Here is a 263,754-nt window from a genome sequence, read left to right as displayed (position 1 = left end):
TAAATTGACACCAAAATTTCCATTGTATACGGATCATTCATGAGTAGAGATGAGCGAACATACTCGTCCGAGCTTGATACTCGTTCGAGTATTAGCGTGTTCGAGATGCTCGTTACTCGAGACGAGTACCACGCGATGTTCGAGTTACTTTCACTTTCATCTCTGAGACGTTAGCGCGCTTTTCTGGCCAATAGAAAGACAGGGAAGGCATTACAACTTCCCCCTGCGACGTTCAATCCCTATACCACCCCCCTGCAGTAAGTGGCTGGCGAGATCAGGTGTCACCCGAGTATATAAATCGGCCCCTCCCGCAGCTCGACACAGATGCATTCTGACATAGTTCAGGGACAGTGCTGCTGGTGCCGGAGCTGCTATAGGGAGAGCGTTAGGAGTTATTTTAGGCTTCAAGAACCCCAACGGTACTTCTTAGGGCCACATCTAACCGTGTGCAGTAATGTGGAGGCTGCTTTTTGCAGTGTTGCACTTTTTTTTTTTTTTTGTATATCGGCCGTGCAGAGCATTGCGTCCTGCAGTAATTTTACATTGTCCAGGGCCAGTAGTGGTGAGGCAGGGACAGAAGACATATTAAGTGTATATGGGCAGTGGGCCTTTCCAAAAACATTTGGGAAAAAAAATCTATTTGGGCTGCCTGTGACCGTCCTCAGTGTACTGGGTCTCTGCTGGGGGTAGTTGTCCTAATTCATATGCAGCCAGCTAAGTGTTACAGCAGGCTTGCGCAAAATTCTTTCCTGCCTCTGTGTTGCCTCTTACATCACCGCTGTATTCCTGTCCACAAGTGTACTGGGTCTCTGCTGGGGGTAGTTGTCCTAATTCATACGCAGCCAGCTAAGTGTTACAGCAGGCTTGCGCAAAATTCTTTCCTGCCTCAGTGTTGCCTCTTACATCACCGCTGTATTCCTGCCCACAAGTGTACTGGGTCTCTGCTGGGGGTAGTTGTCCTAATTCATACGCAGCCAGCTAAGTGTTACAGCAGGCTTGCGCAAAATTCTTTCCTGCCTCTGCTGTGCGTTCCGTAAGCGAAGTCAGCCTCCAACCACAGGCCAATAAGCGGCACATTTAATTACAGCGTTCTGTTTCTGCACTACTGGTAATACACCATGCTGAGGGGTGGGGGTAGGCCTAGAGGACGTGGACGCGGCCGAGGACGCGGAGGCCCAAGTCAGGGTGTGGGCACAGGCCGAGCTCCTGATCCAGGTGTATCGCAGCCGACTGCTGCTTGATTAGGAGAGAGGCACGTTTCTGGCGTCCCCACATTCATCTCACAATTAATGGGTCCATGCGGTAGACCTTTATTAGAAAATGAGCAGTGTGAGCAGGTCCTGTCGTGGATGGCAGAAAGTGCATCCAGCAATCTATCGACCACCCAGAGTTCTGCGCCGTCCACTGCTGCAACTCTGAATCCTCTGGCTGCTGCTCCTCCTTCCTCCCAGCCTCCTCACTCCATTACAATGACACATTCTGAGGAGCAGGCAGACTCCCAGGAACTGTTAGCGAGCCCCTGCCCAGAATGGCCAGCAATGGTTCCTCTCCCACCGGAGGAGTTTGTCGTGACCGATGCCCAACCTTTGGAAAGTTCCCGGGGTCAGGGGGATGAGGCTGGGGACTTCCGGCAACTGTCTCAAGAGCTTTCAGTGGGTGAGGAGGACGATGATGATGAGACACAGTTGTCTATCACTCAGGTAGTAGTAATTGGAGTAAGTCCGAGGGAGGAGCGCACAGAGGATTCGGAGGAAGAGCAGCAGGACGATGAGGTGACTGACCCCACCTGGTTTGCTACGCCTACTCAGGACAGGTCTTCAGAGGGGGAGGCAAGTGCAGCAGCAGGGCAGGTTGGAAGAGGCAGTGCGGTGGCCAGGGGTAGAGGCAGGGCCAGACCGAATAATCCACCAACTGTTTCCCAAAGCGCCCCCTCGCGCCATGCCACCCTGCAGAGGCCGAGGTGCTCAAAGGTCTGGCAGTTTTTCACTGAGACTGCAGACGACCGACGAACAGTGGTGTGCAACCTTTGTTGCGCCAAGATCAGCCGGGGAGCCACCACCACCAGCCTCACAACCACCAGCATGCGCAGACATATGATGGCCAAGCACCCCACAAGGTGGGACGAAGGCCATTCACCGCCTCCGGTTTGCACCGCTGCCTCTCCCCCTGTGCCCCAACCTGCCACTGAGATCCAACCCCCCTCTCAGGACACAGGCACTACCGTCTCTTGGCCTGCACCCACACCCTCACCTCCGCTGTGCTCGGCCCCATCCACCAATGTCTCTCAGTGCACCGTCCAGCCGTCGCTAGCGCAAGTGTTGGAGCACAAGCGCAAGTGCGGCCGCCACACACCCGCACGCTCAAGCGATAAACGTGCACATAGCCAAATTTATCAGCCTGGAGATGCTGCCGTATAGGCTTGTGGAAACTGAGGCTTTCAAAAGCATGATGGCGGCGGCGGCCCTGCGCTACTCGGTTCCCAGTCGCCACTACTTTTCCCGATGTGCCGTCCCAGCCCTGCACGACCACGTCTCCCGCAACATTGTACGCGCCCTCACCAACGCGGTTACTGCCAAGGTCCACTTAACAACGGACACGTGGACAAGCACAGGCGGGCAGGGACACTATATCTTCCTGACGGCACATTGGGTGAATTTAGTGAGGCTGGGACAGAGTCAGAGCCTGGGACCGCTCACGTCCTACCCACCCCCAGAATTGCGGGCCCCAGCTCGGTGGTGGTATCTGCGGCGGTGTATGCTTCCTCCACTAAACCACCCTCCTCCTCCTCCTCCTACGCAACTTCTGTCTCGCAATCAAGATGTGTCAGCAGCAGCACGTCGCCAGCAGTCGGTGTCGCGCGGCGTGGCAGCACAGCGGTGGGCAAGCGTCAGCAGGCCGTGCTGAAACTACTCAGCTTAAGAGAGAAGAGGCACACGGCCCACAAGCTGCTGCAGGGTCTGACAGAGCAGACCGACCGCTGGCTTGCGCCGCTGAGCCTCCAACCGGGCATGGTCGTGTGTGACAACGGCCATAACCTGGTGGTGGCTCTGCAGCTCGGCAGCCTCACGCACGTGCCATGCCTGGCCCACGTCTTTAATTTGGTGGTTCAGCGCTTTCTGAAAAGCTACCCACGCTTGTCAGACCTGCTCGTAAAGGTGTGCCGGGTCAGCGCACATTTCCGCAAGTCCAAGACGGACGCTGCCACCCTGCGGACCCTGCAACATCGGTTTAATCTGCCAGCGCACCGACTGCTGTGCGACGTGCCCACACGGTGGAATTCTACACTCCACATGTTGGCCAGGCTCTATGAGCAGCGTAGAGCTATAGTGGAATACCAACTCCAACATGGGCGGCGTAGTGGCAGTCAGCCTCCTCAATTCTTTACAGAAGAGTGGGCCTGGTTGGCAGACATCTGCCAGGTCCTTGGAAACTTTGAGGAGTCTACCCAGATGGTGAGCGGCGATGCTGCAATCATTAGCGTCACCATTCCTCTGCTATGCCTCTTGAGAAGTTCCCTGCAAAGCATAAAGGCAGACGCTTTGCGCTCGGAAACAGAGGCGGGGGAAGACAGTATGTCGCTGGATATCACTGAGTAGAAAAAAGAGGTTCCCAGCAGCACAGCATATATCCTCACATAGAGCCAGGCAAAACAGTGTGCAAAAGCCAGTCAGGAAGCCTAAACCAGAGAGGCTCCAAGGGTGCAGTCAGGAATAAGGAAATAGTGACTGGCAGCATTCAGCAATGTAGAAAAATACAAGATTTATTTCCCCATTACAAAAATTACGGCAACGTACGTAATTTCTATTACGACCGAAACGTTGCCGTAATTTTTGTAATGGGGAAATAAATCTTGTATTTTTCTACATTGCTGAATGCTGCCAGTCACTATTTCCTTATTCCAGTATGTCGCTGGATAGTCAGAGCACCCTCCTGTCTATATCTCAGCGCGTTGAGGAGGAGGAGGATCCTGAAAGTGATCTTCCTAGTGAGGACAGCCATGTGTTGCGTACAGGTACCCTGGCACACATGGCTGACTTCATGTTAGGATGCCTTTCTCGTAACCCTCGCGTTACACGCATTCTGGCCACTACGGATTACTGGGTGTACACACTGCTCGACCCACGGTATAAGGAGAACCTTTCCACTCTCATACCCGAAGAGGAAAGGGGTTCGAGAGTGATGCTATACCACAGGACCCTGGTGGACAAACTGATGGTAAAATTCCCATCCGACAGCGCTAGTGGCAGAAGGCGCAGTTCCTAGGGCCAGGTAGCAGGGGAGGCGCAGAGATCAGGCAGCATGTACAGCACAGGCAGGGGAACACTCTCTAAGGCCTTTGACAGCTTTCTGGCTCCCCAGCAAGACTGTGTCACCGCTCCCCAGTCAAGGCTGAGTCGGCGGGAGCACTGTAAAAGGATGGTGAGGGAGTACGTAGCCGATCGCACGACCGTCCTCCGTGACGCCTCTGCCCCCTAAAACTACTGGGTGTCGAAGCTGGACACGTGGCCTGAACTCGCGCTGTATGCCCTGGAGGTGCTTGCTTGTCCTGCGGCTAGCGTCTTGTCAGAGAGGGTGTTTAGTGCGGCTGGGGGAATCATCACGGATAAGCGTACCCGCCTGTCAACCGACAGTGCCGACAGGCTTACACTCATCAAGATGAACAAAGCCTGGATTTCCCCAGACTTCTCTTCTCCACCAGCGGACAGTAGCGATACCTAAACAATACGTAGGCTGCACCCGTGGATGGAAGCATTGTTCTCTATCACCATCAAAAACGTGGACCTTTTAGCTTCATCAATCTGTGTTTAGGTATAGGTTGGAGGTATAGGTTGGAACGGTGTGTGTGTGTGTGTGTGGGTGGGGGGTAACTTCTGAGACAGGAGGAGTGTTTCCCATGGGGTGGACGCTGCAAGAGACAGTTTCAGGCTATAGAGTGGCAGTTTAGTGGGTATTTTATGTTATTCCTGCTTTTACAGGGAGGCTAGGGATCTACTGCTTTGTCGGGGGAGAGTATATTCTAGCCAAGGAGTCCATATTCTCAAGAATCTTCCATGCCTATCAGCTAGAATAGAGGTCAGTTTTTAATTTATTAGGTACCAATTCACCCTGCGCTTGACCTCGGTAAAGTCCAAGGAAGTTTTGCACCACGAACGGACAATAACTTGTTTTGTGGCCAGAAAAAGGAAGGAAATTAGTTTTGTGGAGTCGGGGGTACATTAATTATGCATTTGGTTAATAGCGCCTCCAAGGGTTTTTGCGTATGTTGTGGCCTGTGACTGAATATATTAGAGAACAAACTCGAATCCATAGCCTCCTAACCCGAGAACAGGACCACCAAATATGGAGCATATCCCCTGAAGTCAAGCATCCTCGGAAACAGCTGGCAGAGCGTCCATATATTGCATGGGCCATTCGGTCTGGGGTTAAGTACCAGCGGAACAGGATTTTGAATGAAGTTTCCAGTATTAATATATTTCTGGTGCTACTGTCAGTAGACTCCCATATCTGGGTCCAGTCCTCTTTGGAGAGTGTTTTGCCTATCCCAACATGTTAAGTATGTTAATTCTGTATGGTAGGGAGAATGCACCAATCCTGAGCAAATTTGCGAAATGAGGCCTCTTTCATGTGGTTATCTATAGCAATATCTCTAAAATGGGGTTAAAGGCAATGGAGAACATATATTCTTAAGGAGAGAGGAAACAAAATATTTTTCCTGTAAGGTAGGAAAAAAGGTGGGTCCATTTATTGAAAGCACATGGTATAATTTAGTGAGGCCTGATTTCGATCAGTTCCCAAACGATTGGAGTGACTCTATTCCCGGTGGAAACATAGGATTTCGCAGAAATGGCAAAAGAGGCAGGTGAGGGGATGTTAGCTTCCCTGAATATTTTATGGAGTCCCAAATACGAAGGGAGTGATTAGTAATGGGATTGTTGATTGGGTGCCTATGATTAGGCTGTATCCATAAAATAGAGTCTGTATTAATGGGGTGTATTTCAGTTGCTTCTAAGGACACCCAGAGAGGGGTGTTAGATGAGGAGTGTAATAGAGCTAGCTGGACCACCTGGGCCGCCTGGTAATATTATAAGTAATTAGGAACTCCTAAAGCGCCCTTCCATTTGGTCTAAACAAGGTAGATCTTAGGGATGAGCGAGTATACTCGCTAAGGCACTACTCGCTCGAGTAATGTGCCTTAGCCGAGTATCTTCCTGCTCGTCCCGAAAGATTCGGGGGCCGCCGCAGCTGACAGGTGAGTTGCGGCGGGGAGCAGGGGAGAGCGGGCGGGAGAGAGGGAGAGAGAGATCTCCCCTCCGTTCCTCCCTGCTCTCCCCCGCAGCTCCCCGCCCGGCGCCGGCCTCCGAATCTTTCGGGACGAGCGGGGAGATACTCGGCTAAGGCACATTACTCAAGCGAGTAGGGCCTTAGCGAGTATACTCGCTCATCCCTAGTAGATCTCGAAACCCTTCAAACCGAGTTGTTCCAGACAAATCGAAGGGACATCTGCTGAAGTTTTCAGCATATATCCAGGTACCTGTATCGGGAAGGCTCTGAAGTAACATAAAAGCTTAGGAAGGAGTGTCATCTTTAATGCGTTAAAGGGGTTGTCTCGCGAAACCAAGTGGGGTTAAGCACTTCCGTATGGCCATATTAATGCACTTTGTAATATACATCGTGCATTAAATATGAGCCATACAGAAGTTATTCACTTACCTGCTCCGTTGCTAGCGTCCTCGTCGCCATGGTTGCGTCTAATTTCGGGGTCTTCTTGCTTTTTTAGACGCGCTTGCGCTGTGTGGTCTTCTCCCTTCGGCTCTGCTCGGCAGCATCGGCGTTTTGGCTCCGCCTACCCTTGTACGCATCATCGCGTAGCTCCGCCCCCGTCACGTGCCGATTCCAGCCAATCAGGAGGCTGGAACCGGCAACCGTCATGGGGCGGAGCTACGCGATGACGCGTACAAGGGGGCGGAGCCAAAACGCCGATGCTGCTGAGCAGAGCCGAAGGGAGAAAACCCATCTGCGCAAGCGCGTCTAAAAAAGCAAGAAGACTTCGAAATTAGACAGAACCATGGCGACGAGGACGCTAGCAACGGAGCAGGTAAGTGAATAACTTCTGTATGGCTCATATTTAATGCACGATGTATATTATAAAGTGCATTAATATGGCCATACAGAAGTGTATAACCCCACTTGATTTCGCGAGACAACCCCTTTAAGTCTCCCAATCCAGGAAATATGGTATCAGCTCCAGCTTTCCAGGAGTACCCTCATTTTGCAGAGGAGGGGGATGTAGTTTTGACTATATAAGGATGCATAGGAGTTTCTCAAGTGGATGCCCAGGTAGCCCAGTGAGCCCGTCGTCCACTGAAAGGAAAAGTTCATCTGGAGTAAAGCTATTGACTCAGGAGATAACGTAAGGTTAAATGCTTTAGATTTTGAGTGGTTAATTGTTAAACCAGATAGAGACCCGAATCTGGATAGTTTCACCAAAAGGTTGGGTATGGTAGTGTGAGGGGAGGATATGAACATTAGAAAATCATCTGCAAACATTGAGAATTTGTGGTGTACCGAAGCAACCTCAATACCCTTTATATCAGGATTATTGCGGAGTTTAATAGCCAAAGATTCTAAGGCCAAGATGAAGAGTAATGGGGACAGTGGGCAACCCTATCGGGTCCCTTGATGGATTAGGAATATGTCTGAGCAGAAGCCCCTATAAAGCACAAAGGCCCTGGGGTGCACATATAATATCCATAACCATGAGAGGAACTCGCCAGGGAACCCCAACTGTTCAAGGACCATAAACAGGTATTCCCAACCTAGAGTGTCAAAAGGTTTGTGCATGTCTAGGGAAAGTAGCATGGCTGGGATACCTCTGGTTCTACAGAGGTGGGTGAGGTGGATTACTCTTCGGATGCTGTCAGGGGACTGACAGCCTGGGACAAATCCAACTTGATCTTTACCAACTAGTGAAGGAAGGGCCATATTTAAACGTGCCGCTAGGATTGCGGTCAGGAGCTTTACGTCCACGTTTATTAGGGAGATGGGGCGATAATTCTGTTTGTCCAAAGAGTCTCTCTCTGGCTTAGGTATCATGGAGATTGAGGCCAAAAGGGCTGTCTAGCCGATTTAATGATCATCTCTAGAGATGAGCGAGTGCACTCGTCCAAGCTTGATACTCGTTCGAGCATTAGGGTGTTCGAGACGCTCGTTACTCGAGACGAGCACCACGCGGCACTCGACTCAATTACATTTCCTTCCCTTAGAAATTTGCGCCCTTTTCTAGCCAATAGAAACACAGAGAAGGCATTACCACTTTCTCCTGTGACGTTCCAGCCCTATCCCACCCCCCTGCAGTGAATGGCTGGCGAGATCAAGTGACCCCTGAGTATTTAAATCAGCCCCGCCCGCGGCTCGCCACAGACACACGCTCAGAGAGATCAGGGGAAGTGCTGCTATAAGGATAGTGTTAGCGTCTTCAAGAACCACAACGGTCCTTCTTAGGGCCACAGCTCACTTAGTGCACTACTGCTGTGGGTGCTGGGAGCAGTTTTGCACTTTTTTTTTAATGTATATCGGGCGTGCAGCCCCATTACAGCTATAGCGTTCTCAGGCTGCAGTCTGTACTACGTAGTATAGGGGAAGTATTGGTGAGGCAGGGACAGTGATAGTGTGGAATCCTGTCTACAACAATCCCAACGCTCCTTCTTAGGGCCACAGCTCACCTAGTGCACTACTGCTGTGGGTGCTGGGAGCAGTTTTGCACTTTTTTTTTAATGTATATCGGGCGTGCAGGCTATAGCGTTCTCAGGCTGCAGTCTGTACTTGAGTATAGGGGCAGTATTGGTCAGGCAGGGACAGTGGTAGTGTAGAATCCTGTCTACAGGAACCCCAACGGTTCTTCTTAGGGCAACCTGTGACCGTGTGCATTTAACTCCGTGGTTGCTGGGAGTTGTAGTACCTCAGTATTGCACAGCAGAGCCTGCCTTCATTTAAATATTTTTCTGGCCGCACTTAGCGTTACGTCAGCTCTGTCTGCCTCTAAGTGTACGCCAAGAAACCTCAAATTTTTTACACCGCTCTGTGTTATACGCGTGCTGTCTGACAACTGCACAGTGTGTCAGACGCCCATAGATTGAAAGTGCAATACACACTGCATAGCCTCAGCCTGCATTGCATAGAAAAAAAGGAGATTTAAAAAAGAAATCCTTTTTACGGCTACCGTTGACCCAGTGCATTTGCCTGCGTGGCCTGTGGGACTTTACATCCATCCAAACTGCATAGTGCACAGCAAGGCGTAAGTGCAGCCTTCATTTTAATATTTTTCTGTCCGCACTTTGCATTACGTCAGCTCTGTCTGCCTCTAAGTGTACGCCAAGAAACCACAAATTTTTTACACCGCTCTGTGTTATACGCGTGCTGTCTGACAATTGCACGGTGTGTCAGACACCCATAGATTGAAAGTGCAATACACACTGCATAGCCTCAGCCTGCATTGCATAGAAAAAAAGGAAATTTAAAAAAGAAATCCTTTTTACAGCTACCGGTGACCCAGTGCATTTGCCTGCGTGGCCCATGGGACTTCACGTCCATTCAAACTGCATAGTGCTCTTCACGCGAATTAGAAGAGTCCTGATAAAAATTTTTTGGAATGGCTCAAGGCCGAGACTAAGTTACAAAATCTTAACGCAAAGAAAAGAGGTGGGAGGAGTAGGGCTGCCTGACTTTGCAAGATACCACAAAGCAGCAATATGCAAATGCGTACTGGATCTGCTGCTCCGGAGAACATCAAAACGATGGGTCGAACTCGAACAAGACTCAGCCCCATACAAAGCACAGGGCTTATTTTGGTTAAAAGGGGCCCTCGGACGCAGGGGACTGACAGTTCCCCGACTAATGGGATCCATTTTGAAACAATGGGACGGGTTTGCAACAAGGACGGGCCTGGTGTCGATGCCAGGCCCTTGGACACCCCTGGTGGGCAACCCAGACTTCCCGATGGGAATGCGGGGCCTTCCATTATTGGACAGGATGGGAACATTACTCCCTCGAATCCGGGATGTAATGACAGAGACTGGAATAAAGCCAACGGAAACTTTACTAGGCGAGGGGGGCCCGTTGGCCGGTGCGTGGCTCCAACACCTACAACTGAATCCCTATATCCGATCACAAGGCCAGGTCTCAGAGGTCCTGCGACAACCCACTCCCTTCGAGGTGATGTGTGAGGGACCCCGGGAGCGGAAAGGAAAGATCTCCGTGTTGTACGGCGTGCTGGCGGCCGGGGACGCGCGAGACACGGGCGTGAGGTTCAGGGGTGGTTGGGAGAAAGAAATAGGCCATGAAATCAATGACAACGACTGGTCAAAATTGCTAATCATGACCCATAAAATGTCTATCTCCGGCAGACACCACGAGCTAAATTACAAAATTATATCCAGGTGGTATCGTACACCGGCCCGCCTAGCCAGGATGTACCCGAATACCAGTGACAGCTGCTGGAGATGCCTGAGTAGTCCAGGGTCGATGACACATATATGGTGGTCCTGCCCACGGGTGTCCCCCTTCTGGAAAGAGATAAACGATTTATATAACACCCTTACTGCAGGAAGAGTCATCCTTTCACCCGAGATCGCACTCCTATCCACTTTTCCAGGGCCCATTAAGACAATCAAGAAAGGGGTCCTCAGATTTTTTCTCCTAGCAGCAAGGCAAGTGATCCCACAACTGTGGAACACCACGGCAACCCCCACACGATTAATGTGGGTAAAAACACTGGATGACATCATGCAGATGGAAGAACTAAGGGCCAGAGACGAAACCAAATTCTCGAGCCACTATGCCATATGGGCGACCTGGCTAAATTTTCAATCCTCTACCTAATTTAATTCTTGGATAACTAACGATGTGCTACAACCCTAGACATATCTACAAAGTACAACGAGTTCTGATAACATCAACACTTGGATGGCGGCCGCCGGATGGGTAAGCTCCCCCCTCTAGTAACCCGACCCCTAGGGCTCCACCAGCCCCCACTCTAGTTTCTATATTTGGATATAAGAAGATTATAGAAAACAAACCAATTGTGTATCTAATAGCGAGAAATTGATTGGTCTAATGGAACTGTGAACAGACATGTAAAGCTACTGACTTCTAAAGTTACTGTTATTCCAATAAAACACTTATTGAATTCCAAACTGCATAGTGCACAGCAAGGCCTAAGTGCAGCCTTCATTTAAATATTTTTCTGTCCGCACTTAGCGTTACGTCAGCGCTGTCTGCCTCTAAGTGTACGCCAAGAAACCACAAATTTTTTACACTGCTCTGTGTTATACGCGCGCTGTCTGACAATTGCACGGTGAGTCAGACGCCCATAGATTGAATGTGCAATACACACTGCATAGCCTCAGCCTGCATTGCATAGAAAGAAAAGGAGATTTAAAAAGGAAATTCTTTTTACGGCTACCGGTGACCCAGTGCATGTGCCTGCGTGGCCTGTGGGACTTCACGTCCATCCAAACTGCATAGTGCACAGCAAGGCCTGCGTGCAGCCTTCCTTATAATTTATCTCTGGCTTCATTTTGCGTTATATTACCGCTGGCAGCCACCAACTGCGCGGCAATAATTCACAAACATTTTTACACCGCTCTGTCTCTGCTCAATTCTTAATCCAGCATGCTGAAGGGTAGGGGTAGGGGTAGAGGACGTGGACGCGGTCGAGGATGCGGAGTCCCAAGTCAGGGTGTGGGCATAGGCCAAGTTCCTGGTCCAGGTGAATCACAGCCGGCTGCTGCGGGAGTAGGAGAGAGGACCATTTCTGGGGTCCCCAGCTTCATATCACAATTTTTGGGTCCACGTCGTAGACCTTTATTAAAAAATGAGCAGTGTGAGCAGGTCCTGTCGTGGATGGCAGAAAGTGCATCCAGCAATCTATCGACCACCCAGTCTTCTACGCCGTCCACTGCTGCAACTCTGAATCCTCTGGCTGCTGCTCCTCCTTCCTCCCAGCCTCCTCACTCCATGAAAATGACACATTCTGAGGAGCAGGCAGACTCCCAGGAACTGTTCTCGGGCCCCTGCCCAGATTGGGCAGCAATGGTTCCACTCCCACCGGAGGAGTTTGTCGTGACCGATGCCCAACCTTTGGAAAGTTCCCGGGATCCGGGGGATGAGGCTGGGGACTTCCGGCAACTGTCTCAAGAGCTTTCAGTGGGTGAGGAGGACGATGAGGATGAGACACAGTTGTCTATCAGTGAGGTAGTAGTAAGGGCAGTAAGTCCGAGGGAGGAACGCACAGAGGATTAGGAGGAAGAGCCGCTGGACGATGAGGTGACTGACCCCACCTGGTGTGATAAGCCAACTGAGGACAGGTCTTCAGAGGGGGAGGCAATTGCAGCCGCAGGACAGGTTGGAAGAGGCAGTGGGGTGGCCAGGGGTAGAGGCAGGGCAAGAGCGAATAATCCACTAGCTGTTTCCCAAAGCACCCTCTCGCGCCAAGCCACCGTGCAGAGGCCAAGGTGCTCTAAGGTGTGGCAGTTTTTCACTGAGACGGCGGACGACCGACGAACAGTGATGTGCAACCTTTGTCACGCCAAGATCAGCCGGGGAGCCACCACCACCAGCCTCACCAGCATGCGCAGGCATATGATGGCCAAGCACCCCACAAGGTGGGATAAAGGCCGTTCACCGCCTCCAGCTTGCACCACTGCTTCTCCCCCTGGGCCCCAACCTGCCACTGAGATCCAACCCACCTCTCACGACACAGGCACGACCATTTCCTGGCCTGGACCCACACCCTCACCTCCGCTGTCCTCGGCCCCATCCAGCAATGTCTCTCAGCGCAGCGTCCAGCTGTCGCTAAGAGAATCGTTGAAGCGAAAGCGCAAATACGCTTCCACGCACCCGCACGCTCAGGCTTTAAATGTCCACATAGCCAAATTTATCAGCCTGGAGATGCTCCCGTACAGGATGGTGGAAACTGAGGCGTTCAAAAACATGATGGCGGTGGCAGCCCCGCACTACTCTGTCCCCAGTCGCCACTATTTTTCACTGTGTGCCGTCCCAGCCCTGCACGACCACGTCTCACGCAACATTGTACGCGCCCTCACCAACTCGGTTACTGGCAAGGTCCACTTAACAACGGACATGTGGACAAGCACAGGCGGGCAGGGCCACTATATCTCCCTGACGGCACATTGAGTAAATTTAGTGGAGGCTGGGACCGAGTCAGAGCCTGGGACCGCTCATGTACTACCCACCCCCAGAATTGCGGGCCCCAGATCGGTGCTGGTATCTGCGGCGGTGTATGCCACCTCCACTAAACCTTCCTCCTCCTCCAACGCAACCTCTAACTCGCAATCAAGACTTGTCAGCAGCAGCACGTCGCCAGCAGTCGGTGTCACGCAGCGCGGCAGCACAGCGGTGGGCAAGCGTCAGCAGGCCGTGCTGAAACTACTCAGCTTAGGAGAGAAGAGGCACACGGCCCACGAACTGTTGCACGGTCTAACAGAGCAGACCGACCGCTGGCTTTCGCCACTGAGCCTCCAACCGGGCATTGTCATGTGTGACAACGGCCGTAACCTGGTGGCGGCCCTGCAGCTTGGCAGCCTCACGCACGTGCCATGCCTGGCCCACGTCTTTAATTTGGTGGTTCAGCGGTTTCTGAAAGGCTACCCACACTTGTCAGACCTCCTCGGCAAGGTGCGTATATTTCCGCAAGTTCAACACGGACGCTGCCACCCTGCGCACCCTGCAACATCGGTTTAATCAGCCAGTGCACTGACTGCTTTGTGACGTGCCCACACGGTGGAACTCTACGCTTCACATGTTGTCCCCGCTGTATGAGCAGCGTAGAGCTATAGTGGAATACCAACTCCAACATGGGCGCCGAAGTGGGAGTCAGCCTCCTCAATTCTTTACAGAGGAGTGGGCCTGGATGGCAGATATCTGCCAGGTCCTTGGAAACTTTGAGGAGTCCACCCTGATGGTGAGCGGTGATGCTGCAATCATTAGCGTCACCATTCCCCTGCTATGCCTGATGAGAAGTTCCCTGCAAAGCATAAAGGCTGATGCTTTGCATGCGGAAACGGAGGTGGGGGAAGACAGTATGTCGCTGGATAGTCAGAGCACCCTCATGTCTATATCTCAGCGCATTGAGGAGGAGAAGGAGGAGGGGGAGGAGCCTGAGGAGAAAGAGACAGCTGGGCCCACTGCAGAGGGTACCCATGCTGCTTGCCTCTCATCCATTCAGCGTGTATGGCCTGAGGAGGAGGAGGAGGAGGAGGAGGAGGAGGAGGATACTCAAAGTGATCTTCCTAGTGAGGACAGACATATGTTGCGTACAGGTACCCTGGCACACATGGCTGACTTTATGTTAGCATGCCTTTCTCGTGACCCTTGCGTTAGACGCATTCTGGCCACTACGGATTACTGGGTGTACACACTGCTTGACCCACGGTATAAGGAGAACCTTTGCACTCTCATTCCCGAAGAGTAAAGGGTTTTGAGAGTGATGCCAATACCACAGGGCCCTGGTGGACAAACTGATGGTAAACTTCCCATCTGACAGCACTAGTGGCAGAAGGCGCAGTTCCGAGGGCCAAGTAGAAGGGGAGGCGCGGAGATCAGGCAGCATGCTCAGCGCAGGCAGGGGAATACTCTCCAAGGCTTTTGCCAGCTTTATGGCTCCCCAGCAAGACTGTGTCACACCTCCCCAGTCCAGGCTGAGTCGGAGGGAGCACTGTTAGAAGATTGTGAGGGAATACGTAGCCGATCGTACCATCGTCCTCCGTGACGCCTCTGCTCCGTACAACTACTGGGTGTCAAAGCTGGACACGTGGCCCGAACTCTCGCTGTATGCCCTGGAGGTGTTGGCTTGCCCTGCGGCTAGCGTCTTGTCAGAGAGGGTGTTTAGTGCAGCTGTAGGAATCATCACGGACAAGCGTACCAGCCTGTCAACTGACAGTGCCGACAGGCTTACACTCATAAAGATGAACAAAACCTGGATTTCCCCAGACTTCTCTTGTCCACCAGCGGACAGCAGCGCTACCTAAAGACCTTTGTCAATCTGTGTATGATATTCGTCCTCCTCCTCCGGCTCCTCCTCCTGAAACCTCACGTAATCACCGCGAACGGGCAATTTTTCTGTGGGCCAAAAGGCTCATATAACTTCTCTAAATAATATTTATCTGTTTCAATTCTCATTAAAACATTGAAACTTCCACCTGAACCAATTGTTATTTTGACTGGGCTGCCTCCAGGCCTAGTTAAAAATTAAGCCACAGTACGCTAAGCGATTAATGGGTTTCACCTGCCCTCTGGGTTGGGCATGGGCAATTTTTTGTGGGGTACATTTGTACTGTCGGTACACCAATTTTTCGGGCCCTCGCCTACAATGTAATCAAAGTAATTTTTATGGGCTTCGGCTGCACTCATGCTACACCACTGTGTCTGGGGCTGGCCTACACTTTTGCTACAGAAATGTAACTCTGTTCTGCCTACCTATACTTCTGCCAAAGTAATGCTACAGGGGTCTGACTATACTTCAGCAACAGAAATGTAACTTCGGTCTGCCGATACTTCTGCTCCTGAAATGTTACCTTGGTTGGTGTATACTGTTACAACTGTAATTTTACTAATACTGGGCTCTGCCCATACTGCTTCAACGGAAATGTTAGTGGGGCATGTCTATACTGCTATAACAGAAATGTAACTTATACTGGGCTCTGCCCATACTGCTTCTACGTAAATGTTACTGGGGCCTGTCTATACTGCTACTACTGAAATGTTACAAATGCTATGCTCTCCCTATACTACTGCCAGGGAAATGTTTTTCTGCTGCTTTGCCGATACTGCTTTGACGTAAATGTTACTGGGGCCTGTCTATACTGCTACTACTGAAATGTAACAAAAGCTGTGCTCTCCCTACACTGCTGCAAGGGAAATGTGAATCTACTGCTTTGTCCATACTGCTTGTACGTAAATGTTACTGGGGCCTGTCTTTACTGCTACTACTGAAATGTTACAAATGCTGTGCTCTCCCTACACTGCTGCAAGGGAAATGTGAATCTGCTGCTTTGTCCATACTGCTTGTACGTAAATGTTCCTGGGGCCTGTCTATACTGCTACTACTGAAATGTAACAAAAGCTGTACTCTCCCTACACTGCTGCAAGGGAATTGTGAATCTGCTGCTTTGTGCATACTGCTTCTTCGTTAATGTTACTGGGGTCTGACTATACTGCTACTACTGAAATGTTACAAAAGCTGTACTCTCCCTACACTGCTGCAAGGAAATTGTGAATCGGCTGCTTTGTCCATACTGCTTCTACGTTAATGTTACTGGGGTCTGACTATACTGCTACTACTGAAATGTTAAAAATAAAATATGCTCTCCCTACACTGCTGCCAGGGAAATGTGAATCTGCAGCTTTGCCCATACTGCTTCAATGTAAATGTTAATGGGGTCTGTCTATACTGTTACTACAACCGAAAAGTTACTGCACTCTGTCAATACTACTGCAAATGAAATGTTACTGGGCTCAGCCTACACTGCTGCAACGGAAATGTTAAAGGGGTGTGTCTATACTGTTACTACTACTGAAATGTTATTGGGGTCTGTCAATACTGCTGTAAATGAAATGTTACTGGGGTCTGTCTATACTGGTGCTACAGAAATGTTACTGGGGCCTGTCACTAATGATACTACTGAAATGTTACTGGGGGTCTGTCTGCACTGCTGGAACTGAAATGTTACTGGGATCTGTCAATACTGCTGTAAATGAAATGGACAACGGAAACAATAGGAATGTAGCTTTTCCATTTTCCAGCTTGAGATGAGAAGGAGTGCAGACTTTCAGTACCTTGAGTATCCTTTTCATTGCAATCAAATGCCCCTCTCTTTTCTTAGAAAATACTAGCTTTTCCACATAGGCGTTGTCAATCTGTCTATACTGTTACTACTGAAATCCCACTAATACTGGGCTATGCCTATCCTGCTGTTACAGAAATGTTAAAGGGGTCTGTCGATACCGTTACTACTGAAATGTAACAAGATACTGTGCTCTGCCTATACTGCAGCTACTAAAATGAAACTAGGGTCCGTCTATACTGTAACTACAGAAGTGCTAGTAGGGTCTCCCTAGACTTCTGGAACATAACTGTTAGTGGGGTGTGCGTATACCTTAGCTACAGGAGTATTACAGGGGTCGGTGCATACTATGGGTGCACTAAGTGTTCCCATCGCGGTGTTCCACGTACATGGCACAAAAAACATTTACCCAGTCTGACTAGGGCATGCAGTGTGGGCCGAAGCCCACCTGTATGTAACCTGATGTTAACTCTGCTGTCCAGAGCACTGCAATGGGATATTATTATGTACCGCCGGTGGGTTCCAGGGAGCCACCCATGCTGTGGCTTCACATTAGGGAGTTGTACCTGCTTGTGTCTATGTATTAAAAACCCCGGTCAGACTGGGGCATGCAGTGTGGGCCGAAGCCCACCTGTATTTAATCTGACGTTAGCTCTGCTGTCCAGGGCACTGCAATGGGATATATTTATGTACCGCCGGTGGGTTCCAGGGAGCCACCCATGCTGTCTGTCCACAGGGACTTCACATAGGGGATTTGTACCTGCCTGTGTCTATGTATTAAAAACCCCGGTCAGACTGGGGCATGCAGTGTGGGCCGAAGCCGACCTGAATTTTATCTGACGTTACCTCAGCTGTGCAGGGCAATGCAATGGGATTTATTTATGTACCGCCGGTGGCTTCCTGGGACTAACCCATGCTGTCGGTCCACACGGAATTGTACCTGCCTGTGTCTACTTATAAAGAACCACAGTCTGACTGGGGCATACAGTGTGGACTGAAGCCCACCTGCATTTAATCAAACGTTAGCTCTGCTGTCCAGGGCACTGCAATGGGATACATTTATGTACTGCCGGTGGGTTCCAGGGAGCCACCCATGCTGTCGGCCCACACGGAGTTGTACCTGCCTGTGTATACTTATAAAAAACCCCGGTCAGACTGGGGCCTGCAGTGTGGGCCGAAGCCCACCTGTATTTAATCTGACATTAGCTTTACTATCTGGGGCACTGCATTGGGACAAACTACAGGAGCAATACAGCGCTAATGAGACGTGCATAGCTACGCTAGCATAGGAGTCCGCTGTAGGCCCGCGATTGCTGAGGGTTTGTGCAGAGGCCTATGTCCTGGGTGCAGTGAAAGTTCGCTTCCTGCCTAGGATTGCTGAAGCTGTGGGCCGAGGCCTATGTCGTGGGCGCGGTGCAAGTCTGCCATGTTTGGCCGCTCAGATCAATTTTTTGTTCATGTCTTGGGTTTCCTAGGACCCACCTATGCTGTTGGTGCAAACTTAGTTCCCATCGCGGTGTTTGACCTGTCTGGCACAAAGACACTGACTGACTTGGGTAGGGGGCAGAGCGCAGACGGCTTTCCCCTTGCAGTGTCACTTTAGCTATGCGACACCTTGACAGAATGAATACTGTGTGGCACATGGATTCCCCATTGCTATGCCCACGTTTGCAGCTCCTGACGGAGGTGGCACAGGATTGGATTTGTCATTGCTTCTGTACAGCATTGTGGGCTATCGCCCCACCCCTTTTAAAGAGGGTCGCTGCCTGGCCCTGCCAACCCTCTGCAGTGTGTGCCTCTGGTTCCTCCTCATGGCAGACGCACTTATAAATAGACATGAGGGTGGTGTGGCTATGAGGCCAGCGTGTGGCATGAGGGCAGCTGAAGACTGCGCAGGGACACTTTGGTGTGCGCTGTGGACACTTGGTCGTGCGGGGGGGGGGGGGGGCAGCATGTAACCCAGGAGAAGAGGCAGCGTTGTGTCCCGCAGGCAGTGCTTGTGCTTAGTTGGAGGTAGTGTGGTGCTTAGCTAAGGTGTGGCTTACTAATGAGGGTTTGTCCGAAGTAAAAATTGTTGGGGGGGGCCCACTTTTGCCGCTATTGTGGCTTAATAGTGGGACCTGGGAACCTGAAATGCAGCCCAGCATGTTGCCCCTCGCCTGCCCTATCCGTTTCTGTGTCGTTTCCATCACTTTCTTGGTTTTTCCAGATTTTCACCAATGAAAACCTTAGCGGAGCATGGGTGATATACAAAAACGCTTGAGTCGCCCATTGACTTCAATGGGGTTTGTTACTTGAAATGAACCCTCAAGCATCGCGGAAAGTTTGACTCGAGCAATGAGCACCCGAGCATTTTGGTGCTCGCTCATCTCTAATCGTCTCTCATTGCATTAAAGTAATCTGCTAGATAGGAGCACAGAATTGGTGAAAATCTTTCATAGTATGGGGCAGAAAAACCATCTGGGCCTGGTCTTTTATTTGCCTTCAGTGCTTTAATGGCGTCTGTCACTTCTTCTTGGGTGATTTTAGATACAAGATTGTCAATAAATGATTCTTCGAATACAGGTAATGGTATTTCTTGGAGATAAGAGGCAATTTGGTTTATAGGGAGGGAAAATTGCTGGGAGTACAATCTGGCTAGAAACTGCTGGAATTCTCGGGTTATCGTGAGTCGGTTAGCAGTGACTACATTTTGGTTTGTACGTAATTTGTAAAAGGGGTTTAGGTGGGGTGTGAGTGAAGTCTGCGGGCTAGCGGTGTGGAGGGTTTATTGTTAAGTACATAATATCGCTGACGGGACCAGCGTAGTTTCTGTTCTATGGAGTCCGTAAGGCAAAGGTCCAGCTCAGTTCTGGCCTTGGGTAACATTTGAAGATTATTTTTGGATAGGTGATGTTTGGCACCTCTTCAAGCTGAGAGACTCGCTGTTCTAAAGCCAATTGTTGCGACATATGTTCACGTTTACGGCAGGCGGCTTTTTGCATTAAGTGTCCTCGAATCACTACTTTGCTTGCTTCCCAAAGAGAAATGGAAGAGGAAACAGATGGGCTATTAATTTGAAAGTATTCTTCTAGCCTTGGTGTCAATAGGGAGATAACCTCAGGGATTGATAGAAGGGAATCGTTGAGGGTCCAAGCAGTATTTGTGGGTTTTGACATCAAGGAATTACAGGTGATGGACATAGGGCTGTGATCAGACCATGGGACCGAGAAGATTTTAGACTGAAGTATCTGTGGTATGAAGGTGTTGGGAACTAGGATGTGGTCTGTACTCCGATATAGGGAATGTGGAGCTGAAAAATGTGTATTGTTTTTAGTGGTTGGGTTTAGTTCCCGCCAAGTGTCTACTAAGTGGTATTGCTGAAGGAGAGACTTAAAATTGTGCGAAACTGAGTGCTGGGGTAGCGGAGAAGGGGTTGGAAGAGTGGCAGAATTTCTATCCAGATTTGGGTTAAGAATGCAGTTTGAGTAACCACAGAGAATTACTGTGCCTGTTTTGTTGGCTTCAACCTGTTCAAAAAGTTTTGTGAAGTATTGAATTTGCTCAGAATTTGGGGCGTAGTAGGAGATGATGGTCACTGGGACATCCTGGATGGAGCCTGTTAATAATAGGTAGCGACCCTCTGGATCCGCAATGGTGAAGGTATGCGTAAAAGGAACTGACCTACTGAAGCAGATGGTGACACCCTTAGTTTTGAATGAGGCTTTAGCTGAATAAAATGTGGGATATTGGGGAGAGAGGTAGCATGGGGCGGAGTTGGAGGAGAAGTGGGTTTCTTGCAGGCACACTATATCCGCGCGTCTGCTCTTGTAATATCGGAACGCCTTTGAAAGTTTTTGTGGGGAATTAAAGCCTTGTGCATTGTGTGATATACTATTTTTAAGTCCATGGGGAAAAGTGAAGATTATTAAGAATGATAACTCTCTCAGAGCCTCCACCTAATGGGAGGCGAGGTGGTGGGAGAGGAAGGAAATAAGCAGGAGGAAGCAGGTGGCGGCCAACAAATGCAATTAGCTTTAGAAACAATGGGTGGAACTGCCTTGGTGGCAGCTGCTAATACAGATCTCATCATTACGGGAAAATTTAGAGAAGGAAAGCCACTTCAGCTCTGAAGTGGAGTGGTTTATAGTACTTATGGCTAAAGGTAGAAAGAATAGAGAAAGACCCCAAAGGGGGTGGGAAGGAGAAGAAACTGGAGGGAGATGGAGGGGTATCTGAGTAAAAGAAAACCTGGCGGCAATGTATGAATGTCACTTTTTCATAGATAATGGCCTGCTTAGGAAGCTTATTGTTCTGTTCTTCCACAAGGTTGTCGCCAGGAACGTATCTGTCATAGTCTACTCTCCTTGTTTGCTGGTTGGGAACTCGGTGGAAAAAAATGTGAGGTGATTTCCCAAGCATTGGGATGGAAAGGAGTGTTCACAACAGGTAAGGGAGAAAAAGCAGACAAAAGAAATGCAGGTCATGTTATCTTGAGGACTGTGTATGACCGCTACACCAAGAGGCTATGGATTCTGTCCGGGATTTGCGGTGCTTTTCTCTCTGACTCCAGGTGTAGATTTCAGGGGCGAGGGGGATATAGGAGATGAAGTTGAAGAGCCCGACTGAGGTGGAGGTTGCTGTAGGTCTACTTCTTTGAAGCAGCGTTGGGCGCCCTCAGGAGATATAATAGTGTGCACCTTGTCCTGATATGAGAACATCAGTTTAAAAGGAAAGCCCCATCTGTACTGTATCCTTTCCTGTTACAGGATCAAGAGGTATGAATTCAGAGCCCACCTTTTGGATAGTGTCGATGGAGCCAGGTCGGTAAACAGTTGGTAGTCAAAGCCCTGAAATGTTAGCTTTTTGGAGGAACGTGCTGCGCACATCAGTTGCTCTTTTGTACGGTGGAAGTGAAGTTTTAACACAATGTCCCTGGGGGGCCATTTGAGTTTGGTGCTCACAAAGCTCTATGCACTGTGTCAAGTTCCAATCGTTTAATTGGGATACCCGGGCAGAGCTCCTGGAACAGCGCCGTCACTGTTGATTGTAGGTCTTTAATGGATTCTGGGACTCCCCGGATGCGTATGTTGTCTCTACGCGCCCTATTTTCAACATCTTCCAACTTATCATGAAGAAAGTGTATCTCTTCGTGGAGCTGCTCTATTTCTTTCTCGTGGGAGTCTAGGACTATGGTGGTATTCTCCATTCTGTCTTTCAGAGCTATTGTTCTCTGACTGAGCTCTCAGAATTTGTTGGAAAGTTTTGTGGTTATTTCAGAAGAAATCTTGGAGAGTTCTTTCTGCAATAGTGTTTGTATTTGAGCTAAGAGATTGTCTGGGAGAGTAGAGGTTGAATTTTCTGAAGGGTTATGATTAGGGCTCTCTGTGTCAGCGCTGGAGGGATGCTGTGGACCCTCCATTGACGAGCAGGATGATTCATCAGAAGAGACAGGAGCTGACCGCAGTTTAGAAGATTTTTTAGCTATCTGCTGTGAGCTTTGGCTATGTTTTCCTCCTTTGGGTTGAGTAGAGTGCATAGTTGCTGTGTTATTAGTAAATAAACAGAGGAGTGTGGGTCAGTCTTCTGGAAAGGGTGGGATTTTGCGGTCTTTCCCAAGTAATGACCACTACATGGAGCTGTGTGTGGGTAACATTTTTCAATGTGTCATCATTGTAATAGAGCACAAAGTCTTTCTCTTAACACACTTTGGATGTGACGTGCCAGTACAGCAAAGCTTCTGTTAAGCGTAAATTGTGTAGCAGAGGTTATAGCTATTCTTTGCTTTATGCTTGTTATATCACTGTAAGCCACTAGGTGGCAGCAGAGTTCACCTGCTGTGTAAGATTGACACAGTACGCTAAATTGGAGAAAGTTTGAGGCAGCACAGCAACGGGTCCAGATCTGCCGAGCACTGAGAGGGATATACTGCTACAAGGTAATGAGTAACCTTTTTTTACAAAGATTATGTAGTTTAGGTCCGTTTAGGATTGGGAGATGTAGCCTTCTGTAGATATTAGGGCTTATAGGTGATGGAGCAGCAGGGCTGCTTTTATGTAGTGCAAAATGTAGGGTTCCGTCTACTTTGCATGTACTGTCACTGTGGCTCTGGGTGGCTGGGTGTACTATTGGCTCTGCTGTGCGGGGGTGAAGCAGAGCTGCAAGGGACTCACCCAGGCAGACGGTGTGGTCTCTTCACCGGCACTCTGCAGGTCCAGCTGCCGTGCCTCTGCTGTAAAGCTGCTTTCTCCCAGGATCAGATGGTCTCTCTTATGCCTGGGGTATCCTCTGCCTGCAGAGGGATGTGGTAAGCGTCTCCTGCTCTGTCTCTGATGGAGGGCTGTAGGATTGCGGGTTGCCTGGGCTGTGTCCAGCCGCTGGAGCCCCGAGTCTTGCAGTGTGAGGAGTGCGGTGGGTTTTAAGTTTCCGCTACCCCTGTGGAGCCTGTGTGTGTTTCTCGGGCTCTGTGGCAGGTGGAGTGAGGCTCCTGCTTCCCGCTGTCCACAGCATCTGGGGACGAGTAGGCCGCAGTGGGACTCAGGTACTCCCGCTTCTTGTAGTGGGTGTTCCGCAGGGCTACCCAACTTTCAATCGGCTCACAGGTGATCAGGAGAGCCAAGGGCATCTTCAGGCTCTGTTTCCTGCTTGCTGGGAGAGCTGGGTGACTTAAGTTTCGTGTCGTTGTGCCAGAGCTCTAGGCAAACACGTCCACCATGGAGAGATGTCAGAACACGCCCCCCTGAGTTCTAATTTTTTAAATATTTACAGGTGTTAGTGAAATGAATATGACTCCATTTTCCCTTCACTGTCTAATAGTATGCTCTTTCCATTTTGTATGATATAGTCTGGGTCAGTGTTTTGTACTTTTCCTTTAACAAGATTTGCTCAAATGTAGGGAACCTCAATAATTAGAATATTCCAAGGCTCTGGAGTGAATGTCTCGGGTCATTGCGCCGTCTTCTCCCATTACTCTCTAAACAGTTTATTGTTTATACTTACTGTACCTTTGTATTCTAAGAAGTTAATCCCCTTAATCACATATGATTCTTCTGCGATTGCGTGTCTTTGCCTTTAATTTTAGATGTTAAATTCCTTATCTTGCATATTCATATAGTGTTTATGTTTGTTTGACCAATGGTAATAAATGAATTATAATAAATTTGAATTATTGTAATTGAAGCATGTGCCCCTATAAAAACTGCTGCCTGTCAATCAATAAACAGATAACTTTGGATCACATCCATGACTGTGTGGTTTGGCGTTAATCTCCTGCGCTGAGCTTATCCCTATAACTAAGAATTTGGACCCCAGAAGCATAGCAAATAGTTTGTTTGCACTAACACGGGATTGTCAAGAATTAGAAAAAAAACATGGTCTCTGACTTCAAAAAATAGCAATTCCTTCTCACACAGGTTGTGTGTGGTATTGCAGACCAGATCCATTTACTTCAATGGACCCAAGTTGCAATACCAGAAACAACTGCTGGAGAATTGTGGTGCTGTTTTTGAAAAAAAAGCTTGTTGTTTTTCTAACCTCAAACAACATTTTTAACTACATAGAATTTCTTTTTTTCTTTTAATAAAATTCAACAATGTATGCCTGATATGTTAAAAGTCTAATTTTTGTTAGGCAACCACTTACGGTAGCATAAAAATGAAAAGAAAATAGGAGATCAAAATGTGAAAAACCAATTGTTTATTCATTCTATCAATAACAATAGTTTAAATGTTTTCATTGGATACATTAACATTGACCCATACCACACATGGATATGAATCAAAATACACTTTATTGCCACCTGAAGCAGCCAAGAGTGTACATCAACAAAACATTACAGTACAAATCAGGAGGCATCTCATCCCTGTTACCAAAAATTCTAGGTACACATGCAAATAAAAGATCTTCTTTCCAGTGCAGTTTACGTGAAAACCAACATACTTGTCTTTTTTGTGCTTCTTATACATTTTGCTTCCTAACAATGGCAGCCATTTTTGTCTTGACTGTGAAAAGTTATTACTTCCTATCGACCTGGGAGTTTTCTTAAAGGCACAGTACAAAAAATTACCTTGATTTAATTTATTGCTTAATTGAAAATAAATAAAATAAAAGCCAAGTAAATATATTTATTTTGGAAGGAACACTCCAGGAAAAAACTGAGACACTATGTCAAGGCCGGAAGGAGTGGAGCATGACACAGAGATACAAAGAATACTAAAGCCAGAAGTCACTCATTACCCTTTCAGGGCATAAAATAGTGTATTTTTTACATACTTTTCCTTTAATAAAGACATTTTCTGACAAAAATTAGAAAATTTCTACTAACCAGTATTGCTGTATTGATGTTAATGCCTCTTAACGGCACCTCCATATAGTAAAATCACTTTTGGCCTAGGTGTGAAATGCAGAAAGATTTTATTCCATGAACAATCATGAAATAGTTTATGTAGCTAGCATGTAAAGATATAACATTTATGACATACACATTCTAGTCTATGGTGGATTTGAAACCCCCTCCCTCTACAAACAACTAAGAATTTACATTATATTGTATTGTCACAATAATTAAAGCAAATTACCAGATGAACTTAAAGGCACTCTAACATAAAGGTGTACTAAGTGAAGGGGTAAGTCCACACATAGCGATTCTGTAGCGCTTTGGCTGTTATTTTTGAAATACTAATGACAAATATGCACAAACCGCAATATGAGGGGTTAACCTATCTGTTCCTCACAGGAGGTTATATTATACCTAAAAGAGTTTTCCTATTATGGACTTCATCAACCAAATGTATAACCATGGTCAAATTGGTGATGTTGAGCAGCTGTGACCCTTGGCTGATGATAACAATGGTTCTAATTTTAATAATGTAGAGAAAATTTGGGGGAAATTGTGCAGGTTCTATTTTATGGACACTTACCAATATGACCATTTTTAAGGTTAACATCGAGAAAGAACATTTAATATTGTACAATCTTTTACTGTTCAACCACTCTTTTTGCCATCGACATTGTCAAGACAGAGTAGGAACCTAAATTAACCATGATTAACAGAGACTTGGGAAGGAAAATTAATATACAAGTCAAGGACCACAATGATCTTATTCTAAGATGCAAAATGTTAACTTGAGATATTCCAACATTTTTACAGATCTTGAGAAAGATACGATGGTAAAAAGTGAATGAAAACCATTTAGAGAGCACAGACTAAAAACACTGCAGATAGTTAGATAGATATGAGATAGATAGATATAAGATAGATAGATATGAGATAGATAGGTAGATAGATATGAGATAGATAGATATTAGATAGATAGATAGGAGATAGATAGATATAAGATGGACAGATATGAGATAGATAGATAGATAGATATAGATATGAGAGAGATAGATAGATAGATAGATAGATAGATAGATAGATAGATAGATAGATAGATATTTCAGTTCGGAAAGGACCATTTTGTTCGTAGAGATAATTTAAGCATCTTTCACTGTAACTTAAGATTTTAAATTTTAGGGATTTTCAAAAATTCTATTGCCTTATATTTTTATCATTTGTATTGCTTTTATAATTACTATATAACTGGTAATAATAATAAACAAATGTTATTTTATTTCTTTTGTTAAAATTCAGCCATTTTGAAAAACGTATACATTTCATCTCTAGAAAAGCTTGGCCTTATTAACCTTTCTATTGAGTTTGCGCTACAGAATGCATATTTCATTAACAGTAATTTATCATACCTGAGTTTCTATTGAATACTGCATCTGCTAGTTGTTCAAAAACATTTCAAGATGTACATAATTTATTAACATTTGCCATAACAAAAACTTTTCACTTATACTTGCTTTTACAAGAAAAGGATCCATTGCTCTAAATTTTAAAATTTGGAAAACATTGGTATAAACTGAAATAGTCGGAGGAGTTAAGTAAAAAAAGAAAAAAAATACAGTAAAATACTAGCATACAGTAAGACAAACAAATACTATTTTCAGTGTTTTAAAATATTATAAACTGTATTTTGCATTTTCAACATGTTGAAAGAAATTAAAAATTAAATTACAATCTGTGAAAAAAAATTTCAAAACATAATCATTTCAAAAATTTGATAAATGTCATTTTTTATTCCATAAAACCACAAACCGAATAGTGTGAAATAACGTTCCTCATATATAGGTTTTCTGAGATAATGTGAATATTCGTTCTATTGTCAAATTTTGAAACACAACACCTGAGTCTATATCACAGTTCTAATTTGTATATCAACTTCATTTAAAGGAGAAGATTTAAGCTATAATAGTTCATATTACATTATTATTAGGATTTTTCACTACTGATTAGAAGTGGGTTATATCCTAAAGAATCCGGCTACATTTGCTGTCCTAGGGTTACAAATAATTCACTGAGTACTGTAAAGTCTGCCTCTAAACTATTCATATTTCAAGACTCCTGGGAACTACAGTTTGCTACTATAAAGGGATTTTCTGGGACTAAAACACTTATGGTCTTCTCTGATTTTGAACAAAGCTCAGCTGCAGATGAGTCCCTACACTTGAATAAAACAGTGAGTCAAGGCCCTGCAGCCACTGATTCTACTAATTAGTCAGACCCTCAAGCTGAGTTTTCATGCTGAGTTTACTGTATGCATTCAAAAGCCCATCTACCCACAGCAGCCAATGGACTCGATATCTTTCCCATAATGCGGGTGAGATTATGCAGCCATTGGCTGATGTGGGTGGGTGATGTTTCGAATGGGTGCAGGAGACCCAGCATTACCAATCAAACATTGATAGCCTATCTTGAAGAGCCATTGTCAGCTTTTCAGGGATACTGTATCGGTTTTAGTAAATATTTGTATTCCTCATGAAATAACACTTGTGCGGTCTATTTTGTTAGAATTATGCATGGTGCCATTCCTCTGTTGTTGCTCATGGAAATACATGTGAGTGTTAGTGTTTCTTATGTCAATAGGATGTGTTCCACTCGTTTAAGGTCATTTTACACAGGCCAATGGCCAGGTATGAATATTCGCCCATCCGATTATCTGTTCATTTGAATATGCCAGCAATCAGCTGACGAATGGGAAAACACTTGTTTACCCACTGATTCGCTCCTTCATCCTGTAAAAGAAATGTCCTTTCATTGGCAGCACATTCTCCATGTGAACAGGGGGCTGAGCTGCCGAGGAATGTACTTTGTATGCGGATGAACTATCTTAATAATGGTTGCTCATTCCCATGTGCCAATCCACTGTTGTGTGAACAGCAAAACAAGGGCTTACTGGCATGTTATTATGGAGATTGCCACTTGTTCAGACCGGCAGATGATTAGGCTTTGTAAACGAGCCCTTAAACAGTTGGCATTGATTGCAGGAAAAGGAAATGATACTGCCCAGTTGTCAAAGATTTATACATTTCTAGAAGAAACAGAGGAATGGCACAATGCTGACTACTGAAGAAAGTGTCTCTAAGATTATTTCTTGAGTAGTACAGTAGTACTAAAGCAGACATATCATGTGACCATCACATTTTTGGTCCTGGAAAACCCCTTTAAAAATAAAAAGTTGACTGCCCAGAAAATGGCCTTGGCGACCCACCATAAAACATTAAATTCACAAAATTATTCTGGAAGCACTTATGGTTTGACAAGAACATTTGGCAACATCCATGTTCACAATATGCTATACTAATCCAGTAAATTTTCGCTAAGCCACACTTCAGTCAGTGCGTAGAGTCCAAAAATATAGACTATCATTTAAGGCACTTCATTCTGAATGAGAAATTCTATTGTGACCATTACAAGACAAAAACGTCTCTCTACGACGAGAAATAAAATTAGATTACCATACGTTTGGGTTGTAAAGAATTACCTAATTTTTGATCAAAAATACATTTAGAACTACTGTTATTGCATAGATCTACATGAATAATTAATACATCAAATCTATCTGTACATCATAGTTGTAGGTTAAATTCCAAATACATCATTAAGTAACAGTTATGTCAAGATATACCAGTTTTCTTAAAGAACACCTTCGGATAAGACCGAAATAAACTGCATGTTTATTATTCACATTACCCACCCCCTTTCCCGCCCCCAAAAAATGAACACTGAATCAATAAAAAACAAAAAATATTTTTAGATTCCAAACAATTTTAACAAACCTCTAAAAATAAATATTTTTAACTTTTTCTCTAAATGATCTAAAGTCGCTAAATCAGAAAATATCCCCTAATGTCTCTGTAACAACTTTTAAAAAAAGAACCCTTCTTTACATATAAAACAAAATAAAAACAACTGAAATGCTTGGCAAAATTGCGCACTTTGAAGATGTATTTTTACAGTTTAGAAAAAATGAAAAAAAGTGCATTTTGACCCATCAAAATTTGTCAAATTATCACACAATAAAAAAAGACAAAAATGCAAAAATCTAGTTGGCAAATTAATAAAATGTATTCTATTTTTTAAAATCTATAGCCCCACAGTAAGTATTCACTTCTTCCTTTGCTTGATCTTTTAAAAAGGGATCGCCACTTTCATAAAACACTTTACTGAAACGTATACCATATTGTCAAAATATATATTTTTTAATGATATTCAAAAACTTTTTTCTATTTTTTATCGTACAATTTAATATTTTTTATTTGCTGGCTGAACTACTTCTAGAAAAAATTGATTTTCTCTTTGTTTTAACTGTAGTGATACTGAAGTTAAAGAGGACCTGTCATGGGATAAATCAGTGGGGCTGCCTGCATGGCTCTGCCACTGCTTCGATCCCCATGTTTTTTCCAGACTCACCTTCCTTTGTCGGGAAGGGCTTTTCTTAGGCCCAGCTCCTGGCACTGTCAATGTGTCAAGCAGGCAGAGCCCACCACACATTCTAAAACATGTTAATAGTGTCTGTAGGTCTGCGACTGCGGAGTCATGCAACCGACCCTGCGAATTCTATCCCATGACAAATCCTTTTTAAGAATATTTCAGATAAAGGTGTATACTACTTATATAATGCAGAAATATTTAGAATTTTGTGGGCATTTGTTTAGGTTTTTACTTTTTAAAGTGTGACATTCAAGCCTCCCAACCTGGTTGGTATTGGACAGTGTCCCATTCCTTGACACTATGTGCTCTGAGTACAAAACAACAGAGGACAGTTGACTTCAATAGGAGCATCAGTTGTTCCAAAGTTATGTTCACTCTTTGCAGTGTGTCTCTACTCTAGCTAATAGGGATGACTCCATGAGGATCACGGAAGGCCCCCTCAAATACTTCAAGGTACCCTTATAGGTGATTTTACATTGGGTTGTCTGGGCTATAACAGCCCTTAAAATAATTGAACTTCCAAAAAATGGAATTTTAAAACTATTTTTTTTAAATTGTTGAAGTTTTATTCTGATAGACGCTATCATTGTCATATTATACATTTATTTTAGTGTGACCTTATAAAATACGAGCAGCAAGTAGTATACATTTCTATATTAACCCAAGGTAAATTTCAAGCAAAACATGTTCCTATTACCAATATGACATCCATACTGCATACTTTAAGTAAAGGGGATTTCCAGGTTTACCAAAAACCAGCTGATTCAAGTAAAAGGTGTAAAAATAACAGTTTATTATTTTGTCCAACCTTCTGACAGTGGTGGCATTATTTTAGGAACAAAGCAGTCACGTTTTTCTAATCCTAGACAACCCTTTCAAAAATTAAAAACTTTGGCACCTTCACATTAAAGTATTGCATGAATGTAATGCCCTGCTGTAAAACCTTCTGGTCCAAGTTTTTAGGACCATGAAAAAATTTGGTTGGGTACAGAATTTTTTATTTGCTCCAGTGGTATAACCAAACATGAAAGTTACTTTTATCTTTTTGTAGGGACTCTTTGAATAGAATCGCTCTATAATAGAAGACCCTGAAGAACATGAACTACTTTACACTATAAATGGGGTTTAAGTATGAAACCCCATTCCAATACTCGAATGGCAGGGACCATGGGCAGTCTGAGGGAGCAGAAATAGTAAGAAACTTGAAGAATCTTTGGAGAATAAAAAAAGTTTGAAGTAAAGGCAGGAGACATGACTAGCATGTTGGATAGTACTCTAGTGGTCAACTAACAGTACTCTAATAGCTTTGGCAACTGTATGAGCCAACATGCTGACTTCCACTTTCCCTATACTAGACAATACTTTATACTATACTGTATTATGGATCCATAGATCAAAGCTGTAAGACTTCTTCTCTGTATCTCTTATTGTATATTAATGAGTTTCACCAAAATCTAAATGGTGAAGTCCCACTAAATGCAAAGGAGATTCAAATGTCTGGATTGATGCTGGTACATATATGACATGTACATATACAACATCTTCTACGGTAAACCAGCCAGCAAGGGTCTACATGTCTTCCAGAATCTATAAAGGATACACCTGATACATATATTCTTCACTGCATTTAAGGGAGGCTTCTGCAAATTATATTAGATAGAATGAAGAGTGGTGCCAACAGGTGAGGTTGGGATCCTCTCTGGAGATTGGTAGGAAGTCCGATATTCTACACTTCCCCATTATGGGTTTTATTCAATGTTTCCTGTTTCTGTTGGGCCCATTTGATTACAGCAAAATGTTTTTACTCATCACCAAGATCCAACTGGCACCAGATTATCAAACCTTCTATGCTATTTGAACATGTGAATTGACTTGTTTTAACCTTCTAGTAGCTTATATACATTCAGTCCTCCACCAACGAAAGTCTGGTTTATCGGGTGTTACCATACCAGATATAAAAAACAGACTAAGAATTTCTAGACTATTGGTAAAAATAATTTTACAATTTTACTGTAAGGCTTACAATTTTGCCATGTCAAGCATCACAGGTTGAGGAAAATAGGCAACTGCTACGATGTACACAATACAAACCAAACAGAGTTAATTTAGTCAATTTTTTTACTTTGATTTTATAAATATCTTCTTACTTTTGGAATAAAGTTTTACAGATCGGACCTGAATAAGACATTAAAGTGTACCTTCAGTTTGGAACCATATTAGGGAATTATACTTCAGATATTGCAAATCCCTTATATATTAACTGGGGTACCTCCAAATCTTTAGAATCCTGAGATCATATTACGAAGGTCAAAAAAGGCAACAAAAAATAAATAAAAATACTGCTTGAAAAGCCTTAACACATTCTGTTATATATTGGCTGATCAATGGCAATGGAAATACTGAGCCAAGAACCTACTACAGTACCTCTTACAGTTTCTATTACAGTTAAGGACGTATATACCATAGCATATTGCTGCTGTAAGGTCTTGAGGAGAGAAGGAGGCACAGCCCTGGTTGGTGGCATCCCCATTGCTACTGGTTGGCAAAAGTTGTACAGGATTCTCCTCTCTAGAGGAAGTGCATTGGGTGTGATGGGGAAAACAACCACCGGGCCATTCTATCCCGACTCTGGGCATCAGAATAGGGCCAAATGTTGTTTTTTTTTGCTATGGAACCTTCTCTCTTCAATGTACGTCACTGACTGTAACCATACAATTCTTTCTTCTTCTGATCCCACATCATTCCACTGTACCGCATTGACAGTTCTATGGAAACTTTTCTTCGGCATATAGATATTTGGTTTCTATACATTCATTGCAATGCTTGTCTTTATATATGGTTCATTACAAGCTCATCCCAAACAGACAGATACCTGGCCTCTGATACAGGGCTACTGGTTGAAATAAATCTGACTTGACAATCGGTTATGTCCTTGCAGTGGATAGAACTAGACCTCTCATGCACAATACTTTGGAGGCAAAGCAAGTAATAAAATACACAAGTATCTTACAAAAATTCTAAAAATAAAAACAAAGCATAAGTGCTGGCCTATGAATGAAACACAGCGAAATTTCTATCAAACTGAACTATCTAGAAATCAACTGCTCCAAAATATTACAAGATATGGAAGTCTGTAGGAGGGTGTTTTACACCCAATGCTAACAGTGGTGGTCGTTGTCTTCCATGCTGATGCTGCTTCTCCTGCTGTTTGCTTTGGAAGTGCCGGGAGATACTGAGTGAAGTGCATCGTGTACTCTTGTAGCAAGTGTATCGTCCATGAATATGTCATCCAGTTTGGAGCCCATCTTTGTGGGCATGCTGTAGGCGGTGGGAGAGTCAGTAATGTTCCTTATGTTGTTGCTAAAAGTGATGGTGCCATCATTGAGATCCAGGGTGGACGTGCCAGAGAGGTCGTGGTGATTTTGTAACATTTCTTGGTTGCAGCTGTCCAACACTGGTTCCTGCTTGATGACACGACTCACCAGCTCGGAAGAGCAGAGGCCGGTAGCGGGCATGATGGAAAGTCCATGGGCTCTGGCTTGCATTTCTAGCTCCTAAAAAGGGAAAAGGAAAATGGTAACTATGAAAATATGAAGAATGTGAACATTACATTGCGAACAGCATCCTATTTTCCATCATCTAGTAGATCGGGGTATTCTATATACTACAGGTTCCAAATATAGGTTTTTTGATTATGATCGTATATACACTTTTTCCATTGAAGGATTTCTGCAGTCAAGTTCTTTAGCAATGACTTCTACAAATCAACGTGATCTTAAAGGGAACCTGTTAGGTCTCTTATGGTTAATCAGCTGTGCCAGAACCGCCGATTTTAGAGGTACCAATCAGTTCATAGTTTTGTAAAATTTACTTTTTAAATAGTGCAACACTGGGCAGAGATGAATCTGATGCGTCTCATTTATAGTGAGGGGGGCAGAGATAGAAAAATGTGGTTTTTTCGGAGTGGCCCTTAAAAGGTTTTACAAAACTACCATACTGATTGACAACAGACTGATGAAATCAGTGTATACCATGTTGCTTGCAGCTAAGGAACCATATGGGAACTCACGGATTCTCTTTAATCACAAATCAACCATAGAAGGTTGTACTGTAGACATCGGAAGGATATGTTCGGTTTGGGGGATCATACTGATATACACAGATATTTCTACACCAACACAAAAGGGCGTTCTTTACTGTTAGAGCAGTGAAATTATGGAGGATGCTGTGATGGTGAACTCACAAAAAGAGTACAAGAGGGGCCCAGATGCCTTTCTTGAGCGTTACAATATTACATGCTATAGTTACTGATTACTTCAGAAGGGCCGGTGGTCCTGAGATTATTCTTAATGCCAGATTGGAGTTGGAAAGTATCTTTTTCCCTTGAATAGGGAAAATCAGTTTCTACTATGTGTTTTTTTTCCCTTCCTCTTGATTAATATTGGGAAGGGGGGGGGGGGGGGCGGAGGTAAAAAGGTTGAAGTGGACGGACATATGTCTTTTTTCGGCCTCATAAACTATGTTAGATAATCCTTATTTTTTTAATACTATTTTTATGATTTTGTTATTTGTCAGATGCACACTCGGTGTCAGGGCCACTTTAAACATAGGACAAATGGTGCAAATGGAGTCCTCAGGAAACAGATACAGTTGAACACTACTGCAAATCACCGGGTGCCAAACCGATTCAGTAGAAGCGATGAGGCTCAGTTAGATCTCAGATACGAGACCAGCGCTGGACCATCCCTGGCCTCAGACTGTTAGACCAGGAATTAGCCAGTGCCACTCACGTGTATAGCAGGTACTTGCTATCCAGGAGTAAGGAGGAGCAGTCCAGAGCGGCTTGGGGAGTGCAACAGACGAGTAAGTTGATTGTTTTTTTTTTTTTTAACTAGCACAAATAAATAGGGGCAGAAAAGAGGCATAATTATTTATGGGAGGACATTGCTCACTATAAAAAAAACTGACTACGATTTCCTATACAATGGAGAAAGATATTTTGACAGGTACACTCGGCCCTATGGTTAAATTTGCAATATGTGCAGAGAGTACACCAAACATTATGGAAAACGATGAGTAAACAGAGCCTTATCTTGTCACTACATGACAGTATCATGCAAGTTAAATTATAATCATTCTATTTTTTTACAGAACCGACCCTGAGAAGGGCCATTTAGTGCATTTACCTATTAAATGGACCATGCAGTCTGATTTATTTGGTAAGGTTGAAATACAATGGAAAGAGAATGTGAACTCAACTCAAGTTGCCCCAAGCTGATACTTCTCAGAGTCCCCTCTCCCAATAAACAATGGGATATAAGCAAACAGTTTATGGTTCCCTTCTCTTCCACAAAGTATGGGTAAAAGAGAAGACAAAGCAAGTGGTAGACCCTCCAGTCCAAAAAGACATCTGCAGGAACCACCAGCAGGAAGTTTCTATAATCTGGGCTAAATAATCTAAGATATTAATGATATTGTAAATGAAAGATCTAGAAGTCCAGTATGTCCTCCGATATCAAACCAATGACTTCCAGCTGAGGTTTTGACTTTTTCATTCATAGCGTATATAAAATACTATATTGTAGGCATTTTTTTTTTACATATACATTCCAAAGTGGTTTATCTTCCATGAAGGATGACCAAAGACGAAAGGCCACCCTCCGCTTAGAATAGGGACTGGGACCCACTCAAGGAAGGGCACCTCTTTCATAGGTAGAGAGCATAGAGGAGAATATATGCTATATATTTGTACAATCATTTCCACATTCCTCAACATGTTGAATTCCGACCAATCAACAGTCCAAATCAAGATTTCATTAAGAAAAGCGTTTTGGTGGCTGTGTGCACAATAACATGAGGTGTATGACACGTGTCAGTACACATTATCAGGACGCTTCTTCACAAAGCTATATTTACCATTGCATAACACAACTGCCCCTAGGCACCGGTATAAGTTATATCTATTAAGTGAGGATAATCGCACCTTCTGCTCATTATCAAGGTGCCTAGTGATGAATGGAAAAAAACTGTTAAGATGAGGAAGTAAAGTAAATGAGTTTTAATTGGTCTGACGTTAAAGACTACAGTATGTTCAAGAGGTAAAAGGGTTGACAGATGAGAGATTATCAAGACTGCTAATCAGGTTTTATTATGTCTTCTTTTTAAGAAAATATTGTTTGAAAACTGTCCAATTCTACCTAATATCTATCTATCTCATATCTATCTATCTATCTATCTATCTATCTATCTATCTATCTATCTATCTATCTATCTATCTATCTATCTATCTATCTCACATCTATCCATCTATCTATCTCTCTCACATCTATCCATCTCATATCTATCTATCTATCTCATATCTATCTATCTCTCTAATATCTATCCATCTCATATCTATCTATTTTTCTACATAACTCTCTATCTACGTCATCTCATATTCATCTATCTCACATCTATCTATTTATTTATCATTTTCATACCAGTCTACATTTCTAATGGTTCTTTTATACAGGCTGATTATTGGTTTGAGTGTTCCTCTGAATGCCCATTTGCCTCAACAATTGGGGTGTATAAAGGGACCAACAATCAGGCAACAAACGAGCAAACATTTGTTTGTCAGCAAATTGGCTCATTTATGTGAGCATGCCCACTGATAGCCGGTACATTTCACAGTGTGCGGGCTCCTTCACACGGGCACTGCAATTTTTGGTCGGCCACGTCACTGCTGCAGCGCGGCCGAAATACGCATGAACGAGAGGCAGCCGTGACCAAGTCACGGCTGCATCTCCAGTTTATGCTCCAGTTCAGATCACCCAGGTGTGGGGAGTATACGCCGCACCCAGAATACCATCAGGCGGGGAAGAGAGCGGCTGCTAAACTCCCTACCACCTCCCTTTCCCGCAGGTCTCATAGGCTTCCAAAGGAGTTCATGGGACTGACCGGCATATTCCGGCCAAAAATATAGGTCCAGAATTATCTTTTCTGGCCGGCGTAAAAATGGCCGACCGGAATGCACACCGTATGCACTATCTTTTCCGGCCGGCTGTTTTTACGCACCTGAAAATCGCCCATCTGAACTGATGCATTGGAATCCAATGCATCAGATGGTCGCGTATATCGGCCAGCCATGAAAACGCAGACTATATATATACGTTCATGTGAATAAGCCCTGAATGATTCTATTAGTGATATTCACAAATGATATTCGTCTGTGAATAGAGCTATATTTCATAAAGTTCCCTCTGCCTCAGTGATTTCTCATGATTCCATTAGTGACATGCATGTTGATTGGTGCTCGTTACATTGGACAGAGAATTGAAAGGACCATAAATTAATCTATTTACTACTGTGGGTGGGACAACCCAGAACAAAAGAGCCCAGCCCTAAGAAAGTTCAGTGTCAAGTTGGTCCAGTGACACTTTTAGGGCCACAGCTCGGTTTGGTGTACCATTAATATTGTGAACTGTTAGGACATGAGCCTGATTACTGCTACCTTCTTTGACAACCTACCTGTATTCTCAGCAGTAGGTGTCTGTTCGCATGTTCTAGCTTCTTCTGTTTATTCTCTAGCTCCTTGGAGCGTTGCTGCTCTCGCTGCAGTTTGCGGATATAATCCACTGAGGCTTTCAGGATCGTTCCCTTGTTCCACCGCATATCACTAGAATACAGAATCCCACTGCATGCAAATAATCTAAAGATTGTGCAACCGATTGAACAGTTTTATTGATATACAGATGCAATCAAAATTATTTAACCCCCTATGCAAATTAAATTTCCAAAATGTGCTAACTTTCACAAAAAATAAAAAATCAAACAAGAACAATTTAAATAGCTCAACACGACTAATATAACAAGCGGTTTATTGGAATTCCACACATAATGACACTTTTAATGACTACTGCAGTCTTAGCGCTTCTTCACAAGACCGTGTTTGTGCAGGTATTTGCACACGTAAAGTCTGTGCATGCTAAACACACAGAGAATAGAACCCATTGGTTTCAATGGATTAGTTCTCATGAGCGCGGAAAAAAGTAGGACCTCCTCTATTTTGCTTATTAGCCTTTTAATCCATGGAAAGGTTGTGTCACGTGAACTGGCCCTGCATGCGCGTGAAAAAGACCCGCAGCAAGATTTAGTGGCAGCAGGTGCTGAGCTTTCCATTTGCACAGTAAGGGCTTATTCACATGAGCATATATTGGCTGCCATTTTCACAGCTGGCTGATATATGCTATGATCTGATGCATTGGATTCCAATGCATCAGATCACACAAGCATATTACCGTGGCGTAAAAGCACCCAGACGGCAAAAATAGTGCCGGGCGCTTTAATGCTGGGCAGCAAAGATGGTCCTGGAACTATCTTTGTGCCCAGAATACGTCGGCCACTGCATAGGCTCTTATGGGAGCCAATGACAGCTGCCGGATAAGGGAGGCGTGACTGCTAAACTCCCTCCCCATTCTCTCCTCCTCTTTCCTCCCCTCTAGTTGTTTGCAATGGGAGGGGGCGAAGCAGGGGCAGAGCTAAGTTCTGCCCCGTCCCCTCCCGTTGCTGGCTGCAGACAAGGGGCGGGGAGGGTGGGTGCATAGCTTGGCCCCCATCCGCCCACTCCAATTGCAAAAAGCTGGAGGGAAGGAGAGAGGAGGTGAGCTGGCGAGGGGAGGGAAGGTGAGGCAACGGCATTGAGGCCTTAGCGTATATGCGCCGGGCCCGTGCCGTCTAAACTGGTGCACAAACGTTAGATTTGTGCGTCCGTTCAAGCGTTTTTACGGCGTTAGTGGGCGCAAGTAAAAACTCCTACGTTCGTGGGAAAGAGCCCTAAGGCACATACTGCTATGTATAAGCACTAGTTCAGCCCATTCATTCCACTCCCATTTTAGCAACTACACTCCTCAACATTGAAATTGCAACACCAAAAAGAAAAAGTCATAAGGTTATGCAAATTGAGGAACCAGAAAGTGTCGCTAAAATATGCAAATGCTCGAATTTTAAAGCACCTAGCTGCAATCTGTGGCAAATGGGAGGGGCTTCAATGGTATAAAAGCCAGATCGAAAGCAAGTTTTTTCAGGCATATGAAACCTCAAAGTCCTGTGGTATGATTGTGTGATGCTTCCCGTTCATAGACGTTCTGGCATCAACACTTGTTGTAAATTGAGAGGGACAGAATCCCTCTCCCTGAAGTGAGAGATCTTTGCTTATCATTCCATGCATAGGCGAGAGGTAAGCACTCTATCTGTGGTTATATCTCCCAGTGGTTGGAAGAACAACGATGAACTCGAATTACAGCAAGAGGTGCACAGAGGAAGACCTCTGCATGGATGAATCATGAGAATAGAAGAAGGGCGCTTCATACATTCTGCACCGCCTCTACACAAACCATCAGAAGGCGCTTGCATGACATTGGGCTATTAGCCAGGCATCCTGCGACATGTGGTCCATTCTCACGTCACCACCCTCAAAGGTTATTATGGTGCAAAGCAAGAAGACAATGGAGGCTGGAATGGAGGTTTAGCCTCTTCAGTGGTGAGTCACTGAACACGAGTCACGGAGATTGGTCTGGAGACCACGTGGGCAACACCATGAAGAGGTCCCACCATTGATGTGAGAATGCCACATCAATATTACTCCTAGGATTATGGTGTGGGGTGGCATAATGAACGGTAGCCAGACCTCTATAGTCTTCATTCCAGGTACATAAACAGCTCAGCATTACATTGATTTTGTCATGGAATCAGTGGTACGGCTATTTCTCTAAAGTGTCCCAGAGACTTTTTCAACATGACAACTCCAGGCCACATGTTGCTCGTGCAAATGTGAGCAGCCTGTGAGGCCTAAACGTGCTACCATGGCTTGTAGCGTCTCCGGACTTTTCTGCCATCGAGTATATCTGGGACGTCATTGGTCGGCAATTACAAAAGAAGCCGCCAGCAGCGCATATCGATGATTTGTATGCCCAAGTCCATTCAGTGTGGTAGAACATTTCTCAACCATTAATAGCCTCATTGATAGCATGCCAAGACATGTAGGTACGTGTATTTTTGTGCGTGATGCTCATACTGAATAAATCAAGATGTTTCGAACATTTTGTTTCCATTTTTCATCATTTGCATATCATTAACATGTCTATCAATCCTATGATTTTCATAATTCCACAACGTTTCCATCTTGGTGCAGCAATTTCAATGTATATGAAGCTGTCCTTCTGCCATGGAGATGTAAACTACAAATGTCAAAAAACAGTAAGGCCCCCTGTCCACGCTAGCGATATTCTGCCACCAGGGAGCAGGGGGAAGAACTGTCAGGTCTCCGCGCTGGGCCTATCTGACAGATATGTTCACTACTGAGAATCGCGGCAAATCGTGGCATGCCGCGATTTGAATCCTGCTCGTTCACGTCGGGGCTGCACTTCCCATAGCAACGCTATGGAAAGCGTTCACTGCGTTACCCGTGGCCGGATTAACACTGTGGATAATGCAATGAACTATCGCCTGTGGACAGGAGCCCTTAGGCCGCACTTGTGCTTTGCCCTGCCTATGCTTGATTGCCAAAATGAGGGGGAAAATGCCAGCAAGGGGGATACAGAAAACTTTTTTCCAAACCTAGGTTTCTGAGCCATTGCAAAACTACAACTCCCAAAATACTCTGATGTAGTTTCCCAACAGCTGCAGAGCCTCAGGTTGCAGACTACTGGCCTAGAAGATAAGTTATATCGTACATCTGAACTATACTCACGGGTCATTCGATTTGGGGATGAGGGTTCCTAATTCTTTTATACGGTCGTTGATGTTAAATCTTCTCCTTCGCTCAACTGAAAGGGGAGTAAAAGAAATGTGTAAATGAAAGCAGATGTACCAAATTAGTGAAAAAATGTGGCTTGATTGATATCTAAATCCCAATTATAGACAAACAAAATCTAACTAATAACACGCAAAACCCCTGTCTTTTATTGAACTGACTCAAAAGTAAGTGAACCTCTGTGTGAATAACCTTTCCTAGAGCTAACTGGCAGAAGATGAGATTGGAAGTGCGGGATTCACAGGGGCTTTGCCCATTAAATAAAGGCACACAAAGCCTAGTTAGTGACAAATCTGTTCTTCTCAAGAAAGATTGGTTTGTGTGAGCCATGCCTCTATAGAGGGGTGGTTGTAGGGTCAAAGATTCACACTGTTCTGTTTAACATGTTGCACCTTACAGGTAAGTGCAATGAAACATTACAATTCAGTGTATGTCACTTTAAGCTAATAAGGAAGATAGAAAAATAGCTCTGCAGCGCCCCCTATTGGATGGCAGCATTCCTTACAAATCAATGTGACTCTCCAACAAGTTTTAACAATGATTGGGAATAGGAAACCAAACCAGAGAACCATACACAGACAGCTGTTTCAGGGCGTTTACCCCTCATTAGTGTGCAGCAGGTTTCTGGCTTAGCTTGTGAGAGGCCTATAGATGTGGGTCAGAAGGGGTGTTGTGTCTCCTTAAGGTGATATTGCTGTCGCTAATGTGAAAGAGGCCTAAGACATAGATTAGAGTTAAGCAAATCAAATATCTTCCGCAATGTAACATTCAGACGGCTTTGGCTGTATATAAATAATGTATACACTCTTCTTAGAGCAGAACGCAAAGATTTCTATTTAACATATCAGAGCAAGAAAGCAAAAACCTGAAAAGAATGTAGACATCTGTACTGATCTAAAATGACCACTAGAGGGGGATGTTGCACTTCAGAAAATACTTGTTCTCTACGTTAATAAAATATAAAAATTGAGTGAGGCTCATAGCAAATAAGGGTGCCTTTACATGGGTGTATTTGCGCGCACAATACAAAGAGAATAGAACCCATTAATTTCAATGGGTTCGTTCACATTTCCGTATTTTGTGCGCACATTTCGGTCACGCAAAAAAAAAAAAAGCAGAGTGCCCTACTTTTCTGCGCATTTCTACGTTTTAAAAAAGTGTCAGGGACTAGAGTAAACACTTTGCGCCAAAAAATTGTGACTTTTTCACACTACAATTCTGGGGCAGGAAGAACAATATGTAATGCACCAGACACATTTAATAAATCTTGTAGTGAAGATTGTGGCGTACAAGAGTCGCAATTTTGACACATGCCAAAGTTGTAACTTTTTGAAGTTTTACACCCTGCCCAGCCAATTAAAAAAAGACAAGTGGACAGGACCTTAGGGGTGTGGCCGTACGCGACACATCCGATTAAGGCCACTCTCACACACACCGCAATTTTACTTTCATTTTCGTACGCGGGTTCCTGCCTTCGACAGAGGGCTTTAGCGCACCCCATCATTGTGATGGGTGATGAGGTGCGCAGACAGCGCTCGAAAATCGTTGCGTCAGAAAATGCTGCGATGGAGCGCATATATACGAGGCCCCATTGAAATCAATGCGAGCGTTATACTGTGGGTAATTGCGGTAAAAAAGCGCATGTGTGAGCGTGTCCTAACTATACTTTACAGCAGAGACTGGCATAACACAGGGCCAACCTCAACCATCACACAGGGTGCTGGCCACCAGCTTGTAAGGGGATATAAGCAGATCTAGACTGGGGGCAACTGCACCCAGCCAGATGATCTTCTTCCTCCATGAAGCAGCATCTTGTGGAGTTACATTAATCATCCTTATCCATTAATCATCTCCTCCCCTCTAATGTTCTGAGCCACCACTATCACCATCAATTCTACCTCATTTATGTTATGAACTTGGTTCTTCAGCTGTAATTATTTACTAAACTTGGTTCTGGTATTGCATTTAAGCTATGAGCTCGGTTCTGAGGCTGTATTTATGTTATTAGCTTGGTTCTGCTGCTGTATTTATGTACTGAGCTTGGTTCTGGTTCTGTATTTATGTAAAAAGCTTGGTTCTAGTACTGTATCTATGTACTGAGCTTGGTTCTGGGACTGTAATTATGTCATTAACGTGTTTCTGGCACTCTATTTATTTTAGGAGCTTGGTTCTAGTATTGTATCCATGTACTGAGCTTGTTAGGTTATGAGCTTGGTTCTGTTGCTGTATTTATGCACTGAGCTTGCTTCTGGTGCTGTACGTATGTACTGAGTTTGGTTCTGGGGCTGTATTTATGTCATTAGCTGGGTTCTAAGGCTATATATTTATGTTAAGAGCTTGGTTCTGGTACAGTATTTAATCACTAAGCTGCTCTGGTGTGGATATGCTGATATCTTGCTGCTTCCTACGCAAACTGAATACAGACAGACTGCCCATCAGTGCAATATACAGTTTTTTTCTTATCTATAACATTTGAAGCTGCTCCGGTATGTTTAGCATACAGACATACAAATGGCCGGGGGATTAACGTACTGAGATTATGATTGTCTTTCTTCTGTCTCTCCTTGGCGAGGGCTCTGGCTTCAGACTCTGAAAGAAAGTAGTTTTGCAAGTTACAGATTAAGAGAGACAATACACAATTCACACTAGAGAAGGACGGACAATCAGTGCTGCTTGAGATAGTTATGGCCGCAACATATCTAGCAGAGCTGAGTTTGCTATTTGGCATAAACCTTGGTAGTATTGCAAGGTGTCCTTACATGGGACTGCGGGCAGACCTAGTACAATCTCTTAACTCATGACGTAATCAATGAAAGAAGAAAAACACTCAACTAACATATTCAGCACTGCTACATCTGTATGAAGTAGTACATTTTACCACTATGCTGCCTATTCATCTGTGAGGTGGGGAATGGGTATTGGTTCCCCACTACTGACCTCGCCTAACCCCTCTCTGCCCTCGGCACAGTGCCAGTCTCCAGCTTTGGACGGAATAGCTAAGGGTGCAATTACATGGGCAAGTACAATATTGGTCCGAGAAACTCCGAGGCATATCGTACTCATAAACTTGCGATTCTGAATGCGAGCATGATGCGGTTTTACTTAAAAAAAACCCATCACCTTGCATCTATGTACTTGCACGCGCCTGAAAAAAAAACGCAAGTGCCGTCAATAGTTCCAATGGTAAAAATCGTATCGCACTCATATGCGACTCGCGAGTGTGATGCAGCTTATTTTTAAAGATCCCATGAAGAAATAATAGGCCTTTCCTTGCGAGGAATCGCCCCAAAATAGGACTTGCAGCAATTTTTCAATCTCGAAGCATTACTGTGACGGAGGAACCGCAGCAAATCACATACTTGGAAAGTTATGTAAACTTGCTTTCTTCTTCATACTCGTGAAAATGAATTGCGTATTCCATGAATGGAGGAAAAATCGAAGCATGCTCTATTGTGCTGGGGCCTCCATTGAAGTCAATGGAAGCCGTCCAACCTGCAGCCCATCTGCAATAGACATTGTGGATAGGCTGCGGGTACCCACAGGATCGCCTATTGACGGTGCGGGAAATACAGAAAAAGCAGGTACACAGGGTCCCTGGCCGGGGTTAGAGCTGCAGGAACCTGCATGTGGAATCCGGCTCTGCCATGTGCAGCCGGATGGAAGGTTTGCACATTGTAACCAATTGGCACAAGACTCAATTGGCACTGGGCTGGTGGCACCAAAGCGACATTGGAGCTTGACATTGCTCAAACCATACCTACCTCCATCTCCTACTCACAAATTAGTCACATTTTTGTCTAAATCTTTAGATTTTTCCCCGTACTGATAAGAAATACTCATTTTCAGCAGTAGTTGGGAGTCATCATCATCATCATCTAACATCACGTCAGAATGATAAAGATCTGCGCTGAATGAGATCCGTTATGTCACTGGTTTGGTATTGTGAGATATATGTAGTATTAGTAGTCATATACATAGTGTATACGTAATTCATTATACACAGAAAAGTAGCCCAACATCACACTCTTCTGAAAGCCCTCTGAAACTAAGAAATGTCTTTGTTGCCCATCGCAGCCAATCCCAGCGCAGCTTTCATGTAATGAAATGAAAGCTATGCTGTGATTGGTTGCGATAGGCAACAAAGGCTGACTTTCTTTTAGACAGCCTTCATAAGATTGTGGTGCCGGTCTACTTTTTCGTGGTCCACCCTGTATATCTCACCTGTATCAGGGTGAGGTCATCATGAGCAAGACTTAAAGGCCTTATAAAATCGGGTTACATAAGAAAATGTAAACTTTCCCTTTAAGAACTATACTATACAGATATAGCAGAGCTTTTCTGCAACAGCTCAACATAAGTCATAGCACGATGGATGACCTCAGATCTAATATACCATAGTAATGATATTATATTAAATGGCCACTTTATTAGAGCCCCACCCCTTCCACGATTTCCGGAGTGCGGCATAAATCATGTGACTAGTTTTCCACTGATCAGTTTCACTGTGAATCCACATTAGATGGGAAAATCCAGCTATCTGAATGACATCAATGAGGTCTGGTCATCGGTGCTAGACTAGCCGGGGGCAGGATTTGGAGAATATACAGAGAAGGCGTGATCAAGGAAAACATCCAGCGAAAGGGAATTTTGTGGATGGAAACAACTTGTCACCGAAAGGGGTCAGAGGAGGATGTCAGGAATCGTTCTTATGAATAGGACTGCTGGACAATCAAGAACAGCCGAATACAACACTGGTGCCCCAATTGTGTTCAAACCCACAACTTGTTGTTGCTTAGTATGGATGGCTATAGCAGCAGACGACTAATCCCAGCGCCATTGTGTATAAGAGGAACAGAAAGGCGACTCCAGTGGAGAAAAGAGCACAAAAAAATGGATCACTGAGCAGCGGAGAAACATCTCCTGGTCGGATGAATCCAGATTTCTGCTGCACCGTGCTGATGGGAAGTCAGAATTTGGCGCAGGCAGCATGAATCGATGAGCCCTTCCTGTCAGTTGGCCAGAACACATCAGCACCTCCATCTAACGTGTGATGATCACAAGAAGCTTCCTGTCCGCAGGGGCCGATATTCCTGCAGAACAATTTCATCACCTAGTAGACGGTGCCTCCATTAACTGTACTGCGGATGGCCGCCGTGGCTCGCAGGAGGTCATACACAATACAGTTTCTTTTTTTTTGTTTATTAGATTTTTCCCGCACCGTTGCTTTGCAATGATGCGGGTACCCGCAGCCCATACACAATGTCAATAGCGCATGGGCTGTGGGTTGGATAGCCTTCATTAACATCAAGTCAATATAGAGCATGCTGCGAATTTTCTTCCTTTTGTGGAATATGCAATTCATATCTAAGAGTGTGAACGAAAAAGCGAAAATGCATGCCCGCGTTTTACCATAGATCGCAGAATCCGCAATACAAATCCGCCCGCGTGAGCCTGACTTTAGTCTGCATAGAAAATACTATATTGTACTGCAGCGGTGTGCATGCCATGCTGGGTGTTGTAGTCTCCAGAATTGGGCAGACTTTCTTGCATGTTACAGACAATTGTTTTACTAGAAGCTATTCGGCATGGGCAGTATTTCTTATGCAGACTCCTATACAGACTGGAAACAGTCACACTAAGGAGTAATGGCCTGTAGAGGGGCTAAAAGAGCACGCAGAGAGTTTTAGCTTTACAATAGGTGGAGACCACTGCTCTACTGCACGCTAGCCAGCAGGGGGAGTAAGTCCTCTGCAAAATTTTACCAGGCGATCAAGGGATCTGTAAAACAACGGCTTTCAACTTTGTAAAACTCTTGGAGGCTGGAGAGGGACCTCAGCTGAAAGTTCTGGTTTCTGTCAGAGCTGCACATTAAAGGGGTTTAATGTGTCTTTAAAGGCATTTTCCAGGGAAATACTATTGATGTATCCTCAGGATAAGTCTAATAGTTGATCGGCTAAGGTCCATTGCTCAGGAGCCCAGTTGATCAGCAGCCCACTCACTATCAGCACTGCTACACACAGGAGTACGGAGCGGAAGCTGCGGCTCCAATCCCTGTGTAGTGGCCAGAGTTTGTAATTGCATACTGGGTCTCATTAACCCCTTAAGGACGAGGCCCCCTTTTTTTTCAATTTTCATTTTTTTTCCTCCCCACTTTTAAAAAATCATAATTGTTTTATTTCTCCATCGACATAACTGTCTGAGGGCTTGTTTTTTGTGGAACGAGTTGTGTTTTCCAGTGGTACTATGTAATGTACCATATAATGTACCGAAAAACATTAAAAAAATTCTAAGCGGAGAGAAATGGAAAAAACAAATGTCATTCCACCATCCTTGTGGGGGTCTGCTTTCTATAACCTACATTCTATGGGTCAGTGCGATTACTACGATACTACATTTAGGGCTATTTCAGACGGCCATATATCGTCCGGGTATTCACGCCGACCGATATACAGCGTCTCTCTGCAGGGGGAGGAGGCTGGATGGGGGCGGGGCTAAGTTCTGTGGGTTAGCTCCGCCCTCGCCCCACCTCCCCTCATTGCAAATAGTGCAGAGGGGTGGAGAGGAGGCAGAGAGGGGGCGGGAGCTCAGAGCACTGCTCCCGACTCTTCCAGCCTCCTCCCCCTGCAGAGAGAGACGCCGTATATCGGCCGGCGTGAATACCCGGCTGATATACGGTAGTCTGAATGTGCCCTTATACAGGGTTTTTGCTGTACTACTTTTAAAATATAAAAATATCTTTGGAAAAAAATAAAATTATTTTCTGACAGACATGACTTTATTTTTCTGTCAACATAGTTTTTTGCAGGACATCCTGTAATTGCTATTGGTACTATTTGGGAGTAAATATAACTTTTTGATCGGTTTTTATCACATTTTTTTCTTGGAGACAGGGTGACCAAAAAAGCGCAATTCTGGAGGTGATTTTTTCCCTGATAACAGTCATTGTCCAGGGTAAACAATGAATTACTTTGATAGATGGACTTTTATAGACGCAGCGATATCAAATATGTTTTTATTTATTTTATTATAAATATGGCAAAAGGTTTTTATTTTAAACTTTTATTCCTTTTTTTTAATAATTAATGAAACTTTTTTAAACTGATTTTTACATTTTTGTGATGGTTTGATTGCTTCTGCAGTATGATGTACATAGAGTTACATGATACCGCAATCTAAGAGGCAATTTACCTGTCAATGGCAGCCCGAGGGGCTTTCAAAAGCCATCCTGCTGCCATGGGAACCAAACAGCACACCGCAATCTTATCATAGGGGCAGTTCAGGACCCTTGAAATCCAATTGGGGCATTTAAATGCCACTGTCAGAAATGATAGCGGCATTTAAAGGGTTAACAGTTGCAATCAGTGGGAGTGCTGATCAGAGCTGTTGTGGATGGGTGTCGCCTGTAAGAAACAGATCCCCCCTCAATGCAAACCCTGAACCTCCATGACATAAATGTACGTCCTGGAGCATTATAGGGTTAAAATCAATGGGAGTTGCACCTGCACTTACAATCCTGACCAGCAGCAGCTTCTGCTCCATACCCCATGTGCCCAATCAGCTTAAGGCCCGGGGTCCCAAGCAGCAGACTCCAGCTCATGAACTCTATTGATGACCTATCCTGAGGGTAGGTCATCAATAAGTATTTTCCTGGCAAAGCTCTTTAATATTATATTGGGTGTGATCTAACTTCCTGACTGATCAGGAGAATGCAAGATGATCCTTTACATTGCTTATCGAGGCACAGCACCAAACATCCATCAGTGGCTGTGCCTGGTACTGCATTGGAGTGAATGGGACTGAGCTGCAAACAATGAAGCAAAGTGCTTGCGCTACAGCCCCTTCATTCAGCTGATTAGTGGAGATGTCAGGAGTCTGATCCTCATTGATCAGATATTGATGGTCTAACAAATCCAGGAGAGCCCCTTTAATTGTTCTAAACATAACTCATCTTCTTTTTGGTAGAGAGGCGACTGACTGCAATAACTGGTATTAAAGCGACCCTACAAGCCTGAAAAACTAAAGATGGCTGCAATGCTCCTCTAACTACCTGTGTATCAGTATGCATCGGTAGTCTACGACACTACATGCTGATCTGACTGGCCGCAACTGCTCATGTGTGCAACACTGGTCAATCAAAGCATCATGTAGGGCCTTAGACTACCGAAGCATACCAATGTACAATGTGCATCAGGTAGTCAGAAAAGCCGTGTGGCCATCTTTGTTTCTCCAGGACCAGAGGGTCGCTTTAAATCTGAATCTCTCTAATATGTAAATCATTTATCTGTAAGCTCCCTTTTGATATTGGGAAGATTAGCAGGACATGAATTACTGATGTTTAACCCTGGAGCTGGCATACCTTGATTTCCATAAATGTCAATCAAACTTGCAGACACTGGCATCTGGAAAAGAGGAGAACAAAAAGCAAATTCAGATGAATTTAATCTTTTCGTCAGACAAATGGTAAAAAAAAAATCAGAGGTAACTATGGGATCAGTGATGCAGGGGTTGTGCCACCAAAATAAGATGTTCCCTATCCATGGTATAGGGAATAGGCAACTGATCAGTGAGAGTCCGACCACTGGAACCCCCATCAATCCTCAAAACAGAGTTTGCGAGATCCCTAAATGAATGGAGTGGTGGTCAAGCCAGAGGGAATTGCCGGAGATAGGGGAGTGCTTGCACTTAACTATCTCCAGCAGTCCCAGTGAAATGAACATCACGGCAGTGCACATACTCGACCACTGCTCCATTCATTCATGGACCTTTAGGTCCTCCTACTCATGATTGGCAGGGGTCCCAGTCGTCAGACCCTCACCAATCAGACAGTTATTCCCTATTCTTTTGGTGGAACAACCTCTTTAAAAGGAGATTTATCACATTTAAAGTCACAGCTTATTTTTCATGGTTAAGAAAATGGTTGGAAACTCACATGGGGGTGGAACGATCCAGCTTGTCTCATCTGCAAGAAATAAAACCTATATCTGTTCTAACAATGTATACCGAACAGTGACGGCACAAACCAAATTATCATTAAATTCACTCAAAGAAATAATAGCAAGAATTTCACAATAATCTAAACAAAAAATTTTTCTAAAGTTTGAGGAAAAGTTTCAGATTGTAGATTTTTTTTTCTATTTCTTGTGACTTTAAAGGGAACCTGTCATCACCTTTCAGCCCCCCAAACTATGCTATGGATTCAAAAGTGATGGAACGGGGAGTGGTATTTCATACTCACCTGATTCCTGTGCTGTTGGAGCGCGCATGCAGCATGACACTGTTCACGGCCAAGAGCCAAACTGTGTGCACGTGCCAATTTCATGGGGATATAGCACAGGAACGGGAATAGGGTGATTAAGAAAGACAGCACCCTAGACTCTCCATTCCATCACTTTTGAACCCATAACATAGTTTAATGGGGCTCATAGGGTGATGACAGGTTCCCTTTAATAGGCCACTCTGGAGAAACAGTTTACCATTATCCTGGGTGCAATTGCCAAACATTGCCTACTAGGTGAGATAACATACTTACCAATTACTATTTGACTAGATGCACAATAGCATTGAAAACTCATGTTACGTACACAAAAAAATGGACGTTTCTCTATTCGTGTGCAGTTCCGTATTCTGTATAAAGTCTGTGTGTCTGTTCTTTTCACTTCAGTATGGCCTTTTTTATAGAGTTGGATGGGACCTAAATCATCCCAGACAGATATTTGTCCAGCCTCCGTTTGAAGACTTCCATTGAAGGAGAACTTGCCACCTCCCATGGTAATCTGTTCCACTCATTGATCACCCTCACTGTCAGAAAGTTTTTTCTAATATCTAATCTGTCTCCTCCCTTTCAGTTTTATCCCATTACTTCTAGTCTTTTCTCGTGCAGATGAGAATATGTCTGATCCCTCTGCACTGTGACTGCCCTTCAGATATTTGTAGACAGATATTAAGTCTCTCTGAACTTGCTCCAGTTTGTCCATGTCTTTTTTAAAGTGGGGTGCCCAGAACAGGGCACAGTATTCCAGATGAGGTCTGACTAAGGCCGCCTGCACACGGGCGGAAATCTCGCGGCGGGATTTCCCGCAGGATTTCCGCCGCTCAAAGCTTGCATAGGAGTGCATTACAATACGCACTCCTATGCAGACGGCCGCGGTTTGGCCGCGGGAAATCTCGCGTGGCAAACAAACCGCGGCACGTCCTATTTCTGTGCGGGGCTCGCAGAGCCTCGCACAGATACGTCACTCACCCGGCCGCCGGCTCCGGTCTGCGCATGCGCCGGCTGCCGGGCAACCGGCACATGAAAGAGCCGGGGCCGCCGGGCGCGGGTGAGTACGCGCTCGTCTCTGCAGGCTCTTGGGTCGGGTCCCGCAGCGAGAATTCTCGCCGCCGGATCCGACCCGCTCGTCTGCAGGCGGCCTAAGGAAGAGTAGAGGGGGATAATTACCTCACGTGATCTAGACTCTATGCTTCTCTTAATACATCCCAGAATTGTATTTGCCTTTTTTCCTGCTGCATCATACTGTGGACTCATGTTCAGTATGTTATCTATTAGTATATCCAAGTCTTTTTCACATGTGCTGCTGGTTAGCCCAATTCCTCCCATTCTGTATGGGCTTTTTTTCATGATTTATTGCCCAGATGTTGGGCTTTGCATTTCTCTCTATTAAATACCATTCTGTTAGTTGCCACTCACTGCTCAAACTTGCCTAAATCATGTTGAAACCTCTCAGTTCTCTAGTGTTAGCTATCCCTCCTAGCTTTTATTCTTCACAACACTTCTTTTTTCCATCCAAGAGGATTCTGAGTGCTTACTTGACTGTTCTTTGTGGGCCCCCGGAACACTAGCATGTTCTGTCCATTTTTCTTAGGAGATGCAGAAAAAAAGAATTTGGCCTGTTTGCATTTTCTTGTTCTGCTTTCTTATAAAATACTGACAGCATAAAGCCTGCACACGAATGGCATCTGAGTACTTTATAGGTTTTTTTGTATTCTCATTGACTTGAATGGGCAAGTCTCATCCGCAAATCACATTAGAATAGTGCATGCCATGAGTTTTTCTCACAATGTGATGTCTCTTGCCGGAATATCTGGGCAGAAAAAATGCTAGCCTATTGATGAAATAAGTGCTCCGGTCCCCCGTCATCCCACATGACCTGCACTGTGACTAGTCGAATCCCCATCTCTGTTCATCTTATGGCGTGGCATTCTGGCTCAGTGATTAGTGCGGTTGCCTTGCAGTACGTGTGTTCTGGTTAGTGTTAAGTGACATTTTGAAAAGTTTGGTTCGAACAGAGAGTGTCAAAATTCGTCAAAAAGTTTGGTTCAGTCCGAATTAGTTCAAACTAAACCAAAACTTTATCATTACCCATAAAACTGGTGCATAACACTGCCTGAGAGCCATAAAATGTCTTCTTCTTCTCCTACACTATATAAATAAGTCGATTATTATTATGAAGAAACCCACTCAAATAGAAGCATGGTGGAGCATGGAGTTTGCATGTTTTCCCTGTGTTCATGTGGATTTTTTCTTCAGAATAATAATCAACTTTATTTATTTAGAGCATATATTTATTAAGGAATTTTTAGTTGGTTTTTCCAAGACGAACTGCCCAAGGTTCATGCCAAGCAAAACGTTTTGGCAAAGTTTGACCTGAAACAGAGTTTGACTGTTTCATTTAGCACTACACCAGTCCTGGGGTCAACTCAGACAAGGGAGCATCTGCATGGAGTTTGTTTGTTCTCCTTGTGTCTGAGTGGGCTTCCTGCTTTCATACAAAAGCAGCCCTAGTGGACATTTGATAGACATTTAGGATAGGGACTGATATAAGTGATGAAAATACTTCTACAATGCTGGGGAATATGTTGACTCGCACAGGGAACAGAGAATGTCAGTTTTGTCATGGCACAACGGGGGAGCGGAGCAGTAATTTTATCAATCAGTATGGTATCTCATCTAGGCTCTGTATGGTAATTACACCCCATGCAAGCAATTAGAAAGTTTCCCCAGTGTGGCCCTTTAAAAAAAACTTTCCAGATATGTCTTGGAAAGCATGTTGACAATCAAAATGAACTCTACTCTACAACCAAAATGATCACCACCCTTTTTCTGGACCCCTGAATAGAAAATACCTAGTTATGAAGTGGTAAACCATTCCCATATCACTAGGCAACCTCGTCATTCAGAACTCAAGGAAAGCTGGGTCACAACACTGTGGGACTCACAATGGTGGCCATATTGACTCGTCATCCAGCTTTCATAGAAACAGATATAACTATGAATTGGCTAGAAGAAATTTTGAGACTTTTTGAGTAAGTCAAGAGTCACACGCAACTTGAATGTTTCCCAATGGAAAAAAAGTTGCATGAAATAACTATCTGATTGGTGGGGTTCAACTGCTGGGATCCACACGGATCATGAGAATGGGGGTCTCGTGTACACCTGAATGAATTGAGCAGTAGTGGAGCATGGACACCACCCCTGTGCTGGAGATAGCTGAGCACTTGAACTCTGCTATCTTCACAGTCCCAATGAAATGAATGGTACAATAGTGTGCATTCTCAAGCGCCACCGCATTAAGTAAAGGACCTTCGGGAATGCCCATTCCCAGTAGTTAGACCCTCACCAACAATAAAGAGATCCCTTATCCTATGGATAGGGGATAACTTTCCATCATGACAAAGACTTTTTAATTTTTCCCTATAGGATAGAAGGTGATGGGCAACCTTCGCCAAAAAATCCAACCAGGCTGGACATTTTGTTACAGTTGCAAAGTTATCTGCAACCTTATTTTCTTTTGATAAACACTTAGGTTGTGCAGTTCATGCGTGACCAATGTCATTGTGTAGCCCTGGACTAAATGAACATGTAGAACACAGTTTAGTAACACGACTAAAATTAGATAAGGCTCAAATCGAAAGATCAAATCACTACCATTGTTGAATGATATTATAGACACTAATGATCACTAGGGAACACTACCGTACCGTGTTTGCCATCTGCATTCCAGGATCCATCATTAGAATCTCTTCATTATAACTCGATTCCAAGCTTATGATGTCATCGATTACATCATCCATCTGCAAACGATAAGAAGTGGTAAAGTGGTATTAAATGTGTTCGGTGTTCTTTAAATTGTACCCATCTTTTCAATTTTGCTATATCTACACAAGTGAAACGCCAAGTGTTGAGTACTTCCATTTTATTTACAGTAGATATAAAAAGTCTTCACACCCGTTAAAATACCATGTTTTTGTCATATTAAAAATTCGAGACATATGAATCATTTCAGATTTATTTCTACCTTCAATATGACACATTATCTGTACAATTCCATTGAAAAACAAACTGAAATCTTTAAGGCCTCAAGCCCACGGCCTGAGGCCTTAATAAAATGTACCCTTTGATTTTATGACAGCATTGAGTCTTTTTGGGTAGATGTCTATCAGAAAGGCACATTTTGACTTTGCAACCTTTGCCAACTCTTCCTTGCAAAAGCACTAAAAATCTGTCACATTTTGAGGTCATCGCGTTTGTAGCGCTCTCTTCGGATCAATCCACAGATCTTCCATAAGATTCAGGTCTGGGTTGTGGCTGGGCCATTTCAAAACTTTTTTGTTCTTCAGCTTAATGCGTTTCTGAGCAAATTCTAGCCAAGACTGATATATCATATGACCCTCTACCCATTTGAAAAACCTGAGCTGAATTCAATATGTTGGAGTTCAAAATGGCCACCAAAAAGTCTCCTCCACTAAAAATGCAGCCTCCCTCCCGATTAATATTTTCACACATTAGAAGTCAATATTCTCATTATTACACCAGTTAAAACGGGTGTGTCCAGGCTTTTGTCTCACCCCATATTAATAATGGCATTTCAAAAGCCGGTCTTAATATAATTTCTGCCATATACTGTACAAGGCGCCTCTTGGATCCTCTGTGTGCCTTTTAATGGCATCATCTTGTGGTACATATAATTGTGTATAACTTTTCTTAATTTTTTTAAGGGGGATTGTGAAAAATTAAATTCTGCCTTTTGTTTTTTGGATTTTAATTGTACAATGTTTAGCATGCAGAATAAATAATGTGATAACATTATTCCCTGGGTCAGCACATTTCCGACGATACCAAGCTTATATTGTTTTTTTAAATGTTTTCGAACACTAAAAAAATCTTTTTAAAGATTTGCTTTTGTGCCGCCGGATTCCAAGAGTCATAACGATTTAATTTTTCCATTGATGAAGCTCTATGAGGGCTTGTTTTTTCATTGGATGAGCTCTACTATTCATTTAGCCCATTTTTGGAAACATAAAACATTTAGATCACTTTTTATTCCATTTTTTTAAGAGGCAAGATTAACAAAATCTACAATTCTGGCACATTTTTGTAATTTTTTGCTAACGGTGTGGTATGAATAATATGTTAAATTAATTCTGCAGGTCAGTAAGATTACATTGATCGGTCTGATGGGTGACAGAGGGAGCCCCCCCCCCCCTCTGTCAGTACTTTACATGCCACGGTTGCGGTATTTAAATGGTAAAAACGACTGTGATTGGCGGTTTCTTCAGTCCCCACCGTTACAGCAAGTGCTGGGCTGTCAGCAGACAGCCAGGCCCCCACTCCTCCTGGCACTGGAGACCTGTGCCAGGGTTCAGCGCTGTAAAAAGGCATATTGGCGGTTATTAAGCCGTTAATTAGATGAATAAAATTGCAATTATTAAATGGCTTCAAGCTGAAGTTTTACTTTAATCTCTATTGTCCTTCATTGTGAAAAGCTAATTCAATGATTGTAGGTTTACCAAATGTTCTGTGTACACAGACCGAGCTTCTGCGCAATTAGCGGATGGTACTGATTTATAAAAGGGCTACTCTATTTTTGGACTTAACACCTTGAGGAGTTACACAAAGTAGAGTTTTATCACTTCATAACATGTAAATGAGATATCATATACTGTAGGATACAGAGAGAAGTCTGAAGCTCTACGGCCACAAGAGCTTTTATAATACTGTATATAGAGATCGTGAATGTAGCTCTATTTACTGTAATTTGGACTTCCAAACATCATAGCCATGTATGCAGTTTACCAACATCTTACGAGATTCGAAGATAAGACGTTGGTCATAAAGCAATTCTGGAGTTAAATCCTCACATCCTTGGTTCTACCTGCAGTCTTAGGCCTCGGTCAGACGGGCGTTTTTCCGCACGATTTGCACATGCGCATGCGTCCGGCGATTTTATAGAACCACTGCTTTGCAATGGTATTGAACACATGAGCGCTTTTTATGCGCTCGTCCGATTAATTATAGAACAGAAATCGCAGATCGCACCTATCTGCGATTCCTGTTCTTCTCTACATGCGCACAATGGGGCCGGCGGCAGCAGCGCCGACCCTATTGAGAACATATACTAGACAAAGCATTCTCCTCTGCCACAGCTGTAACAGCTGTGGCAGAGAAGAATGATGTTTGCCCATTGAATTCAATGGAGCCGGCAATACAGCCGGCTCCATTGAAAGCAATGGGCTGCCGGCGAGCGCGGGATGAATTTTCGGGAAGGGCTTAAAAATATAAGCCCTTCCCTGAAAATCATCCAAAACTGTGTTAAAAGTAAAAAAATATATATACTCACCTTGTCCCGGCAGACGGAGTTCAGCCGCGGCCGGCCGGCAGTTCTCCTGAACTGCTGTAAGTAGTATTCAGCAGCCGGGGATTTAAAATCTCCGCCTGCTGAATGAGCTGCCTCTGATTGGTCACAGCCTCACCAATCAGAGGCAGCTCTCACTCACCTATTCATGAATTCATGAATGGGTGAGTGAGTGCTGCCTCTGATTGGCTCAGCACACGTGATTTGCGGATGCGCATCCGTCATGCGATCCGCAAATCGCGGCAAAAAACGCCTGTGTGACCGAGGCCTTTAAAGGGGTTGTCCGGTTGTCAGACAATTTTTTTAAGTATAGCTACAGGTGTGTTAAAATAACTAAAGCAAATGTAAGAGTGGCGTGGTTTGGGTGTGGCTTATCATGACATATGCTTTTACCTCTGCTTTTCCAGTAATAATAGTGCCCCCCTGTTAGTGACTCTAATAGTAATAGTGTTCCCTCTCAGTGGCCCCAATAGTAATAGTGCTCCTTCACTGTGACCCCAGTAGTAATAGTGCCCTTCTCAGTGATCCCAGTAGTAATAATGCCCCCTTTAGTTGTGCAATAGTAATACTGTCACCTTTATTGGCTCCAGTAATAATAGTGCCATGGTGCAATCTCCGGCTTGAACCTTCGACCGAACAGAAACCCCATCTTCAACTCACTCTGAAGCTCCAGTCAGGCTGGGACACCGCTGCATGCTCAGAGAAGATCCTCACTCCTTCTCCCGGCGTCTGCGTTCCTGTCCCTGCACATACTGTTCGCAGATGCCAGGAGGAGGAGTGAGGATCTTCTCTGAGCACTACAGCGGCATTCCGACCCGGCTAGAGCTTCAGAGTGAGTTACTGCACTTGCTGACAAAGTTGCTACCTGGCCGTAGGTGCTCACACCAGGAAGATATTTTTTACTGGTCATTAATATTGTTGGTAAAAAATAACTAGCGGCACTGGACTCTAGAATAAATTATCGTCCGGGCTGGTTGGCAACCCTAGATCTAGTATGGCAGCTTTGCTGTCCTCCTAGCCTTCGTTTAGAAGCAACTACAACCTCAACAATGCAGCCACTCAGAGATAGTCATGGGCCACTCTACTAGCATCACCACTCAGATATAGGGTGCCATGATGTCAGGAGAATCTGACCACTGTGCCCTCTGACTGGTTTCAGCAGTCAGGTGGAGACTTGATACACCACGGGGCTGCAGCGGTGGATCGCTTGGGAGAGCAAACAGGTAAGTACCCCTGCTCTTGCTACTGTAACACATCTGCAGCTATGCTTAAAACTTTTTTTACGACAACTAGACAACCCTTTTCAAGTATAAATACATAAATAGAATTCTATGATGGCTTCTTTTTATTTAACCTATTTTATAATATTTTTTATTATATTGTAGCAGTAGTGTAAGGAAATTTAAAAAGATTTTGAGAAGAAAGGGAGATAATGAAGGAAAAAGGAAAGGACAAACAGAGAAGAAAGGTGAAGGGAAATGAGAAGAAATTACAAAAGGAGGAGAAAAATATAAAAGAAAAAATGCTGCAGAATTCCTGAAGTGCAAAATTCCACAGCATTTAGGCAATATTCACACGGGGTGGATTATCTGCATGGAAAATCCACAGCATTTACAGTAACAGCAAAGTAGATGAGATTTTCAGAATCTCATCCTGTTGCAGAAAAAATGTACACAAAATTCGTGTGGTAAGCAATAGAGATGAGCGAACGTACACGGATAAGCACTACTCGTCCGAGTAATTTGCTTTATCCGAGTATCTCGCCGCTCGTCCTGAAAGATTCGGGGCGCTCCGCTGCTGACAGGTGAGTCGCAGCGGGGAGCAGGGGAGAGCGGGCGGGAGAGAAGGAGAGAAAGATCTCCCCTCCGTTCCTCCCCGCTCTCCCCTGCAGCTCCCCGCTCCACAGCGCGTCCCAAATCTTTCAGGACGAGCACAGCGATACTCAGATAAAGCACATTACTCGGACGAGTAGTGCTTATCCGAGTACGTTCGCTCATCTCTAGTAAGCAACCAAAGCTGTGGAATTTGGCTCCGCAGCATGTCAATTATAGCAGCGGATTCAAGATGTGGATTTCAGCAGGCATGAACCAAACGGTGCGGATTTTGACACGGGTTTTGCGCTGCGGACTTGCTGTGGAATGTATGCAGCGGAAACTCTGCAACAAATTCTACCCCATGTAAAGTAGTAGAAGTCATGTGGACAAGATTTAATATTTTTTGTCCACACATAGAAACTTTACATACAGAATTCACAGTGAATGTAACCCTTTCCAATCCAATTTGCATCCTGGTTTTCCTAGGGGGCTTACTCTTTTTCTGCCGTTATACAACAGCGCTACCTGCTGGCTAAAGCCAGTACTGCATAAGGTGACATGTTGGATAGGCTCTGACAGCAGAGAGGCTGGCAATATACAGTAAGAGAACCCCAACGGATGTCTTCCAACATCGGAGCTGTACAGCCTTAAATCATAATGTCTTCAGAGGTCAGACAGTGGATTGGAAAGGGTTAAAATCTGCTGTATATTCTAAATCTGTATTATGTCTTTTTATGCTGCAGATTGTTACTGTAGATCTTACGTTTTGGAATACAATCCTGCAGCAAATCCGCAACAAAAATTTATGGCCAAATCCATACCACTTAGTGCTTCTGCAGACAGGTGTATTTGGATATGAAAATTTACTTGCGCAAAACACAGAGAATAGAGCCCATTTCAATGGGTTCCCTCATATTATGCTTTCTTAAGCACAAATGTTGCGTATGAGAAAATATACGTGACATTCTTTAATATTATGCGCATTTGCGTACCAAAGCAACTATAACTGTCTATGAACTGCAGGGAAATTGATAACACTGAGGTCTAATTCGGCTGCACAGCCTGTAAAATCACAGTGCGGGTGTGTAGCGTGTGAATGTGAACAGTCCCGGCAGCACAGAAAAGTACGTCTATATGCGCCTGATAACCCACCATAGCGCTCCCTTCTTATTCTCCCATAAGTATAAATAGAGGGAAAAGAAGAACAAAAATGAGAAATGAGAGCAATAATAAGAAAAATGAAAAAGGTAGAGGAAGAAAAAGAAGTTAAAAAATATGAAAAAAAAGGAAAAAATAGTAAGGATGGAAGAAGGAGAAGAATGAGTGAGAAGTATAAGAAGGAAGAAATGTAAGTGAAGAATAAAAACAAAGCAGATGCAGAGGAAGGAGGAAAAAAATGAAAAATGTAACTAAGGAACAGGATACATAAAAGGAAGGATGATAAAAGAAGAAATAAAACATTAAAGAGAATAAATGAATGAAAGATGGAAGAACAAAAAAATGAAGAAGAAAAAAAAATAATGAACACGAAGAATACAAGGAAGAAGAAAACTTGACTCAAAAATTTGAAAAAAATGTAGCCCCAGAAATCCTCACGAGTACCAATATTCTGTGTGGTTACGATTTTTTACTTCAAGTTGCTATGTTATGGGCAGTATGATGGGAACTGTACTCACCTCTTTCTCGCAGGTTGTACTAAGTGTCAGCATAGCCATAGGGCTGTTCGGCGCACTGCTCCCTGGACCTGGCGGCATAATGTGGTCCCCAGGTTGGTTTGGACAGGGCAGGCTTAGTGCTTTGCTGGGATGTTTGGCTGTTGTCAAGTACTGCTGCACCTGTTGCTTCTGTGCTTGTTGGATGTGGTATTTTGTAGGGTTTTCAAGGTGAGTCTGCACCTAGAAAATAAAAATAAAATAGATTACTGGTCATATTAGCGGCCGGCTATCAAGACATGTTAGAATTTGTAGTTTTGAAAGAACTAGGGAGCCACAGTTTGTAGGAGGTTACACTAAATTAAATAACACTGGGCTTTGACCAGAATAGCAATTTCTTTGGAGTTCCTGACATGTTCCTGGTTTGTTTGGAAAGTTTTTGAACATTCGGGTCAAAAAAGCAACCAGTGAAGAACCATATGAGCATGGTGAGAACTGGGGAAAACCAAGAAGATACTAACAGGAAGTCCAAGAATCTGGCATGCTTGATAATGAGCAGCTTTCCTAGGCCATTTCTGTAGATACTAGATGAGGCCAGCTCGGAAGCTATCAAGTCCTTTCTGTCCAAGTCCACGGTGTTTTCTTTCAATTTTTTGTTTCTCGCCCCTTTCTCACACAATAAAGTATGTAGTAAATTTCAGTACATAATCTTGGTCATGATGTATACTTTAAAAATAAGAGCACAACTAATACAAAAAATGGCAACATTACAAATACATATATTTTTAGTTTTCTCCTGTCAACTTTTTGAAATAGAAAAGCGATTCAACTTTTTCCTAGTTGTTTCCATTTTTCAGAAACTCTCACAAGGTTATCATCCAGCTTTTCACAGATATAACAAGGGCTGAATTCTTCAGCAGAAATCCGTAGCATAAATAGACATGCCGAAAATCTAGAATCCGCAGTATTTTTGAAAATGAAATGTCAGATAAGATGCAGAGAGATAAAGTAAACTCTCCACTAAGTGTCACCAGTTTAACCCAGGAAGAATTGCAAAGTCACCTTGAAAAAAATAAAATAGCCTAACATACTATGATACCATGTAATTCATACACCTAAGTGATAACATAAGGGTATATGTGCATGGATAATGTTTCCGAAGTTCAATTTTTGGACCATCAAAACCAAATCGGAGATCAAACAGATATAGTGCCCAGTCATTGGTATGGGTTCATACACACCAGCAATTTTTCACTCAGACTAATAGTCCGAGTTAAAAAAAATTGCAGCATGACCTATTATTGTCCGATTCTCGACGGGAAATTAAGACATGTAATGTATAGTGTTCTGCATATTAGACAGCAGATGGACAGAGTGTCAGTGTGCTGACTATTACAAGCAGCACCAAAATATCTTGTGCGCAACTCGCAATCATCTGTATGCATACACCCTAACTGTTGTGACTTCCTTCGGATATACAGTAGACTTTTTCTGGCGCGATCTGAGTTTTAAAAAAAATGACAAAAAAAATCTTACACATTTTTTTTAATAATGCTTGTGTTCTTTTTTTTACTGCTAGATTGTAGTCATACGAGTTTTTCTTTGGCGTTTTTATAACCCATAGAGAAAACTATCAAAAAACGCCAAAAGAAAAAAAAAACTGCAAAAAAACCCACCATGGACCCAAAAACACAGCGAAGTGTGAAATAAAACCCACTACTGCTACTACAAAAAAAGTAATCTTTGCCGCGTATTTCCTGTTACTACTGACTTACAGTAGGCATTTGTACGCAGTTTTTACTGCCACTGCGTCAAAATGCTAAACTGGCAGCGTCTCTTCAAAAAACGCTGTGAAATCAGTCTATTTGTGGTTTTATAGAGCACTGCAAGAAACATGGAATTATGGAAACAGTTCAAGAACAAATCCAACGCTGCTACATCTGTTCATTTAATAATACAAGTAAGTTATACTTAACTATACAAACTAATAAACACATACAGTAAGTCTAGTAGAAAGTTAAAAAAAGAAGAAAAACCACCGGAATCTCACCTGGTAATGGTTATAGTCCAGCATTTCCAGCATGGTACTGCGAGTCTTAACCTAAATCCTTTAATTTTGGCTATCGCTGACTCTCGAGCTGCCTTACACAACCACCACAATCAAGTTTTTTTTTTAAAGTGTGCTAAAGAAACTTCATTACTGGAGTCCAGGGCTTATAATAAGCCAAGCTAATTAGTTACGCGTGTAAAGAAACAAACGCTTTATACAAGAGGCTTTTTTGGAGGCGATGCTAGTGTAGCCATTTAGTTGGATACTATTTTTTTAACGACTTTGACGTCATGCTTTTTCATAAACATAAAAGGATCTCTTTAAGGGACTGTGTTATCAAAGTCAAATTGACAAAACGCTCCAGGCATTCCTTCTATTCATCTTTTGTTCCAGTGCTACTGATACACAGTAATGTGCCTTCTAAACCGTAAGGTTAAAAAGTTGTGTCTTCTTTTATTTTTTTTACTTTTTTTTTTTTTTTTTTTGAAAAATGGGCTTTGCATTAAAAGTGCAGCATATGAGTTTCCCCTCGCACGTGTACAACAGCCTTCCATAAAGAGAAGGGGACGGCTCAATGTTTTGCATGTTCATGTGCCACATTTTATGGTTCCAAGTACATTTTTAGGTTGATGGATTTGCCTTGGAAGCAGCTGAGTGTGTGGATGGTTAAACTAAGGGTCCTTTTACAATCGAAGATATGACTACGAAGATTAGGGCCAATCAATGAGATTGGCCCTCATTTATCTGGCCTTTACACATGCTGATTCTGAATGTCTTAGAGGGTGAACGATCAATCACATGGAGAAGTACTGTATGTTGCTAACAATGATGATTTTTTTAATTTGCACAAATTATGTGATCAGCCAATAAATGAGTGTTTACCTAGTTATCGGCTGATCGAACAAACAAGTGCTCCTAAGAACGATCTTGCCAAACGACTGAGGCATGCAAAAGGCCTCAAAAGGGGTTGTCTTTTCTTCTTTTCACTGATGACCTATCCTCTGGATAGGTCATCAGTAGTTGATGGATAGGGGTCTGCTGCTCTGGACCACCATCCATAAGCTGATCATCCAGCACGCTGTGTAGTGAAGCAGGCCGGATATTGTCTTCAGCACACAGGGGAAGAAGGGTGTGCATCGACTTCACTTCCATTGAAATTAATGGGAGTGCCATGCTGCTACGACACTTCCTGCTCCTCTCCTGTTCAGGACTGGATGTGACAACAGTAGAGAATCGGGAAGTGGAATAGCAGCGCTCCCACTTCTTGTGCTGACGGCTAATGACAACGTCCAGCCTGCTGCACTGACAGTGGGTTGGACAATCATCTAAGGATCCAAGAGCTCAAGCAGTGGATCACTGTCTATCAAGTGCTAGTGGCCTATCCAGAGGATAGGTCATCAATGAAAATGAGGGTACAAAGAAGGTGACATGCTGACTGCAAGAATGTAAGTTTTGTACTTACCCTCCCAACCAGGCCCCCGCTGTCAGCGCTCAAACCCGCTGTTGCAATACATTGTAATGCATTCCACCAACTATATAGGCATACGCTATGTAGTCCTCTCATCCTAAGAGTTGACACCAAGGGGAAAGTAGGTATAAAACCTACATCCCCGTGTCAGCTACTTTTTGCCCATAAACTTAGGTTATTCGGCTCAAAGTAGTTGTCATATTCTTTTAACGCTGTTCATACCCCTTTGGTAAAGATCAGAAACTATAGTACATACCTAATGATCGATTATTATGCAAGACTGAACTGGGAATTGAGTGGCAATGGGTAACATTTTTTTTTTAATCTATTACCCTTTCGGAAGACATCAGTTGTGGCCGGCCATTGTAAATGATTGCCCAAAACAAAGGCATAACTTGAAAATTCAGTGTCGCAATGCAAGATTTGTAACAGGTTCTTACCTACCACGTGCCATTTATAATACTGGTGTCATCTTATGTTGCAATAAGACTCGGTTCTGACTGCACCTGCTACAGATAGGCCCCCTGGTACAAAATGGTTGAAACCGGCCATTTTGAGTTTCATCTAATGTTTATAGCCAACTTTAAATTGTTAACCACTGTGGGTTAATTTTATGGTGTCTAGAGTGGCGAGTCATTCCTGTCCTTTAACCTAGGGGTCCCCAACTCCATCCCTCAGGGACCACCAACAGGTCATGTTTTCAGGATATTCTATGGTAAGAACCCCTGTGGCAATGTCTGAGGCACCGACAATAATTACATCACCTGTGCAACACTGAGGAAATCCTGAAAACATGACCTGTTGGTCTTCCCTGAGGACTGGAGTTGGGGAACACTGCTTTAAACACATAGTCCCTAATGGTAGACTCCGCAAGCTACTAGGTGTCTGAAATAGTCATAGCAGAAAGGCATCCTAGACCCACCACTGAACTTTGTAGCCAAAACAAAAGCAAGGTGGGTTTTAAAAGGACCACTACTAAAATGCATACAGGCATCACCCCTGAATTTTCTAGTCCAAACAGAACCTCCCTCACCCACGCCCCATAAGGGATAGGGTGACTAAAAGAGCCAATAAGTTAATGCACCCTAGTCCCGCCTCTGAAGCTCCAAGCCTAAGAAGAAGACTCCATAAGTGTATGCTGTATGAAATGACCAATGCTGAAATGCATCCCAGTCCCACAATTGCAAAAAACATTCAGAAACTTTTAAAATATTTTTAATTGGCCCTAATCCTGTATTTATAGTGAGGTACTGACTGCATGTGTACAACATGTATGAATTTGCTCTACAGAATAAAAAAACTCATAAGAGGTTCACTACATATCTCACAAACTTTACCTTATAGTCTTAAGTAGTTGACATGTGGCAGGTGGCAACAAATCAAAACTGCCCCCTTCTGCAAGAGCTGGTTCATTCCACCCCACCTCATGGCAAGTCCTTCACAACAACTAGCAAGGCGTTGGAGTCAACTTGAGCTTGATCTCCACTGTTTATATGCACCCTTTGGTAGTTTTAAAAAAAACAGTCCAGAGCCATCTCAGGAGGTCGCGCTTGGCTTTGGTAATGTCCTGAACTTTTCAGATCAACAGACTTTAAAGGGGCATTTGACAAGGGTCAGTCAAAAACAAACGGCCTCTTTATAATGAGGCGCGTCAGACAAAAGAACGAAGGGGAACAGACACACAACATGTAAATCCTGCCAAGAAATACTGAGCAAAGCTTAGAGGAAAATGTTTGAACAGAACTATGTGTTTTATGTTGACATATATTGTTAACTGCACATATATTAAAATATGCTAATAAACTTATTAAACCTTTCACATCAGCTATAATTTTATAGCATTATATTGTGCCCTCAGACATATATTACAAGGCAGCTGTTGATTTGAAAGCATCTAATACTACTTTGGATTCCTAAATGGTGGAACATTTAAACCCCAACTGCAAAATCGCCCCCAAATCTACAGAAACGCCCCTTTAAATGCAAATTAGCATAAACCCACCCCTTTTAAAGTTCAGCTTAATAGACTGCCCCCTGAAAATTGGGATTACTGTCAATTAAACTGTAAGAGAACAGTATGGCGAGCTGAAGCTCCCCTGGCAATAACATATGGTCCAGAAACCAGACCGGCAGCAATCAGGAAATCGCAGTCTATCTTCAATATGGAAAGGCGTTGTCTTCATGAGACAATCCCTTAAAAGGGTTTTCTGGGGTAACTTACTGATGACTTATCCTCATAATAGGTCATCAATACAGCCAGCTATACACCTCTTCCTGTGACATGTCTGCACCTCTCCTCCGAAACGTCTCTGACTGTCTGTCCGCTGTCTTGAACACCATGTCCTCCTTTTTTCTCAAACTCAACATCTCAAAATCTGACCTTTTCGTCTTTCCACCCTCTACCAGCCAATCTCCCCCCAACATCTCCATATCAGTAACTGGCATTACCATATCCCCCAGACAGCATGCCCGCTGCCTTGGGGTCACATTGGACTCAGACCACTCCTTCACCCCCCACATCCAATCTCTAGCCCGAACCTGCAACCTGTACCTCAGGAACATTGCAAAAATCTGGTCGTTCCTAACCACAGACACGCTAAAGACTCTTGTTGTTACCCTCATCCATTCCAGATTCGACTATTGCAACTCACTGCTAATTGGCCTCCCCTGCACCAGACTCTCCCCTCTCCAATTCATACTAAATGCGGCAGCTAGACTCATTTTTCTGTCCAGCTGTTTCTCAGACGCCTCTACACTATGCCAGTCGCTGCACTGGCTGCCCATGTATTACAGAACTCAATTTAAACTCGTCACCCTCACTCATAGAGCTCTCCATAGCACCACACCTCCCCTGACTTTAGTCCCCTGCCCTCAATCTACGCCCATCATGTACACTCCCTGCTCCCATACCACCACCCCATCCTGATTGAGCCCCCCATGGATTAAATGCACTGCGGAATAAGTTGGGGCTATACAAATGACGATTATTATATTATTATTATTATCATCATCAATATCAAATTGTTGGTGTTTCATTGCTTGGGACAACCATGATAAGTTGTATGAAGAGGCCTCTGATGTAATGTTCAAAAGTCACATGGTCTAACAGCAGCTCAGTCCCCTTCAAGTGAATAGGATTGAGTTGCTATACCAAGCACAGCCGCTATGAAATGTATGGCGCTGTGCCTGATATGCATTTCAAACAGCTGATCCGTGTCAGTCCCAAGCAGTGGACTCCCACCAATCTGGAAAACCTCTTTAAGGGTATGTTCACCAGGTGAAATTTGACATACGGTAGATGTTTTCAAGCAGATCTTGTCTCTAAGACCATGGCAAATATCTATGGCTAAGCCACATATTTGTTCCATATGCATAATTAGCCCAGACAACGGGCATTATTCAGGTACCGAATTTCCGATGTCAGTCCATGTTCGGACGTGTATCATTTCTTAATGCAGATCTGCGTGGATTCGCATTGGAAATTCTGCACACAGATTTTGCGTTTTGACAGCAAAAAAGGGGTGGGGGCGCTGTTGCATAGGTATTTCTGGAAAATGCTGTCTGGAAATTATGGTGAAAAGTGCTACTGCAACTGAAACTCAACATAAATAAGAGCTCTGCAATATAAGTTATGCAGGATCTTTTCTTACAAAATCTGATATATTGTATTAACGTGCAGGAATGGTCACCTTAAAGGATTTGTCCAGTTGTAAACTAGACTGAGGACTCTCACCGGGCCAGTGTACTCTTGTATTGAGCCGATTTCTGCAGGAAGCAGGCAGCTCAGTACCTACTGCAATAGTCAGACTTGGTATTGCAGGTAGGGTTGCCACCCGGCCGGTATTTTTGCCTTCTGGTATTTTTTTTTACCGGCCATATTACAGGCCAGTATTTTTGAATACCAGCCCCGACCGCCCATCTGACACAGAGGCTGGTATTCTCAGTAATTCCCAACCGGGGTGCCCAGCTCCTTGCTGGTAATCACACTGAGGAGGTGGGTCTAATACTCACCTATTACCGGTGTTCGAGTTCGCTTGCGGGTCCTCGTCGCTCATGCAGGCTGCCGTGATGTCCTCTGTGCCAGCAGAGCATTTCTTTCTGGAAGCAAGGCTTGTATTCCCCGCGTCCAGCAAAGATAATGCTCTGATTGGCTAGCCAGCGCCACTGAGTCAAGTGATGCAGCAGCCATCAAGGCTGCGATCACAAGAGGCTACCGGGTGCCCGGAGGTCAAATAATATGCTGTAATAAGCCATGCCCCCTTTTTTAACCCAGGCCAGTATTTTTTCGCAACAAAGGAGGCAACCCTAATTGCAGGCCAAGTTTACATTCATTTAATTAAACTTTCGGCCTGCGATACCAAACCTAGCCACTGCAGTAGGAATGAAGCTGCCTGCTTCCTGCAGAAATCAGCTCAGGGCTGGGGCACACTGGCCAAGCAAAACGTTGATTGTCAGGGTTCTGGGGTGATGGACACCCGCTGATCCTGCTAAGTCATCAATAGTTTACAAATCCCATTAATCTATCCTAATATAAACTATTAAGTGCTGAAGTCAAAAAATTCTGGAAAGCACCTTGTAGATGACTTTATTAGCTGCTTTCATGGCCAATACTAGAAATAATTCTAGGGTTTACAGTTAATGAAGCATATTTGCTTTGGACAATGCCCTCGTTTGTGCTATCAGCCAGTCAGCTAAAGGGGACTGTAAAATGAGATTTGGTTTATACTGCTTAGTGAATGCTATGTCAAATATCCATAACTATGGAATAGACAAGATGTTCAGTAGCAAAAACGCCTCCAATCCGTCTATTGTTGAAACCATAAATGCAATGATCTGCTGGATTTTTAGCAGTACGTTACGCACAAACTTCAATCAAAACCGTATAAAGACATTGATAAGAATCCAACATACCAACGTGTCACCGAAAACACAAAACATGTACAAGAAAACCCGTCCAAGAGAAGCAATAGACGCCCAAACACCACTTCACTGATCTCAGGTTCACAAAGTTTCCAACTGTGTCAGTAGTTCCTTCCTTGGCTTCTGTAAGGGTAAAACCCCCTTCACACGGCCGTATATGTGTGCGGAAAATTGGGAAATGTGTACAAACCCAATGATATCAATAGCTTGTATTCTCTGCATATTGCGCCCGTGTGAAGTAGATCTTTTTCTTAGTTTTATGATATGGATTAGAGATGAGCGAGCACCCAAATGCTCGGGTCCACGTTATTCGAGTCGAGCTTTTCGGAAAATTCGAGAGCTCTACTCGAGTAACGAACCCCATTGACTACAATGGGAGACTCGAGCATTTTTGTATGTGGGACACTGGTTGCGGAGCTTTTTTTTCCCCCCTTGGTTCGTTCTCTCTCCAGTAAACTGGGGCGGGGTCGAACACGGTGTGATGCTCGTTCGAGTAACGAGCACCATCGAGTACGCTAATACTCAAACGAGCATCAAGCTCAGCAGAGTACGTTCGCTCAACTCTAATATGGATTATATGTGCATTGCCAAGGATTTTGCGCAAATTTTGGAATATAAAACAGAATTCACATCGGTTCTCCATCAAATAAGAGACCAGTCACTTTTCTCCATGCTACCTGAATCTTCACCTGTGCTGTGGATGCCTTATTCTACAGTATGAAACACCCCAGTCTCATGTTCTTTCAATGTCCCATCGGTTGAGGTCTAGGTGACTGTAGGATTATATATCTAACATCCTATTAAAGGGGTTGTCCCGCGAAAGCAAGTGGGTCTATACACTTCTGTATGGCCATATTAATGCACTTTGTAATGTACATCGTGCATTAGTTATGAGCCATACAGAAGTTATCAGAAGTTTTTCACTTACCTGTTCCGTTGCTAGCGTCCTCGTTTCCATGGAGCCGTCTAATTTTCAGCGTCTAATCGCCGGATTAGACGCGCTTGCGCAATCCGGTCTTCTTGTTTTCTGAATGGGGCCGCTCGTGCTGGAGACCGGCTCCTGGTAGCTCCGCCCCGTCACGTGCCGACTCTAGCCAATCAGGAGGCTGGAATCGGCAATGGACCGCACAGAAGCCCTGCGGTCCACCGAGGGAGAAGATCCCGGCGGCCATCTTCAGCAGGTAAGTAAGAAGTCACCGGAGCGCGTGGATTCAGGTAAGCACTGTCGGTGTTCTTTTTTAACCCCTGCATCGGGGTTGTCTCGCGCCGAACGGGGGGGGGGGCGGGGGGTTGAAAAAAAAACAAAACAGTTTCAGCGTGGGACAACCCCTTTAACTACAAAACTACCATTAAGACATTTTTTTAAGCCTAAGTACATCTTTACGACATGTAATAGACATGTAATGGACACTGCATCGACCCATCTATGCGTCATATTCCTGGACATCACCTGCGTTCTCACAGCTCAATACACAAATAAGTTTATGACGTTGGATAACATTGATGGGACTGGGGGGATGAACATACCATGGAGGACATTCATGCGGCTCGGGGATAGAATGGACATTTGTTCTCTCTGAATTGCCGTAGGACTTGGAGTTTATCATTTAAAAATAACTTATTTTTCCAGTGCTCTCTCCGGCTGAATGGAAGTTTTTGTTTTGTCAAAATCTGTAATATCATGGGATTTTGAAGTAAAGTTTAAAATATTTTAGCATTTGGGTTTTTTTTTTCCTAAGACCAACAATACCCAGTGTGCATCCCCCCACACAGGAGATATCTGCCTGTGGGATGAATGAAGGCGGCCAGGGATCAGAGAATCGCTAAGGGGATGACCACATCTGGACCCAAGGTTACAGTTTAGAAATTATCCACACCTAAAAAGCTGAATAACTTTGTACATACATTACTTATCCAGTACTTATCCTGAGTTACATCCTGTATTATACTCCAGAGCTGCACTCACTATTCTGCTGGTGGAGTCACTGTGTACATACGTTACTTATCCTGTACTGATCCTGAGTTACATCCTGTATTATACCCCAGAGCTGCACTCACTATTCTGCTGGTGGAGTCACTATGTACATACATTACTTATCCTGTACTGATCCTGAGTTACATCCTGTATTATTCTCCAGAGCTGCACTCACTATTCTGCTGGTGGAGTCACTGTGTACATACATTACTTATCCTGTACTGATCCTGAGTTACATCCTGTATTATCCTCCAGAGCTGCAGTCACTATTCTGCTGGTGGAGTCACTGCGTGCATACATTACATATCCAGTACTGATCCTGAGTTACATCCTATATTATACTCCAGAGCTGCACTTACTATTCTGCTGGTGGAGTCACTGTGTACATACATTAATTATCCTGTACTGATCCTAAGTTACATCCTGTATTATACTCCAGGGCTGCACTCACTATTCTGCTGGTGGAGTCACTGTGTACAAACATTACTTATCCAGTACTGATCCTGAGTTACATCCTGTCTTATACTCCAGAGCTGCACTCACTATTCTGCTGGTGGAGTCACTGTGTACTTACACTACATTATGGCCTGGTCATCAGTAATAGACTAACTGGGGACAGGATTTTACTTTCAGCCTTGTGGATTTTTCTCATGCAGGGGTATGAGGAGTGTACTAAGAATGGTATGATTAAGAAAAAACCTACAGAGAAAGGGGATCCTGTGTATGGAAACTGCTTGTCGCTGAAAGGGGTCAGAGGAGGATGACAGGAATCATTTTGATAAACAGGCAATGCACAGACAAGCAAATTGCACCCAAATACAACACTGGCACTCCAACTAATGTGTTCGAACACACAACTTGTTGTTCCTTAGCACAGATGGGCTATAAGAGTAGACGATCAGTTCCAGCATTATTGTTTCCAAGAGAAACAGAAATATGAAACTTTAGCGGGCAAAGGAGTGCAAAAATTGTTCAGATGCATCCTGATTTCTGTTGCACCATGCTGATGGGAGGTCAGAATTCGGCACCAGCAGCATGAATCGCTGACCCCTTCCTCTCAGCTGGTCAGAACATGTCAGTACCGCCACCTAATTTATGGCAACTACAAGAAGATTCCTGTCCGCAGGGGCCGATATTCCTGCAGAACGATTACAACACCTAGTGGAATCAATGCCGAGACAAATTACTGCCATTCTGATGGCCAAAAGAGGTCCAACGTTCTACTAGATGGGGGTCTTTTAAAAAAATGGCCCTTCAGTATAGATTCATAGAATAATACTGTGACATCCCCAGAGGGGGCACAAAAGCTTACTATCCACAGTGCTATTATTACAAACACTGTATGGCAGTATACAGGAACCATATTGCTGTAGGGCGGTTCAGCTCCATTCCATTCCTCATGCAACCCCCCCAATTTATAATGTGGGAGCCTCTACTGTGCCGTCCACGTGGCTCTAAATAAGGATCAGCTATATGGCCCTAAGTCAAGGTTAGATATATGCTAAGAATGTACCGCACAATGCAGTATCTGAAATTCTGCGCAATGGCGTCCGCCCTTTTAACGAGAAGGTTAGGACTACTGAAAGCGTTCTATTCAGACACCAAAATATTTCTATACTGACACAACAAAATAAGCATATTGTTTTCTTAGAGCGCTTGAAATCCCTGCAGGGCTCTATAGGGGCATAAAATGGACACATTGTGGTAACGAACTGTAGCTTCACACAATAATGAACTTCACCAATGAACGCCAACGAAATTGATGAATTATTCTGGACTTATTCCTATTTTCGGCCATGATTCTTCTAAGGAAACAATATTAATAGTATCTTGTACTCCATCGTAAAGTGGGTCAATTCACGGAGAGCGTGGGGATTAAAATACTTGACAGGGCAAAGGCTGGAAAACTCGTTTTTATAAGATTCTGTATATAACAATGCAAAGATTGTCTCTAGGGAGAAGAAACTTTTTTCAAAGCAACATACACAAATAGGGGATGGAAAGTACCTCCACAGCTCCACCTGCTGGTGACTTCCCTATAAGGGCCCATTCATACTGGCACATTTTCTGTCTGCATTTTTTACTGACTGATTACAGACAGCACACGGACCCATTAAAGGGATTTTCCACCACCAAAAATTACTTTACAACTATGTTGTCTTTCCTGGGTGCTGCAGCCAATCACTGTGACCTTCTATAGGCAGTGATTGGCTGCAGGAATCACATGTCCTTTTCAGCAGCAATTATAAGGCACAGAGTGATTGCGAAGCAATTTTAGGTAGTCGGAAACAGTTTTAAAGTGAACTGTTGTATTCAGATGTATGTTTTTTTAAATGTGAAACTGATATGGCATTTAACCCTTTCCAATCCACTGTCTGACCCTGAAGACATTATGATTTAAGGCTGTACAGCTTTAATGTTGGAAGACATCCGTCGGGGTTCTCTTACTGTATATTGCCAGCCTCTCTGCTGTCGGAGCCTATCCAAAGTGTCACCTCATGCAGTACTGGCTTTAGCAAGCAGATAGTGCCATTGTATAATGGCAGAAAAAGAGTAAGCCCCCTAGGAAAACCAGGATACAAATTGGATTGGAAAGGGTTAAAAAAAATAAATTAAAAAAATCGCAGCATGTCCCACTTTGGTCTGTATTCACCGGTCAAAATCAGTATTGAAGTCTTACTTACTTTATACTTAGGTCCTCCTATGCGTGGGAGAATGCCATCGTTATCAGTCAAAGGTAACACTATAAACATACGTCGCCAGGTGATCTTTTGCCTACTCTTCACATTTTTTGTATTCCATGACACAGCAATTCTTGACGGTCTTATCTCAGGGAGGCATATAATGTGTCCGGCAAAATGGAGTTGGCTTTTGATGTCTCGACTTATGAGTTGAGTGACTACGTAGCAGACTGGCGGTAAATTTCTTCTTTCGTAAACCAATTACGGTAAATGACCTGGAACAGGTGATAAAGGCATTGTTGTTGAAAAACATCAAGTCGCCAGCTGATATGTGCAGTCACTTGGCCATGCCTTCCTGGTACGACACTGGACATCATGTTCGTCATCTCCATCATTGGTGTTTGTACTTTCTAAGTAGACAAACCGGTTGACCCCTTCCAACCGCTGTTATGGTTGACAATGAGTGAGGCATTTGTAGGTGTGGTGTATCCAACTCGTATAATATGTGTCTTCCCATAATTAATCCGTAAACTAGCATCACTTCTTCTTGTTCCAGAGCTGATGTTGTTTGTTGGGAGTTTGGGGAGTGATCGGTCTAGAGAGGCAGATGTGGCCAATTTTTAGGTATGGCAGACATGGACGTCGTTCTCTGAATCTGTGATTGCTTTTTTTCCAGCACATCCATGGTTAAATTGATTCTGCCTGTTCCACCCAGCTGCAGATTGTTTGCTATCTCTCCACTACTATGTAGAGGCCTCATACCTGACAGCCTCTGCTGCAGTGTTGATGTATGAGTCCTCTCATGTATGCACGTGTTGGTGCTTGGTCTTCAGTGGTCTTCAGTGTGTTCAGTACTTCCAGCTTGATCCTGAACTTGCTCACTCCTTGGTTCTGCAGTTGGCGTGGTGTCATCCAACTTCCTGGCTTCCTGGTGATCAGTCCTGACAGGGTTAATCAGTGCCTAGGTTCCCGCGAAGGGCCACCTTTGTCAGTGTGAATTCTCTGCTGTTGATAGGCGGGACTTTTCATCTCCTGCTTCCAGCATAGGGCTAGATTCCCTGGTCACCTTTGCATTCCAAGCCACGCCTCCAGCAGTGAGCATCCGGGTTTCCAGAGTTGGCTGTCTGTCCTGCCGGCCTGATCCATCTACTGGTTGGGCGTCACAGCGGATCCACATTAAATCCCTAACACCAATTTCTTTGGTTGTTTGACCGCCTGCCATGTTTTCTTATAGATACCCTTACCTTAAAAGTATATGAGTGTAAAAAACGTAACAAACGCAGATGTTACATATGTGCACTACGTTTTTTTATGTATATTGCCAGGAGACAGTGAAAACAAAAAAAGTGACATCAATTGATCCTTCTTGCATTTAATTTCTTTTTGTGTGCATGAAAAACAGATGAAACACGGATGGAGCATGGACATAGAAACCCAATAATGCACAACAAAAATACATGCAACACACACATACACAAGCATTGAAATCGGTCTGTTTTTCAAAGACAGAAATTACATACCTCCATGTGAATGAGCCCTTAGTCAATCAATGTTCACCTTTCAACAGGCCTTGACAATAAGCCAAATTAGAGTCCTCTACAGGAGGAAAATATACTCATCTGCAGACCGCTGCTCTGTGGTTTGTTTGCCCCTTGTCAGTGCAGAACAGGGTACTAGTTCGCTGAATGGGAGGCCGTATAATTCTGGTTTAGCTGCCTTATATCTTTAAGGCCCATTTACACGCAAAGATAATCTTTGAAACAATTGAAAGATTGAAAGTTTTAGCGATCTTTTTGCATAAAGTGTTAATGGACATTATTGTCCAATAACTCTTTATCATCTTTATTTGCATGTAAAAGGACTTCCAGGAGCTGTTTGCAGAGCCCAGCGTGTGATTAATCCCATGCCCAGCTGTGCACACAGCTGCATTGTTCTCATCAGGGCTGCCAGCAGAATACAATGTAATCTCCCGACTCCCACAGAGAACACAGCATGTGGTCTGTTGAGAGATACTTTATCTCTCTGCGACTGAAGCATGCTTTTTAAGTTTTCTTTAAAATCATTGTTCAGATGAAAAGTGCATGACGGCAGCATTTACATGTAACGATTATAGCTCATTTGCAGTCGTTTGAATGAATTTTGAGCAATAATTGTTGCGTGTAAATGGGCCTTTAGTCATATTGCAAGGCATGTTGAAAGGTTGAATACTGACATCACCTTCTAATAGGTGGTGCTGTGGAGGTATTTTTCTATCCCCTATTTGCATACTTTTTGTCCCAGGGAGCATTGCATGGCCTATATAAGACTCCCACTCTCTACACCAACTTGATCCTCTCCTCATTGAGAAGACTTTATTCTGTTCAAACCAACATGAAATTTGAAAGATGTGAATCTTTTTGATAGCCATCATATAGACTGAAGCATCAGCAGCATAGAAGAGTAATAAACTATAATTACAGGCAATAAATAATACTAATATGTAGGGAGCAAATCACTTTAAAGGGGCTCTTTGCTTGAAAACACCTTTTTCTTATTAGGGTCCCTTGATAATATGTTTATCACATGGTGCTGGGACCTCCAGTGATCAACTGTTATCTGTGAGGGTATTTGGCAGCAAGTGTTCAATATTCCTACAGCACCACGACAGGGAAAATAAAGCATTACACTATTTTCTATGGGAATCCATCGGTTGTCTGTTTACAGATCGGTTGTCTGTTTACAGATCGCTGGATTTTCCCATCTATTGTTGCACTGATCCACAGAAAACTTGTCATGTGATTTTATGCTGCACTCCGGGGTCATAGGTCTAATTTGCATACAGGGAAGCTCCAGTTGTGAAAGGCATAGGGTCTCTAATAATATGACAATTCAGTGTACATAGCAAAAGTGTCTGCAATAATATACCTATAATAGTACTCATAGTAGTAATAAAAAAGAAAACAGCAGTAGGAATAGTAATGTAATAGTATTAGTTGTTGTAGAAGTAATAAAACAGAGGTATGGACAGTTTAGTAATAGTAGCCGTAGAAGTATGAATATAAGCAGTAGAGTAATAGTAGCAGTAAGAAAACAGCAGAACAGTAATATAAATAGTAGTACAAAAATAACAGTAGGAAGAGTAACATAGTAGTAGTAGTAATAAAACAGCAGTAGGGACAGTAAAGTAATAGTAGCAGTAGTAAGAAAAGCAACAGTAGGAAGTAAGTAGACAGTTGTAGGAATGTAGGAAGAGTAATAGAATAGTAGTAGTAGTAGTAAGTAGACAGTTGTAGGAATAGTAATGTAATAGTAGTAGTAGCAATAAAAGCATAGTAAAAGTAGTAATATTAGGGTTCATTCACATCAGCGTCGGAGGTTCTATTAGGAATCTCAGTCACTGATTTCAGCTAGAAAACAGGAGAAAATAGCGCAGCAAGCTGTGCCGCTACAAACTGTGATTTCCGGTAAAATGACGGACTGCTGGCCAGAATTTGAACAAACTCCATTATAAAGAAAGAGTTCAATTACTTGCTGTGGTAGCTGCTTCCCACATGAATGTCTGCTCCTGCACAATCCTTTAACTTCAGCCAGGTGAGAGACCGACTTCACCGCCCAGGCCAAAGCGGCAACATACCGGTAGTAGTAACATAAAGTATCCCCAAAAGGAAAACGGAGCCTGTAGTTCTCTAAAAAGGATATGCTTTTCTTTATTAAATATACTCTGCCATTACATATATCACTTAAAAAAAGAAAAAGCTGGAGGACGCGTTTCAACTCGTAACGCCGAGCCTTGGTCACCAAGTGGGATATGTAATGGCAGAGTGTATTTAATAAAGAGAGAACTACCCGCTCCATCTTCATTTAGGAGATAATTTATGTTAGAACTCCATAATAGTCCATAGAGGTCTGTTTGGTGCCATTCAGTGCCGTCATAAGATACAACCATTCCTGAAGCAGGAAACCTGAACTCTTGAATGCTGATGTGAACAAGCCCTAGTAGTAATAGTAGTACTAAGAAAACGGCAGTAGGAGTAATAATGTTATGGTAGTAGTAGAAGGAAAACAGTAGTAGGTAAGTGATATAATCACTAGTAGCAGTATGTTATGTCAGTATCACTATATTTTGTGCCATTAGGAAATACAGGCTCTTATTTATGAATGCGTTTACAAGAGACTTGTGTCTAAAACTGCGCCAGAATTAAGGCGCACAGAGTTTTAGACAAATTTAGAAATATCTTGCGCCAAAATGAAGAAAAACATCCAAACAAGGCTGTTAATTTTTTTGCCCCCTGAAAGTGGGTGTGGCAAGATTCTGTCTATCCGTCTGACACATTTATGAAGGTTATTACAAGAAAGCGTTGGTAAGAAGCGGTGCTAATAAAACTTAATGAAAATTGGTGTAAAAGAAACATTAAGGGCTCCTTCACACTGGCTTTTTTTGTATCAGTGTTTTGTGGGTCCAAAATACGGAAGAAATTCAAATTTTCCATTATGCTTTCTCTCTGTAACTTTCACTCCTGGTTTTGGCTCGCAAAACACTGATACAAAAAAAGCCTGCGTGAAGGAGCCCTTAGTGCACATTTTTGGCACATGCTCGTTTTGGTGCATTTTTTGGCTCAAATTCAACTACATGTAGAGTTTTTTTTTTTCATTTTGCCTCCTTTTTTTGTTTATTATTTTTCTTTTGACTGTTGACTATTTAATTCAACGATGCAGAATAACATTTTTGGAATGAAACATATTTCCAATTGCAAATTGGCGCAATTTTGTGCACATAGTAGTGTTATGTGGAAATTGCCCCCTTTTCTGGCACAAAACAAACTACATGCACAGGTTAGTTTTTCCATGTTTTTGCCCCTATTTTATGTGTTAAAAACAGTAATTCGACTGCTACCTAATTCTTTTATATTAAGTACATTAATTTGTGGTTCAAAACATATTTCAGAATACAAATTGGCACATTTGGGTGCACACAGTACTGCTTGGTGAAGATTGGCATATTTTTGGTGCCTCTTTCCTATTTTGGTGCAGGGTAAATTGTGCCCAATTTTAAGTCAGTGCACCACTTTTGTAAATTTGGTGCAATTTAAGACTCTTGATTTCTAAAAGAGTTGGCACAATATACGCCACTATTTATAAATAAGGACCACTGTGTTGAGCAAGAAAATGTGTTTTCGTTTTTCAGAAAAACACAATTATTGATTGAAAACCCCAAGCGGACATACTAAAGGCTTAGAATACAAACTAATACCTAATACTCGTAATACAGGCTTTGCCCAGCAGCACCGGGATCTCAGAGGCAGTGACCTCCAAAATACATGTTAAATAATTACCTAAATTAGCACAATAAATGCCTCTTAATGTCTTTGTACTATAATTCTGGATAATGTGGCAGCATAGTTTCTCCGCTATGTTTCCTGTGCAAATTAACGGATCATTACAGAATGCAATCTACTTATAAAATAATCTGAGTTGTAGGTAGAACAACTTGAGTTCCCAGTGTACTCCGAGGCACAGCGGTTCAGTATGTGACAAACATTAGGCAATGCAGGACTATTGTCATCTATATTACATGTACCTACAGGAGCGCTGGGCACAGCACTAATATATGACTTGCTATACTTTGTATCTGGTTGGGTCCAACCACAAGACCACTGGCCCTCATACACATCCGGATGTTGGAGAATCATGTGAAAACTGGCAACAGATATCTAACATCACTCTTTGTCAAAACAAAATCCAGCCCCCTGAAGGTGGTAACATTTTGCTGCAAAACTCAGCATTCAGTTACATTAGTGATTAGAGTTGTGGTGATTAGATGAACGGTCTTGCCACCAGAGGTCCTAAAAGTGGTTCCCCCCTTGGCCTATAAAAAGGCTCTCAGAGGCTCCTTGTGTGTAGTGACCTCTTCTTCCGCTTGTGTGGGGCTTGTTGACGACTAGATGCCTATACGACGCGGAGAAGAGATTTCACCTAGTTACCAGAATCTGAGAGGGGGCGTAATAATGGAATGTGAGAAGCTGGATGGTCGTATCGACGAACTGCCCGTTACCTGGGCCGTTCTGACCAGGCTGTTTGGAAGTGTTAGGACCAGTGGATGTGTGAGGGCATGCAAAAAAGGCGACAGGGCTCAGGACACCCTCAACAGACCAACAGTATGGAGGACCGTCTGACAAGCGCGAGCAGCCCCAATTGTTTCATTGTCTGCCATCAAGAGACAGGTGGCGTCATCGTTACATTATTCTGTTTGGCTCCAGCTGCCCGCTTATACACAGAGATCATCAGGGAACAGTGGGAGGATAAATGTTGGGTTACCAGAGCAAACAAGAGGTGAGTACTGCCTCTTACTTTGAAAACGCTGAAACGCGTCACCTAGATAAAGCAATTCTTCTGAGTATTTCCAGTTTGTGTTCTCTGTGGCAGCAGCGCTGAGTGACCTCCTATACCTGGTTGAAACATGATATAACATGACCTGGAAACAGAGAAGACGCCCATTTTGGTGACGCAGTTAGTCCGTGAGATAAAAGAGGGAAGAGCTGCAAGTGCAAGCTCGATAGTTACAAGTATTACGGTGTGCCAGCGCACTGTAGAAGAATTGGGTCTGGCCTGTAATTAGCCAAGACTCTATAGCCATAACTCTGGAAGGGTGCGGAGAGAAAACAAAGCTTTCGAGAGCCCCTGAATGAAACTACGCCATTTGTTACAATAAGCCGGCAAATATTGTGGGTGAGAGTGCATTCGGTTTATCACCGTTAAAGTAAAGACTTTTGGTTACTGAAAGAACTAGGGCTCTCCTGTGTGTCATTGAGCACAGTAAATGTGGCTCAACCGCTCTGTTACAGACGTTTCTTTAGACAATTTAGGGTCCACAGTTTATTGAGGGATACTACCCCAGAATTTGTGCCCTTCCTGAGGTTATTGAATATGTAAGAGAGTGGTGCATAGCCACTGAGTTTTATTGTGCTATTAAATATATTATATGTGCGGTCTTCAAAAAGTGTGTTTTAAGCAATGTTTTGTATAAGAACTGTACCCTCAAGGAGCTGGGTGGGGCATCACACAAAAACTTCAGTAGTAAGTGAGGTGGGGAACGACTTCTTGCCTCCAAAGAGTGTGCCACCCCAGCACCCAGAGAGAAGTGCCATGCATCACCGAATAATGTTGTGTTTAAAGTTGAGGATGAAAGTGGGCTCAGTTACTTCCTGTGGTGGTGAGTGCTGGAAAGAGAATCAATACCCAAGAGCGTGAGACAAAAAGTTGGCTGAGGAACCATTAGCGGGTTGGGCGGATGAAGTAGACACCACTTTCCCAAGGAAGATGCTGCATTGATTGATCCAGGTAGGTCCATAGCCTCTCGAGTACTACAACACTTGTTGGGAGATCCCGAGGTGGAGGACTCTACTGTAACTTCCCATTCTACAAATATAAAATGGCGCATTGCAGTGGCCACCAAGATATGTGGCAGCAGGGAACCTCAGTGACTTACTATAATTTGTGGGTTGGCTCGGTAGCAAGTGTTCGATTTCTCAGCAGCGCTAACAGAGAGCAAATAAAGCCCTACACGGTTCCAACTGAAATTGATGGGCAGCTTGTAAAATAAGTGGATCTGTCTGCTCCTCCGAAGCAAGAAATGCTCTTTGTAGTCAATCTCCACTATGGCTCATAGATGAGAGTCTTGAATGATGGAGCTACCCCACTGAGAATTATCTAATAGGGTGTTTGAAAATGGGATTTTGGAACAGAAGTTGCTTTATTTTATGAGAAATGCACTTTTACCGATCCCCACTTGAGTGGACCCATACATCTTGCAGTGTAAGTTCTTTTAAAAACCAGCTAAATAATAATAATGGTAAGGATAAATTAGTTTAGACACTTGCCGGATGAAAAAGTATCCCTTTAACACATAAATTATGTCACTACATGGCAACGAAGGAGAGAAAGTCCAACAAACAGGGAACAGGCATTTCATGCTTCTTCTGGCTCTGCACAAATTAGTTTAGGGTTAGCATGGGTAATGCAGCAGTGTAGACCCACTGACTGATTTGACTTTGGGCTATTCTTAAGGGCAGCTCTTAGGGTCTCCTGTTTTTTACCCTATAACCCCTTTTTCATGTATTTGGTCTTCCCCAGGTCAGTTGCCGAGGAGTAGTCTCAGCTCAGTGTAAGCTGACTCAAGTGGGCCAAAGGCACCAGAGCATGATGTCAAAAGAGCAAGAAAGAACGTAGTCAGTATAAAGGGCCAAGGTCAGAACAGGGGGAGTTCATTAATTAATGTAAACAGGCAGAAAGTTAGGTCAGGTGGCATGTAGGCAAATAATAGTTAAAGGGGTTGTCTCGTGGCAGCAAGTGGGGTTATACACTTCTGTATGGCCATATTAATGCACTTTGTAATATACATCGTGCATTAAATATGAGCCATACAGAAGTTATTCACTTACCTGCTCCGTTGCTAGCGTCCCCGTCACCATGGCTCCGTCTAATTTCGCTGGCTTCTTGCTTTTTTATACGCGCTTGTGCTGTGCGGTCTTCTGCCTGGTGAATGGGGCCGCTCGTGCCGGAGAGCTGGTCACCGTGTCGTCATCGTAGCTCCGCCCCGTCACGTGTGCCGATTCCAGCCAATCAGGAGGCTGGAATCGGCAATGGAACGCACAGAGCCCGTGGTGCACCATGGGAGAAGACCCGCGGTGCACCATGGGAGAAAACTGCAGTGCATCCCTGGGAAAGGACCGGCGGCCATCTTAGGCAGAAGATTTTTAAAACTTCCCATTTCAGCACATCGGTGAGTAGCAAGCGGCTTAAAAACCGCTTTAAATTGCTATTTTATGCCAGGGGGTGACAGGGGGAATGGGGTAAAGTAAAATTTTGATGTTTGCCGCGAGACAACCCCTTTAAGAATCAGACCAAGGTCAAGACAGGCAGAGTTCGGGAAAGCTGCGTACACAGTTAAGGATGAAATCCCAGAGTGCAAGAGATATTGGTACACCTTAATTTGGATAACTAAGGATCAATAACTTCCAATGGGGAAGGGTGCCTTAACTAACCCAGGAAGCTTCTGGGTAGGCTGGGGATGAAAAAAGTGGGTGTATGGGCCGCCTATTTAAGAGATGGATTGAGCAAGCGCATGCCCTATGCCGTAGGAAAAGTCTGGTGGCTTACACATAGATCACTAGGAGGATGCCGATGGCCACGACCGGTCGAAGGGGGAAAGTGAGGAGAGGCACTGATGTCTTTAGCTAGCAGCCATAACAATATGCATATGTGCACTGTTAGTATGTATGTTCGTATATTTGTAGTGTACTAAGCTAGGTGCACACGTGCATTAAAAAAAAAAAAGTCTGTGTTACATCAGCAAAAAATGAACATTTTTCCATCCGTTTGCAGTTCTATGTGGCCTATGAATGTGGTCAGCGTGTCCATTTTTTTTAACTTCCATTTGCCATCCACTTTTCATGTCCACAAAAAAACTGAAACAAGCCCAGTTTTTTTCTGAATCTCCCAGAAAACCAGACAGCACATGGGCTGCACATGGATGGCATCTTAGTGCTGTACGCTTTTTTTCTATCCCCATTTACTTGAGTGGGCACGTCTCGAGCCGTTAATTGGATAAGAATAGTGCATACTATGAGTTTTTTCACGCAGTTCATGTCTACACTTAAAAACACTGTGGTGTATCTTGCCGCATTGATTATTATGGAGTCATATGCTGGCCGTATGGAGTCCAGTATGCTGGAGGCCTTCATATGTATGTTAGTATGTATGACAGATGTGAAAAAATATCAATATTCTGCTAAGTCAAACCTACATTTCTAAGAATCTTAAAGTAACCGACTTAGAAGAATTAGCAGCACGGAACACAAGATATTGTCTGTTCTCCAATAGGACGTCTTTATATGAAAATTGTGTAAAAAAAAATTTCAATTTAAACCTCTTTCCTGTTAAGAAGCTAACTTTCAAGACTTCGGAGCTTTGTGGAGCTGCCATGAGGGGATTAAGTGAGCAGTCTGACAATAAAGCCATTATAGTCAAGCAGTACATTGCTAGTGTGATAATCTCCTGAGATTATTATTGCTGCAGTTAAGTAACCACTAAGTCATCATTAGTAAGAGGACAGCGGTGGCATCGTCAATGCTGCATTCATTTGGCTTTCAATCACTTTTAGGATATTTGCACGTTTACAAAGTTTGATTTGTTTTTAGTATGTGAGAACCACGATAGAAAAGAGCCTACCGATAAGGGGATACATACCATAGAGGCAGACCATAGGGCCGCTATGGGGACCTAGGAGAAGTGGAGGGCAGCCCTGGTTGATTCCATCAGGGTTAGCATTGGTTGGTGAGAAGTTATGTACAGTAGCAATAAAAAGTAAGTGAACCCTTTGTAATGACCTGAATTTCTGCACTGATTACTAATCAAATCTTATCTGATTGTCATCTAAGTCACTATTAAAGGCAAATGCAATTTAAGGGCTCTTTCAAATGGGTGGAATTTTCCGCATTCCATGTTAAAAGTTGCGGTCAATTCTGCACCAAAATCCACATAGCTCCATGCAGGTTTTGATGCAGATTGAAAATTGCTTAAATCAAACAGTAATTCAGCATCAAAATTTACAGCTGATTTTGATGCAGAGCGTTAAGGCAGAAGAATGCAGTTTTAAGCTCTTGCTCACGACCTGAAGGTTGTGGGTTCAATCGCCGCTTGGTTCAGGTAGCTGGCTCAAGTTTGACTCAGCTTCCCATCCTTCTGAGGTCGGTAGAATGAGTACCCGGCTTGCTGCGGGAAGGTAGGGATGGTAATAAACAAATTACCTGAAAGCGCTGCGGAATAAGTTGGTGCTATTCAAATAACAAGTCCCTTTCCTTCAGTTAAAAGAGATGACATTGGAAGCGCAAATTTCACAGGTGTTTGGTCTATTAAATCTTAACTTCTCAATAAAAATTGGTTAGTGTGAGCCATGCCTCAAAATAGTCCAAGCATGTTTAAATAGGGAAAAGTTGGGAAAGGCTACAAGAGCGTTGCTAAAGACCTGGAAATATATCAATCCATCGTTAAATAATATATAAATAGTGAAAATTCGGTCCTGTTGTGCAAATTTTATTCAAAGCTACAGAAATGGTGGGGGTGATTACTGTTAAAGGGGATCTACAGTTTATTAAATATAAGGGTTCACTTACTTTTTCTCTCTGTTGATTTTTACCCAATGTGCTTAAAAAAAGGCATGATGGTACAAATGGTACAACTGTTTGTTTAGTTAGATTGTGATTGTTTATAGCTGTGACTTAAATAACAATCATACCATATTTTATTTGTAATTAACGAAGAACTCTAGGTAATTCCAAAAGGCTTTCGGCTGCCTGCACACGACCGGGTCGGATCCCGCTGCAGGAATTCGCGCCCCGGTATTGAGCTTATACTCACCCGTCCGGCGTCTTCTCTCTCTGCACTGCTATGTGTCGGCTGGCGCACAGCTTCACATGCACAGAGCAGAGCCGGCGTGTCACTAGTGCTAGTCTCGCAGAGGGTAGCACAGAAATAGGACATGCCGCAATTTGTTTACTGTGAGAGTTTTCATGCGGTCAAATTGCGGCTGTCTGCATAGGATTGCGTTATCTAATGCAATCCTATGGCAGCGGGCACGGGTGGAAATTCTGCGGGGAAATCCTTCCGCGGAATTTCAACCCGTGTGCAGGAGGCCTTACTCATTTTTTTCTTGCAAGACTCCTCTGTGGAGGAGTTGCACTGTAATCAAACAACATCAAATGAGGTCATTAGTGGTTAGGTGGAGGATCCACAAATTGCATCAAGTCCCCAAGATATTCCTTTACATAATCTCATAAAAGGAGTTTCTGAGACTAGAGGTACAGTATGCACTAAGGAAGAACCCACAGAAAAATAATTAAAATAAGAACCTACCCCAACTGGGCATTGACAGAGATGCAACCTACTTTGGGTGGAATGAGAATTTTGCCTAGGCAATACTGTTCCTCAACTGTAGGGGCAGCATTTAGCAGTTATACATTTTATTATGGCACTTTCCCAACTTTAAGGATCCTTTTAGACGAGCTGATTCTCGTTTGAGCGAGTGACTTCAGAGTGACCTCACCGCTAGCTCATTTACTCTCATGCAGCCTGTGAAGACAGGCAGACACATCATTGGTTTGTTCAGTATCATTCACATTCACTGTATAAGCAAATGTGAAGACTGAACAAGCACTGTTTCAACTGAACGATAAGTGAACAAGCCAACGATGACTTTTATGTCTACATAAAATGAACAACGAGCGAAAAGTGAACAATTCTTGTTCGTCATTCAGTCGATTGCTTGCATTTAGACTGAACGATTATCATTCACTTTCATTCACATTACAGATTTTTTTGAATGATAATCGTTCCGTCTAAAAGTACCCTAATTCTTGGAGAGTGACATAAAAACTTTAGAAGTACCCAAAGGTGTAGAACCTTTATCAATTACACCAATTCCCCAGTGAACACCCTTATCTAGCTACTTCTTACCCATTGGGCTGCAGAAGCGTCACATTGCCTTCTAAAACCAACAAATGCAGAATGAAGAAAATAATTGGTGGACTGTCGTTATTTCGCACCACATTGCCCATGTAAATCATCACACTGTACTGGCAATGTCAATACACAAAATAGGCAACAATCTACTAATCATACAAGCTTCTAAATAGGATCTCTGTTATCTGATAACATTGACGTTTTGGCATTTTCAATCTTCGCAACAACCTCAATGGTTTTTCAGTGGTCAGAGATCCTCAGATATCATTTCCTACTCCCAAGGAACAAAGTAAATGATGTCTGTAGACATTTTATTTGCTTTTAAGACGTTATATTCTTTTGCACTATTCATAAAAAGACTACAAAGGATAATTGTCTTCAAGAGATGTCTGCCCAAAGGAGGCAAGAGCCACAAAAGGAATGCAGAGTGCCACAGGAATGGACAAAGAAAGAAGATTTTGTTAGGTCGGGATTGAGCTCTGCAGTTAAAATAGCCCTTAGCCAAGGGTTCTAGACGTCACAGGCAATAAACAACAAATCTGGAATTTGACCCAGTTGCCTTTAGCTCGAAAAGTCTTTTCAATATTTAAAAAGTTGAATAAGCTCTTCAAGATGTAAAACCAACGAGTCTGTTAACTAAGAAGGGCTGTTTAAGTAATGCACAATGTATTAGACTATTCAATGATCTTTTTTGTTTTTGTTTCATGTTCAAAAAGATTCTAAGAAATTTAAGCTAAAATGGTCCTTAAACGATTGTTTTTGATCAACCCCTTTCTATATGCCCTGTTATGGATGTCATAGAAGGGATTCTCTGTTAGTAACCCCATCAATAAACCAGAATGGAACATGTCATGGAGAACCTTACAAATTGGAGGCCAAATCGTATAAAAATTTGTCCCAGTTATTGTCCTACCATTATTATTTACTCAAGAAAACTGTCTGGGGTAGTTTTTTATAAATGTGCCACTCCACATAAGTGAAACCTCCCAAAGGCCTAATGCTTTGAGAAGACCATTCTTGACTTGACCGAATTCTTCGAGGTAGATCTCTAACTCCTTATATACTGTGCATATTGGCTTGTGTCTTGGATAGGTGGACTCTGCTAAAAGGCCACTATTTATTGCAATTTTGAGTTGTCACAGTGGTGTAACTTGTCATTCCTGGGCCCCAATATGAATTTTATTAAAGGGCCCAACCTTCCATGCGTAATTTATAATACTTGTGCTTTTTTACATGGAAGAGGGAGCACTGAGCCCCCTTAGGAACCATAACCTTAATGCAACTGCTACCCTACATCATTTAGTCTTGGTTCACACAGCATTATTCTCTCTGTTGAGCTTTTCCATCTTGGGGATCCATTTGAGTAGTCTAAAATTATATTCAAAGAGAAAGAAACCTAAGACTTAATCAAGCAGAGACCAAAGGTGCAAACTTTGGTCTCTGTTTGACCTGGTGTCTGTTCTTTTCCATCTTTTTTGGAGGAGAAAACAGCAAAGTTGACTATACTATTCTGTCCTCCAAAAAAGAAGCGAACGGAGAAGCTCAAAGGAAAAATTATCATTGTGTGAACCCTACCGGTATACTCCTGAGTGGTTGTCTCAGAAAAGATTCGCTATCCAGTAGAGATTTAAACTAAAATCCACCATATGTGATATTAGTGTGACTCACCAACAACATAAAGTACCGCACGTGGAGTGTGAATTATAAATTGAAAATCCCCCCAAGACTACCGCTGTTTATTTTGATTTTATTCTTTTTTTAAAAGCACAATCTGTGAAATTGAGAATCGGATTGTGGTTGTTAATAACATCTGCTGAGTGATATCCAAGAGTGCAACACAGGACATCACAATTCAGCTAAGACGATTAAATACTAAATGGTAATGTGCAAAAACATGTATCAGTATAATAAAATTACCGAACCTTAGAACTAATAATAATGACATGAGTGGACAGGTCACTGCCTCCAACAAAGGTCAACACAATCCTCTCCTGCTGCTGTCATCAATTTCAAGAAGACATCAATTCCTATGTAGCCTTAATGGGATTGTCCCAAGATAACAACATGTTCCCTATCCACAAGGTAAGGGACGATTATCTGATCAGTGGGTGACCAACTGCTGGGACCTCCACCGATCATGAGAATGGCATTCCTTGTCCTCTTTCCATATAAATGTTTGAGAAACAAATTGTCCCCCCAAAGTCCTCTAACAGATGAAAGGAGAGCATGCTTGACTACTTCTCCATTCATATGTGGGTCATGGGACCTCAATTCTCGCGACTGGTTGAAGTTCCAGCAGCTAGACCAGATTGAATCATAAACACACCTCTAGTCAACCTTTCTGACACTCCTTTCTAGTCAGCATGTAGGGTTGCCATCGTTGTCACCAAAAAATACTGACCATGCTAAAAAGGGGTGTGGTTTATCATATGCATTTACCACCATTATTCCAGTGGTCCCAATAATTTTAGTCCCCCCTTTAGTCATCCCAGCAGTAATAGTAGCCTCCTTTAATGGCACCAACAGTAAGCATAGCCCCCTTTAGTGACCCAGCAGTAAACATGGCCCTCTCTAGCGACCCCTGCAATAATAGTAGAACCCTAAGGTGGCCACAGCAGTAATAGTAGCTCTTCTATCTCTAAATCTCAAAAATATTTAAAGGAGGTACTGTTTCTTCTGGTTGAGAGCACCAACTAGGGGTAAAGAGACTTTAGGCTATGAAATGCTCCCCTGGAAAATTTGTTATGCGAATGAGAGATCTTACAATATCTCTACAGCATCATCTATAGGAAGACAGCTTTGCTATAAGTCAATGTCTGAACTCTTAACAAGCCTTGCAACAAGACTAAGAATACAAGTCAAATCAGAGTCTTATCTATGAGGAAAACATACCAATATACAGACAGTTGCTTTATGGTTCTTGCACCTCATCAATTTACAGTAGGTTTTCTGTTTGACTGGATGAGAGTAGGAAGGGGGTACTATTTCTCCTCGTGGAGAGAACCAAGTACATTGGTACATTGATGTGGGGCAAGAACCCTGAAACAGCTGTCTGTATATGGTTCTGGAGAAGACTCTGGTTTGGCTTATATTCTTAGTCATGCTGCAAGTCTAGTTTAAAGGTCGGAAGGGGTAAAGTTTCTCCTTAGGGAGAGCACCTAGAAAGTGTGCGGAGACTTATAAGGCCATGCATGCTCCTGTGGCAAAATGTATGCAAATGGGAAGATGGAACAATGCCTCTACTGCACCACCTATTGTAAGGCAGCATTCCTACAAGTCAATGTCTAACTTTTTAACAAGCCTTGTAATAGTGGCTGAGAATATAAAAGATAACCATGTACAGACAGACTATTTGGGGGTTCTGCCCCTGATCAGTGTACAGTAAGTTGCTGGCTGTGTGAGAGGCCTATGATGTGGGAAGAGGTAAAGTTTCTCCTTAGGGGGAGCACCAAATGGAGGTTGGACATTGACATGTTCCATCTTCCTATTTGCATAAATTTCCCAGAGGAGCATGCATGGCCTTATAAGTCTCTTCATACCTACTAGGTGCTCTCCCTAAGGAGAAATTTTACACTTTCCAACCCACATTATAGGCCTCTCATCTAGCCAACAACCTACTGTAGAGTCTGTCTGCTCATGGGTATCTTTTGCTTCTGGAGAAGATTCTGGTTTTCTTAGGGTATATACACATGGGCGAGTTCCATCCGAATGTGATATGGATGGAACACATAGATTTCAATGTGTTTATTCACACGGACAACTTTTCTGCTGTGAGATTAAAAGGTCTTTGTATGTCCTATTTTTGGTCAATTCCTTGCAAGGAATCACACATTATTTTCTATGGGATCTTTGAAAAAACGACATCACATCGCACTTGCATGCCATGCGATTTGCATGCGAGTGCGATACAATTTTTACCATTGAAACTATTGTAAGCACTTGCGATTTTTTTCATGCAATTCAAAAATGCATTAAAATCGCAGGTACATAGATGCGATGCAATGCATTTTTTAAAGCAATAACACATGATGTTCGCATCTGGAATCGCAAGTTTAAGAGTTTCTCGGACTAATATTGTGCTCGCCCACGTAAATGCACCCTTAGCAGGCCTGTTAAAAGGTCAGATGGTGACTTGCAGGAATGCTGCTTTCTAATAGGTGGCGCTGTAGAGGCATTGTTCCAATCTTCCGTTTTCATAAAGGTCAGACATTGACTTATAGGGAAGCTACCGTCTGATAGGTGGCGCTGCAGAAGCAATATACCGTTTCCCATTTGTATACAAAAATAAGTAAAAAGACACTATAACTAGGAAGCAAGGAGACAGAAGTGGGCATTGTCTTAGTTCTGCTTCAGCTTTCTCAGCTAAATATAAAATTAATGAGCGAGATAACGTGTTAGATTATAAGTGAGAATGCTCTGAATCACAGTATAACACCATCGTATAAGGTCTGCATGGAAGTTATAGCGCATCACAAATACTTCAATTACCCACCTGGGCAAAACTCAGCAGTCTGCTTACAAGATTGGATTGGAATGACACAAATTTCATATTTGTATTGAAAGGTTTCCATGATCATGAAAAACGTGAAGCGTATGAGCTCGCGAAAAAGAGTGGCGGCTGTTTCTTCGGCAAATTAGGACATTTTTGAATTTTTTTCTACAATTAAGGATTATTCTATGTCAAGCCTACAGGCTCATACAGGCACGGAGGGAACAGGTGAGTGCCCCCAGTGGGCCCTGGTCAGGAATAGACACCAGCTCCCGAACAGTGGCGTATGACACAGTACACTGGCTGCACAATATACAGCATCTTGGATAGCCTAGATGTCCATTTAATAAACTACGGTGTGTATTGATATAAAAAAGATGAACTGCCCAAACAGGCTGAGATGACACCCAGAAGCAGTTGCATTTCGGGGTATATTCTCCCTCAACAACAACCGTTATCATAGTGAACTTTTACTCCCAGCATGCCCCAACAGCTACAGACCTTCAGGATCTTGCAGGGTGTTGAACAACAGCGCAGGGACCAATCAGGGGCAGCTCTCAGCTGTCATTTAATAGCTGAAAGCTGCCCCTGATTGGTCCCTGCGCTGAGCCAATCAGAGGCAGCACTCACTCAGCCATTCATGAATTCATGAATGGGTGAGTGAGAGCTGCCTCTGATTGGTGAGGGCTGTGACCAATCAGAGGCAGCCCATTTGGCAGCCAGGGATTTTAAATCCCTGCCTGCTAAATACTACTCACAGCAGTTCAGGAGAACTGCCGGCCGGCCGCGGCTGAACTCCGTCTGCAGGGACAAGGTGAGTATATATATTTTTTTACTTTTTACACATTTTTGGATGATTTTCAGGGAAGGGCTTATATTTTTAAGCCCTTCGAGAAAATTCATCCTAAGATCGCCCGCAGACCATTGCTTTCAATGGAGCCGGCTGTATTGCCGGCTCCATTGAATTCAATGGGCTGGACAGCTCTTCACTGCTCGGGCCCGTTTCAAAGGAAACGCGGCTAGGAGCAGATTTTTTGGCCCCGGTCATGCGATTTATGGATGCGCATCCGTCATGCGATCCGCAAATCGCGGCAAAAAACGCCCGTGTGACCGAGGCCTGACACTGCAAGTGTAAAGTATGAGGCTGTAGAGAAGGGGTGAGGAGCCGCTTTAAGTGGAAGCCCCGCTTGACACGGGGGGCTAGGTAGCCAGGGAGCTGGTAGTGAAGGGGTTAAGAGGATTTAGAATAGGTTAGGAATGTGCTGGAAGAAAGCAGGGGGAAAACAGAGATTGGCTGGGAGTGAAGTAGCCGAGGGTGATATAAAAAGTAGAGGAGGAGAGTGAGGGCCATCTTTGAGGAGAGGAACATCTGAGAAAATCCCGCCTGATAGGGTTGTAGGTGGGAGGAGCAGTTATTGTCATGGCAGCGTTGGCGGGTGGGGGATCCTTGGAGTTGGTTGAAATTGATTTGGGGGGAGTTGGGTGGGCACTGTCTCACCTATTAAGACTCCCTCCTTGTGTAATTTGCTGGTGTCTGGTGCGGTGTGACTTGGCTAGTGGCAGGGGGCAGTAGCCCCTTCCGGACGTAATCATAGTAGTAGTAGCCACCCAAGGGCGGCTTGTGGTGACCCTGAGCCAGTTGGTATGGTGAGGGTAGTGTTCCCGGTTGAGAAATGTTTAGCACCAGATTTTGTGGCTCCAAGGACTCTCCCCTCGTATGGGTTCTAAAATATATGTTTGTGTTTTAGTATGTTAATAAATTGGCAGCTGTGGCCACTTTATCCAAAGAAGGCTACTCTGGCCTCCCCGGGTCAAGAAAAAATAGTCACCTATTCCTAAACAGGACTATTCTAAAAGTGTACAAGTATACTACCGCTGGCCCATGAGGCTGTTATCAGAGCCCTAGTACAGGCCCAAGCTCTCCCGGAAGGTCTGTTTTACTTAGATTCTCCATGAAATAATTATGGAGTATTTTTTCTGCATTATGCTCTTCCTATGATTTTCCTCCTATAAATGTATGAATAAATTAACAACTGGGTGTTACCAGTTGAGGATGTGTCCTACATACTCGGACACTGTCCAAAATGAGCTTGAGGAAGGCCGTAAGGCCGAAATGTCGCTGCTACTTCTGTGAATAAAATTACAATTCTACTGCATCCCTACATGCTGACAGTCCTATTTTATATCTATTGGATTTTTATGGTGTGGAAGGTTGAAGGCTCCTTAACTGGCTTAATGGCGGCCTGACTGGATTTGGGAGGATATTGGTGCTGCTGACACAGTCTGCATTTCTCACTGTCCAATTAGTGCTGACAGAGCAGTACATGGCCTTTTGATAAGGGCAATGGTAACACCCAGTTGTCAATTTATTTAAACATTTCCAGGAGGAATAATAGTGAAACCGCGGGACCGTAACAAAAGGCTCACGGGCCCGGGTGCAAACGTTCAGCTGCCCCCCACCCCTCTCCATCTGCACCCATACACCATAGGCACCAATGCAAAATTTGCTACAGGGCCCCCTAACTATAATGCTTTATTCATACTACTAAGCTCCCTATATGGAGAAGAGAGACATTATGGGCCCCCTAAGGCTTCAGGGCCCGGGTGAAACTGCATCCCCTATAGTTACTCCCCTGTGGAACGGTATAACCTAAAGCTACGGGAAAAGATGATGTAGCATAGTTATTACTTAACACAGATATATCAGGAGAGCTGACAGGTCCAGTTTAAAGGGAATGTGTTATCGGAAAATTATAGTAATCACGTTTTTAGGTTAAACATGTTTTTTAGGAATTTTAGGTGATTTTTTAAAAAATATTTTTAATGTCACAATCTATATAGTTTTTTTTTATTCTAAAATCCTGCAGTTTTCACAGTGGCTACAAAGCCTAATAATAGTCTGACACTTCCTGATCTGTAGAGAAAACTTCTCTACATTCATCTCATTATCATCACAGTCAAGATTACACTGAGAGGTAGCACCTATATATAGATAACACAGGATCTACCATTCACAACTCACCTCCTCTTCCTCCCTGCATAGGTCACAGAACATGCACACAACACTCTCCCATAAAAGTTAATGGGTCTCCTCCTGTCTATGGTCCATGAAGCCGTTGTGAATCATCTTTCTTCAGTTAACTGCAGCTCAGGCAAGATAGCCGCCCCCATTCTAATATTTCCGTCTTTTTATGTGCCCCTGCTTTTTCCCACTATGCTTTGCTAGTAGACCACATCATTCTTCCCTTTGCACCATGCACAGATGCAGCCAAATTTAACTTGACTCTTAACACGTAAGATAACTTTCTGTGCCACAGTTTGATAACTCTTTCAATTGCTTAATAACAGCTTCTGTTGTGTTAAGATATGATGGGGACAATAGCTTTTCAATAGCTTTCAATAACTTGTTGCAGAACATTATCACAGTCAGGTTAAAGTTGACTACATCTGTATGTTTGGACAAGAGGTATGCTATAATATGGCTTCATCCGCTCTGTACTAACATATCAGAACCTACATCAAACGGAATGTAAATAGAGTGGCCAAGTAATTAATCCCTGTACTTGTGGCCATGGGAAAATGGATTTCGGACCTTCTTTCCTGGTGTTAGTTGACACTTTTGGGCCCATCATCTTTGGACATTCCTGCTTAGAGACCACTCATGATCACAGGTCCCATACCAATGGTATGATATGGTGCGCTATTGTATGTTCAGACGGATTTTACCGTTATTGATCCACCTCTTAATCCGCAGCAGAAATCCAAGATTGAGTCTTGGATTTCTGCTGCAGATGTGCATTAAAAAGCTGCCATGCAGATTAGCTCCATTGATGTGGTTAATCGGCATGCAGAGACTCTAACACGGATTCTGTTTTTTTCTACATTGCTGGTTTCAAGTCTGCGTGCAGGGTCACATCTGATCAAGGTGTCTCCCATTTGTCCTATTCAGGACCCTCATCTATTGGCAAGAGAGGAGAGTAGCTACAAAGCCTGTCTCTCTCTTTAGGACTTGGCATATCCATGCACTACATGGACAGCCCATTGATTGTAATAGAAAGTGTGTAGTACTTCATTTCTCCTGCAGGTGAGCTGTAGGGGAATTGAATGCTACCCATATTTCAGTAACTTGACACTCTATGATCAGAATATTGTAGGGGGAAATTTTCAAATAAAAAGGTATTGTCTATGGGAATAGCCCATTGAAATGATTCTATGAATTAGGCATTAATTGGAACTTTTAGGTGCCGGATAATGAAATATGTTTTTATTACAGTATTTAATTAAAACAGTAAAAACTTTCCATGAAAATATTTTAAATAACATCCCAATTTATTTATTTAATTGCACATTTTACTAGGAGGAGGTCAAGCTAGTATCGTAGACAAGATCAACACCTGAAGGGATAGTCCTACCATCGCATGCTTAGCAGATCATAAGACTTCCACTGTCACCTCTCAATCCTGATAATGTGATCAGTGTATTCACATGACCGGGTAACTCTTTCCAAGAGATGCAGCTTCCTTTTACACAAGATAGAATGAACCCTACACACAGAGCTGGCCTTCTGTATGACGAGGAATGAAGAACCCTTAGGCCTTCGTCATGTGTTTTTCTCTAGGTTTAAAATAAAGGAGTTACCAGCCGCTAATGAATGTCATTAACCTTCGGAAGAGCATCTACTGTCTGGCAGATGTCGTGCTGGAGAAAAGGAAGAAAAAAAAGTAGGAGGATAAAGAGGATTTAGATCTTTTTGTTGGTCCATATATAAATAATTAAAAATGTCGGACATAAAAATTCAAAAACATAAAATAGGGAAAAACATACAAAAATTTGTGGGTTGATCGAGACCATAAAATAGTAAAAAGTACAGAAAAAAACAGTGCTTGCGGATACTCTGCTTTAATGCAGATTTTAAAGGTTTTACACAGCCATTTGTAACGAACGCCGATTGACAAAACATGTGGATTGGCGCTTGTTCACTGCTATTCACACTTGGCAGAAGATCGACTGTATGGTGTCCCAACGCAGCTAGTGTCTCTTTGGTCAGCTGTACATTTCCTTGTTTACATGAGGAGATATCCGGCCAACCAGCAACTTTTTTACGCCCACATAAAAGAGCTGATCAGGCGATGGCCGAGCGTTTGCTCATTGGTTGGCTGATTGCACATTCAAACTGGCCGGTGATCACGCAACCGAACATTTGGAAGACTGTTCATGCTTTGGCCATGTAAAAAGCTCTTAAAGGGGTATTCCAGGATTTTTAAACATTTTTCTCAGATACCGCTGCTCAGTTGATTCCCGGAGCCTCTACCACTGTGGTTAACCCAGGAAGCAGAAAGTGCTGATCACAGCTCAGCAGCCCGGGTTCGTACTACAACACAGCTCCCATTGAATTCAAACACCTTTTGGTCATCAATAGAAAAAATAAAAAATGTTCCAGAATGCCCCCCTAATACTTCCTTCACATGTATTTTTTTTTGGTGTTTTTTTTCCCTAGTTTGCGTTTTTTCTTAAAGATGTGATTTTTTTGGTCCCACACAGGGTTAGTTTCTCTTTCCATTTTTTCCCCTATAGAGATACCTATAGGAGAAAAACTGAAAAAAATGGCATATTTAAAACATGGTGCAATGATAAAAAGCCTCATGGGCAAAAAAAAACAAACAACAACACAAAGGACTCTGTCACACGAACGTATGCGTATTTGCAAGAAAATAGAACAATCTGGGTTTTTTGCGAGAAAAAAATGTGCATGCAATATACGCAGTTGTGAATAAACCCATTGAAATCAATGGTTCTATTTTCTGCGCAATGCATGCATAATTTTTTTGTGCGCAAATATATCTGTGACACACGTGTGTATTTGCATGTGTATTTGCCTGTACACAATTTGCGCACACAATACACAGAGAATAGAACCCATTGATTATAATGGATTTGTGTTAATCTCCTGCATTTTTGCGTGCACAAAAAAAAAAAAACACTCTACTTATGTGCGCAACAAAGGTCCCCATAAAAGTCTATGGGGGTTGCACAATGCACAAGTACTGTGTTTCTCAGAAAATAAGACACTGTCTTATATTAATTTTTGCCCCAAAAGAGGCACAGGGTCTTATTTTCGATGGATGTCTTAATACTCACCTAGCAGGTAGCGTTCGGATCCCTCTCGCTGGTCTCCGGCACTGCAGAAGTCTTCCATGTAGTCCTCAGCGCTGAGAGAGCATTCTCTTCCTGGTAACGGGGCTTGAATACCCCGCCTCCAGCAAGAGATTGCTGTGATTGGATCATGAGCGCCGTGGCTCAGCCAATCTGATGAACCAATCACAGCCATTCGAGGATGTCAGGACTGACGGTCCAACTGAAAAAACGTCAATGTGCATGTCTTTATAGGCATTTAATGGGGCTGTGTACTATTCGCGGATTAGGAAGGACAGCACATGGCCCAAAATACATGTGTACAGGGGACCTAAGTAAATATGTCCCAGTGTACTGGTGTCTTTCAAAAAAAGGGCTTCTTCACACGGGCGTATTCGCACGCATATTTGTGCATGAAAAATTTGCAAGCACAATACGCAGAGAATAGAATGATTTGAATGGTTCATTCACATTTCCTAATTCTTGTGCGCAAAAACATAGAATGTGCTCTATTTTATATGCATTTGCACACCAAAGGTCCCCACAGAAGGCTATGAGGATATGCAAGCGTGCATGCAATCTGCAAGGGAATGCGCGAAATACAGCGCAAAACAACGGCAAAAAAAACATCTGGACCTACACAGCCTTTTAAATTGGGGTGTTGCACACGCATATGAGCAGGCCCTGAGTGCGCAAAAAGTACCGTAGAATACGCAGACATACGTGCAAAAGCACCATGTTCACATGGCAAATGCATTGCGCTGAGGCGTGTGAACCCGCCCTCATTCTGAATTTGACTTTGGATGGAATGGAGAAAATAATACTGATGTGTGACCATGCGAGAACAGAAGGGCAGTGTGGAGGCAAGAATTAAATACTTAAAGGAACAGTCCTGGCAAATCTGATACATTGTGTTAAGCCAGTGCAGGGCCTGATAGAGGGGAGCATGATACAAGGATTCTCTCTAGGGTGCTATTTAACCCCTCAGTGACTGCCAATACGCCTTTTTACTGACATCACTAATGGGCTTTAAACCTGCACATAAATCTTTTTAAGGCAGTGACTTGGTTGACTACTGACAGCCAGGATCCTGCTTTAACAGCCACGAATTGAAAAACCCGAGATCCTTGCAATTTAGTCCTTTACATGCCACAATCAATAGCAACTGCATCATGTAAGAAGATGACAGGGGAAGGGAATCCTTCTGTCATCCATTGGCACACCACAATGCTCTCGCAAGGTACCAATGGCTTCTCATGGCAGCCGGAAGCCTGAAAAAGGCCTCCATATCTGCCATGTTAGTCAGCCTATTAGCGCATGACAGCAGCCTATTAGACTCTGTGACAGGCGGAGCCTTAGTAGAATGCATTGCATAAGTAATGCAGTGTACTATCCTAGCGATCTAATGATCGCATTTTCAATTCCCCTTAAGGAACTAACAAAACAGCGTCAAAACCGTTCTATAAAGTTGAATTTAAAGACAAAAATGCAGTTTAAGAAAAAAATATATATTTTCCCCACAAAAAAAACTTTTCATATGGATAAAATACTCCCAAAAATTAAAAAAACAAGGCATAATAGGTATTACCGCATTCAAAATGATCCAGACAATAAAAATATTGTGTTACTTAAAGGGGTTGTCTCGCGAAAGCAAGTGGGGTTAAGCACTTCTGTATGGCCATATTAATGCACTTTGTAATATACATCATGCATTAAATATGAGCCATACAGAAGTTATTCACTTACCCACTCCGTTGCTGGCGTCCCCGTCTCCATGGCTCCGTCTAATTTCAGCGTCTAATCGCCCAATTAGACGCGCTTGCGCAGAAGGGTCTTCTCCCTTCTGGTCGGTCCGGGCACGAGCGGCGTTCTGGCTCCGCCCCTTCTACGCGTCATCGCGTAGCTCCGCCCCGTCATGTGTGCCGATTCCAGCCAATCAGGAGGCTGGAATCGGCAATGGACCGCACAGAGCCCACGGTGCACCATGGGAGAAGACCCGCGGTGCACCATGGGAGAAAACCGCGGTGCATCCCTTGGAAAGGACCGGCGGCCATCTTTGGAAGAAGTTTTATAAGTTGATGAAACGCTAGAATGGTGAGTAGAAACCTTCTTTAAACCTTCTTTACACGTGTACATTGTAATGTTTGATTTAGAAGGGGAACTGGGCAGAAAAAAAAAGCCACTTTTGCCTCGGGACAACCCCTTTAACTCACATGGTGAATGCCGTAAAAAGTCAGAATTGCTATTTTTATTTTGTTTGCCTCACAAAAACACAATAAAACACAATTCGAAAGCCACCTGTACCTCAAACTGGTACTAATAAAAACGACAACTCTTCCCGCACTCATATGGTTATGTCAATTAGTTATGGCTCTTGCCATGAAAATTGCTTGGTCCTTAAGGCAAAAAATAGGCACATCACTGAAGGGTTAAATTCCTGTGTCATAAACCACCCCACAAGCCCTGCACAGGACCTTATAACACATGAAGCACTAACCACAGCACTATCTACTGGATAACAGGAAGTACTACAGTTCAAAAATTTCAAAAATTCTCTCTTTTAACCAATACTTCTGTTGCTTATGTGTTATCCCCCCAGACTAGATGGTCCATCAGTTTGGCACACTGTTCCTTTAAGATACCTTCGATATAAATATTTCCTCTCTCATGTTGAGAACATTACAGTTTTAATTTTCACATACAGTAATATAGAAGGACTAATTATTCCCCCAAGAGCTCTACAAGATGTCAGTATATGAGCTGTGAATAATGTATTTTTAGGCACCTTCAGACTCAGTAACACCCGAACTTGGTAAACTTGTATGATCAGATAGAAGATTTATCATTCTTACTATTATCTTCTAATTTATGGAAACAACATATTTCATCTTGTTACAAAGTGGAAAACTTGAATACCAATCATATCAGACCTGGAATCTCATATGACATCACACCTAAAGGAGTTTTCCGGGATGCTTAAACTGATGACCTATTCTCAAGATAGGTCATCAATATTATATTGGTAGGGGGCTGCTGCTCAAGAACTCCCATGTTCGTGAAGGGGACTGAGCTGTAATATTAGGCAGAGCCACTATACAATGTATGGCACTGTGCCTGGTATCACTGAAGCGGCCATAGTACTCTTGTAAGGTTGCCAGAGCCGGTAAAGCACGGGCCTGGGCAGTAATTTACACTTAGAGCCCGCTGTTAGTATTTATTTTTTACCAGCCACATCCAGACAAGCAGCAACAACATGACCAAGCGCTATATCTCACACTCTGAAGTTCTAGTCAAGGCGCCAATAGAGCGCTCATAAAAGATCACCACTTTTCACCCCAGCGTCTAAGTGGCATACAGTACATGCAGGAACCAGGCTCAGGTAATACTCCCAAACAATGCTTCAAATGTAAAGGGGTTGTCCCATTTCTAGCTTTCCATGACCTATTCTCAGGATGTCATTAATAGCAGATCAGTGAGGTTCTACTGACCGGGACCCCTTAGTGATTAGCTGTTTCCCTGGGCTGGTGTCTTTGTGTACTGTATTGAAAGCAGACATTGTGCTGTGGCCCTGGTTGGTATTGTAGGCCTAATTCACTTTAATAGGATTCAGCTTGCAGTACCAACCTGGGCCACTATGCGATGTACAGAGCTGTCTGCTTTCTACAGTGCAACAGCTCAGTACACAAAGGCACCAGTAAGGGAAACAAGTGATCCCTGGGAGTCCCAGGTGGCCGATCAGCTATTGATAATGTATCCTGAAAATAGGTCATCAATAGCTATAAATTGGACAACCCCTTTAATGGTAAAGTCTCAGGTATTGCAGGACAGTAACAGTTTGTGTGCTCCATTCTCAGGTTGCGCCAGTGTTTGGGGGTCCCCTAGTTCACAGAGGCTCCTAGACAATTGCTCAGTTTGTAAGCCCCAAACCAAGCATTGTCTATGGCTGTAATCTATGAGCTCTATAGCAATAGTTCTTTATTTCAGAACATGCTTAATGCAATATTCCACAATTGGCCAGGACTGGCTCTGCAGCCATAATTCCAGTTTAATAAACATCACGGTCAGCACAAAAAACGATAGCAAAAAGCCGCTGCAATTAGTGTCAATGTAACCTTCCTGTCCAGATGTTGTAGAAATCTGTGGAAGCTTTATATAAGGCACTAACAAATTAGCATTTCACAGCCTTTTATGCAACACAGTACCTATGAAATCCGATTAAGTGAAAATGATTTGACATTTCTACACCATTTCATCTGGTAAACATTTTGTTTCCTCTCACAGATTTTTCTTTCTTATTTGCCACATAGATTTAATAAAGCTTCAGTTTTCTAAGGGAACTCCAGATAATCCTGTTTAGTTCATGTCCAATCGATATCCGTATGGCCTACAGAGAGCACATACTTCTTATGTTATTGTAATCTCATGGACACTCCAGCCAGTGAGCCAGACTACATGGAATCAGATGGCCCTGGCCCTTGTCTAGACATCAGTGGCCCTCAATGCAGTTTCTCTGATCCTGTCCTGACCCATAGACAATGAAAAGAACTTTCACGGCAGAGGATATTATTTTGATATACTGACATTAGAGATAAGAAAACTTTGAAAAGTTTGGTTCGGACGCTTGGTCAAACTTTTGCAAAACGTTCGGCTTGATCTGAATTAGTTCGAACCAAACCAGAAGTTCACCAAAGCCCCTAAAACTGGTGTATAATACTTGTCTAAGAGCCTACAACACCAGTTATACACCAGTTTTCAGGACTAGTCTTGAGCAAACCGACCCAGTAGAACCCTCTTTCAGATAGAACTTTGCCAAAAGCTTGATGCAGATTCAACCTGACACAGAATTCTTCTGGTTCAGTTTGCTCAACAGTAACTGACATCTATGAAGATACCATATTTGACAACATGGTCGGACTGGGCAACCAGAGTACCAAAAGATCTTCAGGTGCATCCCGGCTCTGACACAACAAGATTCTAATACAACATGGCCGCAAAGCTCCAGCAGTAGACAATCCCATTCAGAGGTGACTTTGGAGCCAATCATTTCCCACTAAGGTATACATTCAACAACTGAGTATATTACATTTAACATAATAAAAAGAAAAAAAAATGAATCAATGAAAATGTAAATAAAAAAAAAAAGATATAAATAAAAAAAAATACTTGCCAATAAAAATATTTAAAGTGCATATTAAAATTTGGTGTTTTCAATAATATACTAATATTAGAAATTAATTTAAAAAATCACATCCGCTAGCATAACAAAGTACTAGGAGCATAGGAGTACTATGTGATGATAATGTTAATGGGAATGTATCATCAGAAAATTATGTTAAGTCCGAGCTGGATGCAAAACAAAAATGTCACAAGTACTAAGAAACATCAGTAACGACGAGTTTAAAAATGCAATGAAAATATTTGGACAAATGTATTGCATCAAATGGAGAGTACTTTGAAGGAAACAGAAGTTTCAAAATGTAAAAATAAATAGATAATTTTTAATAACTGAATTCCTGTTTCTTTTGGGTACCCCCTCACACTAATGCAGAGGACACAAAATATAACAAAACCAAAAAGTGGAGGAATGGGACATATGATCCTCCTAAACTACTAATGCATTGAGACCCTACCAAAAAGCTGAACACTTGCCCTGATAAGGGCGACTTAATGTCAGGAATTTGAGGTAACCCTGCCTTTTTTTAGTTGGAAAAGGGGGATAATGTTTAGTACAATAAATAACAGTATGTGCGATATAAGTGTTAAACAAGGACACAATGAACCAGATGTAATAGCAATGTAGGAATAGCAATAAGTCAGGAGATAGAGGTTATAACAGTCCAAAGAACCTTAACACCAAACAAAATTATCTGACAGTAGAACAGGCCCGACTAGACCAAAAATACCTTCAGACTAGAAGTATAACAGGTGTTCTCCATGAGGAGGAGCTGGAATAAATGTGTACAGAGAGGCACTGATTGGCAGGCTGGGACATACACCTCTCATCTGACCAATCCATCCACGCACCAGCAGAGAAATGCCCATGTCGGTATCCAATGCTGGAAAGACACTGAGCATGTGGTCACCCTGGTCCTAATCCGACATGGCCAGCAAACCATTACAAATGGCCTATTGTTAAAGTCATGTTTTTGTGTTAAACATTTTTTTTAAATTTTCGGTGATTATTTTTATTTACTATGCCACAATCTATGCTTAAAAAAAATCTGACTACAAACTCTAATAATAGGCTGATGCTTCTTGTTATGTACAGCAGCCACATAGATCATAGGAACAACAGACATTGACTTCTTGGGAAGAGTATTGTGGGCATGCTGTGAACTACGCAGGGAGGAGGAGGAGTGAGCTGTGAAGGGAGAGGTAGGACATAAATTATGACCATCATCTATTGTGAATATCGAATCCTGTGTTAGCTTTCATTGTAATCCTGTATGTGATAATAATGAGATGACTGCTGAAAAGTTTTCTCTACAGGAAGTGTCAAGCTATTGTTAGGCTTAATGGTCAGTGTGAGTACGGTAGGATTTTAGGATATGGGAAATGTAAAAAAAACCCCACCAAAAATGAAAAAAAAAGTGCAATGCAAAAACTTTATTTAAACAATAGCTCATTTTCTGATGACACATTTCCTTTAACACAGTGCAGTCATCGTGGGAGTAATTCCCTTTCAAGATCTGAAATTTACATCTCCTTTTTTTTCTCCATCATTTTCTCAGGTACAAGATGTTAAATGCCAGCTCACTTCACAATATCGGTTTTGTTTCCAAGCCAGGCTGAAAACTACAAACTTGTTGATAATGAAGCAGAAGGCATTACTGTAGACATTCTAAGCCTGGAGAAGTAAAGCAGGGAGGCTAATTACCAACATTCCTTAATGAATTACTAAGCAGTGTGTGGTAAATCTGTGTGCGTTTTTCTCGTGCTGATCCCCCAAATTCATCCTCGACTTATTTCTTAAAAGGTTAAAGTTCCCTCTAGTGATTAGAGTCGAAATCAGACATGATTGTCCAAGGTAAGTGTATCTACGTCCAAGATTCTGGAGTTCAGCCTGGTACTTTTAATCTAATTTTACCATGTTTATAGTAGTGACGGGGGGAAAAAAAAAAACGTTAATCTTGTGGCACGGTCGGGCAGGTTAAATTTACCATGCAGTACTGGGTAGAATGCTACATAGTTGTAGCCTGGCCAAAATGAAATTCCTTAAGCCTCTTTTGAAAGGCAAGAATGCCTCTCGCTTGTCACTTTTAATTCACTTACAATTTGGGCTTTGATTGTTAAAAAATTAAAAAAAGAAATAGTTATACAACCAGTAAAAAAAAAAAAAGTTAAGACAATTATATCATTCTCAAAGTGGTGCCTATTGTAGAATTGTATAACCGAGCAGAGGGCACATGCCGTATAAACACAATAGGCTATCCAAAATAATAAAAAACCATTAACTTTTTTATTTACATTTCTTGCAAACAGTAAAGATTAATTCAGTTAAGAATTTTTAGGAGACAACAACCATCTGATAGTCAACATCTAAATAAAGTTTCTGGTTCAAAAATGCTTTTTTTTTACAAATTCAAAAATGTATCTTATTCGTTATTATGTCTCATGTCCGTATAACATAGATAGAGCTGTAACATTTTTATTACACGTGTTCTGTTATAAGTTATATAGTTTTACATTTGCTGTATACTGTTTCGTGCAGCTATGGAATCAAAACAATAAATTTAAGACTTTACATATTTCTTTATTTTTGTTCCCACTTAAAAAAAAAAAATTCAAAAATTGTTGGTATTTTATCAACAATTAATTCACTGAAGAATTTTTTATTGTAAGCAAAAAAGGTAAAGGGTTTCCCATTATAACAATACTTTTTTACAGCTGGTGTAAAATAAAAAAAAGTAGTAAGTACCCACCTCACTTCAGACCCCTGAGAAACACCTGAGTGGCTCCAATGACGATCCCAGTATGTACGTCCGGTGGAAGTAAGGTGACAGCTGCAGCCAATCAGAGGACGCAGCCTAACCAACCATTAACCTGGTATTAGTGCTAGTATCTTGGGTGCCATGATGCCAGGAGTTCGGGACGGCGAAACGGTGGCCTCTGATTGACTGTCACCTGACTTTTGCCAGACATACAGCCAATTATATTTCTGGCATTTCCAGTTCCTATACCGGGGTCGGGTGCAAAAGTGTAATGGGCAGCAGCGCTTCCATTGATTTCAATTGGAGTGAAGCCCTCTATGATGCTTCCGCCTTTGACCCCAATGACACCGTCCAGGCTTTCTGCACTGACAGTGGGCCAGGAAATCAGCTAATCACTGGTGATCTCGAGGGATAGGCCCCCAGAGATCAACTATTGATGACCTATCCTGAGGATAGGTCATCAGTAGTATTTGGCTCGAAAACCCCTTAAGGCCTTAGTCACACGGGCGTTTTTTTCCGCGATTTGCGGATCGCATGACGGATGCGCATCCGCAAATTGCGTGACCGGGGCCGAAAAATCGCCCGAAAAAACTGCTCCTAGCCGCGTTTCAATAGAAACGTGCCGGAGCTGTGCAGAGCTGTCCAGCGCATTGAATTCAATGGAGCCGACAATACAGCCAGCTCCATTGAAAGCAATGTTCTGCGGGCGATCTTAGGATGAATTTTCGGGAAGGGCTTAAATATATAAGCCCTTCCCTGCAATTCATCCAGAAATGTATAAAAATAAAAAATATACTAACCTATATATACTCACTCACCTATTCATGAATTCATGAATGGGTGAGTGAGTGCTGCCTCTGATTGGCTCAGCGCAGGGACCAATCAGGGGCAGCTCTCAGCTGTCATTCATGAATGGGTGTGAGTGAGAGCTGCCTCTGATTGGTCAGGCTGTGACCAATCAGAGGCAGCTCATTCAGCAGGCGGGGATTTTAAATCCCCGGTTGCTGAAAACTACAGAGAGCAGTTCAGGAGAACTGCTAGCCGGCCGCGGCTGAACTCCGTCTGCCGGGACCAGGTGAGTATATATATATATATTTTTTTTTTTTTTACACATTTCTGGATGAATTGCAGGGAAGGGCTTATATATTCAAGCCCTTCCCGAAAATTCATCCCGCGCTCGCCAGCAGCCCATTGCTTTCAATGGAGCCGGCTGTATTGCCGGCTCCATTGAATTCAATGGGCAAACATCATTCTTCTCTGCCACAGCTGTTACAGCTGTGGCAGTGGAGAATGATTTGTCTACTATATGTTCTCAATGGGGTCGGCGCTGCTGCCGCCGGCCCCATTGAGCGCATATAGAGAAGAGAACAGGAATTGCAGATCGCAGATAGGTGCGATCTGCGATTTCTGTTCTATAATTTATCGGACAAGCGCATAAAAAGCACTCATGTGTCCGATACCATTGCAAAGCAATGGTTTTATAAAATCACCGGACGCATGCGCATGTGCAAATCACGCGAAAAAAACGCCCGTCTGACTGAGCCCTAAAGGTGCGTTCACACTTTACGGAAATGTTGATTATTAAAGTGAATGGGCACCTGTTTAGGCATTATGTGAACAGTTCAATGATTTCAATGGAACTCTGTAATGCTTAATTTGCCCTGCGGAGGCGCTGCAAGAAATTTGAACACTTGATATTGAATACTTGATGCTTCCTCCACAGATTAATACTGAACACTAAAAATCCCAGCAACAGCATCTTGTCGAGAGACCCATCTAACAGGAAGGAATTGTTTAAAGGGAGGTGACCCTTTAGAACATCTACGGAGGATTTTAATAAGTTGGCGCTATACAAATAAAAAGATTTATCCATTTTTTATTTATATCTTGCTTGGGAATGTGTGACATCTCCGCGAATGTAAGGCGTTTTTCTGTCAAAAACGCCTCTCATCACTTCAGGGAAGTAGGAATTCAGTGAGAATCCTCGCACTCGCGTGCAGCTCACATGCGATGCAATGTTTTTTACAGCCCCATTGAAACAATGAGTGAGGCGTATCTAGGGAACACCCAAATATAGCACTTGCTGCAATTTTTTCCCGCAACGCGATGTGATGCAGGAAAAACAAACAAACGATCATGTATATGACCCCATTCAAAAGAACGGAGTTCATATTCATGTGAGATTTGTGCATCTCTCAACACACAAATCTCTCACGATTTTCTCGACTGTGTGAAAGCAGCCTTAGGGTGCCAGTCCACGGGCGTGATTTCGCCGGAGGTAAACTGCCAGAGAATCACCTCCCCCCCCCCCCCCCGGCACACTGTCCACAAGCGGAGAATCATTGCGATTCTCCGCTCGTGACGGGCAATTCGCAGTATGCTGCGAATTGCCCCGATTCTCCGCGGTCAACCTATCTACCAGATAGGGCTGACTGGCGGAGATTTGGCGGCGGCTCCTGCTCCCGGGCTGCGGGTCTCCGACGCAGGATACCGCAACGCCCGTGGACAGGGGGCCTTACTGTTTGCATATGCCCGTTGACTGGTCTATGTGAGCAGCCATGATATATACTGTAGCTCATCCTATACAATATTGCAGCCCTTCACTGTAGTGATCAGCAGGGGTCTTGGAGGTCAGATCATAACCAGTGAAGCGCTGACGGACTATCCTAGCGACAGGCCATTAAAGTTCTAGTCCCAAAGAACCCATTAAGCAGTCATAAATGGGAAGGTAAGACCATGTTGAAGGTTATCTTCATGTACTGAAGGCTGCAGTAGAAGTAACATAGAACAATAGAGCAAATTCTAAGAGGACAATGTGATATTTACTATACCCACACCAGACCTTATCTGCTGCAGTAATGACCTCGACCCACTCGCTGCCAACCCCCAATATGAATGGCTGCAGACGTTTGGCTGTTTCATGGCGCAGCATCTCATGCACCTGTTTTCAGAACACTTTGTTTTCTTGCACTAAGAGACCAACCTGGAGGAAATTCTTAACAAAGCAACACTGATTTATGAGAGAGTAAAATCTAGAGGTGTACGGGATGGAACAGCAATAAATCAAAGAACAAAAGAAAGGAGAATAAAAAAACACTGCAGAAAGTGAAGAAAAGTCAGAGAACAGAATGTAGCAAAGTCGGAGAACAAGTTGGAGAATTCTTGGAACTTTGAAAGTCAAACTTAAGGAGTTGTCTGGTTTACATAACCCAGCTTCATTTACTTTGTTACAGGTGTAGCAATTATTAACCCGAGGGGCACATCATGATAACTTAATTTACAGCATGATAGTATTTGGACTTAAAGTGGCTGTCCAGTTGTAAGCAGTTGGTGGCCTGTCATCAGGAAAGGTTTTCAATACTAGATCAGCAGGGATCTGCTGGCTGGAATCACAGCAGATCAGCAGTTTGCAGGCTTAGTGTGCTTGTGCACTGAACTGGTTTCCATAGGAAGCAGACAGCTCCGTTCCCCCTGCAGTGGCCAAACTTGGTATTACAGGCCAAATTTCCATATTACACCATCAGATTCATACAGGATCCCATTGAGGGGATGCTTACTTAGAGGGGTTGTCCCGCGCCGAAACGGTTTTTTTTTTTATTCAATAGGCCCCCCGTTCGGCGCGAGACAAACCCAAGGGATGGGTTAAAAAAAAAAAGGTTTAGGGCTCATGTCCACGGGCAAAATATGATTTAAGATCCGCAGCGGATCTCCCGCACGCGGATCCGCATCCCATAGGGATGCATTGACCACCCGCGGGTAGATAAATACCCGCGGATCGTCAATAAAAGGGATTTAAAAAAAAATGGAGCATGGAAAAATCCGGACCATGCTCCATTTTCGTGCGGGTCTCCCGCGGGGACGGCTCCCGCGGGCTTCTATTGAAGCCTATGGAAGCCGTCCGGATCCGCGGGAGACCTAAAATAGGAATTTAAAGTATTTACCATCCGGCGCGGGCGGGGAAGGTCAGCTGTTCCTCACGGCCGCATCTTCCTTGCTTCGGCTCGGCGGATGTGCCCGGCGCATGCGCGCGGCACGTCGGCGACGTGCCGGCGACGTGCCGCCGGCGTCAGGAATTCATCCGCCGGCCGAAAATGAAGATCCGGCCGTGAGGAACAGCTGATCTTCTCCGCCCGCGCCGGATGGTAAATACTTTTAAATTCTTATTTTCGGCGCTCATGTCCGCGGGGCAGGAGGGACCCGCTGCAGATTCTACATGGAGAATCTGCAGCGGATCTGATTTTCCCCGTGGACATGAGGCCTTAGTACTTACCCGAATCCCCGCGCTGCGGCGACTTCTTACTTACCTTACCAAGATGGCCACCGGGATCTTCACCCACGATGCACCGCGGGTCTTCTCCCATGGTGCACCGTGGACTGTGCGGTCCATTGCCGATTCCAGCCTCCTGATTGGCTGGAATCGGCACACGTGACGGGGCGGAGCTACGAGGACCAGCTCTCCGGCACGAGCGGCCCCATTCACCAGGAAGAAGACCGGACTGCGCATGCGCGTCTAAAAACGCCAGAAGACAGCGAATTTAGACGGATCCATGGCGACGGGGACGCTAGCAACGGAGCAGGTAAGTGAATAACTTCTGTATGGCTCATAATTAATGCACGATGTACATTACAAAGTGCATTAATATGGCCATACAGAAGTGCTGAACCCCACTTGATTTCACAAGACAACCCCTTTAAGTTGGTAAAGGATTGATAGAACTTCCAGTGGTCGGGCTTGATGTTCTGCTGCATGGGGGTTTATAATGATAATATTATATGATCCTATAGCATAGTCTGTCAGCAATATACATCTCTGTACTCCCAGAAATAAGACATAACACTGAAAGTATTTAGTGTGATCAGACATATTCAGTGCATAGAACAGCCAATCACCATCTGTACAGGGAGCGATAACCACCTGTGCTGTGAAAATGATCAATCCACAATCATTAGCCTCTTCCTTAGCCAGCCTCTTGTGATTCCATCTGCATCCCTACTGAGATACTCTACATGATATATTGGTGTTACCTGATTAGACAAAGGATTATTCTATGATTTCCGATGTATTATAATTTTGCATAGAATTTTTTTTTGTGGGAGTGGGGGTAAGAAGGGGTTTAAAATATATGGATAAAAGGATAAAAGGGTTGAGTTAAAGGGGTTGTCTCGCGGCACCAAGTGGGGTTATACACTTCTGTATGGCCATATTAATGCACTTTGTAATGTACATCGTGCATTAAATATGAGCCATACAGAAGTTATTCACTTACCTGCTCCGTTGCTGGCGTCCCCGTCTCCATGGCTCCGTCTAATTTCGCTTTCTTCTGGCGTTTTTAGACGCGCTTGCGCTGTGCGGTCTTCTGCCTGGTAAATGGGGCCGCTCGTGCCGGAGAGCTGGTCATCGTAGCTCCGCCCCGTCACGTGTGCCGATTCCAGCCAATCAGGAGGCTGGAATCGGCAATGGACCGCACAGAGCCCACGGTGCACCATGGGAGAAGACCCGCGGTGCATCGTGGGTGAAGATCCCGGCGGCCATCTTGGTGAAGGAAGAAGTAGGAAGAAAGAAGAAGTTGCAGAGCGGGGATTCGGGTAAGTAATATATATATTTTTTTTTAACACATCCCTTGGGTTTGTCCTGCGCCGAACGGGGGGCCTATGGAAAAAAAAAAAAAACAGTTTTGGCGCGAGACAACCCCTTTAAGTAGATACAATGCTGAAGTTGGTTATGATAGTTGATATAGTTATGCATTCAGATTTTTAATGATCTTCTGGATTTTAAGTGGGTGCTCCGGTGGGCCCACGTTCTGACATGGTAATGGGTCACAAAGTTTAGAGGTGTAACTTGAAGCTCCTGGGGCCCATTGCAAAATCTATAACAGGGCCCTGGTGTTAATATAGGAAAGCTTTCCATTCACGCTCCTCATCTATTAGCCAGAGTAGCTACAAGGAGCATTTACTGTATCACCAGGGTTGCTAACCGTCCAAAAATCCTTGGACAGTCCATAAAAACAGGAGACTTTTTTGCAATGTGCAGGATATCACTGTGAGCGCACAAAACGTGGTTACCAGCAGTGCGTTGGCAGTTTGAGACGTAAAATGCTAATGACAGGTTCCCTTTACTTATGAACTGAATAAAACTATACATTTAATTAAAGGGGTATTCTGGGAGTGAAAAAAAATTATATGGTCAGGGAAAAATTAAATATAGAAAAAGAGGCATACCCACTACTCATGTGGCCCCCGGTCTAGCACAGCAGCCCCTGTACCTGCCACACTGATCCCGGAAGAAAATGAGACAGTCATGTTCCGATCATTGTGCATGTGACCACTTAGCCAATCACAGGCTTCAACAGTGATCGGCCATGAATGGCACATGATTGCTGAAGCTTGTGATTAGCTAAGCTATCACATGAACAATGAATGGCATGTGATTGGCGCCTCTGTCATGATCATGGTGGTGGGAACTGGGGCTTCTTTACTAGACTGGAGGGCCATGAGAAAAGCCAGTTGGCCATATATTTTTCCCCTCCTGGAAAACTCTTTAAAATGGTTGTACGAAGATCACAACTGATCCCCTATCCAAAGAATAGGGAATAACTTTCTGATCGGTGGGGGTTTCACCACTGAGACTGAGACCCCCCACCAATCGATCCAGAAAAAGAGTGTCATGTGTCTCCCATTCTCTTCACTGTGGGCTAACTGCACCGCCAGTGAAGAGGAGACTGAATGAAGAGTAGGTTGTGCAAATGTGCTGACTCTTCATTCATTTTCAATAGGGCTGCTGAGATAGCCAAGTGGCAAGAGATCGGGTAATTCCATTAGCCCCATTGAAATAAATGACGCACCAACAGTGCATGCTCGACTAGCGCACCATTTATTCTGCCGTCATTGCGGGGGGATGAAGCGACCCTGCATTAACAAGCAGGGGGGGGGGGGCGCAGGAGTCCTGTTCTCGAGATCGGTGGGGGTCTCAGCGGTGTGATAGGAGATAACTTGTGATCTTGGTACAACCCTTTAATGAATTATAATATATAAAAATTGTCTGTTTTTTCTTTCAGTGGCCTGCCCTAAAATTTACTTATGGCCACTTTCACATGTCAGGAGTGGGTCCAAAATATGGAAGATATGCAAATTTTCTCTGTAGGTTGCACTTTGGTTTTGGCTTGGACATACATGCAAAGCACTGACCAGAATAATGGTATTTGAAAGTGGTCTATAAGGAAATTGCTTGAATCTTCTCAGAATTGCCCGTTTCTGTGTTACAAGTGTTTATATTTACTTCCGCCGGTCCCTAATAATCCGTCTTTATTGTCTCCAGAGAAGGAGCCTGATCTTGTTTCTCCCTGATAAAGATGCATTGTGTTGCCTTTTACTTTCTTTGGTCTAAATCTCAATGTGTGAAATTAAATCTATTCTTAAGCATGGAGAATTTTCCAGTAATTAGGAAGCTAGATGTCCCCGTGGTGCCCAGATACTAACAAGCTCCTGCCGATTCTCATCTAACAAGGAGTGAAAGCTTCTGTCGCCAACGACACAAAAACAAAAAGACGGGATTACAGTGATGATTTGCAAAACTAAAAACCGGATACAAGGAATTAAAGGACCACTACAGCTCAAGACTGCACTTTCTAGAACTTTCTAAGCACCCTGTTAGATAATTTATCGTTTGACCGAGCGAGTGATGTCGCCGCTAGCTCAATCGCCCTCGTACAGACTGTTTAGACAGACAGATACATTGTTGACTCGTTCAAATGAGAATCATTCAGTCTTTCACATTCGCTGTATAAGTGGCTCAGAACGACTGAACCTGCGCTGTTTAACCGAACGATACGTGAACGACCCAACAATGGGTTTTATCAGTGATTAAAGTGGTATTCCAGGACTTTTACTATTGCCATTACTTTTACTATTCATCAATACTTGATTGTCCCTCGGGATCCCCGCGGATTAGCTGACTGTCCGGCCAACTGTCAGTGCAGTCATCATTGGTGGTCAGAGGCGGTAGTGTAATACATGGCTTCACTCCCATTAATTTCTCCCATAATTTATTACACTGGATGACAACGTCAAGCCCGCTACATTGACAAAGGGCCGTAAGATCAGCTGATCGGCAGGGATCCCAAGTGGTGGACCCCACTGATCAACTATTGATGACCTATCCTGAGCACAGGTCATTAATAGTAAAAGCCTCACTTTAATAACAATCACGTATATGTATGTAAATGGCGGCTTTATATCAGAAGTGATCATAGGGGCAGGGAGCGTTCTAGACCTCCTTTAAATTATCCCACTGAAGATTACTACAGTTGCCCTCTTTTCTGCCTGGAATGGCTGATAACCGGAAACAAGAGAGCAAAGTCAAGTAAACAACACAACAAAAGAAGATGAACTCTAGGTTTAAGTTTTGAAAAGAAGCCAAAAAAGTTGAAAAATTGTTGTGTTGAGATCTGTAGGATAAATTATCTTTACCTGGACCTCGTGGTCTGAACACCGAGATGATATTAATCATACTTCATAGTAAAACTATCCTTCGAGACTGCAAGAAGCGAGCGCTCATGCAGGTAAAATCTTGATTTGTAAGGACATTGAAAAATAGCAAAGACATTAATTTTGGAATGTAAGCTCTTCAGGGACAACATTAAAAGGAGTTGCGTTATATTTAAAGTCCGAAACTGGGTATGATGGGCATTCGGGCAACTCAGGAGTCATCTCTATACACCGGCCCAAGCCCGGATAAATGAGGAGGGTGAGGGAAAGACCTGGTGACCTACCCTGTAAAACCCTTGCCTTGGAAACCCTATGAAAGAGCTCTCAAATGATTCAGATATGGTATGTGATGGCAGGCCCCCAAGGCCAAAGGGTTCTCTAAATGCTACTGCAGAAGAGCAAGGTCTAAGTACAAGTAGTCGGGGTTTTCATCATAGCGCAACTGGGGGAAGCCCTCAGGTAGCCTAGCTGCTTATGCACCTCATAATGAAAGCAAAGTACTGCGCTGTACCATAGCTCACATACTAGCAACATGGAATGTGCATGGCCTGAGTCTAGGGAAATTGGGCATTGTGAAACGCGAAATGACAAGACTTAACATTGATATTCTTGGGATTAGCGAATCGCACTGGACAGGTAATGGATATTTCAGTCTGATTACTTCACATTGCACTATGCCAGACATGAGGAAATCAAGAGGAATGGAGTAGCCTTTATTACAAGCAAGGGGACCTCAAAGGCCGTAGAAAGTTTTACAACAATCAGCGACCGTATCATTGCTATCCGGATATGTGGTAACCCAGTGAACATCTCAATCTTACAGGTCTATGCCCCAACGACGGATGCCAAAGAGGAAACCATTGAAGATTTTTATGCCAACGTTCTTGGTGTAAGAAATGAAGCCAGTGATCGCCTGGTACAGTTCTGCCAAGAAAACCATCTCAGGATAGCAAACACATGGTTTATGCAACCCAAACACCAAATGTACTAATGTATAGTGTTCACTAACTCAGCTTAGTCTTCCTTCATTCTCAAGCCAGGCCCCCTTTACCTTTCAGTTTTCTTTCGACCCTGCACCGCCACTCAATCCTACAAATGGATGCTGATGGAGGGACAAACCAGTCACAGACTGAAACAGTCAACCTGTTTTCTGCCCTAAGTATCTAGGAAGGACATTGGCACAGGTGCAGAGCACCTCTATCGGAATATGTAGATGCATGGGATCACTTCATGTGCCCCTCCATTGGTGGACATTTGTAGGATGGAGTATTGGCACTGGGCAGAAAGAAAACTTGGTTGTAAGGGGTCTTTTCTTTGGAAGAAAAGAGAATGGAGCAGGATTACTGGACACTATACACTAATTAGAAAGTTGCGCAAATACCATCATATGTGGTTTTGAACTTTTTATATATTAGGTACTGCAGAGCTGCACTCACTATTCCGCTAGTGGAGTCACTGTGTCCATACATTACTTATCCAGTACTGATCCCGAGTTACATCCTGTGTTATACTCCACAGCTGCATTCACTATTCTGCTGGTGGAATCACTGTGTACATACATTACTTATCCAGTACTGATCCTGAGTTACATCCTGTGTTATACTCCAGAGCTGCACTCACTATTCTGCTGGTGGAGTCACTGTTTGTACATGCATTACTTATTCTGTACTGATCATGAGTTACATCCCGTTTTATACTGCAGAGCTGCATTCACAATTCTGCTTGGTGTCTCTAGATGCCATAGACATAACCCCAGCACTGTAGCGGAGGTGACTATTCATACGTAAGACCGCCTGGTGTAAAGAAGACAATTCACAAACACAAATCAGCAGTGCAAGTGCTGTGCAGACACCGAACAAACAGGAGCAGGAAAGTGTTATAAAATTTCAGCTCTGAAGCCTGCAGAATTGTAAATGCAGCCTTTGAGTATACATAGCTCAGGACTAGTAAAAGAGACTGTGTTAATGCATTTATGTATTTATTCCTACAGTGCCAGAACGTGGCAGTAGAAGTATATACTGCAGTACAGTATGGCACAACCTTCTCTGTTCCCATTTACATGGGTCAATGCGTGGGCAAGAACGTTTACTGCCTGATCATTGTGACGTGTAAAAGTCATTCACATTCGCCATGTCAGTGAATGAGAACGACTGAACAGTCGGTATTCAAACCGAATGATTAGCAAAGAGCCAATGATGATTATCGAGCAAATTATCGCTCATCGTTGGCCAATTACGACTCATTTTTGCTTGTTTAAACAAATTTTGAAATATGTTTTTCTGGTATAAAAGGGCCTTAAAGGGGGACTCTAGAGACTTTTTAAATTTCTTCTCGTGATGACCGATAGGTTTTCAATAGACGATCGATGGGGACTATGGAATTCAATGGGAGCTGTATTACACTTTCTGCTTCCTGCGCTGACTGCAGTGACAGTGACCCTCAGAGTCAGCTGATTGGCCGTTGATCATCAACAAAAAAAATGTAAAAGTCACAGGATATCCCTTTAACAATTGTTGGACTACAATTCAGAGAGAATCAAACAGTGTAAAGTGCTTTAAACAAGTGGCGAAATCTGCTGAAAATTCTGCACCAAAATCCGCAGCAAACCAGCGACGTCTAAATGCTTTATTACACTTCCACACAACACAAAGGCTGTACGAAGCTGTAATCTGATAATGTACATGAGACCTAATTTAAACTGTTATGTAGGTTAAGTACTATATGTTAAAAGTTTTGTCCAGTTGTAAACTATCGATGGCTTATTCTTAAGTTAGATCATCAATAGTTAATTGGGAGGGATCCACCACTCAGGAAACTAGTTGATCAGCTGTTGACTGTTCTAATACGCTCAGGCATGGAGTTGATTTCTGCAGAAAGCAGACAGCTCCATTCCCACTGCAGTGGCAAGGCTTTTTATTGCCAAGTTCCCTTTAAAGTTAATAGGAATGTTGCCTGCAATACCTAGCCTGACCACTGCAGTGGGAACAGAGCTGTCTGCTTCCTGCAGAAATCAGCTCAGTGCACAGGCCCAGTAAACAGCTGATCAGCAGGGTTCTCTGGTGATGGACACCCGCAGATCTATTATTGATGATTTTTCCTAAGAATAGGCCAAGAATAGTTTACAACTGGACATACCCTTTAATTGTGAAATATTGTCTCCAGGTGGATATATACAATTTAAAGGGGTTTTAACACTATTAAAATGGCATATTGATAAACTGATGATTGGGAACCAATGTTTGTATATGTACGTCTATAACTGGTCCCCCAAAAATTGGGCTTGACCAATGTGTATTGTATATTTAAACTATCCTAGCAAAAGTAGTTGGACACCTGAGCAAGAATCCAAAGTAGTATTTATTTCCATATATTAATACTTAGTGGGGCTCATTTGGCACTAGTGCCATTGGATACTCTCTGTGGCAAACTTTCTACTAATGCCTGATACAGTTCAGCTGATATTTCCCTCCATTCATCCTGCAAATGTTTGAGGAGTTCTCTCAAAGAAGACGCATCAGCTCATCTACAGTGGTACAAGGAGCATCGTCATTAGACTGTTGAGCAATTAAAGAAAATTCTATGTAGTGACAAATTGTTCTACTCCATCTTCACATCAGATGGCGTTACCTGGGTGTGGAGGATGCTGGGGAAGGCCTTCTGTCTGAGTGTGTTGTGCTAACCTTTAAGTACAGTGGAGGTTCTGTTATGTTCCACTGATGTGTTACATGGCATGATCTTGGCCCATTGGTTGTGGTGACAAGAAGCATGAACACGGAGGTGTACCCTGACATTCTAGATAATAATGTGCTGCCAACAATGTGGTAATATTCTGGGAATGGTCAGCCATACTTCCAACATGACAACGCATCTGGTCACACATCCAATGCTAGTTTACGTTGGTTTGAGGATATAGATGTTCCACGACTGGACTGGCTACACAGAGTCCCGACCTGAACCCTACTGAACATCTTTGGGACAAACTGGAACGTCGGGTCAGGAAATATGAACAGCGTCTATCTTCTTTGAGAGAACTCGCGAGATATTTGCAGGATGAATGGAGGGAAATACAAGTTAAAGTGTATCAAACATTAGTAGCAAGTATGCCATGGAGATTCCGATATTATTAGGGCCAAAGGAGCCCCACTAAGTATTAACATATGGCAACAAATACTACTTTTGATTCTTGCTCAGATGTCCAATTAAGTTTGGTAGGAGAGTGTATATTACTGTATATCCTCTAAGGCTCTGTTCACACTTCATTTATGTTCTACATTTAGTGCATGTCTCAGGAAAGCTCCAAACGCGCATGCAGAATGTGTTCATAGGCCAAGAAAGTATCGTTTTGGCACACTCCTAGCACGAGGTATTTCACTGTAAGTAGTGCAGTAGACTATGGTATTCCATACACAGGTGTCCAGTTAATAAACAGTGTGATATATTTAACTATTGGGCCATATGGGTGACATAGGACACCGCACACCGATATGATGGCAAACATTATAACCTCCCACCTCCTGGCATACTGTATACCACCGACAGAACGTAATAACAGCGTGTGTGCACGGCCTTACAATTGTACTATAAACCCAAACACGGTTGTTAGCATCCGCTGGAATTTGTAGTTCCTATTGAATCAGAAAGCTACCACCTCTAAGAACTATCCGGCGTATTCAGCACCGTACGGTGAAACGCACGGATTTGCATTATACATTATCTAAACCGCGGCTTTTTAACACGGCAGGGGAGCGAACGCTCAGTTATACACTTCAGATAACTCCTGTGGTATTGTGTTATCATCCCCGGCAGGTGGCTGCGCTATTTTTAAGGTACAGACAACGATGCTATAGGATGCAGGATTAGACTATGTTACAGATGTAGCAGAGCTGAATTTGTTGTTTGATGCAGTCCTATGTAAATGCAGATTCCATAGCTGGCTAAATGATCGGCCCGGATACCCCCTATACCATATGGTTCAGATCGCTGGTGGATAGGTTATTACAGTCGTGGCATGATGTTGCTGCGAACCTCTCTAGGCTACATACTGCTAGATAAAACAGTTTTCTCCAATCCAACCTACCTGCCATTTATGTTTCCTTGCCATCAACACTCTATCTGTAGATCCTGCTGAAATCAGCTGCCTCCACCAAATGTTGTCGGTAGTATTAAACCACAAGTAACACTTTGACAAACTCAGCTCTACTACATCAGAAAAACTCAACTCCTCGGCATCTGATAAACTCAATACTACTACACCTGATACCGTAAACTCAACACTGCCACATCAGGTAAATTACAGCTTTGCTAGTCTTGCAAACTCAGTCCCGCTATGTCAGAGCAACTCAACCCCGCTACGTTAAACTCATCTTCTCTACTATTTCCAAAGACACCTGCTTTATCCAATTCAGCACTGCTACATCAAGCACAGTATAGTACCGCATCAGGTGCAAAATATTCCAACTTTTCTACCCTCCACAAACTCAGCTGTTCTACATCCAATAAAACTCAGCACTGCTACATATCTACTATTAAAAAAAAATGACCATATTTCACCAAAGGTAGTTTACCGCTGCTGGTAATGAGATGCTCTGCACCAAAGAACAATATTCTGCAAGATTCAAGGGCAGAACTCTACGAAACTTCTTGCCAATGCTGGAGTCTTAGCAAAACCTACTGTAGATGTAGCAGAGCTGACTTGGCGTTTAACTCTTTGGGGTTGTATCATTTACGCATTGAGAACACAAGCGGGTTGTAGGTAATTATAAAACCTACTTTGCAGAAGGTTAATTAGATTTCCGCATCGCTCTGGTGCAAAGTGAGAAAGGAAGGCACCTACCTTGAGAACTTCCATTGGTACCTGGGCAGCAGTTGGCAGGCTGGTGGACACGCTGACGTTGATGGCTGGTGTGTGACTGGCTGCTACTCTCTGCTGTATGAACTGAGCTGCCTGCTGCTTCTGTTGCTGCTCACGACGTTCTTGCTCTTGCATCTGCTCACGCATGAGCTGCTGGCGTAGCAAAATCCGTGATGTCATATTGGAGGAGCTTAGTGGAGGCTTGGACGCTCCTGGATGCTCTGCTGAGCTGCTGTAAAAAGGCAAGAAAGAGACTCCTAATTAGTTGGGAGTATTACCGCTGTGGACAAAGCAATGGGGTAAAGGGGTCTGTACTGTCCTTTATGCACCCGAACCATTCACAGACTCAACCGCTCAACCGGCTTTCTGCCCTGTGTACAATTTGGCAGCATAAAAGTGGTCGAAAAAAGGTAATACATAGCAAGAAAATAAAAAAATACAATATATACAACCAGTGTCGGCCTCAAGTTAGATGGCATCCTATTCTGATTATTTTTGCCCCCCCCCCCCAAAAAAAGCCCCAAAACAACAAAAAAAATATGCATTGCAACAATAGGCAGTCTGCCTGTTACCTCTGTGTGCAGAGAGCAGCATACCGATACCAAAGCAGATCAGTGAATAAATACTGTGCCAGAACCAAACTCAGAACATAAATATGGCACCAGAACCAAGTTCATCACATATATACAGCACCAAGCTCATAATGTAAATATGATACCAGAGCCAAGCTCGTAACATAAGTACAGTACCAGAACCAAGCTCATAAAGTAAATATAGCACAAAGAAACCTCAGTTCATAGATACAATACCAGAAACAAGCTCAACACATAAATACAGCACCAGAACAGCTCAATGAATAAATACTGTGCCAGGATCAAGTTTGTAACAGAAATATAACTCCAGAACGGAGATCATACCACAAATTCAACACCAGAACCAAGCTCAGCATGAACCAACCTCAGTATATAGATACGATGCCAGAACCAAGCTCATCAAATAAATACAGCACCATAAATACAGCACCATAACAGCAGTGAATAAATACTGTTTCAGAACAAAGTTCATTACATAAATACAGCACTATAACCAAGCTCATAATATAAATATGGCACCAGAACCCAACTCAGTACATAAATACAGCACCAGAACCAAGCCTATGTCATAAATACAGTAGTAGACCTAAGCAAATGTCTTTTAGGAGCTAAGAGGGCTGATTGCGCCCAACTCACATCCCTCTGCTTCTCCCTCTAGAAGATGGTGGCCAGCGTCCTCTGCAACCATCTGGGTGGTACTCAGCTTTAGTTGACTATTCATACATTGTAGTGATTCTATAAATTTAGAGCTTAAATATAAACGCTCTGGATAAATTTGTCCCATCAAATGTTGTATTACAGAGATAATCTCCCTTACAGGGAACACAGGAACTCCATGTGCCGCCCAGCAGACTCCGATCACAGTTCATATACAAATTAGGTAGGCAATACCTACTGATCTCCATTTCAGACATAGAAGCCTATGGTTCCATCCAGGGGCTCCGTCTGACTTCCGCTTGTTGGAGATTCAGGCGCAACTAGTGGTGGAAGACACACATTACTTTTATTTATGTCACTGAATGCTCCCTTCCATTGCATGGTGCCCAGTGTGGTATTTTATGGTGGTACGTCTACCCCTTTAATCGGTGAACTGACATACAGTCTAGAAGTAACTATACAGCGCCCAATTATAGTTGCGTGGTCAAATATGTTGGCCAATTAGCATTTCCATACAGCTGCCTAAATAACAATCCTATACAGTCTTACAACCGCCAAACACTGCAAAAGTAATATACTATAAAGTGGTGACTAAGTAGCAGTAGTGCCACATAATGCCCAAGTATATAAGACAATAGGGTGCCCAAATAACATAATAAGATTAAATTGTGTAATATAATGTCTGCATAATAACGATAAACCAAGCCAAACTGAGACAATGATTGGCTGCAGTGGTCACATGTCCCTAGTGTTTGTGACATCATTGTTGCTGCAGCAGGGAGGAAACTGGAGAGCCGAACATCACAGAGCTGGGGGTCGGATGAGGAGAGTAGAACTTTCTTTTAAAGTTTTTCCTCACCCTTAGGGCGCCCACCCACTGGCGTTTGCGATTTTCGTGCGTGAAAAACGCCGCGTTTTTCGCGGCGTTTTCGCGGCTTTTCCATTAATTTCCATTGACTTTCATGGGTGCATTAGGAGAAAAATAAGGACACATATGCAACTGACAGTTCCTATGTTAAAAAACGCAACGCAAAACGCCAGTGGACAGGAGTACATTCAATTCTAATTGCTCTGCAGGAAAAACGCAAAACGCAAAGAAAAAAGAATTGCCAGTGGGTGGGCGCCCTTAGAGAGAATAAAAGATTTGGGGGGGGGCTGGATAATTCCTTCAGGGCGCTTTTACACGGAGCGTAAACTCTGTGAAGTTTCCGCAGTTGAATTTGTAAATCAGCAGAAGATCCACACTGTGGAAAAATCCGCACCACTTAGATGCAGATTTGGCTGCTGAGGATTAGATACATATTTGCTGGCAAATCCATCCTGCGTGATCGTAGTTTAAGGGGACGTTCACACACAGCGGAATTTTTCGGATTTTCTGCAGCAAAAATCCGCAATAGACTTCATCCCTTCCATTGGGTGAAATTAGCTGTAGATCTGAACCACAAGTTTGCGTCAAAATCTGTGCCAAAGGTGTAGACTTTGACTTGATTTTTGGCATGGAAATGATGTGGCTTTTACTGTGGATTTTCCACAGCTGTAAAAATCTGCAGCAAATCCACAGTATTTAGGGTATGTTTTTCGTGGCAAATTTCACCTAAAAAAACATGGCAAAATCCGCGAGTTTCTGACACACGTTTTGGCGCGGGTTTTGCCCTATGAATAGGCAAAATCCGCATGCAAAATTCTGATACAGAAAATTGCATTTCCACATCAAGAGATCAGACATTTTTCGCATCGAAATTCTACATGCAAATTTTGCCCATTGATGCAAATTTGATGCAGATCTACAGCAGATTTTGCCTCTTTGATTGAAGGACTGAATTCTGCTGTGGAGTCACACCAAAATCCACGGCAAAATCCAAAACCATATGGTGCAGATTTTGTTATATATTTGATTTTCATTTTTCTCATCTGTGGAAAATCCGCAGCAAATCCACCATGAGTGAGCGTACCATTAAGATTCCTGTTCAGAACCCTCAGATGTCCCTCCTTTACTATGGGCAGCCAATAAGTACATCTTGCTTGTTACGAAGGCCGACCCTGTATGCAACAATCCGTGAGCCCTTTAACGTGACACGTAAATAAGGTCGTCTCTCCACAGATGGTAATGGCAGGAAGTCAGTATATTTCTTCTTTACTTCCTGCTGATTTTCTTACATAGTATATTTAGAAAAACCTCCGAGATCCTTAACAGCTTTGCTAACACAGTGTTAGACTTCTCACCGCAAAGCAGAATCCTGATATTTCCCAAACAATTCCACATCAATCGTCACATCCACTTGCTAATTAGGAGCCAAGAGCGTGTATGAAAATCTGGATATACACTTTGTCAAAAAAAAAAAATCCGGTCCCTAGAAGAAGTTGTCGTTTTGCTGCAAAACTCGGTATGCAGTTATATCTCAGGCAGATATACAAATGATTAGAGTTGTGGTGATTAGATGAATGGTCTTGCCATCTTAGGCCATAAAAGTGGTTCCACCCTTGGCCTATAAAAGACTCTCAGAGGCTCCTTGTGTGTAGTGACCTCTGGATGGTTATAGTGATGAATTTCCACCACTTGGGCCGTTCTGACTAGACTGTTAGTAGGTGTTGGGACCAGTGGATGTGTGAGGGCACACAAGCCGACTAGGCTCAAGATGCCCTCAACAGACCACCAGTAGAGAGGATTGTCTGAACATCCGACAAGCTCCAACTGTTTCATTGACCGCCATCCAAAGACAGATGACTCCATCGTTACCCCCATGTGTCTGTCGGAACCATTTCCAGGTGTAGGACATTTGGTCTCTCAACCCCCATTATGTGTATGGCCTTTGACACCCATCGTCTCCTCTGTTTGCAAAGGTGTCATGAACAATGAAACTGGATTCCTAAGAGTGGAACTGGGTTGTCTTCAGCAAGAAATCCAGTCTTAGTTTGGGTGCTGATGATGGCCATGTTTGTGTCTGCAGACCTCGGGGTGAGCGGCTCAATCCTGCCTTTGCTGTAGAGCGGCACACTGACCCCACTGCTTGTGTGATGGTCTGGGGGTAAGTCACCCCTAGTAGTGGTACGAGGGACAATGACATCTCAGCGATATGTTCAGGACATCCTGCAGCCACATGTGTTCCTCTCATGGCAGCTTCCAAGAGGCTTCCAGCAGGATAATGCTCAGCTGCACACACAAGGGGGTGACAGGAATATCCCCACAACATTGTCACATTTCCTCGGCTGCTCGGTCGCCAGGTTTATTGCCAAGAGAACATGTATAGGAGCATTTGGGACACCACCTTCCACAGCCTATGAGTTTGAGGCTCAGTTACAAAAAATGTAGAGCAATATGAGGCAGGATACCATACTAAACCCATATGCCTCTATGCCCGCTCATATCATATCTTGTATCCAAGCTAGAGGCAGTACAACAGGGTACTAGAGCCTCCATGCCCGCCTGTATCACATCTTGTATTCAAGCTAGAGGTGGTACAACAGGGTACTAGAACCTCAATGCTTGTCCGTATCACATCTTGTATCCAAGCTAGAGGTGATACAACAGGGTACTAGGGCCTCCATGCCTGCTTGTATCACATCTTGTATCCAAGCTAGAGGCGGTACAACATGGTACTATAGCCTCCACGCCCACCTATTTCACATCTTGTATCCAAGCTAGAGGCAGTACAACATGGTACTAGAGCCTCTATGCCCACCCATATCACATCTTGTATCCAAGCTAGAGGCGGTACATCAGGGTACTAGAGCCTCTATGCCCACCCATATCACATCTTGTATCCAAGCTAGAGGCTGTACAACAGGGTACTAGAGCCTCCTTCAAGTGTTCTGTTTTCCATAATAAATGACCCTTTTGCTCTGATATCGTAATCACTTACTTATATCAACGTTACAATCACACAGAGAAAGTTTCATTCCATCCGACAACTTCTAGGGGAGGGTGGTACTAACAAGAAGTGTGATTATAGATTAGAATGCTAAAGAACTGGTAAGGATAGGGGGGCACATAGGCGATACGTGATGAGTGCTATCATGCTGAATTTCAGGGACCAAAGCAAAGGGTTGTATACCGAATGCCTCAGAAGAGCTTGTCCCTTCCTTTATCAACTTTCAGGGTTAGGTTAGACCATCAGATTCATACAGGATCCCATAGAGGGGATGCTTACTTAATAAATGGACTCAATGGCCCAATGGAAGAAAACTTCAAAATTTGAAGCTGACTTTGGAGTCACTTGCTACTAGGATCTATTATATTAAGGTACCATAATCTTTCTATTATAAGGACTGACTATAATCCCAAATATAAAGTTTCATTCAATTCCGACAACTTCTTCTAGGTGCATTTTTTTGGACAATGAGTAGACTGCGGCAAACACATCTTAATGCATAGCCCGTAATCTGTTTCCCTTACGGTTCCACGGCGCACCTTAACCTCTGCATTATTAATTGACTTCCCATAACGCACTAAAGGAGAAGGGGGTGCGCTGCTGTTTGAAGGTAAGATCAAACAATGTATCGGTCGGCCTCAAAAGCCGATTTTGCGAGGTAGAGATTGCCTTGTTATTTAAGGCCTGTCAGGTCACAACATTCCCAAAGTGTCTGATCCTTTTGATAAACCAGGACAGAAACCTTTGTTCAGCGTCTAATGCAGCGGTAGAGTAATCGCACTAATTAGCTGCTCAAGACAAGTCAATGACTGTGATACTTGCAAAAAAAAAAAATATAGCAATTAACAATAAAAAGTAGAATTCGGATAAGCGGCAGGTACTGAGACACTTGTTTTATAACGTAAGTGAATGGTGGAAAGGCTAATTAGTGGCAGATTCCATATTATCCCACTGTATGAAGGCAGAGAAGGTGAGATTCAGGAATCTCTGTGCTCTTATGGAGGCTATGTAGAGTTTTCAACCAATTTTTTGACTCCTCTACATCAAAAAAAGATAAAAAGAAAAAACTACTGTATGTAAAGAATCTTGATTAAAGATGTTTCCAGAGAGAGATAAGCTGCTTTCACACCTGCATTAGGGTCAGTTCAGGGTTTTTGTCTCTCTGCTCCATTTTTGGTGGAGTAAAAATAAAATGGAAAAAATGATTTTTTTCCCTATTAATTTCAATGGGGTTTCAAAAAAAATCGGAAAGCAAACGGAAAGGCTTTTGTTTACTTTTGTTCGGTTAGGTTTCCATTCTTTTGGGATGGGAAAATAGCGCAGTGTGCAGCATTATTTTTCCTTAAAAAGACAGAAACTTAACAGAATGGAAGCAAACGGAAGTTTTTATGTTTGCTTTCCATTTTTTGAAACCTTATTGAAATCAATGGGAAAAACAACAGTCAGTTTTTTCTATTTTATTACAGTTTCTCTCCTCAAAAATGAAGCAGAGAGAAGGACAAACCCTGAACTGACCCTAATGCAGGCGTGAAAGCAGCCATACTTACCCCGATCTAGTCAGGTCAAGCAGTGCCTACACCTGTACTTCCAGGCCAGTTTTAACACCAGGACACGTGGTATTTACCTCTCATTTTCGTTGGCCTCAGAGGGTGTGGTTGACTGCCTTATTTCAATAACTAAGTGCCCATTTACATTGCGGGTACCACTTAGATCCTCCCTTGCAGATCTGGCTGAAAATTCTGCATGAAATAGAGAAGTATGCTGTGCTATTTTATCCAGTAAAATGCTGGGTGAAATACGCCACGAAATGTGCCATTTTTGAGAAACAGTCTACAACCACTAGAATAGTGGTGAACTTCTGAGCATCCCTTAACAAAGTCGCATAACTCCCGAGACATGCCTGGCCACGAGTAGTGTCTGGTACAAAGATCCAGAGTCTCCTGACCCCCGGATGGCCTGCGAGAACAGATGAGTAAGACTCTTCAATGACTCTGAGACGCAAGGTCTCTGGCACAAACCATCTGCCCTCCCGCACCCCCGAGGGAGCGTCCTGCTGACAATTTTGTAGATGAGGAATGAGATCAGATTCTACAGCTGCCACCACCACCTCAGGTGCCAAGATATTCTCGGGAGCCACAGTCTTACTTTCGGGCGAACCGAAACTCCGTGAGAGGGCGTCTGCCTTCACATTCTTCTCCCCTGAAATATATGTAACGACGAAGTTAAACCTGGCGAAAAACAACGCCCACCTGGCTTGACGAGCTGTGAGTCTCATTAGCATTAGCGAGATATACCAAGTTTCTATGATCAGTAAACACGGTAATGGGATGCCTAGCCCCCTCAAGATGGTGATGCCATTCTTCCAGAGACCACTTAATCGTCAATAACTCACGATTACCCACGTCGTAGTTACGTTCCGCCGAACTGAACTTCCACGAGAAGAACGCACATGGGCTATACCCAGATCTCCCGCTGACTTCCTGAGACAATACAGCCCCCACCTCAGATACGTCGACCTCAATAAAGAACAGTCGCCGCGCGTCAGGCTGTACCAGCACCGGGGCAGCAGTAAATGCCCTTTTAAGACGACTGAAAGCCTCTAGGGCCTCTGGCAACCATCTTACCAAGTCGGCCCCCTTCTTGGTAAGATCGGTCAGAGGTTGAGCAATAACAGAATAATTCTTAATGAATTTACGGTAAAAATTTGCGAAACCTAAAAATCGCTGGAGAGCTTTCAGGTTATCTGGTCTGACCCATTGGGAGATTGCTGCTACTTTATCAGACTCCATTTGAATCTCCGTAGGAGAAATCACATAACCAAGGAAAGACACTTGTTTAGCACCAAAAATGCATTTCTCCAACTTGACAAAAACTTGGTACTCATGCAAACGGGTCAGGACCAGCCTCAGGTGCCGCAAATGAGAATCTCAGTCTGGGGAGTACACCAGAATGTCATCGAGATATATGACCAAAAATACCCACAGGAAGTCGTGGAAGACCGCGTTCATAAATCCCTGAAACACAGCGGGGGCATTACAAAGTCCAATGGGCATGACTAGACATTCAAAATGTCCTAACGGGGTGTTGAACGCAGTCTTCCATTCATCTCCCTCTCGGATGCAAATTAAATTGTAAGCCCCCCTTAAGTCCAATTTGGAAAACCAGTGGGTCCCTACCACCTGATTTAATAAGTCAGGAATCAGGGGCAAGGAGCACTGGTTCTTCACTGTAATTTTATTCAAAGCCCGATAGTCCACACAAGGCCTCAATGTCCCATCCTTCTTCTCTACGAAGAAGAGACCTGCCCCGGCAGGGGACCTGGATGGCCTGATATGACATTTGGCCAGAGACTCTGAGATATAGGACTTAAGGGCCTCATGCTCATGCCCTGACAAATTGAAAATGGCTCCCTTAGGGATGGTACTGTCGGGGATCAAATCAATACTACAGTCACACTCCCTATGGGGAGGCAAAGTCTCACAGTTTCTTGGAAAATACGTCATGAAAATCAGACAAATACGGATATAGTAGCTAAGTGACTATGACATGAAAACCCCCAATGTGTCAATTCCCGAGTGGACCAATCAAATCGGAGATTGTGCAGTGCCAACCAGGGCATGCCGAGCACTACATCAACGGACATCCTTTCCATTACCAAGAGCGACAGATTCTCAGAATGGAGAACACCCACAGTGAACTGTAAAATGGGAGTCTTCCATTGTACCACCACCTGCACACAGAGGGGTAGAATTGATACTAGTGAAGTGTATGGGAACCTTTAACGCTGAGAATTCAGTCATGAGAGGTCTGACAAAACTTAAATTAATCAAATTGGCGGCCGCACCAGAATCAATAAAAGCTTGACCAGACTGAGTGAAATTCCAGAAGCCAATCTGACAAAGCACCAACAACTTAGGGAGTACCTGTGATCCTAGGCGATCCTCCCAAAAATCGCCTAGGATCTGAAGTTTTCCACCGGTTCAGGCTGATGTTGCAGATGCTTCTGAGGACAGGTCGCTACACGATGTCCGGCTTTCCCACAATAGAGGCAGAAGCAATGAGTCATCTGTAACCGCCGCCGTTCCTCGGGACTTAGCTGGTCCACTTCCATAGACTCGGCACCAGAAGTTCGCATGGGTGAAGTGGGAGCGGGTCCGCTGGATTCCCTAGCTTTACGGACCTGACGTTCCTCTTTTCTAGATCTCAGCCTCTTGTCAGCTTTGACTGCCAATTCCATTGCATCATTGAGTGACACGGGGGCGGGATGAGAAATGAGTAGATCTTTGACAGAGTCAGAAAGACCCAACAAGAACACATCTTTAAGGGTGCTATCGTTCCAAAAAGTTTCACCTGCATACTATCTAAATTTAGAGCAATAGTCCTCTACCCACTGCTGCCCCTGACATAGAGACATGAGCTGAGATACCGCCAACCCCTCACGGTCTGGCTCATCAAAAATACCTCCAAGTTCCTGAAAAAACAAATCAACTGACTGCAGGCAAGCCGAACTCTCGGGTAAGGAGTAGGCCCATGTCTGGGGGGGACCCCGAAGAAAGGACATAATCAATCCAACTTTCTGGGATTCTGAGCCGGATGAGCGGGGCCGAACCGAATAAACAATCTACATGCCTGCTGAAAAACAAAAAACTTCCTCCTCTCCCCTGAAAACATTTCCGGAAGAGGACACTTGGGCTCAGGAATAGAAGGGGCGGCAAAAACATGCACTAACTCCCGCTGCTCCTGGGCCACCATACAACCGGACAGGTCTTGGATTACGACCACCAAATCCTGCAACTGACTTGCAAGGGTACTCATGGCCTCCATTGGAGAGCAAAAAACCCACTGAGCAATTATTAAGGGCCAGTTAGTAAGTTACGGTATACTACCCTTGAAAAGCCAGCCCGGGTTGCCCTGGATCTCACCCACAACCCCTGTCCCTGCCTGCTTGCCTCCACTCCTGGCTAACCCCAGGTGGGCAACTGGGCGGCGGTCCCTACTCTCACTAGCGACCGAGAAGGGTTGTTGGCGTACCTGATGGAAGGGTAAAATACTGGAAGAAAAGGCAGATGAAAAGCAACCAACACGAACAAACTAATCAGAGCTGAGGCAGATGGTAGCAACTATAGCAGAGGAGCTAATAGAGGCAGGAGACCTACAGAGGCAGACTAGCTAGCACACTGAGGAAAACCAATAACTGGCAGTGACTGCAAGTCTCTGCCAGACCTTTAAACAAAAGCCTCCGCCCAGGGGCAGAGAGAGGGAGACAGCCCACTCCCAACAGATCATAATGAAAGGGAGCTTGTGCACGGCAGCTGCACTCACAGATGCGTGCACGCCACCAGCACCACGCTTGCCAGGCACCTGCGCCCCCGGCAGCTGGACAACAAACCGGCCACGGGACGCGCCCCGGCCACGGGAACCCGCACACCGCTGCCCCGGGAGGACCAGCAACCGCCGCATGGTAACATATGGGTGCATTACAGATTTTGCTGCATGAGGGTCCGAAGTCCACAACAGGAGTTCGGACCCTCATGCAGTCCTCAAAGTCTGTTTCTGACAGTTTGGTCAAAAACATGCAGACCAGAAGTCTGCTGGAGGTCATTTTGGTGCAGCACTCCTCCTGTTCCCCCAGTCCTGCTGTTTGGTTAATGCCTGTCTACAACCCTACCCAGCTCTCCTCGTTTAACAGCTCATGTCCTGTATGACTGCGCTCGGAGACACAGTAAAACTTTTTGTGATGGCATGTATGGATGTGTCAATCTGGAGGAACACTGCTACCTGAACAACCTGACTGGGCTGCAGGTACTCCTCCTGTACCAGTAGTGACAAGGACACCAGCAAAATTCAAATCTAGAGAAGAATCAGTCAGGAATGAGAAGAATTTTGTTCTCTGTGGTGCCCTCTTTTTTTACTTTCATTTGCACCAAAGCAGGTAAAACTGATTGACAATTACTTGTGCTTCCTAACTGGGCAGATTGATATCCCTGAAATTTAAGTGCCTTTGGGTTATACTGAGATGCCCAAGTGTCCCCAAGATTTTTTGAACTGTGTATTATCAAGCTTGTCTTCTTTAACGGACACTAAATCCTAATTACTTCTTTTCGTTACACCTCAAACGTACGCCACAAGCACAAGTTATTTACAAATCGTGTCTCACAATGTAAAGGGTTGACAACCATTACTGCCGTTTTTACTAACTACAGATATGTACTTTCCCATCAGGTCATTATATATAAGGACATATATTCAGCTGAAACTTAGCTTTCCTATTTTACCTCCTTCTCCACACTTTCTAAGTTTAAAGGGGTTGTCTCGCGAAATCAAGTGGGGTTATACACTTCTGTATGGCCATATTAATGCACTTTGTAATGTACATCGTGCATTAAATATGAGCCATACAGAAGTTATTCACTTACCTGCTCCGTTGCTAGCGTCCTCGTCTCCATGGTTCCGTCTAAATTCGCTGGCAGCTTGCTTTTTTAGACGCGCTTGCGCAGTCCGGTCTTCTGCTCTGAGCACGAGCCGCTTCAGCCTGCTAGCCGCTACAGCTCTTCTGCGCATGCGCAGAAGAGCTGTCACTTCTCGGGAGCGCGCTGGAGCGGCCATTCTGTACCATCCTCTGTTAGAGGAAGGTGCAGAAACTGGAGCCGCCCAGCCGTCCCGAGAAGCCGTCCAGCCGTCCAGCTGTCCCGAGAAGCCGCCCAGCCGTCCCGCCGTCCAGGTAAGTGATGGGTCGGGGGTGATGTGTCACTAACAGGCGTGGGCCCCTCCAGGTGTCCTAGCGCTGGGCTCCGGAGCCTAGCACTGGGCTCCGGAACCTAGCGCTGGGCTCCGGAACCTAGCGCTGTGGCCCGGGACCTTCACCTGTCTTGAGGGGACTGCGGCTGGGCCGAGGGGCCTTCGTCTGTTGTCAGGGTCTAGCGCGGGGGGCCGGGGTCTAGCGCGGGGGGGGGGGGCGGGGTCTAGCGCGGGGGGGGGGGGGCCGGGGTCTAGCGCGGGGGGGGGGGCCGGGGTCTAGCGCGGGGGGGCCGGGTCTAGCGCAGGGGAGCCGGGGTCTAGCGCGGGGAGGCCGGGTCTAGAGCGGGGGGGCCGGGTCTAGCGCGGGGGGGCCGGGTCTAGCGCGGGGGGGCCGGGTCTAGCGCGGGGCGGGGGGGGGGGGGCGAGGCCTAGCGCCGGTTACCTGCTGCCTGGCGGTGGGTGACTGTGTGCCGTGGTCGGCCGCGTTCAATCCCGGGGTCCGGTCGGCGGCTGCGGGGCGTCTGGTTGTCAGGGAGACACAGCTGGTAGCGTCTCGGGAGCGCGCACGTCGGGCTACAGCAAGCGAAGGGAAAAGAGCCGGCGGCCATCTTGGGAAAATTTTTATAAGTTGCTGAAACGCTGGAACTGTAAGTACAAACCAGCTAGAAAAGTCATTTACAGGGGGGCTTAGTAATGTATGCTTAATTAGGGGGACTGCGCAAAAAAAAAATTCACTGCTTCCTCGAGACAACCCCTTTAAGCTTACGAGCATGAAACTGCAATGTACATGTATGTGTCAGAACCGGCAACTCTCGGGGCCGCCGTGCCCGCACCACCGGTCCGGCCACCCGGGGTACAGGAGCGCGGCGCAGAGGTACCCCGGTTCTTGTGATCTCCCCGGGCCGCTGTAAGACTGGTCGCCGCCGGGTTGCTAGGGAGGCAGCTGGTGCTTCTAGTCGCTTGACTACCAGGCTGGCTTCCCTAGTAACTGTCTGTGCAGCCAGACTGGGGGCGTGCCCCCAGCACCGCCCTGATTAGCCCTGCTGCTGTCAGGCTCCCCGCCCCAATCAGCTTCTGGGGCGGGAGCGCTGACAGCATTTAAATAGGTGTGTTTTCCTTTCAGGCCTTGCCAGTGTTAGTTTGGTTTTCCAGCTACACCCGCGTTTATCCTGACTGCTCTGTGACCTCGGCTTTTCTGACACCTGCTTTTGGACCTGACTACGTTTTTGCCTGACCCCTCCGTACTGCGTACCCTCTTGTTGCCTACCCGGATTGTCTGACCATTCTACCGTTGTTTGTCTCAGTGTCTGTTTGTCTCCCGTGTCCCGCTTCCCTAGCGAGGGTAGGGACCGTCGCCCAGTTGTCGCCCTGGGGGTTAGCCCAGGGGGGCAAGTAGGCAGGGACAGGGGTTGCGGGATATCTCAGGGACCCCCATATCCCGGACACTGTCCTGACAGTAACACTGGCCGAAGGTAGGTCAGACTCGTGCATCCGCCCGGCTACTTTGAATCCCTCGATGGAGGCCGTGGCTGCTTTAGCGAACCAGGTCCAGGTCCTTACTAACCTTGTCCAGGACCTAACCGCCCGCATGCAGCTACAGGAACATGTGGCGGCTGCAGGTCCCATGCAGCCCCCTTCCGCTCCCGGGACTATGTCAGAACCCCGAGCCACGCTGCCGGACTGCTTCTCTGGAGAGAGAGGTCAGTTCTTTGCATTTAGAGAGAGCTGCAAGCTCTACTTTGATCTCCGACCCCACTCCTCTGGTACTGAATACCAGAAAGTGGGAATGGTAATTACCCGCCTGAGGGGGGACCCCCAAAATTGGGCTTTCTCGCTACCAGCAGGCTCTCCAGCCCGACTATCCCTTGACGCCTTTTTTTCCGCCCTGGGTCAAATTTATGACGAACCCGACCGGGCGGGCTACGCAGTCTCCAAACTTCTGGCCCTGCGCCAGGGTTGTAAAATGGCGGAGGACTACTGTTCCCAATTCCGGCAACATTGTACGGAATCCGGGTGGAACGATGCCGCCCTAAAAGACTTATTTTTGACCGGTCTGTCTGAGGGTCTCAAGGACCTACTTGTGGCCCACCCAGAGCCTAGAACCCTGGAGCAAGCCATGACGCTTGCTATTCGGGCCGACCGACGTTTGAGGGGCCGACACGCCGCTCGGGCCACTCCACTCCCCACGCCCACTTCTTCTACTGACCTGACTCTCTCACTTCCCACCACCGAGCCCATGGAACTGGGAGCCATGAACCCCAAGCAGCGACGGGAATATCGCCTGAAGAAGAATCTTTGCTTCTACTGTGGGGAGCCGGGTCACCGCATTGCCACCTGCACTAAGAAGCCACGGCAGGAAAACTCCCGCTCCTAGGCAGTTGTCGGGAGGACTGTCTAGGAGCTAAGGTACTCCCTGTGTTATCCAAAATGTTATTGCCTTGCACCCTAGAATTTCATGCTTTCCACCGTACTGGGCAAGCCTTTGTTGATTCTGGGGCGGCGGCGAATTTCGTTAACTTTAATTTCGTTGCTCAACTGTCCGGGGTTTTTTTACGTTTAGAGACTCCGATTCTGGTTTCAGGAGTGGACTCCACCCCATTGCAAGCAGGGGTGGTTAATCTGGTTACCCCTGAAGTAAGGTTTACTATAGGAGCCTTACACGTGGAAACCTGCACCTTTCTAGTGATGAGAGATTTGTCTGTGGACGTCGTCCTAGGCCTCCCCTGGCTCCGGGAGCACAACCCGGTAGTAAATTGGGACACGTTGGAACTGGTAAAGTGGGGTCCCCGCTGTGCCAACCACCTTTGTGCGGTGAAGGTGGGAATCTCCACCTGCGAGGGGACCCCCCTACCAGAATACCTCTCCGAGTTCTCTGACGTGTTCTCCAAACAATTATCTGAAGCTCTGCCCCCTCATAGGGAATGGGACTGTAAAATAGACTTGATTCCTGGGGCCAAACTTCCTAAGGGCCGCATTTATAACGTTACGGTTCCTGAGAGAGAATCCATGAGGGACTATATCCAGGACAGCCTGGCCAAAGGGCACATCCGGCCCTCAGAATCCCCGGTGGGTGCCGGGTTTTTCTTCGTTGAGAAGAAGGATGGGGGTCTCCGGCCCGGTATTGACTATAGAGAGCTAAACAAAATCACAGTCCGAAACCAGTATGCTCTTCCACTCATTCCTGACCTCCTCAACCAGGTCGCTGGTGCCCGATGGTTTTCTAAACTTGATCTCAGGGGAGCATACAACCTCATCCGCATTCGGGAGGGGGATGAGTGGAAAACCGCCTTCAATACGCCCCTCGGGCATTTTGAATACCTAGTTATGCCTTTTGGATTGTGTAACGCCCCCGCCATTTTTCAGGGGTACATGAACTCAGTGTTTCAGGATATCATGGGGGTGTTCGTGGTTGTATATCTAGACGACATTTTGATTTTTTCCTCCGACTTGCCGAGTCACCACACTCACGTTCAGACTGTACTAGCTCGACTCAGACATAACAAACTGTTTGCTAAACTCGAGAAATGTGTTTTCGGGGTACAAAAGATATCATTTTTGGGGTATATCATCACGCCATGCGACTTCCAGATGGATCCTGAAAAGGTGAAAGCCATCACGGAGTGGGCCCAGCCAGGGTCGTTGAAAGCCCTTCAACGCTTCCTCGGCTTCGCCAACTACTATCGCAAATTCATTAAAGACTTCTCCGTGGTGGCTAAACCTCTAACGGACCTCACCAGAAAGGGGGCAGATGTGAGGACCTGGTCTTCTGAGGCTCTGAGGGCCTTCGATACCCTAAAGGCGGCGTTCTCTTCTGCACCTGTCCTAGTACAACCGGATCTGTCCAGCCCTTTTGTGGTGGAGGTAGATGCCTCTGAGTTTGGTGTGGGAGCGGTACTGTCCCAAGGTCCCTCCACTCTCACCAACCTTAGACCGTGTGCCTATTTTTCTAGGAAGTTTTCTTCCACCGAACGGAACTATGATATAGGCAACCGGGAATTGCTGGCGATTAAGTGGGCTTTCGAAGAGTGGAGGCATTTTTTGGAAGGAGCCCATCACCAGATCACGGTACTCACAGACCATAAAAACCTCACCTACCTAGATTCCGCTAAGAGGTTAAATGCTCGGCAAGCCCGCTGGGCCTTGTTCTTCTCTCGTTTCAATTTTGTGGTTACCTATAGACCCGGTTCTAAGAATGTCAAGGCGGATGCCCTGTCTAGGAGTTTTGGTTCTCCGGAACCCGCCGAGCCGGAGCCTGAGAGCATTCTCTCCCCTGGGGTGGTCCTCGCTGCTGTCTCCTCCGACCTTTCACCTCTCATTCACGCCGCTCAACAATCTGCTCCTGAAGCCCTTCCGGAAGGCAAATTATTTGTCCCGTTGTCACTGAGATTGAAAGTGTTAGAGGAGACACATGCTTCAGTCCTAGCTGGACACCCCGGCATCAGGGGTACGCTGGAGTTAGTGTCCAGACTCTATTGGTGGCCGCACATGGCCAAGGAGGTACGGGTATTTGTGTCCGCGTGCCCGGTTTGCGCAAGGGGGAAGAATCTCAGGAGACGTCCTGAGGGTCCTCTTCTTCCCTTGCCCATTCCGTCCAGGCCATGGTCCCATTTGTCCATGGATTTTATTACTGATCTGCCATCCTCGCTGGGGAATACGGTCATCTGGGTAATAGTAGACCGTTTCTCTAAAATGTCACATTTTGTTCCGCTTTGCAAGTTGCCTAACGCCAAACTTCTGTCTGAAATGTTCATCAAGGAGATTGTTCGGTTACATGGGATCCCCGAGGACATTGTGTCAGATAGAGGGGTTCAGTTCGTCGCTCGCTTCTGGCGAGCCTTCTGTAAAAATCTAAACGTAAATTTGTCCTTCTCCTCCGCTTTCCATCCCGAGAGTAACGGACAAACGGAACGAATGAACCAAGAACTTATCCAGTATCTGCGACTGTTTGTCTCTGATAACCAGTATCAGTGGGCCAACTACTTACCTCTCGCCGAATTTGCTATCAACAACCATGTTAACTCATCGACCCAATTGTCACCTTTTTTTTGTAACTATGGGTTTCATCCCCGGTTCTCGCTTTCCACTCCTGTGGTCTCGAACAATCCGGCCGCCGACATATCCTCTGAGGAACTGTGCACAGTTTGGGCCCAGGTTCGTAAGAACCTTCAGGGTTCCCAAGAGAAACTGCGTAAATACGCAAATAAAAGATGTACCATCTCTGCACCTTTTGTAGTCGGGGAGCAGGTTTTGTTGTCGTCCAAGAATCTGAGACTCAAGGTTCCCTCCCTGAAACTTGCTCCTCGGTTCATTGGCCCATTTACTGTTTCTCAGGTTATCAACCCGGTGTCATATAAGTTGGCACTTCCTGACCCCTGGAAGGTCCACAGGGTTTTTCACAAAAGCTTACTTAAGAAGTATGTGACTCCAGTTCTACCCACCCAGAACCCGCCTCCTCCTTCTCTGGTACAGGGGGAACTGGAGTATGAAGTAGAAAGGCTGGTGGATGCCCGACGGGTTAGAGGTGTGCTGCAGTACCTGGTCCACTGGAGAGGATTTGGCCCTGAGGATAGGACGTGGGTCCCTGCCAGGGACGTTCATGCGCCACGCCTAGTCCAGGCATTCCACAGGGCTTTCCCGCTTAAGCCCGCACCTGGCCATGGGGGTCCGGTGTCCCCCCGTAGAAGGGGGGGTACTGTCAGAACCGGCAACTCTCGGGGCCGCCGTGCCCGCACCACCGGTCCGGCCACCCGGGGTACAGGAGCGCGGCGCAGAGGTACCCCGGTTCTTGTGATCTCCCCGGGCCGCTGTAAGACTGGTCGCCGCCGGGTTGCTAGGGAGGCAGCTGGTGCTTCTAGTCGCTTGACTACCAGGCTGGCTTCCCTAGTAACTGTCTGTGCAGCCAGACTGGGGGCGTGCCCCCAGCACCGCCCTGATTAGCCCTGCTGCTGTCAGGCTCCCCGCCCCAATCAGCTTCTGGGGCGGGAGCGCTGACAGCATTTAAATAGGTGTGTTTTCCTTTCAGGCCTTGCCAGTGTTAGTTTGGTTTTCCAGCTACACCCGCGTTTATCCTGACTGCTCTGTGACCTCGGCTTTTCTGACACCTGCTTTTGGACCTGACTACGTTTTTGCCTGACCCCTCCGTACTGCGTACCCTCTTGTTGCCTACCCGGATTGTCTGACCATTCTACCGTTGTTTGTCTCAGTGTCTGTTTGTCTCCCGTGTCCCGCTTCCCTAGCGAGGGTAGGGACCGTCGCCCAGTTGTCGCCCTGGGGGTTAGCCCAGGGGGGCAAGTAGGCAGGGACAGGGGTTGCGGGATATCTCAGGGACCCCCATATCCCGGACACTGTCCTGACAGTATGGAGCTACCCTGAAAAGGGTTAAAGTGTTGCTATTATGATGGACTATAAGATGAGCCAAATTACTATGGGCACCAAAAATTTACGCCAAAATTCAGCATGATAGAACTGAGTATGCTGCCTGGGAATTTTCGAGTGCGATGATGTTAGCACCATGAAAGTTTTTGGAGCTGAGAGAAAGAAAGCTCAGTGACTGAATATGAGTTAGACCAGCTGCTGGTGAAGTGCAGAAAGGCTGCAGCGAAAAACTGAAGGAGCGGACCTGCTGCAGAGTGCTGTGACTTAACTGAAGTGTTTCTAGAGTGCTGGAGGTCACAGACAAAGAGGAGAGCTAGAAAATGCTGCCTCCACATGGAATAGACCAAGGGTCAACAAATGAGAAGGTATTGTGTCTACCCAAGTGGGACATAACTGACGAGGAGCCATTGAACTAGAGAGTGCAATAGCCCCCATGGAACTGTAAGTGAGACCAGCCTCACTAAAACTTTTATGTATGCACACCACTGGGTAGCACATAGTTAGCCAGCAGGCCTGCTGCAATTAGGGACAGAAACATTAGTGGGCGTTTGAATACTTGTAAGAAATTTTGAGCTCGAGTAAGAATTGAGCTTGCAAGTTCCAGAGACCCTAACACCAGAAGTAAAGTATTGCCAATACAGTATTAATTATCCTAGGACTTAGCTGTAGCTAGCAACAAATGATTCTACGATAAAAGTTCCATGGTTTATTTGTTATAATAACACTACTCATTTTCTTTTTTTTTTGTTCATAAATAAACACTGCCCATTTTTGTAACTCCTTCTGCTGCATCCTACCCTAAATCTGTGTCAGGATACCACCACATGCGACATACATGACTGCAGACCTGTGAACATGACATTAATTTCTCGAGAACATTAGCAGATAATATGAGATTAATGGAGCTATGGAGGAAAACTGAAGCCGCTCCAGATATAATACAGCCTTTTATATGACATCCTGCCATCCATGGATTGGTCACAGTTTAACCAAATGTACGACAATGCTAAAATCCTTTGATTTGTTTTTCCCTTTGGTGTTCACCCGGGAGATATCGTATGTCAAATCAGTTACAAGACATGTCTGGAAGCAGATTGAATCATTGTAGTGCATTACTGGCAAGACTAGATAAGGGGTGGGGCGGTGGCAACCATTTAAGAAAGTGTTAATTTGTCATTAGAGCATAGCTCGGGCATGAATGTTACCCATTCTGCCTTGCAAAAGTGTTCTGAACAGAAAGTCCATCTCTGAAACTATTGCAGCAGCCCTCCCACTTTTGTAATGCCATGTGTGGTCAGACACAGCAATCAACCAAACTAGATAGACAAGTTGCAGGAGGGCAAAATACATTGCAGGGTTAAACAGAGGCAGAAAGCAGTGCTAACCAAAGGACCACATCTTAAAGACAAATATATGTGTGTCTGTCATTTATGGCTGAAACACAGCAATCAACAAATTAGATTTTAAAAGTTGCAGGACGGTGCAATATTGTACAAGCTTAAAGAGGAGTGGAAAGCAGTACTCATCATAGGACTAAAATGAAAAATACAAATATATGTGGGTCTGATATCTATGATTCAAGCACAGCAATCAACCAAACTAGATACAAAAAGTCGCAGGAGGGTGCAATATTGTACAAACTGAAATAAGGGTGTAAAGCAGTGCTCATAAAAGGACCGCATCAATATATGTGTGCCTGCCCTCTATAGGTCAGACATAGCCATCAACCAAATTAGATAAAAAGTTGCGTGAGGGCGCAATACTGTACAAACTTGAAAAGGGTGGAAAACAGCACTCCAAGGACAACATCAAAAAGACAAATGCATTTGTCCCAGATTAACCTCTTCTTTAGATGAAAAGATGTACTCAAAATGGTCATCTGTATTTCATGTGGAACACTGGGCAGATAAAATTGTTAGGACTTCTGGATGGTATAAAGGGAGGTTGGGACTACCTGTCTATTAGCCAGAGAAGCTCATGCTCTCTATAGGACTCGACACAGCCATGTATTTAGTAGCCCACTAAATTAGCAAGGGAATAGAGATATGCCGGGTTCCTGCAGTTCAACCGACAGTTATCAACTCAATGTCAATAGGAAGCTGACAAAGGAGGTTGTTGTCAATTGAAATATTCAAAAATCTCACCATCTTTTCCCTTCCCCAATTAGGGCTATTCCACTATGATAGTATCTAGTCCATGGTCCATTAGAAGATTACTTTATCTCTCTGTTTTATTATGGCACTTAGTTTATACTTTTTACACTGATGTTTCAATGTTGTTATTACAATTGAACTATTGTTCGCTTGGGTTAAATCTGCATCTAAATGAATGTTACTGATTGCAGCACTAAAAACTAGTGAACAATCTTGTCTGTAACATTAATCAGCTCCTCCATGTTGATGAAGATGTAGAGGTCCTTTAAGGAGTATGATATACCACACACACGCTGCTTTGTGTAGGAAACAATAATATATCTCTGTATGATGGGTGAAGCTGCCCTGAGATGCCCCTAGATGTCGGGTGTATTCGCCTGAAGATAGTGGCATTTGGTTCACAAACAGAATTAGAATACACCGGGTTTACTAAGTTGTTTTTGTTGTTGTGATAAGGGGGCGTGGCCTTCTGGCAGACAGATCTATGAAGGTTAACACCCACTTTTCTGAGCAATAAAACATAACAATAATCAGAAAAGTGAAATGTATGTAAAAAAGTTATTTTCTGAAATAAAAAGTAATGAATACTGGGAAGTGTGACTCGATAGTTGGAAAGAAAGTAGCTAACTTCTCCTCTTTCTTTGCTTTTAATAGAAGTAAATGTATTTGGACATCTGAAAAAACATGCAAGACATATTTTTTTCATAGAAAGCAAAAAGGAAACAAAAAAAAGAAGAAATTAAGTAAAAGAGAAAAAGTAAAAAAAGAAGACTGAGAAGAAGGAAAATAGATGAAAAAAACATGAAAGAAAAAAGATAAAGAAAACACGAAGGAGGAAATACCGTAAGTAAAAGAGAAAAAGGAAACATGAAGAAGAGAGAAAAGTGAAATAAGAAGACAATAAAAGAGAAGAACTTAAAAAGAAAAATGAGAAGAAGGAAGAAGGAGAAAAGAAGGAAATAAGAAGTAAAAGAGAAAAAGAAAACAAGTAGAACGACAAATAAGAGAGAAAAGGAAACAAAAAGAAGAACAAAGAAGAGTTATGGTAATGTAACCCTTGGGTGGAAACCCTTCACTATAAGAGCTGCTATTGGTGGCTGTTATTCAGCATTTGCTAACAGCCCTGGATTAAAGGGGTTCTCCAGAACTTTTACTATGGATGACTATCCTCAGAATAGGTCTTCAATAGTTGATTGATGGGGGCCTGTAGCTCAGTATGCCCAATGAAGCGAATTACTAAGCCTTCTGTCAGTATGTACAGCACTGGAAGCAGATAGTGCTGTCCATGTTGCAGCAGCCCACTTTGGTACTACAGGCACAGCTCCCATTGTATTAAATGGAAACTGTGCTTTCAATACCAAACTGGGTCACTGCAGTGTTGACTGTTCTATCTACTTCCAGTCCTACCCTGAGGATACTGGATGACCAATTTAGGCTTTTTGCGGGACTCTCAGCTCACATCTCAGTCCCAACTCCACCTGACCACCTAGTGGCTAGACATGTGTATGGTCCTTTTCACTGAAGTTTATGACAATTCAGAAACTCCCTTACATCAATCCTTGCATTTGTAAAGAGCCATCATGAATCCACGATCTCCAGAAAATTGGGGGTCCCAGAGGTGAGCTGCGAATACGTTACCCATACAAACAGTGACTGCCAGGAAAGTAATGAAAAAATGCTGGAAGGGGTGGATTGGAAGAACTAGCCTGGGCATGGAGGGTGGGTGGTGTCAAGGAAAATGCACTCACTAAAATTCAACCTTGTCTACTCACATAAGAGCAAAGAGAACAAGTCAGCAACTGTTTTTTTTGGATTTTAATTGGAAATAAGAACCATATCAAATGGCAACTTCTGCTTCACTTTGTGACTGCAATAAGCCTTTTTACGTACCTTACGAATACTTTAAACCCGCACATACATCTTTTTAAGGCGGTGGCTTGGCTGGCTACTGACAGCCAGGGTCCTGCTCTAACAGCCAGGAATAGAGAAACCTCATATCCTTGTAGCTTAAAGGGGTTGTCCCGCGGCAGCAAGTGTGTCTATACACTTCTGTATGGCCATATTAATGCACTTTGTAATATACATTGTGCATTAATTATGAGCCATACAGAAGTTATAAAAAGTTTTTTACTTACCTGCTCCGTTGCTGGCGTCCTCGTCTCCATGGTGCCGACTAATTTTCGCCCTCCGATGGCCAAATTAGCCGCGCTTGCGCAGTCCAGGTCTTCTCCTGTTCTCTATGGGGCTCCGTGTAGCTCCGTGTAGCTCCGCCCCGTCACGTGCCGATTCCAGCCAATCAGGAGGCTGGAATCGGCAATGGACCGCACAGAAGAGCTGCGGTCCACGGAGGCAGAGGATCCCGGCGGCCATCTTCACAGGTAAGTATAGAAGTCACCGGAGCGCGGGGATTAAGGTAAGCGCTCCGGTAAGCTTTCTGTACGTCCCTGCATCGGGGTTGTCTCGCGCCGAACGGGGGGGGGTTGAAAAAAAAAAAAACCCGTTTCGGCGCGGGACAACCCCTTTAAGCACGAAGATGCATAATCAATAGCAACTGCAGCATGTAAGCAAATGATATGGGGAGGGGGCTCTTTCTGTCACCCATCAGCACCCGGTGTATGCTCGCAAGTTACTAAGGGGTTCCTGTGGCAGCCGGAAGCCTGACAAAGGCCGTCATATCTCCCATGTGACTCAATCTACTAGGCCCCGCCTCCTATGTTACAAGTAACATGTACTACATAAGTAATGCAGCATACTATCCCTGCGATTGAACCATTGCATCTTCAAGTCTCCTTCAGGGACTTTGACAAAAAAAAAAACAGTTTTAAAAAAATATACAATTTCCCCCCCAAAAAACAAACATTTTTAAATAGATAAAAATAATCATATAATAGGTATCACCTCGTTCATAATGACTTAGACAAGAAAAATATTTTGTTATTTATCGCACATGTTCAACGACGTAAAGAGTATTTTAAATCAAAATGCTAGAATTGCTACTTTTCTTTTCTTTGCCTCCCAAAAATAGTAATAAAAAGCAATCAAAAACTCACATGTACCTCAAAATGGGACAAATAAAAATTATAACGGTTCACGCGAAAAGAAAGACGTAGCTTACATAGTTGCAGGAAAAACAAAAATGTTTTGGGTCTTGGGCTTCATTCACCAGCGTATATTGGCCCTGTTTTCATGGCTGGCTGATATCTGCTGCCGATCTGATGCATTGGTTTACAATGCATCAGTTCAGATGGGCGTATTCCCACGGCGTAAAATTGCCTGGCTGGCCAAGATAGCGCATACGGCCAGGAAAGATAGTTCAGTAACTATCTTCCGGACGGAGTACGGTGACTGCTGCCATAGACTCCTATGAGAAGGGAGGTGGGAGGGAGTTTAGCAGCGTGTCTGCTAAACTTGCACCCCATTCCCCTTGCTCTCCGCCCCTTGCCGGCTGTTTGCAATGGGAGGGGGGCTGGCAGCCAACAAGGGGCGGAGAGGGGGCGGGAGCTTAGCACACTAGCTCCTCTCCCCTTGCCTTATACTCGCCAGACCGGGCCGTCAGAATGGGCGCACAGACGGGAGATTTGTGAATCCGTTCACGCAATATTCGGTCGTGCTGTAATACAAAAATCTCTAGCAACTTGGTTATCATGATGTTTTTACTGAATGGTGAACGCCGTAAAAACAAAACAATGGCTGAATTTCTGGAGTTTTTTTCAATCTCTCATTCCCCCGTCCCACCCCTCAAAAAAGTTATACAGCACATTATATGTACCCTGAGTGGTAACATTAAAATTTACAACTTGTCCCCCCAAAAAAACAAGTCCTCACATGGTTATTTCAATCAGTTATGGATCTTGGAATCCAACAGTGAAAACTGCTTTGTGCTCAAGGCACAAAACAGACTGGTCACTGAGGGGTTAAGGAAGAAATTTTTCCAAAAACTTTACCATCACAGTATGACGTGATCATCTGCATAATAATCACTAGATAACAGAACTGCCGAGGGCTGTAAAACAATCGCAGACGTCTTATCAGGACTCAAATCAACTATAAAATGTGAAAGTATGAAAGAAAGCATTAATTTCCAGACGGAAAACATTTCTCTTGTGACGAATGTATTTTACTATGGGCATCCGTTGGGCCAAGGGCAAGATTGAGGTTTCCGTTATTCTGGGAGAAGAAGGGGACAAGCTTATGTATACACTGTCCAAGCTGAACATTTGCATGGCATGAGGTACTGTGTAGTTCCTATTGGTCAAAGAACGATAGATTCGTTTTCAGGGCGGAAGAACAATTTAAATAGCTCAACATGACTAACAAACCAAGCAGTTTCTCTAAATTCAACACAAAATGACACTTTCAGTGACTACTGCAGTCTCGGAATAGAATCCCTCATAAGAGTACACATTTGCAAATCAAGTGTTGCTTCAAGCACATCTGATGCAACTAATAAAGGGCTTAGTTGCATCAGGTGCACTTGAGATAAAACAGATCAAATACCTGGACTAGTTGAGGTTTTGTTGACTGTGCCATTTGATCACACGTTAGAAATATGGCTAAGGCCGCCTGCTGACGGCCGGGTCGGATCCCGCTGCGAGATCGTGTGCAGGGGGCCTAAGACAGAAAGTGGTGCAGAACGTTGAGAGAATAGGATACAAACAAGGAAACATAAAAAGATTGCAAAGGCACGGACTGTTCTTAGAGATACAATGAGAAACAGTTTGCAAGCTCAAAGTTAGGCCTCCTGCACACGGGTGGGTCGGATCCCGCATGTGGGATTCCCGCAGCAGAGTTCCACCCAGTGTCCGGCTGGTGACCCCAGCTTACCTGTCTGGTGGTTTCTGGAAACGCTGCGAATGTGCTGGCTGGTGCTGGGGGAAAGTGACACGTATCCCGTGATACTTCCGCAGTGCTCATTGCTGAAGTGCCGTGGGACAGACTGCTTCAATTGACTTCAATGGAAGCCGGACGTGTGTAACCCGCACAAAATCGCAGCATGCTGCAAGCGATAAATTGCAATCAATTTCCGCTCATGGAGATGAAATGGAGTTTTGCCATTGAATACTATGGGCTGTATTTGCTGCAGAGTCCAGAGGCGGACCCCTGCCGCGGACTCCGTAATGCAAACACGCCCGTGTGCAGGAGGCCTTAAAGGGTTCTGTCATTAAAAAGAAAAATTTCTATACTTACGTATTCCTCCCCGTCAGTCTACTTACCAGATCTTTACCTCCCCTATCATGTCCTGCAGTCCTGGGGGGAAGTCACTTCACCTCCAGCTGACTGATTCCTCTGCCTCCTGTAAGGTTACGCATATTCACAGGCAGTCTCCTTCCTGCCCGGCAATCTACGCTAAATCACAGTTCACAGTCTAGCAGGGAGTGCAGAGCTATTACAGAGACTGCTTATGCCCACTGTCTCTGCAATAGATCAGCATTCCTTCCTAGGCAGTGAACCCTAAGTCACAGGAATGTGACCCTCACTGAAGAATGTGAGGAATCCCAGCTTCATAACAAGCTGGCCAGGGTGGAGGAGACATGACTCAGGGGACTGCAGAAGCTCAGGGAATAGAAGATGCCGTAAGTGGAGGAATAGCAGAGTATAGAATTTTTTTTTCTAATGACTAAACCCCTTTAAAGGAACACTGGCTACACTATCTGAATGGGGCAGAAGAAGGAAGCCATCACGAGCTGCTACCAGATTCTGAGGAGGCTGGTGGTAAAAAACCCTCGAGTGACTGCAAAAGACCTGTAGTAAGATTTGGTGGCACCACGCGCTAAGGCATCCATTTGCACAGTAAGGTGCATACTAAACACTGGAGGTCTTCATGTCCGAACAGGCAGGTAGGTCCTCTTTAACTGGTTAAAATTGTGATGGCATGGCAGAATACACAACTACCCCAATTTCAATGGATTTTAGACACTTTACGAAGCATCCAGAGAGGTCTTGGGCCTCAAAGTAACATCTGTAACAGTGCCTCCCAGTGGTTACTTAGTACTTCTATGATTATAAGTAGGAGAAAGGCCTTTAGATCTCCATAGGCACTAGAGGCTGGTGTACAAGCTTGTGTATCCGCCCCTTATAGCTACATCACTGAGCACCACAGTCCCTTTGTTTTAGGTGTATTTAGGTGGAATCCCTCTTTAGCCTATATAGTGTTTAAATAGGTTGTCCAGTTGTAAAATATTGATGGTCTATCCTCAGGAGAAGACTTTAATAGTAAATTGGCAGTGATCTATTGCCCGTGAACCAAATGATCAGCTGTTCGCTGTGCTGATGCACTAAGATGATTTCTGCAGGAAGCAGACAGCTCCATTTAATCTACAGTGGACAAGCTCAGTATTGCATTTGCTTCAATGGGAACTTTGCCTGTAATGCCAAGCCTGACCACTGTAGTGGGAATAGAACTGATCAGCAGGGGTTCCTACTGATGGATCCTGCCGATCTACTATACATGACCTATTTTCAGAATAGGTCCTTAATAGTTTACAAGGGGACAACCCCTTTAACCACATCAAAGCCTAAATGTGTTATTAAATGGTCTAATTACAGTACAGACTATAGCAATGCCCTGGGTAAAAGAGTACAAAAACATCAACATACATTGGGGAGGAAATGAGGATTTAATTCCCGTTCCTACAATGCCTTACACGGCTACTTCTTTGGGGTCACTTTCTGTAAAGATATCTATTTTGGCTTCTATATTTTAATGGCTGCCCAAAAACCCGAGGGACACTTTGATGGTCATAGTAAAGTAAATCCATGTTATAATGGTAGAGAACAGATCTGTGCTGGAAACAAGCCTGATAAACATTTCTTATACAGCCTCTAAATGGTTAAAGACGTATTCCCATCTCAAATATTCATAGTACATAAACAAGATATGCCACAAAAGCCTGGTAGGTCTAAGAGTTTAATGTCCATTGAATGTAGTGGCTGGGAGGATTGAAATAGCCAAGCCCCCCTTGCACTATGGTTTTCAGTAACTCCCATAGAAGTCAATAGGAGGTATGTAAACTGCATAGCAGAGCAAGCTACACTGTTTCAGTAACTCAGGAGTTGCGGAAACTGAAAAATGTGCTGTACTACGCGGTTTGCATAACTGCTATTGACTTCTATGGGAGTAACAGAAAGAGCAGAGCAGAGCCTTACTTGGCTGTTTCCCGGCCACCTTGTAATCAGTAGTCTCATCTCAGTCATATTTGTCCAATATAGGAACCCCCTTTAAAGATGTTGTCCCATCTTGGGATTTCAACCCCGTTGTGTTCCAGAGGCATGGCAGTGGTGGCCAAATATGCATTCACTTCAGTAGGATCATTGAAGTGCTTGAACTCAGCCATTCCATTGAAGTGAAGTGAAGCGATGTGCCAAGGTAAATTCTCAGGATCGGTGGGTAGGACCCAACCCATCAGCAAGTTAATTTGCAGAGATGGAAATACCATTTTAACCCCTTCCCAACATATGGCTATATAAGTCCTAGCTGTCTATGTGCCATGCAGTTAGGATATGTATAGACATCCGCTGTAGGTAGTGTATCTGCAGCAGGCTTGGGAGTCGAGCCCGCTCCAGACTTGGTGGGTATCGGCTGTCTCTGGTAGGCTGTCAGCAGAGCTGTAGCTAGGTTTCCCTGTACCCGGGGCAAACATTGACCTGACCGCGCCAAATCACATCTAGCCTCCTGCTTCAAATAACATGAGCCTATTCCAACTGCTGATCTTAGGTCTTACCAAGAAAACAATTTTTGTGCGCAATGCACGGAGAATAGAACTCGCGTTTCAGTCGCAAAGAGAAAAAATAGACCAAAAAACATAGTTAATTCCACAAATAAGCAGCACTCAGGCATGCACAAATATGCATACACTTGTATGATGCCGACCTGTGGCATTCGCGCTGTTTTTTTGTGCATCGTAGGTTGCTTATTAGCATGCACAACCATATTTTTTACTGTACTCTTTGCGTGCGCATTTGCACCACACTTTTGCTCATCGTAGGAACTGCACTTTTTACTGTTCTCTATGCGTGCGCAAATATTGCGAATTTGCACATGCAAAATAATACGCAGCCACAGTTCCAGCCATTGAAATGGCCAATGAATGTAATTAATTCCATATGTTCTATTTTCCTGCGCATTTCCATATTTCCTGCTGCATATTTTTTTTTGCGCGATGGAATAGTGCACGCAATATACACACTTGTGAACAAACTCATTAAAAAACAATGCGTAATGCACGCACAAATTTTGCATGTGCAAATACGGTCATATGAATCTGGCCTAACGGTAACATGATATTTATACCATAGAGTGTTCATGGTTAAAAAAAAGGTAATTTTCTTTCTTTTTTTTTTAATCACCCTTTAGCCCCCAAAACTAATGCCATTAAAAGATTCAACTTGCCGTGCAAAAAACAAGTCCTCATACGGATATATAGATGGAAAAATTATTATGTTCTGGTTCTTGGAATGCGGCTATAAAAAAAATGTGGTCAATAAGGTGCAAAAGGATGCTCTCACTTGGGCAGAATATTTCCGCAATCCGCACGTAAATACACAACTTAATCTCCTGCTGCGGATTTCCACTCCATAACCTGCACAACATACATGTGGATTTTGGTATGGAAACTTTTGTCATGATTGTTTGCCTATTAAGATGTGCCTGTGCCGTGTCTTAATAGGATGCATCTTTAAATAATGTATAATGCAGTACTATAGCATTTCATTATACTAAGTGACCAAAGGAGCGCAAGTTCAATTCCACTAAAAGTAGAAATAGTAAAAAAAAATAATTTTTAAAGATGAAGGTTTAAAAAAAACAAACAAACAAAAAAACCCACTTTTCCCAGGTGTTACATAAAAAAACATTAGAAAAATGTAAAAATTGTTATCACTGCATCCGTAAAAGTCCAATGTACTAAAATAATCACAATATTAATCCCGCATGGTGAATGGCATCAGAAAAATAAAACCGCAATGCCAGAATTGTGTTTTTTTGGTTGTCAACCTGCCTCCAAAAAAAAATTGCATAAAAAATAATCAAGAAGTCTTATGCACTCCAAAATGGTACCAACTAGCTTTAAAAAAAATTATGATTTTTTGAAAGTAGGAAGACCAGAACTGCAGAATTGTGACCTGAACGCAGGAGCATCACTGACCCTTGGACAAAAAAGGGTTAATTATCAAAGTAAGTTTATGACTACGGAAACAAATATCTACATGATCATCAAAGTCTGCAATATCTGTGTTTTGCAGGACATCATAAAGACGCGTCCTCACGAGCTGCAAAACGTCTAAAAAGTGTGCAAATTGTGATTTTAGGATGTTTCCACCTTCAGTCAGTTGCGCTGTAACTCAATCAATGCTCCCCACGTGTGACTGCACTGCCACCTACTGGTGGGATAGAATTCTACAGCAACATTTTATAAATTATGACTTTACTGTCTAAATCGCATTACATTATGTTGTCATGGATTATTTTTACATTTCTTGGAAAGTGACAACTTGAGGTGATGGACCCAGTGGCTTCAGAACACACTGTCCTCTCCACTCACTTGTAATTTATGGTACTATATAAAGCCAGTATTGGCAGAGGAGACTTGGAAGTCATACAGAGGCAGAAAATTTACCCAGCAATAGTGAGAGGTCGGGTAGAAGTCAAATACAGGTGCAAGTATATAAATCTGAACACATGGCATGAAATGGGCAGAGTACCCAAACTGTAATTGAAGAGGACTGTCTACTTTAGAAAACCCATTCTCAAATAATAGGGGAAACCCTCATTCAATAACTGGAACTGAGTGGTTACAAAAAGTGTCTAACTCTGGAGGACCTAACGTGTTTCTATACTTCACATACAGACCATTGAGGAACATGTCATTCATCATTTCTCCTGTAGTGGCCGCTGCAGAAAAACTTAACACTTCATGACAGATTAGAGCTGATCAATGGGGGTCCAAGCAAATCAACTTGTCATTATGGGACCCTTTTAACTAAAGTAAAGTGTCAAAGTGGACAATCTTTTTAAACACAAAAATTGTATCACTGAGCAGTGGAAAAACATGGTGTGATCAGATAAATCCGGGTTTCTGTTGCACCGTGCTGATGGGAGGTCAGAATTTGGTACAAGCAGCATGAATTGATGACCCCTTCCTCTCAGGCTGGTCAGAATATATCAGCACCTCCAGCTGATTTGCATAAACTACAAGACGTTTCCTGTCCGCAGGGGCCGATATTCCTGCAAAACGATTTTATCACCTAGTGGAATCTACACCACGATGAATTGCTGCGGTTCTGAATGCCATTGTGCTACTAGATGGGGGTCTCTAATAAAGCGTGAATTCAGTGTATATATTACTTTTACGGTACTTTACTTACAGTACATTTTTCCATTTTGCAGTATATAGTAATTTATCAAAATCCTATTATATATGATGAAATAATATTACATTTGACCTAGAAAGAAGGTAACTGAAGTTGATTTTCTAGAGTCCTTTGTGCTACATTCCTGGACTTAATAATTGATTGTGGGATGTGAAGGCATTCCATTTAGCAATCCTACTGGCTGGCACAGCTTGAAATGGAAAAAATACTTGGCACCGCGTTAAATATTCTCCTGCCAAGGACACAGCCTTAAACTCAATCATTTTGCTCTGTCATATCGGTTAGAAGACTTGTATCACTGGCATTATATTCCCAGATTAAAAGTCACTTTAACGCAGCGGGATTTAAAGAAGAAACCCCCCACCCACCGGCAGATGAATGCTCTTGAGGAACTCAAGGAAGGACTTTCTAGACTGAGAAGTGAGATCTTCCGGATCGTAAGAAGATACAACTCCTTAAAGGGGTTGTCCCCGAATCACGTTTTATAACCTATCTCAGTACCGTCATCTGCCGCAGACTTTCTGTACTTAATACACGCGCAGGTTGTGTGCGAATACAAGAAAATATGCATTGATGCTCCCAGCATTAATTAATTGAATGCGTTTACGAGGTGTTCTTTTTTCTGTGCAATTACGCAGTGTTTCACGCATTTGCTAGCGTATTGCACATGCATTTGCAAATTTCCATAGACTTCTATGAGGAATTGTGGTACGCAGGAAAATAGAGCAATAGATAGCAGAACAACTCAGTAAAAAAACACAGCACCAGAACCAAGCTCAGTACATTGATACAATACCAGAATTGAGCTCATTACGTAAATACAATACCACAAACAAGCTTAGTACATCGATTAAATAACAGAACCAAGCTCAGTATCTAAACACAGCACTATAACCAGGCTCAGCACATATATATATATATATATATATATATATATATATATACATACACACATATACATATATATATACAGCACCAGTACCAAGGTCAGTACATAAATACAGCACCAGAAGTGTCCTTTGCGGAAATGCTGCAGACTTTAATGCAGATTTTTCTGCTGTGGTAGCATTTCCACTATGTGTGTACATACTCCTAAAACTGTAATTTCTTTTGTGTTGGTTGTTTTAACTGTCTCAATAAACACATAAATATAACAGTACATTGGTATTCTTAGACCGCTAATGTATAATACCTGCAATCTTATTGGCCAGAGCTGCTCCTGTGATCAGCACTGGCAAATCAGTGAACAGAGCACAGTGTGCATTAGGTGATTAGGAAATTGCTGCAGCCATCTTGAAAGAATGAAAACAGGTACTGCAGACCAAGTTCTCATTGAAATTAATGGAAACTTTGCCTGCAATACCAAGCCTGACCACTACAGTAAGAACGGAGCTGTCTGTTTCCTGCAAAAGTCAGTTCTGTGCACAAGCAAACCGATCTTTCAATTAGCTGATCGTCATGGAGTCCCAGGCAATGCGCCCCCACTAATTTAATAGTGATAACTTATGCTAAGGCTGGGCCATCAATAGTTTACAACTGGACAACCCATTTAATAGGGACCAGTATAGGAATTTATCCTGTCAGAGTATATCCCGGTCCTACTGACCATAAAATTTCCTGTTGGACACCTGGAGGAATCCTAGATGAATTTGGCTATAGGGTCCAACTAATTGTGAGCAGTCTGAAATGATCTGCTTACAGGCATGCTGTCTTTTTTTATATGTTTAGACATTTATGGCATTATTGATAAATATTACTGAATTATGATTCAATATCAGCTTTATTTATGTGTTTGTTTTGTGTTGGGTGTTTTAATAACCATAATAAAGTAACGTTTTTAGGGGTTAATAATGCAGTGACTTCTTGATATTACGCCTCTGTTAGAACACAAGTGTTTGTGCAGTGAATGGATTCTAGGGACATTTCCCCATGATATTGTGGTACAAACAGATTACTATACAGAAGTTAAACATTCTAATACAATAGTTAAAGGCATACGGTCACCAGGGTCATGAAGTCTGGAACGGAGGCGGGCCATACCGGCTTCTCTCCACAGACTGCAAGCTGCCTTCCCTTTAGCGTATGGGGACAGAAGTAATAGCTGTGATCCTGCATGCTGTTGGTGGGGCCTGAGTCAAACTTTATGAACCCGGTGACAGAATCCCTTTAAGGACATCCCCTGCTCCGAGTCCAAATTTTATAAGGTGTAACTGTCTTGTCTGTCCGGTTTGTCTTGCTCAGATGTTATAAAGCTCCCGCTTATCACTAATACTATAACAGTACCTTCACACATTTTAGCCATTGTATTTTAAGGGTTAAAAGCTGCAGCATAAATACACATTCCGCGGATTTAGAATCCGTAGCGTTACTTTGTTCCATAAAGTTTCTGCTCCATATGAAGGAGTTTTTAGAAATCTCCTCCACATGGTTTTTACTGTAAGGTCTCATGTCCGCGGGGACAGATCCGCAGCGGGTCACCGGCACACGTGATCCGCGCCCCATAGGGATGCATTGGACACCCGCAGGTAATTAAATACCTGCGGATGTCATTTTCCCATGGGACGTGGATTGCGTGTGCGGAAAAAAACCCACAGCATGCTCCATTTTAGTGCGGGTCTCCCGCAGGCTTCTATTGAAGCCTATGGAAGCCGTCCGGACCCGCGGCACACCCGCAGCTGAATTCCTGCTCTTCGGCGCAGGAGAGCAGGAGTTCAAAAAAAAAAGAGTGCACAGCGCATGCACGTGGCCCGCTTCCAGCGTTCCGAGCACATCCGCCGGGCCGAAGAAAGAAGATGCGGGCGCGACGGAGGGCAGATCCGCAGCGTCTGGACAGGTAAGACCAGATACCCTGCCAATACTAACTGATGTGAACTGGAGATGTAGAAGGACACAACTACGTACTCAGAGCAGATCTCCATTATCATTGATTTCCCGCAACGTGGAACTACGTTTTTACATTTCCAGACCTAACGGGGCTTGTTTGTGATCTCTTCGTAAATAATTAATACGATCGGCTCCCGCAGAATGTAATAGAACTATACAGGTTGATCCACATGCAGCTCGCGGACTGGGTGGAAGCATCACTCATGCAGATGCTTCATCTACATCAGATTGTGGAACTGCTCCTTTAAAACGAATTGTCCAGGTTCTCTCTTCTCAGTTTTGGGGGTCCCCCTGGACTGAATAGTAATAAATAATTCTGATGCTAGAAGCCCCACTCTGTAACATTGAGTCAGAGAATACTGCAGCAAAAGACATCAGAGTATAAATGCTTATGGTCACCCAAGGTTTTCTACGGACCCCGTTTATTTCTGTAGTCGCCTGAAGACACAAAGGGGTTGCACCCGTGGGAAAATCCCTTTTTGTTTGAAGGTTTTCAAGTTGATCAGCTGTGATCGGGTAAAAGAACTTTGCAGCAAGTGTTGACATTTGCTATAGCACCTCCAGAGGTGAAATTAAGTATTACACCTTTCATTTAAAGGGGTTCTATTAGAATTAACTTTTATCACCTATAAAAATCTGACCGGTGGGGGTTTCACCACTAAGAACCCCATTCATGCCAAGAACGGGGGTCCGGTGTCCTTTTCTCCTCCTCACTGTGAGATCATTAGGAGTTGAATGGATCAGCTGTTGTGCATGCAGGTTGCCACACCATTCATTTTCAAAGGGACTGCCGAGCGCTTGAACTCTACTATTTTTGTCGACCCCATTAAATCAATGGAGCGTCGCTACACATGCGTGACCACTGCTCCATTCAATCTGATGTCACTGTAGTTGGGTGCAGCAAACCTGCAATGATGAGAAGAAGGGGGCATAGGACCCCTTTTCTCAGAATCCAGGATGATCAGCTGTGATTGGTGAAGGAACTCAGCAGCAGGTGCTGAATTTCTCTACAGCACCACCACAGGGGAAATCATGTATTACACCCTTCTCATTTAAAAGGGTTGTACCAGAATTAACTTTTTTTCAACTATCCATAAGGCTGATCGGTGAGGGTCTCACCTCTGAGATCCCCACTGATCCTGAGAACAAGATCTCCTTCTCTTCCTCACTACACCCCCTGCAGGCTGAATGGAGAGGTGATAAAAGCGAATTCTGGTCCAACCCTTTTAAATGAATGGGCTGTGTGTGTAATGCATAGTTACTGTGGGTCCTTCAGAGCAAGGGGCGCTCTTTGGAGCCGCTCTGGCTGGGGCTTCATAGTAATACACAGACATGAAAAGAGTATCAATCAACTTTAGCGCATTGTTAACCCTGATATCACAGCTTTCACAACAATCTTCCATTATTCTCGCCTCCAATGTGCTGATAAAGACTTTTTGACGTCAACATTTGTCCATATCAAAGATCTGAACATCCGTCAGCACTGACTCTTACTACATCAGCCTAAATGGTTTTGATGTCCCGTGATCGCAGTTAACTCATTGTTCTACCAGTGTTTTTCCAATGAAACCACGATATTATAAAAAAACAAGCATACAATGTAGTAGAGCTGTGTTTGTCGTTGCAGCAGAGTTTATCATCAAGCATGTGCAACATAGTGCAGTCAGTGACACAACTGAACATCCAGAGGACCATAGAGCTAGAGGCTTATTCACACAAACGATATTCTTGCACGAGTTTTATGTGATTCAATGCGCACAAAACTCGCACGAATATGAAATCCACTCTTTTGGATGGATTCATTCACACAAGAATTTTTTGCCCGCAGCACCACTGCAAGGAAAAAGAGTCCCAGCAAATTTTATCTTTTGGCGGTCCCTCGGAACACCTCGCTCATCGTTTTAATGGGACCTTAAAAAACATCAATTGGCACTCACATGCCAAGCAATGTGTATGACAGTGCGAGGGTTCCCATTGAAGTCAATGGGAAACACTTGCGATCCCATCACAGGCTCGAAACATAGAAGCGATGAGATGTGATTTTTAATCTAAAACACTTAGCATTACCGTGAAAATCACTTGTTGGCAAGCCAAGAAACTATATAGCGCTCGCCCGTGTGAATGTAGCCCAAAGCTATACCTTTTTTATGTTAAATGCCTCGCAATCACAAAAAATAAGAAAATTAATAAAAAAAATTAAAAAAAAGGTTTGCGATATTGATGTAATTTTCTCAGTTCGATATTGCACTCGCCCGTGTAAACACATATCACCTATAGGTGCCTTTACAAGGGGCGACTATTGGTCCTGCGCTTTCACGCAGGAGCGATAGTCATTCAGTGAATGGAGGCAGATTGTTTAAGCTTACCCACCTTCATTCACTACAAGCAGGCAGTCGTTCATAGAAGAATGACTGCCTGTTTACACGGGCCGTAGCCATTTGGTTTTTAAGCGCACTAAAACCCAAATTTCTCACTCAGTGCCCAAATTTCTCACTCAGGCGTGTGTACAGGGGGCGACTATTGCAAAAAAATCGTTGTTTCCAGTTATTTGGGTGAAAATCGCCCCATGTACTGCTTCTCCTCCTTTAACTTATTGGCATTATTTATCAAAACGGTCTAACACAATAACATGCTATATTTCCCATAGCAAAAAGCATTCACAATTCTGCAAGCTTCAGAGCGGAAATCACCCAGCAGTCCTCCTTTATTGGTGCTTCCACTGGTGATTTTCCTTTTAGCAGTGTAGCCTATACAAGACCACAATACAGAAGGGAAAACTATACCACTGCACTACAGGAGCTCAGCTAAGCTGTTAGGTGACTGTCTGTCTACAAGCTTATTGACAGTTTCCAATAGCAGCAAGCAGAATGCAGCTCGGGAGTATAATACAGCCTGTAAGTCAGGATCAGTAGAGGATAAGTAATGTATGTATACAGTGACTCCACCAGCAGAATAGTGAGTGCAGCTCTGGGGTATAATGCAGGATGTAACTCCGGATCAGTACAGGATAAGTAATGTATGTATACAGTGACACCACCAGCAGAATAGCGAGTGCAGCTCGGGAGTATAATACAGCCTGTAAGTCAGGATCAGTACAGGATAAGTAATGTATGTATACAGTGACACCACCAGCAGAATAGTGAGTGCAGCTCGGGAGTATAATACAGGATGTAACTGAGGATCAGTACAGGATAAGTAATGTATGTATACAGTGACTCCACCAGCAGAATAGTGAGTGCAGCTCTGGAGTATAATACAGCCTGTAACTCAGGATCAGTACAGGATAAGTAATGTATGTATACAGTGACACCACCAGCAGAATAGTGAGTGCAGCTCTGGGGTATAATACAGGATGTAACTCAGGATCAGTACAGGATAAGTAATGTATGTACACAGTGACTCCACCAGCAGAATAGTGAGTGCAGCTCTGGAGTATAATACAGGATGTAACTCCGGATCAGTACAGGATAAGTAATACCATTGTTTCAGCTGTATCCCGCTTCCTGACAACGGGTTGAGCATGAAGAACAGAGCGGTCCAGCTCTGTTCTCTATACCTGGCACGGAGTGCTCAGCTGTATAACAGCCAGGCGCTCCGTGCAGAAATCATCCAGATGCAGAAGACAAGCGGGGACACCCCGCTTGTCTTCTGCATCCTTCGTATCGAGCGCCGGGCTGAATAACAGCTGGGTGCTCGAAGTGGGGGAACAGCTGGTGTCCTCGCTTGTCTTCTGCATCCTCCGCTGGCAGTGCAAGGTGATCTTGAGCGATCATCTTACTCTGTAAATGACACAACCATGATCGCTCAAAAGTCGCTTGAGCGTCATGTTTTGAGCGATTATCGTCGCGTCTAAACCAGCCTTAATACACAATGTTACTCAAGATCAGTACAGGGTGAGTAATGTATGTACACAGTGACTCCACCAGCAGAATAGTGAGTGCAGCTCTGGAGTATAATACGGGATGTAACTCAGGATCAGTACAGGATAAGTAATGTATGTACACAGTGACTCCACCAGCAGAATAGTGAGTGCAGCTCGGGAGTATAATACAGGGTGTGAGTCAGGATCAGTACAGGATAAGTAATGTATGTACACAGTGACTCCACCAGCAGAATAGTGAGTGCAGCTCTGGAGTATAATACAGGATGTAACTCAGGATCAGTACAGGATAAGTAATGTATGTAGACAGTGACTCCACCAGCAGAATAGTGAGTGCAGCTCTGGAGTATAATACAGGATGTAACTCAGCATCGATAGAGGATAAGTAATGTATGTACACAGTGACTCTACCAGCAGAATAGTGAGTGCAGCTCTGGAGTATACTGTAATAAAGGATGTAACTAAGGAGCAGTACAGGATAAGTAATGTATTATAACCACCAACATTTTAATCCCACATCGCGGTACATTTTATGCCCTACTCCCACTATGTACATAGAAATACCTACATTTTATGCATATTTGGCTCCGCTCCGCCCTTGCGAAAGACTAACTTTTTCAATGGCAGCTCATTGTTATTTTAGTAACTTTTGGTCTCATGCAAGAAATCAGAAGGGTCTAAAAGATGAGACCTGATTGCTTATTACAATCACACATAACGTCCACGGGAGCAGGAAGTGTTGTCATAAGGCTCGCTCGCACTTTACTGAAGTTGTTTGTAATTGTATACAACTTTTACATCTTTCACAATTCTTTTTTATAAACCGCTCTGAAAATAAGCTCAGATCACAGGTTATCAGATTATCATGCTGCTCCGATCATCAGTGATCAGCAGCAGTCTGCAGTGGCGCACAGCAGCAAGTGTTCAAATCCCCTGCAGCGCCACCACAGGAAAATTAAAGCATTGCAGTACGATCAATTGAAACAAATGAGTTTTCTGTACAAAGCATGGACGTGCCAGGTCCTCCAAATAGAGATACTCTCTCACACCTCCAAATAATTGAAGACATTCCCATATGCGGGCTCCCCTCTATTTAGTCATCAGGTATTTCGAAATGGCCCCCAGATGACCCCTTTAAGAGTAATAAGCTGTTCTCCTTTGAAAACACAATAAGCTATACTAAGAAGTAGCCTTATAGTTAACTAAAGTGACAGATGTCAGCAAACAGATTGTTGCTGTGTGTAATATACAGATGTAGCAGAGCTATACTTGCCAGCTGTAGCGAGTTGGTCCATTGGCTCTACATGAGTTACTCTTACTTATACATAGGACTGCAGATAAACCCACTATATTGTCTTAACTAAGAAATATATCTTGATGCCTGGCAGCTCCCAATGACTTAATTGAGACATTTCAGAATTCCATTATGCCCGTCTATTACCATTACGTTAGGAGGAGGAAGGATTTAGCGAGAGAGGAGTGATACTATTACAGCAGGGGCTGTCGAATGCGCAGAGGAGTGACGGTCATATGTCACATGAAGTTGTGTGTCACATGTGGAAGGTGTGTGTGTCACATGCAAGGGAGGCGTGTGAGAGGTGTGCACGCTCACTGTGCCAAACACAAGATAGAAATGAACTGGGATAAACTGGCTGCCAGCTTGTAAACCTAGAAGTGTGACAAGTGCTTGTGTGCTTGCATGGGCACGTGCCCCCTTATACAGCGGCACTGCCAGCTGATTGCAGCGGGTAGCTGAGAATAGTTCTGTACTATATATGCACGTCACATGCAATCCGTGCTCAATACCGGATTAGATAGATAATGGAAATGTCTGGCAGAACCAAACAGCAACAGTGCACCCAATGCAAGTGCAGTAAAACCACAGCATTAGGGACACTCAAGCTCAACGTTTCCAGTTGAATACATAGCAACAGATAGAAGAGAAGAAGAAAAGACAAGAGAAGAGAAAAAAGACAAGAGAAAAGACAAGACGAGAAGAAAAAAGAAGAGAAGGGAAAAGAAGAGAAAAGACAAAATAAGAGGAGGCAAGGGAAGAGAAAAGAAGAGAAGAAAAAGAAGAGACAGGGAAAAAAAGAGATAGATAGATAGATAGATAGATAGATAGATAGATAGATAGATAGATAGATAGATAGATAGATAGATAGATAGATAGATAGATAGATAGATAGATAGATATGAGATAGATAGATAGATAGATAGATATGAGATAGATAGATAGATAGATAGATAGATAGATAGATAGATAGGAGATAGATAGATAGATAGATAGACAGATAGATAATATGAGATAGATAGACAGATAGATGGATAATATGAGATAGATAGATAGATAGATAGATAGATAGATAGATAGATAGATAATATGAGATAGATAGATAGATAGATAATATGAGATAGATAGATAGATAATATGAGATAGATAGATAGATAGATAGATAGATAGATATGAGATAGATAGATAGATAGATAGATATGAGATAGATAGATAGATAGATAGATAGGAGATAGATAGATAGACAGATAGATAATATGAGATAGATAGACAGATAGATGGATAATATGAGATAGATAGATAGATAGATAGATAGATAGATAGATAGATAATATGAGATAGATAGATAGATAGATAATATGAGATAGATAGATAGATAATATGAGATAGATAGATAGATAATATGAGATAGATAGATAGATAGATAGATATGAGATAGATAGATATGAGATAGATAGATAGATAGATATGAGATAGATAGATATGAGATAGATAGATAGATAATATGAGATAGATAGATAGATAATATGAGATAGATAGATAGATAGATAATATGAGATAGATAGATAGATAGATAGATAGATAATTAATATGAGATAGATAGATATGAGATACATAGATAGATAGATAGATAGATATGGGATAGATAGATATGAGATAGATATGAGATAGATAGATAGATATGAGATAGATAATATGAGATAGATAGATAGATAGATAGATAGATAGATATGAGATAGATAGATATGAGATAGATAGATAATATGAGATAGATAGATATGAGATAGATGGATAGATAGATATGAGATAGATAGATAGATAGATATGAGATAGATAGATATGAGATAGATATGAGATAGATAGATAGATATGAGAAAGATAGATAGATAGAAGATTAGAGTAGAAAAAGAAGAGAAGGAAAAGAAAAGAAGCGAAAGGTAGGAAAAGAAGAGAAGAGAAGGGAAGAGAAAGAAGTGAGATAGATGTAACAGAATTGAGTTTGCATGTACGGTATATACTGTATATGAACAGTCTATGAGGCAGATTTATGGAACTGTCTAAATATGGAACTTCCTATACTGCTGTGGTAAAATGAAAGCTGCGCTGTGATTGGTTGCTATGAGCAACAAAGATAGTTTTTCTTTCAGACAGTTTCATATGTCTGCCCATATATGTTTTCTTCTTCAGCTTTGAAGGACTGTGTTTAAAACGACCCTCTAGTGCTGCACAGCCTCTCTGCCTACCTAGTGCCCACAGCACTGGTAGTCTATGACACTACACGCTGCTCATACAAGTAGCGCTGGCCAATCAGAGCAGCATGTAGTGTCTTAGACTATCAATGCACCACCAATGCCGTGTGCATGTCAGAGGAGCAGGGCAGCCATCTTTGTATCTTGGAGACCGGAGGGTCGCTCTAATGCTGGAAAATGATCAATCCAGAAATTGATTAGATGGTGAGAAAACTATTTGATTGGCGCAACCGAAGTACGAGCTGTATCAGATAATAAAGATTATGCAGTAATAAAAGACAGAGCTAGACCCGGAGTATACAGATCCGCTCGTACTCATACAATAAAACTGCACTTCTCTATATTTACTCACTCCAGCATATATGTGCATGCAAAATATATGTGCGCAATACGCTGAGGATAGAAGCCATTCATTTTAATGGGTTCATTCACACGCATTTCTCGCACATGCAAAAAAAATAAAAAATAGAATGTGCTCTATTTTGTGTGCATGTGTGCAGCAAAGGGCCCCATAGAAGTCTATGGGGATGTGCAAATAAACACGCAAGGGGATGCGTGAAATTCTGCGCAAAACTTTGCGGAAGAGAACATATCTGGACTTCATTAAGCTAAACAGACTGTTTAATCAAGGTGGTGGGGGGGGGGGTCGTTGTGTGCATATGAACAGGCCTGGCATGTGCAAAAAGTACAGTACAATGCGCAGACACGCAGGCAAATCAACCCTGTTCATAGCGCAAATACAATGTGCTGAAGTCGGAAATTTGCACATATGCTCTTGTGAAGAAGCCCTAAAGGTCAACTCCGGAGTTAGGGCCTACTCACATTGGCATATGTTGCTGCGTATTACGCACATATTTTTTTTTACGCACACAGTTGGCAGTGCAAAAATCCCATTGATTTGCATTGGGCCATTCAGGCTGGCGTTTTTCTCACATGCATAAAACGCACGTGAAAAAAAACAGCATGGCTATTTTTGCGCAAACTATCCACTCATAGGCTATGGATGTTTAAAATACACAGTGCATATGCATTTTTCATGCATTATCACTGCGTACGGTATATTGCGCACGTAAAAAATACATGTGTAATACGCAACAAACATACCCATATGTGAGTGAGCCCTAAATCACAGGGGTTCAAAGAGTACAGATACCTTCTGTAATGCCCGGCTCCTTCTGGGCGGCGCTGCCGCAGCTGGAGGGTGCCTTTATATTCTATGAACTAAATCCATTAATTCTAGATAAAATCATACAGACGTCAACCTGTTCACGTGGAGAGATGCTCAAATACAAAGATCGCCCACTTCTAAGGCATGTCAAGGGTTAATTTATGGAATTAACTTTGTTACTTTGACATCTCCAGAAACACACACATATCATTCACATAACAGAACCATCCCTACGACTCCAGCTCTGCTATATCATTGTACAAACTGCACCCACTAAGAGCATCATATAAGGAAGGTATATATGGTCTAAATATCTATTACATATAATGCTCATTTCTAGCAAAGAAAGGGTTAACTGGTGCATTATCACTATGCAGGTACAGCCCATGGTTTACCACACACGGGTCAAGAAAGAGTTAACGGCACTGACCGGTAGGCTGGATAGCTGCGAGCAGATTCATGGCTTAGATGGTGCCCGCTGTACCATGCTGTAGTAGTTGTGCTGCAAGCAAATAGTTAACTCATCCAGATTAATACTCTTATCTATGTGCTTCTGGCTAACAGAGGGTTAACAGATACAATGATTACTGCTGCCCATTATATACCCTACTATGCAGATATAGAAGTACTGCTGAGTTTGTTGGGCTACAACCAAATAGTTAACTCATTCAACCCAATACTATTGTCTAGGTGTTTCTGGCTAACAGAGGGTTAACAGATACAGTGACCACCTTTGCCCATTATATATGTAGATGTAGCAGAGCCGAGTTTGTTGCTTGGGACAATTCATGTTGATATCACTGTGCGCTACCTGTAGTTCTGCATGTAAGCCTACTGCGTTATCGTAATTAGCATGCCATATCAACAACAACCCATCTCCAAAGAGTTAAATAACAAATTCGACTCTGCTACATCACAACTTGTTTTACTATAGGGAACGGGTTCATTTTATCCAGCATGCTGTTCTAATGTGTATCTGGCTAAAAAGGGTTAACCAATACAATGCCCACAATAGCTGCGGGTCAATATCGAGTGCAGATGATGCCAATGGCTGAAAGGGTTAAGCCATCCGGTGCCCATCATACAGTAGCTGCCAGTCTCTAGATGCAGAGCTATAATAAACACAAGCATGCCCAGGCACAGCACTCTACTGAACAGACATTTAGAAGTCCATGCTGTAAGAACAGGGGCATCATTACTCACCCGTAGAGGCAGGGCTGGTACATCTGGACCCCCAGCGTCTCCATGCCCCTGTTTGACTTATTTCTCCCCTTAAAGGTGTTCTGCGAGCCCTTGGAGACCAGTGAAAGTCAAATGAAGTTGTGGCTGAGCATGTGTCATTGTGGGAGGTGCCTTATTACACCTTGGCAACTCCAATCCAGAAAAAGCTGTGTGGCTGACCGGTGCCCTGCTGTCTGCCTACTATTACAGACCTGTTTAATCCAGCACCTACCTGGTGCAGAGGACAACCTTGTGCATGGCATAGTACCAAGGGCAGCGGGGTATACCCACCATGTGGGGGATACAGAAAGCAAAAGTGCACACAGCGCACAGCCAAGGAAACCTCTTGTTACAATGTATCAGCCAGGAGCAGAAATGTAATAATACATGTAGCAGATGTAACAATACATGTAGCAGAGCTGAGTTTGTTATTTGGCACAACAATGATTGACAACAGGGTTGATTTACTAATCCTGTCTAATTTTGGGGTATATTTAAAGGCGCTGTACCAGAATTTTAAGTTATCCCCTATTCATAGGATGGGGGATAACTTGCAGGGCGTTAGAGACCCCTGTTGATCTTGAGAAGGGGACTGTCGTGTCTCACTCTACTGTCACTGTGAGGGTCGCTTCTACTCTCGCAGTGATGTCAGCATGAAGAGAGTGCTGGCTAAGCATGTGCGGTCAGCTCTCCATTGATTTCAATGGGGCTGGAGGAAATACCCGAGCAGATGCTGCTGCGTGACCAGCACTTCATTCAGTCTCCTCCTCACAGCAGGGGGTGCAATAGCTACACAGTGAAGAAGACAGGGGACACGGGACTTCAGTTCTTGAGATCAGTGGGTTTTCAGTGGTAAGACCCCCACCGATCTGCGAGTTATTCCCTATCCTCGAATAGGGGATAACTTCAAATTCTGGTAAAAAGGTAAAGTCCCCTGGTGCAAGCACCGAGTAATGACTGACTCCTAGGGTGATGTCTTCCTGGCAGACTGTTTGTGAGATGCTTTGCCATTGCCTTCCCCAGTCATCCTTTACCCCCCAGCAAGCTGGGTACTTATTTTATTGATCAAAATGAGTCAACCACCTGAACTACCCAGGGATTGAACGTGCAACCTTCAGGTTATGAGAGAGAGCTTACGACTGCATTTCTGCTGCACCATACAAGGCTCAAGCTATTTAAAAAAAAACAACACTCATCTGCCCACTGCCACGCTTCTCCCTCGCCACCAGCTCTAGGCCCCTACTCTTCTGTATACTCCAGGTACAGCAGTCACATGGTTGTTTACTCACATCACCATTGTAGTAAATAGGAGGCCCAAAAGGAACATCATCAGTGATGTCCAGTAAGGCTGTCGGGGACATCTACACTAGAATCCCATGTGACAGGTTTATGGGACATCACCAGGCCAGAAGACCCGGTAATGTCACCAGTCAGGTACCATGGTGCATAGACCACTGAAACAGTGTGACACAATGAGTATATTGCTTTCATATGGTTCTGGGCATTGAAGGCCCAAAACTATATAAAAGAATTAACTATTGATGACTCATCCTTCGGGTAGGGCAACAATAGTTAATCCACTGCTTGGGATCCCCAGTGATCAGCTGATCACATGGCTTGCTGTTAGTGCAGTGGCGGTGGATGTCGTCACTGCGGACAGAAGCAGTAGTTCAGTAGCTGGCTTCACTCTTCTTGTCATCAATAGTTGACTTGCCTCCTAATACAGTTTCTCATCCAACCCCGCTGTCGGAGGCAGAAGTGCTGAAAGCGTAACAGCGGCTTCAGCTCCCATTGTGAGGAATGTTGGTAAACAGTGCCAGCCTTAGGTTTGATGGCACCCTGTGTTGATTTTTTTTGGCACCCCTCCCTTCATAGAAGAAAAGATATGTATATTGCACTCAGAGGCACTTTGCCTGTATTCTGCTTGTTCATAAATCAGCAAAATAGCAGCATACCTACACCAGAACAGCACAGTGAATAGTGTCATATCATAAATACAGCACCAGAACCAAGATCAGTATGTAGATACAATACCAGAACAAAGCTCAGTATGTACATACAGCCCCAGAGCCAAGATTATAACTTAAATACTGTACCCGAACTAAGCTCAGGACATAAATTCAGCACCAGACCCAAGCTCAATACACAAATACTGTACCAGAACTAAGCTGCGACTTATCAGTCTGATGTATAACCTCATTCATGTTTCTGCTTCTGCATTGATTTATTGGAGGGGCAGCAGAAAGTTACAAACCCCACTTCTTTCAATTTTCAGGCTAAGGCTCCATAGCGTCACCTGCAGGTTGCAGTAAAATTACCACGAACGTGATGGAGTTTCAATATCCTCCTACTGGAGTTAGAGTTACCATGTTTGTTACAAAAAATACTGGCCAAGCTTAAAGGTGTGTTGTATAGGGGTGCAGCTCAACATAGCAAATGTTTTTACCTCCATTATTCCTGTGGCCCAATTAGTAACAATGCTGCCTCTCAGTGGCCCCAGCAGTAATAGTGCCCCCTCTCAGTGTCCCAAGTAGTAACAATGCCCCCTCTCAGTGGGCCCAATAGTAATAATGCCTCCTCTCAGTGGGCCCAATAGTAATAATGCCTCCTCTCAGTGGGCCCAATAGTAATACTGCCCCTTTCAGAGGCATCAATAGGAATAGGGCTCCATTTAGTGGCCCCAGTAGTATTAAGGCCCTTTTTAGTGGTCTGGATAGTAGTAGGGCTTCCTTAAGTGGCCCCAGTAGTATTAGTGCCCCCTTTAAAGGCTCTAATACTAATAGGGTCTCCTTTTATGGCCCGGTTGTATAAGGGCCCCTTTTACTGGCCCCACTAGCAAGAGGGCCCCCTCTATTTCCTATCTCCACCCCCAAATCTCTGGCCAAACAGAATCCATATCATCAAGCGCTGTAACTCACTTTCAGGTTTCGGTTGGGACGCCGCTGCAATACTCAGAGAGCTCTGGAGGGGTTATATTACCTGCAGTTGTTCTTTTTGGCCGAACCTCTGATATTCCAGTATCGGGCCTTGCCTCCGGTCAACCAAGATGGCCAATAAAACCTTCAGACTACCCAATCCATAGTCCATTGGTCGTGATATATATCTATATATATAAAATTGAATGTATGCGTGTCTGTCTGTCTGTTTGTCCTTTATGCGCTACTACACCATTCATCCGATCGCCATGAAACTTTGGGAAGTTGTTGAGTACACTCCTGGGAAGATTATAGGCATAGTACATTTATGCTACGATAAATGGCGCGCGTGCGTGCGTCGTCGACAGTTACGACCCCCCTACGTAGATCGTTCGATTTCCATCATTGCCACTAATTCTCTCACTTCCCGATGTTGTAGAATCATGAAATTTGGCACGAGCATTGATTTCGTCATAAATAGGAAAAGCTAATGGGTCCCAACTCAATTATTCAATTCTAAGTGCCAAAGAATTAGCGTCCAAATTTTACGTACGGAATCTAATTTTCTCGCTTCCCAATGTCATAGAAACTCGAAATTTGGCATTAGCATTGAATATGTCATAAATAGGAAAAGCTAATCTGTCCCAACTCGATTATTCAATTCTATGCGCAAAAGAATTAGCGTCCAAATTTTACGTACGGAATGTAATTCTCTCGCTTCCCAATGTAATAGAAACTCGAAATTTGGCACGAGCATTGATTATGTCATAAATAGGAAAAGTTAATGGGAAGTTGTTGAGTACACTCCTGGGAAGATTACTGGCATAGTACAACTATCCTATGATAGGTGGCGTGCGTGCGAGCGTCGTCGACAGTTATGCCCCCCCAGACAAAGATCGTTTGATTTCCATCTCAAGCACAAAAGCAAAAGGCATTACGAGCAACGGGATGCGTGTTCAACTACAAAATGATGCATCCGCCGAACATATCACAAGACAATTCCTGGATATTGAGAATGCTGAGGTAAAATAAAAGCTGTGCTGTGATTGGTTGCTATATATTATACCGCTGAGGTAAAATGAATTCTGCGCTGTGATTTGTTGCTATTTTTTATATTGCTGAGGCAGAATAAAAGTTGCGCTGTGATTGGTTGTTATTTCTCTTACTGCTGACGTAACATGAAAGCTGCACTGTGATTGGTTGTTATATTTTATACTGCTGAGGTAACATATAAGCTGCGCTGTGATTGGGTGTTATATATTATAAAGATGAGGTAACATGAAAGCTGCGCTGTGATTGGTTGTTATATATTATACCACTGAGGTAACCTAAAAAAGCTGCGCTGTGATTGGTTGTTATCTAGATATATAAAAACGAATGTATGTCTGTCTGTCTTCGCAGCAACGCGCCATGGGTAAGCTAGTATATATATATATATATATATATATATATATATATATATATATATACATATATACATATATATACATATACACACACACATACTAATGCGCTATACCTGCTTTCTGATTGAAGAGATGCCCATGTGATCAGCACTGGCCAATCAGAGAGTCGTGCCCAGTGTGCATTAGATAGCCAGAATATTGCTACAGCCAGCCTGTATAGCTGAAAACATGACTTGAAACCAGCGGACTGGAGGGGCGGCAGAGAACAACAAGTGGTGTAATGTACTTGCATCCCTCCGCCCTCTAGTCTTAAGACAGAATTTTGTCCCGAAACAAAAGGTTCGCTTCAAGACTTGGCACATCCCCCCTCGACCTGTGTCATACAAACGTATTTGCGCAGCATTTTGCACATGCATTACGCAGTGGATAGAACCCATTCTTTGCAGTGAATAGAACCCCAGCGATTTGCGCTCACAAAAAGTACAGTAAAACACGAACTGTGCTCGAAAGTATGCATCGCCCTTTGTGCAAATATGTGTCACAAATGCGCTAATGCCCGTGTGACAGCAGCGTTATTTGGTGGATCTTGGGTATACATCAGCTATTAGACGTGTTACAGATGTAGCAGAGCTGAGTTTGGCAGCATCATTTCACAATGTACAGTCGTGGCAGTATTTTTCCGTAAGATGGTGGGTAAACCTAATCCTGCATCTTCATACACAGTTTTAGTAGTGTATTTCAATGCTACATACATTTACAGCTGCAAAGCCTATAGTTTGCCTATTCCTAAGTGCCTATGACAACACTTCCTGTTCTGTGCTTTGCTTGTTCAGTGTTAGGGTTCCATCACACGGGGTGCGCAGAGAATAGTACCCATTAGTTTCAAATGGTTAATTCACATTTCCTTATTTTTGCATGCGCATTGTGTGGGCGCACAAAAAAATAGAACATGCTCTACTTTGTGCACATTTGCGCACCACAGGGCCCCATGGATGTCTAATACACAGGGGGATGAGCAAAATACAGCGCAAATTGCAAGGAAAATAACACATCTGACCTTATTAGTCTAAGTAGCCTTTTAAATCATCGCAGGTGAGGTGGGGGTGTTGCATGCACATATGAACAGGCCCTGTGTGCGCAAAAAAGTACAGTACAGTGCGCAGACATGCACGCAAAAGCTGAAGCGTGTGCACTTGTCAAAAAATGGAAATAGAATGGAACGCAAGCAAATGGAAGCTTTTTGCTTTTTTATTGACAATCTACTGAAATCAATGGGAAAAAAAACTGTAACATTTATTTCCATTTCTCTGCTCAAAAAATGGAACAAAGGAACAGAAAGCTCTAACGCTCGTGTGAACAGAGCCTAAGGGGGCCTTAAAGGGGTTGTGTAAAGGTATGAAGGACAGGGAATAACTTTATGATCGGTGGGGATCTAACTGCTGGAACCCCTACCAATCCCAAGAATAAAGGTCCTGATGGTCCCCACAAAAATAAAGCGGAGGGGATCCCCAATCTCAGGTATAGTGGAGTTCCCAACAGTTGGATCCCCAGCGATCCTAAAGCCCCTTTAACACACAAGGGCTCAGACCCGCCTCACTCAGCCCTCGGGGGTGATGGAATTAAAAACGTACTATAAATAATCCCATTTTGTCTGCATTAAGAAATACATGTAGTTCGGGTAATAGAAATCCACATAACGTCAGATGCAGGCTTGTATTGCATTGTCCAGCGCCCCCTGTTGGTAGATCCCTGTCTCAGCACACGGAAAGACGAGAGCTAAAATAAAGTTCCGATTTAGCATTTTTTTAAAAAGGAGACAAATTTGTCTAGACTGATTTTCACTTGTGTTATGGCTGTAAATATAGAGAAGAGAATCCACTGCAGCTATACACAAATAAACAGAAGCAGCGCCAAAAACGGAACATCGAGCCGGATAATTGCGGATGGTTCTAAGTTGGGCCATCTGAGAATGACGTGGATCTTACAGGGGAGTGAAATACGGGGATGTACAGCTAAGTTACCATCTCCGGATCTCTTATACAATGTTAGCGATACGTTGGAGGCTGGGAACGTTCTTAGGTTTTTGAGGGACGATAAAACTGATCAATTTATCAGCCTTTTCAATCAAATACAGCAAACTTTAGGCCACAGAGCGGTCCAGCTGTGTTCTTCATACCTGGCACGGAGCGCTCAGCTGTATGACACTGAGAACAATCACACTATACAACCTATTACTCACATGAGCGTATATCGGCCACCGTTTTCACGGCTTGCAATATACGCTACCATGTGATGCATTGGACTCCAATGTATCAGATCACACACACGTATTCCTGCAGCATAAAAGCGCCTGGCCAGCGAGGGGGAGGGAAGGGGAGGCAATGGCAGCGTGGCCTCGGCGTATATGCACCAGGCCCATGCCGTCTGAACGGGCACACAATCGTTAGATTTGTGCATTTTTACAGCGCCGGCGGGCACACATAAGAACGTCTACGCTCGTGGGAAAGAGCCCTCAGGTTTATGAATTCAGATTGAATGATGCTATTACCACCGAAACTGCCTAGAGGGCGACACTTCTATCACGGTTACCGATGATGATCACACTGCTCCTGTCACACAGTTATAATGAAGGAGATCACAGCTTCTCCTTCTGACTGCATACTTATGATCTGTAGCTTATTTAGAAGAATATAGAAGGTAATGATATATTTAACCTGTCCAACTAGCAGGCAGAAATGGTACAGTCTCTAACTAATGCTGGGCTGATGCATCATGGGCCTTACACAACTTGAAGTCTCATGTGAAGTGAGCCTTAATTCTCATCCGGTTAACCCAAATCAGAAGAATTAAAGCGGTATTCTGGCAATTAAACCTGTTGAAGTATGGATGATCCATCATTAGTATAGGCCAGTGGTGGCGAACCTATGGCACGTGTGCCAGAAGCGGCATGCAGAGCCCTCCCTGCTGTCGCCATCGGCTGCTCACCACTAGTGAATACTGGCAGGGGCCGCAGCTCCCCTGACGGCATTCACTCAGCTGCGCTGCTAGCAGTGCTGAGCACGGCGTACACTGTGACATCAGTGTGCAGCCGGGATCCTCCTCCCCCCTCTCTAGACGTCTCCTCTTAAGTTCTGTGAGAGCAGGGGGAGGAGGTGTCCACCGAATGCATATTAACATTTTCCACAACACTTCTGCCCTATTCAGCAATTCCAGCAACCTGATTGGTTGTTTGCCAACCCAAACAACCAATCAGGTTGCTGGAATTGTGAATCAGCCAACTCAAAAAACCAATCAGGTGGTTGGAATTGCTGAATAGGGCAGAAGTGTTGTGGAAAATGTTAATATTAGAGATGAGCGAGCACCAAAATGCTCGGGCGCTCGTTACTCGGGACGAAATTTTCGTAATGCTCGAGGGTTCGTTTCGAGTAACGAACCCCATTGAAGTCAATGGGCGACCCGAGCATTTTTGTATATCGCCGATGCTCGCTAAGGTTTTCATTTGTGAAAACCGGGGCAATTCAAGAAAGTGATGGGAACGACACAGCAACGGATAGGGCAGGCGAGGGGCTACATGGTGGGCTGCATCTCAAGTTCCCAGGTCCCACTATTAAGCCACAATAGCGGCAAGAGTGCCCCCCCCCCCCCCCGCACTGTCAGCATAAAGATCGTTCTCCTCTGCCATAGCTGTAACAGCTGTGGCAGAGAAGAACTATGTTTGCCCATTGAATTCAATGGAGCCAGCAATACAGCAGGTTCCACTGAAAGCAATGGGCTGCCGGCGTGCGCGGGGATTAATTGTCAGGAAGGGGTTAAATATATAAGCCGTTCCCTGCAATTCATCCAGAAATGTGTTACAATAAAAATATATACCGGCGTATAAGGCGACGGGGCGTATAAGACGACCCCCCAACTGTCACCTTATACGCCGGTAATACAGCGGAGCGAAGAATAAAAATCATTACTCACTTCACCGGGCGTTCTGCGGTGCTGCTGCAGGCTGTCGCTCCCTCCTGGTTCCCGGCAGAGTATTGCTTTCTGGACGCAGGGCTTGAAATCCCCGCCTCCAGAAACACAGCCAATCACAGCCATTCAATGACATCATTGTCATTGGCTGTGATTGGCTGAAGGCACGTGTGTTTCTGGAGGCGGGGATTTAAAGCCCTTCGTAGAGAAATCAATGCTCTGCCAGGAACCAGGAGGGAGCAACAGCCTGCAGGAGCGCCGCAGAACACCAGGAGGGAGCAACAGCCTGCAGGAGCGCCGCAGAACATCAGAAGAAGTAAGTAATGATTTTTATTCTTTGCTCCACTGTATTGCCGGCGTATAAGGTGACAGTTGGGGGGTCGTCTTATACGCCCCGTCGCCTTATACGCCGGTATATATTTTTATTGTAACACATTTCTGGATGAATTGCAGGGAACGGCTTATATATTTAACCCCTTCCCGACAATTCATCCCCGCGCACGCCGGCAGCCCATTGCTTTCAGTGGAACCTGCTGTATTGCTGGCTCCATTGAATTCAATGGGCAAACATCGTTCTTCTCTGTCACAGCTGTTACAGCTGTGGCAGAGAAGAAGGATTTGTCTTCTATATGTTCTCAATGGGGTCGGCGCTGCTGCCGCCGGCCCCATTGAGCGCATATAGAGAAGATTTATGGCCTTAAGAAGGACCGTTGGGGTTCTTGAAACCTAAAATCACTCCTAACACTCTCCCTATAGCAGCTCCAACACGATAGCACTTTCCCTGAACTAATGTCAGAACGCATCTGTGGCGAGCCGCGGGAGGGGCAGATTTTAATACTCGGGTGACACCTGATCTCGCCAGCCACTCACAGCAGGGGGGTGGTATAGGGCTTGAACGTTGCAGGGGGAAGTTGTAATGCCTTCCCTGTCTTTCTATTGGCCAGAAAAGCGCGCTAACGTCTCAGAGAGGAAACTGAAAGTAACTCGAACATCGCGTGGTACTCGTTACGAGTAACGAGCATCTCGAACACCCTAATACTCGAACGAGTATCAAGCTCGGACGAGTATGCTCGCTCATCTCTAGTTAATATGCCACCAGGATCAGGGCCAGCAGCAAGCCGAGCAGAGGAGGAGAGGGTCAGTATATTGGTCTTGGGGGGTGATGGGGGGCCGCTATGGGGCGTCACTAAGAATCTGTGGGCTGCTGTCGCTATTACTACTGGGGGCTGCTGGGGGCTGTCGCTATTACTACTGGGGGCTGCTGGGGGCTGTCGCTATTACTACTGGGGGCTGTTGCTATTACTACTGGGGCCCACTGTGGGGGGGGGGGTCATTATTATCGGTGGGGCACTGGGGGGGTCACTATTATCGCTGGGGTCGCTGGGGGAGGTCACTATTATCGCTGGGGTCCCTGGGTGGTGGGGGTGTAACTATTATCGCTGGGTGGGGGGGGTAACTATTACCGCTGGGGTATGTTTACATGTGACAGAAATGGACATGGCCGCTTCAAAATAGGCATGGTGCAGATTTTGACTTTTTGGATGCGGAAGTGCTGCAGAATTTTCCACAGAAATTTCCGCTAAGGTCATTCTGCAGCATTTACGCATCTAAAAAGCAGTCACAATTGCACGGTCTATTTTGGAGCGGCGCTATCCTTTTTAGAACAACGGCGGTAAAATCATGTCGTAATAAGCCCCGCCCCCTGACATGTTGGCACTTTGCCATAAATATGTGGGTTTGGGGTTGCAGTTTCGGCACTAGGTCTCTAAAAGGTTCGCCATCGCTGGTATAGGCCATCAATAGTTGATTGGTGGGGCTCCACTGCTCAGGCCCTGTGATGATCAGCTAATCTCTGTCCCACACTCAAGGCAGTGAACCAGACAACTCTGTCAACAGTTCAATAGAAGGCTTTACACAGGAGCTATGGCTTCTATAGCATTTACGGCTCTGACCCCAACCAGGCCTGCTGCAGTGATTGGGGGGGCTGAGATCAGCTGATCACTGGGGTCTTGAGCAGCAGACCCCCACTGATCAAATATTGATGACCAATCTTGAGGACAGATCATCAATACTAGAAGGGGTTAAAAAGGCTTTCGAGGACTTAGAAAGAAAACGTTAAAAAGCTGAAAATGAAAAAGAAATTGAATACTCACCTATTCCAGCAGCTCCCATCTAGCGCTGCAGCCCTGGTACCCACCGCATGGAACCCAGAAGAAGCGAAGGGTGTCCATGTGCCATACATTGTGCATGTGCCCGCTCAGCCACTCACAGGTTTCAGTGGCCATTCCGTGAACAATCACTGCCCATAGGGTAGTGTGTGGTATTGCGCCTCAGCTCCATGGAAGTTAATGGCAGCTAAGCTGCAATACCAGGAACAACCCACTAACAAGGGTAGCGCTGTGTTCAGAATAAAGCAGCCTTGTTTTTCTAACCATGCACAACCCCTTTAAATGTCTAAAATATCCCTTTAAGGGCGCCCACCCACTGGCGATTTTTTTCCCTGCAATTTACCGCGAAATCGCGATTTAGCGCGATCGCGATTTTAACATTACAAGTCCCATAGACCCCTGCAGAGAAAAAAATGCTGCGAATTTCGCAGGGAAAAAAATCGCCAGTGGGTGGGCGCCCTAAGAAAGCAGAAAAAAAAACTTGACAGGAACAACAGAATGAACCAAGGCCTTAAAGGGATATTGCATTCAAATGAATAAGGCTGTGCTGCAATACCAAACACCACCTATCCACAAGAGTGGCGCTGTTGCATTAAAAGAGCCAAAAACTAAAATGTACATTTTTGTAATTTTTTTTTGATTCAATGGCTTTGATGTCCTTTTCTTTTGAGAAGAAAACAAATAGACGTCATTGGAGAACAGACCGGACTGATAGGATACAGAAACGGAACAATCAAAGGCTATAGACTCCCCCCCAGAAGCAGCGTCCCTCGGCGGATTGTGCAGATCCTTTACACACCTCTAAAAATAACCAATAATCTCTGTCTATTGTTAGTCATATCCTCTGTGGTTGGACGCTCGCTCTATTCAGAGGTATTTTAGGTATGGTTGGTGCGGTGCCAGCTCCCGACTCATGTAAACAGCTTCCAGCGCCAGAGAATTCTGCAGGACTGGGTAGCTTCCATGTGCCAACGGTGTGCAAACTGAAAGCAAGACCCCGTCTAGAAAAGCATAAATCGCACAGAGACGGCAGCTTAATCCCTTCACAGCTGCGGTTCTGCCCGGCCCGCAGAGGGTAATACGGCTTGTTTAGCAGCGCTAACCTTTCCAAAGTCCCGAGCTATAGAACAAGATGTAACGGCCGGCCGCATTCCCAGAATTCTGATTAGAACCTTGGGCAGACTTGGACTATTTTTAGCTCCCATTAAAGAAGCGGAGCTAAGGATAGATCCACCGAACCCGCCCGTCCCTCGTGGGGCAGGATAGGTCACCATCATCTGGGTCCATGCCTTACGTCTTCATTCACAGTAAGGATGATTCTGGGGGTACAGAGTGCAAAGATTTAGGTTGTATTCACATGGTTTGATTCTTACATGCAATTTACATCCGATTGTGATATGGACTGAGCATATTAATTTAAAGAGACTCTGTCACCAACCTTTTGCACCCCTCTCTGAGCAAAAGGTAGTGCCAGTCACACTGATTGCAGTAATATGTCTGCTGTGTGGATCTGTGCAGTAGTTTTGCAGAAACTTGCCTTTTATCACATGCACAGAGGACTACTTAAAGTAGTCCTGCATATTCATGAGCTGCAGGCTGGTTACACCCATCCTGCCCTCCAGCCAGTGCTCTGTGCTTATTGCTTTGTATAGAGAGAGCTGCCAATCATTGGCTGGAGGGCAGGGTGGGCGTGGCTAGCCTGCAGCTCCTGAAATTGCAGGAATACTTCTGTGTCGGGCTGCTACTGATAAAATGCAGGTTTCTCCAAAACTACAGCACAGATACATACAGCAGGCATATCACTGTAATCAGTGTTATAGGCACTATATCATGGTGCTCTCAGTGAGGGCTGCAAAAAGATGGTGACAAATTCCATTTAAATCTGTTCATTCATATAAGCGATCTTTCTCTTGGACTAATGGTCTGAGATAGAAAAATCGCAGCATTCCCTATTTGTAATCATTTCTTCTTAAAAGCATTGCCTACTATTTCCTATGGAAGTGTGAAAAAAGAAAATCGCATCACACTCTTTCAAGCCAAAAGATATCATTCCACCCTTTGTACTTCCCCTGTCATTAAATAAACCCCTCATTGTCCCCTAAAGACCCCCAAATAAACCCCTGGCATCCTCTGTAGCTCCCCCCAAACAAACCTTCATCGTCCTCCACAGTCCCCATACAACCCCCATCATCATCCTCCATTAGTCACACCGAGCCCACCCTGGCGCCGGACCCCTGCTGTCTTCTCTCCATTTGCACTCCAAATCTGCACCTAGAATCAGAGACAAACAGACAGTCCAGACTGCAGACCGCAATGCTACATGAAAGAGTGGACACAGAGACCTGTCCACGTAGGCACTACTTTGCATGCGACGCCACTGTCTGCCCACCTGGAACACAGTCACACACACAGCGTCAGCGATGGAAGCTCCGACCTTTCCTCACCTGCGCCTTTCTAATGAATCGGAGGACAAGAAAAAACTCGCTGGAGTGACTGTGCCAATCACTCATGGAGCTCCCTTCTCTCTTTCTATGGCGCACTCAGTCTTCTATGGAAGTCACAGCCAGGTACCTCGTCCTGCGAGATTCAACGAGCGCAGATCTCAGCAACAACGTGCCACAGTGGACCAACTGACCCAGCCGTACAACAGTGGGGAAGTTAGACTAATTTCTATAATGATCATGCGGAAATCAATTACAGATCAATAGGATCAACTGCAGCTCAATAGCCAAAGACCGACAAGGGTACTCCCGATGACTCTGCATCATCACTGACAACGTCTTGCATGGGTCATGAAAGACGTCAATGGACCTTGGACACATGGCAGAAGGTCACCTGGAATAAAAAGTCCTATTTCCTACTGAACCTCTGGTGTAAACAGCATTTAGCTGTATTCCATGGGTGTACCTTAGGGGTGGGTAGTGGCATGGTCATGCTCCAAAGAGCATATTCCAGACATGGCCTAGGACCATCGGTCATCAGACCACAGTCCTTGAATAGTGAACCCTACAGTCACCTGTTAGCTGACCATCTGCATCCATATCTTCAGGAAGTCTTTCCTGACCACAACGCCATCTTTCAAGAGGACAACGCTCTGTGTCATCCAGCTCGGATCACCAGGGAGTGGTTGGAGGAACACGATAATGAATTCTTCACACTGTCTTGTCCACAAACTCACCAGGCCGTAACCCCATTGAACACATTTTGGATATGCTGGTGAGATCTGCTCCTGCTGTGCACCAGATGACGGAGCTGCAGCAGCCGGCATGGGTTGTGTTGAGTATGGAGGACATTTGCCACCTTGTGGAATCTGTTCCCCAACAACTCAAAGCCGTAATCACCCAAAAACAAAGAACCAACCAGTTATTGAATTGGTGTGCCTAGTGCAGTGTCTAGAAAAGTAAACCGAGCACAAGCCATAGTGCAAGTCTATGAGCACCTTCAGCACTACATTAACATACATTGGCCTGAGTATGCAGTAATCATATGTGGCAGCCCCCCCTCTAGTGGAGAATTGTGTGTAGTGCAATCAAACCTGCGCAGTGTCATCCAACCGCAAACATTTTCTGTTTAAGGAAAAAATGTGCACAGAACGAGTATTTTAACCACAGTCCTTTGTAGACTGAATCAGAATGTCGCTAGTAAGCAAAGCGTTAGATTCCATTGTCGATTTCTGTTACGTGGTTTGTTCTGCCTTTAGTTACAGTACAGTGACTCACTATCTGCGAAGATGAGAATTCTTCTCTTGGAGAGATTGCTATAACAACAATATAGTGATGTATTAAAAAAAAGTCCATTCCTGTCAGGTCAGGGGGCTGAAGCCGCAATGTTAACATAGGGGAAGTTATCAGATTCACACGTCCTATACTGTGATTTTGTAAAGAGAATCATTCAGTTTTTAGAACTGTGACTAGGTGTGGAGCTTTAATGCTAGTTGCGTAATTCTCACCTCCTACACACATATAAAAAAGGTCCAAGACTCTGTGCCGATTCACTTCTTACTATATCTTTATAGCTGTCGCAGAACATCTTTACTAAGCTTCAAATCCCCTGCATAGAAATTCTGGTTGATCCTGAGGAGCTGACTGTATACTGTCTTATCATAGACTTCAATGTATAAAAAGTATGCAACAAGCTCTTCCACTCCCTCTAGTGGTGGTTGCAGGCAGCCAGACTTTTACCATTGTATTACAAGATGAACATTCACTTCATAAGAAAAATACAGACTAGACATTACATATCTACCCAACATACAGCAAGCTCAGACAACAAGGAAATTAAGTGAATTTCACATTGCAGACTGAAAAATGAAATATCTCTACACTGAACTGTCACTTTATTAGAGACCCCCATCAGGTAGTATGTTGGACCTCCTTTGGCCTCTAGAACTGCAGTTATTCATTGTGGCGTACAAACACAGGTATCAAAGAACCCAGGGTGTGCCAAGAAAATACCCCCAACACCATTAATCCACCACCACTAGCCAAAGCGGTTGTCACCTGACAGGAAGGGGTCATTGATTCACGTTGCTTGTGTCAAATTCTACCCTACCATCAACATGATGCAACAGAAATCTGGATCCATCTGACCACAAGATGTTCTTCTGCTGCTCAGTGATACAATTTGTGTGCTCTTTTGCCCACTGGAGGCTCGCCTTTCTGTTTTTTTTAGAATGGTGATCGAACTGGTTGTTTGCTCTTATCTGTGCTAAGGAATGGCAAGTTGTACATACAAAGACATTAGTTGGAGCACCAGTCTTGTATTCAGCTGCTGTTTCCTTGATTGTACACCACCTGCTATTCAGAATGAGTCCTGACATCCTCCTCTGACCCCTTTCATTAATGAGTTGTTTCTGTCTGCAGGATCACCTTTCACTGGATGTCTTTCATCAATCACTTCATTCTCGGTAACATTGCTGCATAAGAAAACCCCACAAGGTTGGCAGTGACATCCCAGCCCCAGTGAGTCTAGCACCAATGAGCAGGCTTCATTGGAAGTCGCTCCGATCACTGGATTTTCCCATCTAATGCGGATTCACACTGAAACTGATCCACGGAAAACTTGTCACGTGATTTTATGCTGCACTCCGGGGTCACGGGTAGAATTTCCATCCAGGAAAGCGCCAATTGTGAAAGGATTGGGGGCTCTAATACAGTGGCCATTCAGTAGCTATGTCAAAATCTGAGTGATGCTTAGCTGTTTATTCGTTTTTTTTCAGTGCTGACCGATTTTACTCCTCTCTATTATCAGTGCTTGGAGCTTAGCTACAGCATCTGATGCTAATCTGAAATACCCCTCAGACGACTGCTTTGTTCTTCCTCCATGCTTTAAACTGCAGCTCTGCTTCTAAGGTTGGAGAAACAGACAATCTTATTCTCATTCACATCTTGTACTCATTTTTCTTAATTATATCTGGGTAACAATCCTTATGGCTACAGTTACCACTCACACAGGGGCAGTCACCCAACTTTCCCATAGTTCTGAATGGTACCAGTAAGTAAGAGTCTATGGGAACTGACCGATTGTATAGGGTTTTATTCAGCTTTCCAAGAAGCAGAGATAACTTAGAATCTTCTTTGTTTTAGGGGTTACTAATACGAACCGGTCACAGATAGCGTCAGCACAGCCGGATTCTGAGCGCTGGGACCGCAGATAAATACCTTACTGTAATGCAGATTACAAGCCTCCGCATGTGACTTCTTAGATATGGCTACCGGAAAGTGCATTCAGAAAAGTTTCCCAATCGGCCTTCATTTCTGCTATCTTTAAACAGCAGAATTCAGTGATTTTACCCTCCCTCTCGATGTTATCAGCTGTTTTGTTTCTCTCGCAGATAAAATAAACCGACCGTAACTACAATATCCAATATCTGCCGCTTCAGTAGAATTATTTTTATCCGGAGAGTAACATTCAGACAAAACATGGAGAATAGAAATAGGAGGCGCTGACCAATCCGATGCAGAAGATGCGTACAGATTTGGGATCTATAGCGCACAGATACGGAAAACAGCGGTGATGCATTACAATGCGAACATGCTTATGGTCATGTATAAATATAGGGGATGCAAAGGTATTTTATGTGGAGTCCTCTGTATAAAGGACCCTACATGCATCCCGCACAAAGCCCCACAGCTTATAATTAGGGGCAGCACTATGGTTCCATACAGTACACCATATGATGGGTTGGGATGCACATGGTTGTATGCACCAGTCTGAAATTGTGTGTTTCTTTACACTGGGGCCAATGGTTAAAGAAGGGGATGTATGGAAATGTTATATATTGTACACTATCCAATCAAAAGTATTTGGACCCCCTATCATTAGAAAATATCGTGTCTTATTAGGATGTCACATGTCCTAAACCATGCTACATGCGATGCAGACCCTTGTTGGTATCAGCCATAGTTTGTGAAGGGATCTGCATGCTATTGGATATACTGGTGAGATCTGTTCCCACTGTGCAGCAACTGACGAAGCGCAATGCATCAGCCCATCTACAATGGTGCAAGGAGCGTCATCATTGGACAGTTGAGCAATGGAAGAACGTTCTATGGAGTGATGAATCCCACTACTCCATCTTCACATCAGATGGACATACCTCGGTATGGAGGATGCCGGGGAACACCACTTGCCTGAATGTGTTGTGCCAACAGGTAAGTACAGCGGAGGTTCCGTTATGGTCTGCAGATATTTTACGTGGCATGGTCTCGGTCTGTTGGTTTTAGTGACAAGAACCATGAACACGGAGGTGAACCCTGACATTCTACACAATAATGTGCTGCCGACAATGTGACAATACTCTGGGAATGGTCAGCCATACTTCCAACAAGACAATTCGCCTTGCCACAAATCCAACGCTGTTGTACATTGGTTTGAGGATATGGATGTCCCACGATTGGACTGGCTCCACAGGGTCCCTAACCAAACCCTACATTTTTGGGACAAACTGGAACGGTGGGTCAGGAAATATGAACAGCATCCATCTTCTTTAAGAGGACTGGCCAGATGTCTGCAGGAGGAATGAAGGGAAATACCAGCTGAACTGTGTCAGTCATCAATAATAGATTGGTGGAGATCCATCACCAGGGACCCCTTGCCATTCAGCTATTCTCCACGTCGGTGTGCTCAGGAATTGAGCTGATTTCTGCAGGAAACAGACAGCTCGGTTCCCAGTGTAATGGCTAGTCTTGGTGTTGCAGGCATAAAAATAAACAGAAAACTGGCTTGCAATACCAAGCCTAGCCACTTCAGTGGAAACGGAGCTGTCTGTTTCCTGTAGAAATCATCTCAGTGCATAACATACAGCAGCCCAAAGAACAGCTGATCAGTCGAATTCATGAGTGGCAGACCCCCACCAGTTTACTATTGATGACCTAATCTGAGGATAGGCAATCAATAGTTTACAATTGGACAACCCTTTTAACATATGGACATAAATACTCCTTTTGTTTCTTGCTCAGGTGTCCAATTACTTTTTGGTAGGAGAGTGTATTTCTCAATCCGATGTCATTGTAAAACTGTATGTGTTTGATGTGTCCGTTTTTTTAAGTCCGTGTGGGATCCTTTTTTTCCCTTGCAAACAAGAAAGACTGAAGGAGGCCCCATTAGTGCGTAACAATGATCAGTGAAAGACGGAGCGCATACCCATTCATCTGAATTGATGATTGCCGTCTAACAAGTCCTTAGTCGTATAATAAGTATCCCTAGGAAACTAAGATTTACCTAAGCCCACCAGCAAGGACTACTGATGACATGCAGTACTGTGCAAACGTTTGAGGCTGCGTGCCGCCAATCCCCATACACTGTGTGTACTGCGTATTATGTACGCAAAAAACGTGCGGATAATACGCAGTGAGCGTACGGTTGTGTGAGCCCGGTCTAACACTTCTATTGTTGAAAACATTCTTGCCTTGCAGCATTTTTTACACACTTGCCTAAAACTTTTGCACAGTACTGTAGTTGCCAACAGTGCAAATTTTCAAAGGACCGTCAGAGGGGTTGGGGCCATGCTAACTGAATAAAAGAGTTTAAAATATATCAAAATTGGGTATTTAAATGTTGGTAAATATGTCAGGTCTATGCTTGTAATTGCAGATGATTAAAGCTGAGCTGCAATACCAGCACTGCCCATAAACAAAATGGGGCGCTGTTTCAGAAATAAGATTTAATACGACTCCTGAACTAAGTATAAAAAGGGGTCTGTGAAATAGGAAGAAATCCACTGATCTAGCAGCTTCTAGTCCACCATTGCACTCGGGTGTCACCAGGTGTGGCAGAAAGATGGCGCTATCACACAGCAAGACTACTTAATCCACTCCATTATATGATAGTTAGAAAATGCAACTGCACCTTTCACTTGTCTCCTTTAATAAGATCGCAAACCATATCCCTATGGATTTAGACTACTACATTTGCAAAGATGCCAGCCCAAGACTGTACATTGCGAACGCTTAAACAACCGGCCCTAAGGCATTGTGGGTACAGATATGCAAATGCTCCATGGCTCCAAAAGAACAGAAAAAAAAAGTATTATAGTAAGCGTTTTCTATCTGTACATTTCCCATACATTAGTCAAGGAGAGAACTTGCCTAGAGCTAGAATACTTTTAGGGGCTAATAATAGATTCGAACCAAAGAAATGCAAGTTCTATCACCTGCGATAATATACATAACAGGTGAAGCTCGCTGCCCGCGGAGGCGATTATCCAACGGAACATGACTCCCAGCGCTCCACAGCCTCTTATGAAGATTTTGGTATCTTCTCAACTGCAAATTGACACTTTCGCATTATGCTTATGAGAAAGAGGTTGTGATCCGGTAAGGAGGAGAGTAGCCGTTCTATGTACAAAGCAGGTTCCAAATTTAGCCCAGAGGGGAAAAAAAGGTTACGTTTGCACAATTGCAGTCTATAGTGTTTCAATGAGAAAAAAAAACCCGAGCTGGTTAGTCAGCAGCTTCATTTCCACATCTGCAGCGCTCCACGAATGACACTGCCAGTATTACGGGTCATAGAGACAATGGGGGCTCATGTATCAACAATGAAACAGGAACGCGTTTCAGAGCCACATACCGAAAAGTCATTGATGTGAGGGAAGTCTGCATGATCTTTAAAACGTCTCATAACAAATTATTTTCTTTTACTCTTACGGCGAGTGTAGAGGTAACGCTTGGCCTGGAGTTTGCAATGTTTTCTTCCATATTATGTGCCTTGAGTCTATAGTTGTTGCCAAAAGTTGTGAGATTGATACAAAGTTTTGTTTTCACACAGTTTGCTGCTACAGTGTTTATAGATCTTTTAGTTAGATGTTTCTATGGTTACTGAAGTGAAATTATAAGCATTTCATACGTTTTTAAACTTTTATTGACAAATATATCAAGTTTAGGCAAAGACTCAATATTTACAGTCTTGAAACTTTTTTATTTCCAAGGCGTCTGCAATTCGCCCTGGTAAGCTGAGTATCAGCTTTTGGGCCAAATCCTAATGGATGGCAACTAGAGATGAGCGAACGTACTCGTTTAGGGCGATTTCGCAATCAAGCAGCGCTTCTTTCGAGTAACTGACTACTCGGACCAAACGATTCGGGGGGCGCCGGGGGTGAGCGGGGGGTTGCAGAAGGGAGTTGGGGGGGGGAGAGAGAGCGCTCCCCCTTGTTCCCACTGCTCCCCCCCCCCCCGCTCCACTACGCCGTCCGCCGGGCGCACCCCGAATCTTTTCGCCCGAGTAGTCAGTTACTCGAAAAAAGCGAGTACGTTCGCTCATCTCTAATGGCAACCTATTCTTGTCTAAAGCCACATTTACACTGACAGATGATCGCTGAAAAGTCACTCAAACGACAGTTTGAGTGACAGTTTTGAGCGATAATCTTTGCATACTTTATAGTAGCTAATTAGCTACTATACAGCTATGCAGGCAGAGCCAGACACAGTCGCGACCACTAATAGAAGAATACAGGTGCTTTGCATAAGCAAACAACTGTATTCTTCTCTGCTCTGACTGCCAGTGTCAATTCACAGCAGGACACAGGCAGAGAGAATCTTATCAGCAGAGGCGGCTGGTATAACAGCTGGCTCTGCTGGCAACAGCTGATCGCTGAATTCTAGCAAGCTAGAATTCAGCGATCAATGACTCATGCACGAAAACTGCACGATGTCCCTGCATTTAGACAGAACGAGAATCGCTCAACAGATTTTCTGATTTTGATTCTCGCTGCGTCTAAATCAACCTTAAGAATGGAGTTTATCACAATTTCTATGATTTTGTTTGTCCACCCACTTTTTGAGGACTGACCACTGGATCCCAATGAGATTGAGATCTGGGGAGTTTCCTGGACATGAACCCAAAATCTTAATGTATTGTTCAACGAGCCACTTAGTTATCACTATCGCCTTGTGACACATTGCTCCATCATGCTGCAAAAACCATTGCTCATTACCAAATTGCTCCTGGATGGTTGGTAGAAGCCACTCTTGGAGGATGTTTAGATCCCATTCTGTATTCATGGCAGTGTTAATAGGCAAAATTGTGAGTTAACCCGCTGCCTTGGATGAAAAGCAACCCCACACATGAATGGTCTCAGGATGATTTACTGTTGGCATGACACAGGACTCATGGTTGCGCTCACCTTTTTTACTCTAGATAATCATTCTTCCAGATGTCCCAAACAGTCTGAAGCTGGCGTCATCAGAGAAAATCACTTTCCCCCAGTCCTCTGCAGTCTAATCCTTGTACTTCCTGCAGTATGTCAGCCTGTCCTTGATGTTTTTCTTGGAGAGACCTGGCTTCTTTGCTGCCCTTTTTGACATCAGGTCAGCCTCTAAAAGTCTTCGCCTTATTGCGTGCCGATGCTCTGACACCTGCCTGCTGCCATTCTTGAGCGAGCTCTGCACTGGTGTTGAACTGATCTCATTGCCGAACCGGAGACGGTCTGGGCACTTGTTGGATTTTCTTGGGCACTCTGAAGCCTTCTTCACAGCAATTGAACCTCTCTCCGTAAAGTTCTTGATGATCTGATAGATGGTTCATTTAGGGGCAATTGTACAATCAGTAATTTCATTACTTTAAAGCCCTTTTGATGCAAAGCAATGATGACTGGCCGTATTTCCTTGGAGATAACCATGGTTAACGGAAGAAGACAATGATTTCAAGCACCATGCTACGTTTAAAGCAACCAGCCTGCTCCTATAATTCAATCAGCATGATAGAGTGATATTAGCTGTCTTATCCTCATTAACACTTTCTCCTGACCTAACGAGAAGATCACTGAAATGATGTTAGCAGGTCACTTTGTGGCAGAACTGAAATTCAGTTGATATGCGGTTTTTATGATTAAGTTAATTTTTTCATGACAAAAAATCACTGCAGTTTATTGCAATTCATCTGAGTTAATGCAACTTGCCACTAAAAAAACTGAAGAAGCAAACTTTGTAAAAAAAAATCTCATGTTGGTGCAATATGCATGAGGTCATGTCAGAGGCTACCATCTGAAGGAGAGCGGAGGAGGAGGTCCGCCACCAAAGTCATCGTTCAGCTGAGCTGAGTACTGGAAGCTTGGTCGCTACCCCAGAAGGACCCGCCTTTACACCAGCCTCTGATGCAGCCCCTGTGCCCATCCCGGATCGGGAACCTACCTTAGGTCTTCCACACAAACACAGCCATGCATGTAGTGGTGTTCAAACAAGAGAAAAGGCCCTGTAACAAAGATCATAATATGCCCCCATTAAGATTGCTGGGTTTCAGCACTCAGGAAAGAAGAGTCTGCTTCTCCCTCCATGTCCTTTGGGTGACCATTATTTCACATCCTCCTGCAGACTTTTTGATACCCAGGAGCAAAGAAGATGGGATCAGGCATGGCAGGTTTTAGGGAAAATGTGGCATTGGTTAAAATTAAAAGAAGGGCCCCAAATTCTGAAATATGGTATCAAAACAGTAACATTCAACCAGTTCAGTAAGTTAAAACAAATACAAGCATGCCTTATCTCCGTTCTCAGACTCCAGAGCAGCCTGTATGGCTCTGCACATACCTGCAAATTCAATAGAGAGCAGGCAGACTGCTCCTGTGGCTTCTCCCACCCTGGCAGTACTGAACATACCCCATATGTACAGTACCAGAACCAAGCTTACTGTATAGATACAGTACCAAAACCAAGCTTACTGCATAGATACAGTACCAAAACCCAGCTTACTGTATAGATACAGTACAAAAACCAAGCTTACTGCATAGATACAGTACCAAAACCAAACTTACTGCATAGATACAATAATATAACCAGTGTATAGGTATGGTACCAGAACCAAGCTTACTGTATAAACACAATAACAGAATGAAACATACAGCATAGATACAGTAACAAAACCAAGTTTACTGCATAGATATAATAACAGAACCAAACATGGTATATAGTTACCATACCACTAGCAAGTTTACTGCATAGATACAGTACCAGAAGCAAGCTTACTGCATAGATACGGTACCAGAAGCAAGCCTACTGCATAGATACAGTGAGAACAGAGTAAAGGAAGTTCGAGTTCTGCTTAATGATGGATTATTAGAATTGTAAACCTGAACTGAGAAACAAACACACTTTCAGAAAGCAGAAGAAAAGTCACTGAGTAAGTGAATCTCCAGCCACACAACACAAAACAAATGCTGAACAGCATAAAAACTATGGCCTTCAGAAGAGAATATGTGCATATGAGGCATTAGCAAATGCTAGACAACGACTCCACACAAAACTGTCAACTTTGGGATAACAAATGTGTCAAGGTTCAAAGGTTTTTACTATAATAATCAATGTGTGAACGAAAAACTACAACATATCATTTAAAGTGAACCTGTGCCATACAGCGACTTTAACATTCTAGTCGATAATTGGAAGGGCAGTGTCTCTGGCCAGAGGTGTTAGATGAGAATAGTTCACGGTTCGGAAGGTAGGAATTATAATTCACCTCAAGTGGCCTCTTCATTCTGTATCTCAAGGTTAAGATGACCTTCTTACACAAACACATACATCCTGGAACATGCATCTGCAAGGACATTTGCTTTATCGCATTCTTCCCAGACGTGGGGAAATTGCAAATACCAGACCAGCCAGCCACCATTTATGTTTGCACAATATACAGTAACAAGGCACAGTTGGAATATACATTCACTCTGCGGTGACCTGGCACTGTCATCTGGAAATCTTCCATTTTTGTGTTTCATGTCTCTAAGAAAAGCTTTCACTTATCGTTAACACATTTTCTTACTGCAGATTTACCAAGAAACTGCTTATGTGGCAATTCTAGATAGATAATGGTTTAATGGATGGATGGAGAGATAGATGTGAGATAGATAGATAGATAGATAGATAGATAGATAGATAGATAGATAGATAGATAGATAGATAGATAGGTGTGAGATACTATTATATAAACTAGGCAGATCCGCAATTAAGAGCACTATGAAACCTGTGTGACAAACCATATGGACCTGAGAATATTGGATAATATTGGATTTTGTCAATAACAGTTTTAACTAAATACATGCAGAAGATTGTAAGCAACTTTGCAGCACAATAATTATATTTCCCTAGTATTTCACTTTAAGGGCTCTTTTACACGAGCACCGTTTTCATGGTCGGGCGATATACGCCACGATCTGATGCAGTGGATTCCAATGTGATCTCATGGCCATATTCCTATGACGTAAAAGAGCCCAGCCAGGCCAATATAGCGCCGGGCGCTTTTACTTCGGGCCCAGAAGATAGTCCTGGAACTATCTTTTGGGACGGAATACATCGGAAACTGCATGGCCTCCTATGAGAGCCAATGACAGTGGCCAGAGAAGGAAGGTGGGAAGGAGTTTAGCAGCGTGAATGCTAAACTCCCACCCTCTTCTCTCCTCCCCTCTGGCTGATTGCAATGGGAGGGGGCAGGGTTGGATGGAGATAAGTGGCGCCCCGTCCCGCCTCCTTCCATTGCTGGCTGCGGACAAGGGGTGGGAGCTTAGCTCCGCACCCTCCCATTGCAAACAGCCAGAGGGGAGGAGAGAGGAGGTAAGTCGGCGAGGGGGACGGATGGGGCAACGGCATGCCTTTTGAACGTTAGATATGTGCACCCATTTACGAGTTTTTACTCCTCAGATTGTAGCGTATATCGGCTGGCCGTGAAAACGGCGGCCAATATATGCTCATGTGAAAGAGCCCTTAGGGGGAATTTTTTTTTTAATAGTAAGAATGTATCAGACCAAAATAATACATATTTATCATTTAATTGGAAATATTTAACATGAATACAGATTATTATGTAATATAAACATATGGGGCGGGTATAATAAAGTGAGATTGAAGCTATTAAATATGCAATTTTAATCTTCTACAAGGTCAGTCTATTTTAGAGAAACCATTTAAAATGTCTGATTACAAGGTGGTCAGGTGACAGCAGTGCCCCACAACATGACCCCCTTCTCCTACTAACTGAACTGGAGACAAGAGACACATAGCTAACTATCTTTCTCTATTAATCTCATATCTATCTATCTGCGGAATAAGTTGTCGTTATACAAATAAAGATTATTATTAAAGATTATTATTATCTCTCTCTCATATCTATCTATCTATCTATCTATCTATCTAATATCTATCTATCTATCTAATATCTATCTATTTCATATCTATCTAATATCTATCTATCTATCTAATATCTATCTATCTCATATCTATCTATCTATCTATCTAATATCTATCTATCTAATATCTATCTATTTCATATCTACCCCATATCTATCTATCTCTCATATCTATCTATCCATCTATCTATCTAATATCTATCTATCTCATATCTATCTATCTATCTCATATATATCTCATATCTATCTCATATTTATCTCATATCAATCAATCAATCTATCTATCTAATATCTATCTATCTATCTCATATCTATCTATCTATCTATCTATCTATCTATCTATCTATCTATCTATCTATCTATCTATCTATCTAATATCTATCTATCCCATATCTATCTCATATCTATCTATCTCATATCTATCTATCTATCTATTTATCTATCTCATATCTATCTATCTATCTCATATATATCTCATATCTATCTCATATTTATCTCATATGAATCAATCTATCTATCTATCTAATATCTATCTATCTATCTATCTATCTCATATCTATCTATCTATCTATCTATCTATCTAGCTATCTAATATCTATCTATCCCATATCTATCTCATATCTATCTATCTCATATCTATCTATCTCATATCTATCTATCTATCTATCTCATATCTATCTATCTATCTATCTATCTCATATCTATCTCATATCTATCTCATATCTATCTCATATCTATCTATCTATCTCTCATATCTATCTATCTATCTATCTATCTAATATCTATCTATCTCATATCTATCTATCTATCTAATATCTATCTATCTCATATCTATCTATCGATCTATCTCATATCTATCTATCTATCTATCTCATATCTATCTATCTATCTATCTATCATATCTATCCATCTATCTATCTTATATCTCTATCATATGTCTCTCTCTATCTATGTTCTTTCTCATATCTATTTATCTAATATTGCTTGCTTTCTAAATAAAGAACAAAGTATTTTATATTGCATGATATCTTACTGCATACATTTTAGTTGAAGCTTATAAATAGATTATACTAGTATTAAGACAGGCTAAAAAAAAAGTTTTGCAAAAAGTATTTAAAACAATAAACAAACAGTAACAAATTAAATGTTTTTTTTGTAAAACATTTCTAAAAAGTAAAACTCTTATTACTAATAATAACAATTATAATCATCATATGAATCCTAATAATCAATACAACATAAGAATGGAGTATTAGACATACAAAGCCTATTTGATATAAAAGATACTCCAAACTTTTCAAAGGGGTTAATACATTCGTCAATGTAAAAGATCCAGTCCTGCAATTTCCTAACACTGTAGAGAAGTGAGCTTACCTTGTGCCCAGGTCATATTTCATCTGCTGGCTCAGTAAGCAAAGCGCATTCATGTTCCACTCAACACCACAAAAAATAGCAGCAAGTACAAAAGAAAAAGTCTCCCTGATCACCAGCAGCTTCCAGAATCTGACTTAGCACAAACTCCCACGTCCTGCAGTGTCACATCAGTATCCTGGGCTCAGTGCAGAGGATGAGACATATAAAGCCCACTGGCAAATCTGCATACAGTAATGACTGATAACCTGGGATCCTGCTCAACCTGTCCACAAATCCTGCCCATTTCCCTGCATGCATTAAAGCAGTGCAAACAAAAAGTGGTATCCAATCACTCCATTATCCTTAATAATATATGGATGGACTACAATCCCCAGCATGTCAGCTGGAAGAACATGCTGCAACAGTGGTGGTCTGAGAATTAAAGCAAAAGGGTATCTGTTTTATTTTCTATTTTTATTTTTTTAGAAAACAGCGCCACCCATATCCATGTGCTGGTACTGCATCTCTCCTCATTTAGGACATATTCACATTTGCGCACACATGAGCGTAGTGTTTTTGCGGAATGAATAAAGCTTTTTTGCGCACGCATCAGTGTATTTTACTGCACTTTTTGTGCCCGCAGGGCATGTTCATTGTGTGCGGCAAACAAGGACGCACCGATTGAAATGGCTAATTAGTCTTAATGCGTTCCAGATGTGTTCTTTTACCTGCCGAATTATGCAGCGTTTCATGCATCTCCTTTCGTACTGTCCGTGCATTTGCGCAACCCCCATTGACTTCAAGGGAGATCTTTGGGGTGCAAATATGCAGAAAAATAGTTTAGGGTTTTTTTTGCGTGACAAACCACATTGAAATAAAAAAATTTCTGCGTATTGCGTGTACAGATTTTGCGCATACAAATGCGTCCGTGTGAAAATAAATCCGTTGCAAATGTAAATAAGTCCGCTCTCCTTTCTCAGAAAACTGCTTTACACATAAGCAGCCTTTGTGTAAAATAAAGTATGAAGGTACTACAAAACTGCATACATAGCAAAAGCCTGGCGCTTGAGAGCCAAATAGAGCAATCTCTTGCTGCAGGCGGAGTTTTCAATCCCCGTTATCAGTAAAAGATATTCTGTCGGCGCTGACAACTGCACGGAAGCCTGCAGGAACGCCAGAGAGCAGTGGGAGGGACCCGGCCGGCGCCTGCTAGGTGAGCATTGCTTTGTTTTATACGTAGTGTAGCTAGGGCGTTGAGCGCTGTCGAAAACGTGGCACCAGGTTGTGCCGTGTTTGCAGCAGCGCTAAAAACTCTGCCCCTTCATTTCAATGGGCGACACACAGTGTTTAAAAATGCTCGAAAATAGAACATGCGCCGCTCGAAAATGATGGTGCTAAAAAGCTCTGTGATCAAGCAGATGTCAGCGCCTGTGTGAGTGGTCCCATTGAAAATAATGGGAGCGTTGTATCACGATCGGCGCGGCACTAATCATGGTAAGAAGCTCCTGTGTGAGGGGGGCCTAAGGGAGCTTTCACATGGGATGGAGTAGGCGACACGACGAACTGCAAGTCGCGGTAAACTTCGCCGGCTACCTGCAGATTTTCATGCCATATTGAAAATGGCGTAAAACGTGCCTGCTATTCTGCAGTTAGACCTCCAGATCTTGATGCAGAAATCAACAGCTGCAGATTTGATTGCGTCCTGCGCCGTAATTCTGTCTCGCGTGAAAGATCCCTTAAAAGAACACGACTGAGATTACAGAAGATCTGATCCTGCAACAGGGATAAGGGGAAAGGATCCTTGAAGCCCTGGACAAACAAAGATGGCCGCGGCGCTTCTCTGACCACCTCATGCATGCTGTGTACTAGTACGCATCATTAGTCTAAGGGCCCTATTTACACGGAACGGTAATCGCTGGATCACAGGAATCTGAGCAATAATCCTGTATAAAAGGGCCCTTAGACACTAGACCTGCCTTGATTGGCCAGTGATGTCCGCATGAGCAGAGGTGGCGGGTCAGATCAGCACGCCGCGTCTCAGGTAACCGATGCAAACTGATCTACAGGTAGTCAGGCAAGCAGTTCAGCCATCTTTATTTGCCCATTTTAATGAATGGGAACGTGCTTGCGTGTTTTTTCTGCATGTGCAAATACGTACGATTTGCGCGTACAAAAAGTACAGTAAAACACGCACGTGTGTTCATAGTTACACAATGCGCACATACGCAGCACAAACTTCTAAAATCCATGTCAAAATATACATCTTTTTAAAATGGCTTTTCGTGCGGAATTTGCCTTGTTTCCGCATCAAGAATTAATAGCACTTCACTTTTTTTTTAGTTTCTGCTTCGAAATTCCACATGTAGATTTTGCCCATTGACAGGAAAATTCTGCGCCCAAAAAATGCATCAAAAAGACGCTGATTTTGGAGGCGGAGTTCAGGAAGATTTTTTTCACAGTAAATTCCGCTGCGTGAATGGAGACTAAGAACGAACTAACACGAGCGCAGGCGTATTTAAGCGAGCCTGAGTGCTGTGTTTTTGAAAAGGAACTATGCTATTTTGCGCATGCATCGGCGTATTTAGGGCACTTTTTGCCTGCGCAAAGCATGTTCATCTGCGTGAGGCAAACAAGACACACTGATTGAAACAAGATGCACTGATTGAAATGGCTAATTAGTTCGTTTTCAGGGGAATTACACAGTGTTTAGTGCATGGTCTTGCGTCTTGCGCGTATTTGCGCACCCCCATTGACTTCTATGGAGACCTTTTGGTGCAAAAATACACAAAAAAATAGAGCATGTTCAATTTTTTTATGCAACAGAAATAAGTGCGCAAAAGACGGAAATGTGAATAAACCCATTGAAATCAATGGGTTCTATTCTCTGTGTATTGCTCACGGAAATTCTGCACACGCAAACACGTGTATGTGAAGCTGGCCTAAGTTATATAAAGTTAAAGGGGTTATCCAGGAGGCGGCCGCTGGGATACACCAGGGTCGGAGCAGAAGCACGGCTCCGACCCCTGTGTAGTGGCCGGCATAAGTAATAGCAAGAGCAGCTCTCTTTGAAATCAATGAAACCCCATCCTACAATTACAAGTGCAGCTGCCATTGATTTAAATGAGAGCTGCGCTTGCAATTACGGGCGCCGGCCGCTACACAGAGGTCAAAAGCACTGCTTTGACCCCGGCGTATCCCAGTAGCTGCTTCCTGCATAACCCTTTTAATATGGATGGAAAAAAATCACTTTCAAAGCAAGAAAGCAGAAAGTCAGACAATACAAAAAGACATTTCTCCCTTGCAGATGTCGTCAGGGGAATTAGGTCAAGAGAGAAATATTCATAGAAGATATTGATGTGATTCTAAATATAACCGTGTTCCCTACTTATATCTGATACTTAGAATCCGAAATAGCTGTGATTGCGCCTCGACTGCACCGCCCCGGACAGAAGTTCATGTTTATAACCTTTATACACTGTAATGTGTCTTTTTTTAATTGCAGCACTATTTCATCATGTGGAAAATATCTGAACTTTGTAAACACTTTCTGAGAATCTTCGTTCCAGCATATAAAATGTCTCCCTCCCATTATCTGGTATTTTTGGAAAGGGGAAGAGACATCATCTCTTTTTGACCCCTGACTCTGCTATAGAAAAGAAGGGAAACATACCGACATATACTTATAGAATGTTCTACAGAAGTGTCTTCAATGGGAACCCCTCTATAGCTTTCAATAGATAAGAGGATTAAAGTTTCGGGACTTTTTACATAACTTGGACCCCCCACTCATACACACAATGCATCACCCCCCTCCCATCCCAGTAGAGTATTCTCTGGAAAAATATTAAATCATAGAAGGGTAGACCCCTCCAGGGTCATCTGGTCCGACCCCCTGCTCAGTGCAGGAATCACGAAATCATCCCAGACAGATGTCTGTTTGAAGACTTCCATCAAAGGAGAACTCACCACCTCCCCTGGCAGCCCATTCTAGTCATTGATCACCCTCATTGTCAAATGTTTTGACTAATATCTAATCTGTCTCCTCCCTTTCACTTTTATCCCATTGCTTCTAGTCTTTCCTTGTGCAAATGTGAATAGGGCTGATCCCTCTGCACTGTGACAGCCCTTCAGATATTTGTAGACAGCTAATAATTCTCCTCTCAGCCTTCTTTTTTGCCGCAGACATTGCCACAGGTATAGGATATCCTGAAAACATGACCTGTTGGGGTGGCTTGAGGGCTGGAAACACTGCATTAGGGCATGTCTTAAATCTTGGATATCAGTACATGGGGGGTCCCACGATTGGGACCACAATTTAGTGAAGAACAGGGGTCTTATTAATCACAAAACTCAGCTTCAAAGGGTAGGAGACAAGGGTGTTTGTACTGTACCATAAAGGCAGACAGACCATCGTTGTTATGGGGCCAATAAAAAAGGGGGCCCAGCAATCTTTGGTTCCACCCCATTTTCTACTACTCCCCTCATTTCTATGGGACTGCTGGAGATAGCAAAGCGCTTGTACTCAGCTATCTCTAGCAGTCTCATAGAAATGAGTGGAGCAGTAGTGCACATTTGAGACCACCACTCCATTCATACAGAGATAGTCCCCCCACTATAGTTAAGTGATAAATTATTTTTGTGGGACAACGCCTTTATGGAAAACTTCCCCCCAAAAAACAGACAAAATTACAAACTATCATAGCAAAAAAAGGTTTCTACTTTCAGACTTAAAGGCTCTGGGCACCTTTGGGGCAATATTTTTCACTTAACCCCATGTATTTTGGACTGGCAATCAGTTTTGCCTAAGGGTTTGATTAACATTTTTGCACGTTTGTCTTCTGCAGCTTCTACATACATATAGACACCGCAGTCTAAATCTCAATAGGAGATCCGTCAGTGAGGATGGACTGACACTTGGTTTTCAGCCCTTATCTCTTCTTTCCTAAATGTTCTTATTAGCTAATGTATGACTAGTGTTGAGCGATTATTGAAATAATCTGGTTAAGAAAAATAAATAAAACTCAGGACTCCCGATTCCATTAAATCAAAAGGAGTAAAAATCGGGTAGTCTAATTTGGCCATCAGTTAAGGTGGTGCAGTGGTTAGCACTTCCAGCTTCAAATCCACATCAAGGTCAGCTCCAAACATAGAACTCCAGCACTGCAAGGCCGCAGCGCCAAGTCAGTAATCTGTCCTTTCTGCTCAAAGCAGAGAAACAATATTTTGGTTATGTTTTGCTAAAAATCAGATCAGAATTAGCAAAAATCGAATCGACTTTATCGCCCAGCTAATCACAACCAGCAATACTATTTATGACCTCAACAAAGGAACTTTATTGTTGTCCGAAATTAGATGATAAGAAAGTTCAGTAGAGGAGAGAGAGAGTCCTACTGAGACTCAGACTGCAGTTTCTATATACAGTGATATGTAGAAGCTGCAGAAGACAAACGGTGCAAAATGTTTAATGAAACCCTATTGCAAAAATGATTGTCAGCCCAAAATACATGTGTTTAAGTGAAAAAAAATTGCCTCTTAAAGGTGTCCATAGCTTTTATTGTCTCTAGGTATTGTGGATGGATTGCAAGGCCTGAGAATGATTTGTTCTCCTCATTGGCAAAATACATGAACATTAAACAGTATCTATATTCCAGTGATGGAGGACAAATTCAGATTTACTACTGCTAGAGCTCATGCATATGCCCTATTATGGTGTCCATATAAGTCTACAGGACCATAATGTAATTCTGTATTTTTCCTATTTTATAAAGGCATACAGGGGTTTTTCTGTCACATACATACAGAATACATTAGAAAACAAACTGTATGGTCCATTAGACGACACAAAGATATATAGAAAATAGCTTCATAGTATGGACAACAGTAAAAGGGAGTTAATTTACATAAGGGAATCATGTGTAACAATGAATTATACAATTAGACATTTCCTTAACCCCAAAATGTAAAAGAAAATTAAGAAACAAAAGATTACTCACTTTGTGAAGAACTACTTCTGTAAATGCATAAAGGAATCACTTTATACAATAAAACAGCAGAAATACAGGAACTACTGAATCACTAACGAAAGGTCAATAAGTTTAGCAGCTTAGTGAGCGCTGGGAATAACTCTGAGGAAACATGGTGTCTGTTCAGCGTGAAGTCATCGCGTAAGATGGGTGGTGTAAATCAAGTGTGGGATCTGATTGGATAATGTGTGAGAACATGGTAGGTATAGAACCGGAATGGGATCACACCATTATGCGTGGGATAGTCGTACCAAAAATCAAGTCATATTTTAAAGGGTTCCTTTTTCCAGTAACCAATCGTAAAGTCTCCTCCCTTCTGAAAAACGTACATAAAAGTTTATTTTAAGAGAAGGAATGGATTTCCAAAACTAAAAAGAGCAGTCTTTAAGGATGTGCAGCATACAACGAAAGATCAAAGATTACAGGAGCAGAGAGAATGAACTTAAAGATTCAGGTTAAAACATTAAGCAGCCGGGACCCATGCTGTAGCACTAAGCAGCTGAGAACCATGTTCAAATACTTAACAGCCAGGACGTATGCTGAAACAATAAGCAGTCGGGAGTCATGCTGAACTACTAAGTAGCCAAAGCCCATGCAAACCACTCAGCAGCAAAGATTCAAGCTGAAACAATAAGCAGCCAGTACCCATGCTGGAACACTAAGCAGCCAGGACCTGTGCTGGAACACTGGGCAGCCAGGAACCATGCTGGAACACTAAATAGCCAGAACCCATACTGGAACACTAAGCAGCCAGGATCCATGCTGAAACACTAGGCAGCCAGGACCTGTGCTGGAACACTAGGAGGTCAGGACCTGTGCTGGAACACTAGGCAGCCAGGAACCATGCTGGAACACTAAGCAGCCAGGACTCATGCTGGAACACTAAGCAGCCAGGACCCATGCTGGAACACTAAGCAGCCAGGACCCATGCTGGAACACTAAGCAGCCAGGACCAATGCTGGTACATGAAGCAGCCAGGACCCATGCTGGAACACTACACAGCTAAGACCCATGCTGGAACACTAAGTAGCCAGGTTCCATGCTTGAATAATATGTAACCAGGACCCATAGTGGAACACTAGGCAGCCCGGGCCTGTGCTGGAACAATAAGCAGCCAGGACCCGTGTTGGAACACTAAGCAGCCAGGACCCATGCTGGAACACTAAGCAGCCAGGACCCATGCTGGAACACTTATTCAGCCTGGACCCACGCTAAAATAAAATGTACCCAGGACACATGTTGAAAAACTAAGGAGCCAGGAGATGTGCTGAAATACTAAGTAGACATAAGTCATACTAAAGTACTAAACATTCAAGACACATGCTAAAACACTGAGCAGCAAGGATCCATAATGAAACACTAATCAACCAGATCTTGTGCCAAAACACTAGAAAGCCAAAACTCAGCCAAGACCATGACACATCGAAATTGTTCACTAGGTCCTACAGGCCCTTACATGCTAATATACCCCTAATACAGTTCACTACCTTCTATTTGTTCCCTACTTCCTCCTAGCATATGGTAGGTATCCCTGCACGATTAGACTACACAGGCTTTGTTTGTAATCTGTAACCACAGTGATGCATAGCTCTATATAGAAGCTGCATACACAAAACGATGAGAGATTTGTAATAACAAGTATTTGTAAAGTTGTTTCCTACTTCATCTTTGATGCACTGGAACAACAAACAGTAATAATTGTAAAAGGTGGCTATACTGTAGCCTTGAAATTCATAAGATTAGCATGCTCTCCTGTTTTCTCCTGTCTTTTTCTCCTTTTTGTCTACCATCCTGCCCTTATTTCTTATGTCAGAGATCCCACTGCACAGTAATTCAGCAGCTTAATGCCAACTACATAAAAAATGTCTTATTAAGTGCTCAGGCGATGCAGTAAATAGATGTACAATGGTTTATAGCGCTCCAAATGTCGAAAACAGTTTTATAACACTGTAAAATACCTCGTCGCCATCCGTCACACCGCTGACGTCTAGAAAGTAGTTTTATACATAGCCTGCTTTTCACATCTAAAGAATCATCCCAACAACAAACTTGTTTGTGAAAAATCAGAGCTAGGATCGTATTAGGTGCAGGTCAAGGACAGAGGAACAAATCCCAAAACTATTCCAACTTAAGTTAAAAAAACAAACAGATGATACATTACAAAAAAATCCTGAAACCAAAGAAAACACAGTATCTGAGGTTATTACATTAGGAGAAACATAGGGCAGGGGTGGGGTGCAATCTACTAGACGTCCCAGGGGTCCACATTGCAATCAGTGCTGGCTTAAGCGTGGATGGTACCCTGTGCAGAATCTTTTTTTTTGCCCCCTCCCCATTTCTGCGTCATGAGAAAAAATGCAATACATTGCACTGATAATAAGCAGTCTGACCTTATTCTGCTTGTGCAAAAGGCAGCAGGATAGCGGCACACCCACATCAGAACAGCTCAGTGAATAAATACTCTACCAAAAGCAAGCTTAGTAAATAAACACAGCACCAGAACCAAGCTCATAACATAAATACAGCATCAGAACTAAGATCACTACAGAAATACAGCAGCAGAACCAACCTCAAAGTATCCAAACCAAGCTCATACCATGAGTACAATATCAGAACCAAGCTCAGTATATAAATACAGCAACAGAACCAAGCTCATAATAAAGTATCAGAAACAAACTCATACAATAAGTACAGCTCAGTACATATATGCAGCAGCACCAACCTTATAACAAAGTATCAGAACCAAGCTAATATTATAAATACAGCATCAAAACCAAATTCATAACATAAACACAGTAGCAGAACTAAGTGACTGTGTTGCAGGTGTGCCAATGGGCTGACAGGGAAGCCTTGGAACATCAGAGGGGAAGACAGAGCTAAGAGGACGATGATTAATGTAGCTCCACAAGACATTACAGCCCCAGAACTAAGCTCATAATATAAATACATTCCCAAAACCAGGCTCATAAAATAAATACAGCCCCAGAACCAAACTCATCATGAATACAGCACCAGAAGCAAACTCATCATGAATACAGCACCAGAACCAAACTCATCATGAATACAGCACCAGAACCAAACTCATCATGAATACAGCCCCAGAACCAAACTCATCATGAATACAGCCCCAGAACCAAACTCATCATGAATACAGCCCCAGAACCAAACTCATCATGAATACAGCCCCAGAACCAAACTCATCATGAATACAGCACCAGAACCAAACTCATAACATACATACAGTAGCAGAACTAAGTGATTATGTTGCAGGTGCGCCGATGAGCTGACAGTGGCGATTCAAAACATCAGAGGTAGAGAGGCAGAGCCAGGAGGAGGATGATTCATGTAGCTCCACAAAACATTACCACAGAAAGGAAGAAGATCATCTGCAGGGTAGTTCTAAAGGGAGGATCAGTACCAGCTTACATCTGCCTAGTGACCCCTCTATAAGCTGTAGACTAGTACCCTATGTAACTGCACAGGTTGCATGTAACTAAGGCCGACCATGGTTGCAATGTCCTCTACTCACACTCTGTGTGAGCTACTCCTCACTTAGACAGTAAGAGTTGTATAACAAGTGAATACAGAATGCACCACCTAGTGGAGGAAATGAGTATCGACATTATGAGAATTAGGCTACAGACAAGACCAGACAAGTGATTCCCTATTCTACAGAGTAGAAACTAAGTTCTGTTACCTAAAGAAGAATGTTAAAAATTTCATGAAAGATTTTGAGTTTAGATTTCTTCACTAATTACGATTTTGTTAATTTTCTACAGCCAGGTGGCGATCATACACGTCACACTGTAACAATACAGTCATTACTGAAGTCTGGTTTCCATTGTTAGAACAAAGGGTCAGGATAACCTCTGGCTTCTGCATAAAGGATAAGTCACCAAGGAACAGTCTGAAAATGTGTGCAAGGAAAAGATGAAGTACATGTACAGTAGGTGCAACCTGAGGGACTTCAAAATAACTCATTCCGGGGCTACAGGGATAGCGAGAAATGAAGTTGGTACGTCAGGACATGATGTAGGGCTGAAGCACAGTAGATAAATATTAAGCACCTTCATTTTACAATTCAGCACTGTGCCAGTCCTCTGCTATCCCTTCCAGATATGTAAGAATGAATTGTATACTGTGTGCCATCATCCCCTTGTCAACGAAAATGATAAAGTTAAGGCCTTGCACACACTAGCACTTTTTTATTCATGTGTCGGATGTGAAAAAAACGGACGACACACGGACAGTATACGGACCGATAGTATTCGATAAAACAGCACATGCGTGTCCTATTGTGTAAATCACGTAAATGCATGTCAATGTGCTGGCTTACCATATATCGGACAGCACAGGGACAGGGGTCCATATGGTGTCCGAAGCAAGATCTACCTAAGCCTCTCAGGCGCAACATTTCCAGGAGGAATAACAGAGGAAGAACGCAATGCAGAGTGAAAAGATGCTCGAGAATTGTGATTTTGATGGAAAATGCAAGGATTTACTAGGAGAGAGGCATTAGGGGAGCTGACAGGTGCTCTTTAAGGTAAATGGACCCCGATCATTGAAATCTCCTGCTCACTACAGTATATCACAATGGACTGTTTGGCTTAAGGGATCAAACGAATCGGATATGTTCACACATAGTGGATTTTAGTATGGATTCAAAGAATTTGATATGGATTTCGGTGCAAACTTTCTGCTGTGGAAGATCTGCACCAATTCTGCTATATATGAAGAATAGAGATGAGCGAGCATACTCGATAAGGCAAACTACTCAAGCGAGTAGTGCCTTATTCGAGTACCTGCTTGCTCGTCTCTAAAGATTCGGTGCCGGCTCATCTCTAATTAGGGTATATGCACATAGGCATTTTTTTTCCAATCCTGAAAAATCAGACCAATTTTTTGTGTGATGTACTTGCGTTTCTTTTGTATTTTTCCATGCAATTTGCAGCCGATTTTTACACGCATAAAAAAAAAAACGCATGGTGAGCCAAATTATGTAATTATAGGTTCTGTACACCTTTTTTTTTGGATACCATGGTTACAATAAAAATGGATTGCAATTGCATCAAACGATTGCAATCCATTTTTTCGTACGAAAATCACAAAATAGGACATGCTGCGATTTTTTTTTTTTTTGCATGGAATTTTAAAAAAAATCCGACATGGGAGTAAAACTATTTAAAATAATATTTCCATCTGATTTTGGTTCAAGCTCATCCTTGTGAACATAACAACAGGGGATTCTGCATCTGAAAGTCAATAGCCAGAGTGGAGTAGCACTGCAAAGACCACTCCCTCTACGCCGGAGTTGGCATGACCGTGTGATACAGCATATTAATTGATGTCCTGGGCACCCAAGACATAGCTTCATACAGCACGGTGGCTTAGTGGTTAGCACTGTTGCCTTGCAACTAAGGGCTTCTTCAGACTACCATTTACCAGCAGGATAATGCTCAGCCGCACACACAAGGGGGTCACAGGAGCCCCCACAACATTTCAACACATCCGTGACTGCCCGGTCACCAGATTTATCACCAAGAGAACATGTATGGGACCATCTACAGTCTACGTGTTTGCACGATCTAGAGGCTCATTTATAGCAAATGTGGACCAATATGTTGCAGGATACCATACAGAACCTATATAGCTCCATGCCCATCAGGTTACTAAAGTCTCCATGCCTGCCATTACCACATCCTATATTCAAGATAAAGGCGGGACAACAGGGTACTAGAGCCTCCATGCCTGCCCGTACACATCTTGTATCCAGAGCTAGAGGCGGTACAACAGGGTACTAGAGCCTCCATGCCCACCCATATCACATCTTGTATCGAAACTAAAGGCAACCCAACAGGGTAATAGAGCCATCATGCCTGCCCATATCATATCTTGTCTTCAAACTAGAGGCAGTACAACAAGGTACTGGAGCCCCTATGCCTGCCCATATCATATCTTGTATCCAAGCTAGAGGCAGTACAACAGAGTACTAGAGCCTCCATGCCTGCCCGTATCAGATCTTGTATCCAAGCTAAAGGCGGTACAACAGGGTACTAGAGCCTCCATGCCTGCCCATATCACATCTTATATCCAAGCTAAAGGCAATCCAACAGGGTAATAGGGTCATCATGCCCGCCCATATCATATCTTGTCTTCAAACTAAAGGCAACCCAACAGGGTAATAGAGCCATCATGCCTGCCCACATCATATCTTGTCTTCAAACTAGAGGCAGTACAACAAGGTACTGGAGCCTCTATGCCTGCCCATATCATATCTTGTATCCAAGCTAGAGGCGGTACAACAGGGTACTAGAACCTCCAAGCCCGCCCGTATCAGATCTTGTATCCAAGCTAAAGGCGGTACAACAGGGTACTAGAGCCTCCATGCCTGCCCATATCACATCTTATATCCAAGCTAAAGGCAATCCAACAGGGTAATAGGGCCATCATGCCCGCCCATATCATATCTTGTCTTCAAAATAGGCAGCACAACAGGGTACTAGAACCTCCATGCCTGCCTGTATCACATCTTGTATCCAAGCTAGAGGTGGTACAACAGGGTACTAGAACCTCCATGCCTGCCTGTATCACATCTTGCATCCAAGCTAGAGGCAGTACAACAGGGTACTAGAGCCTCCAAGCCCGCCCGTATCAGATCTTGTATCCAAGCTAAAGGCGGTACAACAGGGTACTAGAGCCTCCATGCCTGCCCATATCACATCTTATATCCAAGCTAAAGGCAATCCAACAGGGTAATAGGGCCATCATGCCCGCCCATATCATATCTTGTCTTCAAAATAGGCAGCACAACAGGGTACTAGAACCTCCATGCCTGCCTGTATCACATCTTGTATCCAAGCTAGAGGTGGTACAACAGGGTACTAGAACCTCCATGCCTGCCTGTATCACATCTTGAATCCAAGCTAGAGGCAGTACAACAGGGTACTAGAACCTCTATGCCCGCCCATAGCACATCTTGTATCCAAGCTAGAGGCGGTACAACAGGGTACTAGAGCCTCTATGCCTCCCCGTATCACATCTTGTATCCAAGCTTGAGGTGGTACAACAGGGTACTAGAGCCTCCGTGCCTGCCTGTATTATATCTTGTATCCAAGCTAGAGAGGGTATAACAGGGTACTAGAACCTCTATGCCCGCCCATAGCACATCTTGTATCCAAGCTAGAGGCGGTACAACAGGGAACTAGAGCCTCTATGCCTCCCTGCATCACATCTTGTATCCAAGCTAGAGGCGGTGCAACAGGGTACTAGAAACTCCATGCCTGCTTGTATCACATCTTGTATCCAAGCTAGAGGCGGTACAATAAGGTACTAGAACCCCCATGCCTGCTTGTATCACATCTTGTATCCAAGCTGGAGGCGTTACAGCAGGGTACCAGAACCTCCATGCCCACCTGTATCACATCTTGTATCCAAGCTAGAGGTGATACAACAGGGTACTAGAGCCTCTATGCCCGCCTTTCATTCCATTCTGACCATTTCTAGGGGAGAGATTGTTTCTGACAATGACTGCATAAGCACTACATAAATAAAATAAATACGTATGAAATTCCAAATGATCTCACAGTCCTTTATGGAAAGCTAGCACTGGAGCATTCCAATGTCTGGACTATCGGATGCTGGATAGAAGGATTTTACTGCACTATGATATTCCATGATGAGTATATTTTTTTCCTTGTGTTTGATCTCAGTTCTGTTTTAGAGCTTTCAGTAACATTCTACTATTCCCCCCAAATCCCGAGCGCTCTCACCCAGCCACAGTTCTCATCTTCTCTCTCCTACTACATGGATGAATCAGGATGGCTTTCCAGCCTACTCTAATAGCTGGTAACAGTATTGCTAACAGATGGGTGTGCAGTTTACCGTATGTCTGGGAAGCAAGGGCAATCCTACAAAACGGCAGCTGTCTGAGGCAGCACGACTTGGGGCTGGGACAAAAGATGATACAAAAAATGTATCTGTCTGTAATAATTAAAGGGGGTTTTCCATCATAGACATTGACGCTATCAATATCTGATCCATGCGGTCCAGGCTGTTAGCTGCTATAAGAGACTGTGGTCTTTCAGCTCTTCTCTGTCACAATACCACGCATGGCTGAAGCCAAAGGGACTAGTGGACATTACCTGGCATCGTGTGTCCTTTGTTCTGCGCATTGGGGCCAGATGAGTATAGCTTAGACTTAATAACATAGCTAATTGTCATGCTATCAATCAGTGGCGCACATAGGAAAAATGGGGCTCCATTATAAAAACGTATATGAGCCCCCCTATTACAGTGCCCATTTTGGCCATCCCAACCAGTACTTGGTGTTTGTTTCCAATTGCATTGCCCTTTAAAATGACCCTTGCGCCACTTCTCTACCTCCTTATTTGCTAAAGTGCAGTTCCTCTTTGGAGTAACTTCCGGGTCCTATATATGTTCTCAGTATCCAGCAGTAAAATGGAAATCAGAGTGGGGTCCCCTGTTTCCATGGACCCCATAGTAGTTGCATGGTCTTATGACAGAACCAAAAAGCGCAGCACGGACCCTATTGACTATAATGGGGTCCATTCTGTTTCCTCTCAGCTGCCTGGAAGAAAAAGTGCTGCATGCAGCAATATTTCTTCTAGTATTTTGTTCCGGCTCTGCGACGGAACCTCTGACCGGAACACAGAGGTAAAGGCAGCCATACAGGGATTTTTTTGGATACACAGCCCTGTGTGGACCTAAAGCCATTAGTCCCTGTAGCAGACTCTACAGTACTGTCGCTACCCTTTCCTTCACCCTGGGCAAAGACTTTGTTCACAACCCTTGCTCCATGGCACACGCCCTGGTCAGAAAGGCATTTGGCGCTTTACCCCCAACTCCATTACCCTGCCCACTCCCTTAGCAATGCCTCGGGATTCTCAAAAGTGGTAAACTGTCCGTGTACATAAGTTTTTGATTAGTTTATAATAGTTTATACTTTTTTCCCACCTAATAAGAGACTTTGACACGCCGTACGGAGTTTCCCAGACTGAATATTTGGCTTTCATTTGCATGGTTATATTTACAAAACATTAAGAATCTCATGCTCAGATGCCCCGGGTGCAACAAACATCTTGATAGATTGTTGTAAATGTTTGCTCTTCTACACAAATATAACAATACATTACAGGTACGGGGAGAGAAGACACATAGATCGACTGTTATTAAAAATGTCTAGATGAGAACTGCAAACAGTGAGGCTCCAGGCACTATTCTACCTCCCAACCCGCTCGTATCATTATGAGAATTAACAAGAAGTAACACAATAACTTAAAGGCGCAAATGAAAATGACAACAAACAAGCGAGCGAGCTTAATGAAAATACACACGGCACATTTAACCCCTGAGATGACTCAGGGGTCAGTAATGTGCTTACAGGGTCTTAGTCAGAGATATTTGTGGTTACGCCTTTGCCCATCTGGCATTGTCATTCATGGAGCAGCATGCCTCCGCTGCGCTATTTACAGTCCACTATCAAAACTACCTGTTAGAAAATATCTAGATTTATCCGTCCGTAATCGCGGCTAATAATAATCTTGCATCTGTACGTAGATGTTCCTGGAGGTTCTCAGAACTTGATAGATGAGAGATAAAGTAGTCATCGTGGGACAGGGAATTGCCCGGGCTTCCTGTCAGTTAGGACATTACAGAAAACTGCAATCAGCCTTTTTTCAGCCAACAATGGCTGATAACAGGGAGCAGTAGATAACGTCAAACTGACTAATGAATGCAGAATTGCTCAATCACCACCATGGATAAGGGAGGACACAGGACCCCTCTTGTGGTAGGTGGGGGTCCCAGTGGTTGGACTTCCACCGATCAGACACTTATTTGTTTTCTGTGGATAGGGAATATGTTTACATCTTGGGACAACCACTTTATATTTTGATTTAATGGGGTTGTCCAGTTGTAAACTATTGATGGCCTATCAGCAGGATAGTTCATCAATAGTAGATTGACAGGGATCTATTGCCAAGGACCTTCCACCAATCAGCTGTTCGCTGAGTCTGTGTTCTTTTGCACTTACCTGATTTCTGCAGGAAGTAAACAGCTCCATTCTCACTGTAGTGGCCAGGCTTGGTATTGCAGGTCTAGCTGGCATTGAAGTGAATAGGAACTTGGCCTGCAATACCAATCCTGGCCACTGCAGTGGAAACGGAGCTGTCTGCTTTCTGCAGAAATCAGCTCATTGTATTAACACTCTGACCCAGCACATAGCTAATTGGGTGGCAGACCCCCACCTGTTGATGGTCTCTCCTGCCATCAGTAGTTTACAACTAGACAACCCCTTTAATATTTGGATGTTTATAGAGGTTTTCTGGGATTTAAAAAAAAAGTGTTCTGGGAAGGAAGTAGAATAATGCCTACATGCCTCTTATATAGCACAGCTGCCCTAGTCCTGGAAGAAGCTATAGCGATCAATCTCTGTTTGTTATACACGTGACTCGTTGAGCCAATCACTGGCTTCAGCTGTCATACACCATTATTATTTTTTATTTTTCCCCATTTCCCACCCAGATTTATTTAGTCCTGGAAAATCCCTCTATCACAAATAGATCTGCATAAGGGCTGTGTGCAGGGGCGTAACTAAAGGCTCAGGGGCCCTGATGCAAAACGTGAGCTGGGGCCCCCCCTCTTTCTGTATCTGTACCCGTACTTATACCTAAACCATTCTGCACAGAGGCATAACTTGAAGCTTCTGGGCCCCAATGTAAAACCTGTAACAGGGCCCCCAACTATAATGCTTTATTCATAGTACTGGGCTCCCTATATGGAGAAGAGAGGCCTTATGGGCCTCCTAAGGCTCCTGGGCCCGGGTGCAACCGCATCCCCTGCACCCTCTATAGTTACGCCCCTGGATGTGTGCACAAAATGATATTGTCACTGTGTCAGCTTGTGCTCCTGGTTATTGTGGTGCTCTGCAGATGTTAGTTGATTTGGCTGGTTTCAGAGTGGATTAGCCCAGGCAACAAGTCACCATCGGTCTATACAGATATATTACGGCCACTCCTCTAAGAGGGCGCCGGTTATTGTCCTCATATCATTTGGTTTTCGGCATGCCTGCTGGTCAGATCGCTCTCTGTCTTTTGTCTGGATTGAGTCCTATTCATACCTGGCATCTGTTTATGTCATGCCTAATTTAAGAGGCGTAAACTCCATCTTGTCTGAACTCTGCCGGATGAGAATCTTGTCTCATCTGACTATGTGACTTCTGGTTTGAACTCTGGTGTATTGCTATCTATAGACTCTTGTCTTATGGTGTTGGATACAAGATGTGCTATGGGTGGGCATGGAGGCTCTAGTATTCTGTTATACTGCCTCTAGTTTGGATACAAAATATAATACAGGCGGGCATAGAGGCCCTAGTACCCTGTTGGGCCGCCTCTAGCTTAAAGACAAGATATGATATGGGCGGGCATGATGGCTGTATTACCATGTTGAGTTGCCTCTAGCTTGTATACAAGATGTGAGACAGGCGGCATGGAGGCTCCAGTACCCTGTTATATTGCCTTCAGCTTGAATACAAGATGTGGTAATGGCAGGCATGGAGACTCTAGTACCCTGATGGCCATGGAGCTATATAGGTTCTGTATGGTATCCTGCAACATATTGGTCCACATTGAGCCTTTAGATCGTGCAAGCACGTAGACTGTTGATGGTCGCATACGTGTTTTATTGATGATAAATCTGGTGACTGGGTAGCCCTAGGTTCCTGATGTGGGGTCTTCCCTGTCAGGGCGATTACACCACTTGTAGACAGGGCCCTCTGTTCCTGTGAGGAACAGCATAATGAGCCTGTGTAAGTAGAAGGGCGCATTCACACGAGCGTATGAATAGAATGCTGCAAGTGTTGCACTCATCGTAACACGTATGGGCGGTGAGTGGCACTGCGCATGCCCGGGATTCTGATGTTACGGACATGCGCAGTGTGGCTTTTTCTCAAAGTCCCCACTCTGTGCAGAGCGGAGCTGTGTATTAAATGCTGTCGATTCACAGGCATTGCGAAGGGGTAGCGTTTTCATTGCCTCCATTAGCGGCCCCCAGCAGTAATACTGACATCCCACAGCGGCCCCCAGTAGTAATAGTGACATCCCACAGCGGCCCCCAGTGTAAAAGTGACATGCCACAGCGGCCCCCAGTGTAATAGTGACATCCCACAGCAGCCCCCAGTGTAATAGCGACATGCCACAGCGGCCCCCAGTGTAATAGTGACATCCCATAGCGGCCCTCAGCAGTAATAGCGACATCCCATAGCGGCCCCTAGTAGTAATAGTGACATCCCACAGCGGCCCCTAGTGTAATAGTGACATCCCGCAGCGGCCCATAGCAGTAATGTGGCATCCCATAGTGGCCCCCAGTGTAATAGCAACATCCCACAGCGGCCCCCAGTGTAATAGTGACATCCCATAGTGGCCCCCAGCAGTAAAAGTGAGATCCCCTAGCGGCCCCCAGTAGTAATAGTGACATCCCACAGTGGCCCATAGTGTAATCGTGACATCCCATAGCGGCCCCTAGCAGTAATGTGACATCCCACAGCGGCCCCTAGTGTAATAGTGACATCCCATAGCGGCCCCAGCAGTAATGTGACATCCCTTAGCGGCCCCCAGTGTAATAGCGACATCCCACAGCGTCCCCCAGTGTAACAGTGACATCCCATAGCGGCCCCCAGTAGTAATAGTGACACCCCACAGTGGCCCCAGTGCAAAAGTGACATCCCATAGCGTCCCCCAGCAGTAATAGAGACATCCCATAGCAGCCCCCCTCACTCACTCACAGTTGAGGTGCGCTCTGCGCTGTCATCCTGCGCCTCAGCCTCTGCCGCCGAAGCTCCCAGGCTCGGCACTGTCCTCTGTTCCGGCACTCCCAGACTCGCCGCTGTCCTGTATGCCGGGGCCACTGGGCAGGCTCTGCGGTACCTTTGTCGGTGCTCCGAGCCTTGCGCCCGCCGCTCTCAGCCTCACCGCAGTTCTCCGCCCCCATCCAATTAGAAGCTGGGGGTGTGAATCAGTTGGGTGACAAGTGTATTATGTTGCCACCCCTTACTTCCAGATGCGACATAATACACTAGTATCGAGGAGACATCGGGGGAGGAGGATCCCGGCTGCACACTGACATCACAGAACAGCGCAACTCACTGAACGCCGGCAGGGGAGACGTGGCCCCTGCCGGCATTCACAAGTGGTGAGCGGCCGATGACGGCGCGTGCCAGCAGGCAGGGCTCTGCATGCTGCCTCTGGCACGCGTGCCATAAGGTTCGCCACTACTGTTCTAGGACATCTTATTTACACTCATGTAGGCATGTATAAATAAGCCCTGCATCAACGTAAGGTTGGATTCACATCTGTGTTGGAATCATGGTCGGAGGTTCCGTCACAGTTTCGGCACAAAAGCAGAGCAGCTGAGTGGAGGGCGAATGGATCAGATTATAGTTGATGAGGGCCGCTCGGCAGTATTTGGTTCTGTCCTATGGTGGAACCGTTTGGCCACAGGGATAACCTTTTCCTGCTCCCCAAACGGAACCCCCAATGCAGGTGTGAAACCACCCTGATACATTTTTATACAGCATTATTTGCCAAGCTGCTCCATTATTTTTATTTCAGATTTCCAAATAGTTATAAAAGTGGATATACTGTACCCTTTAAATCAAGAAATGCCCAACAGATATTGTCTAGGCCAGGGCTGTGAAGTCAGTAAGCCAAACCCCCGACTCCTCAGTTTTCCCACACTCCAACTGACTTCACAGCCCTGGAGGGAACATACATACTGGACTATTCATTTATGCAAAGTTTATTGAAACTTTTTCTATGCTTTGATTTACCTTAATACTGTCTTCTCTTCTCTCTACAGTTCTGAGATGAGTGCAGGCATGCCCACTGCCCGATGCCCTGGTCTGGGGAGGAGGAGTTTCACTACTGAGCATGTGCAGAAAGTGCAGCACTGATTTATCTTAACTAAAAGTCCTGAAGAAGCAGCGTAAAGATACTAAGTCTAATGGAGAGGAAAGGCAATAACTGATTTTCTGTTGCTGTTTCCTTGTTATCAATGTTTTTGATAAATAGGGGCTCAGATGAATGGAACATATATTTATAGGATATTTCAAAACTTCCCTAAAGTCCTGTCAAAGGACATATACTACAAATTCTGTATTGAAAATAATTATACCATATTTATAATAGATATGTTTTTTTATAAGCCCGAGTTGATACATTTCTACTGACTCCGACGCCACTATAATGGGACTTCGACTCCACAGCCTGGTCTCAACAATTCAGCCATTTTCCTCATCTTCTTTAGTCAAACAATTATTAATTCTGTTCAGCCATTTATATCTGCTGCAGAGGTTGGTGGGTGTCAATCAACATGGTCCATGGCCATATTCTTTAAATGGGTTAGTTGGAATTACAAAAATATGACTGCTTACTTCCTAAAAGAGCAGCACACCTATGCAAAAATTGTATATGGTTTTGCGTGTCAACTTCACTGAAGGTAATGAGGCTAAGCTGCAATACCACACACAACCTGAAGATATATGTGGCGCTGTTTTAGGAGGAAGGCAGCCAAGGTTTCCTAATCCTGGATATCCAAATATAGCTATCTGTTTATTCAGAATGTTCAGATTCCATGGCTTTTGGCTTTTGCGGCGCAGCGACCTACTCAGCTGGAATCGTAAGTAGGTAGAGCTTTGTAATGAACAATGGCCATTATTATGTCTGAGCCGTAGAATCATTTGTATTATTAAGATAAAAGGCGCACAGTGCGGATGTAGGAGTTTATTATGCTGTCAGAAATAGAAAATAACTCTTTTTATTTCTCATTACTTATATAGCACAAACATATTCCACAGTGTTGCACACAGCTTGTCACCTTTCACATTAGTCCTTATTACCTACGGGGCTTAATCTAATTTCCGTATCTCAGACACAATAACCTAGTTTTGAGGGAAAATCCGTACTCACATGCGGGGGAAAATCAAGCTCAATGCAAATATTGCTCTGGGTCAGATTTGAACTCAGGACCCAAGTGCTGATCACTGAGCCACTGTAGTCTCATTTAAAAGGGTTGACCAGTTGTAAACTATCAATTGCCTATCCTTAGGATCAGTAGTAGATTGGCAAAGGGTTCATCGTCAGAGATCCCCACCAATCAGCTGTTTTCTAGGCCAATGCTCTTGTGCACTGAGCAGATTTCTGCAGGAAGCAGACAGATCTGTTTTCTTTGCAGTGGCCAGGCTTGGTATTACAGACAAAGTTCCGATTCATTTCAAGGCCTGCAATACCAAGCTTGACCACTGTGGAGAGAATGGAGCTGTCTGTTTCCTGCAGAAATCGACTCAGTGCACAAACGAACCAACGCAGTAAAAAGCTGATGGTCAGGGAACCCAGAAGACAGACCCCTGCCAATCTACTATTGGCAGGTGAAGGCACTGCCTGCTCTCTTCCTTACTAAAGGGAGCAGAATACAGTGGCTGATAGCAGCAAGTTCAGGCCTTGAGGAGTGCAGTAGGGCTGTACAAAAAAATCGCCCGCAGAGCCACGACCATGGAGGGATGGTAAAAGAGGCACCAGCACCATTTGCTTGAAGCCTTCTAGAGGGTAAAGTTTGAGTTCTGCCCTCTAGTGACATGGCACAAGAAGAACGTCCCTTATGAGAGGGAATAGGGAGGGCTGTGCCGACCCCTAGCCCAGAGTGCAGGAGAAGTTTTGTTTCACAACCAGGCACCAGAGGGGAAGGAAAGGGGATGTGTCACAGTTCAAATGCAGCTCCAGTAGTGCGGAAAGGAAGGTCCATGCAAGGGATCCAGTGGCGTGACAGCTGCGGTTTATGAGAGACTGGCTGGTGCGCTGTCCCCATACCAAAGACGACATGTAGGGAGATGGAATCTCCCTTCCAGCAGGGGACTTGGTCCATGAAGCAGATGATGATGCCATGATTTGGGATTCGGATGAAAGAGCAAGCTGCTCGACATGTGAGACCGGTCCAACGACACTGATCACTACGGACAGGGACTATGACTGATGGATGTGACTTGGGGAGTATCTCCCCAAAAAGGACTGAGATTAGTGGGGAATTCTGGCTTATGGATTTTGTGACCTGTTAGTTAGTTGTATGTGATGGTGCGACATGGGTTCAGGATGGCGTGGCTCCTTTTTTATATATATACTTTTACTGAACAGCTTAGCTCCACGGATGGTTTGTGAATTTTTTAATGTAATGTAATAAATGGGTAGCATGAACTCTCTAACTTAAAGAGATAGTACTCTTAAAGCAGCAGTACTTCTCATTACTTGGCGTCTTTTAACGACATAAACACTTCATTCCTTTTTGTCAGGACTTGAATCTGGGACCTTCTGTGCTCCAGATGGTGTCACTCCCCAGTGAGCTATCCAGCCTGCTGGACAAGCTCCCCAGCTGAACCTAGCCTTGTACCATACTCCTGTTGAACTAGTTCCTGTTTTTCTCCCCTGGCCCCGCCTTGCTTCTAATCAAGCTCATTATAAAAGCCTGAGCCTGCCACTACACCAGCGCTTGAGTATTATGATTATAGCCGTGATCAAGCACTTCTCATTCTTCTCCACAACAAGCGATCTGAGACTTACTGATAACGACTCCTGGCTTTCCTCAGGACAATGCTACCCGACTCCTCCATCTGTTCCGTGACCTGAGACTTCCTGGTAACGACTCCTGGCTATCCTGACTACTCTCTGGTGACCTGCACGGCTACTACACCCGCGGCTCCTATCCGGTGCCGGAAGAACTGTATCTTTAGTGCCTCCTGGCAGCAGTAAGACAAATGGCATTCCTCATATTTTATCAGCATAATTTTACATCTCATTGCTTGAGGCGTTACCACTCCATAACATCATCACTATGGCCTTAGGCCCTGACCTCAAATGCCCCGAAGGAGTAGTGTTCCTTATCTACTGAATGCATCAAAAGTCTTAGACGTCATCCATATCTCCAAACGTCCTCACATCATCACTGTAGTGTTTTGACTCGTGTATTACCTTGCTCGATTCACATTACTTTACGCTACTCCATACTGCTGCTCTCTATGTCATGTGTCTTGCTGCGCCATTACACTTATTGCGTCACAAACACTTCATATCCATTACACTGTGCTACATAAAATATGAGAAACTTCCCTTAAAAAAAGCAACTTTGTAAATAGTTTTCATGCAAAAAAATCTCCTACCGTTTTATATTGGACTACAGTATATATTTTTGTATGAGTTTTTTTTAACCCCTTAACGCTAAAAGGAAGAGTTTACCCTCTGGAGGTGGGGTTTGTATGGATTGGGCCCAGTAGCTAAACGTTCTCTATACACCTACCCATAATAGCTGCAATCAGAGATAACACCAATTGCAGCTGTTAACCATTTAGATGCCAAATCTGACAGTGGCATTTAAATGTCCCAACAGAGGGAGCTAGCTAGCTTTTTCTCCTGAACAATGAGATTGCAGGGTGCCTTTCAGGTGACATTACAGCCCAGGGCCTTATGAAGGCCCCCAGGGCTGCCATGTATTTCTGCCTATTAAGATGTGCCTGCAGCATGTCTTAATAGAATGCTTGTGGAAGTACAATATACTGCAATAACAAAATATTGCAATATATTTTATAAGCAATCAGATGATTTCCAGTTCCAGTCTTCTATCGGGGATGTAAAATAACTTGAAGAAAGTTTTTTTATAATTACTATTAAAATATTACAAACCTTTTCCCATTTTTAATATAAAAATAATAATAAATAAATAAACCTATGTGGTATCGATGTGTCCATAAAGCTCTGATTTATTAAAATAATGTATTTTTTTATCCGTCATAGTGGACACCATCAGAAAAAAAAACAACATTTCATTTTATGCCACTAGGAAATTTGGAAAAGTTTTAAATGTTTTTCAATGCATTATATAGTACTGTGCTGCGGAATATATTTGGCGCTATATAATATATATATAATATAATATATAATATTATTATTAGAGTACATTAAATAACCATGCTCAAATAGCTGTAATTCGCTGCATACTGCCCACGAGAAACAAGTACGCTATGATATTGCCGCCAGCTGCCATGCACTAGCCAGGCATGTATGCATGCATAATATATGCCAAAATAGAACATGCTGATTTTTCTTGCACACATATTTTGCACATATCATGTGAGCAGCAACATGGCAGCCTAAGGGAGATAGGTACAATGTGTAATATGCTGTGACCATATGCTCATGTGAAGCTGCCCTAAGCCAATTTGTTATATTACTGCGTGCAGAATCTATAATCCGTAAGGACTCTTTCACAAGGCCGTATGCGCTTTTGTGCATGCCTCAGTACAACACTTTACTGTACCTTTTGCGCATGCAGGGCATGTTCATTTGTGCACAGCAGATGAACACACTGGTTAAAAATGGCTAATCAGTTCCAGATGTGTTCTTTTTTTCATGAGATTACGCTATGTTACACGCATCCCCTTGTGTATTGCATGCACATTTGTGCACCCCTATAGACTTCTATGGGAGCTTTAGTGCACAAATACACAAAAAAATGGAAATGTAAATGAGCCAATTGAAATCCATGGGCTTCACCCTCTGCATATGGCGCATGTGCGTGCAACTGCGTCCGTGTGAAGGAGCCCTAACTTGGGCAAGCCCCTTAAATTTGACTATTTTATCATATTTTCTTGCCGCAACATAAAAAAATTCAATATACCTTCCGCATTGATGCCATGTGACTGTGAAATCCGAATGCGAGTTGCGTTACCGAGGTCATATAGTACTCGCAGCGATATCTCTTCCCTTTACGAGGTTCTTTTATTGCACTTCACACCTGTCCCAAAATAATTCACTTTACACATCACACAACTCACCTTCAGCCCGTGCGGCGCAGATCTATATATAAGCATATGCACAAAGACACATGGACACAAAACACAGCAGGGAGAGATATAATTAGCACCTATAGAAATAACACTGCTGTCACCACAAATCCAGGGGACGGCTGCTCACGTCCCATCTGCTCCTCAATGCAACTTGTCTCCAGACTTCTCATATCTTAATGAACTTTTATAAATGTGCATCAATATAGAAAAGCTTCAGATGTAGACAAAGAAGAATCAAAATACAGCAACATGGATGTATCTATGTGAGGGCCCAGAAATTCTGATGACCCGGCATTTCCTTCTGGCACAAGTCTAGAATCTCCTACAACAAGAAGCAGGTGACCGAGTGGGAGGTGCTTGCAATTAAAAAAAATTACGAAGTATATGTATTATCTTACTCACGGAACTGTAACATCAAAAAGGTCGCAACTTCGGTACATATGTTAAAACTGTAACTTTTAGTGAGTTTACGTCATTTACTTTCAGTGGGTTGGGCCTAGTGTCATGGCCACTCGGCCAATGAGATTTACTATAATTTATGCCACAAACTAGTACAAGCTGGCACAGATTTCAGTCTGTTGTACAGTGGTTCCAACAGATACGACAAATGTATTATCTCATATCTCACATCTATCCATCTCATATCTCATAGCTATGCATTTCATACCTCACATCTATCTGTAGTGGCTGTAAACACCTATTCCTGGCCCCTCCATAATAGTCATACATGTCGTCTTTTATGTGGATGCACTGTGCAAAGTGTCTTGTCTGCTGTTATGTATATTGCACAACAGTATTATTGTATCTTGACGCCACTGGAAGCTAGGGGCTTGACAGGAAAAATGCCTCTGTCACACCCCTAGCTCCCGATTGGCTGTCTTGATGTAGGTTCTAGCAGCAGCCTGTTCATTGAATTTTGCCCGGGGTGGGATTCCTGTAGCCTGTTTGGCCCCCGGTGGTGCCAAAGTGCTTGCCTCATTAAACTGCGTCACCCCATCACTGTCGCCCGCTGCTTGCTTCTGCACAAGCACCACAGTCATGTGCCACAGAGCTCCAGTGCTAGCAGCGTTGCCGTCAGACACTGTGCAGCGCTGACCACTTCTGCAGGGGCACAAACTGCTGAGCTAATGAGACTTCCCCCCTGCCATGCCAACGCTGCCGCTCACCAGTCCTGGCCGCCCAGCGATTCCATGCCAGCGCTGGAGTGTCACAATACCCCACCCCCAGCTCTCACCTCATTGGGCCCAAATGCAGCTGTCAGCCTCAGAGTACTCTAAGTTGTCACCGCTGCTGGGAGCCCGACACCGTGGGCCAGGACGGGGGAGACAGGTGGAGAAGTCCACTGTTTGTTTCTGCCACGCTGACGATGGTGGAGATATCCGCAGACCCGTTACCTTAGTCTGCGCTGCTGGGAGCCCGATGCTGCGCCTCAGCACGAGGGAAGAGAACCGGAGACTGCTCTGCTTCTGCTGGGAAGACCTGTAAGGCTGAGGACGGGTAAGAGCCAATCAGAAACAGGGGGCATCAACCCCCTGTCAAACTGCTTGTATCCTGACTCCACCACTACTTCCGGTGGCATCAAGATACAATAATAACTTGCACAGCTGCAGCATGCAAGAGGTTAATGTCTGAAAGTGGCTGGGACATGTCTGGAAAAGTATCAAGTCTGTCTAGTCATGTGGTGTCCTATGAGCATAAATATGAGTGACTGAGAGTTAGGTGTGGTCTTCTATCTGTGTCAATGGTTGAGGGAGGAGTGAGAGTGCCAGCCACATGGGGGTACCTTCAACTCTCCTGTGGTGAAGTGATGGAAGCAGAGGAGAGGTATACTGACGTCCACCATTCCAGGAACCACCTCTGATGAGTGAGAGAGAGGAAAAAAAAGTCTACTGTGCAGTCGTTAATCTTTTGAGTTCAAGTGAGTGTCTGCGGAGTGTTGTGTTCGCCTCCAGTGTTATTCTGCATCCTGGAGTGTATGTGTCCAGGAGCAGAGCATTACAGATAACTAGACTGAAGGCCCGGTTTCATCCCGCATCCTTCCTCCCTGACCATCTGCTAAAGATGCCTTTTCCTGCACGAATGAGTAAAGCTGTATTCTACCAAACCAAAAAGTAAAGTTTTGCCAGTCATTGTCCGTTCCCAGTGATTGAGTTTTCCAAGTTTAATCATGTGTGGACTCTCTTATTTCTACCGCCAGATACTCAACGGTGTGAAGGAACGGTGGCGTCAGAAATGACAACTTCTACAGTCTACTTCACAGCTCTTCAGGTAACCGCTTTCACAGCATTGCCTGGAAGAGGCCTAGCGGTGCCTTGGCTGAGGTTGCATGCGTCCCTCCGGGGAGGAGTCTGGTAGAGCTACTGTGACAAGTGCCACCTCGGTACTGCTGTATCTTGTCTCCACCAGAATAATGAGTGGAGACATACTTTGGCAGTCCTGAGTGTAAGGACATGCCCCCAGCGACTGATTGGCTGCCGCAGATATGCCCTCCAGAGCTGGACCTCCTGCCCCATCCTCCTGGGCCCCACACACGTATGGTACTGTCACCACCTCCTTGTCACATTTGCGGAGGTCTCCAATGGCGTCCTCCGTCCACGCTGAAGCCGCCCCCCCCCCTCTTCCCCGTCCGCGCTGAGCTGCCTACAAAGGGCACTGTTCAGGGCCCTGCTGTGCTGGCTCATCAGTGCTAGAGCCGCCAGCAATGCTGTCACTTTCCCCATTCTCCCTGCGGCCGCTGCAGAGGGGGACCACTTTCACTCCCCATTCTCCCTGCGGCTGCTGAAGAGGAGAACCGCTGCCACTCTAGCAGCAGTAGCGGTCGCAGCTTCAGGGCTGGCAGCATATGTCTGTGTAGGGTCGAGGAGGATAAGGTAGGAGGTCCAGCTCAGGAGAGCACGTCTGCAGCAGCCTATCAGCCGCTGGGGGCGTGTCCATATACTCAGTACTGCCAAAGCATGTCTCCATCCATTATTCTGGTGGAGACAAGATACAACAGTACCTGCCATCTCTACCCCCGCCTGCTCTTCAGCGTGGGCCTTGTGTCTCGGTCACTGCATATCCATCTCATACCTCACATCTATCCATCCATCGATCAATATGAAATGGATGAATAGATATCTATTGTCAGATATTGCGGCGATTCATGCGGAAGATTTGCGCCTTGCGAGACGGACTAATATGAACCCCATTCTTTTGAACGGGGTCAAACACATGAGCGATTTTTTTTTTTCCTCACCACATCGTATTGCACCGCCATGCGATGCGTGAAACAAATCGTGGCATGTTCTATCTTTGGGCGTGCCCTCACATCGCTTCTCCCGTTGTTTTCAGGTGCACACAAGTGCAATGCCAGGTTTCTCCATTGAAAACAAGCGCTACTTTCCTGAAGTGATGTGTGGCGGTTTTGATATAAAAATGCCTCACATCCGCAGGTAAATCGCATGTTGGTGAGCGTGATTTTAGACCCTGATTCTTGGCCCAATATCGCACTGGCCCGTGTGACGTTGGCCTCAAAATGCATTTTTGACATTAATTAAAAAGTACATAAAAAAGCTGCAAAATTGCACTTAAAATCATGTGAAATAATATTGTTTCGCAACACACAGCGAATTAGCTGCTGCAGAAATCTGCGCCAGAAGCCGCACATCTAAATGCGAATTTTAAGGCCCTTTCACAAGAACTTAAAAACAATTGCACGCACCTCAGCGCAACGTACTTGTACACTGAACGAGGCTTCTTTGCACGCAAATTGGCGTATTTAACTGCAGCTTTTCTGCCCGCAGGGCATGTCCATTTGTGCTCTTGCAAAGGGGGAATTTTTGCTGCAAATAATATGCTTTTCTTTTTTGCGCGCGCATTGGTGTATTTTACTGAATCAGAAAACCACGTTCATTTGCGCGGCAAACAAACACACAGATTGAAATGGCTAATTAAATTCCAGATGTGTTCTTTTTCCAACAAAATTACACAGTGTTTCGCGTGTCTCCTTCCATATTGTGTGCGCATTTGTGCATCCTTATTAACTTTTATGGGGACTTTTGGTGCGTGAATACGCAGAAAGCATGTTCTATTTTTTTTTTTTTTTTTGTTTGTTTTTTAAACGCATGAAGAAAATGCGCCCGTAAAATAAGGAATTGGAATGAACCCATTGAAATCAATGGATTATATTCTCCATGTATTGTGCGTGTAAATATGCAAGCAAATATGCCCGTGTAAAGCCAGCCTAAGGGCGCTTTCAGATGATCGTATTTGTGCGTGTTTTTACGTGTGTAAAATCTGTCAGTGCGGCTTCTCACAGGCGTATGCACAAAAACATGTGTTAGCACAACATATTTGCCCTATGAACGTGGCTCTTCTGGTGAAATGTTGCGCATTTTATTGTACTTTTTTGCACTGACAGGGACATGTCATATAGGTGGTGGATTTGTCCCATGATTTAAAAGGCAATATAGCCCAATTACTTGTGTTCTTTTCCCCAAAAAATTGCGCAGCATAATGTGCAATTATGCAGATATTCTATGGGGTCTTTGATGCGCAAATGTGCAATAAACTAGAGCATGCTGCGTTTTATTTCATGAGTCCAGAATGCATGCGCAAAAACGAAAGTGAGAATGAAAGCATTGAAATCAATGGGTTCTATCCTCTGCGTGTTGCACACACAAATTTTGCGCACGCAAATACATCCGTAGGAAGACGATATAACTGTGGAATTTCCAGCAGAATTAAACCATTTTCATTCAATCTGCATGAAAATCCACACATTATATACTGTATTTTGGTGCAGAGTTTTCTGCAGGACACCAAATTCCCCTGCGTGTTACGGAACAATTCTGGCCGAGTGAAAGGCCCCAAATGCAGAAAAAATGCTGAAAAAACCTTTCTGCGTAACGGCAGCTTCTGTGTGTCTTCAGGGTTGAGTAATAAAGCGACAGCTGAGATACTAGGAGAATATACACTTAACACGCAGCCTAATGGGTTGTCTTGGTAACATTAGCAGACAACACTTCCAGCGAGTATCAGCAATATCTGGGACAAATTTGCAAAAAATGCCAAAATTCAGCAAAACAAATGGTAATAAAAAGCAGTAAGTGTGCGACGCGAGGAAGCGAAGGAAGAGACGGAACTGCTACTGCAGCAAAAAGAAAAAATAGCCCGTGCCCGCAAGGTTTCTGCAATAACCCTGCGACTGGTGAGAATGTAATTATTTGGCCACCAATGATGCCGACGTGCGCAGCTCGCAGTGACAGGTGACTTAAAGGAGCCCGAACCGAGGAGGAAAGAATGAAAAAGACTTTTTTTTAAAATTATAAAAGCACGAGAGAGTTCACTCAGAGAATTCTTCTTAGGGCTTATTTTCACGAATTCACGCTAATTCTGTGCGTTTACGAGACGTACAGAACTCGCACGTTGTATTAACCCATTGTGTTCAATGGCTTAATTTACACAGGTGATCTTTCTCTTGCTAAAAAAAAAAAAAAAAAGCTGAAGCAAGTCCTATTTCCATGTGAATCGCACGCGAGAATAGGACTTGCAATAGGACACTAGCTTGAGGAAGGTCTATTTGACCAAAACGTCGCTACTATTTTTCTGTAATGGGGTAAATAAATATTTTTGTATCTTTTTACATTCCTGTCTGCTGCCGGTTACTACTATCTTTATCTGGATTGCAATGTGCGGTGTGTCGTACATCACATAGGCGGACGCAACTTGCTATCGGCTGTGTAAATGTGACCTTAAGGCTAGTTTCACAGGTGTGTTTTTGTGCGCACAATATGCAGTACATAGAACCCATTGATTTCAACGGGTTCCATCACATTTCCGTATTTTGCGCAGTCACGCAGAAAAATAGAGCATGTCCTATTTCTCTGCGTGATTGCGCACCAAAGGTCCCCATAGAAGTCAATGTGCGTTCTGCAAATACACAAGGAGATGCATAAAGCGCTGAGTAATTCAGCAAGAAAAAAAACGCATCTGGTATTTTAATCAGTGCCTCCATTTGCCGCGCACAGTGCAGCAGCAAAAAGTGCAGTAAAATATATCAATGTGCACACAATAAAGCATCGCACTTGCAGCAAAAATCGAAACTTTGCAAGTGCGATATCGGTCCAAGTTTTTGGACAATTATCGCATTCAACCACATGAAAGCATCCTTAAAGGGACAGCACCTGAGACTGAGTGCAGATAACCTGAAGCTTCCTGTAGACTCTTTAAGATGAAAAGCGATATTGGCAAAGCTGGGTGAATTATTAGGGCTCATTCACAGCACTACCGTGTGCCAGATGGAAACCTACTCCAGCTCCGATGTTCAGGAGACTTTTGTTATAGTAAAGGTGATGGACTGTGTGAGCCTAAGTCTTCAAAGCCAAGGCCTAGCATAACTGCCCTAAAAATCAGAGTTTTGGGGCATATGCCAAAATTACGACTTTTGGGCACCAGAATTCAGACATCCAGTGCTTCTTAAATAGCACATAGTGCTACAAAACTTACGGTTATTGAGTGAATGATATTATCCTCACTGCTTGCAGCTACCACTAGGGGGAGCTGATGAGACATGGATTTCTATAGCTAGTACTACAGCTGTATGAATCTGTATGCACTGAGCTTCTCCTTGTGGTGGGGGCAGACAGACAGTAGGATTGTGACACAGCAAGCATTTTAGTGTCTGAGCCCTTTTGACCAGGAGCCTTTGTGTGATCTGCCTTGATGGTAGGTATGTCACTACGTCTATAGCACTACAGCCATAATTATATATTTTTCATGCTATGCCCGCTCCCTTTTCTCAAGTTACACCCCCTAAAATAATTAAAGCGAGGGATCATTCTATGAAGCTCTAAAATTATAGCGTTGGTAGGAATTCTCCCTAATTCTCCCTGACTATATTGCTCCCATAGCTCCAGCGCATTATACTTTCTGCATTCCACTACCTATTGGCGGCCGTCGCACTATACGTTCACTGTATCTTTGTTCTCATCAAACAAAGGATTTCTTGTTCTGGAGATAAATGTTGATTTTGTTTTCTGAAAGTGACTGTAATCTAGTGTCCCGGCTGAGATAAATATCTGTTTTCTTCATGTCTTTTACGAAAGCGAAAAAAAAAAGAAAAAGTTTTTCATCCATTTACAAGTAATAAAAGTAATAGCTGTAGTGTGTGCTAATAGTGGGAACATTGGTTCAAGTAGGGACAAAGCGGCTGCTTCTTAAGAGAAGCGTTTATTATTCCCAAACCGCACGTCATCATAAAGTGAAGCTTTATTTTCACGTAACACTTGAAAAATAGCCGTTAAATGTAAAATCCAATATCTTTATAAATTATACAAGGGGCTGCTGATAAGTCTTTGGCTTTGTGTTCTTTTTTTGTTTCTATGGTAACGAATGTTACATCACATGAAAGCCGTATGTGTCTAATATATGTTTTCAAAATTTTGTGTTTGTAGCTTATGGCAACAGTGATCTAGGCACGCAGGAAAACAAAATGGTGGAGTCTAAGGCGATATTCACAGCAAATGAGAGCAGAGGAGTGATGAAATTCTTGTTTCTGCAAGGAAAGTCCGCAAAGGATATTCATGGTGATTAGAGATGAGCGAACGTACTCGTCCGAGCTTGATGCTCGGGCGAATATTAGCATGTTCGGGATGCTCGTTACTCTTAACGAGTACCACGCGATGTTCGGGTTACTTTCAGTTTCCTGTCTGAGACGTTAGCGCGCTTTTCTGGCCAATTGAAAGACAGGGAAGGCATTACAACTTCCCCCTGTGATGTTCCAGCCCTATACCACCCCCCTGCAGTGAGTGGCTGGGGAGATCAGATGTCACCCGAGTATAAAAGTCGGCCCCTCCCGCGGCTCGCCACAGATGCCTTGTGAGATAGCTGAGGGACAGTGCTGCTGGTGCCGGAGCTGCTGTAGGGAGAGCGTTAGGAGTTAGTGTAGGCTTCAAGAACCCCAACGGTCCTTCTTAGGGCCACATCTAACAGTGTGCAGTACTGTGGAGGCTGCCTTTTGCAGTGGTGCACATTTTTTTTTTTTTGTATATCGGCCGTGCAGAGCATTGCGCCCTGCAGTAATTATACAGGGACAGAAGTGGTGGTTAGGCAGGGAGAGTGTTAGGAGTGAGTGTAGGCTTCAAGAACCCCAACGGTCCTTCTTAGGGCCACATTTAACCGTGTGCAGGCTGCTGCTAGCAGTGTTGCATTTTTATTTTTTTTTCAAAATCGGCTGTGCAGAGCATTGCGCCCTGCAGTAATACTACAGGGACAGAATTGTGTAGGCAGGGCCAGAAGACATATATTATTGATTGAATATAGTCAGTGGGCCTTTTCTTTAAAAAAAAAAAAAGGGAAACATTCTATTTGGCCTGCCTCTGACAGTCCTCAGCGTTCTGGGTACGTGTGTGGTGGGTGCAGAACGTAAATAAATCATACGCAGCCAGCTACGTTTAACAGCAGGCTTGCGCCACTTTCTTTCCTGCCTGGGAAATCAAATCACTGGTAATACACCATGCTGAGGGGTAGGGGTAGGCCTATAGGACATGGACGCGGGCGAGGACGCGGAGGCCCAAGTCAGGGTGTGGGCACAGGCCGAGCCAGTGCGGTGGCCAGGGGTAGAGGCAGGGCCAGACCGAATAATCCACCAACTGGTTCCCAAAGCGCCCCCCTCGCGCCATGCCACCCTGCAGAGGTCAAGGTGCTCTACGGTGTGGCAGTTTTTCACAGAGACGCCTGACGACCGACGAACAGTGGTGTGCAACCTTTGTCGCGCCAAGATCAGCTGGGGAGGCACCACCAACAGCATGCGCAGGCATATGATGGCCAAGCACCCCACAAGGTGGGACGATGCCCGTTCACCGCCTGCGGTTTGCACCACTGCCTCTCCCCCTGTGCCCCAACCTGCCACTGAGATCCAACCCCCCTCTGAGGACACAGGCAGTACCGTCTCCTGGCCTGCACCCACACCCTCACCTCCGCTGTCCTCGGCCCCATCCAGCAATGTCTCTCAGCGTAGCGTCCAGACGTCGCTAGCGCCACAGTTTGAGCGCAAGCGGAAGTACGACGCCACGCACCCGCACGCTCAAGCGTTAAACGTGCACATTGCAAAATTGATCAGCCTAGAGATGCTGCCGTATAGGCTTGTGGAAACAGAGGCTTTCAAAAGCATGATGGCGGCGGCGGCCCCGCGCTACTCGGTTCCCAGTCGCCACTACTTTTCCCGATGTGCCGTCCCAGGCCTGCACGACCACGTCTCCCGCAACATTGTACGCGCCCTCACCAACGCGGTTACTGACAAGGTCCACTTAACAACAGACACGTGGACAAGCACAGGCGGGCAGGGCCACTATATCTCCCTGACGGCACATTGGGTGAATTTAGTGGAGGCTGGGACAGAGTCAGAGCCTGGGACCGCTCACGTCCTACCCACCCCCCGAATTGCGTGCCCCAGCTCGGTGGTGGTATCTGCGGGGGTGTATGCTTCCTCCACTAAACGACCCTCCTCCTCCTCCTACGCAACCTCTGTCTCGCAATCAAGATGTGTCAGCAGCAGCAGCACGTCGCCAGCAGTCGGTGTCACGCGGCGTGGCAGCACAGCGGTGGGCAAGCGTCAGCAGGCCGTGCTGAAACTACTCAGCTTAGGAGATAAGAGGCACACGGCCCACGAACTGCTGCAGGGTCTGACAGAGCAGACCGACCGCTGGCTTGCGCCGCTGAGCCTCCAACCGGGCATGGTCATGTGTGACAACGGCCGTAACCTGGTGGCGGCTCTGCAGCTCGGCAGCCTCACGCACGTGCCATGCCTGGCCCATGTCTTTAATTTGGTGGTTCAGCGCTTTCTGAAAAGCTACCCCCACTTGTCATACCTGCTCGGAAAGGTGCGCCAGCTCTGCGCACATTTCCGCAAATCCCACGCGCACGCTGCCACCCTGCGGACCCTGCAATATCGGTTTAATCTGCCAGTGCACCGACTGCTGTGCGACGTGCCCACACAGTGGAACTCTACGCTCCACATGTTGGCCAGACTCTATGAGCAGCGTAGAGCTATAGTGGAATACCAACTCCAACTTGCGCGGCGCAGTGGGAGTCAGCCTCCTCAATTATTTACAGAAGAGTGGGCCTGGTTGGCAGCCATCTGCCAGGTCCTTGGAAAATTAGAGGAGTCTACCCAGATGGTGAGCGGGGATGCTGCAATCATTAGCGTCACCATTCCTCTGCTATGCCTCTTGAGAAGTTCCCTGCAAAGCATAAAGGCAGACGCTTTGGAATCAGAAACGGAGGCGGGGGAAGACAGTATGTCGCTGGATAGTCAGAGCAACCTCATGTCTATATCTCAGCGCATTGAGGAGGAGGGGGAGGAGCATGAGGAGGAGGGGGAAGAGACAGCTTGGCCCACTGCTGAGGGGACAGATGCTGCTTGCCTGTCATCCTTTCAGCGTGTATGGCCAGAGGAGGAGGAGGAGGAGGATCCTGAAAGTGATCTTCCGAGTGAGGACAGCCATGTGTTGCGTACAGGTACCCTGGCACACATGGCTGACTTCATGTTAGGATGCCTTTCTCGTGACCCTCGCGTTACACGCATTCTGGCCACTACGGATTACTGGGTGTACACACTGCTCGATCCACGGTATAAGGAGAGCCTTTGCACTCTCATTCCCAAAGAGGAAAGGGGTTCGAGAATGATGCTATACCACAGGGCGCTGGTGGACAAACTGATGATAAACTTCCCATCCGACAGCGCTAGTGGCAGAAGGCGCAGTTCCGAGGGCCAGGTAGCAGGGGAGGTGCAGAGATCAGGCAGCATATACAGCGCAGGCAGGGGAACATTCTCCAAGGCCTTTGCCAGCTTTATGGCTCCCCAGCAAGACTGTGTCACCGGTCCCCAGTCAAGGCTGAGTTGGCGGGAGCACTGTAAAAGGATGGTGAGGGAGTACGTAGCCGATTGCAGCACCGTCCTCCGTGACGCCTCTGCCCCCTACAACTACTGGGTGTTGAAGCTGGACACGTGGCCTGAACTCGCGCTGTATGCCCTGGAGGTGCTTGCTTGTCCTGCGGCTAGCGTCTTGTCAGAGAGGGTGTTTAGTGCGGCTGGGGAATCATCACGGATAAGCGTACCCGCCTGTCAACCGACAGTGCCGACAGGCTTACACTCATCAAGATGAACAAAGCCTGGATTTCCCCAGACTTCTCTTCTCCACCAGCGGACAGCAGCGATACCTAAGCAATACGTAGGCTGCACCCGCGGATGGAACCATCGTTCTCTCTCACCATCCAAAACGGGGACATTTCTGCTTCATCAATCTGTGTATAATATTCCTCCTCCTCCTCCTGAAACCTCACGTAATCACGCCGAACGGGCAATTTTTCTTAGGGCCACAAGGCTCACTCATATAATTTTTCTAAACAATTTTTATACGTTTCAATGCTCTTAAAAGCGTTGAAACTTTAACTTGAACCAATTTTTCGGTCAACTGGGCTGCCTCCAGGCCTAGTTACCACTTGAGCCACATTAACCAAAGCGATTAATGGGTTTCACCTGCCATCTTGGTTGGGCATGGCCAATTTTTTCTGAGGTACATTAGTACTGTTGGTACACCAATTTTTTTGGGCCCTCACCTACAGTGTAATCATAGTAATTTCTATGTTCTTCGCCTGCACTCATGGTACAGAAAGGTGTGTGGGGTTGGTCTACACTTTAGCTACATAAATGTAACTGGGGCCTTGTCTATACTGCAGCTACTGAAATGTGAAAGAGACTGTTATCTCCCTAAACTGCTGCAATGGGAATGTTACTGGGGCCTGTCTTGAGTGCTACTATTACTGAAATGGAACTAAGACTGAGCTCCCCCTATACTGCTGCTAGTGATATGTTAGTGGGGCCTGTCCCTAATGCTACCGCTGAAATGTTAATAATTCTGGGCTCTGCCTATACCGCTGCTAATGGTATGTCACTGGGGTGTGGAAACAGAGGCTTCACAAAGACATGATGGCGGCGAGGCCATTTCCCACCAACGCTGTTACTGTTAAGGTACATATAACCACGGACACGTGTAGAGGACACATAGTGCCTCCAAAACATCCGCCTCCTCCTCCAACAATGAAAACATTCTTGGCAAATACCTTTGCATTGGTCCGTCTGGTGGCAGTCCAAGAATTTCACCTTTAACGGCACAACAAGAGAGCACCACCACCATCCCCCCGCCACGGCCCACTTAATCCTGGCCACATTCCGAAAACCAACTACATAAAACCGCGCTACCAGGTCCGCAGTCACCACCACATTACCACCAACGAGGTTACTGTTAAGGTACATATTACCAGTCAGACTGGGGCATGCAGTGTGGGCCGAAGCCCACCTGTATTAAGCACGACATTACTACCTCAGCTGTGTTGGGCAATGCAATGGGATATTTTTATGTACCGCCGCTGGGTTCCAGGGAGCCACCCATGCTGTGGGTCCACAGGGAATTATAAATGCATCTGTTTCCACTTCTAAAGAACCCCAGTCTGACTGGGGCATGCAGTGTGGGCCGAAGCCCACCTGCATTAAACATGACATTACTACCTCAGCTGTGATGGGCACTGCAATGGGATATTTTTATGTACCGCCGGTGGGTTCCAGGGAGCCACCCATGCTGTCGGTCCACAGGGACTTCACAATAGGGAGTTGTACATGTCTGTGTCTATGAATTAAAAAGCCCAGTCTGACTGGGGCATGCAGACACCTTGACAGAATGAATAGTGTGTGGCACATAAGTTCCCCATTGCTATGCCCACGTGTGCAGCTCCTGATGGCGGTGGCACAGGATTATATTTCTCATTGCTTCTGTACAGCATTGTGGGCTATCGCCCCGCCCCTTTTAAAGAGGGTCGCTGCCTAGCCTCTGCAGTGTGTGCCTGCTTTTCCTGTGGCAGACGCACTTATAAATAGACATGAGTGTGGCGTGGCATGAGGGCAGCTGAAGGCTGGGCAGGGACAGTTTGGTGTGCGCTGTGGACACTGGGTCGTGCAGGGGGGGTTGGGCAGCATGTAACCCAGGAGAAGTGGCAGCGGAGTGTCATGCAGGCAGTGATTGTGCTTTGTTGGAGGTAGTGTGGTGCTTAGCTAAGGTATGCTTTGCTAATGAGGGCTTTTCAGAAGTAAAAATTGTTGGGAGGGAGGGGGGGCCCACTCTTGCCGCTATTGTGGCTTAATAGTGGGACCTGTGAACTTGAGATGCAGCCCAACATGTAGCCCCTCGCCTGCCCTATCCGTTGCTGTGTCGTTCCCATCACTTTCTTGAATTGCCCAGATTTTCACACATGAAAACCTTAGCGAGCATCGGCGAAATACAAAAATGCTCGGGTCACCCATTGACTTCAATGGGGTTCGTTATTCGAAACGAACCCTCGAGCATCGCGATAATTTCGTCCCGAGTAACGAGCATCCGAGCATTTTGGTGCTCGCTCATCTCTAATGGTGATATGTCGCAGACATTGGGGGATCAATGCCCTTCATATTCTACAGTTAAGAACTGGGTTGCCAAATTTAAAACGGGCCACTTCAGCACCAATGATGAGGAACGTCCTGGACGACCGAGAGAGGTGGTTGTTGTACTGGAGATCGTTGATGCTGTGCACAACCCCATACTGGAGAATCGGCCAATTTCAGCTAAAGGAATAGCAGACTTCATGGGGATTTCTCGTGAACGTGTTTGTGTCATTATCCATGAACATTTGAACATGAAGAAGCTATCTGCATAGTGGGTCCCCAAATGTTTGACAACAGATCAGAAAAGCATGCGAGTGAAAACTTCCCGGTCCATTTGTCAGCGTTTCCGGACTGATAAGAACATCCTGGAACGACTGGTCACTATGGATGAGACCTGGATTTATTTGTATGACCCTGAAACCAAGGAGCATTCAAACGAGTGGGGGCACAGTGGTTCTCCTCGCCCAAAGAAGTTCAGGGTGCAAAAATCAGCCACTAAGATGATGGCGTCTGTGTTCTGGGATAAGGAGGGCGTGCTGCTAGTGGACTACCTTCAAAATGGTTCCACCATCAATGCAAGGTATTACATTGAACTTTTACATGGAATCTTGTTCCTGCAAGACAACGCCTCCGCTCACACTGCACAAGCGACCACGGCAAAACTGGTGGAGCTAGGCTTCCAGCTGGTTGACCACCCACCTTATTCACCAGATCTAGCTCCCTCCAACTATCATCTGTTTTCAAACCTGAAGAAACACCTTAAGGGTACCAAATTTCACACCATTTCTGATGCCATGGCTGCTACGGATGACTGGTTTGAGGCACAACCAAAATCATTCTTTTTGCAAGGCTTACAGAACTTGGAATACCGATGTAAGAAGTGTGTTGACATCAATGGAGAGGATGTGGAAGAAATGTAAAGTTTCATCTTCCTATCTCATTTTTTTCTGGGTAAAGCCAAAGACTTATCAGCAGCCCCTCCTATTCATTACCGTTTTTCATGGATTCTTCTATGTAATGTGACAGTACTCACTGTTCTTACTTGGAAGCCATCAACAAGCAGGCAACCTGCTATTATGTGGAGACCATCAACAAGCAGGCAAACTGTTCTTGTCGGATCTTATTATGTGTTTTAGATAAGTGTTAAAAGTGTAGAGCAGAGCACAGTTCTGGGAGATCTGATTGGTTCATTAGGAGCCAATTTTTAAATATCTAAAAGCCCTTTAACACAACACAATTATTGGGCTAACCATAGGCCTGGGTAAAAGAGCCAACAATCAACTGACGAACAAAAGAACGTTTATTCGTCGGTTGTTTGTTGACATTCATGCTCGCTGATTGGCTGTACAGATGTAGCAGCACCGTTCTTCAAGGATGGCACGTTGCATTTGTACTGCAGACTGCCAGGCACTGCTACACTATTTGTGTAGCATGACCATTGCCATTTAGTTGGTATGGTGGCCACCTTGTGCAAGTAGCAGCGACTCATTAATGCAGTAACCCACTAATGTGATTTGTGTTAGTGGTCTTCTTGTAGGAGGTGACCGGTTGGATTGGTCCTTATTTAATATTTAGCTTATTGTTTGGGCATTGTATGTAACGGTTATGCGGGAAGGGCAGTCAGTGGTGTTGCCAAGCAAGGCCTTTGGTGTTATATGAAACTGCATGGGGAACGGGTTGTACTGAGAACCTACAACTCGGACAACCCCTTTAAGTTTCGGGATGAGGAGTTCCGACTGAGTCTTGGAAGGAAAATAAATGGCTTCTGCCTGCCCACACAGTAAGATCAGGACAAAAGGTTCCGCCTATGGTGAGATGAGCTTGGGTTTAGAAGTAGTTCGCTCCTTTGTGATGATCGTACAGATGCCTGAACTGTTGTGGCACCATGTCCCATTCCAACTCTTATACCCGGGAGAGAGTGGACAAGACTTATTTGTTAATAAAGGTGTTGCTGAACTGCATCGGATCATGGAGTGGGTTTACCCCCCCTTGATGTGAAACAGCAGAGCGGGGGCATTGGAAAACTGCTTCTATGCCCAGAAGTTATCGGTGAGTGTACACATTATGCCCGCTATGCTGACCACGGTCCAAGAGCCAGTTAGTGTCCCGGTGTTGCTGGAAGACCCTCTGGCCCCAGAGTGCTGGTGTTACCATACAGCGCGGCACGGGGTCCCGCGGTCGGCGCGCGTCGCTCCGGCGTCGGCTCCAGCAGCCTGGAGCCCTGTGTCGAGGTCATCCCAGCAGCTTGGGTTGGCCAGTGGGCGGCGGCGTGGGCGTGCCCGCCCGTAGGGTGCCGCCCGCACTCCTCTGTGCTCCTTATACACAGTGGGTGGAGTTGCCTCCTCCCACTCTCCGCCCCTGGGCGGAACCTTGTGGTTAAAAGACTGGCAGTGAACTGAGCTCACTGCCAGTTATTGGTTCTGCATGCACCTAGCCAGTCTGTCTGCAGTCGGTGGACTCCTTTTTTCAGGAACTCGGGGGTATCTTCGATGAACCGGACCGAGTGGGGTTGGCGGTTTCGCAGTTGCTGGCGCTGCATCAGGGGTCGCTTTGTGTGGAGGATTATTGCTCCAATTTCAGACGCTATGCGGGCGATACTGCATGGAACGATAGCGCCCTGAAAGACGTTTTTATGCAAGGTCTCTCGGACGCGGTCAAAGAACTGTTGATCTCCCACCCCGTTCCCGGGTCCGTAAAGGAGGCTATGGAGTTAGCAGTGAAGGCAGATAGGAGGCTCAGGGCTGGGAAGCAAGATAGACCGACCCATAGAGTCAGGGAGGTCATTTGTCCTGTTCCCTCCCCGTCCGTACCAGTCTCTGTTCCCGAACCTATGGAACTGGACCCGCTGGACCCCAAGGAGCGACGCCGGATCCGGTTATTACATCAACTCTGTCTCTACTGCGGGAAAGCTGGACATCGGGTGATAACTTGCCCCTGGAGGCCTCAGCGTCCACAGTCTGAATCGGCAGAAAGACTTCCAGTCCTAGGCGATTGCAGGGAGGGTCGCCTAGGACCTCAGGTACGTCCTAGACTTCTGATACCCTGCCAGGTTAGATTCCGGAACTTCTCCCGCCTAGGGCAGGCGTTTATTGATTCCGGAGCAGCTGCTAACCTGATAAGCATGCATCTCGTTGAGCCCCTGAGGGCGGAATTTGTGGCGCTGAAGACGCCAATTCGTTTTGCTAGCATTGATGCTACTCCTCTTGCTTCGGGCTTGGTACGATGGAGGACCCCAGTGTTACAACTCACGGTGGGGGGTCGCCATTCGGAAGGTCTATCATTCCTGGTGATGGAGAAAATGTCGGTAGACATGGTACTAGGGATGCCGTGGCTGGCGTTGCACAACCCCCAATTCGATTGGGCCACTGGGGAGCTAACCCAGTGGGGGCCGTCCTGCCATAGCCATCGCGCTCCCCTTCCTCCCTGCTCAGTCGATACCGCACTCAGTCCCCGAGGTATCACTTACCCTCACACCCCGTCCGCCCGTCCTGCTGCTGATGTCGCCGCCGGTGCGCTGCAGGGGGGACGGAAGAAAGGGGTGGGGTCTCGTATGCAGTTGCGTTGTGAGGAGAGTCTGTCGGTATTTGAGCCGTACAGGGTGGGACAGAAGGGGTACCGGTCCTCTGGAAATCGCAAAAGGAGGGGTCGCACGGGGTTCCATAAGTCTTTGTCGAAACCTGTTGTCTCTTCGGTGATGCCCACCTCCGGTCCCCCGCCGCCCACCCTGGTCTGTGATGAAGTGGAACACAAGGCCCAGGAGGTCCTGGATTCTTGCCGGGGTCCAGGAACCTTACAATATTTGGGGGCCCGGAAGAGTTTTTTGGAGTATGATAGCTCAGATGACAGTGATTTTAAAGTTAGAGATGCCTCAGATTTTGAAGGCAGCGTCATTGGTAGCGAGGATGGGTCAAAAGACAGTGGTGAATGGTTGGACATTGACTCGGAAGACGACCTGAAACATGACAATATGTCAACGGTTGGCCCTGAAGGTAATGGGGCAGCCACAGACTACCGAAGTCATGGATCTGAGGATCAGGCCATGGTGTCCGCTCAGGAGGGTCACATTCTCGGGTTGGTACAGCGTTTTCACAGCCGTTGCCTGGATAAGCCTGGTCGAGTTTCCGGGGGCCCGGAGGTCCCCCGTCAGAGGGGGGGTAATGTTACCATACAGCGCGGCACGGGGTCCCGCGGTCGGCGCGCGTCGCTCCGGCGTCGGCTCCAGCAGCCTGGAGCCCTGTGTCGAGGTCATCCCAGCAGCTTGGGTTGGCCAGTGGGCGGCGGCGTGGGCGTGCCCGCCCATAGGGTGCCGCCCGCACTCCTCTGTGCTCCTTATACACAGTGGGTGGAGTTGCCTCCTCCCACTCTCCGCCCCTGGGCGGAACCTTGTGGTTAAAAGACTGGCAGTGAACTGAGCTCACTGCCAGTTATTGGTTCTGCATGCACCTAGCCAGTCTGTCTGCGGTTCTCCTCAGCCAGTCCCTAGTTGCCGGTCAGCTCCCTCTGGTTCCCTATTTCTCTGTCTGTTTTTGTTGGTTCTGCTAGCCTCTAGTCAGGTCTGTTCCAGTCTGTTCTAGTGGCTCGTCAGTATCCTGTCTGTTTACCTGTGAGCTCCATCTCCAGCCTTACTCTGCTTGTAAGTTTTGTTGGTTTGTTCCACCTGCCTCTTCTGTCGGCACTCTGTCCCCTGTTAGTAGTTCCATCTAGGTAGTCGCCAGGTCCCTAGCCAGCGCAGGGACCGCCGCCCAGTTGTCCGCCTGGGGTTAGCCAGGGCCGAGGCAAGTAGGCAGGGACAGTGGGGTGCGGGAAGATCAGGGCATCCCACTTGGCGCTCGGGGGGCAGAGTGCCGTAACAGCTGGGATCCGACCCTGTGCCCATCTCTATTAACCGGCACCCCTTTTATATCACATTGTTACATCTTGCTGTGTGAATAGCCTCCCTACGGAGAGGAATGTTCTTAATACTCATCATTGATCCTTATAAGCCAATTCCAAGCTCTTTAAAAATAAATTAAGCAAGAGCCGATCAACATGTGTGTTGATTGCTGCTCGCTACATTGGCTAGAGGATTCGGTGGTGTACAAGGACTTTTATTAAGGACTTCTAAGTTATTTGGGAGGTCCACTGTTTATGACTAGAATCCAAAGTGGCTACAAAAAGTGTCTGTCACTCTGGAGGACTCGGTATACCCCTGTATTTCACAGGCAGCCTAGTGATTTCATGGGGCTCTGTGCAGTGCTTCACTTGCCCTGTGGTGGCGCTGCAGGACAAGTGAACGCCAGCTGCTGACAGATTTCTCGGTTGATCGCAGGAGGATACCCTGTTATTAGCTTAATATCAGATAGCTTCTACAATCAAATCTGGATATTGCACAGTACAAGTCCTTGCACGCTGGAAGTAGTAATTTAGCTATAAGAATTTTTTGTGGGTTTTCTTCTAAACTTTTATGTCACAATTTATATTGAAACAATCCTAAAGTCCTGCAGTTCTCACACTGACCACTAGGCTTAAAAGTCTGACACTTCCTGAATTGTAGAGAAAATTTCTCAGCACTCATCTAATTATCATTATAGTATTGCACTGACAGGTGGCATCTATATAGATAACACAGGATCCACCATTCACAGTAGCTGATGTCACAGTTCACCTCCTCCCCTTTCCTGCACAGGTCACAGAGCATGCTCACAATACTCTCCAATAGAAGTCAATGGATCAGCTCCTGTCCATTGTGTCTGTGGCACATAAGGCTGCTGTAAAGCATATTTCTAAATGCTTCTTTTCCACTGTGCAAATGAAAACGCAGCACGCTCTATTATCCTGCGCATTTGCACAGGGACACAGGGAAAGAACACAACTTATTAAACTAATTGGTCATTTACATTAGCATTGGTGCGTGTTTTTTTTTTGTGTGCGCAATAGTGCACAACTTGAGCTCGCAAAAATAACAGTAAACCAATATCGCACTCTTACATAGAGCTTTTTGCCAGCGCTTACGAGATTCATGCATCGCATTGCTGCACTTGCAATTCTCATGCGCACTTTTTCACAAGAGTGAAAATCACATGGTTTTTTAATAGTAAAGACTGAAAAACCGCATCACACTCGCATGAAACTCATATTTACATACGAGTACGTTACGATTGTTGTTTCGCCTTTTGCAGGAAATAATGGACGATTCTTAAACACGAAACACCCAAAAATGGAACATGTAGTGATTTTTTTTTTATATCGCTACGAGAGAAGAAAATCACGCGACTGAAATCCCTGTGTTCTTTTCACATGCGAATTCCATCCATATGGCAGTCAGACGGAGCTCGCCATGCGCACGCCCCCTGATGCCCACAGAAGCTGAAGGATCCCTTTAAATTGGCGCTATACAAATAAAGATTACTACTACTACTATACAATCTATCTACTGCTAAACGTGTTTGTAACTTGGGCCCCTTTAGTGAGATACAGATTATCAACGTCCTCCAGCGTTCAGCCGAAGATCGGAATCATCTCCTGTCACCGCAGCCGCGCACTGAACACCACAGATAAATACTTCTCAGTCCGCACTGATAATGACGTGTCTGTGAGGCCCAGTAGTGTGACGGGCACAAACAAGCCCCGCCACCAATACAGTCAGTTGGCACGCATTGACCTGGCATACGCCCTGCCATCTCCTTGGTAGAAGCATCCAATTATTACAAACACCAGTGTCCAGTGGCTTCTCTCTTCCCAGTGACCTAAAATTAAGAGGGTGTGTATACTTTTGCAACCAACTTTTTTATTGCTCCATTGCATCTGAAAAACATAATTATAGGGGTTTTCAGATAACTCACGCATCCACGCAAAAACTCAGACAATAGAACCCATTGATTTTAATGGGTTCCCTCACATTCTGCATTTTTGTGCACCGATTTCCATTAAGGGAAAAAATATGTGACATGTTCTATTTTTGTGCACATTTGCGTACCCGAGGCTCAATAGCCCTCTATCTTCGTACCCATCCGCATGAAATCAGATTTTGTGTGATTTTGCAGTGTTAATGGCTAACATCAGGGACTAATTAGGCTGCTGAGCCGGTTCAAAACTGGCAGCGGAAGAAAGTTAAGTAAGCAACGTGGAAACGCTCGCAAGAACACGTGATAGCGCTCCATTCAGAGTGCAATGACGTCACGCTCTCGCGAGTGTTTATACGTGACACTCATGTGCAGGAGCCCTAACTCACCTTTTAGGCTTGTGTTACATAAACGTATTTGCGCAGCCTTTTCCGCAGTAAATAGAACTCCTTTAATTCAAAGGGCTCGTTCACATAAGTATATTTTGCGCACGCATTTCGTTTGCACAAAAAATACGCAGCATGCTCTATTGAAATCACTGGGTTTTATCCTCTACATATTTTGCATGCAAATTGTGCACGCCAAATACGCCCCTATGAAGGAACCGTAAAGGCTTAGTCACACGGCCTCATCCAGGCGCCGTTGCGCCCATCATCCTTCAGGATAAGACAGCCGCACTGCAGGTGCGGAGAAACAACACATGACTGGCTCCATTGCCGGTCATGTGTTCTTTCTTCCGGCACTGCGGAGAGACGTCCGCACCTGCAGTGCGTCCGTCTTCTGCATGCAGGAAGACGGGCGCATCGACGCCTGGATGCGCCCGTGTGACTAAGCCCTAAGCAACACCACTGCAAACAACCTTGCCGAAAAATCTCCTACCACTTTGCGTCTACAGCTCCTAGGTAAGCTATGCGTCGCTACGGTTACAGACTTTGCAAACTACAAACAAGCTCTGTGGAGTCTGATCCTGCAATCACATGGCATTCTCTTCCTTCAGGCCCCTCTTGTTGATATACGATTTGTAAAACTGTTTAGCTTTTTATCTTAGATGGATTGGAGCAATAAAAAACATTGATTGCAAAAATCTACACACCCCTTAAGCAAGAACAGAAGCACAGCTGTTGTTCAGATGAAGAAATACAAAAACAGCCCGTCTTGTTCTTCCATAACCCTATAGTAACCCTTTCTCCCAAAATATCTATGCAATCGCTACATGTATCCAAATAATAACCCATTGCAAAAGTTTCCAAGCATGCTTTGTCCTGTTTATGGAAAAAGCCCTAAACAGACGCAATGGAGGTTATTGCAGGGCAAGTTCAAAATAACTAGGATGGACAGCTCAATGATTCCACCCGACACCTAAGACTGCCATGTGTGGAGTAATACATTCGGAGAAGTGGAAATCCTGATGAAATCTGCGCTTAAGTAACAATTCCTCAATATACTCCTAATATCAGGACCGTACAAGGCTCAACCAACACTTGTACATTAGGGACATAGATGTAAAAAATTCTCAACTTGTTAACTGGACAAGAAAAAGTTGCGGCTTATTTAAATTCACATATAATGGGGCATTTTTAATCAGTTTTGTGGGTGGGGCCGTAAAGGGAATGTATCATGCGAAAATAATCTGTTTTTATCATATTTTTAAAGAGTACCTGCAATTTAACCTCAGAGCGCTTCTGCTCCATCGGTCGGCAGCGGAAGATGGCCACATATAGCGCAGGTACTCTTTCAACAATTTTTTAGATTTTTTTTTTTGATGGCAAGATCTATATTTAGGGAAAAATCCTCACAAAATCATGCAGTTCTCACACTGACGACTAGTGTGAGAATAGTCTCAACACGTCCTGTTCTGTAGAGAAAACTTCTCAGACAGCATCTCTTTATCACAGGCAGGATTACACTGAGAGGTCACACTTATATATAAAAACACAGGATCCACAGAAGGTGATGGTCACAGCTCCCCTCCTCCCCTCCCTGCACACTGACTACTAAGAGTAATAATAGTCTTGACACTTCCTGTTCTGTACAGAAAACTTCTTAGCCTTCATCTCATTGTCATCACAGACAGGATTACAGTGATAGGTTAAACTTATATATTAATAACACAGGATCCACAATAGGTGATGATCATAGCTCCCCTCCTCCCCCTCCCTGCACACTGACTACTAAGCCTAATAATATTCTGACACTTCATGTTCTGTAGAGAAAACGTCTCAACTGTCATCTCATTATCATCACAGACAGGCTTACAATCAAAAGTGACACCTATATATAGAGAACACAAAATCCTCAATTTACAACAGGTGAGGTCCCATCTCACCTCCTCCCTCTCCCTGCACAGCTTACTTCTTCCCTGTAGAGATCACAGAACATGCCCACAACATTTTCCCATAGAGGTCAACAGATCAGCTGCTGTTCATTGTGCATAAGGATTACAAGGCTGCTGTAAAGGAACTCTCTAAATTCTGCTAACCACAGCTGAGTCAAGATGGCCAACCCCATCATTATGTACAGATAATAGAATTTAAAAAACTTTACAATCAGAAAATAAAAGCAGAGGGTTTCCAGTAAAAGATAAACTACATATCAGTATGACTATAACCCCAACACACAGCTTACCATCATCGTAGAGTTTCCTAAGCATCTAAAATGCTAATTGATGAAATTGCTAAAGTTCCTCCCATCATTCCTGTAAGTGGGCCAAATTCTGGTAGAACTGACCCAAGTTATGAAAGCAGAGGAGCTTCTATAAATTGGATGGGATAATTGACCTATGGCTTGTATTTCAGTTTGGGTGTGTTGTCTGGAATGTACAGAACGACATCGGGGAATTCTGTAAATTAATATTTTAGCTAAAAAAGGATAAGAAGTCACATAAAAGCCTGAGAAGTAGGGGAAAAGGCAACAAAACAACCCAGTCACTGCAAATACGTATTTCAGTGTTACAGTGTTACATTATTGGGACTTCTTAAGTATCATGTGTAGTCTATAGGGACTTTGGCAGCAAGTTCTCAATTTCCCTGCAGTGCCTCCACAGGTAAAAAGAGGCATTACATGGTTCTTAGCAAAATCAATCGACTGTGCAGGTAAAATGCAGAGCTGTGCGTCCTCCAGAGCAAAAAATAACAGTAAACTGATGCATTTCTAAGCAGACACGAAATGGCCACTTTATAAGAGATACTGGACTTGTCATGATTGGAGCTTCACTGTATGGAGATTAGACATTTATTGGCCAAGTCCTATTAAAATGAATGGGATTCAGCAGCCATACCAGGCACCACCACTATGAAATGAATGGCGCTGTGCCTGCTATATAATACCTTCAAACAACTGATCAGCGAGAGAGAAAAGAGTCAGATCGCCATCGATCCCACATTAATGTCTAACACAAAGGAATAAAACAGCGTATAAAAAACTTAGGATTAGGTGGTAGTAATATGGTTCCTCATAAGGGAGTTGAAGACAGACAATATAGTGCCACTTACTTGGAAGGCCCCTCCATATGGATCCAACACAAAGGACCCCCTCCTGATAGTAGCATTCAGAACTCATCAGCTAGAAAAGCAGGTCCACATTGGTATTTATTCAAACACAAGAACAAACACAGGTACATGCAATGGGTTTCAGTGTTACAGGCAGCACCTTTTTCAAGCCTCCCCTCTTCTCTCTATGGGGGGAGATTTCGGCAGCGGAATACAAGCTGAAAAAAACGCTTCAAAACTTTGAAGCAGCCTTTCCGCTGTGGAAAGATCTTAGAATTTCTGCGTGGTTCCGCTGTGGACATTCCGTGAGATTTTATCCCATGTGACCCTGGGCGTATATAACTATGAGCTCTAGCGTGCCGCATGCGAATATTTCGTGCGCTGCCAGGCAACAGGTACGCAATAATGTGTACTTGCTGTGTGCCACCAATCCCCATGCACTATCTCAGTGTGCAGGGGCAGAACTATAGAGGATGCAGGGCATGCGGTTGCACCCGGGCCCAGGAGCCTTAGGTTGCCTGTCCACGGGCAATAGTTCATTGCATTACCTGCGGACAGACTTACTATGGAAAGCGCAGCCCCAACATACACGAGCGGAGAATCATAGCGATTCTCTGCCCGTGGGATTCAAATCGCGGCATGATAGGCTCAGCGCGGAGACCTGATAGTTCTCCTCCCTGCTCCCTCCCGACGGAATATCGCTAGCGATATTCCGTCACCGCCATGGACAGGGGCCCTTAGGGGGCCCATAAGGCCTCTCTTCTCCAAATAGGCAGCCCAGTAGTATGAATAATGCGTTATACTTGGGGGCCCTGTTACAGATTATGCATTGGGGCCCAAGAGCTTCAAGTTACACCTCTGTCAGCGTGCATGTGTGCCTACTAAGTACATGCTGTGTTTTTTTTCTTGTGTGAGTGGCCCAATAGAAATCAATGGGCTATTGGCATCACTGGAGAACTGCACACGCAATGCACAATGGCAATACGCCTATGTGAGGGCGGCTTTAAAGCACAAGGTCCAGGTTGGTACTGCAGACACAGTTCCAGTTGCATTCAATATAAGTTGCGCCTGCAGTACCTAACCCGGCCACTGCACTATGTTCAGTGCTTTCTGCATCTTGCTCTTGGCTCCTTCACACTGGTGAGCAGCGAGAAAATTGGGGCAAAATTGCATCAATAGAAAAAATAAAAAAGTACTGGAAGACCCCTTTAACATAGATACAGAACAACCCAACCTCAGTACATAAATACAGCACCAGAACCAAGCTCATAAGATAAATACAGTAGCAGAACTAAGCAATAGCGTTGTAGAGGCGCTGATGGGCTGACAGTGGAGTTTTGGGAACATCAGGGGTAAGGAAACAGTTGGATGATAATTGGAACAGCCCAGGGCATTGCCCTAATGCCCAAGTGGTCAATCCTACCCTGGTGCTAAGTATTTATAAAGTGTTGGGAGACTAGTAATGGACAGGAAGATATTCACAGCTCTATATGTTGTGCCGTTCAGACCGCCAAGTGAACAAGATCTCAAACACAAAGAGACAGCGGGCAATGTGTGGTGCCAGGCTTACATTGTGCTGCCCGCACAATAGCCAACCAGTCTTCTGCTGGGCTGGAATAGAAGCTCTTGTACTGCCGGAGCGGAGAGCGGGGCAGAGAGATGCTGCGATTAAATTCTCTAAAATGACACAGATGATTCCCATTCCAGAGCGGTAATACAGTCAGCGGTTTTCTTTGCGTGGCATTCTCTAAATACACATAATAAAGCAAGGAACAATACACAAGGGAAGCGCCAACTGCTGAGCCCATTATATTCCGCTCTAACAGAACCACAATTCATTCTGTGCAGGGAGGCGTCTGTGACAGCGCAGTGCAGCACGCTCCTGGCAACTGACCGCCAATTCTACGTCTCTGGGCCTTTTACTAATAGCAAAAAATGAGTTCATACAGTTACAAAAGTTTTAGACATTCAGCGCATTTCTTTACCATTTTACGCGGGGCTGTTATTGCTCAGAAAATCGTCAAACGAGCGAAAGTTAGCGATAATCGTTCAGTCTAAACGTACTCACCGACCGGGCGATAATCATTCGCCTTTTTTACGTTGTTTATTTTAGGCAGGCATTAAAATCATCGCTGGCTCGTTCGCTATCATTTGGTTTAAATAGCGCTTTGACAGCGAATGCGAACGACTGAATGTATCTGCCTGTATAACCGTTGCACAAGCGAAATAACGACATCGTTCACTCGTTCAAAGATGATTGTTTGGTGTCAATGGAGCCTGAGCTGATATCTTTACCAAAGATGTTTCACTCCCCTAGACCCAGTATCAACGGGTGGATCAATCCATGCGGGTCACCTGCGTGAAAGATACACAAATCGGGATACATGGGCGTCCGCAAATGAAATAACACATGCAGATTTCATGTGTGGACCTTTTAGTCCGGAAAAAAAAATCGCAGCATACTCCATTTTACTGCGGATCCCGCAAGCACGGCTTTCTTTGAAGTCAATGGAAGCCGTCCGATCCGCGGTCCGTCCGCAATTGAATTGCAGATGGGCCCCGGATTCTGAGGGAAAGCAGGAGTTTAAGAAAAAAAACAAAAAAACGCCACTGCACATGTGTGGCGGCACGCTGGACAGCCCGTGCTTCCGCACACATGCGCAGCGGACTTTTTGCTGTGCAAAAAGTCACACACGTGATCGAATGCGTTAACAGCGTGGATTTGGATGCAGATTTGGGCATGTAATCCATGCTACACTCCGCAGTAGAAGTCAATGGGAGCTGCGCTGCACGACCATCCCGTGTTGCTGCACTATGGTCAGTGCTTTCTATGCTAACCGCAGTGACCCCGGGAATCAGTTGATCAGCGGGATCTAAGAGGCGGATCCTGTCGGTCATTAACAGATAAAATGTAAGACGTCCCGGAATACTCCTTTAATATTACCCGCCACCGTACATTAGCTAAGTGCTTGCAACTCGCACCGATGCTCCCATTCATTAAAATGGGCAATTAGGTTAATATTTGCTGCTTCCCAGAGCACGCTGCATGCTTTTTTGTGCAAACGAAATACGTGCGCAAAATACGCTTATGTGAACGAACCCATTTAAACCGGCCTTAGACTAATGATGTATACTTAATACCTAAGTGCATCGTGCAGTTATGGAAGCGGTGCGCCCATCTATGTTTCTCATGTCCGGAGGGTCACTTTAAGATCCACACGAAGAAAAACAATCGGCTTCTTCCGCCCTCCTCTGTGCTGCGCATTTCATGACCGTCCAGCTGAGAACATTGAATCACAGTTACAGAAACTTGTTCTTAAAGTGTGGGCCACAGATCGCCCCCGAAACTACTCAGAGTGAGAACAAACCTCTCTCTTTGTTCGCGATGGCTTGTTCTTCCTTACCGGTAACCTCCTGAGCCCACGGGCTACGTCACATAATGAGGGCTACAGACGCCGGGCCGCTGCTGACATCACTGAGCGCCAGTGCAAAAATTATCTGACGAGGCGACTGTTCATCAGAAGAGCACAGGAACACGTATTGTACCGTCCGACATACTTCACATATGATGAATGGCTTCCAATGTCCTACGAGTTCCTGTATGTGCACCGTGTCCTACACATGATGTTACAGCTGATTACAGGGTTAGGGCTCCCTCATACGGGCATATTTGTGCATACAAAATGTATGCGGGCAATACGCAGAACATAGAACCCATTGATTTTGATGGGTTCTTTCACATGCATGTATTTGCCTGCACGTTTCCATTTTACTATGTATTTGCATACTAAAGATCCCCATAGCAGTCAATAGGGGGCGCACAATACGCAAGGAGATGCAAGTAACACTGCGTAATTTAGTTGGAAAAAGAACACATCTGGAACTCATTAGCCATTTCAATTGGTGCATTTCTTTGCCACGCGCAGGTGAATATGCCCTGCGGGCTCAAAAGGTAAGAAAAGATGCACCTAGGCATTACAAAAAGCATTGTTCAGCACAAATGCAGAAGTGAAGCGCTCGCAAATGCTCGTGTAAAGGAGCCCTAAGGGCGGATTCACACAGCACATGTACGTGTGCAATATGCAGAGAATAGAAGCCATTGATTTCAGTGGGTTCACTCACATTTCAGCGCACGCGGAAAAAAACACAGCATGCTTTACATTTGTACACATTCACGCAACAAAGGTTCCAATGGAAGTCTATGGGATGAATACACGCAATGAACAGAAAGATACACAATATACTGCGCAATTTAGCTGGAAACAAAAACATGTGAAACTTATTAGGGTAAATGGCCATTTAAGTTTGGGCGTGGTTGTGTCCCATGGGCAAAAAAAAACCCTTGACCTGCGGGCACAAACAGTGTGGTGAAATATGGGCACAAACAGTGTGGTGAAAAACTGTGTGAAGCTGCCTTTAAGGCCCATTTACACGCAACGATTATCGCTCAAAATTCACTCTAACGATGTCTTAGGGATAATCATATAAATGCTACCATCGTTTAGTTTTCAGCTGAACGAAGATTTTTGGCTGAGCATAAAATCCATTGTTCGGCCGGACAGCTGATAGCAGGGACCAAAGGATGTGTTCTCCACGGGGAGTGCTGATTACATTGTATTTAGCTTGCAGCACTGCGGCAGAATATGCAGATAACAGACCAATTGCTGCTTTCTGTATACAGCTCCTGGAGGCTCATTTACATGCAAATGAAGGTAATAAGCTGCTAATCTGTGTTCTGTGTGAAATCGCTGCGATATCGCAATTTTGTGAGGCTAAAAAGTTGTGCAACTTTATAGCACTCTTTTGCTGGGATTTTCAAGGGGGCTGAACTATAAACCATACCCCAAAAATAAGCCCTAGCTGCATTGAAAAAACTGTACATTACCTAAACAGGTGCTGTCCTCCTCCTGAAACTCCGACACTTGTCTGTAGCCTTCAGCTAGCACTTCCCAGTCAGGGGTTCAAATCCCCACCTCCAGGACGTGCTGGCTCTGATTGGTTTTTGAGCGTGGCAGCTCAGTCAATCACTGCAGCACTCAAGAACCAATCAGAGCCAGCACTTTCTGGAGGCAGAATTTTGAACCCCAGACCAGGAAGTGCTGGGTGAAAACTACAAGCAAGTCTGCCGGAGCTGTAGAGGAGACATGCAGCAGAGCTGGAGAGCGCCTCTTAGGTAATATATTGTTTGTTTTTTTTATGTAGCTAGGGCTTATTTTAGGGGACACAGTAGAATTTCCTACTGGTTTTAATTAATAAAAAAACATTTTGGGTGATATGGTCCATTTCAAAAAACTAAAATACCTTTTTTAAAAATTTGCTGTCGCCATCTTTTGATCCCATAACCTTTTTATTTTTTCATTGACACAGTTGTGTGAGGGTTCATTTTTGCGGGTAGACCTATAGTTTTTATTGATACCATTTTGGAGTACATAGGACTTTCTGATCACTTTTTATTTAATTTTTTCTTGGAGAGGGGGAGGCCAAAAAATGCAATTCGAAGGATGGATTCAGACGACTGTATATTGGCTCGGTTTTCACGCCAAGCCGATATACGGTGTCGTCATCTGCAGGGGAGGGGGGGAGAATGGAAGAGCCAGGAGCAGGAACTGAGCTCCCGCCCCCTCTCTGCCTCCTCTCCGCCCCTCTGCACTATTTGCAATGAAAGGAGGCGGGGCTAAGTTTTGCGGAATTAGCCCCGCCCCTGTCCCGCCTCTCCTCATTGCAAATAGTGCAGAAGGGCGGAGAGGAGGCAGAGAGGGGGCGGGAGCTCAGAGCACTGCTCCTAGCTCTTCCAGCCCCCCTCTCCCCCCCTGCAGATGAGGACGACGTATATCGGCTGGGCGTGAAAACCCAGCCGATATACAGTCCTCTGAATCCAGCCTAACACTGTATATATTTTTTTCTGATAGCAATCACAGTGCTGGAGTAATAATGTAGATAACTATTAGGATAATTATTATTTTAAAAAACTTTATATTATTTTTCTTTTCATCGCCATAGGGGACTTGAACTTGCAATTGTTTGAGTACTCATACAGTATACTGCAATACTACAGTATTGCTTTATATTGTATTCTGATCAGTGGCAGCCTTGGGGGTCTTCAGAAGGCCCCTGACTGTCATGACATCAGAATGGCTCCCGATGATCTGACTGTGGTGTGGCCGTTCAGGACATCCAGAATTAACATTTGACCTCCCAAGCCTGCTCCATATACAGACACACGATGTGTGCCGTAAGTGTACAGCACATGTAGCGAAGAGGTAAAATGGTATTTTCAGGATATAATATTAATGACCTATCCTCAGAATAGAGTCCAATGGCTAGCAGTCCTGCTGATCAGTTGTTTCTTGCCACTGTGCACGGCTCCATACATTGTGCAGTGGCACAGATTGGTACTACAAGTTCAGTCCTATTCAAGTGATTGTAAAAGACCTGCAGTACTATTAAACTTAAATGGGATACGCCAAAACCGCAACCCCTGTTCAAATGGCCTCTAGGGCATATGAACATAATGAAACAGGACCCTCTGCTTGGGACCCCCCTCTATGACCCAGAACGATGAAATACTCAGAAAGACTTCCTATTTTGTTGCTTTTTGCGTGCGCACATTTTACACGCGCAAAAAAGTGTGCAAATATGTCCATATGAAGAAGCCCTTAGGCCGGCTAAACACGAGCCAATGTGCAGAACAAACGTTTCCCCCAGTCATTAAAATGGCTAATTAGTCTAATGCGCTCAAGATGTGTTTTTTTTCCTGCACAATTACGGAGTGTTTCATGCATCTCCTAGCGTATTACGCGCACGTTTTCGCATCCCATCGACTTCTATTGAGACTTTTGATGTGCAAATGCACAAGGAAATAGAGCACGCTGCAACCAAAATGCGAAAAAAAATTATGAAATCAATGTGTATTGTGTGTGTAAATTTTGCATGTACAATACGTGCGCAGGTACGCCTGTGTGAAGCCGGTCATACTCAATGACCTGATTAGACGATAAAGTAACCTCCAACAGATGTTCACTACTGCAGAAGCCCCAGCGCTGAACCTTGATGGCGAACCGCCAGCACTTCCACACCTGCTTTTGCTAGCGGTCGCACCCCAGTGCTGGACGGAGCAGTAACGGGTAGGTATTTATGTTACTGAGAAGCGGGGACAAGTCTACAACTTCTTGCTGCTTTTCTTTACCATCTTTATTTAGAAACAATTGAAGACGTCGCTTCACACCACACAACATATTTCACAGTCCAAAGAAAAAAAAAGCTGCCACAAACATCCCTAAATGCAATATTATTACCATGTGTGCTTGTCTTCTCAAATAAACAAAATTGCGATGAAAAAACATATGAGATTCTCTTAAAAAGAGGTAAAAGTAAGAACTTTGCGGACCGTACTTAAAGATACAGCATCTAACACTACAAACCCTATCAGAGCCAACGTGGGCAACTGCAGTGGGAGCCTCTCCCCACCACAAACCCTATCAGAGCGAATGTGGGCAGCTGCAGTGGGAGCCTCTTCCCACCACAAACCCCTATCAGAGCAAATGTGGGCAGCTGCAGCAGGAGCCTCGCCCTACCACAAACCCTATTAGAGCCAATGTGGGCAGCTGCAATGTGAGCCTCTCTCCACCACAAACCCTATCAGAGCCAATGTGGGCAGCTGCAGCAGAGGCCTCACCCACCACAAACCCTATCAGAGCCAACGTGGGAAGAGGTAGCAGTAGCCTCTCCCCACCACAAGCCCTGTCAGAGCCAACATGGGCAGCTGCAGCAGGAGCCTCTTCCGACCACAAACCCTATCAGAACCAATGTGGGCAGCTGCAGTAGGAGCCTCACCCACCACAAACCCTATCAGAGCCAACGTGGGAAACTGTAGCAGGAGCCTCTCTCCATCATGAACCCTATCAGAGCCAACATGGGCAGCTGCAGCAGGAGCCTCTCCCCACCACAAACCCTATCAGAGCCAATGTGGGCAAGTGCAGCAGGATCCTCTCCCCACCACGAGCAGGAAGTGGAGCAAGTGAATATATTCTCATGGATTCACACAACATGTAGACTGCGTGTGAACAGTGCAGCCTCCGTGAACAGCAAGAGATAATTCATGTGCTAGGTTGTGCTGCCGGGACCTGTAGTTCTACGAGGTTCTAGGAGCACACTGCCACAGGTGTGGGATGATTAAGCTGGCTGGGTGTGGAGTCCTCCAGCCAGCCAATCACCACTGGTATGCTGCATATATATACCAGAGCCTCTGGCTAGAGGATTCTGGTTTCCAAACACCCTGGTGTTTGCAGTTATGGATGTTGTGTAGGTGTGAACAGCGACATGTGCTTGGTGTCTGTGCAGGTCCTCGGACATGTGGTGTGAACAGTCCTGTTCCGTGTGGTATGCATTCCCTTGTATGTTGGTGTGAACTTTGTCCTGTCTGTTTGGGTCGTTTACCATCAAAGACGAGGTAGGTCCATAGGTTCCAGCGTGGGGACATCCCTATCAGGGCGATCGCCATGCATGCAGGCAGGTTTCATGAGGAAGTTGTCGTGTGAGAGTAGGGACCCATGAGACAATGGGGACCCTTATCGGCGGGCTCATGGGCTTACTGTATGTATCTTGGCCAAAATATGAACTAATACCTCGTACATTCTACAGCTATTCCATCAGGTTATGCGTGCAGGTATGCAAGGTGAGTGTTTTGGGTCCTTTTACAGTCTCTACCGGGGCTTTGGGCGTTTTTCACTTGTTGATTTATGTCTGTCCGCGAGTCCCGTTCACAGTTCCCGAGTTCACGTATGAAGGCGACGTGACATCGTATCTGTAATGGACCAGAGATGAGACTTTATGGCTTTCTCGTAGGCCGCTAAATATGTTTGGCTTTTCAATTTCACAAGAAAATTTTGCGCGCGCAATACATAGTGAATATAGCCCATTGATTTCAATGGGTTTGTTCATATGCGCATTTTATAACCAGGGGGTTGCACTGTCCTTGCACCCATAATATACAGTATGTTCATCGTTTTGCTGTTGCTGGGGTTGCTATCCAGCATGAAATAATGACTATCTAGTGTTGTCTAGTATCTAAAGATGCCAAGGAAGAGATACTGTAGATTACGTGTAGGTCTGTGACTCATGGAAACAGCTGCTGAAGTTTATACTGGAAGGTTGCCTGATCAGTTATGGCCACCGAGGAAGAGCCTGGCAGTTATGAGCAGCAAGAGATAAAAGGATAAACCTCACAGTACAACAACTTTGTATTAAAACTACACTTAAAAGGGGTTGTCCGTGACTTTTTGTATTTTTTTCTATGCTCAGGATAGGTTATCAATAGATGATCCCCACCAATCAGCTGATTCCCAGTGACACTGTCACCCTTACTGTGGCCTGGGGTGGTATTGCAGACACAGCTACTATTGAATTCAGTACAATACCAAACCAGGCCGCTGCAAAATTGACAGCACTATCTGCCCTCCAGTTCTCTCCATATTGATAGCAGGCCCATTGATCAGCTGATGGGTGCAGATCTTGAGCAGCGGACCCCAAAGTCAAGTACTGATTACCCATCCTATAGGGTATCAGTAGTAAAGGTTCATCAGAACCCCTTTAAACAATTGGTAATCGATAAATATAAAAATATCTCACACATTTGTAAGGTTTGTTTTCTTTTGTTTTAAATTTGTCAGTTTTCTTCCATGGAAACCATCAGCAAGGCACTGTTGAAGAAGCTATTACTTCTATTTTCTCTATTTAGTACTCTAATGCATAGTGTTGCACGGCTGTGGAGCATTAGTTGATTTGCTCATTGGTGATTTGCAAAAGCAAGAATTAAAAGAAAACTAAAATGATATTCAAATCTGTCATCAAATATGTTCCTGCTTGTTGACAGCTTCCAGATTTTGTTCACACTTCATAGATTAAAAGCTAACTAAATAAGTGAAAAAAATATAAATAATCTTTATTTAGCGCCAGCATATTCTCAGCACTCAGAAATCAGAGAGAAAATGTACAGACAGAATCAGACATTATACACAGGATTAGACTAATAAAAATCTGAACAACAGGGGTGAGTGGTCTGAGGAAGGCAAACAAAATCCCCAATAAGGTAGAAGCCAATTTTCCTGACTCCAATCTGGCAATCAGAATAATATCCGGATCACCGGATCTTCTGAAGTAATCAGTGACTATGTAATATATTGTATCGCCCAAGAAAGACATCCAGGCCCCTCTTGTACTCTTTCAGTGAGTTCACCATCACCACGTCCTCAGACAGAGAGTTGCACAGTCTCACTGCTCTTACAGTAAAGAACACCCTTCTGTGTTGGTGATGAAACCTTCTTTCCTCTAAATGTATAGGGTGCCCCCTTATTACAGTCACAGTCCTGGGTATAAGTAGATCATGGGAGAGATCTATGTATTGTCCCCTGATATATGATACATTGTTATTAGTTCGCCCCTCAGACGTCTTTTTTCTAAGCGAAATAGTCCCAATTTTGATGACTTCTCTGGGTATTGTAGTCCACCCATTCTGTTTATTACTTTAGCCGCTCACTTTTGAACCCGCTCAAGCTCTGATGTGTCCTTCTTGAGTACTGGTGCCCAAAACTGTCCACAATATTCCATGTGAGGTCTGACCAGTGACTTGTAAAGAGGGAGAACAATGTTCTCGTCATGCGCCCCTAGACCTCTTTTGATGCACCCCATGATCCCATCTGCCTTGGCAGCAGCTGCCTGATGCTGGTTGCTTCAATGTATGAAGAACAAGAGTGACACAAGAGCTTACAATCTATGAGGAATAGGAGTCACACAAGAGTTTATAGTCTCATAAATAGGGTAGTATACATCAGGCTGCTTACAGATATGAGGTGCACTAGGGTGTATGGGATGTGGCGGATACTGATGGAAGAAGGGGTTCAGCTTCTAGAGGGGATAATTAGTAGTTAGGTTAATGCAGAAGAGTTAGATTAGAGAATATGGTGAGTCTGCCTAGAAAGATGTGTTTTTAGGGCACAAATAAACCTGCGGGGGTTGGGAATTAACCTCAATATCTGGGGTAGCGCATTCCAGAGAACCACTGCAGCTCAGAAACGCTTGGAGAGTGAGAGGCTGAATTATGGAGGAATAAATGTTATATAGAAGTATTGTAACTTGCTGAGTATATAGTTATAAAAAGCCCCATCAATCATGCCTAACTGTGAGTGCAGTACATCGCAGACCACGGGCAGTGCATGCGACATACCACCCGGTGGCGATGTAGCCTTTCTTCTACAACAGTAAAAGTACTACTCAGGCTAGCACTCCAAAGTTACCCAGTGCCTTTCTCCTTCGACCCGTTTCCTCTTTCATTGCTCTGTTCTTAACTGGAACCATGTGATGAAGTCCAAATAAAGAATATTTCCATCGCTCCTCCACTATAAACATTAACTCCAAGCGCATTGCAGAAGCAAGATGGGGTAAATCCCATAAATGGCAGCACTCGGACAAGGCAGAGCATTCAGAAGAGCGTGAAAAGGAGTTAGAGTCCAATGTAATCAGCTTCATTAGAATCATGTTATGAACTAAGGACAAATTAGATCTTGGCAGACGAGTACAAACTCCTCAAGTGTTCAGGATTCAAGATGACAGTACCAGATTTCAGAGATGATCCCCTATCCTGCCAAGTTTAATATGGTGCTGAGAGTGGAGAGAAGTACTAGGATTTGGGACATGCTGCAGACATTAGTTATGTCTCTTTCCCTTTGGAGGAGACATACCAAGTGCAGCCAACAGGTGGCAGCATCACTAGAAGAAATACTTGGTATGGGATACAGTGGTGAGCTAACAGAGAGAATTGGGACTGACACTGAAATGAAGGCTGTGACTATGAAAGTCATTGACACTATTTAACTGAAAGTAATTGGTCATGAGTATGGGCTCCTGAATTTTCACTGCGTTCCCAGCGGCAATAATCCGGCCACGGGGAACACAGTGAACGCTTTCCATAGCGTTCCTACGGAAAGCGCAGCCCCCCCCCCCCCCCCCCCAGTCCATGAGCGGAGAATCATTGCGATTCTCTGCTCGTGGCTGGCAATTCGCAGCATGCTGTGAATTGCCGCGATTCTCCGTGGTGAAGCTATCTGTCAGAAAATCTCACTGCGGAGATTCGTCTGCCGCCTCCTGCTCCCGGGTGGCAGCTCCCGCAACAAATTTTGCAACACCCGTGGACAGGCAGCCTAAGAACCATAAGTGTTATTTATTTCCATATTTTAATACTTAATGGGGCTCGTTAGGCCCTAATGGCATTTGATACTCTCTTTGCAACTTTCAACTAAGATTTGAAATACTTCAGCTGGTATTTCCCTCCAATCATCCTGCAAATGTCTGGCAAGTTCTCTCAAAGCAGATGGGCGCTGTTCATATTTCCTGACTGGACGTGCCAGTTCATCTCAAAGATGTTCAGTGGGGTTCAGGTCAGGACTCGTTACATTGTTGGAAGTATGGCTGACCATTCCCAAGTATTGCTGGCAGCACATTATTGTCTAGAATATCAGGGTTCACCGCAGTGTATATCCTATTGAAATCAATGGGTTCTATTCACTGCGTATTGCACACGCAAAATTTCCACATGCAAAATGCTGCACAAATACGTCCATGTGACGCCGGCCTAAAAATTATCATTTTTGTATTTTGTCAAGAGAAAAAAAAGAGTTTAACATCTGCTGTTACACTGTACAGGCCATATGAAAGTCATAGGGGGTGTCCCGCACTCAGAGTCCCCCTCTATGAGGTGCAGCGGACAACCACTCTATAAGAGCAGCTCCCAGTCTGGCAGACTCTGAGCCGTCCGTGCATTACAGGATGACCGTTTACATGAATGGGTATCATATTGTATTCCATTTGCCCTGCAGTGGCTACTACAGGGGACATAACTGGGAGACCGCCACTTGCCCCAGCAAAATCTACTGTCTACCCGGAGCAGAACCAATGGTGTTACCCCAGCTGCTGCCGTCAGAAAGGGGTTGTCTCTTCTAGTAGAACCCATTAAAAGGGAATATGTCACCTACAGTTTACCGCAGAATCTGGAGCTGTAAGTGCTATACTTACCTCCCCCTCAATGTATTGTTGGGCGCTGCTAAATAGTCCGCCCCTTATAAAATGAGAACAGACATCACTGGACTTGGACTGGGAACGGGAAAAGGGAAAAACGAAAGGAAAATGTAACAATGAAAGGAAAAGGGAAAAACAAAAGGGAAAGGAAAAGTGAAAGGGAAAAGGGGAAAATGAAAGGGAAAGGGATTAGGAGATAGATAGACAGACAGACAGGCAGACAGACAAGCAGATTGATTACTCCTTCCCTGTATATTGGATAAATGGGTCTGAAAAATGCAATATTCTATGAGTTTAGTGGTTCTTGGCGATGTGAATCGCTGATGAATGGTCATTCCTAGAACAATCATTACATACTGACATACAAAGAAAGCGAAAAAAAAGCAGAAACAGATGGAACGGGTGAGTTTTGCAATAGCGGGGCTGGTAGACACATCTGGATTAACAGTCAGCACTGTATGCAAATAGTCCCAGCTCTATGGCAAAGCCCTTACTTCCCCCTCCAACAATCAATGTCCTCGTATGGAGCCGTGCACGGGAAGGTGAAAAAATGGACACTCTGCAAACCTATTTATAGGAGCGATGTGGTAGAATGCACTGAAAATCTGCAGCTACAATGAGACTGGAGATATTAATCACTCGGTTTCAAGGATGAGTGTTTTGGGGGCAGCAAAATTTGCATAAGTAAAAAAAGAAAAGCGACAGAAACCAGAACAGAATAAACAGCTGCACTGATCGGCGTGACACATGTATTATACATGAGGGTCAAAGGACGGGGCGGCTTCCCAGGGCAAGATGGCAAGTAGGGTGGGCACAAACAGAAGAGGACCACTGGTCAAGATCAGGGTTTAGACTCTTACACCAATGGTCTTCTGGTGGCATCCTTACCAGAGTGCCAGTTCATTTTATAAGTGTCCAGTGGTTTGGTGCCCTAGTTCTTGGCATCCAGCAATTGTTGCCCAAGTCTGTCCTTGGTGTTCATTGTTTGTTACCTAATTTCTTCCCTGGTATCTAAAGCTGTAGAGCTTAACTTGGAGTGTATGGCTATAGGGGGTGCAAAGACAGCAATCACACCAGGGGTCCAAACACTACATGGGCCAGAGAATGCCTCAGAATAGGTAATCAATATTAGACCAATGGGTTCCGATCAACTGATGTGAAGGACCCGTGGCATCCCAGAAGCGTGGGCCAGAATGGAACTGCAGTTGTCATCCATTGACTTCAATTGGAATGAGCTGCACTACCATCCCAGATAGGTCATCAATACCATTCCGGATAGGTCATCATATAATATAGGACTGGAGCACTCCTTTAAAACTGGGGTGAACTAGGTACAGTATGGGCCCATAAACTTTTATTAGCGCCACATTACTGGCTTAAACTAAGTGTCAGGGGTGTAACTATGGAGGGTGCAGGGGATGCGGTTGCACCTGGGCCCAGGAGCCTTAGGGGGCCCATAAGGCCTCTCTTCTCCATATAGGGAGCCCAGTACTATGAATAAAGCATTATAGTTGGGGGCTCTGTTACAGGTTTTGCATTGGGGCCCAGAAGCTTCAAGTTATGTCTCTGTGCAGCATGGTTTAGGTATGGGTACGGGTACAGATACAGATAGAGGGGAAGCCCCAGCTCACCTTTTGCATCAGGGCCCCTGAGCCTTTACGTACGTCCCTGCTAAGTGTAATACAGCCATGAGTATGATCCCTAAAGCGGATGACATAAATGCTCCTGTATTTGTATCGATGTCAAGAATTTGACCAAAAAAAGAACAAAGCATTTGTTATTTGACAGCCACTCCACTCTCTTACAATCACTTATACATGAGAATAGAGGTTAATAGAGGTTCAGGTCCCATCTGCTGAGAACCTGAACCTCAGTTGGTTAGTTTCTGTTGAACCAGAAGTTCATAAAATCCCCCAAAGCCACTTCCACACGGGTGATTTTGTCGCCGCGATATCACGCCGCCTGTGTGGAAGGAGCCTAACTAGTATTGGACACTGTCTAAAACACATGATATTTAGTTTTTTTTATGAACTTATGGTTCGGTTCAAACTAATTTGAACCGAACACATTTTGTGTCGAAATTCTGTGAAACAGCCAAACTGAACTTTTGAAAAGTTCGTTAATCTCTATTCGGGAAGCTGGCTTATGCTATGTAACATGTTGTACAATGTAAGACCCTTCCATAGCCAAGTCAGACATTTGACAATCTTTTAACATGAAGATGGTTATTGGGCCCCCCGCGCCTGGTTTCCAATGCAATATATGCACCCCAATAGAGGAGCTGCCAGGCTTTCTCTCCCTTAGGGCAAATATTCAGTTTGCTGTATCCCTGTACCTATATACAAATATTTCAACACTTTTCCAGGAGTCACCCTATTTTTAGCCACCCTCACCTGGGATGAGGGCTAGGCAAGGATAAGTGACCGCCAATGCTGCAAGCTTGCCACAGGTGAAGGAGGAGGGCAACTTTATTGGTAAAAAATATTTTTCATGCAACACTTTGTTTTCTACACAGTGACACTTCCATGCAGGCACTCATTATTACTGGAGTCCCCGGGAGCGGTAAGCATCTTTTGTATTGCTCACTTGTCCTCCTGTGCTCCAGGCATCAGTGTTGCACAGATCTCCAACACCGCTCACATCAGGACGTAGTATGCATTGACGTCAAGACGTGGTACAGCGCCCGTAGCACAAGAGCACCCAGAAGCCTGGCGAGGTTTTGGCAGCAAACGCTGCAGTCTTTGGGAGAACTCGCCAGGACAGTCTGGGCCAAATGGAGAAGAAAAGTAAAGTGAGCCACTAGATTAAATATTTTTTTTTGTGTGTATCTGTTTTCTATAAGACATGTTTAAATTTCTATAATTACAATATAAATTGACTTTTAATCGAATCTAGAGGTCACGGGGGAAGAGAGTGTCATTTTCCTAAACTGTCTAGGGCACTGAATCACCTTGCTCCGGCCCTGTCACCAGATAATATATACTTTTTACCCGTTTGCCGGGAGGAGGTACAGCATCCAAAAAAACAAGGCAATAATCAGCCGTTATCTATTGGATTAATCCAATTAATAGCATCCTATATACTTATCCTCGTCTCTCCCATACTAGACTATGTGCTTACCTCCTCACTCCTGGGCCTTGTTCAGCTCTGAGCATCGCTGCAGTGGGTGGATGATGTCAAGACACAGTGCAGTGGCGCATAGGCCTGAATAAGAGCCAGGAGAAAGGTGGGTAAGTACATAGTCTGGTGTGGCAGCAAGGAGGGTAAGTACTTTATATAATTTGGTTTGGGGTTTGATATAAATAGAGAGGTCTGTAAATATTCAAAGGCATCTGGTCTGGGGTCTGATATTAATATAGGTGTCTGAATATATAGCCATGGACTTTTATACAAGCCACACCCCTAGAAGAGGCTGCTTACATTTTATCGTGACCTGCTGATTGAGTGAAGGGTTATCCCAGTTTGATATCTCTGTCCAAGGCAGAATGGCTTGTTGGCGCCCCCTCTGGCACTCAGTATCTAGCACCTCCAGCTACTGTAAGACCCCATTCACATCTGCACTGAGGCTCTGGGTGATTTCCATTGTTCAGCTCCATCTCTGAGGCCAAACAACAAAAATGGTGGAGCCAAATAGTGCTGAATGAACCGTTGACTTCCAGCATTCAGAACAAGATTTTACGTGATGAAATAGTACTGCATGCTGCACCTTTGCGCCCATTAAGTGTACTGACTTTGACACCCATCGTCGCTTGCCCTTGCAGGGGAGTTGTGGACAACGATTGTGGACTGCTATGAAGTGCAACCAGGTTGCCTTCAGAGACGAATCTAGGTTTAGTTTGGGCACTGACGACGACCATGCTCATTTCTGGAGACCTCGGGGTGAGCACCTCAATCCTGGCTTTGCTGTGGAGTCGCACACTGCCCCCTCCTGGTGTGATGGTCTGGGGGGATCGCATATGACAGTCGGTCACCCCTAGTAGCAGTATGAGGGACAATGACAGCTCAGCAATATGTTCAGGACATCCTGCAGTCACATGTGTTTCTCTCATAGCGGCTTCCAAGAGGCATTTCCCAGCAGGATAATACTCGGCCGCACACACAAGGGAGACACAGGAATGTCCCCACAACATTGTCACACTCCCGTGGCCGCCTGGTCTCCAGATTTATTACCAATAGAACATGTATGGGACCATCTGGGACGCCAACTTCCACAACCTATGAGTTTGCACAATCTAGAGGCTCAGTTACAGCAAATGTGGAGCGATATGCAACAGGATACAATACAGGACCTAGATTCCTCCATGCCTGACCATATAACATCTTGTATCCAAGGTAGAGGTGGTACAACAGGGTACTAGAGCCTCCAGAACCACCCCTATCACATCTTGTAGTCAAACTAGAGGCGGTACAACAGGGTACTAGAGCCTCCATGCCCGCCCATATCACATCTTACATCCAAGCTAGAGGAGGTACAACAGGGTACTAGAGCCCCCAGGTTTGCCCGCATCACATCTTGTAAGCAAGCTAGAGGCCGTACAACAGGGTACTAGAGCCTCCAAGCCTGCCCGTATCACATCTTGTATCCAAGCTAGAGGCGGTACAACAGGGTATTAGAGCCTCCATGCCCGCCCGTATCACATCTTGTATCCAAGCTAGAGGCGGTACAACAGGGTACTAGAGCCTCCAAGCCTGCCTGTATCACATCTTATATCCAAGCTAAAGGCAGTACAGCAGAGAACTAGAGCCTCCATGCCCGCCTGTATCACATCTTGTATCCAAGCTAGAGTCAGTACAATAGCGTACTAGAGCCTCCATGCCCGCCCGTACCACATCTTGTATTTAAGCTAAACGCGGTACAACAGGGTACTGGAGCCTGGGATCAGTTTTCCCAATAAATTCTATTTTCTTTGGAATCACTTACTTATTTCAACGTTACAAATCACACATAGAAAGTTTCATTCCATTCTGACTGCTTGTATGGGAAGGATTAGTTTTTGGCAATGAGGTTATTTATGGGTAAGGACTTGGGGTGTACGGTGTAATAAGTAGCACCCAGAGAGGCAGCACAATGCTCATTTCAATTATCTTTAATTATGAAAAAAACTGAACAACTCCTCTGTAGGATATAATGAGCTGCAACTCTATGTTTGAAAATCTAATTTGGTCTTGTCATGCCAAGCTACTTAACAAGTCCCACAATGTGGATAATGTTTCCACATGGTGCAGCAGAACCACTTATGATTCATACTGGTATATCTGCATCCATTTGAAATATGGATCACCATGATATGGAATACCATCCTGATCAGTAGGGGCACAGGCTCTCACAGCACTACTGTTCATGAGTGCGAGGTCCCTGGCCTTCATTTTATGGCATTTATAGAAGTGCTCCTGGCCATTCTTTGTACAGAGAGCAGCAACATTGACCATTCATATGAATGAAGTTCTGCTGTACTTCCCTGGCGGGAGCGTCACTATGCAGGGGAATATTGTGAAGGAGCAGCAGCATTGCACAAGCAATGCAATCCCTCATACGATCGTGTGGGTTACTGCACTAATATTCCAGTAGATCAGTAAGGGGTAGCATATCCTATCCATATACCATCACTTACTCTTATGGGAATAAGAGAAAAACTAGCATGCAGGAAATTGAGCAATGCACGTTGCGTCATTAGTTTAAAGGGGTATTCCGGGACTTTTTAACATTTTTTCTATTGAAGATTAACAGGTCATCAATAGATGATCAGTGTGGACCTACTGCTTAGATCCCTGCCATTCAGTTGATTCCCGAGGCTGCTGTCACTACGGACAGCACAGGAAGCAGAAAGCACTGACCATAGTGTAGTGGCCTGGGTTGGTACTAAAGGTTTTGCTCTCATTAAATTTAATAGAACCTGCACTGCAGTATCAACCAGGTATGGTTGTCGTTATGTCACTGCCCTTAATTTTCAAAGTAGCTGGACAGAAAGTTACTACTAAAGAGAACATTCTTGTTTACATCCAGGAAGGGTATGGTTTCTTCTCAGGTAGAGCACCTTGAAGATATGAAAAGACCTTTAAACAAGCCTTACAACAATGACTATGAATTATGAGCCAAAGCTCCCCAAACTGTCTGTACATGCTTATCTTTTCTTTCTGGAGAAGATTCTGGCGTTGACTTGTAATTCCCAGTCATTGTTGCAAGGCTTCGTAAGAGATCTGCCATTGCCTTGCAGGAATACTGCCTTCCATTAGGTGGCACTGTTGAAGAATTGTTCCAACTTTCCAAAGTTAAGACTGAAAGAAAATTAAAGGAGTTGTACCAAGTTATAAAGCTATACCCTCTCCACAGGACAGGCGATAACTTTATGATTGGTGGGATCCAACCACAATGATCCCTACCAATCTCAAGAATGGGGGTCCCGAAGGTCCCTGCACAAATAGAGCAGAGATCATGCATGTGCGCCCCTGCTACATGTATTCAATAGGAGAGCCAGAAATTGCTAAGGACGAGCACTCGGCAATCTGTGGCATTCCAACTAAGATGAACGGAGCAGTGGCACATGGACCTCTACTGCATTCACGTTGGGACCTTCAGGACCCTGTTCTATGCATTGATGGGGATCTCAGCAGTTAGGCCCCCACTGATCATAAAGTTATTCCCTGTCTAGATAATGAACAGCACTGTGCTTGATATGGAGTTAAGTGACTTCGGTGGATAAGCAGAGATCTTAAACAGTGATTACTCACCAATCAACTATTGATGACCTATCCTGAGGATCGCTCCACTGGATCAACATGGGGAGGCTGAACTGGATGGATGTCTTTTTTCAGCCTAGCATACTATGTTACTATGTATGTATTAATGCAGTCCTTTAAATTCCTTTAATTAAGAGAAAGCTGATGAAAACCCTTGATTAAAAAGCTCCAGACCAGACAATAAAAAAACCTCAGACCCCAATATACACGTCTCTATACTTTTGGGCATCATCTCTCTGAAACTCCTGATGTGACTAGTGTCTGGACCTTGCGCGTCGGTCTGGTAGCCCAGGACCTCTCTGACACTGCAGGCCGTGTAGCGTCCAATATGGCTTCTGCGATAGTAGGTATACCAGTGCTACAATTCTTTCCAGTCTGGATATTTGTGAGCTAAATGAAACTGCAGCACATCTCTCTCCTTTCCTGAGGCTTTGCTACAATGTATCAGCGCATGTAAAATGTATTAGCCTGAATTCACAGCTGATTAGCTCAGAGGATGAGTTTAGGCTACAGTATGTTCACATTGTGTTAGCCTGGTGTATGCACTAAGCGTAAACCCTCCATACATGCCACTATAACCGTAAGGTGACATACTTTACGCATAGGACCCAATGCAAAATAAATGTATACCGGGCAGTATATGTTTCTTCGCAAGATGCCTCTACAATGAAAACCGTAAACTATACTTCCTTACATTTAATTTATGGTATGCTGCCTCATACCCCCCCCCCCCCATATGTATGTTGGGTAAAAGTGGTACTATAGATAGATCCTACATTATATTCACATGCATGGGCAGCAAGCCGAGATCTTGAAAAGGATGAAGAATTCAGACATAGGTGGCATAAATGAAATCCTGTTACTTTAGAGCATAACCCCTGTGCAACTAAATGTTGCTGTGCTGCCTGTGTGTAGCGATAGTCTTAAGCAAGGACGTTCAGTATACATATATATATATATATATATATATATATATATATATATATATATAAATGGTGTAGTCAAAAAGACTGATCCAGCGCTTTATCTCAGCATTGGTGTCCTATAGTGAAATAGCAATAGTGTACTTGAGCAGGATGGGCTACGTGCTGGTATGGTGCACGAGCCCCTGAGCGCCCCGGAACATGGATTTCCATTTAGTGTTGTGGCTTCTGTAAGACCTTATGCACACGGGCGTATTTGCACTGAGGGATCCGTAGCTCCGAATCCTGTAGCAAACAAAGCCCTTAAGACATGCATTGAAAAATGCATTTCTATATGCACGAGTGGAAATCAACTGTGATATTCCGTTCGCGGGGTGGAAATCGGAGAATGTCCTATTTCAGTGTGGACCTCGCAGAGGCTTGCACTATCCACGTCATCACCAGCCCGACGGCTCTGCACTGCGCATGCGCAGCTGTGCACCATCTGGCACATCCACAGCACAGAGTGAAGCCGCCGGACAGGTAAGCCGGTGGACACTGCAGGGGCACAGGGTTGCATCCCGCTCCAAGAATCTCTTAGTCGGAATCTGACCCATCCTTCTGCAATTGGCCTATGAGAGAGAGGAAAACCCAATTGCAAACTTGAAGAGTAGTATGTGAGAAGCAGAAATCCGCTTTCCACATTGCTGCTATGACTGAAGTAAAAGCTTGTTCCCACTAGTGCTAGAGATTTCCATTTCTCTATTCCGGTTTTGGAGAACATTTCCATTTTGTTTTTCATTGATTTCAATGTATTTTTTTACAAAAACAGAAAAAGTTTCCTCGATTTCCGCCTAATTCCATTTCATTTCTGTTTTTCAAATGGAACCAATAGCAGAGCTGACTGCGCTATTTGTTCCGATTGAAAAACGGAGGTGAGAGGGAATGGAATCAAACAGAATTTTTTTTTTTTAAAAACACCCTTGCAATAAATGGTGAACAAAACAGAAATGCTTAATTCTCTTTGATTTGCATTCTCCACTTCTGCTACGATAGGGGCAGATCTTCCAGGGAGTCATCCATCGTCTGCAGGAGATTAAGGTACCGCATTGAGAGTCCTTGGAATGAACATCGGTCCAACAAGGTGATCGCAACCCACATGTGGAAAAACACAGCATTTTTACAAATGCCTGTGTGAGAGCGGCCTTAGAGAGACACAGAAAGAGGATTTCTCCTTCTCACATGTTACTCTTCAACTTTACAATTGAGGTTTACTGTCCATCACTCTTACATAAACCAAAAATGAAATCCATTGTCTGGGGCCCCAGGGGCCTGTGTGCTGTACCATCGTGTAGCACATCCATGTCTTCCTATTCAAGTATGATATTGTTATATCAATATAGGATACCAGTATTGAGACATATATATATATATATATATATATATATATATATACATACACACTGTATACATACTGGGGATTGATATTGATACCTTTTCCTATTTCTTTCTATTCTCTTTGTGCAGCAGCTTCAACCAGCAAATTATCTAGAACAATTAAAAAAGCGAAACAGTAGGTCACCGCTCCGTCCACCCATCACAAAGGTCACACAAAGGATACAATGGCACAACAGAGGTTTGCAACATGTTCTGGATATAGATCTCCATTGTTTGTAGTTAACTAGCAGATGCCACAGCACTATGGATATTGCAAGTTGAAACGCACCTGTCACCGAGGTGGTAGAACCGAGCTCATCATCATATCCCATGTGCTGCCTATGATTTTACATAGGACTGCACTTGAATACAGTCCCATAGAGTTGAACGACAAATTGAGCCCTGCTACCTCAGTAGATTCAACAGACCTTGCAACTGATTATAATTTGATGAAGTCAGAACCTCCCATAATACGACTGCCTGCAGAAATTTAAGGTGTATACTTAAAGGCTTCATTCAGTGTGCACATCAGTATGGCTCACACGGCCGTAAGCGTAAATTGTGGGTAACGCAGCCTTTTACTGCTGTGGGTTCACATATGGAAGCTAAATTGTACTGCGCATGACAGTGTATCTCACGTACGCTGTCATGCGCAGTCCACTTGGTTTTTTGTTTATACTTCCCATGCCGTTGCTTTGCACGTATACGCATAGAGAACAATGGGTTCTCTCGGGCCGAGTACGCAAAAAAATAGAACATGCTGCATTTTTTTGCACTCTTATGTTATGCGATTCCTACACGCTAATGTGGACAGAACTACGTAAGGCAATGTAGTTGATTGCCTGCGAATTACTGCGTATCACACAGGCGGTGTGTACATCGTAATACATGGTAATTTTACACTCATGTGAGCCCAGCCTTAAGCTCACAGGGGCGCCAATAATTATCAACTAAGGCCAGACTAATATAAAAAGGGCAAACAAACATTTAAGCAGTGTTTTCCATTAACAAACCCCATCAAATAATCCAATCAACACCTCTGCCTATAAATAAGTATAACCATCTTACCCTTTAGAGTGTAAGTGTGTACTGATGGGAAGAGTAATCACGTGATAAACTTAAAGGGGTTGTCCAGTTGTAAATTTTAGGACAGGCCATCAATAGTAGATTAGCGTGGGTCTGCTGCCTGGGACCCCCATTGATCAGCTGTTTGCTGGGTCTTTGTGCTCATGCACCAGACTGAAGTGAATGGAAGTTTGGCCCGCAATACCAATCCTGGCCACTGCAATGAGAACAGCGCTGTCTGCTTCCTGCAGAGATCAGCACGAGTGCATCCACCTAATGAACAGCTGATCAATGGTGTCCAAGGCAGCAGCCCGTTGCCGATCTACTATTGATGGTGTTTCCTAAGGATACGCCATCTATAATTTACAAGTTGACAATCCTTTAATGAATGACAAACATCTTGATCATTAAAAATGTGATCATAGTTATTTATTCATACATTCCATGGATGCTGGTGGTAAATGAAACCAATAAATGGTCAATAATGGCCCCTTCCGACCCACTCTGGCAAAGGAGCAAAGATGTACATACCATAGAGGCAGACCATACAGCTGCTATGTGGCCCTTGGAAAGAGGGGGCTTCAGCTCTGATTACAACATCGTTTTTGCTACTAGTTAGCAAGACCAAAGAGGAACTGCACAATTAGCAAGGAGGTTTGGGCCAAGTGTCACATTAAAGGGCAAGGAACAGAAGACAAACACCGGGCCCTCCTGTCCTGGATGGCAAAATTGAACACCATATTGGGATGCCCATTTAAGTTTTTACTATGGGGCCAAATCTTTGCTATATACGCCACTGCAACGAAGTATCCAGTAAGGTCCAGATGCATGTATTGAAAAATGTGCACTCCCCCTTTAAAGGCAGAATAAGTTAAATATACGAATGTGACTACCACCTCTGCGTTCCAAGAGATTCTGCAGCAGCAGGGGCTCAATAGACATTATGCAGCCATTAATTTGCAAACTTTTTTCCCACCCAACAAAGAAATACATTCTGCATACAACCCCTTATTGTATGGCAGGGGCAAGCACTGAGCAGCACTCATTATCACTGTACACAGCAGAACATTCTATGATGTGGCGGTCATTTATATTCAGTACCACCGCCTCCAAAATACAATTCAGCCCACACTGTGTGGACCAGCAGAGAACTCCAACTGCAAAGTCCTACAGAACAATCCAGACTGCGCTGAGTTAAATGCTCCCATGCCTAATATGGAATACATGTCACATGGAGAGCATACAGCTAGCATGATACAATGTTGCAATCCTCAATACAAAGTTACAATGTTGCAAAGGAAAGAAATCATAACACAACGTGCAACAAAGTCTACTATGATATAATGTGCAGCAGCCGCTCAGTCCCGGCAGATGTCACTGACCTGTAGTGCAGAGGCTGACTCTTCAGCTCGTAGTAGGTCTTCGGCTCTTCGTGAAAGTCTTCTCCAACCTCATAGTCCGCTACTATCCCTGATTCAGCCTGCATGTCTCCAGCTGTCAGCGGAGCGCAGTGCAGATCAGCAGAGTGCAGACTGCTCCCTCTCTCTGGGTCTCAGTAGCGACAGCCCCGAGCTCTGTCCTGCCTGCACTGTGCACTTACTAGGGACAGCCAGCTCCTGTACTAACTACACTGCTGCCGAATGTGCCCTAGCTCTGCCATCTAGCGGCTGCTTTTATATAGACGTTTGGACTACAGTGGGAGAATACTCCAATTCAATGAACTTTCTATAAACGTTTTGTATGTCTATCTAGCCAGCTAATTAACTTCCTTCTTTCTTCTTTACTTCTATCTATCTATCTATCTATCTATCTATCTATCTATCTATCTATCTATCTATCTATCTATCTATCTATCTATCTATCTATCTATCTATCTCATATCTATATATCTACTGTATCTATTCATCTATCTATCTCATATCTATCTTATTCATCTATTTATCTATCTATTATCTATCTATCTATCTATCTATCTATCTATCTATCTATCTATCTATCTATCTATCTATCTATCTATCTATCCATCTTATATCTCTCTTATTTATATCATATCTATCTACTGTATCTATTCATTTATCTATTCACCTATCTATCTCATATCTATCTTATTTATCTCATATCTATCTATCTATCTATCTATCTATCTATCTATCTATCTATCTATCTATCTATCTATCTATCTATCTATCTATCTATCTATCTATCTCATATCTATCTCTCTATTTACCTCATATCTATGTAGTCAACTTTCCTTCTATCTTTTCCAAGAATTTTGCAGCACTCCTATTAAAGGGGTTGTCCCGCGGCAGCAAGTGGGTCTATACACTTCTGTATGGCCATAATAATGCACTTTGTAATGTACATTGTGCATTAATTATGAGCCATACAGAAGTTATAAAAAGTTTTATACTTACCTGCTCCGTTGCTGGCGTCCTCGTCTCCATGGTGCCGACTAATTTTCGCCCTCCGATGGCCAAATTAGCCGCGCTTGCGCAGTCCGGGTCTTCTGCAATCTTCTATGGAGCCGCTCGTGCCAGAGAGCGGCTCCGTGTAGCTCCGCCCCGTCACGTGCCGATTCCAGCCAATCAGGAGGCTGGAATCGGCAATGGACCGCACAGAAGAGCTGCGGTCCACGAAGACAGAGGATCCCGGCGGCCATCTTCAGCGGTAAGTATTGAAGTCACCGGAGCGCGGGGATTAAGGTAAGCGCTCCGGTAAACTTCCTTTACCTCCCTGCATCGGGGTTGTCTCGCGCCGACCGGGGGGGGGGTTGAAAAAAAAAAAAACCCGTTTCGGCGCGGGACAACCCCTTTAAGGGCTTCTGCAGATGGGCAATTTTGTGTACACAAAATCGCTTGTGCAATCCGCAGAGAGTAGAACCCATTGATTTCAATAGGTTCCCTCACATTATGCGTTTTTGCTCTCAATTTTTGGGCACACAAAACTATACGTGACATGCTCTCTTTTTACTGTGCACATTTGCCTACCCAAGGCACCATAAAAGTCTATGGGGGTGTGCAAATGCACACACCACTTTCACGAAAGCGTACACCGAACAGCACAATTTTGTGGAGCTAATCGATAACAGCCATTTCAATCATAGTGCAGGTGTTTCCTGCACTGATGTGAACAGTTTCAACAACGTAGAGAAGTACAGTAGAATGCGCCATTTCATGCGCAATAGTACTCACTTCACAGTGCTATTATGTTATGCTATTGCTCGCCTGCAGGAGCCCTAAGCCAAATTATTTTATTCAGCTATTTAAGTACAGTAGTAGAAGACTCTCGGCCCGTACACTGGGGCTTTTATCAAGCAGTGTGTTACATGTGGAAGTCATGTATATTAAGGCATAAGCATCAATGTGCAACTGCATTAATTGGGGTAAATTATACAACTTGGGGCTTCTACAGACAGGCGCATTCGCAAATACGCTCGCTGCTATGGAGTGTATTTGCACATGAACCTGTCAATGGTCTTTCCCCCCTACACTATATTGCATGCAGGGGGAAAAAGGAGAAAAATAGGACTTACCTATAGTTTTTATATGTGCAAGAAAGATAGGGCAATGCCTATCTTTTCTGGTACGTAGTAAAATCGCGCGAGAATTAACAGTTTCATCATTTTTTGCAGGCGTGATTTTCATGCCTGCAAAACATTAAGAAAATACGGCCATTTGTTTAAGCCCTTATTCTTTTTTACGTACAAAGTTTGCAAAGTTTATTGAACCTTCCATGTTGCATGCAGTAACAGTGACCTATAAAGCATGTTGGTGTTTATAGAACATAATAAAGCATTCAATGCATACAAATATAAATTCTATCAATTTTTTCCAATTTTATCAATTCCTATGTAAGCAGATTCTGCTGGCCAATCACCACTTCAGTAGCATCACAGGCAGCAAAGGGTCAATTCTCATAAAAGGATCTTGGTATCCTTGCTCATCCAGAGCAAGTTAGTCCATTTAAAGTATATCTG

General features: G+C 44.3%; 1 protein-coding gene across 12 annotated transcripts; it reads right to left on the bottom strand.

The window, feature by feature from the left end:
- Positions 1 to 28,987: 28,987 nt before the first annotated feature.
- MITF (melanocyte inducing transcription factor) lies at positions 28,988 to 261,376 on the bottom strand. Of its 12 annotated transcripts, none has more exons than XM_066596679.1 (10): positions 261,161 to 261,376; positions 118,007 to 118,256; positions 59,573 to 59,791; positions 53,429 to 53,521; positions 49,380 to 49,409; positions 48,807 to 48,849; positions 42,983 to 43,039; positions 40,388 to 40,463; positions 37,168 to 37,348; positions 28,988 to 33,212 (listed from the first exon to the last, which is right to left on the bottom strand). In XM_066596679.1, the coding sequence occupies exons 1-10, from the start codon at positions 261,262 to 261,264 to the stop codon at positions 32,817 to 32,819; spliced, it is 1,449 nt and encodes a 482-aa protein (XP_066452776.1). In that variant the 5' UTR covers positions 261,265 to 261,376; the 3' UTR covers positions 28,988 to 32,816. The 12 variants fall into 12 exon arrangements, with proteins under 12 accessions (XP_066452776.1, XP_066452779.1, XP_066452781.1 ...); XM_066596682.1 differs by having other exon boundaries at positions 37,168 to 37,333; XM_066596684.1 differs by having other exon boundaries at positions 37,168 to 37,315.
- Positions 261,377 to 263,754: the final 2,378 nt, after the last annotated feature.

Source organism: Eleutherodactylus coqui, chromosome 3 (assembly GCF_035609145.1).
Source record: "Eleutherodactylus coqui strain aEleCoq1 chromosome 3, aEleCoq1.hap1, whole genome shotgun sequence".
Taxonomy (NCBI): domain Eukaryota; kingdom Metazoa; phylum Chordata; class Amphibia; order Anura; family Eleutherodactylidae; genus Eleutherodactylus; species Eleutherodactylus coqui.
The sequence above is the reverse complement of the archived record's forward strand: the minus strand, read 5'-3'. Positions and strand labels throughout refer to the sequence as shown.

What these genes read in the sequence shown, in the direction of transcription:
- MITF (XM_066596679.1), bottom strand. Translation starts at nt 261,264, where the DNA reads ATGCAGGCTGAATCAGGGATAGTAGCGGACTATGAGGTTGGAGAAGAC. An exon ending in AGTCAGCCTCTGCACTACAG is followed by an intron (nt 118,257 to 261,160) that starts GTCAGTGACATC and finishes GCCTTTTTACAG; the next exon opens with CAGCTCAGCAGAGCATCCAG. An exon ending in ATCCCCAAATCGAATGACCC is followed by an intron (nt 37,349 to 40,387) that starts GTGAGTATAGTT and finishes CACAATCTTTAG; the next exon opens with ATTATTTGCATGCAGTGGGA.